A 248,797-nucleotide genomic window follows, 5' to 3' on the forward strand; every position below is an offset into this window, starting at 1 on the left:
GATAGTTGAGAACTTCAGCTTTGACAAGTTGAATGAAGGCTGAATTTTTCACTTTTAATCACCATTAACTAAAATTAATACTAATCACCTAATTAGCTCTAAGCACTGTGCACTAATTATTCTGTTATTTTTGGTTCTTCCAGTTTGGATGGATCTTGTTATGCGTACAAATGAAACTGGTTGAGCATTTAGTAATTCCAAATCCATCCAGGAGATGGCCTTTCAAGGAGCTACAGCTCTCTCTTAACACCTTAATTCCTATCTAAAAAACTATTAAAATTTCTCTAGTAACATTGATGGGAGTTGTACTAATTCTCTTTTAGGGGAATTAGGGAAGGCCTCTTTGATTTGGTGGCATTTGAGTAGGTGTTGACCAAAAGGAAAAAAAGGACTAGGCAAGGCAGGCTCTCACTGTGCATTAAAGAAGTAAAAGCTAAATATATACCTGGACCTATAAAGGCCCTAGGTGATACCTCCCACCCCTCCCCTTTGTTTCATCTCATGTCCAACTACTCTTTCACTCAGTACCCTGCTTCAGCCACTCTGGCCTGAGGGCCCTTGGACTGGCTTTTCCCTCTTCCTAGAAAGCTCTTTCCCCAGGTAGTCAGTTGGCTCACCCCCCATCTCTTTCAGATGTTTTCTTAACTGTCCCTTTCAGTGAAGCCTTTCCTGATCACCCTATTTAAAATTGCAACTCATCTCTTCCTTCCCCTCCTACCAGCCCTTTCCTGCTTTATTTTTTCTCTCCATATTTCCTCAGCTTAGCACTATCTGACTTTCATATGAATGTGTGTACGTATGTGTGTGTGTGTGTATATATATATATATGTATATGTGTGTGTGTATATATATATATATATATATATATATATATATATGTCTGTTTCCCACTACAAAAATTATGAAGACAGGAGCTATAACTCAGCTCTCAAAGCAGTGCCTGGCCCATAGGAGGCCTCTTTAAACAATCTGTTGAATGAATAGACTTCATCAACATTTATTGAGCACTGAACTCATTGCTGAAGGTCCTACAATATAGGAGATTTTTTTAAGACACAAAAAATCTGAAATATGTCATCATAAAAGTGCCCTGCAAAAGTTAAAAAGTAAATTGAAATGTTCATTTAAGGAGAAAGACCCCTAAAGAAAGACCCCTGATTTCCAACCTACTTAAAGAAGACACACAATTAACTATAATGCAAAGCAGAAGTAATAACTGCTTATTGAGTGATAGAATCAAAATGTCTTAAGTATGGTGAGAAAGAAGGGTTCATATCCGTCCTTGGAGAAAAATCTGATTTGAGTAATGAGGACCAGTTTACAAAGGAAACAATCGAGCTGCTTCTTGGAGACTAAGTACGCAGGGATTGGCCAGCAGAATTTTCAGGCAGAAGAGAAAACAAGGGCAAAGGCAGAGACAAGAAAGTCCAGGACACTCCCAGGAAAGTCCAGAGGAATTCTAGGGATACTTACTGATTTCATGTAGTTTTTCTCTCCCCTACCCCACTGTTAAGCATATAGTTTCATAGCTTGTACATTTTCCAGTCCTGGAAGTGAAGTCAGCTCTTCACTGGCACACAAGACGTTTCTTTCATAAAGGGCCTCACATGTAAAAGTTGTCATTACCTCCAGATAAGTTATACATGGAGTTCTAAATATGTTTGAAAGTGTTAATTTGTTAAGGTAAACTGTTCCAAGTGACCATAATTTCATAATAATGTTTGAGATTTCTTCACTTTTTAAAAAACAAGGAGCTTCAAAAAATTGAAGTGTTTTAGAGTTCACTTCACTTCTGAGAGAACCTGTCCCCAGACACCCTGTGCTACCACAGGCACTACCCTCAACTCCCTGAACACTCCCTTTGGACTTTCATACCTCAATGCTTTTGCCCTACTCATCCTTCAAGATTTGGCTCCAAGGTCATAAGCTCGAAGGTGCCCCGAGACACTACACAAAATATCACTTTGTTCATAACTGTTATATCACCCAAATTGTGGTGGTATAAATTAGCTCTCAGTACTTATTTGTTCACTAAATAAGAGTCCTTCTAAGGCTTCAGTGGACTTGAAGACTAGCGAGCATTACAGGGAAACAGAAAAGGGATTAAACTATTACAAAAAATGACAAAAACTACAAAATGTCAAGAAACCTTTTATATTAACAAGTATTTTTAATATTTACTAGAAAGTGAATGGCTCAGAGCCTGATCTTTCTTTCCCTGGCTATTCCCCTAAATCAGTGGTTCTCAAGTGTGGCCCCAGGTCAGCAGCACCAGCATCATCTGGAACTTATTAAAAATGCAGATTCTCCCACCCTGCCCAGACCTACTGAATCAGAAACTGAGGATGAACCCCAGCTATCTAGTTTTCCAAGCTCTCCAGGTGATCCTAATTCACAGTCAAGTTTGACAGCACTGATCTAGATCATTCTTCTTCACCCTAGTGTCTACAGAATTATTGCCAACTTCAATAAACCTCTTTTATTGTGGAATCTAGTTTCTATATACTCCCTCCCTTTTTAGGCAACAGGAGCAATTGAGGAAGAACTTAGAGATACAAATATTAGCGTTGAGTGGATTATATTTTCTAGGCATGAAATAAAAACTTGATTAGAGTAAGGTGAATGAATGGAGAGGAGACCCAGGCACCTCAAAACAATTCAGAAGTGACATCAATAAAGTTTAGGAAGAGTGGTATGGGTTGAGAGTGGGAATAAACATGACTCAGAGATTCTTACCTCGAGTGCCTTTTTTGGTAATGCCATTCGGAAAAATAGGAACTCAACCAGTGAAGAAAGTTTAAGCGGGGTCAGGAGAGAAAACTACCTTAGTTTTAACCTTCCTCCGGAGTGAAGATGCCAAAAATTTCAGAAAGATGTGGCCAATGGCTAGGCTAGGGAATAAACAGGGATTGGACCTGTAGATTCCAAAGGCATTCCTATAATGCGATAATTGTGATAAGCCTTGGGGATAGATAGTATTGGTGAAGGAGAAAACTTAGATACAGAGGCCAAGACAGTTCTGTGGTGGGTGCCCCGTGAGCAACGCAGAAGAGATGACAGTGAAGGAGGGTGAGAGATCATCAGAGACACAGCGGGACCAGGATAGTGATGTAACACCAAAGTGAGGCAAGGAGACAGTCCAGAAAGAGGAAATGGTCAGCATTGTAAAATTCTGCAGAGAAACTGAAAGTATAGAGAAATAAGAACAAAAAAATTGATATGATAGGGAATTCCCTGGCAGTCTAGGCACTTAGGATTCGGCCCTTTCACTGCTGGGGCCGGGGTTCGATCCCTGGTTGGGGAACTAAGATCCCACAAAAAAGAAAAAAAAAAAAAAAAGGAGACATCTGGGGAAGGAAAAGGGATTTGGGCACCTATTAAAAGACCCCCGAGGGCAGTGAACAATTTTTGGAAGTACGATGGATAAAGTATAACCAAAGGGTGGGCTTCCCTGGTGGCGCAGTGGTTGAGAGTCCGCCTGCCAATGTAGGGGACACGGGTTCGTGCCCCGGTCCGGGAAGATCCCACATGCCGCGGAGCGGCTAGGCCCGTGAGCCATGGCCGCTGAGCCTGCGCGTCCGGAGCCTGTGCTCCACAACGGGAGAGGCCACAACAGTGAGAGGCCCGCGTACAGAAAAGAAAAAAAAAAAATTATAACCAAGGGGTAAAAACTAGAGTGAAGACTTGACAAAGAAAGTTTAGAATAACTCAACACCTCTGAAGATGGATGACTGAAAACTCAAGTCATCATTCAGCCAAAATTCGCCAGCATGAATTTCTAATAGACCAGATCTCATAATTATGAAATCTCAGCAAGTAATTATGAGCCTTATGTAAGTGGCGTAAGAGATCCTGGACCCAAGTTGCTCAAAATGAAGCGGGGGTAAGTAAGCAAGCAGCGGTCGGTATGACACAGTAGTAAGAAAGCGGCTCTGAGTCGGTTTGTTTCAGTGTTAATCTCGATACCTCACTAACTACCCATGTTAGCTGGGACTAGTTTTCTTGAGTAGCTACCCCTTACCCGTAAAATAGTACCTATTTCATAGGGTTGTTGTGATCTTTAAATTAGGGCATCTGTATTGATTGACTCTTAACAATGAAACTAATACAGACTATTTGCATTTAAGCGTAAAGAAGGCGCTAAGGAGCAGACGCCAAAGCGAATTTCCTCGGGTGGCACCCCGCCCCTCCCAAGGTTTGACCCCGCCCACACCTCCCAGGCAGAGCTGGCGGCCTCACCGCGCATGCGCTCGGAGAGCCCTGAGCCGGAAGATGCTGCGGCGGCCGCCAGGAGACGGGGCCTAGCCGCGGCTGCTCTTCCCGGCTCCCAGATGCCCAGATCGGGACAGAGGGGCGGGCGCAATCTGCATGCGCATGCCCGCTCCGGCCTCGATGGACCAAGATGGCGCCGGTGGAGCACGTTGTAGCCGATGCAGGGGCTTTCCTGCGGGACGCGGCTCTACAGGTACAGGGAGCTCCGGCGGAGAGGAGCGGGGTCTGGGCTGGTGGCCCCTAAAGGAGCTTGGGAAATCGTGCAGCGCGCTGCGTGGTGCGGGCGGGTATGAGTTGGGCCGATCTCTCCTCAGGACATCGGGAAGAACATCTACACCATTCGGGATGTGGTCAGCGAGATTCGGGATAAGGCCACGCGCAGGCGGCTCGCAGTCCTGCCCTACGAGCTGCGTTTCAGGGAGCCCTTCCCGGAATACGTGCGGCTGGGTGAGTGTCTCTGCCCGGTGTTAATGGCGAAGCTGGTTCCCGGGTTGCTGACTGAACCTGCTCTGGTTCTAATGGGAGTCTGGATACTTTATCAGAGTTGATTTAGAAACTGCACGGTCGGGCAGAAATAGAGACACAGATGGAGAGAACAAACGTATGGACACCATGGGGGGAAAGTGGCAGGGGGTGGTGGTGATAGTGGTGGTGGGATGAATTGGGAGATTGGGATTGACATGTATACACTAATATGTATAAAATGGATAACTAATAAGAACCTGCTGTATAAAAAAATAAATAAAATTCAAAAAATAAGTAAATAAAAGAAACTCCACGGTCTAGGAGACCGTGGTGGGAGAGAGGAGTTCTGGGTCATGAGTCAGCCAGGCCTTGCCAGTTACTAGTTATGTGCCCCTGGGAATATCACTCAGACGCTCTAGGCCTCGGTTGCCTCCATCTGTAAAATGGGATTAACAGTACCTACCCGAGGGGTTGCTGGGAGCATTAAATGAGGAATAATGTCACTCAGCACAGTGTCCAGCGCTTTGTAAGTATTCAGTAAATTTGTTTGGATTAAAAATAGAAGATGGGAGGGAGCTGCAAGAGGGAGGAGATATGGGGATATATGTATATGTATAGCTGATTCACTTTGTTATACAGCAGAAACTAACCATTGTAAAGCAATTATACTCCAATAAAGATGTTAAAAAGATTTTTTAAAAAATGGAAGAACCCAGATCTCTTACTCTCGCCCATTTCTTTTCAGTAGATAAGAGTGATGACTGTTTTGGATATGGAGGCCAGCCTCAAGTCAGAAAAAGGGATGGCTTTTAGGCCTTACATTAGTCCTGAAAGAAAACTAAACAACTCTCACTTGGCTTAGGAGTCAGCGTTGTTCTCTTGTTAGGGATCAAGGCGATGATCCTGCCCAGGAAAGGACCTAGGTGGTTGGAAGTGTTTTAGGGTTTAAAGACCTGATAATGGAGATGTTGCTACCTACACTATTTGTGACTTCTTTAGCTTTCTCCAGCATCCTAGCTGTGTGATCTTTGACAGGTTACTTAATCTTTCTGAGGAAACACTAACAGTACGTACTTCATAAAATTGGGCTGAAACATTCCCACTCCTGGGCATATATCCAGACAAAACTATAGTAATTCAAAAAGATACATGCACTCCTATATTCATAGCAGCACTATTCACAATAGCCAAGACATGGAAACAACCTAAATGTCCATTGATGATGAACAGATAAAGAAGATATGGTACATGTATACAATGGAATACTACTCAGCCATAAAAAAGAACGAAATAATGCCATTTGCAGCAACATGGATGTAACTAGAGATTATCATACTAAGTGAAGTCAGAAAGAGAAAGACAAATAACCATATGATATGACTTATATGTGGAATCTAAAATATGATGCAAATGAACCTTTTTGAAATAGAAACAGAATCACAGACATAGAGAACAGACTTCTGGTTGCCAAGGGGAAGGGGGTTGGGGGAGTTTGGGGTGAGCAGATGTAAGCTTTTATATATAAAATGGATAAACAACAAGGTGCTACTGTATAGCACAGACAGCTATATTCAATATCCAATGATAACCATAATGGAAAAGAATATTTTAAAAAGGAATGTATGTATATGTATAACTGAATTACTTTGCTGTGCAGCAGTAATTAACAACATTGTAAATCAACTATACTTCAGTTTAAAAAAAAAAAAGATTTGGGGCTTCCGTTTTTCTTGGGATACTGATCCTAAGTTCTTTTCATACTTTCATTATGGTTATCCAAGGTCATATAGCTCTTTGCTTTTAACTGAAGTTGGGAATCTCTTGTTTACAGTGACTGAGTTTTCAAAGAAAACTGGAGACTATCCCAGCCTCTCTGCCACAGATATCCAAGTACTGGCACTTACCTACCAGCTGGAAGCAGAGTTTGTTGGGGTGTCTCACCTGAAACAAGAACCAGAAAAGGTAAATAAGAAAGATAGTTGGTTTTATCTGTTTTAACTTTTTTTTTTTTTTTTTTTGCGGTACGCGGGCCTCTCACTGTTGTGGCCTCTCCCGTTGCGGAGCACAGGCTCCGGACGCGCAGGCTCAGCGGCCATGGCTCATGGGCCCAGCCGCTCCGCGGCATGTGGGCTCTTCCTGGACTGGGGCACAAACCCGTGTCCCCTGCATCGGCAGACGGACTCTCAACCACTGCGCCACCAGGGAAGCCCTGTTTTAACTTTTTTATTATGAGAACTATCAGATGTACAGAAGTAGAGGGAATAGTATAATGGACCCAGTGTCCCCATCATCCTGCCTCCACAGTTGTCAACTCATGATCTGTTTTCATCTTTACCCGACCCCAGCCCTGAATATTTTGAACTCAGACAGCCTAACATTTCACTGATAGATATTTCTTGGTGTGTCTCTAAAGATAAGGTATGTCTCTAAAAAAAATAACCACAAAACCAATATTACACCTACACAAAATTAATAGTAATTCCCTGATATCATCAAATATCCAATCTGTGTTCACATTTCTCAATTATTTTATAAAATTTTTTTAATAGTTTACTTGTTTGGATCAGGATCCAGATAAGGTTCATACGTTGCAATTAGCAAACATGTCTCAGTCTTGACCTGTAGGTTCTTGGTAACGTTGGTTAAATTTAAAAATGCAGGGACTTCCCTGCTGGCACAGTAGTTAAGACTCCACACTCCCAGTGCAGGGGGCCCAGGTTCAGTCCCTGCTCAGGGAACTAGATCCCCATGCTGCAACTAAGAATTTGCATGCCACAACTAAGGAGCCCGCCTGTCGCAACTAAGACCTGGTGCAACCAAATAGATAAACTAAATTAAAATAATAAAATGCAGAAAGAGTAAAAATATTCTCATTTTTTTTGGCTGTGTTGGGTCTTTGTTGATGCGGGCAGGGTTTCTCTAGTTGTGGCGAGCGGGGGCTGCTCTTCATTGCGGTGTACGGGCTCTAGGTGCGCAGGCCTCAGTAGTTGTGGCTCACGGGCTCTAGAGCACAGGCTCAGTAGTTGTGGTGCACGGGCTTAGTTGCTCCATGGCATGTGGGATTTTTCTGGACCAGGGCTTGAACCTGTGTCTCCTGCATTGGCAGGCAGATTCTTAACCACTGCGCCATCAGGGAAGCCCCTCTCACTAGTTTTTTAAAAATAGAATTCTTTTCCAGAAGCAAGCAAGAAAGAACACTTTAAATGACTACCATTTTTTTCAACTCTTGCTACCTTCAAAATTCTGGGTTCCTGTTGTGCTTTTAGGGACTTGTCCATCTTGGCTAAGTTGAAGAGACTAATGGTTTTGTGCCTGGACCCCATTGCCTGTTTCTAGGCCAGAGGATTTTGAAAGATAGATTATTAACCTTATACTGTAATAAGTAATTTCAAGTAGTGTTTGCAAAGAATTACTTGATCTCCGCTGTCTAAGGTCATCAAAACTGTAGTGGGCTCATGATTCTATTCTAGTCAGAACTGCCTTCACTTGTTTTCAACCAAGTGTAGAGTCCTCCAATCCAAGAAGTCTAAAAGTGATGCCTAAAATATAGACATCTGTGTGTCACCAGAATGTTTTGGGGCGATGGGAGTGAAGGGAATAGTTTCATATAAACTCTGACTTTGTGGCTCAGCTGGGTTTCTGCTTTGGCTTCTGTCAATTTGAGATTCCTAAAAATTGCCCTTTCCTGCAGTCTTTTGGGCAGGAATTAGCTGTTTTGTATCAGAAGCTTTAAAACAGCCTGTCTTGACCCAGCAATTCCACTCTTAGGCATTTATCCTAAGGATATAACCAAAGATACTTCCAAGTTTTACACATAATGATGTTCATTAAACCTTTATGTCTAGGGACAAAAAAGAAATGTCCTAAAGTGGTTATTTGGTAGTAGTGGAATCCCTGAATAATTCTTTACGGGCTTCCCTGGTGGCTCAGTGGTTAAAAATCCGCCTGCCAATGCAGGGGACACGGGTTCAGCCGGTTCAGCCCTGGTCTGGGAAGATCCCACATGCCGCAGAGCTACTGAGCCCGTGCACCACAACTACTGAGCCTGCACTCTAGAGCCCGTGCACCACAACTACTGAGCCTGCACTCTAGAGCCCATGCTCCGCAACAAGAGAAACCACTGCAGTGAGAAGCCCACGCACCGCAATGAAGAGTAGCCCCTGCTCACCGCAAGTAGAGAAAAGGCCGCACGCAGCAACAAAGACCCAACGCAGCCAAAAATAAAAATAAATTTATTTTTTTTAAATTCTTTACATATATTTTTATGTTTCCCACTTTTTAAAAAACATTGAATATCTTTTATTTCAATAACCAGGGGGAAGTATTTTGTTTTCTGTTTTTTAAATTACTCTTCCATGTTGAATTTTCAACCTGCATTTCTTTGCTTAGAGCTGTCACTTTTTTCTTTTCTTTTTAAAGGTTAAAGTGAGTTCATCAATTCAGCACCCAGAAACTCCTCTACACATTTCTGGTTTCCATCTGCCCTCAAAGGTAATTTCTTAGACAGGCCAGGCTCTTCATGCTCTTTTCTGTTACATGTCAGATCTCCACAAATTGTCTGTTTAGAGGGAACCAAATTTACCTAGACAGATAGCATAGTTTGTCCATCCTTGTCTGATCTGGCTTGTATATCGTATATCATTTCATTTATAACCCTCTCAATTTTCAGGTTTTAAAATTATTTTTCTTTTAACTTCAGCCTAAACCCGCACGAGGAACAGTAGAACATGGACACCCAGTCGGTGAGCCTGAGGACCTAGAATTCAGTTCCTTTGTGTTCTGGAGAAATCCTTTGCCTAATATTGATCGTGAACTGCAGGAGCTGCTGGTAAGGCCCTGCTTTATGATCTCCTGATGACAAGAGACTAGCGTCTCCCAGCTGCTCCTTTGGGCGAGAAGTTTGAATTCTGTTAACGTTTCAGATTGACAAAGGTGAGGCTATTCCAAGTGAGGAAGAGAACGAAGAGAATGGATTTGAAGAAAGGAAGGACCAAGACAGTGATGATGACGGGGGTGGGTGGATAACCCCCAGCAACATCAAGCAGGTCCAGCAGGAGATGCAGCAGTGTGCCATCCCGAAGGATGTGCGGGTCGGCTGTGTGACTACAGACTTCGCCATGCAGGTGCGTGGAATGGGCATCGGCTGGCCCTGGGCTTGGTGTCGTACCCGTTACAGGCAGTGGTCCTTTGGAGGTTTGGGGGTGTGTACAGGACTGTTGTGTAATGCTTCTTTTCCTGGCTCTAGAAACTTTGCCTGTGCTCTTTGGTAATTTTTAGTTTTGCTTGGAGGTTAGGGAATCATAGTATACCTACAGAATGTATGTGGTGTATTAAATTTCTGATGTTCAGTATTCATGATCTGTTGCTGCTTTTCTTTCAGTGTGTGTAACGTCCTGTGCTCAGTTAAGTATTTGGAGACTGTAGAGGTTTTGAGTCCAGAAATGAGTATATTTGCTCTCACACAATAAATGTCTCTGTTAAGAGAGATTGCTAAAGGAGGCCTTGGCGAAATGATGTTCTCGGTCCATGGCACCTGAGAGAAGAAAAATCTGGGTCCTTGTCCTAGTTTACATGTCTTGAGAGGTATCCTAAGCTTGCTTTTCTTTAGCAGAAGCCCTTTATGAGCCAAACCAGGGTTTGGGAAGTTCTTTTAACTGTGATTATGCAGATATTAAACAATTCTTGGTTTTGCTATGAGTTCAGTTTCTCTTTAACTTGTTGGTTGCAGAATGTCCTGCTCCAGATGGGGCTGCATGTGCTGGCCGTGAACGGCATGCTGATCCGCGAGGCCCGGAGCTACATCTTGCGCTGCCACGGCTGTTTCAAGTATGTAGCCAATAACCTGGGCTCAGTGCCCCTCTGTTGAACACTCCTCTGTTCCTAAACCTTCTAGAGACTTCTTGAAGGAGAACCTTGCCTTGTGTACAGGCATTCCCTCCACCTTGTCTTTCCTACTCGGGCCAGGTTCTGCCCCCACCAGGGCACTGAAAGCCCTGGGACAGAGGTGGCCAGTGACCTCCCACCTGACAAAGCCAGGGCGGGTGTTTTTTGTCCCTACCTTTGTGTATAGGATTAAGGGTGTGGGTTCTGGAGCAAAGAGCCCTAGTCGTTTAGCAGTAAGTGCCAAAATGTTTATGGATGGGATAATGTCTGGGACTTGATTTGAAATAAAACAGAAGTGGGAGGAATGGGTGAGGGTAGAGATGAAGCTGGGTGATGGGTCCATGAGGGTTCATTGTGCTCTTTGGTTTACTTCATGTTTGAAATTTTCTGTTTAAAAAAAAAGTGGACTCTGGATCCAGACTATGTGGGTTCCAATCCAGATTCTGTCTCCTAGTAGCTGTGTGACTTTGCAGAAGTTGGTCAGCTTCTCTGTACCTCAGATTCTTCTTATGTAAAATTAGAAAGGTGGTTGTGAGGAACTAGGGAGATCGTCACATAAAAGAGTGCTTGTCTGGCGCATAGGAAGTGCTCCATTGAGGTGAACTGTTTAGTTCACTGACCATGCACTCCTCCCCATTTCTTTTCTGCCTCATGAATTGGTTTTTCTCGTGGTGAGGGCTGGTGTTGTGTGGAAAGGCCCCCAGATCCGAGATCTGGTTGGAATGGAAGAGACTATACTGCAGCCCTGCTGTTGAGTGAAGCGTGGCCCTGGGAACTTGGTGGCTTCCAGCCTTTCCACAGATTCAGTCTAGACATGGTAGCCATCATGTCAGGTATCTGGTGGAGCCCCTTACTGTGGAGGCCTGTGTGCACTGCTTTCCGAAGCAGTAAGGTGTCTCTCCCTGTGTCCCCAGTGCTGTTCCACTGACGGTGGAGTAGCCTGGATGAAGCCCTCCCCCACGTGGCTCGGGGCCCATCTCTGTTACCGTCCTCTGCAGGTCTGCTGGGGAGCCACTCCTCAAAACTGCCTCTGCATTCTTTGAATCTTTAGTGTGTAAACGTGCCAGGCTCATGTCGGTAAAGCTTTTTGCTTCATGAAATCTCATTTCCCCCATTGTCCTTTGTTACAAAAGCTCTAAGTTCCTCAAATTAACATTCGTTCTTAGAAACACTTGGAAATGTTCTCCATTCTTGTTAGATTAACCCCAGTGACTGAGTGGTTTCTTGCACAAAATAATTATTTCCTAGCCCCTGTTGCTTAGTTCACTCGCAGAGACTTCAGGAAAGGGCTTGGCTTCTCTGGCAGTTTCACGCAGCTCTTGTGTCCTTACCACTGGGAACTGAGGGAGAATTCCTCAAGGACAGACACCAGGGCTCCTGCTTGGTCCCTGACAACAGCAGCTTTGCCTGTTCAGGTCCATCGTTGGGCCTTGAGCGGGTGGGAGAGAGGCAAGGCCTGTGGGTCTGCCTCAGCACCCACACCCATTCAGTCATAGCAGCTTTGATAGTGTATCCTGTTGGTTAGTAAATTCTCAGCACCTCCAGAGCCACCTCCTGGCTTAATGCCTAGGCTGATACTTGGGCACAAGGTATTCAGAAATAGTTGAGTAATGTAATAATATGACCCTTGAGAAAGTATGGTGGTGATAAGAGCACTGACTCTGGAGCCAGATTCCCTGGGCTTATACCTGCCACTTACTAGCTCTGTGACCTTGAGCAAGCTACCTTACCTTGCCTTCGTTTCCCCATCCGTAAAATGGAGATATATCAACTTCATAGGGTTATTTTGACATTAAACTTGTGGAATAATGCCTAACAAAATTCAGTAAGAGTTCATTATTACTGTAACAACATTCTGCTCAGTTTTCTTACTTACTAACTTGCTCCTTATGTCATTTACCTTTGCCGTGGGAGCCGTGCAGCAGCAGTGTGCTTATATCAGCAGCGTGAGGGCAGGTGGCCTTGGTCTGGGATGTGTGCGGTGCAGTCCAGCCTGTCCCCATTTCTTGTGTCTCCTCCTCTGAGGCCTGAGACTCACCTTGCGCTCTGGGGATGGGGTTTGCTGCCTCTGGCTCCAGTGTGATGCATCTCCTTTGTTTCTGCAGGACAACATCTGACATGAGCAGAGTGTTCTGTGCACAGTGTGGAAACAAGACACTGAAGAAGGTGTCTGTGACTGTCAGCGATGATGGAACCCTGCGCATGCACTTTTCCCGCAACCCTAAGGTGCTGAATCCTCGGGGCCTCCGGGTGAGTGGCGCATCTCCCGCTCCCCTAACAGCAGGGCCCAGGTCGGGGAAGCGAGACCTTTTAGCACCAGGATCGAAATGATCAGAGAGGACAAACAGACCCTCCTGGTTTCTAAAGATAGTTATTGAAAGCCTGTGATCCAGGGACCAAGGCAGGTGGGGAGAGCTCACAACTCAACCTCCCTGTGAGGTTTTTGAGGAGTTTGCAGTCTAAGGAGAAATAACCAGTAATTCCACACGGTAAAAAGCAAGGGCCAAATATATGTGGGGTCAAAGAGGGATGGTTTGCAGGACGGTGGAGGATGGATTTGTGTGGGAATTTGAGGATGGGTAGAATGTCTAGAAGCTTCAAGAACCACAAGGGAAGGTTGTGTAAATACTCAGCACAAGAGAGTCCTGGGCTGGATACACAGTGGGGTGGATTTGTTTTGAGGAGTCAGGAGAGAAGGGTTGACAGGCAGGCAAGTATGAGTGTGGCTGACCTGGCTCTGAGTTCTCCAGGTATGGTGCATGCCACTAACGTTAGAAAGGTTGTTTTTTTTTTTAACTTTCTATTTTGAAATAATTTTTTTTAATGGTATCTCGTTTTTTTTAAAATAAAAAGTTGCCAAAAAAGTACAAATAATTCCCATTTAGCTTTCACTTAGATTTCCCAATTTAATCATTCACTATATTTGCTTTATCATTTATATTTTTTCTTTTCCCCTAAACCATCTGAGAGTAAATTGTGCATGATGCCCTTTGCACCTAGATACTTCAGTGTGTGTTTCCTGAAACAAGGACTTCGTCTTAGATACCCACAATACAATTACCAAAACCAAGAAGTTAACATTACTTCAATACTATCTAATCTATGGACCATATTCAGACTTTTTTTTTTTTTTGAGTTTATTAATTAATTTATTTATTTTGCTGTGTTGGGTCTTCGTTTCTGTGCGAGGGCTTTCTCTAGTTGTGGCAAGCGGGGGCCACTCTTCATTGCGCTGCGCGGGCCTCTCACTATCATGGCCTCTCTTGTTGAGGAGCACAGGCTCCAGACGCACAGGCTCAGTAGTTGTGGCTCATGGGCCTAGTTGCTCCACGGCATGTGGGATCTTCCCAGACCAGGGCTCGAACCTGTGTCCCCTGCATTAGCAGGCAGACTCTCAACCACTGCGCCACCAGGGAAGCTCCAGACTTTTTTTTTTTTCCGGCTGTGCCACGTGGCACGTGGGATCTTAGTTCCCCAACTAAGGATCGAACCCATGCCCCCTGCATTGGAAGTGCAGAGTCTTAACCACTGGACTGCCAGGGGAGTCCTTAGACCATACTCAAACTTTGCCACAGATTTCTTTTACAGCAAGAGAAGGGTGTTTGTTTGGGGTCCAGGATCCAGTCTAGGATCACATGTTGCATTTCACTGTTGCATTTCATTGTCCTGTCTCCTTAGTCTCTTAAACTGAAGTAGTTTCTCAGGTCTGCTGTCTTTCATGACCTTGACAGTTTTGAACAGTTTGAAGAGTACAAAGCAGTTACTTTGTAGACTCTCCCTTACCTTGGGTTTGTCTGGTGTTTACTCCTGGTTAGATTCAGGCTGTGTCCAATTTACTGCTGATAATAACTTTGATCACTTAGTTGGAGGTTTCTTGTGTAACCACAATATAATTAACAAAACCAAGATTACCAAATTTCCTGTAAGGTTATTATCCGTGATTAATAAGTAACTTAGAGAAAGATAGTCTGATACTGTGTGAATACTGTTTCTCATCAAACTTTTACTGGTTAAAGTCATCTGAATCAGTTTTTACAATGAAGGTTGCCAAATGGTGATTTTCTAATTACATCATTTCTTCTCCATATTTATTACTTGCCATTCTGCTGTAAAGAGGAACTTTCCCATATATCATTTATATGAGTGTGGTCGCATGTATTTTTATTGTAGTCTGTAGGCTGTGATCCATTGCTATCCTTATTTATTTTGATACTCAAACTGTTCATGGAGCCCCTTCAGGATGGCTTCTGTGTCCTTCTGATGTGCCCCAGTTATTCTTTGAACAATTTTACTTTCTGGCACAGCAAGCTGTTCCGACTCTTATACCTCCCTGCCTGTGCCCTGGAATCAGCCATTTCTCTAAGGAGCTCTTAAGTTTTTAGAAGCAAAGATCTGGGCACTGGACAGTGGGTATGCTTATTGTCCTAGGGTGGCATTAATTCTAGGTCCACAGTGGACAAAGATGGGAAATATTATATATAAATACACATATTAATACTTTTTCTCTTATCTGTATTAAAAATTGAATTTATAACTTCAGATTCAGTTCAACACCACAGAGTTCATTCTAGCCCTCCCTCTAATATCCATAACACCCTTCATAACACCATTTTCCATAATTATAATTTTGTTCAACTGGAGTGTGTGTGTGTGGTTATTTCAGAAGTGCTAACCTATACCATTATGAAAATGGTACCTGCCTACTAGGGTTCTGTGTTTTGGTGTAATTCTTTCCGTCTTTTGTTGAGGGAATGTAGTCACAATACCGTGTTGCTTTTCATCTGTGAGGTGAGAGTAGGCTCAAGTGGGAAGATGCATGTCATGTACTCAGTGCACAGTAGGCAGTGACGATAGACTCCGTTGGTGTCGTCTGCCCACGTGCAGAGTTGTCAGGTAAGCTTTACGTAACAGGATCTGATGTGTATAAATACGAATCCCCGTCCTCCTAATGGCCTTTCCTCGTCTTATTTGCAGTATTCACTCCCCACTCCCAAAGGGGGCAAGTACGCCATCAACCCCCACCTGACCGAGGACCAGCGCTTCCCTCAGCTGCGACTTTCCCGAAAGGCCAGGCAGAAAACTGACGTGTTTGCCCCTGACTACATAGCTGGGGTGTCTCCCTTTGCAGAGAATGACATCTCCAGCCGGTCAGCTACCTTGCAGGTCCGAGACAGCACCTTGGGAGCCGGCAGGAGACGGTTAAATCCCAATGCTTCCAGAAAGAAGTTTGTGAAGAAAAGGTGAAGCATGAGCTCCACAGGCAAGCTGGACTGATGCTGTGACTGCCCAGGAGACCCATGTCTCAGGTCCCCAGCTGTGCCAACTCCACAACCACTTGGACACAGAAGAGGCCTGGCTTCCATAGTGCTGCCCCAGGACTCACTGTGGTGCCTCGGGTTGGGTTTGTGGTGGAACCCGCCATCCCTCGGCCTGTGTGTATCCAGGAGGTTTATGTGAACATTGTGACCTGACCTACTTGGACATGGACAGCTGCAAGAGCAAAGGATTCCAGCACCAAGAAGTTTGCAACAACCAGCCACACCCCTTCCCTCTTTAGTATAAAAGAAGCCTGAATTCTGACTCAGGTAAGATGGTTCTTTGGGACAGGAGTCCACCATCTTCTTGGTCTGCTGGCTTTCCGAATAAAGTTGCTGTTCCTTGCCCCAACAACTTGTCTCTTGATTTATTGGCCTGTTATGCAGTGAGCAGTATGAGCTTGGACTCAGTAACTCCTTCTACCTATAAAAGTCCTTTATTTTGTACAGCTCCTTGGAGCTCCTTTCTTTGTGCTAGATGGGATGCTGCCTGATTCATGAATCATTAAATAAAGCCAATAAGAGCTTTAAAATTTACCCAGTTGAATTTTGTATTTTAAGTTTTGGTAGTAGTGGTGGGATCTGAAGACTCCTGATGACTTCATAGACAACAAGAAATACACGTGTTGATATCCACAAATGCTTTGAGTTCTTTTTTTTTTTTTTTGGCCAGGCTGTGCAGTATGTGGGATCTTAGTTCCCTGACCAGGGATTGAACTTGTGCCCCCTGCAGTGGAAGTGCAGAGTCTTAATCACTGGACCGCCAGGGAAGTCCCTGAGTTCTCTTTCTTTGTCACTGTTTCTGAGGGCCGTGGTAAGTTCCTCTTGATACGAACTCCACTCTCTACATTGAGCTCCTGGTCTAATTGGCTTTCCAGTCCAGGATTTATGGGTTGGTCTAGACTGACAGGAGTCTCTAACAGAGCACCAGTCCTTAGCCCTTGGTTAGTCTGTGGTCCCAGGACACAGCTTAATGGGTCAGTTTGAGCTGACACCTGGAACCCAAGTCCCCAGCTCTCAGTTAGTCTGAGGGCTCAGTTAGTCCCCACCCCTTTTTTATTTAAATTTATTTATTTTTAGCTGTGTTGGATCTTCGTTGCTGCATGCGGGCTTTCTCTAGTTGTGGCAAGCAGGGGCTACTCTTCATTGCAGTGCGCGGGCTTCTCATTGCAGCAGCTTCTCTTGTTGCAGAGCACAGGCTCCAGGTGCGCGGACTTCAGTAGTTGTGGCACGCAGGCTCAGTAGTTGTGGCTCATGGGCTTTAGAGCACAGGCTCAGTAGTTGTGGCGCATGGGCTTAGTTGCTCCGCGGCGTGTGGGATCTTCCTGGACCAGGGCTCGAACCCCGTGTCCCCTGCATTGACAGGTGGATTCTTAACCATTGCGCCACCAGGGAAGCCCATTAGTCCCCTTTTGTTGGGTTCTGCTGGTTCGGTCTGTAGTTCCACTTTGGGAACCATTTGTGATAAGCACCTAAGGCCTTCTCTTGGCCAGTCCACAGTGCCATCTCCTTGGTTACTGCAGTGTCCACAGTTCCGTTTCCTTGGTTACTGTTGGTTTCTGTTAATGTGCATATGGGGTAAAGGAATAATAGATCTATTGTTAATGGGCATCTTGAAGCCAAAACCACAAAATTGGTGGGCACAGGTTGAGCACTTAAAAGCTGATAGAATGCTCGCCATCTAACTAAGAATCCTGTGTTAAGATAAATTGGTCATGGAATGGGATAGGTCAACACTAGGTCACCTGCCACCTCAAGAAAATTTCCATACAATGAAGTATATTGTAAAACACCACAAAATCCCCAGACCCGTGGCACATCCCTCTTAGGTATTAATTTGGCTCCAAGAGACCCAAGGCTTAACTAAAGAAATGAGATCTTCACGTTTCAAAGAACTGAGCATGCACCACCTGGCACAACTGCTTGTTTTATGTTTAAGAACTGTGGTCCCAGAAGCTGTAGATATCTACTAAAATGGCAAAATCTTACTAAGGCAATTTAGAGTTGCAATGGCCATTATGGGCAATGTTCTAATTACACAAGTTTGTTCACTTTACGAAGTGCACTTGAAAGAATGGAACACTTATTTTAAGTGGTATGCAGAAGGCTTGGAAAGGCTTTAAGATTCCAAAATAACTTCACTGAAAGAGTCATTGCAAAAGGCTAATGAAAAATTAAAGGTGTAGTAGGTACTTAAAACAAAAGACTTTAAGACGGTGGTAGCTTCTACTACTCCTCTCTATCCTCCTTTCCCTGAGTACTCAGTCTATTAGTCCTCTATCTGAATTGCCTTTCCACTCTGAATAAGCTATAAAACTGTAACAAAAGTCGACCAAGTTAGTGACCTCACAGCTGCAACCAGTTCCAAGACCAGAAACCTGAAACACCTGGGACTCCCTCACTGCGCCCTCCTAGGGGTCCATCAACAAAACACTGGCCCAGAATTGGTGTCTCATTTGCAATCAACCAGGACACTGGAAAAAAGATTGTCCTCAAAGGTTTTTGTCAAATCGTTCTACACCAAATTGAATGGCCCCCGTATCCACCCTTGAAGGAGGCCCCCAAGAGGGTGCCTCCCATGTGGATGGGACTCCAAGGGATTCTCTGGTAAACTCTACCAGTTATTCCCTTAAATATCCAAGGGGAAACTAAAATTAAAATTGGCAAAAAACCTTGCCAAATTCTGGTAGATACCTGGGCTACATTCTCTAATTTAAGCCCCATCTGCCCTGGAGCCTGCAGATGGGATCCTGGGAAAACTGACAGAAGTTGGCAAAAGATGAGAATTCTTACAAGAGCCAACTCTCCTGGATCTCTGTAGTGCCCAGTCAAGAGAGGAAGGTAAAAGTCCACATTGTCCCTTCCTTTCCAAATTTAGACTCTCATGAATTTGGTTTTGAGGTACCCAATGGTTGATCTTTCTCTCTCAGGGACAGCTATTGCCTTCTCATTTGTCTTGTTTTGTCCTGTGAACTTGGCTTGGCTTTCTGTCTGGTTGTCAGTCCTTGCATAAGCAGGAAACTCAACCATCAGGTTGGGCACCCCAAAATATGACTGGGCAGAAATGTGGGTTTCACCCTGTTTTCAGCTAGACATGGCCAGACAGATGTGGGTTGCACTCCATTTGCAGTGAGGATCCTACCGACTATTGGCAACTCTCAAGAGAATTGTCTTTATTTGGGTTGTCTTTGGGAAGGTTCTGGATCTTGGGGAATGGAGGGAGGAGTACCCTTTGCACTCTCTTTGGAGACTCCTCTTGTATCCAAGTGGTTGTTTAATACTGACAGGAATATTTACTCTCTGTGCTGGCTGAAACCTGACAAAATATTTGAAAGGATTGTTTCTTTTTTTTTTTTTAAGCAGCGCTATGGTCAGAATTGGCCAAAACAGAAGCTGATATTCAGATCCTGATAGGAATTTTGTGAGTGTTTTTTTTTAAGGCCTTTTCCGCTAAGCTAAATGAAACTATGTACCCAGGGGGAAAGAAAAACATCCCAAAGACAAACAGCTCTAAATCTAGAACATAGGAATCTAGGAACCTTTTGATTTCCATCTTAGTTGAAGAGCTTCTCCTTGCTATGAAGAAGCAAATTAAAGATAATGTAGTTGGACGGGTGGATCCAAACAAGTTGCAACCCAATTTTTCCAGGAATTAAAAACAACTGTCCTTGTATTGAAGATTGGGTCTTTACAAGAACTGAAATGCAGCTCTAGAAGCAATTCAAAGCCCACCTTTCCTTTCTACCAATTCCCAAACCTCCCCTATCCATCTTAAAAGACTTGTAGATATTGTAAAGCATCTGGACTTAGGGAACAAAAGTCTTTCTTGGTGAAACTTACATTCTTTCTCTGTGCCTTTTGAGATGGAAATGTTCTACCTAGTTCCCTCTAGGAACCAAGGTAATTCTTATCAGAAGCGGGGGGGAAAAAGGTTATTTGAAAACTAGGCCCATGAAAAATCTTAAAAATCTTCACCACAAGTATTACTGAAAAGCTTTAGGTATCTAAGCAGGACACCTTAACTTATTCCATCTGCCAGAAATACAATTTGGATCCAACTGTTCTATTTTAAACTAGTAAATTTTGCATTATTGTACCTGTCCCATAGCTAAAATTATAAAATGAAACCTATAAGATCCTATTTGCATCTGTATGTTTATGTATGTCTATATGTTATAAATGTGTAATTTTTTTCTACCTCCAGATGGTATTTGTAAAGAGTTCTATTCAAGTTCATGTGGTCTAGGATAATCTTTGGTAAATAAAAGCTAGTTTGTTTGTGGTTTAATTAAAACAGGCATGCCTTTAGAGTTGTCAGCATTAAATATAATACTTTTATTCTACCTAGGTTTATTAAAAGTCAGATAAGTTCATGTTATCTCTGTTACAGAATTTGTCAGCAAGAAAAAGAATTTAACATGATGGTTAGCTGTTTAATGTCTCATGAAATTTTCTTGAGTAATCTAAACATAATTTTTAAGAAAAAGTAAATTAAATAGAGGTAAGATAAAATTTTAAAAATCCTCAAAAAACTAAAAATAGAGTTGCCATATGATCCAGCAATCCCACTCCTGGGCATATATCCAGACAAAACTATAATTTGAAAAGATACATGCACCCCTATGTTCATAGAAGCATTATTTACAATAGCCAAAACATGGAAGCAACCTAAATGTCCATCGATAGATGAATGGATAAACAATAAACAAGATGTGGTGTGTATGTGTATATATATATATATATATATACACACACATACACACACACATATATACATACACACACACACACACACACACACACACACACACACACAGTGGAATATTACTCCGCCATAAAAAAGAATGAAATAATGCCATTTGCAAGCAACATGGATGGACCTAGAGGTTATCATACTAAGTGAAGTAAGTCAGAAAGAGAAAGACAAATACCATATGATGTCACTTATATGTGGAATCTAAGATACAACACAAATGAAGATATCTACGAAACAGAAACAGACCCACAGATACAGAGACAGACTTGTGGTTGCCAAGGGGAAAGGGGCATGGGGGAGGGAAGGATTGGAAGTTTGAGATTAGTAGCTGCAAACTATTATATATAGGATGGATAAACGACAAGGTCCTACTGTATAGCACAAGGAACTATATTCAATATCCTGTGATAAACCATAACAGAAAAATATGAAAAAGAATACATATATGTAAAACTGAATCACTTTGTTATACAGCAGAAATTGACACATTATAAATCAATATACTTCAATACAATTTTTAAAAATTTATAACTGACCTTTTCAACAATAATTATGCTTCACAGTATGTCAACTTAAAAATAGTTTCCAGGGGGCTTCCCTGGTGGCGCAGTGGTTGAGAGTCTGCCTGCCGATGCAGGGGACACGGGTTCGTGCCCCGGTCTGGGAAGATCCCACATGCCGCAGAGCGGCTGGGCCCGTGAGCCATGGCCGCTGAGCCTGCGCGTCCCGAGCCTGTGTTCCGCAACGGGAGACGCCGCAGCAGTGAGAGGCTCGCGTACCGCAAAAAAAAAAAAAAAAAGTTTCCAGGAATTCCCTGGCAATCCAGTGGTTAGGACTCTGCGCTTTCACTGCCGAGGGCCCAGGTTGATTCCCTGGTTGGGGAACTAAGATCCCACAAGATGCGCGGCGCAGACAAAAAAAAAAAAAAAAAGTTTCCAAAATCTTTTTGGTACTTGAAACCTTAAAGTTATGCTGAGATAAGTTAAGTGATGGATATTCATTAAATATCTAGGTCATTTCCAAACAAGATAAAATACTGAAACATTAATTACTGGTGTATCCACTTTTGGTTTCCTTTTACAGAGAAACTAAAAATATTTGGGTCTATCAGTAAATATCTTGTGTGCCACATAGAAACATTTACTATGAGAAAGAATATACTTCTAGAAATTATAAAATGTATTCATAAATTTGCCAATCCATGGAATGCTAGTGTAACAGACAGTCCACAGTTGCCTACTTCTTAGTTTCAGGAGGAATAAAAGATTCTACGGGTTAAAAATTCTAATATATGTAATTAAAATGACTTACTACAGCCATTATGAAAAACACTATGGTGGTTCTTCAAAAAGTTAAAAATTGAACAACCATATGAAACAGCAATCCCACTTCTAGGTACACATACAAAGGAATTCAAGTTAGTATCTCAAGAGGATAGCTGCACAACGATGTTCATTGAAGAATTAATCACAATAACCAAGATATGGAAACAACCTAAGTGTCTGTCAACAGATGAAAGGATAAAGAAGATATAGTAAATATATACAATGGAGTATTATTCAGCCATGAGAAAGAAAGAAATACTGCCATTTGCAACAAGATGGATGGACCTTAAAGGTATTATGCTAAGTGAGATAAGCCAGACATAGAAGAACAAATACTGTATTATATCACTTACATGTGGAATATCGAAAAACTGAACTTGTAAAAACAAGGGCTAGGGGGTGAGGGAATTGGAGAGATGTTGTTGAAGAGTACAAACTTACAACCAGGAGATAAGTTCTGGAGATGTAATGCAGCATAATGATTATAGTCAACTCTACTGTATTATAAATTTCAGTTACTAAGAGACTAAATCTTCACTGTTCTCAATACAAAAAGGAAATGATAAATATGTGACATTATAAAGGTGTTAGCTAATGCTACTGAATAATATTGCAATACATAAATGTACCAAAGCAACACACTATATACCTTAAACTTACACAATGTCTATTACATCTCAATTTTTAAAAATTTTATTTCTATTTTTATTTTTTCATTTTTTGGCTGTGCCACATGGCATGCGGGATCTTAGTTCCCCAACCAGGGCTCGAACCTGCTCCCCCTGCAGTGGAAGTGCCAGAGTCTTAACCACTGGACCACCAGGGAAGTCCCTCAATTTTTAAAAACTACTTAGAAAAATTAACAGTTAAAGGCAACAACTGTATGAAAAGTAGATAAGGAAAGTAAAATGATTCATTGTTCCAGAATGAGAAAAAGGAAAAAAAAATAAACAGGACAAGATCTGAATGGACATAAAAAAGTTATGAGGTTTATAAAAAAGGAATCCTGGGAAAGGAACTTTATGTGTAGTCAAGCTGGCTAAGATTGGAATGAATTTAAGTTTTTTTTTTTAAATAAATTTTAATATCAACAGTACACTGGTGCAAAATTAGAATTTAATTTTCTCTCTGTTAAAAGAAAAAAGTTTTATTGGACTTTTGGTCTGCTTTTGAAAGACTATGGAAGTTTCCTTAAGTTTTAAGTAATCTGCCCAGATAGCAAAGATTTTGTGTCTTATCAAAATAATTTACTGTGCATGTTTTCTTAAGTAATCAAAAACCTGATAAAGACAACACTGTCTTCTCAAAAGAGCTAAGTTTTGTTTACACTTAGGTGAATTTCTGTATTTGCCTTTAACATCATCTATTGTCATTTTGGTTAAATAGATAATTCAGTATTATTTCATAATGATCTGTGATCCTATTTAATCAAATGTTCAAACCTTTTGACATTTTCCCCAAATCAGATTCTAAAGAGAACCACAGAAGACCCAGAATTGCCAAAGCAATCCTGAGGAAAAAGAACAAAGCTGGAGGCATAACCCTCCCAGACTTCAGACAATACTACAAAGCTACAGTAATCAAAAGAGCATGGTACTGGCACAAAAAACAGACATATGGATCAATGGAACAGAACAGAGAAACCCACACACCTAAGGTCAATTAATCTCTGACAAGGGAAGCAAGAATATTCAATAGAGAAAAGACAGTCTCTTCAGCAAGTGGTGTTGGGAAAGCTGAACAGCTGCATTTAAATCATTGAAGTTAAAACACTCCCTCACACCATACACAAAAATAAACCCAAAATGGCTTAAAGACAAATATAAGACATGACACCATAAAACTCCTAGAAGAGAACATAGGCAAAACATTCTCTGACATAAATCGTAGCACTGTTTTCTTAGGTCATCTCCCAAGGCAATAGAAATAAAAGCAAAAATAAACAAATGGGACCTAATCAAACTTATGAGCTTTTGCACAGCAAAGGAAATCATAAACAAAATGAAAAGGCAACCTATGGACTGGGAGAAAATATTTGCAAAAGACGTGACTGACAAGGGATTAATTTCCAAAATATACAAACAGCTCATACAACTCAATACAAAAAACCCCCAAACAACCCAATCAAAAAACGGACAGAAGACCTAAGTAGACATTTCTCCAAAGAAGACATACGATGACCAACAGGCACATGAAAAGATGCTCAACACAGCTATCAGAGAAATGCAAGTCAAAACTACAATGAGGTATTATTACCTCACACCAGTCAGAATGTCCATTATCAAAATATCTACAGGGGACCTCCTTGGTGGTCCAGTGTGTAAAACTCCACGTTTCCACTGCAGGGGGTGTGGGTTCGATCCCTGGTAGGGGAACTAAGATCCCACCTGCCATGCAGCGCTGCCAAAAAATATATATATATGTATATGTGTGTGTGTGTATATATATATATGCACGTGCACACACACACACACACACACAAATAATAAATGCTGGAGAGGGTATGGAGAAAAGGGAAACCTACATTGTTGATGGGGATGTAAATTGGTGTAGCCACTATGGAAAACAGTACTGAGGTTCCTTAAAAAACTAAAAATAGAGTTGCCATATGATCCAGCAATCCCACTCCTGGGCATATATCCAGAGAAAACTCTAATTTGAAAAGATACATGCACCCCAATGTTCATAGCAGCAATATTCACAACAGCCAAGACATGGAAGCAACATAAATGTCCACTGACAGATTAATGGATAAAGAAGATGTGGTGTATGTGTGTGTATATATATATATATATATATACACACACACACACATATATACATACACACAATGGAATATTACTCAGCCACAAAAAAGAATGAAATAATGCCATTTGCAGCAATATAGATGTAACTAGAGATTATCATACTAAGTGAAGTCAGAAAGAGAAAGACAAATACCATATGATACCACTTATACGTGGAATCTAAAATATGACACAAATGAACCTCTCTACGAAGCAGAAACAGAGTTACCACAGGAGAACAGACTTGTGGTTGCCAAGGGGGACAGGCGTGGGAGAGGGATGGATTAGGAGTTCGGGATTAGTAGATGCAAACTATTACATATAGAATGGATGGATGAGCTCCTACTGTATAGCACAGGGAACTATATTCAATGTGCTGGGATAAACCATAACGGAAAAGAATATAAAAAAGAAAGTATATATATGGGTAACTGAGCCACTTTGCTGTACAGCAGAAATTAGCACAACATTGTAAATCAACTATACTTCAGTAAAAAAAAAAAACAACACAGAACATTTCTTTCCATTCTACCTTCCCTCTCTGTCCTTTTCTCAAATCTTTTTTTTTTTTGGTTGCACTGTGCAGAATGTGGGATCTTAGTTCTCTGGCCAGGGATTGAACCCATGCCCCCCTCAGTGGAAGCACAGAGTCTTAACCACTGGACTGCCAGGGAAGTCCCTCCTTTTCCCAGTTCTTACACCATGAAGGTCTTTATGATTCTTTTGCCTTGCTCTGGCCTGGAAAGACAATGCCACTATTCACATATCTCAGGCCATTGCAAAGGGGGATAATCAAACCTCCAAATGACTGTTAGACTTGCCATGCTGCTGCGGATCCTGTAGTTCTACCCATCACAAACTTCCCCCAATTTCTTTTTTTTTTTTAATTAATGAATTTATTTATTTTTGGCTGCGTTGGGTCTTTATTGCTGTGTGTGGGCTTTCTCTAGATGAGGTAAGCGGGGGCTACTCTTCACTGAGGTGCATGGACTTCTCATTGCGGGGGCTTCTTTTTGTTGTTGTTGTTGTTGTTGCAGAGCATGGACCCTAGGCGCACGGGCTTCAGTAGTTGCAGCACGTGGGCTCGGTAGTTGTGGCTCACGGGCTCTAGAGCACAGGGTCAGTAGTTCTGGTGCACAGGCTTAGTTGCTCCACGGCACGTGGGATCTTCCCAGACCAGGGATCGAACCTGTGTCCCCGGAATTGGCAGGCGGATTCTTAACCACTGCGCCACCAGGGAAGTCCCCTCCCTGACTTCTAATGCCTCAGTTTCTCTGGAACAAACTTAGCTCCCTCTCTATTGTGTCAGACTCCCTAGCCCTGGGGTCCATTTCCCTGACTCTGGTTAACAACCCCAAACATGGGGAAACTTGCATCCAGGCTTCATACAAAGACACAAGATAAGGGTAACCAGAAGAAAACTGCCTGTGCAGTCTACAGACCTTAAATTTTCCTGGTTGTCACCTTTCCAGTCTCAAGTCACAGAGTCATACAGAGATTACTAGGAGGCATCATGATTCAAACTTTGCTTCCGTTGGCAGATCCCTACTGCCCAGGCTAAGAGTAAGTACAAATGAGGCTATGATCAAGGATCTCTCCTTAACTCTTGAAGATATCACAGAATCTGCTGCTAAAGCAATATCTGCCCAACAAAAATCGCTAGACTCTCTGGTCAAAGTTATTCTTGATAATAGGAGAGTCCCTGACTATCTTTTGCTGAGCAGGGAGGTAATTGCGCTGTAGCCCATACCACTTGCTACACTTGGACTGACACTTCTGGGAAAGTTGAGACTCAGTCACATAAGACCATTGGATAAGCCAGTTGACTTTAAAAAGTGACTCCTTCTGGACTTCCTTGGTGGTCCAGTGGTTAAGAATCCACCTTCCAATGCAGGGGATGTGGGTTCGAGCCCTGGTCAGGGAACTAAGATCCCACGTGCCGCAGGGCAGCTAAGCCTGCACGCCACAACTAGAAGAGCCTGCACGCCGCAATTAAGACCCAACGCAAAGGGTGAGCTGTGACAGGGCGAGAGAGAGTCATGGACATATACACACTAACAAACGTAAGGTAGATAGCTAGTGGGAAGCAGCCGCATGGCACAGGGATATCAGCTCGGTGCTTTGTGACCGCCTGGAGGGGTGGGATAGGGAGGGTGGGAGGGAGGGAGACGCAAGAGGGAAGAGATATGGGAACATATGTATATGTATAACTGATTCACTTTGTTATAAAGCAGAAACTAACACACCATTGTAAAGCAATTATACCCCAATAAAGATGTTAAAAAAAAAAAAAGACCCAACGCAGCCATAAATAAATAGGTAGATAAATTTTTTTTTAAAAGTAACTCCTTCAACAGGGTCTTTGACTTACATGATTCTGATTGGTTTGGGTCTTGGGGACCGTGGCTCTCAAATGCACTCCAGACACTCCTGCTTATAAAAATCATAGTTGTCTCCAGGTGTACTATATTTTCTCAGAAGTTTTTTTTTTAATTTATTTTTTATTTTTGGCTGCTTTTGGGTCTTCGTTGCTGCACGTGGGCTTTTCTCTGGTTGCTACTCTTCATTGTGGTGTGCAGGCGCCTCATTGCGGTGGTTTCTCTTGTTGGGAGCACGGGCTCTAGGCGCACGGGCTTCAGTAGTTGTGGTGCATGGGCTTCAGTAGTTGAGCCTCACGGGCTCTAGAGCGCAGGCTCAGTAGTTGTGGCACACGGGCTTAGTTGCTCCGCAGCATGTGGGATCTTCCCGGACCAGGGATAGAACCCGTGTCTCCTGCATTGGCAGGTGGATTCTTAACCACGGCGCCACCAAGGAAGCCCTCAAAAGTTTTAAATGCATATTTGCAACTGCTAACCACCAAGCTAATGATTTCCCTAAGACTAGAATCTCAGAAGAGGATCAAAGAGAAAGACCAACTTAAAGAAAGTGAACACGATACAGCATTGTCAACTGTGAATAAATACCACACACAGACTCAGCAAAAACTTCGAGGATTCCAGAGTTTAGTTTGGAGTAGCACTAGAGCCTGAACAATTTTTTTATTTTTTAAATCACATCTCTCAGGCTGAGAGTCTGATCAAAACGAGGCATTGTTTAAAACAAGACAACAGGGACTTCCCATTTCTGGGGGCCTAGAGTGGAAGCATCTGGGAGCGGCTGTTTCCCTCTAGGTTATTCCTTCTTCAGCTGTCTGGAGGGCACCAATACCTCTCCTGAAATACTAGGGTGAAAACTATTTCCTGATTTTCTAATTCTACAGAATGTTCTGTATTTATGTGTAACTTAGACAAAAAAAAGGGGGGGAGCTAGTGAGGGAAAATGGGAAGATGTAGATCTTGTATAACTAGTATTAGCCTACCCAGCTAACCAAATCTCGAGGTGAACTGAATCATCCAGAGAACTTGTTTGCAAGTAACAGATGCATCCAACCGGCAGCACATTCCTTGAGGAATTCAGTGAGCCCAGAGAGTAGAAGCAGAATGCATGAAACTATTTGAGGGTCTGCCCTTATTATATTTCCAGTAGGTTTGCCTTGATTGCTTATTCTTCCTGCCAAAACGATCATGCGGGTAAGGTGTCTATTACTGCTAAAGAGATCTAGACATGCTTTACATTGACATGATGAACCACAATCCCTTTCTTTCTGTGCCAGCTTTATCTTTTTTGTCATTAAGTTCTATGTTGGTCATCAATGAAACTGCAGGTTGACAGAGTACAGTTTGATCTGAGAGGTTAGTAAAAACTCTTGGTTTCAGATTGGCCTGAGTATGAAGCCAGAGAATTGTAGGAATGTCAGAGCAATAGATGGGGACAGAGGTCAGCCCCCGAGAGACAGGATGATCTGGCCACCAGAATGTACTCTCCACAAAGACAAAGATTTGTGTCTCTTTTGTACACTGATATATTCCAAATGCCTAGAGTAGTGCCCGGTGTGTAGTAGGTGCTCAATAAACCATGGTGGAGAGGCTGAGAGGATGGGTCAGTGAGAACATTAGCATTTCAAGGCAGGGAAAGAAGGTTGGCTAGTGTGGATGTGGGGTGGAAATAGAAAATGTAGAATGGTGAAGAAGGCACAAGGGCTTTTAGGACATAAAGAAGTGACACTGGATTGGGGGCATATTACTTAGGGCCTGAGATCTGAAAGGGAACCGGTGCAGGGAGAGAGAAGCACTAACAAGATGTGCTTAGCTGTGTTAGATGGTCACTTCTGTCGATGTGCAGGATAAGAAAAACCGAATGATAAACTAGAGGTACTGGTAATAATCCCGTTTGTCTTTCAAGACAGCTCAGATGGCAACTCCTTCTGAAGGCCTTTGCTGAGGGGTCAGCCCTGAAGTGAACAGTTTTCCTCTATTAGTTATTAGTGTATGTGTCTTACGCCTTTCTTAGGGTAAATTTCAAGAAAGTCAAGCCTGTCATGTAGCTAGTTAAATGGCAGGAAGGGAAACTGAACCCTCCAAGTCCAAAAAAACTCAGATATGGCCGTGAAAAATGACTTGGAAACAAGCAACTCGGGCTTATGCTTTGGTAGTAAATCTCTTTCTTTACCCTTATCTCTGGCAAATACACATGACCTTTCTGTTAATTGCAAATGAATGCTCTGTTAATTGCCTATTCATAGCCTTTGACCATTTTTCTACTGGGTTGTTTTTAAGAATCTATATATTCCAGATACTTAACTTTGTTGGTTATATTTCTTGCAAATATATTCTTCCTGTTTGTATCTCGTCTTACTTTTTTCTTATTTTTGAAGGTAACTGTCATGCCTATACTGTAGTTAGTAGATGGTAAGCTCTTTGAAAGCAAGGGATAGATGTCCTGATTTTCTCATTTTCTAGGAAGCGCCTTTATCTTTTACTGCTTACAAAATGCTTGTTAGGGCTTCCCTGGTGGCGCAGTGGTTAAGAATCCGCCTGCCAATGCAGGGGACACGGGTTCAAGCCCTGGTCCGGGAAGATCCCACATGCCGTGGAGCAACTGAGCCTGTGGAGCAACTAAGCCCGTGCACTGCAGCTACTGAGCCTGTGTGCCTAGAGCCCGTGCTCCGCAACAAGAGAAGCCACCGCAATGCACCATAACGAAGAGTAGCCCCCCACTCGCTGCAACTAGAGAAAGCTTGCACACAGCAACGAAGACTCAATGCAGCCAAAAATAAATAATTTTTAAAAACTGCTTGTTGGGCTTCCCTGGTGGCGCAGTGGTTGAGAGTCCGCCTGCCGATGCAGGGGACACGGGTTCGTGCCCCGGTCTGGGAAGATCCCACATGCTGCGGAGCGGCTGGGCCCGTGAGCCATGGCCGCTGAGCCTGCGCGTCCGGAGCCTGTGCTCCGCAACGGGAGAGGCCACAGCAGGGAGAGGCCCGCGTACCACAAAAAAACCCAAAAACAAACAAAGAAAAAAACTGCTTGTTAATGTTGATAAGTGAAAAAAATATATATATTGGGCTTCCCTGGTGGCGCAGTGGTTGGGAGTCCGCCTGCCGATGCAGGGGACGCAGGTTCGTGCCCTGGTCTGGGGAGATCCCGCGTGCCGCGGAGCGGCTGGGCCCGTGAGCCATGGCCGCTGGGCCTGTGCGTCCGGAGCCTGTGCTCCGCAGCGGGAGAGGCCACAGCAGTGAGAGGCCCGCGTACCGCAAAAAAAAAAAAAAAAAAAAAAAAAAAAAAAATATATATATATATATATATATATATATATACACACACACATATATATATTTTAAAAAATATGTAGGTAAGGAGTAAGCCAAGAGAATAAAAACTGACAAAGCAGTATTTAGTAAACACTGATGTGACTAATGCAAAGATAAATCACAAAGAAAATGCGTATCAGAGATTAATATACTCACATCGCTCTCAGTAGCGTTCAGTCCATGAGTTGATAAGAAAGGGGGGGTGGGAATTTGTTGAGGCAGGCTCAGGAATTCCTTTCCATTTTCCCAGGCAGCGTCAGAAGCAGATATATCACTTCTGTAGCATTTAAATCCTCATCAAATTTATATTCCACCAAATCTGAGTTTATGGAGACTGAAACGCCAGGACCAAGCTTGGAAATCCTCTATTTTGGCAAGCGCCAAAAGCTTGCCTGAAGCTTACACGTGGCTGAAGCTTACACGTGGCTGAATTTAAGCCAGTAGGAGCTGCCTACACCAGGTGTGGTTAATACTGAAAGCAGGGCAAGAACTGAAGCCTCACACATCCCTTTCTAGTTAATTTTCTTCAAACAATAGCGAAAAAAGTTGCAGGTGCATTCTCTCCCAGCTCCACCCAGTCGCTGCTGTTCAGAGTTCTTAAGGTATGAAATTGTGGCACCAATTTTCAGGAGAACGGTGGTGGTAAACTTCCTTTCTCTGGTACTCCTCCCCACGCCCTACACGTTGTTGCATAGATTTATCTATGTCTATATATTTTTAAATTATTCCAGCTTCACCACTTAGTATGTACATTTGGGTAACTGCTTAAGGTTTCTGTGCTTGTTTTCCCATCCATAATATGAGGATACTAATTCTGTTTACCTCATAGGGTTGCTGTGACAACTGAAAAAGAATACAAAGCACTTAGAACAGTGCCTAGCACATAGTTAGCACCCTTTACATGCTGCTATTGCAAAAGTAAAGCAGGTTCGTTCTAACAACTTTATTAACACAAAGGAGGTCCAAGAAAAAGTTCACCTTTCCCCTCTGCCTCTACCCTCTTGCCATCTCTTACCTAAGGAAACTAGTAATGGTTTCATGTGATCATTCCACATCTTTTTTTCCCCTCATACCAATATACTGCAAATCTACCTATATATATGGAGTTAATAAAAGTGGATTCACATTCACTCATTTTATCATTTAACGATATATCCTGGATATCTTTCAGGGTGACTATGTGTAGCTAACTCATTCTTGTTAAGAGCAAATATTCTGTAGTATGTGTGTATCGTAATATATTCAAATGTGCTCCAGAAATAGATAATCGGGGTTATGTCTAATTTTTGCCAATGACTAGAATGGTTCAGTACACATCCTTGCTCTTCCATCCTGATGCTTTCAGTCTGTAGGACAGATTCCCCAAAGTTGGACAACTAGATCAAAGATTTATGTGCCTTTAAAATGTTTAAAGATTCAGCCTGATTACCTTCCCCAAAGGCTGAGGCAACTCATATTCCCACCAGCAACGTGCCAGTTTTCCTGAAATCTTTTTTTTTTTTAATTTACCTCACCCTTCCCCGCCTCCTCCATCTTCTTCTTCTTCTTCTTCTTTTTTAATTAATTTATTTATTTTTGGTTGTGTTGGGTCTTCGTTTCTGTGCGAGGGCTTTCTCTAGTTGCAGCGAGCGGAGGCCACTCTTCATCGCGGTGCACGGGCCTCTCACTGTCGTGGCCTCTCTTGTTGCGGAGCACAGGCTCCAGATGCGCAGGCTCAGTAGTTGTGGCTCACGGGCCTAGTTGCTCTGCGGCATGTGGGATCTTCCCAGACCAGGGCTCGAACCCGTGTCCCCTGCAGTGGCAGACAGATCCTCAACCACTGTGCTACCAGGGAAGCCCTTCCTGAAATCTTAAATTGCCCTTGATGTTATTTGTCTTAAATTGTTTTGCCAAGTGATCGGTAAATAATGTCTCATTTTATTTTTATTTTATTTATTTTTTTGCTACACCACGTGGCGTGTGGGATCTTAGTTCCCTGAGCAGAGATCAAACCCGTGCCCACTGCAGTGGAAGTGTGGAGTCTTAACCACTGGACCAGCAGGGAAGTCCCATGATGCCTTATTTTAATTTGCTTTTCCTTGCAGGCCTGACAGGGCACGTTCTCATTTGTTTATTGTTGTTTGCAATTTCCTTCCCTGAATCATGTGTTCATATCCTTGACTTTTTCTTCTATTGCATTGTCTTTTCCTAATTATTTGTAGGCATTCTTTAGGATTTTAACTCTTTGTGATGAGTTCTGGATATCTTCTCCTGATTGTCTTTTGCTTCTGTTTATGGGACCTTTTGTTAAAAACAAATTTTTGATGTTTATGTGGCTTTATCTCTCAGGCTTTTCCTTCACGGTTTCTGAATCTCTAGTCTTTCTTAAAAAGTAGCCTCTGTCCAGAGGTTATACAAATTCTCCCTTTCATCCCATACTATTCTTTTTTTTTTTAAAGGTTTTTAAAATAACATTTATGGGGCTTCCCTGGTGGCGCAGTGGTTGAGAGTCCGCCTGCCGATGCAGGGGACACGGGTTTGTGCCCCGGTCCGGGAGGATCCCACATGCCGCGGAGCGGCTGGGCCTGTGAGCCATGGCCGCTGAGCCTGCGCATCCGGAGCCTGTGCTCTGCAACGGGAGAGGCCACAACAGTAAGAGGCCTGCGTACCACAAAAAAAAAAACCCAAAACAAAACAAACAAACAAAAAATAACATTTATGTCTTAAAAGTTAACATGTGCATAACAGGAAACCAAAAATCATTAGAAGCAAAAAACAAAGTTATCCATAATCACAAATAGTTTACTGTTTGATGTGTCCTTCTAGGTCTTGTTTATGTAGGTAGCTACACAACTAAGCATCCATTTTTATGTAAATAAGACCATACAGTTATGTATCATGCTTTTTCACATATCACGAATATCTACCATTTCAAAGTCCCAAAGCTATGAGTATTTTCACAACCAAGAATACACTATACCAACTCAGTCTGGAAGGGAAAAATGTAATCTTGCCTTTCTTGGCGACAAAAATTTCATAAAAGACAAAATGGCAACAGGCCTCTAGATAAAGATATTGGCAAGAGTTATGATTAAAATACTGCAATCCCTTAATGTTCAATTAAAAATGAGACATAAAGCAACAGAGTGCACAAAGCATCCTATACTATTCTTTTTTTTTTGGTGGGTTTTTTTTTTTGAATTTTATTTATTTTTTTATACAGCAGGTTCTTATTAGTCATCAATTTTATACACATCAGTGTATACATTTCAATCCCAATCGCCCAATTCATCACACCACCACCACCACCACCCGCCGCTTTCCCCCCTTGATGTCCATACGTTTGTTCTCTACCTCTGTGTTTCAATTTCTGCCCTGCAAATCGGTTCATCTGTACCATTTTTCTAGGTTCCACATATATGCGTTAATATACGATATTTTTCTTTCTGACTTACTTGACTCTGTATGACAGTCTCTAGATCCATCCACATCTCAACAAATGACCCAATTTTGTTCCTCTTTATGGCTGAGTAATATTCCATTGTATATATGTACCACATCTTCTTTATCCATTCATCTGTCGATGGGCATTTAGGTTGCTTCCATGACTTGGCTATTGTAAATAGTGCTGCAATGAACACTGGGGTACATGTGTCTTTTTGAATTATGGTTTTCTCTGGGTATATGCCCAGTAGTGGGATTGCTGGATCATATGATAATTCTATTTTTAGTTTTTTAAGGAACCTCCATACTGTTCTCCATAGTGGCTGTATCAATTTACATTCCCACCAACAGTGCAAGAGGGTTCCCTATCCCATACTATTCTAATAGTTTCATTTTTTAAAATGTAGATCTTTAATCTGCCAGCAAATTGTTGCTGTATGTGGTGTGTTAGTGGGATAGTTAAAACCCAAAACTTTAATACAATAGACACACTGAAAAGCGCACAAGTTCTAAGTGAATTTTCACAAACGGAAGACACACTTGTGTAATCTGCACCCAGATCGAGAAATAGAATACGGCCAGCACCCCAAAAGCCCATTTGTCCCCTTCTAGTCACTATCCCCTGATGGAGGGTAATTGCTATACTGACTTCTAACACCTTACATTAGTCTTCTAAGGGGATAATTTTGTTTTCATGCAGATGGCTGTTTAAGTATGCCAACACCATTTACTAAATTAGCCACTGTTTTCCCAGTGAGTTAAAATGCCTCCTTTGATTGTTGGTACTTGTAAGGAGAAAATATATTTTTTGATGCAGTGGATGGATTGCATAACCCAAGGTCTAACAAAGTCACGTCTTCCATTATGGATCCCAGCTAGGCTCACCTGTAGCCAGAGCTTTGCTGGTTGGTGACTGATTTTCTCCATGTTCCTTGTGTGTGTCTAAATAGTTAGAAAAGCACTGATCCTACTGGCCCACTCAGAGAGGACATCCTTCAACTATGCCATGAAGGAGGCCGCCGTAGAGGCTTTGAAGAGGAAAGGATGGGAGGTCACTGTGTCGGACCTGTATGCCATGAACTTCAATCCCGTCATCTCCAGAAACAACATCACAGGTGGGAGCAGCTCTCCCCTTCAATTAGGTCTTTGTGGAACTTCTCGCCTGTGGGTTCTCTGGCCCCACCTTGGCCCCTCTGGCGTCAGCCTCTCTTTTTCCTCTCTGCAGGTAAACTGGAGGACCCCGGGAACTCTCAGTATCCTGCTGAGTCTGTTCTAGCTTATAAAGAAGGCTGTCTGAGCCCAGATATTGTGGCCGAACAAAAGAAGCTGCAAGCCACAGACCTTGTGATTTTTTCAGGTGTGGCTAAGACATCAAAAGGGGTGTTGGGACACTTGCGTTCTTTTTGTCCTAGACCTGGCACCTAATTAGCTATGTAATCTTAGGAAAGTAACAGCCACTTGACCGCATTCTCTGTAGAGAAGGGTGATTACTTCAAAGGCGCAGTGTTACACAGATTTACAGATGTCGTGAATCTGGCTGTACTACTCTTTGAAAATATGACTGTGATGGCAGAGATGACATTTGAGCCTTGAGCTTTTTTTCCCTAGTATGTTTAATCTTTTTCTTCAGTTAGTTATTTCTTGTGGAATCACTCAAGTTTGCAATTCTCCCCCGCCCCCATCTCCATAGGCATCCTGAAATTAGTTTGTGGAGCTGCTATCTGGAGGATTTGGACTCCACAGAAAGTTCATTAATCCCCCTGAAGGGTCACTGAAAACGAGATACCTGAATTGGGCAGAGAATGATATTCATGTCCCCGTGGATACCCTGCTGAGAGTACATGGAGCCACTGCCACCAGTGGAGATGGAAAGCACTGCCTTCTTATTCTGTAAAAGAAAAGTCATTACCTTCCACATCTCCTTGGTGACAGGAAGTTAATGAAACAGCCCCAGGGGAAAGAACACAAAGGTCCCCCCTCCCATCTGTTGTTTATGTTACTTCATACATTGGCTCCTCTGAGCCTCACAGTATTGACTCTGCAGAAATACCAGCCTGGAAGATGGTACACAGAGGGGCAGGCCCAGGATTCCATACTCCTGGATGTGGCAAATCAGGTGAAGGTTGTCATGGTAACACAAAATCAGTGCTGACTGCTGGTGCCTAGGTGGAGTTATTTGTTGTTTTTTATCTATCTCCGCACACTGCTAGGCATGTATCTAGGCTTGTAATCCAGGAGCTCTAAAAATGTTTCTTGTATAGTTTTGGGTGTCTGCAAAATGAAGACAGACTGACTTTTTTATTACGGACAATTTCAAACATACATAAAGAAGAGAAAATAGTATAATGATGCATCCACCACCCAGCTTTAACTCTCAGTATCCCCTCACTCCTGTTTCTTCCTGGAGTATTTTAAAGAAAATCCTGAACATCATGTCAAAATATCTATGAAAATATCTATTAAAAATTTTGGGAGAGACATGCATCTCTCCCTAAGGGACCTGGAGCCTGATTTTGGTATCTAATTGTGCTCAAAACTCTGCCTCAGGACAGAATCTACCTAGAATCCAGGTGTTAGAAAAAGCAGAACCATCAACCTACCCAGAAAGGTCCCTTGTCATACACGGCAGCATACGAGTAAGCCAACTCCCCTATGAGCACTCACTCAAACCAGCCTTTCAGGATGGCAGGGACTCCAAACCACTGCAGGGGGAACTGTGGGGCAGAGGACAAAGAGGTCAGATGGGGAACACCCCCAAAATAGAAGACTTAGGGTGCTTAGCTGCTGCCCATGATGTCACTGAGGGGCGAACTTTCTTCAGGACCTGTCATCCCTTCTGGAGGAGTTAGCACATTCAAGAAAAGAAAATTTTAAAGAAAAGAAAATTATTGTCCTTGGTCAGTCAACTTGACACTCCTGTTTCTGCCTAAAAATACAAATATTGGGTGGGTGTGAAGAAACACATGCAATAAGATTTGCTTCTATGAAATCACATTTGGCAGCCAAGTCTGAACAGCAAGGATTGCAGGCAAAGTTGGCTTCAGTGTGTGTTGCCTAAATCAATATTTTCCCAAGAGCTTGCTTTTGTGGGTGTGGTTTCAAAAATATGAAACCTGTACCTTGTGCTCACGGATTTAAAATCCTATCATTTAGAATAAACAGAACCACTCACATATGCAAACAAATGATCTGTGTGACTTAAGTTCATCAGGGAATTGCCATGAGAAAGACCTATTGGGCCTCTTGTCCTGGTAAAAGCTAAGCAAGGACATACCAGTATTTCTTCTTCTCCTTGACTCACTTAAAGGCAGTAACAACAGGAACATGCCCAGAGGTTAAAAAACAAAACTAGGACAGAGAAAGAATTTTTAAGACTTGATAGGTCTCTCTTTGAAGGGTGGTTGACCTACAGGAAAGGGGATAAGGAAGTAGAGTTTTAGGACACGACTGAGAATGAGACCTGTATTCTCACCCTGAATCTGCCAGTAATTTGCCTCATCAGTAAAAAGAGGGGCTTGAGGTATCTCTAGTAGCTTCTCACATTCTCACATTTATGATGCTCCAATTGTGAGGGACCAGATCTGCAGCTTTTAGGATAAATGTGCAGGTTGTTTAGGCAAGTAGATTTGGTCCCTTGTGAATGTTCTACAGTCAGGGCTGAAAAAGAATTGGTTGGTTTGCCAGGTATTAAAAGTTTACTCTCTCAAGTTGTTCTTGGAGGGACTTCCCTGGTGGTGCAGTGGTTAAGACTCCGCGCTCCCAATGCAGGGGGCCTGGGTTCGATCTCTGGTCAGGGAACTAGATCCCACACGCATGCCGCAACTAAGGGTGTGCATGCCGCAACTAAGGAGCCCGCCTGCTGCAACTAAGACCCAGCGAAACCAAATAAATAAATAAATATTTTTAAAAAAGGGGCCACCTATAGGATTAGGGAATTAATATTATCATTGGAGAATAAATGGTAAAAATAATTTATCAAGACTTGTCTAGTAATGTGGGGAGGCAGAGAAATGCACATGTGCATGCCTTGGCAAGGGTCAGTTGCCAAGAAGCTGAAACTCACCCTTAGGTAATAGAACTTTGGGCACTTTTGGCAGAGAATGCCAGGCTGGCACAGTTTCAAGGTTTTCTTCATTCAAAGAAGAGCACAGCTGAATAGGCTAAAATAGGTAACAACTAGGTACAGAAAGCACAAGGTGAGAGGGTGGAGCTATGAACTAATTTTCCAGGGTGCCTCAGGCCTCCACATCAGAGTGTCCTGTTGGGAAACCCAGATTAACTTTTGTTGTTTGTATATGGTACAAGGTCTGTGGGGTTTGATCTGTAACTCACCTTTGTGCTTTGTGTATCCCCAGAGTGGCACTCTGCATTTCTGTGGCTTCCAAGTCTTGGAACCTCAACTGACATATAGCATTGGGCACACTCCCGAGGATGTCCGAATTCAGATCCTGGAAGGATGGAAGAAACGCCTGGAGAATATTTGGGATGAGATGCCACTGTATTTTGCTCCAAGTAGCCTCTTTGACCTAAACTTCTAGGCAGGATTCTTAATGAACAAGGAGGTACAGGATGAACAGAAAAATAAGGAATTTGGCCTTTCAGTGGGCCATCACTCGGGCAAGTCCATCCCAACGGACAACCAGATCAAAGCCAGAAAATAAGATTCACAAGACTTGATTTCCTTCTAAAATATAGCCAAATCTAGACTTCTTTCTTGGGGTTCCTTGACTTGCTTTAGTTTTTAAGATTTGTGTTTTTCTTTTGCCACAAGGAATGGATAGAACAGACTATATTCATACATTTTTGTATAGTTTTGTTAAACATAACCGATTCTGTTTTTTTTTAAATTATTAATTTATTTATTTATGGCTGCGTTGGGTCTTCATTGCTGCATGTGGGCTTTCTCTAGTTGCAGCGAGTGGGGGCTATTCTTCGTTGCGGTGCACGGGCTTCTCATGTAGTGGCTTCTCTTGTGCAGCACAGGCCCTAGGCACATGGGCTTCAGTAGTTGTGGCACGTGGGCTCAGTAGTTGTGGCACGTGGGCTCTAGAGCACAGGCTTAGTAGTGGCACACGGGCTTAGTTGCTCCGCAGCACGTGGGATCTTCCTGGACCAAGGCTTGAACCCGCGTCCCCTGCATTGGCAGGCGGATTCTTAGCCACTACGCCACCAGGGAAGTCCCAAATGTAACCAACTGCTATCATGGCAAAATCTGATTAGGCTCAAAAGGCCTCTCAGGCTTAGGACGTAAAGCCGGAGAGAAGGGTGTAGAAAGATCCCAGACAGTATTCTTTAAGGTCCTCTACACAATTTAATTCCTCTCTTTAGAGATACATTTTTAGGAATAAATCTGGCTAGAGAGCATCCAACTCCTCAATGATCTATTTTTCTTTTAATTACCTCTCTGTGGTTTATGGCAGAAGGGAATTGCTCAGAGAAAGAAATGACGAAATCTGTCTGACCTAAGGGACTTGTTTAGTAATTACTACTCTCTGCTTGTTTGTGAGATATACTGGCTTTAATTACTACACAATGAATATTATGCCTAATACGAGTGTCATTCTCCTTCAGCTTTTGTTGTTTCTATACAGTGCACACAGACACCTTGAAATGAAAAGCTAAAAAAAATCTCTTTAATTCAATCTTCTAATTTAATGTCTGCAAATAAACCAACACCTCTAAACACTACATCTGCTACAATGAATGAATTCACGAAAGGAAACAGTACTCCCAGTATCTAAAAACAGCTTGCCACAAACAGTACTTTATTTCAGATCCATGTAACTAACCTTCTGGAAGTTTTTCCTGTATCATTGATAAACTGATGACTTGCCTTTTAAAGATGTGTTTTGGTTTCATGAATTTAGGGACAAAATTGTGAGCCTAGAGTTTCATTAACTTTGGTGAACAATTTTGGCGTAACATTCTAACTTCCTATTTAAATGATTGAGGTGCACCTCTACTCACTGTTGGTATAACCTAAGTAGAAAATGATGAAAGAACGCCCTCTTGTGGTGCACAGAAAGAAAACATGAGAAAATGATGCAAAGCAAGGTTGCATGAAACTGGGAACAGCCTCTTACCTGCCAAGGAAATGATGGCGTCAGGCTGGAGAACCTCATGTGCTAGATGCCAGCAGGCACTGGGTATTCTTTCCACAATATCCACAATGGCAGATGGCTGGGTGCTTCAGTTTGAAAACATATGAAAATATTTACTGTTGCCTTCATCTTCACTGTAGTTTTATGTAAATTTCTAAAAGTTCCAAATGAAATAAATAAAATCCATTTCTACAAAACAGACCCACACTCACTGGTTTCAGAGAAGCTAGTGACAGAGGCATTCAGGCAAAAGTGGAATCTACTGGGCAAGAAGCAATCAGAGGATTCAGTGACAAATTGTGGCCAGAAGCCTATATGGTGACTTGGCTTGAGAGCTTGCCCAATAAGGCTGCTTCATTCTGAATGGCAAGGGAACCTACTAAGATTCTCTCAGGGAATTTAAAGGACATTTAAGGAGATCCAGGAAAGACAGTGGTATAGAAATCAAGAAAAACACAGAATGCAATAAACAAATGCCAAGGAGCAATATTTATTCTGATTTCCCTGATTTATTCTGATTTATCTAATCAATGGGCCAGGCATTCTTCTAGAGGCACTGGGAATACAGCAGACAAAAAACCTAGCCTCATGAAGTTTGCATTCTAGTAAAGAATGAGAGAAGAACAAATGTCAGTCAGGTGGTGATAAATGCTACGAAGGAAGAGCAGGGTAAGAGGGTTAGAGATGGGATACGAGTTTTATACAGGGTGATCAAGAAAGATCTCTCCTATAAGGTTATATTTGGGCAAAGCCCTGATAAAGTGAGAGAATGATACATGTAGGTCCCTGAAGGAAGAGCATGCCAGGAGTGATGTGAGTGCAAACCCATGAGGCAGCAGCATGATCAGTATGCTTTAGGGAGAGCAAGGAGGTTAGTGTGACTAAAGCACAGAAAGCAAGAGAGGGATAGGTCAGACACAAAGCTGGAATCAGACCACAAAGGGCATTACAAGCATTGTGAAATGTAGAGATAGGAAGTCACTAGAGGGTTTTGAGCAGAGGTGTAACATATGACTTACATTTAAATCTGGCTGGTATGTGAAGAATCAAGTATAAGGGGCAATGATAGAAGCAGGGAGAACTGCTGGGAAGCTGTTATGACAATCTAGGCAACAAATGCTTTGGATCAAAGTGACAGCAATAGATGTATTGAGAAGTGGTTGGATTCTGGAAGTATTTCAAAGGACAGAGTAACAGGATTTGATGATGGATTGGATCAAGGTCAAAAAACAAACCAACCAACCCTCAAAGGTATTTTGGCTTAAACAATTAGAAGAATGGAAATTCCATTTGCTTAGATGGGGAAGAATCTGGAAAGAGTATTGGCGGCAGAAGTTGGGAGTGGGAAGGGGAGAATCAAAATTTCACTTCAGACATGTTATTTCTGAGATGCCTGTTAAGACTGTCAAGTAGATAGTTCGATAATAGGAACCTGGAGTTAAAGAAGTTATGGCTGGAGATATACATTTGGAAATTTTCAACACATAGTCTATAAAGCAATCTGACTGGATGAGCACACCTAAAAATTGAGTTATGATAGAGAAGAGATCTGATGATTGACTTCTAGGGTTCTCCAATGTTAGGAGGTCAAGAAGACGAGAATGGAAAAGGCCAGTGTAGCAGGAGAGATGAGTGCGGTGTCCTGAAAGCCAAGTGAAAAAAGTGTTTCAAAGCGTGTCATATACTGTTGATAAACTGAGTGAAACAGCCCTCAGAATTGACTTTTGGGTGGCCATTGGTGATGCTGATGAGCTATTTCAGTAGAGCAGGGTGATAAAACCTGATTGGAATGGGTTCAAGAGGATGAATAAGAGAAAGTGGAAATAGTATGTATGGGGGATGTGGGGATGTGTGGTCAAAGAAAATTGTTTGATATTTTTAAGAGATGAGGGACATTACAGAAAATTTATATACCAGTGGATATGACTCAGAGAGAAAGGTTTTCATGCTGGAGAAAGAGGACAATTATATATGTATATGTATAATTGAATCACTTTGCTGTACACCTGAAACTAACATAACATGAAACTAACATACATAAAATCAACTATAATCCAATATAAAATAAAAATTAAATTAAAAATTAAAAAAAGAAAGAGGACAATTAAAGGAACAGGAGGATGTATTTGAAAAAGCAAAAGGATATGGATCCAGTGCACCAGAGGCAGAAGAGCAAAGTAGCAACAGGACTGGTACACTTATTAGGCACTTAGCTCCTGTGTGCCAGGAACTAAGTAGTTTTACACTGATTAATTTACTTAATTCTTTTTTTTTTTTTTTTGCGGTACGCGGGCCTCTCACTGTTGTGGCCTCTCCAGTTGCAGAGCACAGGCTCTGGATGCGCAGACTCAGCGGCCATGGCTCACGGGCCTAGCCGCTCCGTGGCATGTGGGATCTTCCTGGACCAGGGCACGAACCCGTGTCCCCTGCATCGGCAGGCGGACCCCCAACCACCGCGCCACCAGGGAAGCCCTAATTTACTTAATTCTTATAACAACCCTAAGAGGATCATTCATTTTTCTTTCCACTTTATAAATAAAGAAATTGAGGAATGGAGAGGTTAAACAGTAGGTATAGGAGCCAGAACTTCACCCAAGCAGGCAAACTCAAGAGCCTATGCTTTTGGACTTCCCCGGCGGCACAGTGGTTAAGAATCTGCCTGCCAATGCAGGGGACACGGGTTCGAGCCCTGGTCCAGGAAGATCCCACGTGCCTAGGAACAACTAAGGCCGTGTTCCACAACTACTGGGCCTGCGCTCTAGAGCCCGCAAGCCGCAACTATTGAGCCCATATGCCCTAGAGCCCGCGTGCCTAGAGCCCATGCTCCGCAACAAGAGAAGCCACCACAATGAGAAGCCTGAGCACCACAACGAAGAGTAGACCCCGCTCACCGCAACTAGAGAGAGCCCGCGCGCAGCAACGAAGACCTAACACAGCCAAAAGTAAATAAATAAGTAAATAAATTTATTTTTTAAAAAAAAGAGCCTATGCTTTAAATACTATGCAGGCAGGGACAATGACAACATGAAATAGAGCACAAGAGTAGTAATCAATTGTCTTCCTGAGAGAAAGACCATTAAGTGTTGCTGTCGAGAAACTATAGCTGCTTTTATACTTCTAGAGTCCCTCTGTGTCCTGAGCAGGGATAAATGGTGTTCGGTTCTTTTACAGGCCTAATTATATGGCCGCTGAGAATTGTCTGCTCCTCACAAGATAATAGAGCAGGACTCTTACCAGCTTGGAGTAAAGCAGGACAGCTATCTCCCTTGTTCTGCACACTGTAACTTAAATTATGTAACCCAGGATTGCATCAGCCTTTCCGGCAACCACTCATATGCAGTCCCATTTTCGGATCAGTCTTTTGCCCACATATGCTGTTTTTTGGACCCCAGTACTTTTGATATTTATACTTATTTAAATTCATTTGGTTATTACTCCCTTCCAGTGCTGCTGCAGTCAATAATGCCAAAAGACAACTTTTAAACATATTTAGAACAATAGCAGCATTGTTGTCACTTTAGACTCCTAAAGTGACAACTCATTTATATATAAACATTTGGATGTGTTAAAAAAATTCAGTCACTTTCACAGAATCAACAGACACTGTCTATATTTGATAAGAAGGTATAAGCATACTGTTTAAAGCAGTGCTTCTGAAGCTTCAGTTATTTATATATCACATACATGATATTCATGTATCACCTGTATTAGTATTTATTTAGTATTTGTCTTTGACTCACATTTCCCCATAGTCTAGTAAGTAGACACATTATATATTTTTCTAATGTACATCCAAACCTTATATATATATATATATATATATATGTTTAAAGATAATGTTTACCCATGTATCACCTGAAATCATTTTGGGTACCACTAGTGATATATGTACCACATTCTGATATATATATATATGGAAATAACTTACAGAAAAATAAAAAGAGATTGCCTCTGGATGTGGGACTGAGGCCTGGAGAGACGTGGTTTTCATCAAAAGTACCTCCATAATACAAGATTTGTCACCACATGTATATAGTGTTTTACTAAACATGAAACATTTAAACTAAGTAAAACAAACAAAAATTCTATTACACTAAGTCACTTGGTACACTTCCTGGTACAATGTAACTATTCAAAAATATTTCTATATTTCATACCTTTTCCTACTGATTTTTTAAGTTCAATCACATACTCATGTCGCTCAAAACTGACATTCACGGATATGACTTCATTCATAAAATCTGAGGAAAAAAGACAGTTAACTACTACAAAATGAAAACTTTCAATGTTTTATTTTTGACTGCAGCTGTTTACAGAAATATAGTTGCAAGTATACAAATGTTCCAATAGAAGCAAAATATCTTTTTAATATTTAACAAGTTATCACAGATAGCTAAAAACATAGATGCAAATGAAATTCCCTCAGAGAATAAACTGAAAATATCTGGTGTCAGTGCTCTGAAATCCCAACTATGAAAGCCATATACACAAAAATGTAACCCTTACTTACATCATTGCAGGACAATGGAAGAAGGCAGTTCAGTGGTTGATCAGTGTGCTCAAGCAAATAAAATTAAATAAAAAAATTAAATGGCAGAATGGTAGCTAAACCACTTGAGAACAGGTTAATAACATAACTGTAGTATATTCATTAAAAGACTAAGTAAAAGAAATGAATGAAACAGTAAAAACTGTCAAAAAAAGTAATAAATACTTGGAGCTTATCAATTCAATGTAAGGGAACAAGGTGAGCAGATACGTTCATTAGATCAAAGGAAATTAGCTCAATATCATTGGAATCAGTTTGTCGCTGTGAAAGTCATAAACACTTCCATGCAGGACAGTTCTTTATTGGACACAGTCTGATTCCAAAGCCACTCTCAAACATCTGAGATGTGTGTGTGTGTGTGTGTGTGTGTGTGTGTGTGTGCGCTGTCCTGAGGTTCGTTAGCTAAAATAATAATAATAATACAAACTATTTCAAATCAGGCAAGTTACTTCTGGAAAAAAAACAAAACAAAACAGGGTGATACGGTTAAACACAGAGCCTTTAAAGGAAATATTACAAGTTGGAGTTGAACAGAATTGTGGTATGGTATAATGCTTTGGATATACAAATACAGTATGCAATAAAGCGGGGAAGAGGGGAAGGGGAACAAGAAAGGAGGAATGTAGCTAGAGCATCTCCCAACAGCTTGCCTATGTATTTCCAGCACCAAAGTTTGCAGAGTAAGCCACTTGTATTTCCACTGCTAGTTTTAAGCAAAGATAGCAGTGGTGATTTTCATAAAGTGAGTGTACAATTATTTTCATTTTGAAATGTTTACTTTTCTTACATGAGTTTATTAATTGGTGATTTGTAAACACCAACAATTATGGAGGTACTGAATTATACAGGGAGATTAAAATGAATGAATAAATCTACTTATCTTATGGTTAGTTTACATTTAACAGGATGCATATAACTGGGAAGGGAGAAATGCTCAAATTAAATAATACAGTGTCTTGTTTAACATCTTGTCTGAAGCATAAGTTCCAAGGATAGTTATATTTCTAGTGCATCAATTCTCATACAAAGCAAGCTATTTTAGAAGAAGATTTATCTATTAAAAAAAGAAATTAAATAAGATGTTTTGTTGACCTGGCTAGCTATGTTGTTTAATAGCTCAGATACAAATGTAAATATAAGGAATGACAAATAATTTTGTTCTGAGAGTTGGTCTAGATGGGCCAAAATTGTGGTCTGCTGGTAAAGTAAGAGGCAATGAAAAGAAAGCTTTTATTATCACTGCCCACAATGTATCCATTTTATGGATAAACAGGAGACTCTAGCACCCGTCAATTGTATTAGCTACTTAACTGTCATAATAGTTAAAATAAACACAGAACATTGCACCTATATATTTAAATCAGTCATTTAATGTAAACTTTTTAGTAAGTGGTATGAAAATGCCAAACTAACTGAATTATCAATAACTAGACTAATTTTATATGTACATAAAATATACTGTATTTCTATAGGCAGTACTGAGAATAAATTATCATTGCCAATAAATGATTATAGATAACCAGGTTAAATTGAATTTACATTAAAAACAATGTATAACTGTGTCTGTGTGAGTGGGAAAAAAAAGCCCTTTCTAGATCTTACTGTATACAGTTTACACCAGTGGTTCTCAAACTTTAGCATGTATCAGAATCACCTGAAAGGCTTGTTAAAAAACAGATTGCTGAGTCCCACTCCAGAGTTTCTGATTCACTATGTCTGGGATAAGGCCCAAGATTTTGCATTTTTAACTAGTTCCCAGGTGATACGGATGTTGGCTGGTGGGCTGAGGACCACACTTTGAGAAACATTGGTTTATACATACTATATATATAGAAAACTATATACTATAATGCTATTAATATGAAACAAAAAATATAGGAAGAGGGCTGGTTTTAATTAACTCTCAAACATATCATTAGAAAGCCGAACATTTTAATGTTTCTAAAATGATTTTCTGAAGTGTAATAATTTCCCCTTATAGTCAGTTACATTTCAAAGTCTTAAGTCCTACTATACTTTTTAGAAAATATTTCCATACCAAGTTGGCTATCCAAAATAAAAAGGGACATAAATATTCTAAACAGTTAAGATATACTCATCAAGAAGGAATCATAACTATACAGCATTCTTGACTTCTTTGGAATGATTAAAGTGCATAATATCATTAGGGTATTGAGAATATTGCATAAAGGTTTGCAGTCTTTAGTGCCACTAACAGTCACAGAAATACTCACATGGGGAAAGCAGCTCTATCCCTAAGCTACTACTCTCCTGACCTGTTTGTTGCTGATGGCTCTTTCTTCAGGCACCACCACTATGGTAAGGAGCTGGAACATAGGCAAAATTAACAAAAAACAGAGGGATACTCAATCCAACTGTATTTGGCTGCAAGGAATTATTTTAGTTCTGGAGGGACTCAGATACAACTTCATTTCCTTTGACACTATTTTTCATAGGCAGATTTCTAAAGTTCTGATGGACGAGAAGTACACTATAATGAATTATTTGACTCCGTATGGTTAGAAAAATTGACATTACTAAGCTTTACCTAAACTATGTGTTAGTGGTTTATTTTCACCCATCTTATAATAAAGATCAGAGAAGGTGCTTCAAACACTTCCTTTCTGAAATTTAACTATCCATATTTGTGTACATAGTCTCACATATAGTAAAATTTTCAATAGCATTCAGATAAGACCTATTATTAGTTGGTCAAGATGAAGACAAATTTAGCTAATTTCTATAAATGCTAAATAGTATAATTTTGTGATCTTTTACTTAGCCTCCTTCAAAGAAACAATTCTAGCTATGTATCTTTTCTGTTCCTCTTATGCCAAAGGGTGTTAGAAAGTTATGAAGTTGTTTCTATGGTGATCAAGAAATGGAGAAAAAAATGACTAAATAGAAAAAATGAAAGTTGAGACTATTAAAGTCATTTGCTATGTGTTTTTGGCAACAGTGAAAAATGAAATTATAAGAAAGGGGCACTAACATGGTAAAAAGGCACTTTTCCATAAGCATTTAATCTAGATCTAAAATATTAATTAAAAAAATTTCCTGAAAGAGAAAATGGAGTAAAAATAGAATTTTATTAATAAATGAGCCTAGAATGACACGAAAACAAATGGGGATTAAAGAAGCAATTAGAGTACTGGGACAATTCACAAATGATATTCTAGGTATTATTCTGATATTTACTACAGTATGAACATTATCTTCATGATTTAGCTCTAGTGACACAAATAAGCAGAGAAGAAAACCATTTTTAATACATGTTATGAGATTCTAAAGCTGATGAACTATATACAGTCTCTCTCTCTCTCTCTCATTAAGGCTCTCCATATAACCAAAGGCATGCAGATATAATGTGGCTGTCTTGGTTAGGGATGAAGCCTGTGGTCATGAAGCAGAGTAAAGCTAATAGGTCTCATATAATTTTCAATTAATTAGAAAAAAAACAACTGGAAAACAGATACTAGAACAGAAATTCTCACCAGAAAGATGAAACATTCTCAAATTACTCCTAGTGAATGTTTATAAACCATGCTGAATTTGAGATTTTGGTTATTAAAGCATTTAATTTCTGGTCTATAATTGCTGATGCATCTAAACAGACTTCACTTTTCCAAAATAAGCATCTATAATGGCTTAAATGGTCAAAAGGAATTATTATCTTAGTTCTGGAGGGACTCAATATAACTTCTTTTCTCATTCCCTTTGACACAATTTTTCCTAGGCAGATTAACTGAGGTTCTGATGGGCAAGAAATGCACTATAATGAAATTCCCAACTACAGCGTATACAGTATTACAAAAAAAGAAAGGAAGGAAGGTCCCTCATTAATACTGCTTCTATAATAAACAAAGCCCTTTAAAAACCTGTTCTAGGGAGACTGGCGAAAACAGATTTGCATTGGTTAGATAACAACATGATACTCTATTTGTAATTAGAATAAGGTAACATGATAAAGCTCAGAAGCAAAATATGACTTCTAATTATTTTCTCCCATGTTGGTGTGGATATATAATGGAATGACAATAAGGAATAAAACACACACGCACACACACACACACACGTGCGCGTGCGCACACACTCACGCAGACACACAGGTAAGCTCCAAGCATTAATGTGAGTTGCTAAAAGCAAGAACGATTGAATGTAACAATAAAAAGGAATAAAATGTGGTTTATAGTTTATTTAGGTCCTTCTGCCATAAGTAAATTTAATAAGTTGTTGTTTCCAAGGCCTCTGTTGGCTCATGGAGTCTCTCCTATATGTAGATATAACTTGTAACAGTAATCTTGAAACTGCATTATTAGCACAAGTATCAACCACTGACTACTAAGCTAACTCTTCAATAAGAAGACGAGTACTTTTTGTAACCAAATAGTATGTTCTGAATGCTATACTTAACATTGACCTTTTAGGGGTAAGGAACATTTAACAATGTAAAAAAAAAAAATCATCATTATTGAATAAGAATATGGTATCTTAGCACAGCCCTTGTACAAATAACCACAAAACTTATGAAAATAAAAATTGGGTTTTCTGCCTCCATCCAATCAAACCACTACAGTTCAGGTGTATGTTCTGTTCTAAACTTAGATATTATAAAACAGAAAATTGGTCCCTGTGACTTGGCATTGGCAATCAGCATTTTACAATGATAAACTTCTTGCTAAATAACAGAAGTCAGCACCCAAGCCAGTCTTCTTGCCACCACTTTATCCATACAGCAGTGTTAACATTCTAACTGGAACTTGATGAACAAATAGACTTCCTGAGTCTCCTGTGTAATCTCTTGGGAAAAAATTCAGAAAACTCAGAAATAAACTTACAGCATTTTATTTCTACTTCTTATTTTTATACCACTGGATAAGCTTACTGACATGAGTCAACCCTCTGCAGTTAAGAGTTTTACATTTTAAAACTGGAGCACTGGATTGTGTGGTCCTTCTCATACCCTGAACTATACTGGGTAAATTTTCCTGATGGGGTGGGGAGAGAGAGATATATTGAGGAAAATGCTTTTGGTTTAGAGAATTTATAAAGTAGCTCTGGATATTACAAGATGGGGAAAATGTTATTAAAATTACAAACATGGGTTTTTTTTTTAGTGTCTTTATAAATAAAAGGCATAGAATACAGAAAGCCAATTAATAATAACAATAACAACAATAATAAAATATTAAATATATAGTGAGCAAAGACTGAATGGCTCATTCTTGTGAAACTCAACTTACACAACTGCCTGGATGGGTTTCCTTACTCTAACGTTTTGCTGAGTGAAAGATCCAGCGAACACACAGTGAGCTGCCTTTAGCCCACTAATCACATCAAGGAACCGCCTGATGGAATGGCCACAGATGAAAAGGTCATTTGTTTCAAAAGATACTTAAATACTCAATAAAGACATAACAAACCCCCCCTCACTTTTATCAGACGCCACGTTGTGGTAGAACATCAGACAAACTCACAAATTTACCACAAAAATGTGTGGCAAAAAAAGAATAGTTTATATATATGTATATATATAAATTTCTATATTTATGCCAATGTACTCACTCAGTACAAATAGCAAAATAGTATACCATTTCCTAAATACAAAATATAGCTTTCCAAAAAAATGAAACACACATTAGATATAAACCATCCAAAACTTGAACGATTGAAAACTGTATTCAAAATTAAATGACCCAGAGTAGGTCTCTTTCTGAAAAGTTCCCTTCATATCGGCAAGAAGCCTGTACTACTGAAAACATAATTCAATGACTCTCAATCAGAGAGAGAAAGAAAGGGTTGGGGGTGGAGGGAAGAATAAATGAGAACAAAGAGAAAAAACAAATTAAAGAAGAGCACAAAGAACCAAGGAAGACCATCACAAAAAGGGGGAAAAATCTGACTGTATAAACAAAACCAACACCACAATTCCACAAAGTTCAGCTAAATGTATCGGATAGAAAAAATAAAAAACAGAATTGTAGCCTTCAACAAACAATTAACAGGCTATTTTTTGTACACTTAAAAAATAAATGAAACTGACAAGAATGCCAAAACATCTTATCTACATATAGAAGCCACACACAATTTGGCCTTAAACTGTATTAACAGCTTTCTACATGCCAAAAGGAGAGTAAGACATAAGCATGTGTCCAGACAACAGGTTGTAGAGAGAAGCAGGCATCTCATGGGTGGTGCGAACACCCAAATCTGTATAACTAATGCTACAACTGCAAGTTCTGGAGTGTGTTATTTTGCTCTGTATAGATGTAACACAAATTAATTCTTCATATTAAGTCAATGATATGACCCTGTAAAGCCTAAGGCTTGTGGGAACCATCAGATAAGTGACCACTTCAAACTGTAAAGCACTGAGGTGACAAGTGAATTACACTCACTGCAGCTCAGGGAGAAGTGATGTTTCAAGAAATTTTAGTTTGTCTTTTTTTTTTTCAGATTAACATTTACACTGTTTCCTATTAGAGGGAAAAATTTGAAGACGTCAGAACAGCACCGTTCATGGAAAAAAAATGCATTGTTTCTTGTTTCTCAGGAGCCAGCTCCCCTCATTCCTGAAAGGATACCCCCCGGCCTGTGCTGCAGGAGTTGCTGGGTTACCCCAGATCAAAGTGGTCTTTTCATTTAAGTTACTACAGGATCACAAAGCTAGTAATATATTACTAATTGTCTAAAATAAAGTGAAGAAGAGGGGAAGAACAGTATCGCTGAACATAAAAATGGAATACCAGTTCAAGACTGGGATAAGAAGAAAACAGACTTGAATTGCTCTGTCAGTTTTAACTATTGTAGGAGGATATCAGAACATAATTTACCATATATTATCCCCTTCATTTTTAAATAGAGCAAGATGTTTATATTTTTCTATGCACAGTTATGGCTAAAACCCTTAACAGAAACACAGAGAATTAACAACTCTCTGAAAAATAAAATCAATAGCATTCCAGCTGTTCCCAGTTTGTGTGTTGTCTGTGATAAATAGAGTCCTCTTATCTGTGTAGAGCTCTTAATACAGCTTACCTGTCAGAATGTTACCCCTTCAGTTTCTCTATAAAAACTGAATGAAGACTGCTTCACTTTGGCCAATAGCTGTGCTTTTTATATTGAAAAATCACAGCCTAAGTTATGATTTGAACTTTCCTTTTTCAAAAGCCACTACTTGACTAAATGCAGGAAAGAAAATCTGAATGAAGAACAAAAGTAAACATGAAACATGAATTATTTTCTAATAGCAATAATAACTGAGTGATCCAGCTTATCAATTTAAACCGTACTTTTAAAGAAATAATGCCTAGGAAAATAGCAACAATTAATTCTGTCAGCTGGAAACTCAAATAGATTCTCAGTCATCACTGTTATTAGGAATATAAAATAAAAAGGTGTTAACAATGGTGGTTAATCACTGCAATAGGCAGCACAGGTGTGCTCTTTTGCAGTCAGAGTAAAATCCATCCATTTATTCAATCACAGTTTTTCATATTTTGTTTTCTTTTTAAAGTAACAGTTCAATAATCCTCATGGAATCACAAGATCTCAGGGTATCTTGAAATCAGGATTTTCTTCATGGAATTTCTAAAAAAAGAAGAAGTTTAATATAACTCAATAGGGAGGGAAAGCCTTTACAAAGTTCCCGTAGCCCTGAATGATCCCAAAGTATATTACAGTACTACAAATGATACTTTATCATATTTATACTGTCAGACTTTTCAGATTCAATATTTATTTCTTGAGGAATGGAGATATGAGTCATAATTATATCTGATATATAGTACATTCATCGGATGTTCTGTCATTCCAAGGAAAAGAAGCTTAGAGCCAGAAGGAATGCCCAGTATTAACAATATGACCTAAGCTATCATTCAGAGTAATTTATTTAGGGTAAAAAAGTACCATCTTGTGAGAAAGCCATATTTTAAAAGATCAGAGTCCTAACAGTGTTATTACTTAACTCAAATCTGCTAAGAATAATAAAATTTATTGATGCTTTTCAATAAGAAAAAAGCCAAAATGCAATACTCACATATCCAGTTAAAAGGAGCCAGTTAAGTTGTTCCCTTGGTTTTGCAATGAAACAAGCAAATCAATCTTTTCAATGTTCTGATTGGTGTTTATAGAGGATGCCAATGGAGAATTCTCTGGCATTTGCTGAGAAAGAAGTGTTGTCACAGGTGGTTGGCCCTCGTTTTGCGGTTGGCCTGGCTGACTTATGGCCATCAACTGATCTGGCAATGTAGCTGGTCCAGAAGTTAAAAGCTGACTACAGTCTGCAGAGATATTTAAAATAGAGAAGCTACCTGATTAGTTATTTTCTGTTAAGATTCATAAGAAGGTTATTTATTAGTGGCTGGGATAAATTCATTACTGTGTTTGCTCATTATAGGGTTAAACGTGAGGCACCTGACAGCCTCCAAAAAGGTTTTCATTGAACAGTAGTAGAATTCATCCTAGGTTTCCTCTAAGCAGTATAAAAATACAACAATGCTTAGTTATCACCATAAGTCCTATATAATTTCCTTGCTATATAAACATTTAAAGAAACATGGTTTTCTACCTCCTTGGAAACTACTTACTTTAATTGGCTGAAAAATTTTCTGTCATTCTTACTTCATTTTCCTTTCAAGTTTATATCTTAAAATGGCAAACACATACATTTATATATGTTACCACATTTAATCCTCCCAATATCCTTTTCAAGTATGTAATATTACCACCACTTTAGATATGGAAACTGAGGTTCATGCAGGTCAAATATCCTAAGGTCTCAGTCTGTAAGTGGTATAGCTGGGATTTGAACTCAATTGTGTCTAACTACAATCTGTGCTCTTAAAACCGCTATGTTGTGCTTTCTTCTAGTAATAATAATGTGACCATTTCGACCAATAACATTTAAGAAATGAGAAATTAGAAAGAGTTTCTTACTATTTTGAATGCCAAATAAGAACATTCCTGAAGTCTGCTGAGAAGAGCCAGGAGAATTTTGTAGTTGGTTCATTGTGCCTCCTGTAGTGTTGTGAAATAAAGTAGCCTGTGGTTGAGGTGAAGATGTGGCTCCCTGGATTCCAGGCATGTTGTTCTGAGGGGAATAAAGGGGAGACTGTTGCATGTCTTGTTGGTTTATACTGTTTTGCAATGCAGACATGGATGCTGGAGAAAGGAAGAGTGTTACTTGCTGCTCTTGAGAACTGGGTGACCCTTGGACCAACTGAATCTGAGGAGAGCTATGGAACAAGGAGGTCTGTGATGATTCGGACTGGGCAGGACCTGGGTTCTGAAGTGAGGAAACTGTGGGCTGGTTCTGAAATTGCATGGGCTGCTGTTCTTGATTCATTGGGGCCATATTATTTTGTTGATGAAAAATTGACTGGTTCTGCTGCTCTTGATTAGCCATTGGATTGTGACTTGGGTTGAATATCATGTTTGGTGGTGGCTGCTTTTGAGATGCCATTGGAGCCATGGTATTCTGATTGCTGAATAAGATGCTCTGCTGTTGCTGCTGCTGCTGCTGCTGCTGCTGCTGCTGCTGTTGCTGCTGCTGCTGCTCCTGGGATGCAGAGTTACTCTGGATGGCAACCATTGAGTGCTGTGACTGGAAGATTGTTCCTTGTTGGTTTTGAGGCATTGGATTAGAAGGAAGGGAGCCCAGGGAAACCTGAGGCTGAAACAGACCTTGCTGGGAGGGTTGTGCCTGTTCTTGGGAAAGCATAGGGGTCTGGATGTGTGATATTGGAGCCTGTTGTTGGAATGCAGCTTGCTGCTCAGTGTTTGATGTTGACTGAAGTGGAGAAATTGAATTCTGAGCTGCAAAAAATGAAATCTGTTCTTCTTGGGCTACTGTGTTAGTTTGAAGATTATTCATTGGACTCTGGGAAAGAAATATGTTGGCTGACTGCTGGTCTTGAGGAACAGAAGAGCCCTGTAGCACAGCCATGGTATTTTGAGAGTGAAACATTGGAGGCTGCATTGGTTCAGAGGAGGTTGTAGAAGTCTGACTGTGGACAATAGGACTTGGACTATGAAAAATAGAACCTTGAGTTTCCTGGGAAAGGTTCTGAGCATCAGTAATAGGATTCTGAGGATGAAAGAGTTGAGCCTGTGATTGAGAAGACTGCTGCAAAAAATTCCCTGATTGGAGTGACATCATCTCATTACCTTGCTGGAATAAACCATTACCTTGCTGCTGAGTACCATTATTTTGAACACTTATCATACTTTTCGTAGATGAAAAAAGGCTAACTTGAGGTTGACTCTCTCCACTATGTTGCATTTGGACCATGGTCTGAAAGACACTGTTCTGAATCTGTTTTGCTTGTGTTCCAGTTTCTTCTCCATCTGCTGAACTTGATGTCTGAAACATGGTAGTGCCAGGAGTTGCAACCTGCTGTGTGGTGGTTGTAGCAGTTTCATTTCCAGAAACTGCAGGAGGAGAAGAAAACAATTCACATTGCATTTGCATGTCCTCATTGGCTGATAACGCACTCATCATATGAGAAGTCTGCTGGTAAACTGGAGACTGCTGAAGGTTTCCATTTGCTGAAGCAGTTGAAGGAAATAGCTCTGACTGAATCTGGGCAGCTGCCTGGCAGATACTCTGTTGCATCTCTATCACCATTGCAGCTGATGATTCCATCACTTGCTGTTGCTGTTGTTGCTGTTGTTGATTAGATAATGTGTTTTCATTCTGTGGGTGAACACTTTCAGCTCTTCCAGCTATTAAATTATCTGGTCTGGTATGGACTGCTGGCTCTGTTGAGGAAAACATTCCAGGGCTTACGCTATTTTGAATTTGACTGACTTGTTGAAAAATGTCTGCACTAAGCTGTTCTTGAACATTCTCATTACCATCTGGAGCAGAAAATAAAACTGAAGATAACTGTTGTTGTGCCTCTAAAACTTGTTGGACCAAGTCAACATTTCCATTGCTGCCACTAGTAGTACTGCCTGTAAAACTTCCTGCCTGCAGCTGTTGAATTGTATTCTGTAGCTGCTGACTCACACTATTTGGTGATGGGAAAATATTTGATGAAATCTGCTGCTGTAAAGTCTGTGCTTGTTCTTGTAGTGGTGACTGCTGCTGTTGCTGTGATGCCTCAGTCAGGTGTGACAAATTAACCACTGTACCATCTGACTGTAATACCTCTCTAGACTGAGTTTCTCTTGTCTGAAACTGTGTAGCCTGCTGCAGTAGTGCATCACTGTTGGGCAGCTGACTAGAAGCAGAAACTGCTGGAAAGGTACCAGGCTGTGAAATGTCCTGTGTTTGGATAGTTGTCAGGGTCTCTGGGTTGTATGCCTTGGGCTGAATCTGCTGTTGCTTTTCGTTTTCAGAAGGTAAGTGGGAAGATGATGATGATGATGAAAAAGACCCATTTCCTGCTATGTTAGAGATATTTTCTAATGTTTGTTGAGTGGATCCAACTGTCTTTGTAGTCTAAAAAATAAAAATTGCCAAATAACATGTACATATAAATATTAAATGAACTCATATGATACTTCAAAAATTATTATTATTATAAAAACATATGCAGGGCCAATTTTACCCTCTATATTATTATTTGGAAAACAGGTGTAAGATTGTGATTCTCAGTGATAACATTATGTCTTACTGTCATCGGGATTTTTAAATAAGTATTATAAGCAAAGATAGTCAAATAAGTAGAAGAATAATCAGCTGCTGGAGAGTAAGAACACAATAATTCTATGGTTGATGAATTAATAGCCAATTTAAAAATATGTCCATTTGTGGATCACTGGTAACATTATTGAGAGGGGGGAACAAAGGTAAAATGGAAAAGGAGCTTTAGGAAAAGACTGGTGGAGAAAAGGAAATAAAATGTCTCTAGTTTTGAAAATGCTAAAACCAGTACTTTCATTAATACCACACATCACAAAGGTCTAGGTAATGTATTAATCCCTCCCTTGTCAAAAATGTATATTGGCGTATAGCTGATTCACTCTGTGATACAGCAGAAACTAACACACCATTGTAAAGCAATTATACTCCAATAAAGATGTTAAAAAAAATGTATATTGGAAGTTGCTTCGCAGGCTATTTTATTTGAATATAAAATCATTTACTCTGCAAAGCAAAATTCATTAAGTGAATCCGAAGAGAAACAGATATAAAAGAAATAGGAGAAGTAAAAAGCATAAATATGGGGAAAAGAAGTCAAACTACTCAAAATATAGCAATTTTTATATTTGAGGTTAACATGTGGGGCACTAGTCAATGCAGCTCACCTTAAAAATAGGGGAAGATCTTTTCTCTGCTGTTACTTCCATTGGAGTAACATCTTCACTCTTAATCACACTGCTTGATATGAGTGGAGTGATCAGAGCATTAGGAAGAATATTTACCTTATCTAAGTTACATCCAGCAGTTTTCATTGCTGCACACATATCAAAAAAAGAAAGAAAAGTTTAAAATCACTGAAATCATCAACTATTTCATTCTACTGTGTGTTGACATTAGTCATGATTTAAACGTCTATTTTTTGATGCTATGATGGCAGCATGAGATACAAAACTGGTGTATCAAAATGTGCCCTCTTTTTTTTTTTTCTTGGTCGTGCTGCGCGGCATGTGGGATCTTATTTCCCTGACCAGGGATTGAACCCAGGTCCCTTGGCAGTGAGAGTGCAGAGTCCTAACCACTGGACCACCAGGGAATTCTTTGCCTTCCCTCTTTTTAAGTATCAGTGCCCTGAGGACTCCTGGTAAGAGCCTGAGACTATGAGTTAAATATCAACAATTGAGCATTTCAGTTATCAAGTGATACTCCCCAGCACCCTTCCAAGGTGCCTGAATGAATACACTGCTTAACATGACCATAATATATTATAGGATACAGCTTGGAAATCTCTAGGAGGTTCAAGCTACTCAATTACAACTGTTATGTTCTCCTCTTAGTATCTGGCTGCCTGGCAGTATAAAGCCAAACTTTTTAAAGGCCATAGGACTGTCTGAACATTTCTTTCCTCAACAAAACTCAAGCTTCTCATTAAAAGATGCCACCAATTAACCAAACAGATTTCACTTTTCTAAATTAATGTCTTAGAAGACTTGAATTTGCCAAGTTGACACATGAACACATTTCTCTTTTAGATAGTACTTAAACTTCTGAAAAGAAAAAATTTTAAGTCCTATTTTAGGTTTACCAATTAAATTTCCAAAGCAAAACCAACAAGTATTTTTCTACTTCCATCTACTTCTATTTTCAGAAGTAGTTATAGATTAACAACCAAGGAAAGGCAATACATAGCAGATAGGTAAGTTCTACCACTTCATTATAACTATTTTTCCCTCTTGATTCTCTTTCTTCTTTTTCGTCTATTTAAGCCTGCCATTGGCACTTAGTGGAGCGTACTGATAATCACTAATGGCAGTCTTCTAAATTGAACACATAGCCAAATTCTGATCTAAAGGTTTACCACTACTTTGAGACCCTGTGTAAAGAAATATAGATTCCCCAGAAGGCTCAGCTGTTAAACTTTTTTTATGAATTATAATTAACATACAATATTATATTAGCCTTAGGTATACAACATAGTGATTTGATATCTTTATACATAGATTTCTTAATTTGATATTGACAAGAAATCCTGGCTACAAAGAGGGTTTTAAAATGGAATATGGTATATGAGCAGGATAGTTATCTTCGTAAATATTTTGATTTAAAAATATTTGAAACCTTCTAGTCTTTATTCAGCTTGTCTCACAGCCAGCTGGCTAGAAACAATTCCTATGGAAATTGATTATACTGGGGGAGGGCAAAGTGCCCATTTAACTTTCAATATTCTATGCTTTATTACTCTAAGAAATTAATTATTTACTCATGAGTTCTCTGGACCTGTTTTCACCTAGATACTATCAATACCAACATGATTCAACTCACAATCCAATTCTGTCTGAGACAAAGCTTCAGATCACGCACAGGGCAGGCATTTAGAAGTAATTCAGGCCCACCCCACAAGACAATCTGAAAGACCATTAGTGTTGTCTTACGTTGATCCTGTAATATCAACTGCTATTCTTGCTTTTGAATTCTATTAGAATATGAGTTCCATGAAGGCAGAGATTTTGTTGTTGTTGACTGATGCATAGTAGGTAATTAATAAATATTTGTTGAATGAAGAAATGAATGAATTAATTTTACTTTTCCTTTATCGTAGTCAATTTAGTTTGTTGTGGGCTATTTGGTTAATCTTATAGTGTTACATATTTTCATTAACAGTATTTCTGGCCTAAAAAATTTCAGTATCTAAAAACAAGTTTATATTACATTTCAATTAGACACTGCATATAAATATCCATTGACAAACAAATGCATCACCTACACAGTTACTGCTTAACAGATCTATATGCATATTTGCCCCAAATTTATTTAGGGAATAATTCTCTCTCTCTCTCTCTCTCTCTCTCTCTCTCTCGACCTCACTGCACGGCTTGTGGGATCTTAGTTCCCTGACCAGAGATCAAACCCTGGCCCACGGCAATGGAAGCCCAAGTCCTAACCACTGGACAGCCAGGGAATTCCCAGAGAATAATTCTTATTAGTGTGATTTTTCTTCTTCTGGAAAGTGAGAATAGGTGGAATAAGTTGAGCAAGAGTCTTTTACTTCTCCTAAGGAGACTATTCACAAATAGGTATGTCTACTAGCGTAGACAAACAAGGAAAGGACTTTTTGTCTAATGCTCACTCAAAGATACAAGTCTTTCTATGGCCATATGCATAAAGTCTTTGTACGGCCAATGATAATTTAGTTTTCTGAGCCCTATTCTGGTCTGCTTGTTGTGTTAGCTTTGCGTGAGCTCCAGCTGGAATCCTGCTGGTGCTGCCTGAAGGAGTGGAAGGTGCTTCCCTGGGCTGCCTGGTGTCATTAGGTGGGGGTGAGGGGTGCTGTACCTGGAGGAGGGAAAACCTTTCTCCTGGTATGTTCTCTGGTCTCCTGGTACTAATGGGGTTCCCATTATATCACTGTTGGTGCTGCTGGGGAAGGGAAGCAACTACATGTGCTGTCTTTTGCCACTGAGTACAAGGTCAAGAACTGTGGGGTCTGGGCTGCATAGCTCTCTGCCACTGGGCGGAGGTTTGGGAGACCCTGGTCTAGTTTACCTTCTGCCCCTGGATTGCCTTCTGCCATTGGATAGAGGGTTGAGAGACACTTGGTCTGGATCTTACTATGGCCCTGGTGGAGGGCCAGGTGTTGCCAGGTCTAGTTCTCTCTCCACTGTTGGGGGAAGGATAAAGACACACAGGGCCTACTGGTACCACCAGTGCAGGTGGAGGGAGCCTGTGTGCTGCTGCCTGCTGTGGGGTGGAGGATGGGTTGGCCCCCTGGGTTCTGCCCTTGCCACTCCTGCAGACATACTGACCTGCTGCTGCTGGCACATACGAGCCCTGTGTTTTGGGCCTCCTGGTTCCACTGTTGGCAGATCAGGTCCATTACTAGTTGGCGGATGTGGGGAATGGGGTGGGCTAACCCTTCCAAATTCTGCTGTTGCTATTGCAGGTTTGGGTAGGGGATGGGTTGGCCCCCAAACACTGCTAATGGGTCAGCTGCTGTCACTTGGTACGAGTCATCTCACTAAGTCTCTACTGGGCTTTCCCTTTCTTGATCTTTTGGCCAAAGAGAACAGGCTTTTCATGCTTATTTACAGATTTATTATTTTGTCTATGCCTGTTGCCAGTTCTGAGTCACAACTGCTGCCCGACTCAGATAAATTGGAGATAAAAAGAAAACCAGTTAACTCACTTGGTGTTGTTCTGTAAGTTCTAAGGTCTTTAGCCAGTCCTATTCCTTTTTTCTATATTTCAAAGTCATTTTATACTGCTGAATATTTCCAAGGTATTAAGTAGATTTAGAAAGGAGGAACAGGGAAAAGTGAGTCTATACTATCTCCCCCACCACCCCCTCAGGAAAAACAGCTTTATTTGGACTGAGAATTGGAGATGAGAGGAGGACCTGAGGGAGCATACTGAGCTAAGGAGTAGAGATTAGTTTCCAAAATGGCAGTCAGAGCTCATCAGCCAAAAATGGGCTCCACTTCCCAGCAGGCTTGCAGTAAGTGCAATCAATAAAAGGCCTGCTGGGAAATGTTTATTTGCCACTAAATCACCCAAGCATGCCACAATTACAAGAAAGGTACAGGTTGTTTTTTTGTTTTCCATAATTAAATTTCCACAGCATCTCCCCAATCAAAAGTATTACAAAAAGAAGTAAAAAATCACATTTTACAGATCTTAGACTTGTCTTCAGCATTTTGCTCAAATTTCACCATCTTCAAAAAGTAAAACTCTTGTAAAACTCATAAGCTAAAAGTTCTATCCGGGCTTCCCTGGTGGCGCAGTGGTTGAGAGTCCGCCTGCCGATGCAGTGGATACGGGTTTGTGCCCCGGTCCGGGAAGATCCCACATGCCGCGGAGCCGCTGGGCCCATGAGCCGTGGCCGCTGAGCCTGCGCATCCGGAGCCTGTTGCTCCGCAACAGGAGAGGCCATGGCAGTGAGAGGCCCACGTACCGCAAAAAAAAAAAAAAAAAAATTCTATCCAAGCAGTGAGAATACGGCCTTCGCTAGCCCATGGCAATTCTTTTCCCATTTTCCCTAGCCAGTTAGGGTTGAAAAGCAGAGTGAGGCTCAGATTGCAGGGGTGGGGAGGGGAGAGACTCAAGGGCTAATTTCCCCCAGTACAAGATGGCATCTGAAGCTTGACGGGAGAGCACAACTGGAGGGATTTGAGGGAAGGGTCCAGGCCCTGTATTCAGTCAGAGTCACTGCTGGAAGAGGAGGAAGAGGAGGAGGAGGAGGAGGAGGAGAAATGCTTGCCATGCTTGTGGTGTTTGTGCTTCTTTTTGTGAGCTTTTTTCATTTCCTTCTGCATCTTCTTGTGGATCACCATTCCTGGTCCTACCATGCCAGGAGCCAAAGGATTCACAGGATGCATGCTAAGGGCAGGTGGTGGGTATGCAGGGGGGTAAGGACCTGTGGGTTGGCATCCTGGTTACGTGGTTGTGGCACAGGATGACAGGTCCACTAAGGGGCAAAAGCTGGATTCCCCTGGGGTGATCCTGGGGGAGTGGGAAAGGGGCCTGGAGGAAAGGTAGGGTTGGCAGGTGGTGGATGGGCAGGATTGCAACCTCCAGGGTACCCGATGTTAGGGGGTATGGATTTGGCCCTGGCTGCCCAGCATTGGGATTCCACATGTTCAGGTGTTTCCTCCAATCCAGGAATGGAGAAAGAAGGAAACTGAGGAACCAGATGTCCCATCACCTTTACACCACCGCCTGGGCTAAGTCTACACTATCTTTTCTCAGAACCCACAACTGTATCTTAACGGACTTGCAAATAATACTAAATGGCTTTTAATATCTTTTCTTCCTACATTTTCACTATGTATTTAATGAGCCCTTACAAAGTTCCAGGCACTGTTCTAGGTTATGAGGATCCAGTGATGAATAAGATGGATAAAGCCCTACTACCTGGAGGTTACATTTTAGTGAAGGAGGAAAAACATACAAACAAGTAAAGTCTGTACTACCTAGAAGTTGGGGGAGAAGTTTTAAGCCAATTCAGAAAATCCACAAAGTATATTATTAATTTTTATTTTGGCCATGCCGCATGGCCTCCGAGATCTTAGTTCCCTGACCAGCGAATCAAACCGAGCCCCACGGCAGTGAAAGCGTGGAGTCCAAACCACTGGACCACCAGGGAATTCCCCAGAAAGTAAATTAGACAGACATATTTAACCATCCCCATATCAATTTGAATTTATGAAGAATACTGTTATTGATAGTTTATGCCAAATAATTTTTAAAGAGTGTTCTCCTTCCATCCATGCCAAATAATAACAATTTTGGAAACTTAGAAAAATCTTTGCTAAGTTTGTTGTCATCAAGCAGCACATAGGTCATATATAAATACATTTGGTTAAAATACAAATTAAGATTTATAAGGGATGGAAATAATAGAGTAAAAAGAATACAGAGTTTTGGGGGAAATCTAAGTTGCAACCTCTGTCAGTTATTAGCTGTGTGACCTTGAGCAAATCACTTAACTTCTCTAAATTTTGGTTTATTTACCTGTAAAATGAGATTGAACTACATTATCTCTATGATTCCTACAAGCTCCTAAAACTTTTCACATAATTGCAACCAGTTAGAGAAAAACATATGCTGGCAACTATTTTTTCACATTCATCCAATTAACCACTCTTTACAAAGCTAAAACTGAGAGACTGCACATCAATACTCTATCCCTGGGTCCTAAACCTGCATCACAGAGCTTCTGAATGATCTGTCTAGAATGTTCACTTACATCTTCCTGTACGTATATAGATATAGAAAACTTTCTGGAAGCTGTTAACAATAGTTTACACTGTACACTTTATCTTATGTAATTTGTATTACTTTTGTGTTAATATATACACAGTTGGGTAAAACTGAAAAATGAACCATGATGCTTTACCACTAGCCTTAATATCTCACTGAGCAGTTGTGCAGTTATCCCCCTTACTCTCCACCTCCCCCTGCAAACCCTCTCCGAGGAATGAGAAACTTGTTGCAGAGTGAAAGCTTTCAATGTCTGGCCATAATGTCCTATTTATGTATCAAGTTCTAAATCTTACTGTAATTGATGGCTATTTTAAAGAATGTTATATGAAGGGTTATGCCATAACACAAATTTAAAAGTCATTTATGTTGCTCAGTCTTCATCATTAAAGCATACCTAATTAAATCTCTCAGAGGGCACCTGGGCATTATACCAAAGCTCTGATTTCAAGGAATCACAAAAATAAGCTATTTGTCAAGGGAAATTCCTAGTTGAAAGCTATTGTTGGTTTAACTGATCAGGAATCTCCAATTAATGATACTGTATTTAAAAATGACAAATGAAAAATTTTAACTGATAAGATAGTTTAGTATTTAATTTTATATCTTCATAAAATTATTTTACATGATTTCAGTTGATAAAATTGTCAAAATAAGAAGGTCTGAATTGTGAAAAATAATAATATGTGTATGTGTGTTTCTTACCCATTTTTTAGGCTTGTAAGATTTTGATCAAATGACTAAATCATTTTATTACCAAAAATTAAACATAGCATTTAAAACCTTTTAACCTTCACTATGAGAAATTTCACACTGGATTACATTAGTGTCCCACCAGCCTGATACTCTATGAAAGAAGCATAAAGGAGTTTTTGCAGAAAAGCAGGAACACATCAAAGTTGGCAAAGGACAGACCATAAATGTCCCTGACTTTCTTTAATGATTAATTATGGTATTATTCATCTAATAAACATCGTTTGAATTATTATTGCTTAGATGTTACCTTATACACTAAAGCTCGACCTGTCTTTTTATTATTTTATTTATTTATTTTTGTGCGGTAAGCGGGCCTCTCACTGTTGCAGCCTCCCCCGTTGCGGAGCACAGGCTCCGGACGCAGGCTCAGCGGCCACGGCCCACGGGCCCAGCCGCTCCGTGGCATGCGGGATCCTCCCGGACCAGGGCACGAACCCGCGTCCCCTGCATCGGCAGGCGGACTCTCAACCACTGTGCCACCAGGGAAGCCCCCTCGACCTGTCTTTTTAAATTCCTCTATGGAACCTTGATTTCCTCACCTGTGAAATGATAATCATAAATTTCCTATCTCATAGACTTGGCAGATTAAATGAGATAATGGTGGTAAAGAGTGTGGAATGCTACCTAGCATTTAATATATGTTCGAGAAACATTAGCCATGGTTATCCCTAGCAGAGACTTGTAAATTTTCCTGTAGTTAAATCAGATCATTATGCACTTACTTGTGCATAATTCCTAATTAATCTATTTTGGAACTGTTGATAGAAATTATAATGGCAAGCTATACTAAACTGAATATATATATGAATGCTGAATTTTACTATGACAATAGGAAAAAAAATCCACTGTATTTGATAAAATGTATTAAGCATATTATGCCCCTTAAAAATATAAGTATACAAAATTTTAAAATTTAACTCATGAATTTCATGGCAGAAAAATATAAGTAAAAGCTAGAATTACAGGAATAAATCAATGGCCACTATGCAATTGACATCTTCATATGTAATGGCACAAAAGCATCATAATTGAGAAACACATTATAACATCCTGAAGATATCTTCATTTTCTATTTGGAAATAATGGTGTCAGAAGAAAGAATGGTACCTAAAGAACCTAAAGCAACTTTTTCAAATGCCAATAGTTTCTATTTTGGTCTCTTTAGTCTCAATGTCAACTACTCTTATTGGCAGCAAGAAGCTTTATAAAGCTGTTTTATATACATTATTGTATTCTATATATACTTTTAAGATTTTTAACATTAGGGAATACAAAACAAAAACTTCTCTATTCCAACACATGTTTAAAAAAAGTTGTTTATATGGTAAATGAAGGGAAATATCCAGTTGGGAAGCAAGTCTCTGCATTCAGTAAAGTCAAACAAGTATTTATTTTACAATATGGAAGATAACCTGCAAAGTGTTCCGAGTACACAAGAGAAAATAAAATAGTAAGGTTTGCTAGAGAAAATATATAGCATCACTAATTTACAATTTTTGAGCAGAATTAACTTGGTACCTTTCATGGCCTCTTCGAAAGAGCAAGGTCTTGCCGGACTAGATATTTCCTTCTTCACGTTTACATTCAAAGCAGCAGCTGCTGCTATTAAGACAAACAAAAAGGATTAATGTATTTATTTAAACTTATCCTAACAAAACGTGTACCTTAAAATTTTAACTGGAAACTTTAACTGGAATATCTTCTCACAAAGCACTATTAAATTATTTGTTTAGCAGAAATTCTAGGTTCAGATGAGTTTTTATAATCACCAGTCTACGCTCTAAAATGCACCTGTCTCCCAGTGGGCAGAAGCATATGCTTACTTATTAAAACAAAATAAAAACAACCGCAACTTCAAAAAATCTTTCTTGTAACAGTACACATATTTATATGAGATGAGTAGAAGACTGTTATGAGATTTTTAAACTTACCAAATATACTGTAACACTAGCATGAAAAAAAAATTCACCATTTACCTACATAAATGATTTATTTAAAATAATACTGATTCAGAGTCAATTGAGCTAAATTTTTTTAAAAAGTGTGATGAATATACAAAATCTATAACATTATGATTATTCTTTTTAGCAAGCCTTAGAAAACATAATCTTTGCTATTATTAAAGGAGAATTACTACACTACTATATCTATACATATCAAGTACATCTACTATGAAAACTTTAAATTTAATGAGCGTGAGAGTAGAGAACAGTTCTGAATGGTAAAGTTAAATAAATTCCAAATAAACAGGTTTTTACTTAAAATGACTGTATAATAATTTTATTTAAATAGATGTTAATTTCTATTTTTCATTGTATTTATTTATTTTATTTATTCCCTTATTTATTCAAAATGGGAATTGAGTCAACTTATTTTCAATTTATTTTTCACATGACAATACAAAATGATGGTTATAGAGAATATAAAGAGATAGTTAACTGTGAATAAAGAGACAAAATGTACACATCTCCTAAGAATGAAGTAAAAAAATTTATCTAAGCATGCTGCACTGCACACGAGGTCCAACAAATGATAATTTGAATGAACTATCAATTGAATGAAATTATCAATTGAATAGAATTGATGAGAAAAAAAATCCATAGACAATTTTAAAGCATAACATTAATTCTAATAATTACAGATTTAAAAATGGAAACTAATCTTTGAAAAATTTTTAAATTTCTACTTTTAAAACAAGTTTTAGTCATTTGTCTTTAGAGCAACAAAAAATTATGAATAAATACTTTATCCTCCATTTCTTATAGCAATTACTACTGCAGAGTCACTGCAAAAAATAACTAAGGAGATTTCTGTGTCTTAATAGATGGAAGTAAAACAAATTAATGGCTAAGCAATGCTTCAGTGACTAACTGGCAATGAAACAAAGGTTTTACGACTCTGCAAAGTTAAGTGCCTAAGAGCATGTACATGCAATGTATTTTTGGCAGTATAGACTCAGAAGGCTTTAGAGGGGCTTGTGTCTGGCAGAGCATGCAGAGCCAGCCAGTTTATGTACACTTGAGCCCCTGCCCCAATCCTACTTTTAGACCGTGTACCAAGTATACAAGATCCCCAAATTTTCTGCACAACTACTCTATAGACCATGTGTGAAATCTCAGGCCTATAGGGTGAACAGAGCTTATGAGCACTGGCCAGTGCATCAGGGCCCTCCAGGTAGAGGATGGAGCCAGGAGAGGGAAAAGAAGGGTGCCAGCCTGGGGATTCCTCTTTCTTCATGTTGTCATATCCCAGTTTGGACCTCCAAGCAGTTTGAAAATCCTCAATTCGAATCTGGCCTTCCAGGTTATTATGAAGGTATTTTGGTCAAATTAGGAGGATAGAATATACTTCATTTAATTATTTGTTATTTTTATCTATAACTTTTAAATATTTAGGCAAAATGGTGTAGCAGTTGCCATTTCTACTCTTGACTCACAAAAATTATGCTGGGCCTTGTTCTAGCTGTTACAATTACTATACACCACTGACTATTCAAATGTTTAACCACAGTCCCTGGAGGAATCACAAAAGCAATTAGTTTATCATAATGAGACAGTACAAATTTTCTATAACCAAGTTTTCCTGAAATCATATTCTCTATTCTCTCACATGAACACCTAAAAGATGCTCACATTTTATAAAATATAAAAAAGTGAAATTGTGGGAAGATTCTTTAATTAGCTATATCATAAAGGCAGAAACTGAAGCATTGGATCTCACTATAAAATTTGCATATTATATATTTATTCAATTAAGAGTTTCTGAGGGCGACTGCTATCTATGATATATATAAGGGGGAAATACTTAGAAGGATAAACGTATGTTAGTGATTGCCTAAATGTGGCCAAATATAGCCGATTAGTGTAGGCTTTAAAACAGAACACTTAAAAGTTGTTTTATTTGGCAATTTATTAAAGGGAAATTTTTAATAATCAGCATTGAACACTAAGAAATGAAGATTCATAGTGCTGATGCTAAGCACTTCAAAGTCCTGAAGTTCTTTATTATTGATCATAAAACCAAACAAAAACAACAAAACCTCAGTATTTTCAGGATGGCAAAAACTTTAAGGCTATTTCCACACACACACACACACACACACACACACACTTCCTTCTTCCCTTCCCACACAATTAATTACTGTATGCCATTTTTCTCCCCCTATGAGCAAACTCCTCCTCACACAAATACTAAATGTTAATATTTAGTAACTAGCAGTTACTAAAATGCTTTAACTACCATTAGTTTTAAATCAAATTTTCTTGGATTTTTGAGGCCTTCTTAGAAAGAAAACAATCAACTATTTCATCTTTAAGTATAAACCAATATCCTCCTCCCTAGTTTTGTTGAAGCCAGTATATTATTGCCAAACTTTGTCTTTTTCTGTCTGAAATTTCTACTTGTGATCTTTTATTCTGAGATAAATACTAAAAGGATTTCATTAGTGCTATACTATGGCACAGTTTTGTAGCAAACTGGTGGGAAATAACCAATATTGTGAAACTCAGACATGATTAAAAAGAACAAAAAGGGAACAGATCACATTAAGTGATAGAATGTAATTATCAAGACTAGTTATAACTCTGTCCTAGAGACTGTTTCCATCACTTTTGTTGCCAGGGCTTTCTTTCCTTGCTACCATTTTTCACTTTGTACCTCACTGAATCCTGAACTATTTGGGAATAACATATCGGTAAACGTAAAGATATGGAAGAACTTCTAGCTCTAAAGATTCCTGAGATAGGAATGGAGTAAACCATGGTAAGCATGGCAGAAACCAAACCTAGGTCAACAAAACATGTGAAGAGTTTCCATTTCCAAAATGTTCTCTCTGCTTCTCCAGGAAAAGCCTTCTCTTCTTCAGGCAACTAAACTAATGTAGGCAAAAAACTCTTAGGACACTTCTTACCCAGAGATCTAAATTTATAAGCAACTGCTCTGGTTTCTAAAGCACCTGTTTTACCTAAATGCTTAAAATTACATATAAAATATTTATTCACCAGAAGTCTTTGATATTTTTGATAACACAAATTTGAAAATGTTACAGGCATATGATTCTATTTGTGATATTATCACTTATCATTCCAAGCTATCTCTCACCTCTCCCAAAATGCATCCTATAAGCCAGCCAGACTAAAAACTATTAGCAGTTTCTCAAAGTCGTCACTTTCACCTTTCTGCACATAAGAGGTACTCAATGAATGGTAATTCTTAACAAGGAGTAACTTGTATGACAACTCTGGAGAGCCTGACTTCAGAGCATTTCTAGCTTTTCTTTTATTATTAGAGCATAAGGCAGAAACAGTTCCCTTAATATAAGAGTAAAAGCAGTGTTTGGTGGCCATCTTCTTAGGAAATAATGTCATCTTCAAAAAATACTGATATCAATTCATCTTAGCACACAACTTTCTCTTTTAAATTGGCTGGTCTTCTTCATATTCTTCCAAAGAACTAGAAGTTAATTATTCCTTTTGATTCAGAACTTTTTATTTTGACATACCTGGGTCTGGAGTGTAAGTGAATGGCTGAACATCATGAGATCTTCCAGCATTGGTCACTACGTATATTCCCACTGATACTGGCAAAGTTATATGTTGGTCATGATATGGGGGAACCTTCACAATAAGATGATTCTAATTGAAAGAAAATTATAAGAGTCAGAAAAGCAGTAATGTTTAAATTAAAATTTTCAAATAAAATATGATAATTAAGTACATTTCCTGTTAGTTGTAAAGTTTAAAAAGTCTGACTAGGGGAAAAAACGTAGTATTTAAAAGCATCAGGACATTAATCTTAAAACTGCTTTTAAGGTAAAATACCAATGTTTTACAATGGCTTACAAGGTCCCTGCCCTGTCAAATTTATCTCATTCCCCTTCTCCTCCAGCTTGTTACACTCCAGTTACATTGACCTTCTTACACTAACACAGTAAATTCATTCTTTTAACACACTAAATTCATTTTTACCTCAGAGCCTTTACAACTTTCTGTTCTCTCTCACTGGAAAACTCTTCCTTTACCTCTTCAAATGGCTAGTTCCTTATCCGTTTTCAGGTCTCATTCAAATGTCATCTCCTCAGAGAAGCCCTCTCTGACAATCCTATTTAAAGTAGCACCCCTCTCCAATCTGACCACATAATCTTGTTTATTTCTAAAATAGCACTTATCACCACCTGAAATTACTGTGATTATCTGCTTCTTTTTGTCCCTCTCCAACCAAAAGAATGTAACCTCCATGAGAACCTAGGATGTTCTGTTCTTCATTCTATCTCCATGGTTAAGCACCTCACACAAAATATACTCAAATATATTTGTTGAAAAAAAGAATGAATATATATTCAGGAAAAAAATATGTCCACCAAGCATAATGTCAGTTACCATATGTTTTGTAAACCTTAACAGTGAGATGTATCAATACTTCGCAATGCAGTTCACTACTTCCTAACCACTTTAATTCTCATTTAAAGTCAATAGGGTTCAGTTTACCCAAACCTCAGTAGATCAAAGTCATTTTTTTGTATGTGAAAATAGTGGTAGAAGCATCCTTTTAAGAGAAAGGAAGAGTTCCATAAATGCTTCAGCAGCACTTATTCTTCTTAGAAGACACAATGAACCACATTTGACTTGTTCTCTTCTTCCCTAGTATGTTATAGTATTGGGAAGGAATATCAAGGGGTAGTGATTATTCTTTTTATACTGAGTATGTGATATGCAGGAGGCCAACGGTGATAGCTGAGGATGAAGTGAATGTGATGACATTTTTTACTTAGTTAGATTATAGTAGTTGGTTGACTCAGTTGAATAGAACATGTGACAAATGAGGCCAAGATTTTGATTTTTGAGCACTTAATTTGTTTCTAAGCCATCATAAAACACTCTCTGAAATAGTCACATTATACATTGAAAAATAGCTTCTTGGGGCTTCCCTGGTGGCGCAGTGGTTGAGAATCTGCCTGCTAATGCAGGGGACACGGGTTTGAGCCCTGGTCTGGGAGGATCCCACATGCCGCGGAGCAACTAGGCCCGTGAGCCACAACTACTGAGCCTGTGTGTCTGGAGCCTGTGCTCCGCAACAAGAGACCACGATAGTGAGAGGCCCGTGCACCGCGATGAAGAGGGGCCCCCTCTCACCGCAACTAGAAAAAGCCCTTGCACAGAAACGAAGACCCAACACAGCCAAAAATAAATTAAAAAAATATATATATATATAGCTTATTTATGGCATTAATAGAATGCCTCCTGAGTCCAGTTAGCCATCTCAAAAAAAATCACACTTCTAATTCAGGTGCAAAAACATATATAAATGTGTGTACATCCACAGGTATTAGGGGGCAAAAATCTGAATGCACATATTCAATTGCCCATGAGGCCATCAAAAAATGTACCTGCAGTGATCCAACTTCTAAGAAACAGAATCTTAAAATCTTGCCCACCTTCCTTTGTTTAAACACTGCAACTACATCACAAAGCAGTCCTACCTACAGTTAAGGAGATGGTTGAATGGATGGATTTGTGAAGTATCTTCCCGGTCTTAAAATTACATATTTGGCAAACTCAATAACTGAAATTATTCTTCTGAATAAAAACTTGTTTTTTGGTAATTAGTAACAGAATTAGTATCTAAAAGTCAGATGCATATTTTATTTAAACAAACCTTTTACTCCACTTGCTTTGGAGAGCGTATTTAAGCAAATCTAATTTGAAACCTTTTATTTATTTATAAAATTTATTTTATTTTATTTTATTTATTCTATTTTTTGGCTGCATTGGGTTTTCGTTGCTGTGCATGGGCTTTTCTCTGGTTCCGCAGAGCGGGGGCCACTCTTTGTTGCAGTGTGCGGGCTTCTCACTGTGGTGGCTTCTCTTGTTGTGGAGCACGGGCTCTTAGGTGCGTGGGCTTCAGTAGTTGTGGCACACGGGCTCAGTAGTTGTGGCTCGCGGGCTCTAGAGCGCAGGCTCAGTAGTTGTGGTGCACGGGCTTAGTTGCTCTGTGGCATGTGGGGTCTTCCTGGACCAGGGCTCAAACCCGTGTCCCCTGCATTGGCAGGCAGATTCTTAACCACTGCACCACCAGGGAAGCCCCTGAAACCTTATAAAAGCCAAATGAACCTATTTTCATACTAATTCTTCTTACTTCCTCAATCTGAATCCAGAAATTCTACAAGTGGTTTGAATTAAAAACTAAGTAAATTGTAGGTAGTGATAGTAAGCTTTTTAAAAATACTACTCTCAAAAATTAAGAGCAATTAACTACCACTGAGCTAGGAGTACAATACAGACAAAACACACAAAGGACTGGGAGACCTGTGGAGCAGGCAGAATGTTCTCTGAGGTAAAAAGAGAAGAATATCTGAAATTTAATTTTTTTATCTTTTAAAAATATTTATTTTTGCTGCGCCGTGTCTTAGTTGCAGCATGTGGGATCTTTTAGTTGCAGCATTCGAACTCTTAGTTGCAGCATGCGTGTAGGATCTATAATACTTCCCTGACCAGGGACTGAACTGGGTCCCCTGCATTGGGAGTGCGGAGTCTTAGCCACTGGACCACCAGGAAGTCCCTGAATTTTAATTTCTTAGAAAAATCTGCTTGGATTCAAAGTAACGACTTTCTTTTTTCAGCGGATAATCTTTTTCAGAGCTTACAAGCTCTGAAGTGGGAATGGTCTGATCAACAAGTTATACAAGAAATCATAAAATGCCAGAGTTAGAAGGAACCTCAAATAATCTAGTAAAAGAGTTTATCTTATAGATTAGAAAAGTGGGGCAAAAGAGAGACTTGTCTTACACAGGTAACACAGATTGTTAGTGACAAAGAAGGTACTAGAATTTCAGTTAAGACTAGTCTAGCAGAGATTATCTGATGGTAAATGTGACAAAGGAATGGCTGCTGAGTCCTATTATCTCTTCTTGACAGCATGTAGGAAAACTTTCTGCATAGCATTTGTCTAGGTATACAGGAAGCTCCACCTTAAATGATACTATGTAGTGAAGAATTCATTTAACTCAAAGTGAGGTCTAGTCTTTTCCCTTGTCTACTGGGAGGTGATCTCTAGGCCCCTAGAATGTCCTGTCTGACAGAAGTATCTTCGTTTGTTTAGGAGCTTTGGCTACTGAAAAGTCTAACAATGTAATTTATGAAGAGAGCTTTGAAACATGTCATATCATTTCCAACCTCTGGGGGAACTGGAGACTAAAGGTTAGCTGCACGGGCAGTATGTGATCCAACCCAAATAAAAACTCTGAATACCAATAGCTTGGATGAGCTTCCTAACAGGCAGTACTCTGTATGTACTGCCTATGTTGTCACACATCAATGTGCTGAGAAGGTAAGGCATCCCTGAGGACAGGAAGCTTCACCTTCAGGACCCTCCCAGACCTTACTTTATGTGTCTCTCCCTTTGGCTGGCTCTGATTTGTGTTCTTTTGCTTCTCTGTTCTTTATGAACTGTATTTATACATTCCAGTCTTCTGCGTTTGCCTTATATCTGATTTACTCATAAGTTTGTCTTTCTCTTTTGTTAGTTTCAACTTCTATGAGGTTGGTCTTATCTGCTCTACATACTAATTCTTAAGTCAGTTCTTTATCCTTGTTTTCAAACTTTTTTCCTTGTTATTTGGAAAACAATATATAGCAAGGTCCTACAAATATAGACTCTTTAAGTGTAACAGGTAGTGCTTCTGAATGCAAAAAGGTAACTAACAAGTATAAAACACCTGGCACATAGCAGGTACTCAATAAATGTTTCCCTTTGATTTAACTAAATAGTACGTTAAGATAGTCCAGATCCTCAGAGCAAATAAGTATTAGGAAATCTTTCATTCATTAACAATGGTAATTTGCTAATGCTCTTAACTTTTTCAAATAGAGAACTGTCATTTCTAGCATCAGTGGAATAAATCTATTTCAGTTAAAGAAACCCAAGAAAGAAACTTTAAATGATTTATGTCAACCTCATATAAAGAAGAAATTTGTTAATGCAGGAAAATTTTGGAGCAAAACTCAATTTCTCAGAGAGTAAGCAATCAAACTATAAAAAGTTTAAATTATACCTGATGAAATAATTCCATGTCGATTTCAGCTTCTGACTTCCAAGAGTTTTCATCTGATTGAAATAAAAACAGTGACTTACTAAAATTGTGAAAAATTTTTTACTTTGTAGCTACAACTATATCTTTATAACAAAGTGAAACACGCAACAATTTCTAAGGCAGTATTGTGCCTACTTACCAGAAACATTTTCTTGGAAAATAACTTTAGTTCCTTTCAGAAAGTTCTTGCCGATTAAAAATACTTCTTCCTCTCCTTTCACTGAACAGCTATGTAAGCTCTTCTTTAAGATTTCTGGCACTCCTGCTGGCTGAGCTGTAGATATATATAAGCATTCCATAAAAAGAACCACCAACACTTACTTCTTATCTAAAATCAACTCTCAATTATCCAGTTCTATAAGTTGTCGTTGTTGACCCCTGAATTTGACTTCTTTTATTCTGCATATTAAATTTTACCATAACAGAAAGCAAAGAAAAAACAGAAAAGTCTGTATTAATGTTTAATAACTATTGTAAGATTTTATAGGGATGGATTAATGTCTGCGATGACATTTTAATTTATTAGATGTCATCTTTGTTTTCTCATTACATGAACAAAAAAAAGGTGTAAAATATGAATTTGGTCATGTTTTTGTCTTAATATTTTTTAAAAATTCAATTTAAAAACAACTTTATCTCACAATCTTAACCTTAAAAATGTCAGCTATGCTATGCCATTACAAGACTTCTGAGGCAATGTGAGCCTATGGGTGGTATTGAGGGCCTCTTTAAGGATCTAGACCCAGGACTCAGGCCCTAAACCAAAAGAACACCTGAAAACAGACTGAATGCAATTCAGAGTAATTCTTTCTACCAGGGGATCTCCTTGAACTAGGATACCCTGAGGTTAAAGATAAAAGGCACTTGTTTTTCAATTACAAAGACTAACTAACCACTAGTACAATTAACAAAGAGGTTGACTAGTACTGAGCAGGAGCCAGATCTAAGAAATTGTAACTGGCCTACCAACTTCCTCATGTCATGATTTCCTTAAGAAAATTTAATATGTACTGCATAGTAAAACAGGTTCCAAAGTAAGTGTATCTGGGAATTACTGAGTTAAGCAAAGCTAAATGAACAATAGGATTTCTCCAAGCATTTCACATTCTGATGTACACTGTAAATATCCAAGAAGTGAGTATAGTACACAGTCCCCCCAACATATCTGACTCCAGAAACATTCTTCCATATTGATGCCTAAGGACTAGTTTTCCACCAGAATACTCCCTGGGATACTGGTTAATGCAAATACATACTTTTTAGGTACTCAAAAACCTGCTTCCTTAAGATTAAGTACTTTGAAATAGAACACACTATTTGTTGTTTTAGTAAACCCTAACAACATATATACTGCAAAGGTAAACTTTAACATGGTTGTATAACTTATCAACTTCTAAATTAATGAGATAGTCTATTAAACTTTAGGAAAAGTTTAAGTTTTTTTCTCATTAAATACTTACATATTTAATAGTTAATTTTATCTTTACAAGAAAGTAATATGGGAAATTATCCTTGTCAAAATACTGCCCCTCTTTCCCTAGGCCTGCCGTTCCTTGTGGGAAGGCTCTTGCTCCACTCATGTAAGGACTGGCCATGTGACTTGTTCGTATAATGAAATGTGAACTGAAGTAATGTGCCACTTCCAGGCTTTAAGAGCCCCACGTGGTTCTACCATCTTCCTCCACTACAAAAATGGCAATATCCCAGAAAGGGGCAGCTTCTAAAGCCTGGTTCCCAGAGTGAAGAAAATGGAGTTGCTTCCAAACTACACCCAATATTATCATAAAATGAGGAAGAAGTAAAACTTTGTTGTGTAAGCCACTTAGATTTTTTTGGTTGTTTGTTACTGTAGCACCGTTTAGCCTCACTTATTTTAATACAAACAAGTATCTTATCCTAATTCAATATCTGAATGGCAAATAATATTTTCAGCAATGTCTGAGTTTAAAAGAAATTGTGATTGTATAAACATATACACTGTCTGGAACCCACAGGGTTAATGTATGAACAGAATGGAAACAGTTACTGGTCACACACTGGTAATTACCTACCCTTTTAAAGAATTAAGTGAATTTATAACTTTTTGGAGTAACACTGGAACTAGATACTTATTTTTATATAACATTCAAGAAAAATATGATAAACATTATTTTGATTAGAAAACAATAAGAGGTGCAAAATTATATGCACATATTGTATTAACAAAATGAATGGAAAGTATATAACCTTCCCCCCCCCACTTTCAAAATACTATATGGAAATTCCACTTCATTCATGATTATCAAAACTTTTTTCCTGGGCTTCCCCGGTGGCGCAGTGGTTGGGAGTCTGCCTGCCGATGCAGGGGACACGGGTTCGTGCCCCGGTCCGGGAGGATCCCACATGCCGCGGAAAGGCTGCGCCCGTGAGCCATGGCCGCTGGGCCTGCGCGTCCGGAGCCTGTGCTCCGCGACGGGAGAGACCACAATAGTGAGAGGCCCGCGTACCGCAAAAAAAAAAAAAAAAAAAAAAAAAAAAAAAACTTTTTTCCTACCTCATTTTTTCCTTTTATGTATTAAAGGCTTAAGATGGCCAAATGAGGCCCCTCTGAAGGTACAATGTGTATTTATCTTTTATATATTTGTATTTACATTACACAAAGAACTAGTCTGTTCAAGACAATTTAACTTCTAACTTTTGACCTTAAAAGGTCTTTCCTATTAAAAAGTTTAATGGTTACCTAACAGGACATACTCCATACTAAACAGAACTGAAGTCAGGATTATTTACGCATTAACTGTTTTATTTTTATCTTTAAGTAATTAGTAAGCTGACTCTTGAAAGTGATCACATTGCTTTAAAAAACTGTAACAAAAAAAGCAGGCACCTTTCTGGTATTATAAAAAACAATGTGCTTTTAGATGCTGTTCTAATAGCGGCCACAAAAATAAAGCTGAGGGACTTCCCTGGTGGCACAGTAGTCAAGAATCCACCTGCCAACACAGGGGACATGGGTTTGAGCCCTGGTCCGGGAAGATCCCACATGCCATGGAGCAACTAAGCCCATTCGTCACAACTACAGAGCCTGCGCTCTAGAGCCTGCAAGCCACAACTACTGAGCCCTCATGCTACACCTACTGAAGCCCGCATGCCTAGAGCAGCCCCTGCTCGCCACAACTAGAGAAAGCCCTCGCACAGCAACAAAGACCCAACACAGCCAAAAATAAAAAGCTGAAAAAAATTAATGAACATCTGAATATCTGAATACTGAAAAATAACAAAGCAAATATTTCAACCTGTCAAAAGAATTAGTAAGGCTTTTTAATGTCTGTGAAGAGAAGTTTACTCAATGATATTATCCCTTTTCTAAAGTTGTGGAAGAGCTAGAAATAAGGAAAGTAGGAACTCGTTAAATTCAGTAAGATTTAATACAATAAGCATTAGTAAGACAAAATCTAAAATACATTACACTGAAGAAAGCGATGATTAATTCTGCCATATTAAAAAAATTATTATAGAAGGGTGGATACTAAAAAGGTATGAAAATTGATATTCTTAATTTGATCTAGTATATATGTATTGTCTGGAGACATCTAAAGGTGTGAAGAATGTAAAAGGGGATGATTTTTCTATCCTCTTAACAACAAACAAACAAAAAGACAATGGATCCAATGACCACTGTTAAACCAACAAGTAGAAGCAGGACTGTTTTTCTAAGGTCACAGGGCACAACATGAATTCTGGCATTAGGCCTTCTTTCCACTGAGTGTTTCTAGATGGAAGATCAAGTATCTGTTTCCTCTCCTCCCTTCCAGCTCTAGAACCTTTTGGCCCCTCTTCCTTTTCTACCTCCCTCTCATCTTCCTGTTTCCTTCTACCTCCCATTCCAATTCTAACCCTTCTTACTAACCTATTTCCTTTTCACCTCTCATTCTACTCCAACTGCTCTAACCTGCCAAAAAGGTTATATTCACGGAAATAAACACAAACCATAAACCCATAATGGAACATAGAGTGGCTATGGTCATGCTCAAAGTATTAGATCACGTAAAAGAAGAACTGCACATGCCCCACTAAAATTGAAACTCCATTCTAATAATATTCAAGTTGAAACATATTGTGATTTACAGTAAATTAGCACCTAAATTAGAAAAGCTTTATAACTCAATAAACCATCTACAGATTATTTACTCTGTCCCTATCTGAACACAACAGAATGGACATGGAACCTAGAAACTTTAAAAGCAGTATATTTATAACTGAACGTTATCCAGAAATAGCCCAAGGAAATACTAATATCAAAACAAATTTTTCATAATAATGAAAAATAGAGAAATCCAAATGAGCTCTCTTTATTTTTATTTTACTTTATAAAAATTTTTTGGCTGCATTGGGTCTTTGTTGCCGCGCACAGGCTTTCTCTAGTTGCGGTGAGCAGGAGCTACTCTTTGTTGCGTTGCGGTGTGTGGGCTTCTCATTGCAGTGGCTTCTCTTGTTGCGCAGCACGGGCTCTAGGCGCATGGGCTCAGCAGTTGTGGCGCACAGGCTTAGTTGCTCCGTGGCATGTGCAATCTTCCCAGACCAGGGATTGGATTCTTAACCACTGTGCTACCAGGGAAGCCCCAAATGAGCTCTCTTGAGATCAGGAAGATATTTACTACTTTCTTTTTAAAATGAGGGTGGGGCTTCCCTGGTGGCGCAGTGGTTGAGAGTCCGCCTGCCGATGCAGGGGACGGGTTCGTGCCCCGGTCCGGGAAGATCCCACATGCTGCAGAGCGGCTGGGCCTGTGAGCCATGGCCGCTGAGCCTGCGTGTCCAGAGCCTGTGCTCCACAATGGGAGAGGCCACAGCAGTGAGAGGCCCATGTTCCGCAAAAAAATAAATAAATAAAAAATAAATAAATAAATTTTAAAAATGAGGCTTCCCTGGTGGCGCAGTGGTTGAGAGTCCACCTGCCGATGCAGGGTACACGGGTTCGTGCCCCGGTCCAGGAGGATCCCACATACTGTGGAGCGGCTGGGCCCGTGAGCCATGGCCGCTGAGCCTGAGCGTCTGGACCCTGTGCTCTGCAACGGGAGAGGCCACAACAGTGAGAGGCCCGCGTACAGAAAAAAAAAAAAAAAATGAGGGTGTTTGCCAAGCTAACATAGGGGTACAGTCACTTCTGAGATGAATTAGAAAGGAAGGGAAAAATAAGATTTACCAAGGGTGAATAATTTGACAAAACTAAGCTACAATTAAATAACAAAGGCTTTGTAAGTATCCTGGGGGTACCAAGGTCATAATACCCATAACGACCCAATAGGAAATTCAAGTGAATGGAACTCAGTCTCTTCTGCTCTTTTGAATTCAGAAGCAAGTCCAAAGAAAATAATAGTTAATGAAAATCTTCTTAAGGGATGTACAAAGGAAAAAGTTTTCCTATTTATTACTTGTAATAATACTCATTACAGGGAAACCAGACTATATCTTGAAGCACATACAACATGACTGAATTTAAATACACACACACGGACTTCCCCGGTGGTGCAATGGTTGAGAATCCCCCTGCCAATGCAGGGGACACGGATTCGATCCCTGGTCCGGAAAGATCCCACATGCCACAGAGCAACTAAGCCTGTGCGCCACAACTACTGAGCCTGTGCTCTAGAGCCCGTGAGCCACAACTACTGAGCCCATGTGCCACAACTACTGAGCCTGCACTCTAGAGCCCGCGAGCCACAACTACTGAGGCCACGTGCCACAACTACTGAAGCCCGTGCACCTAGAGCCTGTGCTCCATAACAAGAGAAGCCACCACAATGAGAAGCCCGCACACCGCAACGAAGAGTGGCCCTCACTCTGCGCAACCAGAGAAGAGCCCATGCAAAGCAATGAAGACCCAACACAGCCAAAAAAAAAAATTACGCACACACGTCATTTACTTTCTATGCCAAGGTTAGCAAAGTAAGAATTTCATTTCCCACTATACTATAATACTTTAATTTGTAATCAGAACTCCAACTGCTATATATTTACAAAGTTCTGCTTACCTTATTTTTTCTTAAATTCTAATACAAACACTTAGAATCACAGCGATTTATCACACTATGAAGATGCTGTGAAAATCCTGTGCCTTTGCAATTTACTTCAGGCAAACTGTTCAAACTACTTTTTAAATCAGTATAGGATGATAAAAGGAAACTACAAAATGCTACATTCCTTTTGAATTTTATTAGAAATTACCCACCTTTAATTTAGCCTAGAAAATTTAACTATAGCTTTGAAAATGTTTCAAATTTTTCATGATCACAAGCTGGAATATGAAAAACAACTGATATTTAGAGATATCAAAAGATTGACAGAAAATGAAAAAAAAACTCCATATATTTAATATCTCCATATTTTCTTACTTACTACATAAAATCGGAGAAGAGGGTGTTTGCAGTGTCAAAGTGGAGCCATCTTTCCTTGTGATATTAACTCGAAAAACCAATCTGGCACGAGTGCTTTTTTTCTTGGAACCAGCAATTCCTATTCTGGCTTCAACATCAGCATTCCTCAATTTCAATATCCCTACGCAGTCCACCCTAATACAGAAAAAATATATTAACTGATATTTTCTGTTGTATAAATAGTACAATATTCTTAATCAAACAAGTTTTCTTTTTAAAAATAATTTGCTTCCTTGTTAATTTTTGAGTATGTAATATAATTATACGGTTCCAAATTCAAAAAACAGAGAAGGGTAAGTTCTGAATATTCATAACTTCTCATCTTGTCAACTTTTCATTTTTAATAATAATGGAAAAAATAGTACAGAAGTAAAATCACTGTTTCAAAATCTGAACATAAGTAATGGTTTACAAGAGTTACTTTTGTTTTAAAAAATTAAATTTATCCTCTTTCTTTTTGCACCTAATTCAGATATTAAAATAGAGAAACGGATTTTATTTGAAAAAAATTAGTAACTGTCTCCCCCCCAAAATGTCACACTGCACAGCCATTAAAACATATGCTATAAATAATATTTAATGTTATGGGAAAATGCTCATGATAAGTGAAGAGCAGGTTACAAAGCAGTGAGTAGAGTATCATCGCAATTTTATCAGAAAAAAGGATGGAAAAATAAATGTCAAAACAGTAATTAGTTCTATTAAGTTGGAAGTTGGCGTTTGAGGGGTATGTTTTTAGCTTTATATTACTACTAAATTTTATTGAGATTTTTATTAATCTGTATTTTCAACTTATAAGGAATAAGTACTATTTTTATAATCAGTAACTCCCTATCTTCCACCATATACATTTATTTTTACAATTTCAAAAGTTAAAAAATAAACCTTCACTAAATATGTTTCAAAATTTCCCTTTTCAAACTATCCTCTCACTAACTTATTCAAAATGGTTTTCAAAAAAAAAAGAACAAAACGTGAAAACCAAGTAGAGAAAAGTCTTTAGCTATCCAATACGGATAATTACAGAACAGGTCTATCCCAGATCAATATTTGCTGCTGTTATGGTTACTGTTAGGATTAAAGGTCCTTAATAAAAGGATTAAGGAAAAAAATTAATTTCAATCATTTCTAATATATTTCAGGAAATGAAAATGCATAAGATGAAAAATAGGTAGTCCAAGGACATAATTTTTTAACATAGGAAAATAGAAACAGAAGGTAAATTTAGACCAGCAATATGCTTTTTCATACCAAGATGGGTCAAGGCACCATGAATGATCTCTGTCAGTTTCTACTGCAAACACTAACAAAAGAGAATTTAGGAAAGCAAATCAAATTGTTTGTAATTTTATTTTTTAATGTTAATATTATTAATGCCAACATATAAGTCTGTATTATTTTCCAAAAAGCCAGCATTCCACCTGGCTTTTATATCCTTGTCTTTCACTATGGGAATTCTCTAGCAAAGGGCAAAAGAGTTCGTTTTCACCCATTACCATTCTGCAATAAACTATTCTTTTTATTTGTTATGCTTAAAACATTTCAGTACAATACCCAATATCTTTTATACATTAGAAACTAAAAAATTTTCCTGCCTACTGCAAAAGTGTAACGAATTAACAAAAAATTTTTTTACTAAGTACTCACGCCAGTGTCATATTGTTGCTCGGATCAAGGCCGACTTCTATAACAGTAGTGCCTTCAATGTCCACTTCTTTGCAGGGAGTTGTATTTCGCCCAGTTACCCTGCAGGCCTGATAAAATCCATGTGGTTTCACTCGACCAGAGTCATTGCCCACAAACACCTGCAACACTACTGGCTCATTATGGCCTTCCAGCTGGAGTGAGATAACAGGGAGCATAAACACTAATCAGCATTTCAAATAATCTAACTGTAAAATCAAACATTTAAGACCAAGTTCTATATTATTATATTTATAACTGGATTACAATAAAGAAATAACAAGTCTTCCAGAAAAACAGAGGTAAAATATTTTCATATAGGAAAATTGGCTAAATTTTTGCAGAAAACTCTAAGTTTTAGTTCTGCAATAATCACATTTTAATTTTAGATGTTTAATGATAAATTATCATTTGTAATTAATTTGTACAACCAGATGAGAATGCATACACAATCCTTTAAGGTATTTATAAATTTACGGACTGCCAAAGCATGTGGGTTACTCAGGATTTACCACCACCACTAATGGAAAATTCACTAAACTGTGCTAGTGGCATCATTATCATCATCATCAAATGAGAGTACATCTACTAAATTTTTACTCTGTTAAAGCTGTTTGAGTAGGAAAGTGTTTGAAGTGCAGCTATATAAATACTAGGGGTATGGAGCTCATTTTCATAGACTAGATACATATATACAACATCACAAAATCCTAGGCCAAAACATTATGGTCTGAAAAACTGCTGGTTCAAACCAGGACCTATGGGTCATTACAGATCTCTAGCAAGCCTTCATAAATTAAATTATAATTTGTATGCTGAAGAATAAATAAATATTTAAAAGAACACTTGGGAACAAATGTTTCCAATGCTGGTTCTTGATAAGGTTTGTAAACATTGAAGCTGCTAATACAGAATGCAGAAAATCACAAAATAACTTGTACAATCCACATCAAAGTGCTTATAAAAAAACTCATATATCTTCTCTATCCAAGAATAACTGTATCTCTGTATCTATGGGTATCATCATAATGAGTCAAATAAGCAGCAAATAAGCAGTCTACCCAAATTGTTAGCAGTACCTTAGATCAGTGTCTGGCACACAGAAGGGTACGGTATTTGCTGAATGAGTGAATAAGTAAACTTTTAAGATCAGCCAATTCACTCCTTATCACAGGCAATTAATCTAACTACTTCTGCAGACAAGTATTTAGACAAAGCATAACTTAAAGTCAGAGCAATTAGGTTAAAAATATTTACCAAACTATCAAAATGTCTGGTTAGACAAATATTTATACAAAGCATAACTTAAATTTCTCACTTGCCTGTTACTTGTCCTAAGATGGGGGGACTGAAAAAGGATTGGCATGATGAGTAGTAGAGGGGTAGGAATGATACTGTACATGTGATTATTAACAAACCGTATAATGGTCATGAGTAAGCTTCTTGATCCCAAGTTTCTACCATTATTTCTTTCAAGTATAAAACAAAAGGCAGTTCAATTAAATATTGTTCAACTAACACATTTACACAAACTGTATTTACAAGAATCTACCATGTGACTAGCCAAAATTCCTCCCTGTTTAGTATTTTGCAAGGGGTAGGAACACTTGTTAAATAAACATCCCCTACTCCACTTCTTTTGGTTTGTCTTCAAAGAGAAATAGTCTTTTCAATAAGGTATCCCAGGTGCTAAAATTTAAGTGTCCCCTCTTTCTTCTGTTAGTCTAAGTTCTGAAAAGATAAAGACTCAACTGATATCCTGTTTTAAATTTTTTTAATTAATTAATTAATTTTTTTTTGGTGGTACGCAGGCCTCTCACTGTTGTGGCCTCTCCCGTTGCGGAGCACAGGCTCCGGATGCGCAGGCTCAGCGCCCATAGCTCAGGGGCCCAGCCGCTCCGCAGCATATGGGATCTTCCCGGACCACGGCACGAACCCGTGTCCCCTGCATCGGCAGGCGGACTCTCAACCACTGCGCCACCAGGGAAGCCCGATATCCTGTTTTTTAAACTGAAGACTTAAGTTACCTATCAATCAATTATTTTCTGAGTTGAGTAGTCCTGATTGCTTTAGCCATCTCAAAAACCTTATTTTCCAAGTCCAAGATAATTTCTACAATATTTCTTTGGACTCACTTTAAAATTTCTTCTTAAATATAAGGTGTGAGAAGAATCTAAAACAGTTGCTACCAATGTCAAATATAAAGGGAAGATAATTCATGATTGCCATATATTTTACTTGTTAGAACACACTTTCATCTCTCCTTTCATTTAAACTAAAATTCAAAGGACATCAGAGTAATAATATTTGGCCTATAATTCAGTCAGACTTTTAATTTCTAATATATACAACTATTAGTTTTATTTTAGGCAGCTTTTTGGTTAAAAACAAAATAATAAGTAAAAGTAGATAAAATTCTTCATATATTGCTAACTAAAATAAGTACCTTTACTGTAGGAAAGCCTTGCTGTGTTCTGTCCTTTACTGAGCCACGACTACCCTCAGTTAGGTACCGAGCTCTGTGCTGGGTCTCAGGTTGTACAACTATCTTCAGCTCCTTTCCCTCACTTTTAACAGGATACTGTCCGCACAACATAGGGCTCTTCTTTACTCCAGTTCCTTTTTGGTTTTCCAATGTTCTGAGAAGTCAAAGCACAAAGTGGAAAAAGTATCAAAAAGAGTTTTCTACAAAAGTCATCTAAGATAAAGGAAGAAAGAGAATAGGCAATAACATTAAAAACAACTGATTATCTTACTGACAAAATAAAAGACAGCCTAAGGGACACTACATTCCATAAGTAAAGTATCTTTAAAACTTTTGTAATTAAAGAGAATGTATATATGTATATAACTAAGTCACTCTGCTGTATAGCAGAGATTGGCACAACACTGTAAATCAACTATACTTCAATTAAAAAAAATTGAAAATAAAATTTAGTGGTAAAGTTGGACAGGGATGACAAAGAATGCGTATGTGTGGCAGGAGGAAGGAAGACTGAATGCAATAAACCAAGAATAACAGGAAAGACAATAGCTAATGTCACTATAACCTTTCACATTGCACTTCATTCAAAATAAAGTTTAAAAATTACATATATGTGTGAGTGTTACCTAAAGCTACAAGATTACTATTATTTTCTAATAGGACTTACAAAGCAAAAGAAAAGTGGGGGTAGCACAAAGACACAAACAAACAAAAAAACACAAAAGGCCTTAAAGAAACTGAAGGAACATGTACATATTCTTTTGGATATTTTCCTTAGTACATCAAACTGAGAAAATTATACTAAAAAAAAAAAAATCAGTGATTCAATTTTAATTTGGAAATTAGCTTTACTCTAAACAATCTTTCTCAGAAGTTAAATTTTTCAGAGTACTTTAATTTGTGATTAATTAAATAATTAAAGCCCTCAGCATATAAAAAATTTATAATCTGTGCTTTACAGATAGGCAATCTAACTTATTTTTTTAAATTGGGTTTCTAATGTTTATTTGTATATTATGCATTTGCTATGCAGAATGTATGTTCAAAGAAAAATATTTCAAATGGTGGTTAGGACTTCAGGTCAACACATTTAATCTGAAGTACTGTATATATGTGATAAAAATAAATAGAAAACAATACTATTAGTTTAAAAATTACCTATGTATATTTAAAAATAGAGTCAGGGCCTATAATGCTTTCTGTATCACTTTCCCAGTCCTAAGTTTACACTCAAATTGAAAATAAAGGAGCCAAGAGATGACTGTGGACAAAATCCTGTCCAAAAGCAAACAGGTCCTAGGAGAAATATTATGACTTCAAACATAGAGGAGCAATGGTGGCTAAGCAGCCTTAAATCTAGCTCTAATGTTTACCTCTTCATTTCTAACCAAGTTGTTAACTCAGTCATCAATAATAAAGAGGGAAAAGGCTATGTTCTCAATGGAATTTTGGATTGGGGTGAATCCATGGCTAGGATGCAGTAAGGTATGCAGTTAGACTGACTGGGTGAGAGGAAGGGTTCTGAAGGGAAGTACTTTGCTCAATCATCTTCATATTCCCTAAACCTTGCACAATTCCTGAAACAAAAGATGCTGAAAAAGTATTTGTTGATGAAGGCAAACTTGTTGATGAAGTTTGACATAATTAAGTCAAAGATTACCTGTGTAAGTAATTTAAAAGGCCCTGGAAGAATAAATTCTATGAACAAAAGTATCAAGTCAAAGTCAGAACAAAGGGCAATAAATCCTATTTTTTCATCATTCTGGGTAGAAATTCAAATATTTGCACTGAATACAATGTGCAGTACTTTGCATACTATAATGATACTGTTTTATACTCATTAAAAAAATCAAAGCAAAAATATTCATCTACTTAAGCTATGTAAAAACATTCTCTAAATATGCACTGAAAGGGACTAAAAGAAAAAACAGCAAAATCTAATAGTTGTATTGATTTATTAGATTATAGGTTATTTATTTTCTTCTATTTTTCTGCATTTTTCAAATGTTTGTAATTAATATCTATTAATTTTATAATAGGAAAGGGAACACTTTAGTCTGAAATATAAGGAAAATTTAGCATATCATTAATTTGGCAAGATGTGGCTTTTGTATTCATTTATGCTGGCCAAGCTAATATTTATGAGGGTAAATAGATGATATTGAGTTTTACTATTTCAATAAAACAAAATATTTCACTTGGGATGAAAATTTTAAGTTGATAAAGTATACACATTATGGCTTAAAGAAGAATAGCACATGTAATCAAACAATTTCTGAAATGATACTTTTAAAAGCCCTTAAAACTAACTTTATTCTCTAGGCTTAAATGTAAAAATTGAATACATACATATTTAGATCCCTAGCTGTGTAAAACAATAAAAACATCAACTAATTCTTAGAAAAGCAGTCATTCAAATTACTAATTTTTAATGCATTATGGCTTAAGGAAAAAACAAGAAAATAGCAGCTAATTGTATGGGATTTTACTTCTAAGTGATTATCTAAAAAGAAAATCCACTGTCTTGGAATATTCTATTCAGAACTTAAAATGACACTAATTCCTTTGTGCTGTACATCCTTCTGGTTGCCTGTCACAAAAATAATTTTCACTATAAAATGCCTAAAACAGGTTTCACATGCAGGTGACATCATATCTTAATTTCTAGGAATATCTAAAGAGACATTGGCTACTGATTCTCAGGACATTTAGGTGAAGAATTTAAGAAAAATATGGCTAGGAATGTTTAAATACTGAGTAGTTTTTTAAAAATGATTTTGTTTTCTTAATAAACTCTTTCATATAACATTTTATTCATACAAAAATGCTATTTCCATCTTGAAGATCCATAAAAACTGCTGTACTCAACATGTTTGAGGGTACATTTTCTATAATTTAGCATTATATAAATGGAAATTTTATGGCAAAATTTCTTTCATGTTTCTAACATCTTCCTTATTGAAGAACATAGAACTTTAGTTTGAGATCCCCTTAAAAACTGTTTTCAAAGGCCTATTTTTCTATATTTATATATGGTTTTATCCTTTCCTTAATATAGTTCTTATAAATTCAAAGTTTAAACTTCTTCTATCATTTTCATATGCTAGTGTCAAATATTTTTCCATTACCTAAGAAGCTGGACATTTCTTCTGCTGCTTGATGAGTTTCTGTTCCATGAATTATTTCATGAGAGATTTTGTCTTGACAACTGTTATTATACTTTCCCTGGGTAACCTCAAATCATTTCTAAGATATATCTATCATACAAAAGCAGAAGCAGAAAAGATGTAGGTCAAGATATCTCTTTAACAGCAACTGCAAATCATGTGTGTTGACTATCTGTAAGTCAAAATTTTATTTGTTCTTCATTCTGAACTTTAACATTTATTTCAGTATAAAAATGAAAATCTCTCTTACGGAACTTAAAAAAAAAAAAAAACACTTTCTCCACAGAAGCCCGAATAAACACATACCTGTATTTAATGATAGACACATATGAGCCTTTTAAATCTCTGCTACTGCGTTTCAGAGCATTTTCTATAGATAACAGTTCTACAGATATGTCCTAGAATTGTTGACTCTGCTAATGGCAACACTTTAGGAAAGGGTATATGTTGTTTTCTTTTAGATAATTTCCTAATCTGGACTTTCTAAAAATGAAAAATATGTAAATGTGCGTTTTTATTTACTATTATCACCCCAAAGGAGTTTTAAATGAGAGTAGAGAAGAAAGTAGTATAGAATAATCATTACTTAAATGGTAGGCATTACTTTAAAAATATACTGAGAAAATATTTAAGGACAAGTTTAATACACATTAAGAATATTCTCTATAACTCTCAACCAGATTTTTAACTTAAAATATACCAATGATGTAATCAAATAGTGAAAACAATCAAAAGCATCTCCATCACATTCTGTGACAGCCTGAAATTGTAGGAGATCCTGGGTCAACTAAAGGACCATACATACCCTGCCACCCAAAAAAGTAATCTCTCAAGATCCAGTGAGTTAAATTCTATCAAACTATGCTGAATATACTGTAGGAAAATCTAATCAAAAGTCTAGAAATTAAATGTTACAATAAAAGTATTAAAGGAATCAGAAAGTTAAAAATAAGTCATAGTATTCTCTACTTCAGAAGTGAATATTCTATAATATAGCTATTGAAACATATTTAGTGAGTGTTGTGAACTGGCAGAGATGAATGAAAACTCAAACAGGCACCATGATCCTGGTTCTATCACCCTTTAGATATATAACCCAGAATCACAGAAAAAAAAAAAAAAAAAGTGATACATTTATTTTTTTAAAAATCCTGAATTGGCATAATATATTAAAGAAAAAGCTTAAAATAAATACATGAATCTAAGTTGAGAATCAAACTATCAATTTAGTTTTTCTTGTTTTCATCAAATAAAAGAAAAAAGGGAAATAAAGACTAAAATCTTCACAAAAATGGAAAATGACTGAATCATTTGGGGAGACAACATGAAAGGGAATACAAACTAGCCCTCTGTAAATGTTTGTTTTAGCTGGAGTCATTGCATCACTAGTTATTTCTATGAATAAAAATATTTTAAAATTCTTTTAAAGTATAAGTCCATTTGAAATTAAAAAATTATTTCTAAACAGATTATTTTCATTTTCTACTAAATCTTACCCATACTAAGATAACTATTGGTAAAATCTACTGGTATTTTATTTTCTTCTCTAGTGAAACCTGATAATTTTAAGTTAAAATTTTCATGTTATTTCAATGATAAAACTAATATCTTTGCTTTAGATGCAAACTTGAGCTGAGCAATTAAGAAAAATGAGGAATGATTTATTTTTTTGTTTTGCATAATGGTGAGAGAACTTTAAAAAAATGTGAATACCAACCCATTTCCTGCTTTTGAGTTGCCTTTGTTGTCCGTGGTAAGCTGAGAAAGCACATAGTGAGGTGCTTTGGCACTGTCGGCATCAAATATATCCATATTAGACTCTTCACAATCTCGTCGTTTGACCCCCGGCCTCTGCTTTGGATTTCGTTTTCGTGATTTACGAGGTACCTCAGTGTTATCATTGTAGGAACTGGTGCTCATGTTACTGAAGTTGGAGGGGGAATCCTCCATCCACATACTGCAGCTCTGCTCAGATTCCAATCCACACCCCTCATCCTGGCAGGACATCCGACTGTTATCCAGCAAGTCCTCAGGTGGTGGTGAGATGTACAAGACTGTGTGCCTCTTCGGTGTTGATGGATGCTGCTGAACTGTGTTACTGGTTAACTGCTTTTCACTTACCCCTCGGTTACTTACCCCCAAGGCTGAGGAGCAGCTCTCCACTTGCATAGCCTTGCTGTCGGTGACTGAGGTAGAATAAATGGTAGGGCTGGAAGAGGTGGTAAAGGAGCTGCAAGCACCGCCCATGGAGGAAGAGGAGGGAGCTGAAGAAGCATCTGCAGTGTACAATTTAAGAGTAAATACACTATACATGTTTTCACCTATGCTGGCTAGCAGTCCCATTGAAAATGTGATTTGTGAACTGATTGTTTTTCCCCAAAATGAATAGTTGGAATTTGGTTAAGTTTTAGAATATAAATGCTTCAAGCAATACAAGGCCTAAAAAATGCAATTTTTAAAAATGCCCAAATAGCATTATTTTACTTGTGTTATAATTGATAATTTTTTAAAATCTAATTTAATGTTTTAAGCTGTAAAGCAAAAACAAAGCTTTTATTGCCTCAGCTGGATAGTTCCACTGAATTTTAATCATTTAAAATAATAAAAAAAAAACCCCAATATGAAATATATGCTTGTGGTCCACATTCAATGCCAATTAAATAATTCATTATAGAATTTGAAAAGTGGGACTGTGCTTAGCCACAAAATATTAAAATAAGTTTCTAACCTATGAAGCAGAGAACTACAGGTCATTTTTAATGCAGACACTCCCTGCTTCAGAGGCAAATCCTGGAATAAAAATATGAGAAAATAAATGAGAAAAGAGCTGCTGATTATTCCAGATATCAATTATAAAATGAGAAATAAATAGAAAAAATATATAATCAACTGAATTGGAGGCAAAATGGAACTGGTACCGTCACTATGATTGTTTTAAAATCTACAAGAATAAAAGTGAAAAAGGTTTGATTTGGAACATGCTGGGCTGTAGAAGATAAGCAAGTTAACCACTGAGGGTCTCCAGAAGTTGGAAGTGGCAGTTCAAAACCATGATCTCTAAAATAAATAAATCCACCCTTTATCGCAGAATGAAAAACAGAAGAAGGACGTATTATTGGATGGATTTTTCTTATTGGCAATTGGTTACCACTGTCCATTTCCTCTCTCTTTAAAAGGCCTCCTTGATTTTAACTATTAAGGGAATTTCTTCAGATGAGTTAACAGTAAATTTTATTGGCTGAAGTCTAACAAAAAAGAGTTAAACAGAAAAAAATCTCTGGAGACAACCAGAATTAGTTCTTATAAAAAGGTTTTTTATAAAACCATTTACCTATTATGCCTAACAAAAAAAGTCAAAAGTAGATCTTTTCAAAATGTGTGGCAACTGGCATAACAACTCATTGAAAAATGCTACTACTAAACCCTTAACAACATAATATCAAGAGGCACACTAATAATGTTAAAGTTGGAAGTTATCAGTCCTATACAATTTTATCTTGTATAAGATAAGGAAAGGTTTACAATCATAAACACATACAAAAATGAAAATAGGTAACGTGACAGACAACTAAAAATATGTTTAAATCTAAAATTAATTTTTATCTATAGCCATGTATGCTACTGTTTTAAAGTGGTGTAATATGATAAACTTAAAACTGTGATGTGCAGTTACTGGAATTGCAACATCCACATCAATTATATAAAGAGTGAAATGTCAGAATGCCAATGTTTCGATAATCAAAAGCCAAGTGCCAAAGATCTATTTTTAAATTGAAAACATGCACCAAAACACTTAAACCATTTGAAAGAACTAAATGCACCCACAATTTTTCATTGCTGTCAAGGCTGAAGAGCACAGTTATTAATATTAGCCATCAATAATGAAATCTACATAATGCCACATGGAAAGATTTTTCTCAACTACCATGAGTTAAAGCACTTAGAGCATTTAGATGATACCAGTTCCATTTTCCAGTTTGTATCCTTGTCAAATGCAGTAGCTGAAATTGGAAAATTCAGTCACTTTAAACTGCATTCCAATTTAAAGAAAAATTTTTATCAATTTCGTATCATGCATTAATGCAATGTTTTCTTAGTAAATAAATATTTTAAAAGATTTGTAAAAACTACAAAATCTAGATACTAATGTCAGTGACAGTTTAGGAGCTGATTTGTAGCCACTTTGGGTTTAAATAACAAGGTTTTTCCTTATTTTTTGAAAAATATTACAGAATTCATTTTAGAAAAAATAGAGAAGGTATTATGTCTAACATTCCTCCATCTGTTCCAACTATTGGCAAAAAAGAAACTAAACTTTTTGTGTGTATGAGTCTATGTTCATCATTTTCAGAGAAATACAAGTATGCAGCATGCAGTATTTGCAGTGGAACACACAAAGCATGCAGCATGAATTCTGTGAACTTGTATTTCTATAAAGCAGCTTTCCCCCACCCACTCTTTTTGAATCTAAGTACCATGCACATGAGAATGCAGAATATGAACATCTCAGGGATCCCTGTCCATGACAGACGGAAAGTTAGGTGAAATGTAATCATGAACTCAAAAGCAAGTTATATATTTATGAATTTAATATGCAAGCTATAACCTAGCATTGCTCTTTGAAGTATGTGTGATTTTATCTTGCAAATCTTATTTAAAAATCATGGTTATAAAACCCAATTGATTTAACTGTACGTAAATATCTGTTCTGGGACAGGTATGCCAAACTGTGATCTCATACCCTACATAAGTTAAAATATTCTATACATTTTCCTTTGACACCTAACACACATTATGAATATTTTACCTGCAGTTTCCTGGATATACTTACTAAATAAAAAAGTTCATTAGCACAAAACTATAAAGCTGAAAACATAAACTCTGTCAAAAGACAGTAGTATCATTTAATTTTAAAAAATTACTTTTTAAAGGTTACCTCAGTTTGATCCTAAATTACAAAGGTTCTACTCATTTTAAGAATACAATGAATATAAGACAAATTTTTTTAAACTATAAAACTCTTTACAATAGTATCATTATCCCTCTGATGATGATGAAAATGGTGTATAAAACCCTTCACATAAGCATGTTACATTCTGGTTAGCAAGACATCACCTAAGTGCATTAATAATGCCAGGTGAGGTGGTGAAGTAATAAGGGATAAGAACTATGGGCCTCTAGAGAGTATGGACAACATCTTTCTCATCTTAGACCCTCCTGACACCTAACATACTATGACTTGCATGTAGTAAAAATTCAATTTTTTAATTAAATTGATTTATGAGAGGCCAATATTTGATATGTATGATGAGTTACATTAAAGTTAAACTGGTAAATAAATGTACCAATGTGTTCATAATGGACACATTATCAGGTCAAAAAAAAAAAAGATTTATACCTTGCTATAATAGCATTAACTTATACAGGGAAGGTTCAGAAGTAACTTAAGAGTTTAATGGTAACTACTCACTATTTCTACAAAGAATGTGCTAATAACTTTCTTTCTTGAAACATACATAAGCCAAATTACCTACTTGTGTATTAATCCATAAATTCACTAAAAATAACAAATTCTTAATATTATCTATTAAAAAGTAAATGCATAACATAATAGCAAGAACATTTTAGATTTCTAAACAGTAATTTGTCATTTCTAAGCATTCCCAGAAAAGCACAATGAATTCCTGGGAATATTAGAAATGTTCTTAAAATATTTACAAAAACGTTTTAATCTATATATTATTAAATTTCAAGAAATAGCTTAACTGACATTCCATAGAATTAAAATGCTAATGTAATCCTGCCTCTTCTATATATTCCTTTATAAACAAAATATGGTAACTACCCCTCCCATCCCTTTTTGGGTTTGAATGCCCATCTTTATCTGTTAGGAATGTAGAGACTATGTTTAATTGCTGCTTATTAAAATAAAAAACTCCAGTATAAAAATGTTTTAATAATTGCTTTTATTTTCTCACCAAGCAGAACAGTCATAATGTATTCTTTTTATAACCTTATAATTTATTTGTTTTTTAAATCCCTTACCAATCCTTCATAAAGTTGAAAGTTTCTTCCTCTTAAAATTATTTACTCACCTAAGTAATGTGTGAATAAATTTTTATTATTTCTTTTATGAAAAACCTTATCTTTGAACTTAAAAGAATTTTTTTTTTTTTTACTTTTTAAAGAGTTTTCTTTCTTTCTTTTTTTTTTTTGATGTGGACCATATTTTAAGTCTTCATTGAATTTGTTACAATAGTGCTTCTGTTTTATGTTTGGGGGTTTTTTTGGTCACGAGGCATGTGGGATCTTAGCTCCCGGACCAGGGATCGAACCCGCACCTGCACTGGAAGGCAAAGTCTTAACCCCTGGACTGCCAGAAAAGTCCCCAAAAAGAATTTTATTCTTCCATAGCTTTTTCTGTGACCACAGAGAGCACAGCAACACCAAAGAGAAAACTGATAGACCATTTTTATAACTTACTGACAGAAATTTATAATCTCAAAAGAATAATTTTTAAATTTATAAGTAAAGAAAAGCATCACATCTATAGTATTCTATATCTAAACATAAAAATTTCAGATTTGTTAGATTTATTAATTGGCAGTAGCCAATTACTAGGCCAAATGCCAGTAATGATGGTGAACTTAAACTGTATATTTGGCTTCTTTCAAGAACTGATGTAATCATTAAGGTTCACTATGAATATTCAAAGCACTTGGGATAAAAAGAATAGCAGATAATATCTTCCTGGATATTACAGAATTTGCAAGTACAGTTTACCCTTGAACAACACAGGTTTGAACTGCGTGGGTCCACTTATTCACAATTTTTTTTTTAAATAAATACATACTACAGCACTAGGCAACTTGTGGTTGCTTGTATCTGTGGATGCAGAGCCAAGGATAAGGAGGGCTGAGTGCAAAGTAAGTAATACATGGATTTCTGACTGTGCTAAGGGACAGTACCCCTACCACCCTCGACCCCGTGTTGTTCAAGGGTCAACTATATTATTAATTTGATTGGAAAGATGAAAATGGAGTTTTAAGTGGTACCACATAGAGAAACCCATGTAGTTTATATACTGCTTTCTTAAACTGTATTTTAAAATTAAGAACCATTAGTTCTAGATTTGTAAACGAGAAATTATTTAAATTATCATTATCATTTTAGTGCTTTAAATACCATAAAAAAGAGATGATACTTTATGTGGAACTAACTCAACTTTTAATAGAAACCTTTGAAATTAGAAACATTCTTTAAAGTCCTCAAAAGAAACAAATACCTTTCACTGATTTAAAAAAATATGACAGAAATGACATTTAACTAAGCTTCCAAGATAAAAATGTGGTCCCTAGCATTTAAATATGCACTTATATTTTATAACTTCTCAACATCAGTGCAAAATCAGTTGAGTTACCTTAAAAAAGCCGTAAAAATTTGCAAGTGTGCTAAGTGAACCAATAGTGGAACGGAGAGGGAGTAAACTACTGACTGTTCAGAAAATAATAATAAAAATCAACACAGGTCATTTGGAAACAATTTCTGGTCTAAAACCCTTACTGTTCAGTCTCAGTAATTCTTTTTAAGTATTTCCATTTTTCTTACTGGTAACAATGACTTCAAATCTAAACATTTGTCTGATAAAAGTCACCAGATACAAGAATGTATTTTCAGATCAAAGAAGAAAGATATTGAGAGAAAAAAATTATAAGGCCAACATTCATGTTGCCAAGGGACTGAAAAATCTAGAACACACAAAGTGGCTGCAAACCTGCTTTGTCAACACCTTACATGCCAACCTTCGTTTTCTACTTTTCTTCTTCTTCTTCTTATAATATTAAGGTAAAGTTTAAAACTTTACAAAAAAGTTTTAGTTTCAATCAGTATCAATCCACTATTTAGAAACAAAAAAAGAAAGGAAGGAAGGAAGAAAGAAAGAAAGAAAAAAGACTTAAGAAGAAGTCTGAAAACGAGACCGACCTATACCCTGGGTGAGATTGGATGGGTTAAATGTCTCTGGCACTATTTGTCTTCACTATTGACAGACACTGTCACACAACCCACCACACGATGCCTGTCTCTGAATGGCGAAGCTAGAATGCAAGTTAAGTGTATTAATAGAAAAAACAACTAGCATCCCAGCATATAAAATAAGCAATCCAGATTACTTTACCAAAAAACAAAAATAAAAACAAAACAAAAAAAACAAAAAAAACAAAATTGTAGGGTCGATCATTTAATTTACATGTTTAAAACAGTTCTAATTTCCCATTTGTACTTTTCCCACCCAACATAGGTTTACATGCTACTATAAGCAATGTTTTAAAACAAACTTTAAAAAATTAAATTATTAACATCCAAATAAATGCATGTGGGTAAATTTCTTATTCAAAATTTTTGTTAACTCATATTCACCAATTTGTTCTCCTGTTTACTAATGCAATCTAATCCATAAGCCAGAATGTTCTCTCTAGGTGTTTTTAAACTATGCCCTTACCCAAATTCCCTTAAAGAGTATACGACGATATGTTCTGACCAATACACTCAAGCACTAAAAAATATATACATTTTACCAGCAAAAGAGTAGTTTCATTTCTCAGGCCAACTTCCAAACACTTCCTCATCACCCCCCCCTCCAAAAAAGTTACTAATTTACACTTTTTAAAAAGATTCTTGGCCATGCCGTGCAGCATGGGATCTTAGTTCCCTGACCAGGGATCAAACCCTTGCCCCTGCATTGGAAGTGAGGCATCTTAACAAATGGACCACCAGGGAAGTCCTAATTTACACTTTTAAATTAGATATGTTACTGTGCATAAAACGTTTGATCCTAGAGGCTCTATTTAAAAAAAATAATTAGCACTATTGCTGAAGCTGAAGGGGTTGTTACTGATTTACTAGAGACCATCCTTCTCTCCTTCAGTCCATCAAACTGCCAGTCATAGTTCTAATACTACACAATAATTACTCTCCCGCTTTTAATCTAAATTCTCCTAAAATAATTATTTTTATCTTGTCTGAGTGCCATTAATAAATATTCACAGAGTATTTATTAAAGAATGTTTCCTAAAAAATAAAATGCTTACAGAATTTGTAAGTGTCCTGACACTGAGAGCAATGTTTTAAATATATATTTTATCCTATTCAACCCTAAGTATTTAATCACAGTGTAAAATAGGTACTAGGTACATATTACACAATCTGTTTTTTAAATCCTTTCCTCTTGGAAGACAAAGATGCTTTCTATCATCCAGTGATTTAAGTACTACAGGGTAGCATCAGTCATTGATACTGGGTGGAGACCAAAAATCCCAGAAAGAATCCTCACTCTCAAATAATTTAAACACAAAAGGGAATAACTATACTAGCTGATGACTACATTTATTGTTGTCAAAGACCCCAGGAAGAACAGGGTTTTTTAAACAAAAAGACAGCAATTATACTACTTGAAAGGTAATGTTTACTTTAAGACAAAAAGAGAGATTACCACCACATTAACTTAAGAACTAGAGAGAAAAAAAGTTCTGAGGGATGCTATTTGAAGGTCACTTCAATGCTTTATCATATAATACCTTTTAAAATAGTTTAAATTAAATAATAAAGTCATTCCTATCAACTCTAGTCCAATGTCTTCATATTTCTTCTTTTTCAGAGGTGACCAAAAAAGGGAAAATAGTATTTGTATCATTAAAATCTTCTGATATAATAATTCAGAATGGTTTTACAACTGGATCTGGATTACAGTGTACATTAGATCCAATTGTAGATAAAATGTCTAGACAAAAAACAGAAGTCATAAATTGCTCTACTAGAAGTTTTGATAATTGATCACACAACTTTATCATTTCATTTTTTAAAAAGTGGGAAGAGAATTCTAGGAAGAATACTTAATCAGTCAACTTTGCAGAATCATCCCTTTGGGAAGTGTCTGTTCTCCCTATGATTCATCATCCTCTAGCAATGCTTCTTTTATTTACAAGGGCTCCTAGTGAGAGTGTCAACATTAAAGAGTAAGTCAGAAAGGAAATCCCATGGCCCATGTGTTGTCTGATATGCAAAACTTCAAAATGAGGTAAAAAACAGACTGAGAATTGAAAGAAAGAAGCAAAATAAAGCTAAAAAACTTGTTTTTATAAAAATAAGATCTATTTTTTAAAACCTTACTAACAAATGAAAGGAGAAATCCATGTGGGAGGGAGGTCAATGTTTACCGAACGATCACTGATTATCAGGCAGTATTAAGTATTTTACATATTTACCTTCATAATAATCTTAAGAAAAAGTTGTTGTTACTGTCTACTTACAGGGGTAATATGAGAAATTTACTGAACTTCCACAAGGTTCTGTCTATATGATAGAAATGATATGATAGCAATCAGATTCAAATTAGGTCTTTATGATTCCAAAGCTCATGCTAATTTTATTATATTTCACATATGGGAAAAGAGAAATAATGTCATAGAAACAGGTGAAGTCTTTTGTTGTATCCTACCCTAATCAATTCCCCTCACTCCAATCCCAGCTGGAGTGTTTTTATACAACTTTATTACTATTATTTATACAACTAATTATTATAAAACAATTAGTTATGGCAATACTTTTTGCTTATTATCAATCTTATTGGTAGCATAAAAAAAGTAAGCCTACTTCTGTGCATTAATTTCTTAATGTGAAATTCTACAAAACACATAAACAAAAAAAGAAATTGTGTCTATTTGATGTATGTAATTTGTCTATGAATGGCTGAGAATCTGTGTGCAGTTTTAAAATGCTATTCTATAGACTCAGGTAATATAAAAATCTGCTTATTCTACCAGAAAATGAAAAAACCACAATATTTATAAAAGTTGCTAAAAATTAGCAAGAGGACCAAAAAAGGTAAACATTTAGGGAATAAACCATTAATAGGCCATGTGTACTTTCTGTCAGTGAAAATGTATAATATGGATAGTCTCCTGAATTGGTAACTGTTTCTGAATTAACCATTATGGCCCAAGTTTGCTGATGCTCTCCATTCTAATAACGCAGATGTTAGTAGTACACATCTATACATACGTACATACACACATATTTCTATATGTATAAATGTATGTATTTAGATTTACTATGTAATTTTAAAAGTCAGAATGAGGAGAAAAGTTTTTAAACATGTTGTTACTTCAACGTGTTTGTAGCTAGGATCTGACTTCCTTCTGGAAGTGGTCCAGTTTTCTAGGAAAAGTAGGAATGACCATATGGAATAACCAAGATCAATTCACACTTCAGCTCACAACATCAATATGTAGGTTACATAGGTGAATTACTTTTCCTGTTAATGGGCTTTGGGTTTAATCTTCGGAATATATACTACATAAATGGCCCAAATTCTGAAATATGTTAACCTAGTTAGCCCAGGAGAGCAGTCAAAGGCAAATTTGCTCCTTAAATTTAGTCAACTCAAGAAAATAAGAATTACATAACTGCAAGTATCTTCTAACACTAGTAAACAAGTTACAATAAATTCAATGGGCTAAGTACTCTGTTACTGTAAATAACTTTTATAAACAATTTATATTCTTCTAGAAATAATATTCCTATTTTTTAGATCCTGAAACTTGCAGAGGAGAATGAGTATGGCTTTTTCAACTCAATGTCCTACACACTGCCTAGTCCAGGATCTTGTGTTTCCCTAATTGAAGTGACAGAACATTATGCTAAATTCCCTAAAGTACAATGGCAAGGAGAAAAGAACTTAGACCTTAGTGGGAAAGAAGAGAGGTGTCTTGTGCCTGGAAGGATTGAGTTATGATATGATATGATGGACGGATCATATATATATGATATCCATATCCATACCATATGATATGATATGGATCATATGGATCACTTCATGTAAATTGTAAAGTACAATTCCTATCACATAGTAGGAACTCAAAAATGATAGCTTATATTTTCTTCAACTCAATTTTTGTATAGTTTTGCTGTTATGGATGGTCTACAAATTTCTATGATTTTAATTTAGGTGATTAAGGTGTCTGAAGTATTGGGATAGCCAAAAAGTTCATTCGGGTTTTTCTGTAACATCTTATGGAAAAACCTGAATGAACTTTTTGGCCAAACCAATAAATTAAAGCATAGCTGTTCTTTGATTATAGGACATTATTTAGTTCTCTAGTGTCCCCTCTTATACTATAAATAGCACACAGTTAAGTTCTTTCAGTATAGAAAATACCTGTTAGGTACTTGCTGTAAGCATAAAATTCAAAGCACTATTTAATAAGTCTCTTCCAACAGAAAAGTTTATTATATGGATCACTTCATGTAAAATTATTAACTTTAATTACAGCCTTTAAAAACTTTTGTATGTGCTTTATTAGTGTATATACCTATACATGTTAAAAACTGCTACCAAGTATTCATGTACTGAGATATTATTTCTAAAGAGGACTAATATATAATTCCTGAAAGTCAAATAACAACTTTATGAAAACAACAAAAGAATTACTAACTAGTTATTCTTAAGATTCTCTGGCTGAATTATAAAACCTATGGTTTGATTAATTCATTGTTTATTTCAAGAATTAGAATTAAAACATTTTAAAGAAACCTGAAATAATTACCCTAGCAAAATATTTTGATATAAACTAATAAACATGATGCTACATCCCAAGATGAGGACAAATAGAATTTAGGATAGAACAAGAAAATAATTTGATTTCTTAAAATGAAGAGTAAAGTTTATTGTTCACTTCTGTGAAAGACTCCCTATTTTAAATAAATTAAGACAATCTAAGGATAAAACTGTAAACATGTAAGTAGATTTTTAAAAATACTTGATTGGTATGTGAATTATATCTCAATAAAGCTGTTATTTAAGAAAAATATCTGCCATATCTCTTTTCAAAAATCCAAAATTCTAGTGTAACTGTTTTAGTTCTCCTTAATAATACTTCTTATATTTTAGTTCCTTCCAACCTATACTGTAGGATTAAAGAAACAAACAAAAGGAATCCTTTCACAACTTTCATTTCTTCTTGATCAACTCCTTATTTTGCCAGAATTTATCAATTCATGTAGATAACTTTTTTTTAGTAAGTGATAATTTTTAAATTTATTTATTTATTTATTTATTTGGGTCTTTGTTGTGGTGCACTGGCTGCTCTAGTTGCAGTGAGTGGACTCTAGGGTGTGCGGGCTCAGTAGTTGTAGCACGTGGCCTTAGTTGTAGTATGTGCGATCTTAGTTCTCCCACCAGGAATCGAACCCTGGGCCCCCTGCATTGGGAACGAAGAGTCTTAACCACTGGACCACCAGGGAAGTCCCTGGATAACTTTTTTGTGTTAGGAAAACAGTCTCTGTCTTAATTACTAAGAACCTACAATATTCTTCAGAAAGTCTGTACTTCTAAAACTTTTATTCATTTATATATTGAACCTCAAACTCCTAAGAAACTTTCTAGTGCGACAAAAACAGATGCCTTTTAAAAATGGGGAAGAGTACAGATTTCAGACGGTTGATTTCCAACTACACCTCCCAGATTGTGACACTTGGCCCTATGGAGAGGGGAGGAGTTGTAAGGAAGTAAACCTCTCCCCCATTCCCAACTCTGGGTCTTACCAGATAAAAGATGTTATTAATGAGAGTATGTAAAAGTGTGAATAGTGTAGAAGCAGAAAAAAGGTTTAAGAGACATTCTTTTTACCCAGTATTCTGGATTGTGGATTAGCAGCATCATGTTTACTCATTCCTTCAGTAATACATAAAGGGAAAAAAATCTAGATTGGCGAATCTGAGAAACACATTTTTAATAATTAAATAATTTAAAATGTACATGAACACCTATATGCCCAGCCTCTAAATTTTAAAATTTAAATTGATTTAGAATTTGTGAAACACAAACCTTTATGGCAGAACTAGAAGTCTGTTCCCACCAGGCCCTCATACCTGATAGCAGCCAATCCGGCTCCTTCAAAACTCTGAAGAATTAACTACATCAAGAGTCATCATTTTTATGCATTTCATATTTAAACAGCAAATGCTATAGATTAAAAAAAAATCAAAGAAGTCTAAATTAATGTATCTTTCCCTAAACATCTAGTCTTTTGGCCAGGAAACACTGAATAACTGGTAAGTTACTCCAAATCTCTTTGACATCTATGTCACTAAGGACATTAATATGTCAAATAAAAAAAGCAACTCTAATTATACATACTAACTGATATCCCTACTATAACTATTCTGCAATTTAAACTCTCTTACCTATAATGTTACATGACAAAGACTCTATTCTACCAATAAGACATTAGAATTCTAGAATAAGACTATGTTGGTTAAAAGTAAACGTGTAAAAAAAATTACAAACGACTTGGTTTTAGATCGTAGAAACTTTGTGTGTGTGAATATATGAAAATTATCAAGGTCACCTCTTTACTCTCTTCACAATCTTTACAATGTCAATAACTTCTTAATCTAATAAGAATTCATTACTTCAGAATACTTCCTTCGGTTAATTCTTATTTTCATGATTTTTCAACTCAAAGCCTTCATTCAAATTTATCTGGAGAGGATTATGGAGGGAGGGAGGGAAGGAGGGACCTTCAACATTCCATTAGTGACTCAAATTCAAAAACTTTCAATATTTATATATAAAAACTTCTAAAACTGAGTTTGGTATTATTTCAAAGGAAGTGTCGTTCTTTTTCCAAACCTAGCTAACATTTTTTCAGCTTTTAAAAGGAACTGGATCTACTGTCAACAGATGTTAAAAAGCACAGAAGAAACAGACTTTTAGTTCTATACAGATTCAACATGTCTTTAAACAAATCTCAAAAGATACAAAAGAAATCAGTTAGTCAATTTCTACTTGTGGATTTAAAGTGAAATATTTCATTAAAATTAAAAACTATATATTTTATTATCTGATACTATTTTAAAACTAGATTAAATATTTAAATTCCAGAAAAAATATTCAGTGCATATAAAGTGAAACCAGGTCATCTTAACAATTCAATTACTAAAATGTTCACAATTAAATCCACAGAATCTGTTAGAAAATGTCTGGCAACACATGAACAGTGAGCAGGGCTGGTAAGTTTCTTGGCCATGTTTAAAGTTTTCCTGCCCTCAACCAGGAAGGCTGCATATTGCACTATACGGCTCAGGGGAAAGATTGGTACACAAGGTTAACTGGACTTAGGTTAATGCAAATAAGAAAAGTACCCAAAGTTCTATTATAGTACCAATATCCTCATTTAAATCACAACCTTCCGCTTCACTGTTCTTTTTGAAACAAAAAGAATTTACTGAAAACAATGTTTTGATGGATTTTAAGTACCATTTTAAAAGATGAGAGGTATCATATTAGGCAAGAAACCTCTAATTAGTAGGATAGATTAAACTTCAGAGTATATATATGTAATTTTCTAACTTTTTTAAAACACCAAACACAGTAGTCTATAAACCCAACTAAAAAAAGAATTACAGTTGGGCAATATAATATTACTGAAAGCATTCTTTATTAATTTATCACTAATCAAGACATTTTTCAATTAGCTTGTCTGTCAATCTTGTAATTCAATCAAAATTTGAACCAATTTTATATAATTATAAAGTGTATGATTTGAGAGCTGATTAAAAATAAACTTGATAAATTTCAAACATTACTTTCCATACTTTTTCACTGATATAAGAAAATGTCTTTATATAAACATTACATTCAAATCTTCCATTTACTTTCAACTGAATTTAAAATAAGTATAAAGTCACATATGTTTTTAAATGTAGGGAAAAGGTTATAGTAACATGCTACAAACAGAAAAGACACTTGAGTGCTTGAGTCCTTTTTTCAGATTATACAAAATAAAACATTTTCCCCTTTGAGCAAATTTTTTAAAATAATTGTTTTATAGAGACTCAAATATAATTTTCTACCCATAGCTTGGTATTTATAATAACCTTTTTATGTGCAGTAAACAAAAAAACTTTAAACTTGTTCCCATAGTTGAAGATAAGGTCCATTCTGGGAGATGGCACTAATAGATGTGCCAACGTGAAATTTTAAGAAATAACAGTTGTATCAAGAATATTGTATACTGAAAGTTTTTAATGTTAAAAGTATGTACTTTAAAACCTCCTAAAACAAACCCTCAAATCACACTCTTTGATATGAATTTTGCCAGCACTGTTCATGTTGACCAGATAATACTTTTTCTTTTAAAAGTAAAATGAAATGCATACCAGCAGCAACTACAGCTGGAGGAGGCGAGCCTGCCTCACCACCACTTGTCTGACTCATTGATGCTACAGATGGTTCTCTAGATGGAGGTAACTGTAACTCCTTTGGGAGAAGATCATAGACAGATTCTGTTGGGGGAAAGGGAAAAAACTTTTTTTAAAAGGAGTATAAGTCAATAACCTAATTATGAGCACAAAATTAATGTCTTTTCACTCATAAGAAGAACTATATTATTCATACACATACACTAAACTTCATGTAACTACTGTTGTAAAAATTATTAGCAAATATTTTTCTATTATATACTTTTATTGAACTGATAATGAATTTTCCATTCATTCTAACCCCTGTTTTCTTCTTGGTTTTATCCCTCATGCTTACGATGATCTACAGAAAAAGTTATTAAAATTTTAAAACTGTATAAAACTAGACAGAAGAGATGTCAAATAACCCAAGATGCTCCAATATCTTCCTTTAAAAAAAAAAAAAAAAAGAGCATAACTTATCATCCTTTACATATGAGATGGCATGTACTAGTGTATATCAGCTTTAAATTGGCTTCTCCAATTAGACCAATCGTCTACTGCTCTTTTACTCAGCACCTTTATCAAATATTTTAATTTGCTATCATAATGCATTTTTCCCTCCTAAAGAAGAGAAAAAGAGAAATGTTATGGCTCAAGGAACTACTTCTTACTCTGAGGTATCTCCAACTCTAGAAAGGCACAAGTATAGGATACTCTTAAATCACTAAGCACAAGTGCCTATATTAGATTATGATTACTTTTCTATCCCAGATTAAAGAGTACTGTATCTTTTTAATATATTTTATAATATTCTAATTGTCCATAAAATCAAATTTACATCTACTATTTAAAAATTGTTTTATAGTTATTATTACATGGTTTTTGGACAGAAATAATCATCAAGATATCCACTAAAGGTAGTAGAATCAATGTTGGAAGAAACTTCAAAAGACCAGTTATAATCATATGTCTATTTTCTAAAGAATCGAGGCACAGAGTTTAAGGGACTTGCCTAGTATTCTAAGAAAAGCAACATTCCAACTATTAAAGAAGATTATTAACTATTTGTACTAAGTGATTAAAAAAATAAAGGTAGCACTGTAAGACATTTTATCCTTGGTAGCAAACAATACTCTCAGTTAACTGATTACCGAATTCATAAATACTTTGATCCTCCCAGTTAAAATACGTATCCTGAGTTTCATGTGGATAGGAATAAGAAAGAATATCATGAAGGAAAGCTAAAATTAGAAGTTGTAGTATTAAATGATCTCTGTTCACAGTAAGGAATCCACTTAAAAATTTTTCTTTCGAAAAACTATTACCTAACACTTGAAATTTTCATCTTCAAATCATTTAGCAGATGTTACATCTGTCTGAATATAATATGCCCTGACTAAAATTTTTCAGCTTGTTAAAATGTTGCTAAAAAACTTAAGTAGATTACTTCCATCTTTCAAATAATATAGGGGGGATAGTACGAGAAACTAATTAAAACAAATGTCACATCATCAAACATAGATTTTAATACAATTATTTTTCTCAATCCACGTTGAAAACGAGACCCTTATACATAGAAGAAAAGCATATTCAAGACCTTTTTTGGGGGGGGTGTAGGAAAATAAACAAAAAGGAAATATGAAAATAAAAATTAGCTTAGATAAAAAGAGAAAGGACCTACCAAAATGCATTTATGTCAAGGGAAAAAAAACTTAACCTAGTAAAAGCCCCATCACTAACCACATTTCACTTTCCCAAAGAAGGACATAGAGTCTAAATTAGAGGTATAAAAGCAATGTCAATAAAAATACATTGGAAAGTAACTAAATATAGAACTTGTTATATTTCAATCTTCCCTATAGCCTACCCCCAAACCAAAGTAATAAGCAAGTCAAGTGGAAGGTGTAGGAAGCATGGATTCATTCCTTCACCAAAGGTATTTTCTGATTAACTGACTCAAGTGTTTGGAAATTAGAGAAGTCAGAAGTTTCTTCCTATCTATCCAAGGAAAACAGCAGGTAATACAGTCCTTACCATCACAGGCTCTGACTTCAGACAAAACTGTGTTGGCTCTGCTACTTTAAACAACTTCTCTAAGCCTTAAATCCTCACTGAAACTCTTCTTTTACCCCATTATCTCAAAGATTCCCTCCAAGATATAACTGTACACCATGACCACATACCTTGGTCTTACTCTCAAGCCTGCTTCCCATAAAACATAAAAAGATTAAAGGGATATAAATTATGCTGTTAGTACTATTGTCCTTTAGTCCTAAATTCAATCCAAATTAAACACTTAAACAGTCTCCACTAGCCAATGAGAGAACTCCTGAACAAGAGCACAGGTCCTTTAAATCCATGAAAACAACAAATAGTCCTCCCTCATGTTAAGCTGCCATATCTATTTTTCTTGCATTATCTTTTAAATCAGTTAAATAGATAAGGAGGAATGAAATTCTAGATTTATAAGCAAAGAATATGAAGAAAGAGAATGGGAAATCTATAACGGAAAGGCAGTTTCCTGAGACGACTTCCTTAGATAACTATAACCTCTACTACATTTTTTTTTTTAAAAACCTACTAGATTTTAAAAGAATCTACTAGATTTTTTTTTTTTTTTAAAGAGAAAGAATGGTTACAAGGTTTCTTTTCAGGGTGGTAAAAATTCCAAAATTAGATTATGGCAATGGCTACACAGCTCTATAAATATAAATAACTAAACACCACTGAATCTGCACACTTTATTATTTTTTTTTATTTCCTTACCTAGAGGAACTTACAGTTTAGCAAAAAGCAATACTCTGTTCAACCCTCAGTGCTCAACCTTGTTTGTATAATTCCGCTTATATGAAATGTCTAGAACAGACAATTTTATAGAGACAGAAAGTAGGATAGTGGTAGCCTAGGGCTGGGTGAATGAAAGAAAGATGGGTGACAGGTAAAAAAATATGGGCTTTCTTTTGGGAGTAGTGAAAATACTACAAAATTGATTCTGGTGATGGTTTCACAATACTGTGAAGAGAATAAAAACCTTTCAACTGTATACCTTAAATGGGCAAGTTGTATTATATGTGAATAAGATTCTTAACAAAAAACCTACATAACCGAACATTTGTTATCTCATATTTTCTGTGGACCAGGAGTCTGGGCATGGCTTAACTGGGTACTTTGCTTAGAATCTCACAAAACTGCAATGAAGGTGTTGGGCAGGGCTGTAACCATATTGCTCAGTGCTCAAATTTATCTATTTTTGAAAATTTATTGTATTTTTAATTTTTTTTTATACAGCTGGTCCTCATTAGTTATTCATTTTATTCATATTAGTCATACTGACATACATATATGTCAATCCAAATATCACAATTCATCACACCACCACCTCTCACCCCCGCCATTTTCCCGCCTTGGTGTCCATACGTTTGTTCTCTACATCTGCCTCTCAATTTCTTTTTTCTTTTTTTTTTTTTTTTGCGGTACGTGGGCCTCTCACTGCTGTGGCCTCTCCCGCTGCAGAGCACAGGCTCCGGACGCACAGGCTCAGCGGCCATGGCTCACGGGCCCAGCCGCTCCATGGCACGTGGGATCCTCCCGGACCAGGACACGAACCTGTGTCCCCTGCATTGGCAGGCAGACTCTCAACCACTGCACCACCAGGGAAGCCCCGCGTCTCAATTTCTGCCCAGCAAACTGGTTCATCTGTACCATTTTTCTAGGTTCCACATATACGTGTTAATATACAATATTTCTTTTTCTCTTTCTGACATACTTCACTCTGTATGACAGTCTCTAGATCCATCCACATCTCTACAACTGACCCAATTTCACTCCTTTTTAAGGCCGAGTAATATTCCATTGTATATATGTACCACATCATCTTTATCCATTCATCTGTCGATGGGCATTTAGGTTGCTTCCATGACCTGGCTATTGTAAATAGTGCTGCAATGAACATTGGGGTGCATGTGTCTTTTTGAATTATGGTTTTCTCTGAGTATATGCCCAGTAGTGGGATTGTTGGGTCATATGGTAGCTCTATTTTTAGTTTCTTAAGGAACCTCCATACTGTTCTCCATAGTGGCTGTATCAATTCACATTCCCACCAACAGGGCAAGAGGGTTACCTTTTCTCCACACCCTCTCCAGCACTTGTTCTCTGTAGATTTTCTGATGATGCCCATTTTACCCAGTGTGAGGTGATACTTCATTGTAGTTTTGATTTGCATTTCTCTAATAATTAGTGATGTTGAGCAGCATTTCGTGTGCTTCTTGGCCATGTGTATGTCTTCCCTGGAGAAATGTCTATTTAGGTCTTCTGCCCATTTTTGGATTGGGTTGTTTATTTTTTGTTTTTGTTTTTTTCTGGTACGCAGGCCTCTCACTGTTGTGGCCTCTCCCATTGCGGAACACAGGCTCCAGACACACAGGCTCAGCGGCCACCGCCCACGGGCCGGGCCGCTCCGCGGCATGTGGGATCCTCCTGGACCGGGACACGAACCCCTGTCCCCCACATCGGCAGGCGGACACTCAACCACTGCGCCACCAGGGAAGCCCTTGTTTTTTTTAATATTGAGCTGCATGAGCTGTTTATATACTTTGGAGATTAATCATTTGTACACTGATTCGTTTGCAAATATTTTCTCCCATTCTGAGGGTTGTCTTTTCATCTTGTTTATAGTTTCCTTTACTGCACAAAAGCTTTTAGGTTTCATTAGGTCCCATTTGTTTATTTTTATTTCCATTACTCTAGGAGGTAGATCAAGAAAGATTGTGCTGTGATTTATGTCAGTGTTCTTCCTATGTTTTCCTCTAAGAGTTTTATAGTGTCCAGTCTTACATTTAGGTCTCTAATCCATTTTGAGTTTATTTTTGTGTATGCTGTTAGGGAGTGTTCTAATTTCATTCTTTTACATGTAGCTGTCCAGTTTTCCCAGCACCACTTATTGAAGACACTGTCTTTTCTCCATTGTATATCCTTGCCTCCTTTGTCATAGATTAGTTCACCATAGGTGCGTGGGTTTATCTCTGGGTTTTCAATCCTGTTCCATTGATCTATATTTCTGTTTTTGTGCCAGTACCATATTGTCTTGATTACTGTAGCTTTGTAGTATAGTCTGAAGTCAGGGAGTCTGATTCTTCCAGCTCTGATTTTTTCCCTCAAGACTGCTTTGGCTATTCGGGGTCTTTTGTGTCTCCATACAAATTTTAAGATTTTTTGTTCTAGTTCTGTAAAAAATGCCATTGGTAATCTGATAGGGATTGCACTGAATCCGTAGATTGCTTTGGGTAGTATAGTCATTTTCACAATATTGATTTTTCCAATCCAAGAACATGGTATATCTCTCCATCTGTTGGTATCATCTTTAATTTCTTTCATCAGTGTCTTATAGTTTTCTGCATACACGTCGTTTGTCTCCCTAGGTAGGTTTATTCCTAGGTATTTTATTCTTTTTGTTGCAGTGGTAAATGGGAGTGTTTCCTTAATTTCTCTTTCAGATTTTTCATCATTAGTGTATAGGAATGCAAGAGATTACTGTGCATTAATTTTGTATCCTGCAACTTTACTAAATTTATTAATTAGCTCTAGTAGTTTTCTGGTGGCATCTTTAGAATTTTCTATGTATAGTATCATGTCATCTGCAAACAGTAATAGTTTTACTTCTTCTTTCCAATGTGTATTCCTTTTATTTCTTTTTCCTCTCTGATTGCTGTGGCTAGGACTTCCAAAACTATGTTGAATAACAGTGGCAAGAGTGGACATCCTTGTCTTGTTCCTGATCTTAGAGGAAATGCTTTCAGTTTTTCACCATTGAGGATAATGTTTACTGTGGGTTTGTCGTATATGGCCTTTATCATATTGAGGTAGGTTCCCTCTATGCCCACTTTCTGGAGAGTTTTTAACATAAATGGGTGTTGAATTTTGTCAAAAGCTTTTTCTGCATCTATTGAGATGATCATATGGTTTTTCTGCTTCAATTTGTTAATATGGCGTATCACATTGATTGATTTGCGTATATTGAAGAATCCTTGCATCCCTGGGATAAATCCCACTTGTTCATGGTGTATGATCCTTTTAATGTGTTGTTGGATTCTGTTTGCTAGTATTTTGTTGAGGATTTTTGCATCTATATTCATGAGTGATACTGGTCTATAATTTTCTTTTTTCTAGTATTTTTGTCTGGTTTTGGTATCAGGGTGATGGTGGCCTCATAGAATGAGTTTTGGAGTGTTCTTCCTCTGCAATTTTTTGGAAGAGTTTGAGAAGGATGGGTGTTAGCTCTTCTCTAAATGTTTGATAGAATTCACCTGTGAAGCCATCTGATCCTGGACTTTTGTTTGTTGGAAGATTTTTTTTTTTTTTTTTTTGCGGTACGCGGGCCTCTCACTGTTGTGGCCTCTCCCGTTGCGGAGCACAGGCTCCGGACGCACAGGCTCAGCGGCCATGGCTCACGGGCCCAGCCGCTCCGCGGCATGTGGGATCCTCCCAGACTGGGACACGAACCCGTGTCCCCTGCATCGGCAGGCGGACTCTCAACCACTGCGCCACCAGGGAAGCCCTGTTGGAAGATTTTTAATCACAGTTTCAATTTCATTACTTGTGATTGGTCCGTTCATATTTTCGATTTCTTCCTGATTCAGTCTTGGAAGGTTATACCTTTCAAAGAATTTGTCCATTTCTTCCAGGTTGTCCATTTTATTGGCATAGAGTTGCTTGTAGTAGTCTCTTAGGATGCTTTGTATTTCTGCAGTGACCATTGTAACTTCTCCTTTTTCATTTCTAATTTTATTGATTTGAGTCCTCTCCCTCTTTTTCTTGATGAGTCTGGCTAATGGTTTATCAATTTTGTTTATCTTCTCAAAGAACCAGCTTTTAGTTTTATGGATCTTTGCTATTGTTTTGTTTCTATTTCATTTATTTCTCCTCTGATCTTTATGATTTCTTTCCTTCTACTAACTTTGGGTTTTGTTTGTTTTTCTTTCTCTAGTTCCTTTAGGTGTAAGGTTAGATTGTTTATTTGAGAGTTTTCTTGTTTCTTGAGGTAGGCTTGTATAGCTATAAACTTCCCTCTTAGAACTGCTTTTGCTGCATCCCATAGGTTTTGGATCATCGTGTTTTCATTGTCATCTGTCTCTAGGTATTTTTTGATTTCCTCTTTGAATTCTTCAGTGATCTCTTGGTTATTTAGTAAAGTATTGTTTAGCCTCCATGTGTTTGTGTTTTTTACGTTGTTTTCCCTGTAATTTATTTCTAATCTCATAGTGTTGTGGTTAGAAAAGATGCTAGATATGATTTCAATTTTCTTAAATTTACTGAGGCTTGATTTGTGACCCAAGATGTGATCTATCCTGGAGAATGTTCTGTGCGCACTTGAGATAAAGTGTAATCTGCTGTTTTTGGATGGAATGTCCTATAAATATCAATTAAACATATCTGGTCTATTGTGTCATTTAAAGCTTCTGTTTCCTTATTAATTTTCTGTCTAGATGATCTGTCCATTGGTGTTACTGAGGTGTTAAAGTCCCCCACTATTATTGTGTTACTGTCGATTTCCTCTTTTATAGCTGTTAGCAGTTGCCTTATGTATTGAGGTGCTCCTATGTTGGGTGCATATACATTTATAATTGTATCTTCTTCTTGGATTGGTCCCTTGATCATTACGTAGTGTCCTTCCTTGTCTCTTGTAACATTCTTTATTTTAAAGTCTATTTTATCTGATATGAGTATTGGTACTCCAGCTTTCTTTTGATTTCCATTTGCATGGATATCCTTTTCCATCCTCTCACTTTCAGTCTGTATGTGTCCCTAGGTCTGAAGTGGGTCTCTTGTAGACAGCATATAGATGGGTCTTGTTTTTGTATCCATTCAGCAAGCCTGTGTCTTTTGGTTGGAACATTTAATCCATTCACGTTTAAGGTAATTATCGATATGTATCTTCCTATGACCATTTTCTTAACTGTTTGGGTTTGTGTTTGTAGGTCCTTTTCTTCTCTTGTGTTTCCCACTTAGAAAAGTTCTTTTAGCATTTGTTGTAGAGCTGGTTTGTGGTGCTGAATTCTCTTAGCCTTTGCTTGTCTGTAAAACTTTTGATTTCTCCATCGAATCTGAATGAGATCCTTGCTGGGTAGAGTAATCTTGGTTGTAGGTTCTTACCTTTCATCACTTTAAATATGTCATGCCACTCCCTTCTGGCTTGTAGTTTCTGCTGAGCAATCAGCTGTTAACCTTATGGGAGTTCCCTTGTATGTTACTTGTCATTTTTCCCTTGCTGCTTTCAATAATTTTTCTTTGTCTTTAATTTTGGCCAATTTGATTGCTATGTGTCTCGGCGTGTTTCTCCTTGGGTTTATCCTGTATGGGACTCTCTGTGCTTCCTGGACTTGGTTGGCTGTTTCCTTACCCATGTTAGGGAAATTTTGGACTATAATCTCTTCTAATATTTTCTCTGGTCCTTTCTCTCTCTCTTCTCCTTCTGGGACCCCTATGTGAATGTTGGTATGTTTAATGTTGCCCCAGAGGTCTCTTAGGCTGTCTTCATTTCTTTTCATTCTTTTTTCTTTATTCTGTTCTGCAGCAGTGAATTCCACCATTCTGTCTTCTAGGTCAGTACCCATTCTTCTGCCTCAGTTATTTTGCTACTGATTCCTTCTAGTGTATTTTTCATTTCAGTTATTTTATTGTTCATCTCTGTTTGTTCTTTAATTCTTCTAGGTCTTTGTTAAACATTTCTTCCATCCTCTTGATCTTTGCCTCCATTCTTCGTCCGAGGTATTGGATCATCTTCATTATCATTATTCTGAATTCTTTTTCTGGAAGGTTGCCTATCTCCACTTCATTTAGTTGTTTTTCTGGGGTTTTATCTTGTTCCTTCATCTGGTACATAGTCCTCTGCCTTTTCGTCTCATCTGTCTTCCTGTGAACATGGTTTCAGTTCACCAGGCTGCAGGACTGTACTTCTTCTTGCTTCTGCTGTCTGCCCACTGGTGGATTAGGCTATCTAAGAGGCTTGTGCAAGGTTCAAGTGGTAGGCAGAGCTGGCTGTTGCTCTGGTGAGCAGAGCTCAGTAAAACTTTAATCTGCTTGTCTGCTGATAGGTGGGGCTGGGTTCCCTCCCTGTTGGTTGTTTGGCCTGAGGCGACCCAACCCTGGAGCCTACCCGGGGTCTTTGGTGGGGCTAATGGCAGACTCTGGGAGGGCTCACACCAAGGAGTACTTCCCAGAACTTCTGCTGGCAGTGTCCTTGTGCTCATGGTGAGACACAGCCACCCCCCACCTCTGCAAGAGGTCCTCCAATATTAGCAGGTAGGTCTGGTTCAGACTCCTATGGGGTCACTGCTCTTTCCCCTGGGTCCTGATGCACACACTACTTTGTCTGTGCCCTCCAAGAGTGGAGTCTCTGTTTCCCCCAGTCCTGTCGAAGTCCTGCAATCAAATCCTGCTAGCCTTCAAAGTCTGATTCTCTAGGAATTCCTCCTCCCATTGTCAGACCCCCAGGTTGGAAAGCCTGACGTGAGGCTCAGAACCTTCACTCCAGTGGGTGGACTTCTGTGGTATAAGTGTTCTCCAGTTTGTGAGTCACCCACCCAGCAGTTATGGGATTTGATTTTATTGTGATTGTGCCCCTCCTACCGTCTCATTGTGGCTTCTCCTTTGTCTTTGGATGTGGGGTCTCTTTTTTGGTGAGTTCCAGTGTCTTCCTGTCGATGATTGTTCAGCAGTTAGTTGTGATTCTGGTGCTCTCACAAGGAGTGAGCGCACGTCCTTCTACTCCGCCATCTTGAGCCAATCTCCTGTACACTTTAAATGTGTGAATTTTATGATATGTAAATTATAGATGGGTAAAGCTGTTTTTAAAAAAAGAGAAAGAGGAATAGAATAAGAACAACTGAGAACTGCACAAGAGCGAGCTAGGTCTCTCAATGTTCCTAATAAACTTCATGGACAGAAATATCTTTTCACATAGTTTTTATTTGTGAAAAGTGAAATTATGAAGGCTAAACTGCAAACTAATCTAATTTCCCTTTTAAGGCTCATCTACTGTATCAAGAAATTACTACAGGCATAGGTATCCTATAGTCAGTAAAATGATGAAAATCTTACAAAGTTCTTACGAGCAATATAAGAAATGTAGACTTCATAAAACAGATGACTCTAAACAACACCACCCAAAAATGTATGGGTTCCCCCTTGAGGAATGTGGTTACTACATCAACAACTTGAACAGAGATACAGAATTTGCAAATGACACAGGCTTAAGAGGAATATATCATATGTCATAATTCATCACAGATAATGAAAGGCTGGAATACCTGTGCAAAGGAATAATCAAATTTAATACAGATCAATGTAACATCTGGTAAAAACTGCTCTTGTGCAATGTACTTAAATGCACTCACTCTCTTTCTCACTCTTTTTTTCAAAATCTAGGAATGATTTCACTTTTGTTTTCTAAAGAATTCTTTCCTTGGTCTGCCAGAATTGGGGTGACTGTTGTCTCATATTTTTTTCTATTAACGTTGCTAATAATTTGAGCAATAATAATGCTTAATCAACTCACTTAATGGTTCATTATGAATTTCAGTTGACCAAAATCCCAATATAAGTGTCCTGCTTAAGTATCCATGTAATAGACTTAGATCAAATATGATAAAGTAAATAATAAGTTAACATAATTATTTTTTTAAATAAATTTATTTTTATTTATTTATTTTTGGCTGTGTTGGGTCTTCACTGTTGTGCATGGGCTTTCTCTAGTTGCGGTGAGTGGGGGCTACTCTTTTTTTTTTTTTTGGTGGTACGCGGGCCTCTCAGCGCTGCGACCTCTCCCGCCGCGGAGCACAGGCTCCGGACGCGCAGGCACAGCAGCCATGGCTCACGGGCCCAGCCACTCTGCGGCATGCGGGATCCTCCCGGACCAAGGCACGAACCCGTGTCCCCTGCATCGGCAGGCAGCCTCCCAACCACTGCACCACCAGGGAAGCCCACAGGGCTACTCTTAGTTGCGGTGTGCGGGCTTCTCATTGCAGTGGCTTCTCTTGTTGCAGAGCAGGGGCTCCAGGTGCGCAGGCTTCAGTAGTTGCAGCACGTGGGCTCAGTAGTTGTCACTCGCAGGCTTCAGTAGTTGTGGCACGTGGGCTCAGTAGTTGTGGCGCATGGGCTTAGTTGCTCCATGGCATGTGGAATCTTCCTGGACCAGGGCTTGAACCCGTGTCCCCTGCATTGGCAGGCGGACTCTTAACCACTGCACCACCAGGGAAGTCCCAACATAAATCATGAACATAAGTGTATGAAAAAAGCAATTAGGCAGAAGAGAAAACAAGTTCAGATCAAGAATTTGCCTTATGTTGGTGCAATAGTGCAGAGCCTTGGGCGATTAGAGGAATGAAATCATTTTCAGATATTGAAAGCGAACTAATGCTTCCCAATGTTTGCTGGGAAGGTGAACAATGTAAAAATGGGCTGACTGGTTGCCATATGTGTTCAGTCATTCAGTAAACTCTAAATGATCCTTTTATGTCACTGATTATTTCTGGGAGAATTTGGTCTTTTACCCTTCAACACTGGCTATATGGGGAGGAGAGGGTGGGAGTCCCACCACACTGCATCAAATTCAAGGAGAGATAAATCCTATCCTGCCTTTCACAAGGCAGTGAAAGAGAAGGAAAAACTTGTAACTTAATACTGCAGCATTTTTTTTTCTTCTCACTTAGAAACTCTGGTTCCCTAACTGCTGATCAACCAAATCCCACTTTACTGTTTTGTTTTACATGTTGCTCAGTTCCAGAAAAAAATGAAAAGACCTCAAACCCCCAAACTCCTTCACTTTACCCCAGAAGAGTCCAGGGAGATAAACAAATGAAACAGCTGAGAAAAGGTATGCTTTTCTAGTTCTTCCCTTTGCAAAATAACAACATTGATAATACAGTTACAGCTACCATTTATTGAGCACTTGGGAGTGGGGACAGGCACTGTGCAAAAGCTCATTGTATACATATTCTCACTTAATTTCAAAACAATTATGTGAGGTCGATTTTACCAAGAATGTGAAACTTGTGTAATAGTAAAAAAAAAAAAAAGAAAGAAAGAAAGAAAGAAAAACACATGTGATAAAACAAAAGAAGGGAATGATAAATATAAAGTTTAGGACATTAGTTTCCTTTGATGGTGAGACAAAGATACAGGACAAAGGAGTAGCAGAAATAAATTGGTCTGGACACTGGGCTCATGAATGTTCTTTTTACTAAACTATATAATCTAATCAAATCAATAAATACAATAAAAATTAAGGCTATGCATGGATAGTGCATAGCTTCACAGAGTTGCTATGTAAGGCTTAAATAAGAAGAACTGTTAAAAAGAACTCTGTAGGGACCTCCCTGGTGGTCCAGTGGGTAAAACTCTGTGCTCCCAATGCAGGGGGCCCGGGTGCGATCCCTGGTTGGGGAACTAGATCCCACATGCATGCTGCAACTAAGAGTTCACATGCCGCAACTAAGAAGCCCACATGCTGCAAGTAAGACATCCACATGCCGCAACTTAAAAAAAAAAATCCCGCAAGCCACAACTAAAGATCCCGAATGCTCCAACTAACACCCAGCGCAGCCAAAATAATAAATAAATAAATTAAATAAGTATTAAAAAAACCTCTGTAAATTATTATTCCTTTTTTAGGAATTTTTATCGCCACTTTACCTTTGTTGACCTGATAGCTAACAGCATTCAATATTCAGCTGCTTTAGGGTCAGAAAGTAAAGACCAGAATTGTCAGAGCCCATCTACTCTTTAACTTTTCTGAAGACTCTTATTAACTTTCAGGTAACATAACAATTCAAAGTTGTACACAACTAATACCACAGACTTAACTTCATGCAGAGATGAACAATAAAAGGTGGGGGGAAGCTCTGTAAATAAATTGAACTCAATTGTCGAGCAAGCAGCTAAATGGAAGTATTTGTGGTAAAAAGGATGATACTTTGTGTTGGGAATGCTTAAAAAAACTAAAAAACGGTGAATTAATGCTCAGCACAGATATTAGTTATTCAAATAATAAATGCTCCCTGATATTAGATGCAAACACTCTAATACTGGAAAATGTATTTATAAATGTTTGTATTCTGTTTTTAAAATGGGATTTTACTTTTTTTTTTTTTTTTAAACTTTGTATTACAGGGACTTCCCTGGTGGCGCAGTGGTTAAGAATCTGCCTGTCAATGCAGGGGACATGGGTTCAAGCCCTGGTCTGGGAAGATCCCACATGCTGAGGAGCAACTAAGCCCATGCACCACAACTACTGAGCCTGTGTGACACAACTACTGAGACCGCATGCCTCAACTACTGAGCCCACGTGCCAAAACTACTGAAGCCCACGTGCACCTAGAGTCCATGCTCCGCAACAAGAGAAGCCACCTCAATGAGAAGCCTGCGCACCACAATGAAGAGCAGCCCCCACTCACCGCAACTAGAGAAAGCCCGCGCACAGCAACGAAGACCCAACGCAGCCAAAAGTAAATAAATAAATGAATAAATTTATATATATGTTAAGAAAAAGCAGCACATTAAAGAATATTATAAAATAAATAAATAAACTGTATATACAAAGCTACTTAAGCACCCAAAAGAGTTAAAAGACTTTCAAAAAGTTCTTGCAAATGATTTGGGAACTAATTGCCTTACTCTTCCATGTCTCTATTAACTATCTCAATAAGCTGGTGAATCCCAAAGCTATGGTTTCACATCAGACATTCTAAAACAAAATGCCTGGCACCTCCACTGTGCCAACATAGTTCTGCGTTGAAGAGAGACAGCATTCATTCTGTTAAAAACACTTTTAGGCTTGACAGTCATCATAGTTGGCATCTCCACTGGAAAATGTACTGGCTGCAGGTCTACCGGATATTTGTTTTCTAAAAGATTATTAAGTCCGAAAATAACTTGTAAGTGATCTCTGTTTTAATAAATTTTTCTCAGCTAAGTTTAAGTCAATTTATTAGTTTGCTGTTACTTATTTACTTAATCATATCACCTCTTCCTGATTATATTTTATTATAGTTTTCCTCAAGCTGGTATTCTACAGTAATTTTAAACAATATACAGCAGCATAGATTACAATTATTTCAGGAATAAGAAAAATAAATTGAGTTCCACAATCATTTTAACATAGTACATCATATATTTTTTTCTAATAGTTATTACTTTTCACTTTAAAATTTCACAATTATTTGCTACATAACAACATTTATAAGATACAGAATGGAGTATACTATTTAACTAACCATTTTTGTTATATACTTTAATTTATTTATATTATTCTCAGAAGATGTTATTACTTAAGTCTGTTCTAGACAGAAGACTTTCAAAGTCCTATCTATGACCTAACTATCGATTAAAACCTTTATGGCTTATTTATAATTTTCAAAGATCTTACAAGAATACTTTTCAATAGAGCTTTAAGAGCTGTAGAGTTCAGAGTCCAAGAGGAGTAAGGAGGACCGGGGTTGAGTGTCAGAAGCCCAGTGGAGTGAGAAGGGAATCCACAGTGGGGGTGGGGGTAGCAGAGGCCTGGCAAAGGGTTTCAGAGCCCAAGCAGGGTGAGCGGGAAAAGATAATCAGATGCAGAATCCAAGCAATGTAAATAAAATATCCACAGCCTGGTGTGTGGTGTCAGAGCCCAAGCAGAATGAAGACTATATCTGGGGGGAGTGGGGAGGGGTGGAGAAGAGTGGAAGGGTGGGATGGAGTCCAAGAAAGCAGGATGAGAAGAGGGAAGCCTGACACACAGAGGGAAAACCTACTGTGGTGGGTTAGAGCCCAAGCAAAGTAAAAGTCTCCTGGGATGGGTAGACCAAGCAGAATGAGGATGGTTATCTATGGGAGGGAACGCAGAGAAGCTAGCATAGGGTGTCAGAGCCAGAGCATGGTGACAAATGCACCCTCAAGGGGATGGCACAGGGCATCACAGCTAAAGCAACTGAGGTGATGGAGGGTAGCCAGCACAGAGAAGCAGAGCCTGAGCAGGGGGAAAAGGGTATTTGTGCAGGGGCACTTGGCACTGGGTGTAAGAACCCAAGCAGTAAGGAGAATGTCCATATAGTAGGGCTGCCTGGGCTGGGTGTCAAAGATTAAGCAGGAAGCAGAGTGTGCCCATGAGGAGTGTGGAAGTCCAGAATGGGGATTAGAAACCCAAGCAGGGTGCGGAGGGCATTCGTGTGAGGCCTTCGAGCCTGAGCAGGATGAAGAGGACATTCCTATGGATGGACAGCCCAGCATAATATGCTGGAGTTCCAGTGGGTAAGCAAGACATCCATGGGGGTTGAAGGAGCAGGAGCAAAGGGTACCTTTAGGTAAGAGTATCAAAATCCTAGTAGGGTGAGAGCTATAGGATGATATCTGCCTAGCAGGGCTGCCCAGTGTGGGGAGTCAGAACCCAAGCAGGGTGAGGAGGGTGTCAACAGATAAGCAGGAGGGCAGCTCTGGGTGTCATAGCACACATGGGATGAAGAGAGCATTCCTGTAGGAGGAAAGCAGCCACAGCCTGGATGCAAGTCATGGGTGTCCAAGTTGGATAATTAGGTATCAACATGTACAAAAGACAGAAGCAATGGCCACAGAAGCTTGATTACACAGAGGAAGATTGCTCAAATAAGTAAATATATTAAAATTAAAGGGAATCAAGTTTTGCAATGTTGAACAAAAGAGTTAGAAACATAGGAAGAAAAACAAGAAGGAACCCTATGGTACTGAGTTGCAACTGGAAGTATCAGTATGAACTCATGAGAGAAAGATAGAAAAATAAATAAAGACATTATGTATGTATATAAGCATACATATATTCCCTAGCTCTGTCTTTTGAAAGATTCTGTGAGCAGCAGTACTCCAAAAGCACACTCATGGAAAATAAGCACACCTAGTATCCAGATCTTGGTTTCTAAATACTCTTTTTTACCTAAAGTAGCTAGGGCTTCCTTGAGAAATAGTTGTTATCAGGACTGGGATACGGAAAGTACAAGATGAGCCTGAAATACATACTGTTTTGCTAAAAGTAAGGAAGTACTCAAAGAATTATGGGGGACATGTCAAAAGAATACAGAAACCATCTTCAAGAGGCTCTCACTAACCAATATGAGACAATATGAGCATGAAAATAAGTCATGGGAGTTCCCTGGCGGTCCAGTGGTTAGGACTCAGAGCTGTCACCGACGTGTCTCGGGTTCAATCCCTGGTTGGGGAACTAAGGTCCGGCAAGCTGTGCAGCACAGCCAAAAAAATAAAAATAAAAAATAATAGTAACAGATTATAATCTAATGAAAACATAGGAGTCCATACTGACATAAAATAGTAATGAATAAACTGAACGTGTGATGAGGAATGAGATATTTAAATAGTTTCAAAGTACAACTCTTACAAAATATTGATACTGATTACAAAGGAGAACTAGGGTAACTTTAAAGTAGAGAAGTCTGACAGAAACCATCTTAATTAAGTGATCAAAGTGAGTAACATCAGTAATGACACAAATCAAAATTACATGCTACCCTAGAGGATTTGGTAAGAATACATCATTATTTCTGTGGTACTTGTGCCAAAGATGCATAATTTGAATGTAATCATGAGGAACATTCCACAAAATAATTGACTTGTAACTTTCAAAAGTATCAGAACCATGAAAGTCCAGGAAAGACCAAGGAACTATCTCAGATTGAAGGAAACTAACAAGACATGACAACTAAATGGATATGTAATTGTAAACTGAATGCTGATGTTATACAGCAGGGGTCCTCAACACCCAGGCCGCAGACTGGTAGCAGTCCATGGCCTGTTTGGAACCCGGCCGCACAGCAGGAGGTGAGCAGCAGGCGAGGGAGCAAAGCTTCATCTGCCGTTTCTCATCACTCGCATTACTGCCTGAACTATCCACGCCCCCCCCAACTGCCATCCGTAGAAAAACTGTCTTCCATGAAATCAGTCCCTGGTGCCAAAAAGGTTGGGGGCTGCTGTTATATAGGACATTACTGGGGCAACTGGAGAAACCTAAATGGGGGTCTGAGGATTAGATGGAAAAAATGTATCAATGTGAATTTTTTACATTTTGGTGGTTATATTGTAATTATGTTGGAGAATATCCTTGTTTGCTGGCAATACATACTAAAGTATTCAAAGGTGATGGGGCAGGCATCATGCTGGCAACTTACTCTCAAATGTTCAGAAAAAAAGTTCTTTGCACTGTACTCACAACTGTTATAAATTGGCCTCTCTCTCACTTTTGCTACCATTTCTGCCTAAAAGCAATCAAACAAAACCAAATATTCTGGTAGAGGAAGGTAGTCTGGGTTACAAAATATATCACAAGTTATCTTCTCCTGGTCATACTCACTTGTTTGACACCTTATATGCCACTCACAGGCTCAGTATTTTTAGCTATGCCATCCCCTCTTCACTAACACCCTCAACCTCACAGAAAACAATTAATTTAAACATTCATTCAACATTTATTTTGCTCCTGTACTGGACTAAAGTACACACTATAAGAGAAAATCACTCATGAAGTTCACAGTTGAGAGAAAATAAAATTAGTGAAGTTTAAAATAATGCAATATGCTACAGGGAGAAAATAAAATTAGTGAAGTTTAAAATAATGCAATATGCTATAGATGGGAGAAAATATTTGCAAATGATGCGACAAACAAGGGCTTAATCTCCAAAATATACAAACAGCTCATACAACTCAACAACAAAAAAACAAACAACCCAGTCCAAAAATGGGCAGAAGACCTTAATAGACATTTCTCCAAAGAAGACATACAGATGGCCAAGAGGCACATGAAAAGATGCTCAACATCACTAATTATTACAGAAATGCAAATCAAAACTACAATGAGGTACCACCCTCACACCAGTCAGAATAGCCATCATTAAAAAGTCTAATAACAAATTGTGGAGAAGGTGTGGAGAAAAGGGAATCCTCCTACATTGTTGGTGGGAATGTAAGTTGGTACAGCCACTAAGGAAAACAGTATGGAGGTTTCTCAGAAAACTAAAAATAGAGTTACCATATGATCCAGCAATCCCACTCCTGAGAATATACCTGGACAAAACTATCATTCAAAAAGATACATGCACCCCTACGTTCAGAGCAGCACTATTCACAATAGCCAAAACATGGAAACAACCTAAATGTCCACCAACAGATGAATGGATAAAGATGTGGTACATATATATAATGGAATACTACTCAGCCATAAAAACGAAATAATGCCATTTGCGCAACATGGATGCAACTAGAGATTATCATACTAAGTGAAGTCAGAAAGAGAAAGACAAATACCATATGAGATCACTTATATGTGGAATCTAAAATATGGCACAAATGAACCTATCTCCAAAACAGAAACAGACTCATAGTAGACATAGAGAACAGACTTGTGGTTGCCAAGGGGGAGGGAGGAGGGAGAGGGATGGACTGGGAGCGATTGGTAGATGCAAACTATTACATTTAGAATGGATAAACAACAAGGTCCTACTGTATAGCACAGGGAACTATATTCAATATCCTGTGATAAACTACAATGGAAAAGAATGTCTTTACGTGTATAACTGAGTCACTTTGTTGTACAGCAGAGATTGGCACAACACTGTAAATCAACTACACTTCAATTTAAAAAAATGCAATATGTGCTTTAATAGAAATATGGGACGCTATGCAAGTCAAGAGGAATCCTTAACACTATCCGGAAAGGATCACAGAAGGCTGCACAGGGTATGTGACACCTGAGGTCAGTCTTGAACACTGAAATGGGTATTTGACAAACATATTTGTGAAGAAGGAGGAGAAACTTAAAAGCAAATCTGAACAAACAGAGTATTTGTATTTTGGTTACTTCAGTTTTTCAAGTAATTCAGTTAAATTAGAATACAGTAGTTACATGGAGGAGTAACATGAGATGAGGCTCCCAAAGACATGGAGGGGCTAGATCATGAAAGGCCTTGTATAATCATTCTAGGCAATAAAGATTTTATCCCTCAGCACATAGGGAGCTTTTGAGTGTTTCAAGCAAAGACATGATAAGCTCAGACTTATATTTGAGGATGATCATCCTCCCAGGTATATGCAAAATAGACTAGGTCCTAGAGGTGGCAAAGAGTAAGTTTTTTTACAATCCTCTAAGTCAGAAATAATGAGGTCCTGAACCAAGGCAGCTGCAGTGAGAATGGCAAATAGGATACGAATTTAAAGGTGCTCAGAAAACTGATGAACTGAATTGGATGACTAGCAGCAAAGGGAGGGAGGGAGGAACGATTGGAGGGAGAGGGAGAGAGGGGGATGGAGAGAGAGTGAGAGAGAGAGAGAGAGAGAGAGAGAGAGAGAGAGAGAGAGAGAGGGAAATAGTTCCAAACAGCGCACAGGAATTCTGGCACGAGAAAATTAATGGAAGGTGGTGCAGTTTCCCATGATAAAGAGTTTAGGAGTAAGAGTAAATCTGGAAAGACAATGAATTCCGTTTTAAATGATGAGGCTGAGGTACCTATGGGGCATCCTAGTGAATGTATAAACAGGAGAGGGATCTAGCAATTGATGATGCTGGGCACATAGACTGCTTTACTTTTCTTTTTTTTTTTTGCGGTACGCGGGCCTCTCACTGTTGTGGCCTCTCCAGTTGCAGAGCACAGGCTCCGGACGCGCACGCTCAGCGGCCACGGCTGACGGGCCCAGCCGCTCCGCGCCATGTGGGATCTTCCCGGACCGGGACATGAACCCGTGTCCCCTGCATCGGCAGGCGGACTCAACCACTGTGCCACCAGGGAAGCCCTACTTTTCTTTTTAATACAAATCCTATCCTAGATCTGGGATAGAAAATTATTAATTTATTTAAAGTTATTGTTTGCTTTTAAAAATGCAGGTATGTATGAAATAAAAATAAATTTGCCCATGATCTCACCATCCAAAACACTAGTATATTTATGTTTCCCTTCCCTATTTTTCTATGCATTTTTAAAAAGCTGAATAATAATGCACATAAACTTAATATCAAACTTTTCATTGAACATAACTTTAATTTCTCATTTATACTGTAATTTTGATACCCTCATATTGCTATGTATCATCTTTATGTCTATTTTCTATCTCTCCAATTAACTGAAAACTCTTCAAGGGCAGAAACTGTGGTATGTCTTATCTGAATGACTAAAGTTTAGCAGTACCATACTTACAATAGGCACTCAATGTTTGCTGATGAGGTTATTAAAATACTAAAAGGTTACTGGGTCATAATTTTAAGTTATGAAATAAGCTTCAGGAAAATTTCTAATTTTCATATTATTTCAGAAACACTGCTAATAAATAAAAGAGGTAATAAATAACATATCAGTGGTGACAACACTGTACCCCTAGAGAATGAAGCACAGTCAATAAATATTCTCATTCTTTTATTCATTCACTCAACAAATATCTACTGACTGCCTGATGTAAGCCAAGCATTCTCTTAGTTCCTGGGGATACATCAGTCATAAAACAGACAATCTGTGCCATGGACCTTCTACTCTAATGTACTTAAATTATGGTAACTGCTTGCTTGCTAAAAAGAGAAGGGGGCTCCAGTGTCCTGTAATTTTCGACCCTTACTAAGCTCACATTTAATTGTAGCATTAGTAAAATAAGTTCATTTCTGGAATATAAGCAGTACAAGCATCTCAAAACACATTTATTTTAAAACTTTATAGTATATACAATATAATATATACATACTTAAAATTTAGCTTAATGTTTCCAAAATCAATACTTAATAGAGATCTGTTCCATTGCTTAACAGTCAACCATCTTATATCATACATTTAATAAACTAATGATGTACTTATCAATGTATGTAATAATCAATGAAAAGAAATAAATAGGATTTTTTTTTTCTTTTGGCTGCACTGGGTTTTCTTTGTTGTTGCTGTGCATAGGCTTTCTCTTAGTTGCGGCGAGTGGGGGCTCCCCTTCGTTGCGGTGCGCAGGTTTTTCGTTGGGGTGGCTTCTCTTGTTGCAGAGCACGGGCTCTAGGCGCGCGGGCTTCATAGTTGTGGCTCGCGGGCTCTCGAGTGCAGGCTCAGTAGTTGTGGCGCACATGTGGGATCTTAGTTGCTCCGCGGCATGTGGGATCTTCCGGGACCAGGGCTCGAACCTGTGTCTCCTGAATTGGCAGGCAGATTCTTAACCTCTTAGCCACCAGGGAAGTCCCGATAAATAGGATTAATGTTATATTATTTTATGCATTTTGAACTTGGAAAGACAGTTTATAAATGATGATTTGCTCATCATTCATAAAGCACATTATTTCATTATGTGCCAGGCAAAATAATAAAGTAAATAAAATAGAGGTCTTAACTTTAATGCTATTTCTAATTGCACAGACCTTGGATTACAAGGTACCTCAGGAACTTAGTTTCTAAAGGAAGAAAAACATAATTTAATCACCACTAATTCATTTTTTTTTTTTACCACTGATTCATTTTGTGTACGTAAGTGCAGACACTAAAGTGACCTGTATCTATCTCTGTTTTCAAACATTCACAGTCCAGTGAGGTAGACTACAAGTAAATACATAAATAACCAATGGAATCAGTACCAAGCCACAGATGTTATGTGCAAAAAAGGAAAGTAAAAGAAAACATATAAAGATGGCAAGGGAAGAATGGTATGAATAGAATTAATGTAGTTTTAGGAGATTAAAGTTCACATAAAAAAGCACAGAATTTTAGAGGTAGAAATGGTAAAAGTACTCAGTGTAACCCTCGGTTTTTACAAAGAAGAAATTATGTTCCAATCAGGTTATGATTTGCTTAGCATAGCCAAGACTGGTTAAAGCTGGGTCCTGAGCAGGAGACTAGCTGGCTGAAAGACAAATTCTTTTCTTTACAGTACACAGACCTCTCACTGTTGTGGCCTCTCCCGTTGTGGAGCACAGCCTCCGGACGTGCAGGCTCAGCGGTCATGGCTCACAGGCCCAGCCACTCCGCGCCATGTGGGATCTTCCCGGACCAGGGCATGAGCCCGTGTCCCCTGCATTAGCAGGCGGACTCTCAACCACTGCGCCACCAGGGAAGCCCTGAAAGATAAATTCTTTATCCAGCATTCCTGTCTATGCAGTTAGAAAGAACACTGAAGTAGAAACTCCATCTCTTTTATTTATTATATTATTACTGTGTGTGGCACTTCAATAATGTGCTTAGTGAATGAACCGAATGAATGAGTGAACCATCTACCTTGATTGACTCTACTCAAACAATTCTAAAACATCATTCTTATTTTTATACTCATAATCTTAGTGAGGGAGAAGAAAATAATGAACAAAAATCTACCTTTTTTCATTGCTATCATTACCAAAATGTCCTACCACCTCAACTAAAAATGTCATTTTTCTACATTATTTCTGACCCCAAATACCCTATTCCCTCATGTCCCTTCTTCCAACTTCTACCCTATCATCATCTGAACAACCATTTTTCAAGTGAACAAATAAAAACTACTTTTCATGTTTTAGAGTATTCATTTTCAGTGATTAAACTTATTTCCTATCAAATTTCTTTTTTTCTATTCATATAACATGATTTTTTTTAAATACTCTTTTTTTTGGGGGGGCTGCACCGTGCAGCATTTGGGATATTAGTTCCCCTAACAGAGATCGAACCCACGCCCCCTACATCGGGAGCGCCAAGTCCCAACCACTGGACCACCAGGGAATTCCCCATGTAACTTGATTTTTTTCCTCCTTCAAGCCAATACTGAAGAAATCAACAAGACTCACTTTGTCTTTTCTATTCTACACAAGGATTATCAACAACAAACAGAAAAAATGTGTAAACCTCATACTTTTAGACATAAGCTGATTGTTTACAAAGATCAAAAATATCTGCCTAGGGCTTCCCTGGTGGTGCAGTGGTTGAGAGTCCGCTGGCCGATGCAGGGGACACGGGTTCGTGCCCTGGTCCAGGAAGATCCCACATGCCGCAGAGCAGCTGGGCCCGTGAGCCATGGCCGCTGAGCCTGCGCGTCCGGAGCCTGTGCTCCGCAACGGGAGAGGCCACGACAGTGAGAGGCCCGCGTACTGCAAAAACAAAAAAAACTCTGCCTACTGTGAGCGGCAATAAACAAATGACCAAGTTATTACTTCTGCCTTTTAAGAGAGTGGTAATCAACAAGGAATATCAGAATTGCATATATAAATATTTTTTTTTCCTGAATGAAGATGCCTGGGATTCCAGCATAGACCTACTGAATAAAGGTTTTAGTACGTAGGATCACGTAATGCATATTTTTATGAAGCTCCACAGATGATTCTGGCTAAGAGCCATTACTTTATTTTATTTATTTTTTAACATCTTTATGGGAGTATAATTGCTTTACAATGGTGTGTTAGTTTCTGCTTTATTACAAAGTGAATCAGCTATACATATACATATATCCCCGTATGTCCTCTCTCGTGCATCTCCCTCTCTTACCCTCCCTATCCCAACCCTCTAAGTGGTCACAAAGCACCGAGCAGATCTCCCTGTGCTATGCGGCTGCTTCCCACTAGCTGTCTATTTTACATTTGGTAGTATATATAAGTCCATGCTACTCTGTCACTTTCTCCCAGCTTACCCTTCCCCCTCCCCGTGTCCTCAAGTCCATTCTCTACATCTGCATCTTTATTCCTGTCCCCTAGGTTCTTCAGAACCATTTTTTTTTTTAGATTCCACATATATGTTAGCATATGGTATTTGTTTTTCTCTTTCTGACTTACTTCACTCTGTAGGACAGACTCTAGGTCCATCCACCTCACTACAAATAACTCAACTTTGTTTCTTTTTATGGCTGAGTAATATTCCATTGTATATATGTACCACATCATCTTTATCCATTCATCTGTCAATGGACACTTAGGTTGCTTCCATGTCCCGGCTATTGTAAATAGAGCTGCAATGAACACTGTGGTACATGACTCTTTTTGAATTATGGTTTTCTCAGGGTATATGCCCAATAGTGGGATTTCTGGGTCGTATGGTAGTTCTATTTTTAGTTTTTGAAGGAACCTCCATACTGTTCTCCACATGGTGAGAGGCATTACTTTAAAGCATGAAATTCAGCCTCATACTGGTCTGAGTTTACTGTCTCTTTAAATATTGCTAGTGGTTTTTTTCCTAAACAGTATTTATATTTACATATCAAAAAGAGGAAAGGAATGTTGTTTACCTTTCCTGACTAAAATGACAATTGCTATTTCACATGGTGGTAGATAATTTTAGTTATTTAGATTTGATACAACCATGTAGACTTTAATAGTACCTAAAATAATGAAACAACTTAGCTCATCTGTCATTTTGAGCCTGAGAGAAATTATTCAGAAATACTTCTTAAGGGCAAAAACCAAAGAAATTCAATGGGTAAAACTCGCCCACTGACAGCATATGGTAGTCTTCCAGAACTCTCTTGGCTATTCTCTAATACAAATAATACTTGTTATATAAAAGTTTAATACTTTGTTTCTAGCAAAAAAAAAAAAAATAGCTTGATTGTGAGAACTGACCAGATGTCACTTTACTGATCAATGAAGCCACTCTTTTCATTAATTTTGATAATGATTTTCAGTTGCCATTTTACAATAGCAAATGAAAGGGTAGCTTACATAAATCTTTGTGCCACAATGTGGTCCATAAACAGAAACAGAAACAGCTCTAGAAAATTGAAAACTGTTCTAAAAATAAATTATATCTGATAATATTACAGTTTAGAGCTTACAAAGTACTTTTATATTTATAATCATAGAATTGATATATGTGTAAAGTGCTTTGACTCTAAAGTGTATATAAATAAGATAGATATTACTAATTTTAAAATTACTAATAACTTCAGAATAGATTCTTTTTTAGTGTTTTAATTTTTTATTAAAGCATAATATATACATATAGTAAAGTATACATATCTTAAATCTTGAACTTGAAGAATTTAAGCTAAGATTAAGCATCCTTCATGCTTTCTCCCAGGAACTACCCAACAAGGTAACCAATCTTCTGACTTCTATCACTACAGATTATAGTTGTGCCTGTTTATAAACTTTATATAAAGAAATCATATAGGATATACCTTTCTTTTGTACCTAGATTCTTTCACTCAGAATTATGTTTGTTCAGTTTATCAGTGTTGTTATACTTACAGCAGTTCATTCGTTTGCACTGCTATATATTATTCTGTCAAGTGAATATTCAACAATTAAATCCATTCTGCTGTTAAACAACTGAGTTGTTTACAGTTTTTACCTTTTACAAAAATACTGCCGTAAACATTCTTATATGTGCATATACGTACTTCCCTTGGATACATACCTAGAGTGAAACTGCTGAGTCAGAAGGTATGTGTATACTCAACTTTAATTGATACTGCCAAAGAGTTTTCCCAAGTGGTTGTACCAATATACACTCTCAACATCAGTGTATGAAAGTTCTTGCTACTCCACAAGCTCAGTCATAAGAAAATGCTTTTATAATTTTTTTATAAGTGATCTGGTAGAGATGGAACGGTATGACACTGTGGTTTTAATTCACATTTCCCTGAAAATTAATGATTTTGAGCACCTTTTCATATGCCTATTGGCCATGTGGTTATCTTCTTTCCTGAGGTGGCTCTTCAAGCCTTTTACCCATTTTTAAATTTGGTTGTCCTTTTTCTAAAAAATCAATTTGTAGGAGTCCATTATCTATTCTAGATGCAAATGCTATGTCAAATATACATATTGTAAATGACTTCTCCCATATGTGGTTTGCTTTCCACCCCCTTAATGATATCTTTAATCAACAGGAGTTCTTAATTTTAATGAATTCAATCTATCAATCTTTTCATTATGGTCAGTGATTTTTGTGTCCTGTTTAAGAAATCTTTGCAATATCCCATGGACATGAAGATATTCTTCTGTTTTCTTCTGGAAGTCTTTTTGCTTTACCTTTCATATTCATATCTCTGATCCATCTGGAATTGGTTTTATTGTATTACCGAAGCCAAAGTTCATTGTTTTTCATATTGATGCCCAATTATTGATTCATCAAGGAACATTTGTTTACACTCCAAAAATATAGTCTCAGAGGGATTCACTTTTGGAAAGATGGAGTAGACACACTTTTCCCTATTCCTTCTACTAAGTTCAGTGAAAAACCTGGGACATTACATAGATTAAAAAAAAAAAAAAAACACCTAATAAGACTGAAAGGTGGTGAAAAGAGGTAGACCAGCTAGGGATGGTAGGACCCAGGAATGATGCAGCAGTAAGTTCTCTGGGTTTTCTTTTTGCCTCATATATACCAGACTGGGTATCAGGGAGGCCAATAATCTGGAAATGCCAATGGGAACAGGCTAAAAAAGCCACAAGTCATTTTTAAATCAGTTTCGATTTATTGATTTTTCTCATTACATTTTGTAATTTTCTGCCTCTTTCCATGACTGGTGATTTTTGACAAGATAAAACAAACTTTTAGAAACACGGTGATGATTTTTCATTGGATGCCAGACATTGAGAATTTTACCTTGTGTGCTGGATATTTTCATATTCCTATAAATTTTCTTGAGCTTTATTTTAGGATATGGTTAAGTTACTTGGGAATAATTTGATCCTTTCAGTTCTTGCTTTTTTAAGCTTTGTTAGCCATGACGAGAGCATGTTTAGTCCAGGGTTAATTTTTCTTTACTACCGAGGCAAGACCCTTCTTAACACTACCCAAGTGTTAGTTTTTCTACTCTTGCTGGTGCAAACAGGCATCATATCCAGCCCTCTGTGAGGTCTAAGCACTGCTTCCTGGAATCCTTTCAGGTAGTTCTTTCCTCAGTCTTGGGTCGTTTTCCCACATGCATGTAATGATCACCACTCAGCTGAATACTCAAAGGAGACCCTCTGCAGATCTCCAAAATTCTCTGTGTCCATTTCCCTCCTTTCTAATACTCTGCCCTGAGAACTCTAGCTATCTTGGCTTTCCCAGACTCTGAACTCTACCTCCTCCACTCAGAGAGATTACTGGGCTCTATTTGTACTTCCCCCCTTTCACACAAAATCCTGGAACTTTCTCCAGGGAGTAAGCCAGGGCCCTTGTAGGGCTCATCTCATTTGTTTTTTTCCTTAAGGATCATTTTCCTTCATTGCCTGATGTTAAAGAGAACCATTGTTTCATATATTTATCTGGCTTTTTAGTTGCTTCAGGCAAGAGGGTAAATCTGGCCCCTATTACTCTATCTTGGCTAAAAACAGAAGTCATTATAATTTTAACCCATACTAGTTGTTCTTTACTTTAAAGAACTTTTTTAGTTATTTAATTAAATATTTGATAAATATTATATGTGCCCTATGTAAGAAATACTGGGTTAAGCCCTCTGAGGTTAAAAAAAAGAGAGTCTTAATCTTGTAAAAGTACAAAAATACTCTGTACATGAAGACACATACAGCTGTACCCTTTGTATTCTTTGCACAAAGGAATATTTAAAAGAAATTAAAAACACGGTAGGCTATGCCCTCAAAAAACTGAAAATCTAGTTGGAATAAGGTAATAATATATATTAAACATTTAGAGAATAAGAATAGGTTATACATTATTGACAATGATTATAATTAAAGCTCAGACATCAGAGGCCAAGGTTTTGAATAATCAATAAGAGTCTTTGAAGCTTTTGCGTCAGATCTAGTTACATAAGCAGCACAAACCTATCGTAAGACCAGTCTACAGCAATAAGCAATTATCATAGACTCAGATATCTTCTAAAACCTAGTTTTGATTGTTCATAGCAGCAAGCGTGAAACTAGGCTACTATGGGCTTCCCTGGCGGCGCAGTGGTTGAGAGTCCGCCTGCCGACGCAGGGGACACAGGTTCGTGCCCCGGTCCGGGAAGATCCCACATGCCGCACAGCGGCTGGGTCCGTGAGGTGAGCCATGGCTGCTAAGCCTGCGCGTCCAGAGCCTGTGCTCCGCAACGGGAGACGCCACAACAGTAAGAGGCCCGCGTACCACAAAAAAAAAAAAGAAAAGAAACTAGGCTACTAAAGTCTATAATTATGTGGCAGTATAACTATAAAATAACACACTAATTAAATACTTGTTGAATGAATATTTATATGAGTGCTTACTTTATGGCCATGCAACCTTATCCCTCTCCATTCTGCTCTTTCCCTCCACACTCTCAAGATACAATGATTTTTCAATACTTCAGCAATGCACTCCCTTACCTTTATTTCTCTGCAGATGCTATCGTTTCTGCCTGAAACACTGACCTTCCCACAGCCCCTTTCAACTGTTACTTTTTCCAAAAAGCTTTTCCCAACCACTCCAGTCTTAGTTAGGTATCCCTCCTCTGTATTTCCTCTACCAGAACACTTATTATCCATCGTTCCACAATTACCAGTTTATCTACTTGTATTTCTTATTATGCTACACATGTCATGAGGACAGTGGCTATGTCCATCTCATTCACATTGTCTCCTCAGCAATAGCACAGTGCCTGGCACAAATAGGCACTCATTCGATGAATGCATGAATGAGCAAGAAAACAGAAACTGTGGAAATACATAAGAATGCTGACAGATCATATAATGAATGAAGAGGCAGAAGGGTTAGAGTGAGAAAAAAAGCCAGGAAAAAAGCTAGAGAAGAAGAGTCAGAGGATAGCCTGGAGAATAGAGTGTCAAAAAGAAGAATCTTGGAAGTGGATGCCCCCAAATGAAAATGGCTCATTTAGTTCAAGTAAGAAAAAACTTGAAAGAATGTGTTTACTTAATGTGGCAAAAGGTATTTCTTGATACCTTTGCCAAGGAAGTTATCAAGGGAGTGATGGGGATAGAAGACAGAAGGCAAAGAGTTGAAGACCAAATGGAACTGAGGAAGTAAATGCAGTGTAAGCAGAAATATAGACTACTATTTCACAAAACCCTTCCAAGGAGAAGGAAAAGAACACTTAAGGAGACAGGGCCAAATGAAGGGTTTGCTATTTTATTGTGTGGAAGAAGAAATTATGTATGCTTGACAGTACGAGGAAAACAGCCAGTAATGAGGAAAAGTTTGAAGATGCAAGAGAGAACATATAGAAGAGATTTAATTAATTAAGATAACACCATCAGATTTGACAACTGTGAAAACATAACTGAATTTCTGTGAGAATGCCTGCATGCTAATAAAGGGTTAAGGGACAGTTAGATGGTGAAGAAGTTCAGATTAGCATAGCAATAATATAATAAAACAGTTTTCTAGGGCAATGTTATAGAATTATACTACCATAAGGAATTTGTTTTCTAACTTTCTTTTTAAGTATAATTTCTTTTGGAATTGTATCATGTGCAGTGGCAACTCCATAGAAAGTGGAGTTAAACAAAGTTTGGCAACTACTGCTATAAGGAAACAAAAACATGACAGAAAATAATGAAAAAGAAGAGTTGAAAAATATTAAAGCAAGGTAAAGTATGTCATGGAATCAAGTCCAGGAGATTGAGGGTGCCTTAGAAAAAGACTGGGCATTTCTTCTGCTAACATGAAAGAAAAAGAAAATAGAAAATGAAAAGACCTAAACAAATTTTTGAGATGAAGAGGTAAAAAACTGAGGGACTTCGGTGGGAGAACTTCAAAGTCCTCTAGAAGATAATTCAATTATTTCTTTTTGCCAATGGCTGTGCTCTAGAAGCAGATGCTTAAGAGGCAATGTACAAAATCCTTCTATACCTATTAATGTTTAAAGGACCAATTACACTATATAGAGGAATTAGGGATTAAGACTCAGGGTAGCCGCAACTAAGACCTGACACAGGGACTTCGCTGGTGGCGCAGTGGTTAAGAATCCACCTGCCAATGCAGGGCACACGGGTTCCAGCCCTGGTCCGGGATGATCCCACATGCCGCAGAGCAACTAAGCCCGTATGCCACAACCACAGAGCCTGTGCTCTAGAGCCCAGGAGCCATAACTACTGACGCCCACGTGCCTAGAGCACGTGCTCCACAAGAGAAGCCACCGCAATGAGAAGCCCACGCACTGCAACAAACAGTAGCCCCTGCTCACCACAACAAGAGAAAGTCCACGTGCAGCAATGAAGACCCAATGCAACCATAAATAAATAAATAAGTAAATAAATATTAAAAAAAAAGACTTGACACAGCCAAAAATAAATAAAGACAAACAAACAAACAAAAAAGACTCAGGGTATAAAACTTCTAATACTAGGGGGTGTTAATATTATTATTAAACAAAAGTACATGAATTCTCATTTGGCTTAAATCAGAAAGTCAGTATCATGAGATACTATATATAGCAGATGGTTATTAGGTATTTCAAATATTATTGCAATCTTTTTTGCATGAGGGGGGTAGTGAGGAAGGAGAAAGCCACAAGGTTACATAGAAATGTATAAAAGCAGTATGATCCTTGTATCAGGATACCAATTTGTTCACAACAAATAAGAGGTAAGTAGCATGCCATAATGAAAGAGCAAAGGTAGTGAGAACTGGGCTTTCATTACAGCTCTATCACTTATTTTCTGACTTTGGGCAAGTTACTCATCACAGTAAGCCTTTGATTGTCTCATTTACAATGTAACAGTAATATCTATCTACCTTGTAGAGTTGTGAGCACTAGCAATAATGTGCATAGCATACCTAGAACAAATTGTCCAGCATAATGTACGCATACAATATGATTACTATGATGACAAGTAATTAACTCATTCAAAAGTAATTTACTGGGAGCCAAGGATACAAAATTGAATAACACAAAAAAGTTCCTGTACTTAAGGATTTTTTCTGTAATGAGAGAAACAGAAAAACAAGGAAATAATTTTTAACAATTCAAAGTGGGATGAATGCTATGACGAAAACAAATAAGAATCTGTGATAAAGAATAATACTTTAAGAGAAAAGAGTCAGGGAAGGCCTCTCTGAAAGGTTCCTGGAGATAAGAAGAATCAGCAACTCAAAGAGCAGAAAGAGAAGTAAAATAATCTGAGGTAACAACATGTACAAAAGTCCTTAGGCAGGAAAAGACATGGCATGTTTGAGTAACTGAAAGGTGCACAATGTGGTTAAAACATAGTAATCAAGAGTCTGCTTCCTAGCATGAGATAAGGTTAATGCGGATGGTAGAGGGCAGATCTTACGAGGCCTTGGCCTCTTTGATAAGGTCAATATAATGTTTACTAAATGGATGGATAGATGAATGGATGCATGAAACAGAATTCAAACTTCATACAAAGGACTCAGAAGAGAGAAATACCTAATGATGTGGCCAGCACCTTTAAAAAACAAAAATAAAAACAATGAAGTTCTACTTACGCAAATCAGCATTTTTTAGGGAAGCGAAACAAAGTAAAAAATACAGAAACAGGGCTTCCCTGGTGGAGCAGTGGTTGAGAGTCTGCCTGCCGATGCAGGGGACACGGGTTTGTGCCCTGGTCGGGGAGGATCCCACATGCTGCGGAGCGGCTGGGCCCGTGAGCCATGGCCGCTGGGCCTGCGCATCCAGAGCCTGTGCTCCACAACGGGAGAGGCCACAACAGTGAGAGGCCCGCGTACCGCAAAAAAACAAACAAACAAAAAAAACAAATAATTACTATCGTCCTAATAAGGCTAAAAATATGAACGTGACGGTAAACAAGAGCTAAACACACACTAACAACACAGTACTGCAGCTGTTTCCCCAACCTAAAATCTCCCAACCTATAATGTGCCAAAAGTTTACACGTGAACTGGTTAAAATCTGTGGTTGTTTCTGCCATAAATCTATAAACTTTGTTATGAGGGGGCCACAGCTGCTAAAATTACATGCATTCAGTGAGGGATTACCAGGAACCAATGAGTTATGGAGATATTAATTGGAGCTACTAACATAAATAAAAGTCATAATCCCTGTCCGCAATAAGGTGTGCAATGAGGAGGTGTTATTGAGATATTCTATGAGCATTATATCTTTTACTCCAAAGGCAATTGGGTGAATACTTCATGACCAGTTCAAGATGACTAATTTCACTTTGAAATGCACAGCTCTTCTTTCTGCAGGTCTTGCAGTTTCTACAGTACATAACTGGACTTGCAGAAGTGTTCTGTCTGGCCTGCACAGTGTTCTACATTCTGAATTAGTAGTCAACATTTAATAATGTGATTTTACATAATCCAGATTTCTGGCTTCTCTTGACAAATCACAAGATCTGGCAACATTAAGTATATATTCCAACAAGGAAAACTTTTTTTTTTTATTAGTCATCAATTTTACACACATCAGTGTATACATGTCAATCCCAATCGCCCAATTCATCACACCACAATCCCCACCCCACCCACGGCTTTCCTCCCTTGGTGTCCATACGTTTGTTCTCTATATCTGTGTCTCAATTTCTGCCTGCAAAACAGTTCATCTGTACCATTTTTCTAGAATCCACATATATGCGTTAATATACGGTATTTGTTTTTCTCTTTCTGACTTACTTCACTCTGTAGGACAGTCTCTAGATCCATCCACGTCACAACAAATGACCCAATTTCATTCTTTTTTATGGCTGAGTAATATTCCATTGTATATATGTACCACATCTTCTTTATCCATTTGCCTGTCAATGGGCATTTAGGTTGCTTCCATGACCTGGCTATTGTAAATAGTGCTGCAATGAACAATGGGGTGCATGTATCTTTTTGAATTATGGTTTTCTCTGGGTATATGCCCAGTAGTGGGATTGCTGGATCATAGGGTAATTCTATTTTTACTTTTTTAAGGAACCTCCATACTGTTCTCCATAGTGGCTGTATCAATATACATTCCCACCAACAGCGTGAGAGGGTTCCCTTTTCTCCACACCCTCTCCAGCATTTGTTGTTTGTAGATTTTCTGATGATGCCCATTCTACCCGGTGTGAGGTGATACCTCACTGTAGTTTTGATTTGCATTTCTCTAATAATTAGTGATGTTGAGCAGCTTTTTATGTGCTTCTTGGCCATCTGTATGTCTTCTTTGAAGAAATATCTATTTAGGTTTTCTGCCCATTTTTGGATTGGGTTGTTTGTTTCTTTAATATTGAGCTGCATGAGCTGTTTATATATTTTGGAGATCAATCCGTTGTCCACTGATTCGTTTGCAAATATGTTCTCCCATTCTGAGGGTTGTCTTTTTGTCTTGTTTATGGTTTCCTTTGCTGGGCAAAAGCTTTTAAGTTTCATTAGGTCCCATTTGTTTATTTTTGTTTTTATTTCCATTACTCTAGGAGGTGGATCAAAAAAGATCGTGCTGTGATTTATGTCAAAGAGTGTTCTTCCTATGTTTTCCTCTAAGAGTTTTATAGTGTCCAGTCTTACATTTAGGTCTCTAATCCATTTTGAGTTTATTTTTGTGTATGCTGTTAAGGAGTGTTCTAATTTCATTCTTTTACATGTAGCTGTCCAGTTTTCCCAGCACCGCTTATTGAAGACACTGTCTTTTCTCCATTGTATATCCTTGCCTCCTTTGTCATAGATCAGTTCACCATAGGTGCATGGGTTTATCTCTGGGCTTTCTATCTTGATCCATTGATCTATGTTTCTGTTTTTGTGCCAGTACCATATTGTCTTGATTACTGTAGCTTTGTAGTATAGTCTAAAGTCAGGGAGTCTGATTCCTCCAGATCCGTTTTTTTCCCTCAAGACTGCTTTGGCTATTTGGGGTCTTTTGATTTTTTGTTCTAGTTCCATAAAAAATGCCATTGGTAATTTGATAGGGATTGCATTGAATCCGTAGATTGCTTTGGGTAGTATAGTCATTTTCACAATATTGATTCTTCCAATCTAAGAACATGGTATATCTCTCCATCTGTTGGTATCATCTTTAATTTCTTTCATCAGTATCTTATAGTTTTCTGCATACAGGTCTTTTGTCTCCCTAGGTAGGTTTATTCCTAGGTATTTTATTCTTTTTGTTGCAATGGTAAATGTGAGTGTTTCCTTAATTTCTCTTTCAGATTTTTCATCATTAGTGTATAGGAATGCAAGAGATTTCTCTGCATTAATTTTGTATCCTGCAAATTTACCAAATTCATTGATTAGCTCTAGTAGTTTTCTGGTGGCATCTTTAGGATTCTCTACGTATAGTATCATGTCATCTGCAAACAGTGATAGTTTTACTTCTCCTTTTCCAATTTGTATTTTTTTAATTTCTTTTTCTTCTCTGATTGCTGTGGCTAGGACTTCCAAAACTATGCTGAATAATAGTGGTGAGAGTGGACATCCTTGTCTTATTCCTGATCTTAGAGGAAATGCTTTCAGTTTTTCACCATTGAGAATGATGTTTGCTGTGGGTTTGTCGTATATGGCCTTTATTATGTTGAGGTAGGTTCCCTCTATGCCCACTTTCTGGAGAGTTTTTAACATAATTGGGTGTTGAATTTTGTCAAAAGCTTTTTCTGCATCTATTGAGATGATCATATGGTTTTTCTGCTTCAATTTGTTAATATGGCGTATCACATTGATTTGCGTATATTGAAGAATCCTTGCATCCCTGAGATAAATCCCACTTGATCATGGTGTATGATCCTTTTAATGTGTTGTTGGATTCTGTTTGCTAGTATTTTGTTGAGGATTTTTGCATCTATGTTCATGAGTGATACTGGTCTATAATTTTCTTTTTTTGTAGTATCTTTGTCTGGTTTTGGTATCAGGGTGATGATGGCCTCACAGAATGAGTTTGGGAGTGTTCCTTCCTCTGCAACTTTTTGGAAGAGTTTGAGAAGGATGGGTGTTAGCTCTTCTCTAAATGTTTGATAGAATTCACCTGTGAAGCCATGTGGTCCTGGACTTTTGTTTGTTGGAAGATTTTTAATCACAGTTTCAATTTCATTACTTGTGATTGGTCTGTTCATATTTTCTATTTCTTCCTGGTTCAGTCTTGGAAGGTTATACCTTTCTAAGGATTTGTCCATTTCTTCCAGGTTGTCCATTTTATTGGCATAGAGTTGCTTGTAGTAGTCTCTTAGGATGCTTTGTATTTCTGCAGTATCTGTTGTAACTTCTCCTTTTTCATTTCTAAGTTTATTGATGAGTCCTCTCCCTCTTTTTCTTGATGAGTCTGGCTAATGGTTTATCAATTTTGTTTATCTTCTCAAAGAACCAGCTTTTAGTTTTATGGATCTTTGGCTACTGTTTTCTTTGTTTCTATTTCATTTATTTCTGCTCTGATCTTTATGATTTCTTTCCTTCTACTAACTTTGGGTTTTGTTTGTTTTTCTTTCTCTAGTTCCTTTAGGTGTAAGGTTAGACTGAGATTTTTCTTGTTTCTTGAGGTAGGCTTGTATAGCTATAAACCTCCCTCTTAGAACTGCTTTTGTTGCATTCCCATAGGTTTTGGATCGTTGTGTTTTCATTGTCATTTTTCTCTACGTATTTTTTGATTTCCTCTTTGATTTCTTCAGTGATCTCTTGGTTATTTAGTAAAGTATTGTTTAGCCTCAACGTGTTCGTGTTTTTTATGTTTTTTTCCCTGTAATTCATTTCTAAACTCATAGATTTGTGGTCAGAAAAGATGCTAGATATGATTTCAATTTTCTTAAATTTACTGAGGCTTGATTTGTGACCCAAGATGTGATCTATCCTGGAGAATGTTCCGTGTGCACTTAAGAAAAAATTGTAATCTGCTGTTTTTGGATGGAATGTCCTATAAATATCAATGAAATCTACCTGGTCTATTGTGTCATTTAAAGCCACTGTGTCCATATTTATTTTCATTTTGGATGATCTGTCCATTGGTGTTAGTGAGGTGTTAAAGTCCCCCCACTATTATTGTGTTACTGTCGATTTCCTCTTTTATAGCTGTTAGCAGTTGCCTTATGTATTGAGATGCTCCTATGTTGGGTGCATATATATTTATAATTGTTATATCTTCTTCTTGGATTGGTCCCTTGATCATTATGTCGTGTCCTTCCTTGTCTCTTGTAACATTCTTTATTTTAAAGTCTATTTTATCTGATATGAGTATTGGTATTCCAGCTTTCTTTTGATTTCCATTTGCATGGAATATCTTTTTCCATCCCCTCACTTTCAGTCTGTATGTGTCCCTAGGTCTGAAGTGGGTCTCTTGTAGACAGCATATAGATGGGTCTTGTTTTTGTATCCATTCAGCAAGCCTGTGTCTTTTGGTTGGAGCATTTAATCCATTCACTTTTAAGGTAATTATCTATATGTATCTTCCTATGACCATTTTCTTAATTGTTTTGGGTTTGTTTTTGTAGGTCCTTTTCTTCTTTGTGTTTCCCACTTAGAGAAGTTCCTTTAGTATTTGTTGTGGAGCTGGTTTGGTGGTGCTGAATTCTTTTAGCTTTTGCTTGTCTGTAAAGCTTTTGATTTCTCCATCGAATCTGAATGAGATCCTTGCTGGGTAGAGTAATCTTGGTTGTAGGTTCTTCCCTTTCATCACTTTAAGTATATCATGCCAGTCTCTTCTGGCTTGTAGAGTTTCTGCTGAGCAATCAGCTGTTAACCTCATGGGAGTTCCCTTGTATGTTACTTGTCGTTTTTCCCTTGCTGCTTTCAATAATTTTTCTTTGTCTTTAATTTTGGCCAATTTGATTGCTATGTGTCTCGGCGTGTTTCTCCTTGGGTTTATCCTGTATGGGACTCTCTGCGCTTCTTGGACTTGGGTGGATACCTCCTTTCCCATGTTAGGGAAGTTTTTGACTATAATCTCTTCAAATATTTTCTCGGGTCCTTTCTCTCTCTCTTCTCCTTCTGGAACCCCTATAATGTGAACGTTGTTGCATTTAATGTTGCCCCAGAGGTCTCTTAGGTTGTCTTCATTTCTTTTCATTCTTTTTTCTTTGTTCTGCAGCAGTGAATTCCACCATTCTGTCTTCCAGGTCACTTATCTGTTCTTCTGTCTCAGTTATTCTGCTATTGATTCCTTCTAGTGTATTTTTCATTTCAGTTACTGTATTGTTCATCTCTGTTTGTTTGTTCTTTAATTCTTGTAGGTCTTTGTTAAACATTTCTTCCATCTTCTCGATCTTTGCCTCTATTCTTTTTCTGAGGTCCTGGATCATCTTCACTATCATTATTCTGAAATCTTTTTCTGGAAGGTTGCCTATCTCCACTTCATTTAGTTGTTTTTCTGGGGTTTTATCTTGTTCCTTCATCTCGTACATAGCCCTCTGCCTTTTCATCTTGTCTACCTTTCTGTGAATGTGGTTTTTGTTCCACAGGCTGCAGGACTGTACTTCTTGCTTCTGCTGTCTGCCCTCTGGTGGATGAGGCTATCTGCCCCAGGGTGTAGCATGGAAGCAGCTGGAGGGAGAAATGCCCAGGCTTTGTGTCGAAAAGGCTCATTTGCTCATCTTCAGGAAAACTCTTTTAGTGTGCTTTCCAGTTACTGAAAGTACCATTCAGCCAATTTCATTGATTTACATTACACTGAGTTCTGTAGGCATCTGATTTTTCAATATCTACACTAGGAGTTTTATGACTGAGATCTTCTTACGAAATAAGAGGAGGGAAAGATAAAAGATGAGTCTTTCCTGAAGAAACTTTTCAAGAGCTTAAAAGACTAAAACGGTGGTCTCAACTTTCTTGATCATATAGATCATAACTTTCTTGATCCCTCTCCAGAGACAAATTTAATATGAGAAAGAAACTGTATATGTTAGTCAAGGGCTGGGAAGTACCTGATCTTCCAGAGGGTGAAATAAAGATGCAGTACCAAAACAGTTCGTAGTTTTAAAAAAAGTATAGACTGTCACAGAACTTAAAAATCTGATTTTTAAAGAGTTTATTTACTGTACTTCCTTATGTTATAGATATAGGAACTGTATCTATATAGTTCATAGATATATAAACCTTATCTATATAGGGCCAGAGATTAAGAATTTGCCCCAAATCAGATAATTGACAGCAAAATCAGAATTAGAAAGCAGTCTCAAAACCAATATTTCAATTTAACATTTACTAAACATCTAATATTTTAAAGTCTCCATGCAAGATGATAAAGATATAAATGTGTACGACAGTACTTTTTAATATATTGCTTTCCCACTTTTTTTGTTAATATTTTTATAGGATTTTAAAGAATCCAATAAAGGCCACTTTTTTTAAAACAAACAAAAAACCTACCCCAAAGAACTGAAAGCTGGTACTCAAACAAACACATGTATGTGCATATTCACAGCATGTGACTAGCAGCACTATTCACAACAGTCAAAAGGTGGCAACAACCTACATGCCCATCAGAAAATGAATGGATAAACAAATTGTGGTATCCATACAATGGAATCGTATTCAAAGAATGAAGTACTAATAGATGCTACAAGATGGATACATCTTGAAAACATGCTAAGTGAAAGAGGCCAGACACAAAAGGTCACATATTGTATGATTCCACTTATGTAAAGTAACCAGGTGGATAAATCCATAGGGACAGAACACAGATTGGCAGTTACCAGGGGCTAGGGGGAGGTGGAGGTGGGGAACAACTGTTTAATGCATACAGGGTTTCTTTTCGGGTGATAAAAATGTTTTTGAGATAGATATATAGAGATAGTGGTTGCATAACACTGTGAATTGATCACTTTAAAATGGTTAATTTATGTGAATTTCATATCAATAGACTTTTTAAAGAACAATTCCTTATTTGACCACCAGGTGGAATATGCCACCTAAGTCAAAGTAATTGCTCTTCCTATTAGGAAAAAATAAAGCCAAAAAACAACCAGGGACTTCCCTGGTGGTGCAGTGGTTAAGAATCCACCTGCCATTGCAGGGGGACACAGGTTCGAGCCCTGGTCTGGGAAGATCCCATATGCCGCAGAGCAACTAGGCCCATGTGCCACGACCACTGAGCCTGCGCTCTAGAACCCACAAGCCACAACTACTGAGCCCGCGTGCCACAACTACTGAAACCTGCATGCCTAGAGCTCATGCTCCACAACAAAGACAAGCTAGCAAAACGAGAAGCCCATGTACCACAATGAAGAGTAGACCCTGCTTGCCGCAACTAGAGAAAGCTCGCACACAGCAACAAAGACCCAACGCAGCCAATAAATAAATTTATTTATAAATATTAAAAAAAAAAAACAACCACCAAAAAATCCCACAACCACAGACCACCTACTAGGTACAAATGCAGTGCTAGATTTTTTTTTTAAGAGTTAGCTTTTATTTATTTAATTTATTTAATTTTGGCTGCGTTGGGTCTTTGTTGCTGTACACAGGCCTTCTCTAGTTGCGGTGAGCTGGGGCTACTCTTCATTGTGGTGCGCAGGCTTCTCATTGCAGTGGTTTCTCTTGTTGTGGAGCATGGGCTCTAGGCGCACGGGCTTCAGTTGTGGCGTGTGGGCTCAGTAGTTGTGGTGCAAGGGCTCTAGAGCACAGGCTCAGTGGTTGTGGCACACGGGCTTAGTTGCTCTGTGGCATGTGGGATTTCCTGGACCAGGGATTGAACCCCTGTCCCCTGCATTGGCAGGTGGATTCTTAACCACTGTGCCACCAGGGAAGCCCCAGTGCTAGATGTTTTAAATATAAATTATCTCAGCAAATCTCACCAACAACCAGGACAGATAAATTTATCATGGGGGGGGGAAGGGAGAGGCGGTTCTGGTACCAAATTGAGTACCATCTGAATGCCAGTTCTACTGCTTGCTACCATGTACCCCTGGACAAGTTACTTTCAGTCTGTTTTCTGATCTGTAAAACAGATTAGTTACGATGCTACCTACACTTCACAGGGTTGTTCTGAGGATTAAATGAGATAATTCAAGAATTTAATGACCCAGGCTCTTTGAAAGAATTAAACAAATTTTAGCCATTGTTATTTATATAATTAGTCATTAATATAATATAATTAATCATTAATAGAGCTAATTGCATTAATTAATATTAATGCCATTGAAAATCTGTAACTGGTTGTTCTCTCAATCACCAAAAGCTGCTTGTATATAATGGTACTGACAAGTAAATTGTTCAGATCTCAAGTTCTTTTGTTTAGAATATATATGAAGGAAATGACAATCCTGAAATTATACACAAAACAGAAGCAGATCTTAAAAGCAAAAATACATTCTAAGTCCTTTAATGCATTATATAAATGAAAAACATGAAGAGGACTTAGAGGGCTGTAATAAATGCAAACACTGAAAATTAAAATCTGTGAGGAAAAATTAAAAAGATGGTATCATAAAAGTTTCAGGTAGGGGGACTTCCCTTGTGGTCCAGTGGTTAAGAATTGGTCTTGCAATGCAGGGGATGCTGGTTCGATCCCTAGTCAGGGAACTAAGATCCCACATGCCATGGGGCAACTAAGCCCATGCACCGCAACTACTGAGCCCACGCCACAACTAGAGAGCCCATGTGCTGCAACTACAGAGCCCACGCACTCCAGAGCCTGCGTACCACAAATAGAGAGAAGCCTGTGCACTGCAACGAAAGATCCTGCATGCCAAAATTAAGACCCAATGCAGCCAATAAATATTAAAAAGAAAATGTTCAGTTAGTTACAATGTTCTCTTGGGTTGGCCAAAAAGTTCGTTCTGGTGTTTTCCGTAACATCTTATGGAAAAACTGGAATTAACTTTTTGGCCAACCCAATAATACACGAAGCTTCCTATTTTAACATTTTAATATTTCATTAAATTATAAAATTGACAGGCAAAAAAAGATATATAAAGGATATATCATTATGGAAAATGGGGATTTTTTTAAGTATAAAGGAGAAAATTAAGTCACTTCAAATCCCAATTCTCAGAGATAAACATTCTAACATTTTAATCTATTTCCTACTAGACTTTTTTTTTTAGTAAAATTGGGATCATAGTTTTATATTTTCCTTTTTAAAAATTTAACATTCATCATGGACATTTTCTTTGATCATTAACTATTCTTTGAATACATGATTTATAGTAATAGATCTTATGAACGTTGTTTTTTTTTGTTTTTTTTTGGGTTTTTTTTGGCGGTACGCGGGCCTCTCACTCTTGTGGGCTCTCCCGTTGCAGAGCACAGGCTCCGGACGCGCAGGCTCAGCGACCATGGCTCATGGGCCTAGCCGCTCCGCGGCATGTGGGATCTTCCCAGACCGGGGCACGAACCCGTGTCCCCTACATCGGCAGGCGGACTCTCAACCACTACTCCACCAGGGAAGCCGTTATGAACATTTTATAGACAAAAGATACCAAAGAATTCTTTACCTTCCCTTAACTTAGAAAAGGAAATTCTAACATTAAATTGCATCCTGAAGGATTTTAATTAAATTTTTTAAAAACTAATTATTATTTCTTCTTAGTTATAAAATTTTCCCAAGGAAAAAAAGGTATTATGCTTTAAATGTCTTTCATTTAACAAACTGAAAAGCTAAAGTTTAGAGTCCTACAACTACAGTAAGTAGCACAGCAAGAATTTGAATCCAGATCTGTTCTGACTCCAAAGCCTAAGCACTTAACCAAAACATTATAGGATGGTCTGGATGTGGTCTTACCTAATTACATGTGGGTAGTCTTACTTAGTTACTCCATTCTCAAGATGAAGCTAAAAGATGCACATCTGAAGGATTCCCTCGAAATTTAACAGAACAAATTTAAAAGTAAAAGTCAAATTTAAGTGCTTAGGGCTTCCCTGGTGGCGAAGTGGTTCAGAGTCCACCTGCCAATGCAGGGGACACGGGTTCGTGCCCCGGTCCAGGAGGATCCCACATGCCGCGGAGCGGCTAGGCCCATGAGCCATGGTCGCTGAGCCTGCGCGTCCGGAGCCTGTGCTCCGCAACGGGAGAGGCCACAACAGTGAGAGGCCCGCGTACTGCAAAAAAAAAAAAAAAAATTTAAGTGCTTAGAATAGTGCTCGCCATAGACAAAACACTACATAAGTATTAGCTATTATTACTCACAGGAAATAACCATACTAGTACAGAAAAAAAGTATCCATGGTGTTCTTTATAGTGATGTTTGTAACGGTTAAAAAGTAAAAAAAAAAAAAAGCCCATCATCAAAGATTGGCTGATTTAAGTATAATTTGTTATTAAACTATGGAATACAGTCAGCTCTTGGGATCCCCAGGTTACACATCGTTGGATTCAACCAACCACAGTTTAAAAAAAAAAAAAAAAAAAATTCAAGAAAGTTCCAAAAAGCAAAACTTCAATTTGCTACAGACTGGCAACTATTCACGTATCATTTACATTATATTAGATATTATTAGTAACCTAGAGATGATTTAAAGTATATGGGAGGATATGTGTAGGTTATATGCAAATACTAGCTATTTTACATAAGGGACTTGAGCATTTAATTTTGGTATCCTTGGGGGTCCTGGAACCAATCCCTGGTGGATATTGAGCGACTACTGTACTTTGCAGCTATTATAATAATTATAATAGATCTATAAATAATAATATCAGGAAGTAGATAAGAAAACAGGATGTACTGTATCCCATTTATGCAGAAATGTACAAATAAGTAGATGTGTATACATACATAGAGTACAGAGAGATATGGCTGAAAGAATAACATGTTAATGGTGGTCATATCTAGATACAATGGGCTTTCATGGGATTCTTGTTTTGTACCCTTCTATATTAAAAAAATTCAAGATACATAAATATATAAATACATATTAATTATATAGATTAAACGTAAGGCAGCATTAACAGTGAAAAGAAACACAAATGAAAAAGACCAATGGAGGATAACTTCAAGGAATAGATGAGATTGTATCTTGAAGAATTCCTTTACCCAGCCCTTATTGTTTTTCTAACATATTCACCCTATTAATCATGCCCAATCCTCAATAACCTCATCTTCAATATTCCTGAATCAGCGTCTATTCTTTTTTTTAATTTATTTTATTTATTTTTGGCTGCATTGGGTCTTTGTTGCTGCGCGCAGGCTTTCTCTGGTTGCAGCGAGCGGGGGCTACACTTCGTTGTGGTGCCCGGGCTTCTCTTGTTGAGGAGCATGTGCTCTAGGCACGCGGGCTTCAGTAGCTGTGGCATGCGGGCTCAGTAGTTGTGGCACACAGGCTCTAGAGTGCAGGGTCAGTAGTTGTGGTGCATGGGCTTAGCTGCTCCGCGGAATGTGGAATCTTCCCAGGCCAGGGCTTGAACCCGTGTCCCCTGCATTGGCAGGCGGATTCTTAACCACTGTGCCACCAGTGAAGTCCTGGTCTATTCTTTTTTTTTTTTAGAAGATGTTGGGGATAGGAGTTTATTAATTAATTAATTTATTTTTGCTGTATTGCGTCTTCGTTTCTGTGCAAGGGCTTTCTCTAGTTGTGGCAAGTGGGGGCCACTCTTCATCACAGTGCGCAGGCCTCTCACTATCGCGGCCTCTCTTGTTGCGGAGCACAGGCTCCAGACGCACAGGCTCAGTAGTTGTGGCTCACGGGCCTAGTTGTTCCGCGGCATGTGGGATCCTCCCAGACCAGGGCTCAAACCCGTGTCCCCTGCATTGGCAGGCAGATTCTCAACCACTGCGCCACCAGGGAAGCCCCTGGTCTATTCTTTAATGGAGAAAATAAAAACACACAGACTAGTACTACTATGAATTCATGATTTTCCTCAGAGTAGCTCAGGAAATCTCTCTTTTTTTTTTTTTTTTTTTGGCCATGCCACATAGCTTTCAGGATCTTAGTTCCACCACCAGGGATCGAACCGGCACCCTTGGCAGTGAAAGCAGGGAGTCCTAACCACTGGACTGCCAGAGAATTCCCTCAGCTCCCCCATCTTAAAGCCACCAACCTCTATCTATCATTCTTGGCAAATGAGTGTTTATTGCTCCAGAGAGAAAATAGGCAGGCTATAAGGCATGAATTCCCCATACTTCCTTTCCCAGACACAAATTATCCTTACCTGTGTCCCTTTAGGTCCAAGAGAAGAAGCAATCCTATGTACTAGATCCCTTTTTCTTCCTTGGTCCTTGAAAAGTTTCTTCTATTAATAAATTCCTATCCTTTATCTTCAACTCCCTCATTCCACAAGATTCCTATTCCTACTATATCTCTTTCTAGTTGCCACTTTCCTTCACAACCACACAGTACAACAGTTGTCTTCACTAGCTACCTCTATTTCGTCTACTTACAATTATTACTCAACCTACTACTACTACTTGGCTTCTGTTCCCACTAGTCCATTAAAATTTCTCTGTCACCAATAAACTCCTAACTGACTTATTTGCAACTTCTGACTCTACTACTGGAAACCCTTCTCTCCATTATCTTCTATTTCTTTTCCTCCCTCTTTGATTCCTCTTTAGTCTACTACTTTTTCCATTCCCCTTAAATATTTTGGGTGTTTTCCCCAGGGAAATGAATCCTCAACCACCTTCTTTCCTATTTTTCTCCCTTTATTGTTAATTTCAACTTGAACCATAACTGCATGATATTCATAAGTTGACGACTATCAATGTTTGCTTCCAGTTCCAGATTGTTAGATATAAATACTGACTCAATATCTTCATTTGGATACTTATATAGACATTTCATCCTTAATGTGTCTAAAACCAATCTCTTCATTTACTTCTCCCCCACCCCACCAGAGTCTTTACCATCTCGTTAAATGAGAACTCCATTCTTCCAGTTTGCTCAGTTCAAAAATGTTGGTTATCATCTTTCACTTTTCTTTTTCTCTCACACTACACACCTAATCCGTGAGCAATTCCTGTCTGCTTTTCCTACCAAATATATCCAGAACTCCACCACTTCTTGCTACCTCCACTACCACAATCCTGGTCTACTTGTCTCACCTAGACTAATGCGAGCGCCTCCTAACTGAATTACTATTTCACTCCTATAGTTTGTTAGCTACACTGTAGCCTGAATAATCCATTTAAAACCTAATTCGGGGGCTTCCCTGTTGGCGCAGTGGTTGAGCATCCGCCTGCCGATGCAGGGGACACGGGTTCGTGCCCCGGTCCAGGAAGATCTCACAAGCCGCGGAGCGGCTGGGCCCGTGAGCCATGGCCGCTGAGACTGTGCGTCCGGAGCCTGTGCTCTGCAATGGGAGAGGTCACAGCAGTGAGAGGCCCACGTACCGCAAAAATAAATAAATTTTTAAAAAATAAAATAAAACCTAATTCGGATCACTCCTCAGCTCCCATGTCAGAGTAAAACCTAAAGTCCTTACATGATCTCAGCACACCAACATCTCTCTCTACAACTCTCCTCCCTACCAACGCTGCTCCAGCCACACTGGCCTCCTTACTAGTAGTTTCTTGAACATGCCAAGCACCTTCTCAACCTCAAATCCTCTGAATTTACTATTCCTCCATCTGGAAAATTCTTTCCCTAGATATTACCATAGCTTACTCCCTCAATTCCTTCAGGTCTCTGTACAAATGAGGCACCACTTCTTTGAGGCACTCTGACCACCCTATATAAAATAGCACCCACTAGCACTTTATTATCCTTCCTAATCCTGCTTTGTTTTTTTCACTCCCTGCCATTTTTTAAAAATCGAGATATAATTTACATAACAAAAGGGTACCCTTTAAACTGTACAGTTCAGTGGTTTGAGTTTATTCACGAAGTTTTACAGTCATCACCACTACCTAAAGTTCCAGAACACTTTCATAACCCAAAAAGAAACTACATACCCATTAGCAAGTCATTCCCCACTCCCTCATGCCCCAAATCCCTGGCAACCACTAATTGACTTTCTCTCTCTATGGATTTGCCTGATCTTACCCTCTGACATTTGATTATTTGTCTATTGTCTCTTTCCAACTACCAGAATATAAACTGGTGAAGGCAGGAACTTTGTTTTCTTTAATTCTGTGTCCCCAGCATCTAGATTAGTGCTTGGTACATAGTAGGTGCTCAATATCCCACAACAGTCTTAATTTCAACATATCCAAAATGGAACTCATTATCTTCTGCTGCCTTATTTTTAGCATGAAACTATTTTGAAGTAGCACTACCAAACTATGCTGAAATTGTGTCTGCCTGCCCTATTAACAATGGTAAGCCTCTTTAAAGCACTGAGCACAAAATATATTGAATAAATGGCCACCTCCCCAAATATCTTAATATTCAGTATATTAACAACCTAAATTTATGTTTAAAAATTAACTGAATACTATTATGGCAACAAATCATAATTTCCACCCCTCCATTCCTACTTTCTCCCTAACATCTTCTCTAGACAACAGAGATAACTATTAAGGTCTATCAAGGGTAACCCTCACTTACTTATATATCCTCTATTAACTTTGGGTCCAAGACCTGCTTCAGAACACGTTGGAGGAAGATTAACCCACACGTACCAGAGTAGGGAAGCCAGAGTAGAAATGGTTGCAAAAGAATCTTATAGCCAGAGGTGATCTCCAAGATTCACCATGGTGAAGAGTGCAGAGTTACCTGTTTTCAACTATTAGGATCATGTGACCTTCACTGTACAAAGAAAACACAAGACATATGTAATAACTGTATAAAATATCACTAGTTGACTATGATATCTCTATCACATTTATTCAGCTTTCTATGATACCTGACGGTCTCTTCTCTGCATTGTGTTGCTATTCAGGTTCTTATCATATCCAGCCTTGGTTTACCACATCTTACACAGCTATACCTTTTCCCTCCCTTATTCTACTCTTCCCCAATCTCTAGCTCTATGATCCAGCTATATTGAATTTCTTTCAATCCTCCAACATACTAAGCTCTTGCTCATCTCCAAATTTTCCAACATGGTAGTCTCCCCTTTGCCTAAAACATTCTTCCTCCAACACAGCCCCTCCACCTTCACCTTATGAATTTTTATAATTTCAGGACTGAGTTTGGATGTCATCTTCTATCAAAAGCCCCTCTCTGATTCCCTGGCACATTGGTACCTTCTCACGTCCCACTTCATCAATCTGTATTTCCCTTTCAGAGCACTTAGCATACTACTTTTAACGGATTATTTATTAGTCTGTCTCCCCAACTAGAAGGTAAGCTCAGTTAGGGCAAGAATCATGTTTTTGTCTTTTACTATTATATGTGCAGTCAGTAAATAAATGATCTTGGCCAAGGTTAGAGAAAAAAAAAAGGAACAGATCAGAAGTCAGAATACCTTTTTTAAACCTAGCTGTTCTACTGATTAACAGTGCCAACTTGGGCAAGTCTCTTAATCATTTGGGGTTTTGGTTTTATCATCTATAAGATGTAGATGATAACTATACCTCTTAGGTGCAAAAAGATTAAATAAAGTAATGTATATCAAAGTGCTCTACAAAGTTGTGGGCGAAGTGTAATACAAAACTAATGTAAGCTATCTACTTGCCCACTCTCCTATAATAGAAATAATCCTACTTGTTGTTTATTATAACATGGTAAGTCAGTCTATTAAAGTTAAAAGGAACTTTTCTCAAAATGAAATCAGATTTGGAAGATATACTAGAAGCAGAATAGTTCCAATTCCAGCTCTTAGCAGTTTCAACTAACAAGCAGTAGATTTTTTTGAACCTATTAGTCAAGTGCTAATAGGTTAATGAACAACTAGGTAGACTGGAATAAATTCAGCCCTCTAACAGCTACAGCTGAAAATAGCACCTGGGAAAAAAGTTCTAACATGAAAACAGGTTAAAATGCAAGTTTTTATATTTAAAAAATGCTGATAATCTTATATTCTTATACTGTATCAAAAAGTGTCATAGTTTCTTATAATAATAAACTCATTTCAATTTACCGTTTTCCTCCTCTAATTTGCTTCCTTTTCCTCATCCTATTCTACACACCTGCCAGTTTTAGGATTACAACCTTTATATCTATATTCTCAAAATTACTTTTTTTTTTTGCGATATGCGGGCCTCTCACCGCTGCGGCCTCTCCCGTCGCGGAGCACAGGCTCCAGACGCGCAGGCTCAGCGGCCATGGCTCACGGGCCCAGCCGCCCAGCGGCATGCGGGATCCTCCCGGACCGGAGTGCGAACCCGCATCCCCTGCATCGACAGGCGGACTCTCAACCACTGCGCCACCAGGGAAGCCCTCAAAATTACTTTATTAAAAATGTAACTGTGCTATAATACTAGAGGTGAATTAAAGTTATTGCAAATGCCATTCCAGTCTCCTTCTTAGATGTTATGTTTCACTATAACATCTTCTATAAAGACAGAGAGATATAGGAACTCAGTAAGAGTCACATTTTTAAAAACTTGACCAGTTAAAATAAAATTCTGACTAAGATTTGTTGTTTAGGGACTTCCCTGGTGGTACGGTGGTTAAGACTCCGCACTTCCACTGCAGGGGGCATGGGTTGGATCCCTGGTAGGGGAACTAAGATCCTGCATGCCACGTGGTGCAGAAAGACTGAATTCATTTATTCATATTTAGTAAAGGTATACACATATCTATAATCTTCAAAACACATTGGTAACCTAAAACTAGCTTATTCATTTTTGGCACTAATATAACTAGAAAAAATGTAGTTAAATCTGGCATTTTCTCAACTCTTCACAAAAAAATAAAATTACCATTAATTTTGAATTTTAAAACTATGTCTGTCAAACACCCATTTCAGTGTTCAAGACTGACCTCAAGTGTCACATACCCTGTGCAGCCTTCTCTGATCCTTTATGGACAGTGTTAAGGATTCCCTCTTCTCCACTTGCATAATATCCCATATTTCTATTAAAGCACATACTGCATTACTTTAAACTTGACTAATTTTATTTTCTCTCAACTGTGAACTTCACTACAGTGATTTCCTCTTATATTGTGTTCTTAGTCCGGTAGAGAGCTAAATAAATGTTGAATGAATGTTTAAATTAATTGTTGGTCTATCAGGTTGACAGTGTTAGTGAAGAGTGGATGGCATAGTTAAAAATACTGAGCTTGTGAGTGTGACATATGTATGGTATCAAACAAGTAAGTATGACCAGAAGAAGATAACTTGTCATATATTTTGTAACCCAGACTACCTTTCTCTACCAGAGTATTTGGTTTTGTTTGATTGATTTCAGGCAGAAATGGTAGCAAAAGTGAGACGAGAGGGAGGCCAATGTAGATTACCTTTTTACTATCATGTATCCAAATATGAAGATGTGAAATAAGCTTGTTTTCTTTGATATATTCATTTCTTTGGAAATTGCAATTTTAAAGAGTAAAATTACAGTTATGGAATTGAATATTTGGATTACATAGTAATTAACTATTAAATTTTTAGTGAAAATGTGTGCACGTGTGCCTCTATGTACTTTTTGGAACAATCTTAAATTTATAAAACAGTTGTGAGTACAGTGCAAAGAACTTTCTTCTTTTTTCCTGAACCATTTGAGAGTAAGTTGCCAACATGATGCCACATCACCTTCGAATACTTTAGTATGTATTTCCAGCAAACAAGGATATTCTTCAAAATATTTTCTCCCATCCATAGGTTGTCTTTTTGTTTTTTCTATGGTTTCCTTTGCTGTGCAAAAGCTTTTAAGTTTAATTAGGTCCCGTTTGTTTATTTTTTGTTTTTAATTCCACTACTCTAGGAGATGGATCCAAAAAAATACTCCTGCGATTTATGGCAAATAGTGTTCTGCCTATGCTCTCCTCTAGGAGTTTTATAGTACCTGGTCTTATATTTGGGTCTTTAATCCATCTTGAGCTTATTTTTGTATATGGTGTTAGAGCATGAACTAATTTCATTCTTTTTTTTTTGGCTGCTTTGGGTCTTTGATGCTGCGTGCGGGCTTTTCTCTAGTTGCAGCAAGCAGGGGCTACTCTTCGTTGGGATGCGCGGTTTTCTCACTGCGGTGGCTTCTCTTGTTGAGGAGCATGGGCCCTAGAGCATGTGGGCTTCAGTAGTTGTGGCTTGCGGGCTGTAGAGCGCAGGCTCAATAGTTGTGGCACACAGGCTTAGTTGCTCCACGGCATGTGGGATCTTCCCGGACCAGGGATCGAACCCGTGTCCCTTGCATTGGCAGGAGGATTCTTAACCACCGCGCCACCAGGTAAGTCCCTAATTTCATTCTTTTACATGTAGCTGTCCATTTCTCCCACCACCACTTACTGAAGACACTGTCTTTTCTCCACTGTATATCCTTGCCTAATTTGTTGTAGATTAATTGACCATAAGTGCGTCGGTTTATTTCTGGGCTTTCGATCCTGTTCTATTGATCTATATGTCTGTTTCTGTGCCACCACTATACTGTTTTAAAAATGAAAACACAACGATCTACTTGTATCTTAATCCTATAAAGCACATGTAAAATACTCAAGATCTGTGGATCTTTGGAGTTTGAGATGATAACAAGTTTATAGCCACTTTACCAATTTTTGACAGAAAAACATCAATGACAAATAATTACCACATTTCATGCAAAAGAAAATAATTATAATTTACCTTTTTAGGAAATTTTAAATCAATTAGGAGGAAAATGAAGACTCCTATAGCAAATTTAGCAAAGGATAAGAACAGACAATTCAAAAAGGTACACAATGGCCAATATATACATGAAAAATATTCAATTTTAATGGCTAAAAGAATAAGACAGCATAGCATATGAAACTGTAATAGTCTTTAAAAAATAATACTTGGTGCTGGCAAAGGTTCCAGGAAATTGGTATTGCTAATGGATATAAAGTGGTAAAACCTCTTTGGAGGCAATAAGGCAACAGGGTCATTGTATTTCAAATGTGTACATGCTTTTTCCCAGTAATTATACTTTTATAAATTTAAATTAAGAAAAAAAATATAGTTAAGTTTGCAAAGATATGCATATACAAAACTGCTCTCTGCAGCATTGTTTATAAAAATGAAAACCAGAAACATCCTAAATGTCATCAATAGAGTAGTTAAATAAATGATGGCAATGATGGTACATCCATATTATGAAATATAATGTAGCTATTAAAAATAAAAACACAGATCTATTTGGACCACAGAAAACATCTATAACTTATTGTTGAGTAAAGGAAGCAGGCTATAAACAGTATAAAACCATATAAAAATCCCATTTATATATGTGCATAGAAATATAACAGTGGTTATCTATGAGAGGTGGGATCTTTTGTAACTTTTATTCTTTGTATTTGTTATATTGTTTGAAGTCTTTATAATTTAAAAAAAAGCTACATTATGTTCCATTTATTAACCTAGAGTGGTGTCCAAAACATTCTAAAAAAAAAAGCACAATATGATTCTATTTTAGAAAAAAATAAATAAATGTAAAATGCCCACATTGCGCAGAAAAGAATACAGAATGACATACTGTATGTCAAAATGTGAACAGTTGTTATCTCTGTATGGTAGGATTATATATTATTTTCCTTTTCTACTTTATATGCTTTATATGTAATACAATGACCTACCCTTTTTGTAATAAGCATAAAAGTATAATTGTATTATAATCTGAAAAAATTAAGTTTTCAATTTTTAAAAAATTTCTATTAAAAATATCTTAAACACCCCAAAAGAATAACTTGTCCTAAAAAATTAACATTCTTTCCTTCAATATATCTTCGACTTTTCCTCAAAATATCCAGAGAAAATTGGAGGTTCACATTCAAATAATGTTTAAAGGCACTAGGGCTTCCCTGGTGGCGCTGTGGTTGAGAGTCCACCTGCCGATGCAGGGGACACGGATTTGTGCCCCGGTCCGGGAAGATCCCACATGCCACGGAGCGGCTGGGCCCATGAGCCATGGCCGCTGAGCCTGTGCGTCCGGAGCCTGTGCTCCGCAACGGGAGAGGCCACAACGGTGAGAGGACTGCGTACAGGAGAAAAAAAAAAAAAGCACTAGCATAATGAAAACCATTATTTCATATAAACTTCATAATAACCCTGTTAGATAAAGAGGAAATGAGGATAAAAGGATAAAAAGAAATACGACTAGCAAAACGTGAAACAGGTATTTTAAAATACTATGTTTCTTTTTTTTTTAAGAGCTTTAACTTAAGCCATTTAAAAAATATTTATTTATTTATTTATTTTGGCTGCACCGGGTCTTAGTTGTGGCCTGTGGGATCTTTAGTTGCAGCATGTGTGCGGGATCTAGCTCCTCGACCAGGGATTGAACCCGGGCCCCCTGCATTGGGAGTGAGGAGTCTTAGCCACTGGACCACCAGGGAAGGCCCAATACTATGTTTCCTAACTATAAATTCTGTACTTTTTCCCCCACCACAAAGGTACCTCTAGATTAACTGAATTGCAAATAAAATACAAAAGTAAGTTAATTTTTCCACAGAAGCCAGTCTGGTATTAACTATCTAAACCTTTTTCCCTGTGTCTCATTCTCCCAAAATAAGAAAATGGAGCCTTAAAACACAGACACTCTGGACAATACAATCATTAGTAAAGAAGAGATGGCTGGCAGCACAGTTTCTCTTGCACTGGCACAAATTCTTGTTTTCAAACCCAAGAAACTTTGGTACTCTTATAATTCCTAAAGTCAGATATATCAAGAAACCACCCAAAGAAATATGGCCATAAACATAGAATGCCAAAAAGACCAATACCGATGTTTATTCTGCTTTATTTAAGATGTGATGTCTTCCACTTTTTCTTTGGCACTAATGATAGTAAAATAAAGGTATATTTTTTATTCTTTTCAAAAAAATATGTAGAAACTATATTCCAGTAATAATAACATCAACTTAAGTAGCCTATGCTAGGCACCCATTCTAAGTACTTTACTTCTATTAACTCATTTAATTCTCACAGCCCTATGCTGTAAGCTCTATTATCAACAGCACCTTACAGATGAGGAAACTGAGGCAAAGAGAGGTCAATGAACTTGTCCAAACTGCCACATAGCCAGTGTATAATATAACCTGAACCTGAACCCAGGCAGTCTTGCTCCAAGGCCCATATCTTTAGCCACTATACACACTGCCCTCTCCATATTATTAATATATTATTTTGGGAGAGAATATGGTAACAGAATGAGAAGAAAAGTTTTTTGAAATTGCCTTAATGTTTTTAAATTCTATATGGTTAGAGAATAAGAATATTGCTGTTGAACAAGAATACTGGCCCCATGGGACTTCCCTGGCAGTCCAGTGGTTAATTAAGACTCCATGCTTCCACTACAGGGGGCACGGGTTCTAACTCCGGTGGGGGAACTAAGATCCCGCATACTGCCCGGCGCAGACAAAAAAGAAAAAAGGAGGAAAAAAAAAAAGAATACTGGCCCCACAAAATGGGATATGAAATGTTCCTATGTAGTTTGGCATTAGACCTTGGAACTGGATCCGCTATAGAGAATAGAGTCTCATGACATAACTTCTGTGTGATCCTTATTTCAATGGAGAAACTGAGTGAGGCAATAGAGCACAACTACCTGACTGAAATGTTAGAAAACAACTCACCTTTGAGACAATGTCTCAAAGACTCAGTGTCTTTTTTTATCCTTGGCCCAAAGGCAGCCATTTAAAAATATGTTTAGCAAAACTGAAAAATAATTACAATGGGACAATCTCTAACCTGTCAGGCTAAGGGGGGAAAAGTCTAGAAAAAGATATAGAATACAACTTGAAATTTACAGAACATTAAACTTAAAATATGACTGTCTAAACCACTTTAGAAGTTATTTTCTCCTTATAATCTTCTAACCTGAGACAAAATAACTGTGAACAACTTTCCAATATTTACAAGCTGAAATTCAACTGTTTTTTTTTAATGATACAAAGACGAAATAATACTGTTCTGTAATGTGAAACACCTCTCCTGAAAAATCCTGAACTTTGACTAATATGGTTTTTTGGTTTTTAATAAATGCTCAAACCTAAAATTATCAGGAAACCATTCTGTTGTATATCATCACCTAATTGCCTAAAACAAGATTTGTCAATTTACTGGTTCATTCAGAATACTTGTATTAAGTCACCTGGTATTTAGCACTCATTAAAATCTGTACCAAGAAGACATACAAATGTCAAAGTAAGGAGCTCTTTAGATATCTGGGGTGTCAGAGTCACCTATGATGAAAGACAAAATACACAGAGAGAGAATAATGAAAAACAAAGTAACAAAGTATCAAAAACAAACCCTTCCTGCTGCAGATCCAAAAAAAAAAAAAGAAAGAAAAAAGACACTTCTCTTTTATTTCCTGGATTTGGAATTGAAGAGCCTTACTTACCCTGAATACTCAAAGGAGAGATTTGAACCATCCTGAAGTTTCTAGTCAATCTTAGTTGAATACCAAAATTAGGGATATTGCTTTTTACTGTCTATTTATAGCTATTTTAACTCATAAAACTTTTTTACTCTCTTATTTTTATCCTTTGAATTTCCAAGTTGAATTTCCTTTGAATTTCCAAGTTGAAGTTTTATCTACATTTAAGGATTTTTAGCAATCCAAATGTGGATTTGCTTATCCGTCCTATTATAGCACATCCACATTTGGTTGTTACAAAGGTACTGTTCTCACAGGACACACCATCCAGTCCCTTTATGAAGAGCTATGCTTACTACAATCCATGATCTCTGCAATACGCAATTTATGGACAAGTAGATGAACAATATCCTACTAAAAAGGAAGCAGGAAAAGAAGAGGTCCAACACACTGGGAAGGACCCTCCCTGTAATGCTCTGGTCTATCTTTATTCCAGAACTAGACAGTGGTGAATATTCAAATAGTTCTTAATGGAAGAAGGCCTAGAACCTTTTTTTCCCACCAATTTCCCTCTAAATTGGCATATCCAATGGATATGCTCTCTTCTGGGCAATATTATAGGGTCCAAACTACAATGATTTTTCCAAAAGACCTTACTTCTCATAGTTCACTTTTTCTGTTTTATTTTGCTCACATAATAAACGACTGCTAAATTTCACTTTTAAATCTATTTGATTTGGGAGATTCCAAAATATAATTTGTTTCTATGTTGGTTGACAGTTGATGTTTCTGAAAAGCCCTAACAAGTTCAAGAGATACTAGTATAGATGTATAGGAGAACAAAGCGCATCTAAATTTAAGGGAAAATGCACTTTGGGTTCACACAAATAAGCAAACAAGTATGGTGAGAACACAATGACTCGGTAGCTATCTTTCAGCTCTAGGTTACCTTTCTATTTTTAGAATTAGCAGCCATCTCCCCTCTGAAGTTTGCCATCTCAAGCAGCCCATTGTAATTCCAACACATGAGTAAAGGCAACGGTGATTACAGACCTAATCTTAAGTATTCTTAGGAGTAAGTTGGTTTCTATTATTAGGGGAAATATTAAGCTTATAGGGTACTCGAGGAATCTATGATGCAATTAGTACTCGGTAAGAGCGCTAGTCAGTCTACAAAAATTATTGTATAAATTACCAAAGTGCCTAATTTATACCTAAAACATTATTTATTCATAAAGCCTATTCATACACAGATTAATATGCCTTTACCAGTAAACATACGAGTACTGGTCAAGATAAATTTAACTTCACTAAACTGAAGTAATGTTCAACATTGAATCATGTTCAAGTTCTCTCACTTATTCTCAAACTTAAAACTTGAGCTGTGGCAATAATTTAAGAAAACATCCTTTTAAACAGAAAATATTTTAGTAGTTGAGGACCATAACAAATCAAAGAAAAATAAATTAAGCACTTTCATGTTCACACAAAACAAATACTAAACTAGCCAGCAATGCCTCTTACTCAGGAACTCTGATGAATATGGTTATACCTATATTTAATCTAGCAGTATGTGAAATAGATGCATGTATATGTATACATGAATCACCTTGCTGTATACCTGAAACTAACACAACATTGTTAATCAACTATACTCTAAGACAAAAAGTTAAAATAAATAAATAAATAAAAGATACCATTAAGAAAATGAAAAAAAAAAAATCTAGCAGTTATCCAGGGTCCTCATTATCCTCTACTAATGTCTAATTAATAATACAAATACAAAGAGAACGTTTCAAGACAGTAGGGTTTATAGTTTCCACTGCTACAGAAGTGTATCTCACTTCACTTATGCAGTTTTTCTTCCTCCTAGCTCACTGTCACAATTCTGTGACATTTATTAGAAAACTGCAATCCTCTTGCTACTATTAAACATTTGCTTTCTGGAAATCAACAAAATGAATCAACCATGCATATTAATAGTCAAAAAAATTTCCAAACTAAACAAGGTTAATCTACTTCATGAATTTTTCAGTCATCTGTTGTCTAATCTTGCTCATCAAAATTTTTTGATTATTCAAGATGTAGCACACTCAGTATTTGATCATCCTATCTACATTTAAAGCACATTTAGATGATTTAGACAACTAAAATATACTGTGTTAAATGGGAAACTGAAAAAAGTCTCCCTTCCATGTGCCACCACACAATTACCTCTGTCTCAATAACTTTATAAAAAAAGTTAGTATATCTCAGAGTCTTAAAATTATTTTTTGTTTTTTTAACATTTTGTGTGTGTGGTAAAATATACATAAAATTTACTACTGTAGCCATTTTTTTAAGTCTACAATTCAATGGCATTAAGTTCATTCACAATGTTGTACAACAATCACCACTAGTATTCACTTCCAGAACGTTTTCATTGCCTCAAACATAAACTCTGTACCTACTGAAGAATACCTCCTCATTGCCCTCTCCCCATAGTCCCTGGTGACCACTATTCCACTTTCTGTCTCTATTCTAGATACCTCATGGAAACTTATAATATTTGTCCTTCTGTATCTGGCTTATTTTAATTAGCATATGTTTTCAAGGTTAATCCATGTTGTAAGGTGATATCAGAATTTCATTCCTTTTTAAGGATGAATAATATTCCACTGTATGTACATACCACATTTTATTTATCCACTCATCTGTTGGTGGACACTTAGCTTTTAGTACACTCAGAGTTGTGCAACCATCATCACAATACATTTTAGAATATTTGTATCACTCTCAAAAGAAACCCCAAGCCCTTTAACTATAATCCCCCTCACTCCCCTCCACCCCAGGAACTACTAATCTACTTTCCGCCTCTCTAGATTTGTCTATTCTGTAGATTTCATATAAATGGAATCATACAGTATGTGGTCTTTCATGATTGGCTTCTTTCACTAAGCATACTGTCAAGATTCGTCCATGTTCCAGCATGTATCAGTAACTGATTCCTTTTTATGGCCAAATATTATTCCATTAAACGGATATACTACATTTTGTTTATCCATTCATTCATTAGTTGATGGACATTTGGGTTGTTTCCATACTTTGGCTATTATGAACAATGTTGCTCTGAACATACGTATACAAATACACATGTATATTTTATGTGTACAGATGTTTTCATTTCTCTTGGGTATGTATCTAGAAGTGAGATTGCTGGATATGCTAACTCTATGTTTAACTCTTTGAGGAACTATCAGATTATTTTCCAAAGTGGCTGCACTGTTTTACATTCCCACCAGCAGTGTGTGAGGTGATTTCTCCACATCCTTGCCAACACTTATTATTATTTGTCTTTTTGATTATAGCCATCCTAGTAGGTGTGAAGTGGTATCTCACTGTGGTTTTGCTTTGCATTTCCCCAATGACTAATGATGTTGAAAATCTTTTTATATCCTTATCAATATTTAACATATTTTTATTGCATCAGTGCTTTTATTTTAAAACATTTATGTTTAGCAATATATTAAAGTCAGTATGTTCTTAAATATAACAAATATGTTTAATAGCACAAGCAGTATTTTGCTGCTATTAAACTAAATATACAGAAATAGTTGTCCTAATCAATAAAATGAAGTATAGTCAGACTCTTCATATTGTATTTGTTTATAGCCAGTCACCTAAGTGTTTCTCTCATTTAACTGACATGTTTTTGTTTAAATATAATCAATTCCTGTGCTCAAGAATGCCAATCAGGTGCAGCCACTACAGAAAATAGTATGAAGATTCATCAGAAAACTAAAAATAGAACTACACGATCCAGCAATTCCACTGCTAGGTATTTACCTTAAGAAAACAAAATCATGTCTTGAAAAGATATCTGCACCCTCATTTTCACTGCAGCATTATTTACAACAGTCAAAACAAGGAAACAACCGAAGTGTCCGTTAACAAATGAATGGATAAAGAAGATGTCATACACACACACACACACACACACACACACACACACACGCATGTGCGCACACACAAGAATATTACTCAGCCATAAATAAGAAGGAAATCTTGCCATTTAACACATGAATGGACCTTGAGGGCATTATGCTTAGTGAAATAAGTCAGAGGAAGACAAATACTATATGATATCACTTACGTGAGTAATCAAAAAATTATTTTCTTCAAAATTGAACTAAAAGATACAGAGAACAGATTGGGGGTTGTGGGGGCGGGGAAGGTGAGGGCTGTGAATTAAATGGGTGAAGGTGGTCAAGCTTCAAGAGAACCTTCTTATTTGAGTATTCCAGATTTAGTGAACAAATCCACCTCCATTTGCATCTGAATTACCTAAACCTTTGTCTTTACTAATTAAATAGCTCCAATTTTTTAAAGGTCTAGGTTTCCACCTATAATCATTTTAATCCAATTATTATTCCAATTAAAGCTTTCTACATGGTTGTATATAACTAGAGCACAATCATTTCACACTTCCAATACTATTCCTTCCTTCTTTTCTGGATGTGGTATTCATTCATTCAAGCACCTTTTGGATATAAGCGCTTGTGCCAGATGCTAAGAGAATGTGAGGTATAGTCCCTGTCCTTGAGAAAAATACCATCCAGTATAACTTTTTAAACAAAACTGGACTTTACTAAATGTTCTTTATGGTTTACTGTGGCTTTAATTCCATGGCTGATTCTAATATTGTACAATTACCTTATTGTGGTTTCGGTTTCATTTCCTGAACACACGCATGATCTAGTACTTTATTACCAAAGCTCGGGCTTGCCTGGTGGCACAGTGGTTAAGAATCCACCTGCCAATGCAGGGGACACGGGTTCGAGCCCTGGTCAGGGAAGATCCCACATGCCGCGGAGCAACTAAGCCCGTGGGCCACAACTACTGAGCCTGTGCTCTAGAGCCCGCGAGCCACAACTACTGAGCCTGTGCTCTAGAGCCCACGAGCCACAACTACTGAGGCCTGCGTGCCTAGAGCCTGTGCTCCGCAACAAAAGAAGCCACTGCAGTGAGAACCCCACGCACCATAACGAAGAGTAGCCCCCTCTCAACACAACTAGAGAAAGCCCGCGCACAGCAACGAAGACCCAACACAGCCAAAAATAAATAAAATAAACTTATTAAAAATAAATACTAAAGCTCTAAGTTTTGAGAGACCTTTCTCCAAATTATTTCCATAATTTTATTAACACTTAAAAACAATGATTAAAAAGAATAAAATACTTAAATGTTTAAAAAGTGTAAAACTTATACTCTGAAAACTACAAAACACTGTTGAAAGAAATTAAAGACCTAAATTAAAGGAAACACATCCCATGTTCATAGACGATAAGACTGAATACTATTAAGATGGCAATGCTCCTCAAACTGACCTACAGATTCAATGCAATCCCTATTAAAATCACAGCTCTCCTTTTTGCAGATATTGAGAAGCTGATCCTAAAATTCAAATGGAAATTCAATGGATCCTGAATAACCAAAACAATCTTATAAAAGAAGAACAAAATTGGAAGACTCACTCTTCCCAATTTCAAAGCTACAGTAATCAAGACAGTGCGTTAGTAGCATAAGAATAGACATACAGATGAATAGAAAAGAACTGAGAATCCAGAAATAAACCCATATGCCTATAGTCAACTGATTTTCAACAAGGTTGCCAAGACCATTCAAAGGGAAACAATAGTCTTTTCAACAAATAGTACTGGGGGCAATTGGATATACACATGCAAAAGAATGACACACCACAGGCTGCACACCATAGACAAAAATTAACTCAAAATGGATCAAAGACCTAAATGTAAGAGCCAAGAATATTAAACTCCCAGAAGAAAACACAGGTGTAAATATTTGTGACCTTGGATTAGGCAGCAGTTTCTTAAATATGACACAAAGCATAACCAACAACAACAAAAAAGATAAAGTAGACTTCGAGAAAATTAAAAACATTTGTGCATCAAAAGACACTACCAAGAAAGTGAAAAGACAGCTCACAGAACAGGAGAAAATTTTGGCAAATCATATATCTAATAAGGGACTTGTATAAAGAATATATAAAGAACTCTTACAATTCAACAATGAAAAGACAAATAATTCAATTTTAAAATGAGCCAAGCCTTGAACAGACATTTCTCCAAAGAAGATATATTAATGGCCAATAAACATATGAAAAGATGCTCAACATCATTAGTCATTAGGTAAATATAAATCAAAACCACAGGAGACTGCTTCATACCCAACTAGAGATAGCTATTATCAAAAAGCTAAGAGTAAGTGTTGACAAGAATGTGGAGAAATCAGAACCCTCAAACATTGCTGCTGAAAATGTGAAATGGTGCAGCCACTGCAGAAAGCAGTTTGGCAGTTCCTCCAAAAGTTAAATATACAGTTACCATATGATCCAGCAATTCCACTCTTAGGTATATACCCAGAGAAATGAAACGCGTGTACACCCAAAAACTTGTACACAAATGTGCATAATAGCCAAAATAACCCAAATGTCTATCAACTAATAAATGAATGGATAAACATAGTAGTATGTAACCATCTAATGGAATATTATCCACCCATAAAAAGAAATGAAATACTGATACATGCTACAACATGAATGAACCTTGAAAACATTATGCTAAGTGAAACAAGAAGTCACAAAAGACCACATATTATATGATTTCTTTTATACGAAATGTCTAGAATAGGCAAATTCATAGAAACCAAAAGCAGATGAGTGGCTACCAGGAGCTGGGGATGTGGGAGGGAATGGGGAATGACTGCTAAATGAGTAAGGGGTTTCTTTTTGGGGTGATGAAAATGTTCTGGAATTATATACTGGTGCTGGTTACACAACACTGTAAATGGACTACAACTCACTGAATTATACACTTTAAAACTGTTAAAATGAGGACTTCCCTAGTGGCGCAGTGGTTAAGAATCCACGTGTCAATGCAGGGGACATGGGTTCAATCCCTGGTCCAGGTAGATCCCACATGTCGTGAAGTAACTAAGCCCATGTGCCACAACTGCTGAGCCTGTGCTCTAGAGCCCACATGCCGCAACTGCTGAGCCCATGAGCTGCAACTACTGAAGCCCGTGCACTCTAGGGCCTGCGTGCCACAACTACTGAGTCTGTGTGCTGCAACAAATGAAGCCCACACGCCTAGAGCCGGTGCTCCACAACAAGAGAAGCCACTGCAACGAGAAGCCCACGTACCTCACGAAGAGTAGCCCCCACTCACCGCAACTAGAGAAAGCCCGCACGCAGCAACGAAGACCCAATGCAACCAAAAATAAAAAATTAAAAAAAAATTTTAAACTGTTAAAATGATAAACTTTATGTTCTATGAATTTCACCTCAATTAAAATAAAAAGATAATCAGGAACCAAGTCTTTAAGAATGTGGATTTCACCCTAAAACCCATGGACACCATTACAGGATTTTTAAGTAAGCAATATGATTAGATCTGTATTTTAGGAAGATTAATCCTGCACAACATAGTGCTGTGAATGCCTAAACCTTAGTATATAAATTTAGCAACATCTGATTTGGGTGTTCAGAAGCTTATGCATAGTAATAAAATCCTGGTTTCTTGCTACATCTTGAGTAAGTATGTTTGCCAAATAACTTACCTGTAGATATAAATTCTATTTTACTTATTTAACAAATACTTATATAGTGCTTACTATGTGCCAAGCATTATTCCAAGTTCTTTAGAAATATTAACTCATCCAATCCTCATAACAAATATATGAATCTACTATCTCCACTTTATAGAAGAACAAACTGAGTGAAGAAAGGTTAAGTAACTTGCCTAAAATCACACAGCTATTAAGTAATGCGTGTTTTTGAAACTGGGTTTCTATTCACAAGTCAGATAAATAAGTGGGACTTTGATTTACTTCTTATTATCTCTACCACTTTTAATTTCTAAGAAAAACTTCATATTCTTCTATTTCAACTCTTCTGTTTATTCGCAATTCACTATGCACTAAATTATTTTTTCTGTGCAGAATTTACAGTGTTGATTCTATCCATTCTTGTGAAGTTTGATTGAAAAACATTCTCAAGAAAATTATTTTTTAGTTTTTATTTACTATATACTATAAACATGTTATTTATGTTTACTATAACAGAGTAGTAATTTGGTTAACTAATTACTTTCTGTTCTTCAACTACTTCATTACCCAGTTTTTTTTTTTAAGCAATGAGTTTTTTAAAGGAATTAAGTAGTAATTTTATCCAAAGCATGTTATTCAAGTATTATATATAAATTTCCATCCTGTACTCAATATTATAGGTCAAAATAAACTAAGAAAATGAAAAGTTCTTCAAAAATAATTTTAAAATTATAAAATTCAACTATATGTTTATATTTCCCATTCATTCACTCTACATTAGCCTAATAGTCTAGAGAGTATGACCTAACAATAAAAATGAAAAAGGAATATAGAAAAAAGTCTTGGAGGTCACAATACAATTTTATAAAAACTTACTCAAGTAAATTTTTGACTTACAGTGTTTCTAAAGTACTTATAACTGCCCATTATCTAGGCACTTATAAATGGAGCCTATAATGTTCACAAGTTATAAATTTATAACTTGTGAACATTAATTTATTATCATTAATTAGCATTTACAGTAGTATTTTTACAGTTAAGCACAAGAGAGTACTCACATGGGACAGAAAGCTCATATTGTTTTTACCTAATTTTTGCTTAACCTACAGAAATAATCAGAGTACAAATAAGTACATACCCCCTACCTACATACTCTTCAGCTCTATAACCCTCTGAAGACTAAAACTATTTTAAAAATAAAGTTTAAAGTTTTAAACTTCATTTTACAGTTATTAAGTATAGGGGCAAACTATATGCTCAGGCATACTTCGCACATAAGTATTTTCCTATTAACAAATAGGAACTTCATATTAACTTCATTCTTCATTCCAGACTGAATTACAAAACCCTTTAAAACTCTGTGTTATCACTGTTTATTTACATACAATCTCTTTTACTAAACTATAAGCAATATGTGGCCAGGATATATGGGTGAATTCACTTTGAGTGAATGAATAATAATAATATTATTATTATAATATTACTATGTAATACTATAATAATATTATGACTAAGTAACCTTGCACATAAGCATAAAAAAATCATCTCTAAAAAACTACACTTGGCTACATTATAGAATATAGGAATATATAAGAGAATAAAAAATGCCTTATTAACTTTATGTCCTTTAAAAAACTAGTTTTCCTTTCTAGAAGGTTATGGTGGTTGAATAACAAAAGTTAAAGAGAAAAGAGTACACACTGTATACTGTAAATATAGTGTGTACTGCATAAATCCACTTAAACAAAATTCTGAAGAAAGGCAAAACTAATCTTTGGTAAGGAAAAACATCAGTTTTCCTGAGGGGCTGGAGTGGGCAGAATTTACTACAAAAGATCAAGAGGCAGCTTAACGGGATGACTGAAATGTTCTGTATCTTGTCTGTAGTGATTACACAAATGTATACACCTGTTAAAAACTCAAGGAACACTTGAAATGGGTGTACCTGGGTACCTCTATAAGGATGGTTTGTTTTTCTAAAAGAGAGGAAAGAAAGGATACAAGAACAGCAGAACCAACAAGCAAAATGTAGAGAGTACCATGAGAAAATGGAGACATGGGTAGAATGGGAAGATTGGGGGAAAAAAAGAGACAGACAATGGAAAGAAGAACCAAAGTAAATTAATAGGGCCCTATGCAAAATATCACTATTCGTATAGCATTTCATAGTTTTCAAAATCCTCTAACATTATTTCAGTTATTCTTCCTCACAACTCTTAGGTAAGCAAGCCTGATGACAATGTCTCTGCTGAAGAAAAGGAATGCTTACACGATTTTCCACATGGTCTCAAGGCTTAACTAGAATTAAAACGCAAATTTTCTACTGCCTAACAGAATTTTCAGGAAGTTCAAAAACAAACACCAACCACGACAATAAATAGAACTAACTCCCAATGCTCTATGAGTACTGCTTTTTCTGTTACTCATCTCTTCTCAGGTTTAGTTACGCTCTGAAACATACCAGCAGAAATAGGGTGCAATGACTTCTATGCTTCCATAAAACTACTGCCAAAGAAATCAAGAGCCCCATGGCATCTTCCGTTTTTAAAGCAGTTCTCCTTAGGTGGTGGCTTGCCCTTCCTTTTCACTTTTGAGCACCATCAACAGTCAAAACAGAGGTGGTTCAACCAGCAGTGTGCTTCAGCAAAATCTTGATTTACATGCACCAAAGCCAGGAAATGATTTGCTAATTTTGAGTGCTAAAATATTCCTAAAAAGGGTTATCATCATAATCTTTACTGATTTTTTGTGTGGCTTATAGAATTTCCCTCCTTACTTTATGGGAACTGTTAAGCTAAAGAAATCTACACAAAGTACTCTTTATATACCATCTGAACAGTGGTGTAATCTTTTTAGGGCCTGAAGTGTAAATGCCAATTATCAAATGTTTGTATTGTAAGAAAGTTAAGTATAAACTCAAAACTCTGGGGTAAAATAGTCAAGTTTCAAATACCAGCCTCCTTCACTAGCTATGTAACCTTAAGAAAATCAGTGAATCCCTCTGTACCTCAGTTTCCTCGTTTATGAAACAGGGATACTGATACTATCTCACAGGACTTTTCTGAGGATTAAACGTGGAAAATATCTGTAAAATGCTGGTACACACAAATTGCTCAAAAAATGACTTCAATTATTACTAACACTGAATTTATTATTCTTTATTCTCTTTACCAACACTTTCTTTTGACATGTCCTACAAAGACTGCTTTACATAGATTTTTTAAAACTAAAACTAAATTTATAAAGATAAGAGTAATCAACTTGGCTCACTATTTATTAGTAACTTTTCTGTTCTTGTCTCACCTTCAAAACCAACTACCAAATTTACTAAAGGACTAATAATAACATTTCTGAATGGGAAAGAAATGATAAGGATTCATGGCTGGCCAGCAGTAATAATCAGTACCTACTTATCAAATAAATATTAAAAATAAAAGCAAGAGAAAAAATCTATTTTTAAGTTATTAAGAATAAATAAAAGTAACTGAAAAATCTCATGTATCACATCTTTAGTTGAAACCATCAAATATATAGATCCTTCATCACAACATCAGGTTTTATTTACATTTGGAAGCTGAAATCATTACCTGTAGTTAATCCATAGACTATTTCTACCTTTTCATTCAAATACATGTTTATAATTAGTGTATATACCTCATTAGTTTTTTAACCTTGATTTTTATTAAGGCAACAGGAAATAAAAGACGTGACTCTCTTTCATGTAACTTGGAATAAAATCTTAGCAACAAGAAAAGAGCGTAAGATAATAAGCAACATATCTATTGAAGAAAGTCTTTTACTTCTCATAAAGTTAGCAGAATTATCCTGTCACTACATAATCAGGCCCAACTGGTATCTCAGATTAATTTGATCTTTATTTTTTTCTAATTACCTGTTATTCTTAATAGAAAATAATCCGATGGGTCAACTTTTTCTAATAAAAAGTGGTTATTTTTATATATAACATTGACCACAATAAGAAATGTTTATCTGTACTACCATTTTCAAGTTTTAGGGGACTCCTGGAATAAATACAGTAGAGTCAAGAATGAATCAAGAGCAGACCAAGGACCATCTGATTAAATATGAATTTCTATCATCTTATTGTAACAAGCAATAGAATTCCAGTATTGAATAAAAATAAAAATTAAAAAAGCAGAGTTTAGGAAGAGACACAAAAACAAATGATAGGAAATCAGAGAGAGATGGATCCTAGAAACAAAAAGTTGGCAGGAACTAGGTATGATTCTGTCATATGTTTGAAATTCATTTCCATAATTATTTCCTCAATAATATTTTTAGTTTATTAAGTATGGAGCAATAGAGAATACTAGATACTAAACAAGAAAAGAATCCAATAGATTACTTTTAATGTTAAATACTTTCAAAAAGTCCTTTCCAGTAAGATATCTTCATACATTTCATCATGTTAAGAGTTAATGGCCTGGGGCTTCCCTGGTGGCGCAGTGGTTGAGAATCTGCCTGCCAATGCGGGGGACACGGGATCGAGCCCTGGTCTGGGAAGATCCCACATGCCGCGGAGCAACTGGGCCTGTGAGCCACAACTACTGTGCCTGAGTGTCTGGAGCCTGTGCTCCACAACAAGAGAGGCCGCGACAGTGAGAGGCCCGCGCACCGCGATGAAGAGGGGCCCCCACTCGCCGCAACTAGAGAAAGCCCGAGTACAGCAACGAAGACCCAACGCAGCCAAAAATAAATAAATAAATAAAATAAATTTATGGAAAAAAAAAAAAGAGTTAATGGCCTACCTTACGAACACAGGCCCTAGGAAAGAAATAAATCAGGCTTAATGGTAATTCAGAAATATTCCATAAAATCAGTAAAAACACTGTTACTATTTTTAGGATTTTCATTTTTGAACTATAAAGTAAAATTATGCATGGTACAATATCAAACAGATTGAGAGTAGTTAAAAAAAAAAGGTTATTTTCCCCTTACTCAATGTAATATTTCATATTTTCTTTTAATTTGATCCATATGTAATTTAACTCACTTTTAAAAGCATTTAAAAATTTTAATCCATTGTTTTTATTACTTTACTTCTTCCAATTTGCTTATATTATTTTTCCTGTTTTATCTGATTTTTCTACCATCTTATCTTACATCTCTATAGGTACTTCTAGAATGACCTCTTATTATTTGCTTATTTAGTTTAATTTTTAATCTCAGTTTTTATATAGCAAACTATATATGCCAAAATCAACATTTTTTAATACAGAAAGTATAAGAAATGGCACCTTTTTTTTCCTGTAGTTGAACATTTTTTCCAGGTCCTCCAAAGAAGAACCCTAGCCTTAAAGTCTGAACACTGTAAGTGTAAACCATTTTATTTTTTTAAAAATATATACAAACTACCTTCTTTAAAGAGGTACGGAAAATGCAAAAATAGAATCAAAAAGTAAAAATCTGTAGTGTATACTTTTGTCCATGATTTTTTTCTATGCAAGCTATTTTTAATATAATTGCAACAATATCTTTTATTTACTTATTAGGAGTTTCACATGTAATTATGGGGTCACCAGAAACATTATTTTAATGGCTACATATCATTACATTAAATAGCTAGACTCTTTTCCCATTGTCAGGCAATCACCAAATTACATAAAACGGTATTAGCAGAACTATGCAGGGTGACGGATGTTAACTAGACTTATTATGGTGATCACTTCCCAATATATATAAGTATCAAATCACTGTTGTGAATTTGAAACTAACATAATGTAATATGTCAACTATATCTCAAGTAAAAAATAAGAAACTAATTTCCTATTCTTTTTTTGTGTGTGTGTGCGGTACGCGGGCCTCTCACTGCTGCGGCCTCTCCCGTCGTGGAGCACAGGCTCCGGACGCGCAGGCCCAGCAGCCACGACTCATGGTCCCAGCCGCTCCGCGGCATGCGGGATCCCCCGGACTGGGGCACGAACCTGCGCCCCCTGCACCAGCAGACGGACTCCCAACCACTGCGCCACCAGGGAAGCCCTAATTTCCTATTCTTCAAAAGGGGGAGAGGGAGTAGAAGGACCAGCATTGATATGAAAGATAAATGCAAACTGAATAGTAAAGAGATTTTAAATCTATTTTTGAAGCTAAATACCCAACTGTAGGTTTTCCAACCTTGTCTTCCTTAAAAAAAAAAAAAAAAACAACTTTTAATTTGTAAAACCTATGCTCTCTAAAAAATTTAACAAATTGTATGATAATAATTAAATTCCCTTCACACTGGGCTGAGTTTTTTAGTTATTAGATAGAAATCTAGACTACTGGACTTCCCTGGTGGCACAGTAGTTAAGAATCTGCCTGCCAATGCAGGGGACACGGGTTCGATCCCTGGTCGGGGAAGATCCCACATGCCACGGAACAACTAAGCCTGTGTGCCACAACTGCTGAGCCTGTGTGCCTAGAGTTCGTGCTCCACAACAAGAGAAGCCACCACAATGAGAAGCCCGCACACCACAATGAAGTGTAGCCCCCACTTGCCACAACTAGAGAAAGCCTGCACGCAGCAACGAAGACCCAACGCGGTGGCGGGGGGGGGGGGGGGGGGGATTAAACCATTAAAAAATCCTTTGTTAAAAAAAAAGGAAAAAAGAAACCTAGACTATTGATGTAAAGCATACATACATAAATATTACTAGACAATACTTCATATTATATATCGTAGGGAGTCAGTACAGTATGGTACTTAAGATAACAGATTCTGAAGTGAGACTACCTGAGCTGGAATCTTGGCTCTACAACTTACCAGCTGTGTGACTCTAGGTAAGTTACTGAAACTCCCTATGCCTCCTTAGCTTCCTCATCTGTGAAATGGGGTAATAGTAACAATCTCAAACAGCTGTTATGAGAATTCAGTGAGTTCATATTTGTAAAGTTCCTGGCACATAGTAGGAACTATATAGATGGCTGTTTAAATTTTTAAAATTTTAAATTTAATTTTTCAAATTTAGCTAACATTTATAGAGCTTACTATACACCAGGTTAAATGCTTTACACGAATTTGCCTCAAATAATCTTAACAACACCTCTGATGAAGATATTACTGCCCCCATTTAAAACAGAGAAAATTGAAGCACAGAAAGATTAAATGACTAAGCTGAGGTCACACACAAACATCAAACAAGGATTTGAACCCAAGTCTGACCACATAACCTACAAACTTAGCACAGATTGCTCTTATACACTAGGAGCAGTAGCCTCCTGCTGTACAATATCTTGCTGAAATAAGAATTTTTTGTATTTCCTGGAATACAGTATTTTAAAAAGTAATATAAAAAATATCAATATGATACAAAAGTATTTATACATGAAATGATTATGATGTCTGGTATTTGCTTTAAAATAATACAGCTTGGGGGGAGGAGAGAGGATTAAAAAAACAAGAGTAGACATACTTTGATAGCTATTAAAGTTTGGTGATGGGTACCACCAAACCCATAAATAAATAAATAAACCCATAAATAAACAAAATGATGTGTTCATCATTTTATTCTCTCCACTTCTGTGTATTCTTTAAAATGTCCATAATAAAAGGTTGAAAATAGAAATAGGGTACATAGATTAAATCCTTTCATCACACAAGCAAACAACTTTCTTATGATACCTTGTATCAAAGATATGAGAACATGACATACTTGATACTTATACATTTTACAACTTATATATAATCAATAAAGGGTGGTATTACTTTAAATAATTGAGTATCCTCTCAACCAAAATGAAAAATTAGTGAAAGTATTTTGGCATAAACATGTAAATATACATACTAGATTGTTGCCTGCATTTCCATCAACTTGTTAAAAATATTTGCTTAAATAATTAACACTAGTTTTTTTTTCTTATCCTTCTCCTGCCTGATAATCTCTATGATTATAACACTCTGGTTTGCTGCCCAGAAAATGGATGAGTTTTTGTACAGACAAATATAACTCCACAACATGGTCACAAATTGAACAATACAAATAGAAACAACAAATCTACTTCACTAAGAAACACTTCTAAAAATTCCTTGCCTCAAAGTGTAGTTGATTTTCATACTAATATATACCATAGGTATATATATACCTATGGACTTTTTATAAGTATAAATATAATCAATAATTAATCTGAGAACTTTTATATGCTTTAAATTATAGTTAAAACAATTTAGCTGATACTAAAGGAAAAAAAATTTATTAAGCCAGACACTATACTAGGCATTTTCATACACATTAGCTCACTAAATTTAAGAGATTATATACATCTTTATAAAAGAACATTAAAGTTTAGAGAGGTAAAATCAGTTGCCCAAGGTCACAGAGCTAAAGGTCACAAGTAGCTAAATTGGTATTCAAATTTAAGCTTAATTACAAAACCCACTTTTTCCCTTGACACCTACACTCAAGTCGAACTTAAATATTTAGGGCCTTTTTTAAGTGGACCATAAAATGCTTATGTTACTGGTTACATATATATTTTACAGTGGCAGCCTGGCTTTGGGTAAAGAGCACCAACTACAACACAAAAGCACTGTTTGTTTCTACTACCGTATGATTTTTTTCCCCCCAAGTCTCTTAATTTCAGCCTCAGGTTACTCATCTTTATAATAGGAAAATTAATATCCTTGCTGTCCAGTTCCCAGGATTACATGATTCAAAAATGACATACGTGAAATCACTTCAAAAACTGCAAAAACAAGTAGTCCTTTTTTTTGTCTTAAAATGCTAAAAACAACACAGAATAATGTTTTCTAAAGTAATCGTCAGCTGTTTAAATTATGCTACACATTCTAACATTTCCAGAACTTTCTAAAACCCTTTTTTCTAAGCATAGCTCAATCATCATCTCTATTACTTGGCTTTCCTTATCCTTAAAAATGATGCAAGAGTAATGACATCAATGCTTCTGTAATAAATAATTAATATGCCATTCTGAAATGCTCAGCATATGAAAGTTCTAAATGCTGACTTTCCAAACTAAATATGTGTTTGGTGTCACTCTTTTAGTTACGTTCATGATCTTAATGTTTGAGCCTTTTCATATTCAGTTTGTTTTGTAAAAAACTAGAATCAAGATATGGAATTCTACAGTAGAATACCCAACACATAATTTTTAATAGTTTTGTGGGGTTTTTTCCCAAGGCTTCTCGAAACAGATAAAATAGCTAACAAGGACATCAAACACAGTAACAAAATCCACTAAAACATTCAGCTGCTCTAAAAGAAGGATCAGGCTCTTTAGGAGAAAACTAGATTGTATGAGTTTGCAAAGTTTAACACTTTCTCATTTAAACTCCATTTCAGAGAAAGCCTTTGCATACTCACACAATATGCTTTAAAATGGCACTTTGCTGACCTTCCAATAGTCCAGCTCTATGAAAATTCTGTGATGGGTGTAACTTCAGAGAATCTGAAAAACACAAAAAGCATTAAGTACTTTTTATGCTGAATGACTTAAAAAAAAAAAAGCCAAGGATAGCATACATCTCTTATATAATTGTCACGTAATTTTAAGAGCTGAAGTCCCTATTTGTGAATATATTCTCGCAAAAGAAGGCTGAATTGCCTCTACACTGGTCTCTATACTAAACTTAGGTTTTCATAAAGCATTTGTTTCATGGAAAATTATCTGATGATTACTGCACAAACGGTGTTAATGTCTTGACTATTCTTAGCACCCAACTGTACCACATTAGCCCTTCTCTAAGAATCACCTCTAGATATCGTCTCTTCCTTTCTGACACTCAAAACTACAATATTTCCAAACTATTTCAGGATGGTGACTGCCAACTAAAGTCATCAGAGCAACAGACAATGGCTACAGTTACTAAGTAGGACTCTGTGTACAAACTCAATCGTCAGTCTATAAAGTCCAGCACCTTCCAGAGAAAACCACCTCACTCTGATTCACTTCAACGATTTTAAATACATGAATGTGAAGCTGAAGACCCCCTTTTGGCAGGGGGTGGAATCAGCGGATGGATACATCAAATCAAAAACCGAAGAAACCCTGAATTTCTCAGGAAGGAGGTTCACAATGGCACACAATGTTTTTTTTAACATGGTAAAATAGCCCAGTTATGTCTTTTGCCCCCTCCCAGTGATTTAAAAAGTGACTAAGTGCAGTGGGAGCATTTTGGTTTGATGGCCCTTGCACAAGGAACCTGTTCTAACACATTCTTGTGGTGTCCAGTATAGGAATTTAACCCCAGTAGCGATCAGCTCAAGTGTTAATATTTTATATCCCGGGAATCCCCTTCAGGCCTTAGCCAAAAGAGTTTTAAAACGGGAAACTGTGTCCGATGCCCCCTCCCTGCAAGGAGCCCTGGAACGGCAACGAAAGAGAAAATTCTCAAAGGGGAGCAACTGTGCCTGAGCCGGTACCCCTGGGACAGGAGAGGAATAAAACTAATTCAGGGAGAGCACCCCTCTCTTTGTAAAACAGAGGCAGAAGTAAGTAATTAGAATGCCACAGAAGTGCAAAGAGAGGAAAAAACAAAGAAAGAAAAGGAAAGAAAATTCGGGCTCTTTCCAGACATAAGATGACGAGGAAAGAAGGACGCCTGGTCGAGGGGGGCCGTCCCAACAAGGGGAGGGAGTGGACTAGGCCGGAGAGAGAGGGGGGCAGAACGACGGCGCACAAACAACCTGGAGAGGGAGAAAAATGGTGACCCTGAACCCAGAACCCGCTCCAGGCTATGCCACCCGTTTGGGGGCAACTTTGCCGGGGACGATGGTCCTGGTAAGAGGAGCCGCAGCAGCCGGATCGCGGCGGCCCCAGCGCAGGGCCCAGTCCGGGGTGATCCCCGAGCCGGGGAGGCCAGGGCCGGCCGCTCGAGGAGGGTGGCGGGGCCCGACCGCCGAGGAGCGCTCAGAGCCACCGGGTCCGCAGAGACCCGGGGGCCGACGGCATTTGGGCCCCGTGCGGCCGGCGGCTCCGCGGGGGAGGGGCCGCCACTCCTCCCTGGCCCCTTCCACCAACCCCCGACCTCCTCGGCCTCTCCCCACCCCCCAAGACAAGCCATCCCGGCAGGGGCTCGGCAGCCGCCCCCGACCGGGACCCCTCCGGCTCCGCGGCGCTGGGCCTCCCCGCCCCCACGCCCCAGCCCCCAGCCTGACTCACCTCGCGAGTACAGGGACTTGGGCGACTCCAGGTCTAGGTCCGCGCTGAGCAATGAGATGAAGTCCGAGGGCATCGCAGCTCGACCCAGCCCGGCCCGAGGGCAGCGGGAGGGGGGGAGCGGCGGTGGCGGCGGCACCTCCTCTCCGGGACCGCGGGCACCGAACCGGGGGCGGCAGGCGAGGGCGGCTGCCGCTGCCTCCTCCTCGAGGGCAGTGACTTCCACTGAGCCGAGGACCGAGGAAACGGCGTCGGGGTGGAGGGGAAACTCCACGGAGACTAATTTTCGGCGAGCCAGGAGGGGGGTTCAGGGCGGGGAAAGGGAGGGGGAGAGCCAACGGGTCCGTTTCGTGCTTCTCCTCAGCGAAAACTGACGGTCGCTGCCGCCACCGCCGCCGCCGCCGCCGCCGCTGACAGGAATCTGAGCCCCGCCTCCCGCGGAGCACTGCGCAGGCGCGGAAGGGGGGCGCCCCAGAGCGGGGAACAGCCCGGGCGACGCCGGAGGGCGGAGCGGCGCACCACGGAACAGCATCAACAAGGGCTTAGCTTCCTGCGAACAGCGGCCTGGGGCTGCTGTTCCCGAGCTGGGAAAGGTCCCCGCCGGCAGGGAGGGAGGGAGGCTGGGAGGTGTCCGCGCCTGGGGCCCCGGGGAGGGAAAAGGTATTTGCACCGACCTGGTGGCGGCGAGCCGAAGGCGGCCAGCCCAGCGCCGAGCTGAGCGTAGGAGGAGATAGAGCTGGGGAGGGGGGGAGCCGAGGCGTCTGCGAGAAGAGGGGAAAGACCCCAGAGTCGGAACGTCCTGGGTGGGCAGGCTTGGGGTCTCGCAGGGGAATAGATTGTCGACGCTTGCACAGTCACCACCCCTTTGGGGTTTGCAGAGCGATGTCTGAATTGAGTTGGTCAAAAGGCTGTCAAACTCATTTCTTAATTAGGAAATGACGGACCATATCCTGAAGACCTCGCGTTATTGGTTGTTTTTTCATTAAAGTACCCTTTCCCCTTCCCCTTTTTTCTGTCCCCCCTCCCCCAACCTTTAGGGGCTGAAAGAAAAAATGTTTTTTTAAGTCTTTCTGATTGTGCTGGGATGGCCGGGTTTATTCGGTGTGGGAGATAAAAGTCGATTTAAAAATTGAATCATATTAATCCACGTGACTGTTGTAGAGGAAAAAAGCAAACTTAAAAACCGTTCTTCCAAACGGTTTTCATTTTTTTACCTTTGGACTAGGCAAGGATGGGGGAAGAACACATTTGAGTTTTTGCTATTCTGTTCATGGCGGCCAAAAGTTTCCGTTGCGAAAACTGAAAATCTTCACCTACACCGCAGACCGTTTCCTGACTCTAATAGACTTATGAGAAATTTTTAATCAAGTTATTAAAATATCAATTGGAGTGCAGGGTATGCTACTTGGGAATTTTAATCTTGTGTAGAATATTGATGCCAGCGGTCACTGGGGCAACATTTTTAAGCTATTTGAGTTGGTTTAGTTTCTCTTATTTTATCTACAAAGATAGTTACAAAGTTTAAAAATTAGTGTTACGCATACATATGTATACACACACACAGTTTATAGAGACTTTCCCCTAGGAATTTGAGCAGTTCATCTGGACTTGGAGTGGCGGGGATGGGGGAGAAGCTCTCAGCAAAGGAGGCCCTTGTGCAGATGTCTCTGGGGTGGGTCCCTCTGCAAAGCTTTACCCGCAGACCTAGAATTTAAACTTGTGTCATCAGAGTTTACCTATCTTTCCATCTGAACATCTGAGTCAGGTTGCCCAATTGTCTTTACTGCATTCTGTGTAGTAATCAACCCTGTGAACATTTTCTTCCTGTCAGAGGTAAGAAAGCTTTTCAGACCCACCCCAAGATGGCAAAGCAGAACAAGAAACTGTCCTCAAGTCTACATCACCACTGTACCCTGTTGTAACAAGTCCCAACGGAAGTCCCTTCAAAACTGGTCCGAGTCCCACTCATTTAAGAGAGGAAGATTCAAACCCCACATTGCCCAACGGGCTAAGGCCTAGGCCAAAGCTTTTGAATCTGAGTAGGTGTAAACACCTGTTGGAGACCTCCCCCCTCCATTAGTCAATATATAATGTGAGAAAAAAAAAAATATATATATATAATGTGAGGAGAGGAAAGTGCAATGCACCAGGCAAAACCCCAATACAAAAAAAAAAAAAAAAATGGGGTGAGTCACTCTGAGTGTATCCCTCTTCCCCAGACCTATGTAATCATTCAACAAACTTAGGGTATAGGAAATCCCCATTGCTGTTCTGACTCTAATTAACAAGTCAAGAATTGGCAAGGCCTCTTCCTTCCCCTTTCCCTCAACACTTCTCTGCCCTTTTGTGATTTTCTTTTTCCCCAGGACTGATGCTTTGTTGTTTATGTTAATCAGATTTCCCCTGATTAAGTAAGAGCAAAGTGAATAGGGGTCTCCCAAAGAGTGACTTGACCTAGAATGTGAATTCCAGGGATTCTTTAAGCTCAGGGCCCACTCCATCAAGCCCTGCATCAAGCAGTGATTATATCTAAATGAATATTTGAAAATTCAATGGTTAACTCCACCTCCCATCCTTTTACAGATATACATTTTTTGGAAAAAGTGCTTAAATGGATAGTTTTCATGGTCTTGCTTCGCAATAGCATAGAGACCCAGATTTTCAGTTTGTACTTAAATTTTCAGTGACTGAAAACACACATAAATTCATTAGTAAACAGTGTTTGCTCTGCTCTGATCACAAAATACAATATGATCTTCCTGATATTCAGGGTTACCAAAAATAACTATCTGATCATTGTGTCTTTAGTAAATTACATGCTACCTCAAGTTCCAATGATACTTCCTTCTCTGGTCATAAATATCTCATCTGCTTTCCCTTCTATATGATATTAGAAATAATTTTATTTTATATTTTAAAAACCACCCTATCACCAAATCGTATACCTTCATAAAACTTTATGCACAACGAAAAGTAAAACTTTAAGCATATAAACTTTGGAAATTTCCTCTCACTGAAAATTACAATAGAGTCATGGAACAAAGCATAAAGCAGATTTAGTAGTTTGTAGAATTTCTTTACGTTACTTCCCAATTGTTGTATCACATTCTGTAGTTATTTTATTAAAAAGTCACAAGAAGCCCAGATTCAACTACAAGGTTGTGTAAATTATGCAATAGAGTGGCAGTTCTTATATTGATGGTATGTTCTTTAACCCCTCCTGGACCTGTTTAGGCCCTTAGTGAATTGTGTAGCTGGATCTGCTCTCAATGAAAGAGGTTCAAATATCAACCACTGAAAAGGAATTAAACAAACTCATACAGAACAGAGGAATGTGTTGTCACAAGATCTACAGAATCTTCATCATTGTAATACAATTAAGGCTGTTGAAATAATTTTAGTCACATGTACATTGTAGAGAACCTGCTAAACAAACACAAAACCTGAAAGGAAAATTTCTAGAGAGATTCGAGTCACAGACCAAAAAAACGTTTAGACCACAAATTATCTTTGCCCCACCTTGGGAACACTCCTTAATAATGGAGAATTGGAACTTCCCTGGTGGTGCAGTGGTTAAGAATCCACCTGCCAATGCAGGGGACACGGGTTCGATCCCTGGTCTGGGAAGATCCCACATGCCGTGGAGCAACTAAGCCCATGTGCCACAACTACTGAGCCTGCGCTCTAGAGCCCGCAGGCCACAACTCCTGAGTCCACAAGCCACAACTACTGAAGCCTACGTGCCTAGAGCCTCTGCTCCGCAACAAGAGAAGCCCCCGCAATGAGAAGCCTGCACACCTCAACAAAGAGCAGCCCCTGCTCACTGCAACTAGAGAAAGGCTGTGCGCAGCAATGAAAACCCAACACAGCCAAAAATAAATAAATAAATTTTTAAAATGGAGAATTGATAGTGGTGGGAAATAGCAGTGACTAAATTTGTGCTGAAATTGTAAACAAATTCTTATTTGATTGTGTCTATGTGTCAATTTTCACCCTTAGAACGTGTTCTAGCAAATATTTCTGAAGACAAAATTTGTTTCCATAGTTTTGCCATTGAGTTAAGAATATTCTCACCTCTTACATCTTTCAAAGTGCCCAAATCTGATAATCAAGCATCTAATTCACTTTGATGAAGTACTTTGGCACTTTATGAGTTGGTTGGTCTGAGACGTAGTTTTCATTTGAAGTCTCATGGAAACAAAAGTCTCTCAAGATCTAAAATGATTGCAAGTCCTGAGATACAGTGCAATCAGTTTGAATCCAGCAGACTTAGCAGTGGGAAAGGAGGTAAATGCCAGAGGGATTCAAAGGGTGGATTAGGGAGGAGAAATTTTAATGGGAAAATAGAAACCCCTGAGTGAATTAAACCAAGAAAGGAAGACATCTCTAGGTCATCCCATCCCAACAGCAGGCGGGTTAGACTTATGCAAACTGCACAAGTTCTTATTCACACTGGTCTTGATACCACCACCTATGTTTGCTATGGTGCTCTTTCCACATCTAATTATAATATATATTGAGTCTAGTAGCCCTACCTCAGCTGTAATATTAGTTTGACCAAGAGTACAAATTAGAAGTGGTTTTACAATTTGCCATTACCCTCTCTCAATTCATGGAGTTTTAACCTGAGGTCCATGTCCTTCAAGACATCTGTGATCTCCCTAAACTTGTATACAAATTTTTGCAACTGTGTACCTACATACATCTCTTTCTTTGGGATGAAAGTCTTTAACATTCATAAGGTTTCTTAAAAAGAAATCCATAACCTGGAAAAGATGAAAAACCATTCCTCCATATTAATTAAATCCATTCTTCCCTCTTTCCACAAATGGGCTCCTGGAACTATGCTAGATACAGGAAACATGAAGATTTTTACAGAGACGAATATGAGAAGTTTACTCTCAGCCTGATGAGGGAGATGACCTGTAAGTAAACAAACTTGCGTTGTGACAGGTGCTAAGCTAGAGTTCTGTACAGGTATCTAGAAATAAATTGTCCTTTTGCTTTCTTAGCTGATAGAGGGGAAAAGGAAGGAATGTCACCTAACACATCACTCTTTCTCCTCTGCCTGCTATACCCCACAGCTGATATCTCTTTACTCCAACCCCAATTTCCTAAAGTGGTTAAAAGAGGCTAGATAATTGCAGGGCAAAGTTCTAACATACAAATGTTTACATTGTGATGCATCACAGCTATTATGTGTTGATACAAATATTCCAAGAAATACCTGGGCTTCATTGGACTTTGTCAGTAGATGGTCAAAGAAGCAGAGTGTCTTTTTTTTCAGCTTTGCTGAGGATTATGGCTAAATACTTAGGTTAAGTATGCAATGATAAAATAGTTGAATTGGTAATCCACAACTAAGCTCCAGAATTGAAGGGCTAAGTTGAAGTTATTGGATAAACTAGACTGACTTTAGAAATAATATATTCCACCTAAGAAACATTTGTTTCAGCCGAATAGAGAAATGTGGACTGCTCCAGACATGGGAAGCGACACACAAGGGATCTACCCACAGGTGTTAGAATCTAATTATAAAATATGAGGCTTAGAGAGAATATTCATTTATTTATTCATGCAGTTTCTCTACCTGTAAAAATCCTACTTATCCTTCAAAGTCCAGCTCAGATATTAGTTCACCTGTGAATTCATCCTGAACCCTTCCAAGCAATATTAATTTTTCTCCCCTCTGGGTTCCCATAGCATTTTGTTCAAACTGTTAGTATAGCAATTATCACAGTGAATTACATTTCATGGATCCCTCTCTAATATATTGTGAACACTGGTTGTACAGTCTCTAAGAAGATCAAAATAAATAAAACACATCCTTGCCCTAAATAACTTATAACTGATTGTGAGCACATAATTTAGCACCAAGACAGAATGAAACAAACTCTCTAATAAGCCATTTGTAGATATTTTAATAGGAATTTGACACTGGGTACAGAGATGGATAGAATGAAAGGAGAAACTAAGAAAGTAAGAAAAGGGGGCTTCCCTGGTGGCACAGTGGTTGACAGTTCGCCTGCCGATGCAGGGGACACGGGTTCGTGCCCTGGTCTGGGAAGATCCCACATGCCGCGGAGCGGCTGGGCCCATGAGCCATGGCCGCTGAGCCTGCACGTCCGGAGCCTGTGCTCCACAACGGGAGAGGCCACAACAATGAGAGGCCCGCGTACCGTAAAAAAAAAAAAAAAAAAAAGTAAAAAAAGGGCAGAGGTGAAAGGCCTTTGAACATTATGCCAAGGATTTTGTTCTTTATCCTATAGGCACTGGGGGGCCACTGAAGGTTTCTGAGGAGGGAAATGACCTGCCCGGAGCTCTATTTTAAGTAAATAACAGAGGCAGCAGTGTGGAGAGCAAATTGGCATCTGAGAGCCTGGAAAGAGAACCCAGGCAAGAGTGAATGAGGCCCCAAAGAGAAGAGTCTGAAAAAAATGGAAAGAAGGCGTTGTGTAGTATATATCGTGAAAGTAGAATTAGAGGAACTCAAAACTGCTTAAACGTTGAGTGAGGGAGAGAGAAATTCTGAGAATATTCAAGAAAAGGAGATAATGGGACAAAGGTTTGAAATATCCACCAATAGTTTCTTCATCGTCGGAGTCCAATAAATTAACCTATCAAAAAAATATTTAACAGAGAGGCAAACACCACTAAACATGAATTACCCCAAGAGACTTTATACTTAGTTATCTAGAGCAGCAAAAACTCTAACCAGAAAAGAAATTATCCTAGATTTACTTCTTACCAGTAGGAAATCCAAGTAAACACAACTTGCTGAAACTCAGTAAAAGAGTAAACTGATAAGAAACAAATCTACATGAGCTTGCATTCCCAATTTTCACTCTAAACATACTTCAGCATTAACATTTAAGCCTTTAAATGCTTGCTTTCAGAGTAACTGCATGTGGAAGAATTTCAAGAATCCTAAAGGCCAACAATTCTTCCGAAAAAAAGAAAAAAAAAGGCTTGTGGAAATAAAAAGCAGCCATGATGTCTTTAAAGAGGATCAGTTTGCAAACCTTCCATTCACGGAAGACTTGGGTAATAATGGACCTAAGGTTTACTCTGTAAGGTCTAGACCAAAAGCATTTAAAAGCCAGGTAAAAAACAGGCTAAGGGAACTCTGAACTTAGCCCTGATTGTCTGAACTGGAGCCATAAGGAACAAATAGATCATCTGCCCTTTATAGTTATTAAATAAGTATCCTTTTTGGGTGCAAGAGATATGAAAACGGGGGAAATTCAGGAAGAGAAAAACAGAGAGAAAAACCCATGGAGGACTGATCTAGTAGATTTCCCTCCAGAGCGAAAGAGGAAGATGTAACCTGTATCACTGCTCTTGAGCAGGTTCACCCTAAGCCCCAAATCTGACTTTGTCTGCAGAGTTGGGGACCACCTTTAGAGTTCTCATTGCTTCTAGATAGACTTGGTATTTTCCCTGCAGTGTTCACATACCTCAGTGGTCAAAACCTACCCAAGGAGCATGTAATCGCATGATCCAAGGAAATATCTGAGAGATCTGTATTGCTCATGGATGCACACACCTGTTTATGATAAGTCTATCAGAGGCTATTTGATGAAGTGGCCAGTGAACTGACTCGGAACCAGGAGTCCTCTAAGTTCTAGTTCTAAGCACACACTATGCAGAGGATGTGCACTTCTGGAATGCCCAGCAGGCAGTCACACTTCTCCTGAGTAGTGTGACTTTCCTCCAGGGAGGAGTTTTGGCTTTCCCTCTGGACTTAATCCTAGGTGGGGTAAGGCTGGAGCGGCTGGCAACACCTCACCACAAAGAGGAAAGAGCCTGTCTGAAGTGGAGGGAGCAGAAGCAGCATTGCCAAGAGGTGGAGAGAGAGGAAAAACAGAACCTGAAAAAGTCATTTGAGTCTCTGGAGGAAGCCACGCCTGACTTCAATGATCTGAATTGATAAATTCCTTTTTTTTTTTTTTTTTTTTCTTAAGAGGTTTGGGATTGGGTTTTCTGTCACTTCAAAGTGAGAAAGTCTTAACTTGATACAATCTGCCCAAGTTTATGGAACTTTTCTTGGGCCTTTGTCTCCTCGCTGTGAAATAAGTGGGTTAGATTATTTATCAGGCAGGCATTGTGTTTGGATGCTAGTAACACACACCAGTGGCTCACAGGTTTTATTTTTCTCGTGCAAGGAGTCTGGATTAGGCAATCCAGGGCTAGTCTTGAAGTCCCACGATGCCATCAGGCACACAGGCTTTCTCCTCTGCTAGGGTTTGAGATTCGGGCCCTTGTTCTCATGTTTGCAAGATGGCTGTCACCTCCAGGCATCCTGTCTGCATTCTAGGCGAGAGGAAAATGGAAGGGTAAAGGGCAAAAGGAACAACTCTGGTCCCTGGAACACCCACACGGTGGGTTCTACTTACATGTCACTGGGCAGGATTGTGTCACGTGGTCATCCCAGCTAAAAGAAGGCTGGGAAATGTGTAGGTACATTAGATGGCTACGCTGATGCTCTCTGAACACAATTGGGGGTCAGGTGGCAAGGAAGAGGGGGAAAACAGACGTTGGGTAGACATTTACAGACAATTACAGCGCCTGAGGCAGACTGCATAATAGCAAAGGTAACCTCCCTCTCTGAAATTCTGTAATTCTAATCTTCTTTCTACTTCGTATTACCTAATCCTTTCTTTTTTCTTTTATCTTTTTTCACCGTGCCATGCGGCTTGTGGGATCTTAGTTCCCTGATAAGAGATTGAACCCGCACCTTGGGCAGTGAAAGCGCAGAGTCCTAACCACTGGACCGCCAGGGAATTCCCTCTAATCCTTTCTTAATGCAAAAGAGCTAAATATTTTGCATAAAGGGAGCACATTTTAAAAATCTCAAATTTTGGAGAAGTAGCAGTACATCTCATAAATGAAAAGACCGTAGGTTCACGTGAGATATCAGATTTTTAGTCAAAAACCCTTCACATTTATTTTCTCTTCTGTGAAACTTCCTTCAACTTTTAAATTTCAATCTTCAGGAAGCCTATTCCCACCCATCTCAACTATTCTGATGTCTTCTTTAATTGAACTAAGTTCTCTGATTTTTCCTTCATAGTTTCCAGTACTTCTCAAATGATTTAGAGCCTCATCTTTTATCTCTCCAACTAAATTGTTAACTCGTAAAGAACAGAGCCCAACACTTAGCACAATGCAGTGTTTGTAGAGAGCAATCAATAATGGCTGAATGGGGCTTCCCTGGTGGCACAGTGGTTGAGAGTCCACCTGCCAATGCAGGGGACACGGGTTCATGCCCCGGTCCAGGAAGATCCCACATGCCCTTGAGCGGCTGGGCCCGTGAGCCATGGCCGCTGAGCCTGCGTGTCCGGAACCTGTGCTCCGCAACAGGAGAGGCCACAACAGTGAGAGGCCCGCGTACTGCAAAAAAATAATAATAATAATAATGGCTGAATGAATGAATAATTGAAATCTGAATTTCTATGTCTTTTCTCTCCTCAGAACTCCTGTCCTCGATGCATGCTTGTTAACTGACTGCATCTCAGGGTCATTACCAAGGAAATTTGTATCCTAGGAAGCCAGCTTTAGAAAGCTTTTGATTTTCTACCTTTAAATCCTCTCCAGCATTGTACATTCAGGTCAGCCTCAGGAATCAGCACCCTAATCACCTCCCTTCACCTAAGTGTTTCACCTAGACCCTTACTTTTTTTTTTTTTTTTTTTTGCCGCATGGCTTGCAGGATCTTAGTTCCCTGACCAGGGATCAAATTGAACCTGGGCCCACGCAGTGAAAGCACCCAGTCCTAACCACTGGACCACCAGGGAATTCTCTAGACGCTTACCATTTTAACAGATTAAAGGTCTTACCTTCATGAAATTCTTCTTATATCTAAATTAAATTCTGTGCACAGCCATGTCCTCCCCCTTCACTCTCTAAGTTGACAGAACGTAGTAGGTAACATGTTCGCCAATGCTTTATACAGGGCTGAGTGGATTGTTTCTTTATTTTAATTAAAAAAAAAGTTATGTGGGGGTTTTATACTGCTAAAGCAATACGTGTTCATTGGAAAAACCAAAAATAATAGCAGAAAATATAAATAAAAAAGTAATAAATAACAATTAGTCAAAAACTCCTAAACCACCACATAGAGATGATCACTTACCATATATCTTCCTGGAAATTTTCTATGTATATTTGCATTCTATATACAAAAATTGACTACACTATGTATACTATTATTCTGCCTTCTTGATGTAACTGTGGACATCAGTACACATCAATAAATATTTTTAATAATGTGTGATGGCAAAGGAGTACTTGACTGTAGAATCAATCTTAATTTATTAGCCAATCACTCACTTTTTTTATGATTCTTTTTTTAAAATTAATTTATTTATTTATTTTTGGCTGCATTGGGTCTTCATTGCTGCACGCGGGCTTTCTCTAGTTGTGGCGAGCGGGGGCTACTCTTCATTGTGGTGCACGGGCTTCTCATTGCGGTGGCTTCTCCTGTTGTGGAGCACGGGCTCTAGGCGTGCGGGCTTCAGTAGTTGTGGCACATGGGCTCAGTAGTTGTGGCTTGCAGGCTCTAGAGCGCAGGCTCAGTAGTTGTGGCTCACGGGCTTAGTTGCTCTGCGGCACGTGGGATCTGCCCCGACCCGGGCTGGAACCCATGTCCCCTGCATTGGCAGGCAGGCCAATCACTTACTTTTGTCATTTAGTTTATTTCCTTTCTTGAAAACATTTGTAAATACCACTGAGATGAACATCCTTGTAGCTAATCTGTATTTATAGCCTTTTCTTAATTATTTCCCTTGGATATGCCCCTCGATAAGTTTTACTTTGATGAGCAGTAAGGAAAAACAATGTATGAAATAGGAGAGAATGAAGCAAGTCCATAGTAGCTTTTCACCATTATTTTGGGACCTAAAATGTGTTTGGCTTGCAGGTTCGAGGGCTTACTCAGCATAACATAATGCAACGAATTTAAAATATATTCCTGTGGCTCAACACCTGGAAATCCGAGCTCTCTGCAAAACACTGCAGAAATGCTGATAGGGAAACTTAAAATCACAAAACAAATAACTTCATGCTACATCAGAAACCATCCTATTCCAGCATCTAGTACAGACAAGCATGAGGTATCCAGTTAAGAAAAACACATCAGGGAGTTCCCTGGTGGCGCAGTGGTTCAGAGTCCGCCTGCCAATGCAGAGGACACGGGTTCGAGCCCTGGTCCGGGAAGATCCCACATGCTGCAGAGCAACTAAGCCTGTGCGCCACAACTACTGAGCCTGCGCTCTAGAGCCCGCAAGCCACAACTACTGAGCCCATGTGCCACAACTACTGAAGCCCGCCTGCCACAACTACTGAAGCTAGTGCACCTAGAGCCCATGCTCTGCAATAAGAGAAGCCACCGCGATGAGAAGCCCGCGAACTTCAACAAAGAGTAGTCCCCGCTCTCCACAACTAGAGAAGGCCCGCAGGCAGCAACGAAGACCCAATGCAGCCGAAAATAAATAAATAAATAAATGTATTTTAAAAAAAAAAAGAAAGACACATCAGAGAATTTTTTTGTGTGTGTGGTACGCGGGCCTCTCACTGTTGTGGCCTCTCCCGTTGCGGAACACAGGCTCCGGACGCGCAGGCCCAGCGGCCATGGCTCACGGGCCCAGCCGCTCCGCGGCATGTGGAATCTTCTCAGACCGGGGCACGAACCCATGTCCCCTACATCGGCAGGCGGACTCTCAACCACTGCGCCACCAGGGAAGCCCAGAGAAAAATTTTTAACTGAGAAAGTTTGGCCCATTAATTAATTATTGTTCTACTCTAAACTGAAAAAAGGCTGGCATTATCTGATTTGGTGGAGCTCAAAAACTATTAGTGCAGATGGAAAAGCAGAATATTTTGTTTTGAGTCTCTACTCTGCCACTTATTAAATGCATAAATCTCTTAAACACTCTGAAGCCTCAATATCCTCTTCTGCAAAATGGGTTTATAATAGTACCTTTGTCATTCACAGTGTTATTACAGGGAAAAAATGAACTAAATTGTGAAAAAGCACTTTGTGAAGTGTAATATTGTAACACAAATGTCACCAGTAATGGTTATTGTAATTGATGAAGTGTTGAAAAATTCAGGCTTTCCTAAACTGAGTTTGTCACAAAGATTGGACCGCATAAATATAATCCTAAATATAAGAATTTAAAGATTTGAGAGCACTCTATCAAACCTGCCATAAAATAAATATCTTATAGAAAAAAATACTTAAATCAACCTTCAAAAGATGAGGTTAAAAAATTCCTTTCAGTTCTATAAGTTCTTTTATTCTGTGACTCAGGTGAGAAGGGACACTTATTCTATGAACTTTTATTGTTGTTCAGTTCATGAACATGTTGTTCATGTTCATTCTTACATGGAAACTTAAAGGACCTAAACTTTATAAAAATAAGTAGCTTTTCAAAAAGCGAAAAATGTCTCTATACTAAAATCATAAGCACAAAAAACAACAGTATACGAACAAGGACTGAAAGACAGTAGACAACAATAAGAATACTTACACCGAGATCACAGCTTTACAGATTTTTCTTTTTAAAATTCCTGTTATTCATAATACATCATTTGAAATAAATTTTTAAATGTATAAAGAATTGTCTTTCCTCTTTGTCTTATCTTTTTCCTTTCTACTTCTTTAAAGTTTTGAATTACATGGGCAAATCAATTTAAAGAAATTCATCCCATGTTAACAGTACTTAGAGTTCTATGCCCCTTAATCAGTTTATTCTCACCCAACTTTCAAAATATTTATAATTAGGCAGGAAACATATCTTTCTAATCTATGTTCTAGAATAATAAAATCAATCTTCCTATCCTGGTTAGAAACAAGTTACAAGGTAAACAAATGTTATAGGTGAGGTGGAAAGAATATTGTAAAGGAGACAAAATTATGGTCATCTCAATCAATGCAGAAAAAACATTGTGTAGTATTCATTACTCAATCGTGATGTAAAACAAAAACTCTAAGCAAACTAGGAATAAAAGGGAATTTCTCTTATCGACTAAAGGTTTAATTAGGATAAGCTTACCTGCAAATGACAAAACAGAAAGAGTGGCTCAAACAAGATAAGAGTTTATTTCTTACTCATGTGAATCTGGGCGATCCTGGCTAGCATGACAGCTCCAAGATCATCAAAAGATCAGCTATCGAGAAGATATACCTATCGGGACTTCCCTGGTGGTGCAGTGGTTAAGAGACTGCGCTCCCAATGCAGGGGGCCCAGGTTCGATCCCTGGTCAGGGAACTAGATCCCACATGCATGCCACAACTAAGAATTTGCATGCCACAAATAAGGAGCCTGAGAGCCACAGAGCTAAGGAGCACGCCTGCTGCAACCAAATAAGACCCGGCGCAACCAAATAAATAAATAGAAGAAGAAGGTATACCTGTCAACAGAAAGGAGGAGGAAAAGGAAGGGGGAAAGCATTTCCCCTTTCCTTCAAGGATATGTACCACCTCTGTGTGATACATAATTATATCTTCTTAGAGATAACCACATCTACTAACTGCAAGGGAAGCTGAGAAATATAGTATGCATTTCAGGTAGCTATATGATCAGCTAAAAATCTGGGGTTCTATCACTGTAAGAATAAAACAGATAATGGGAGACAACTATCTACCAAAAACCAACAGCAAACTTACAGCAAACATCATGGTTAGTGCTGAAAAATTAGAAACATTTTATAAAAATATGAAACAAGACAAAGATGCTTTCCTTTCTGTGCTATTAAACATCGTCCTAGAAGTCCAACCCAATGCAATAAGAAAAAATAAAAAAGAGGAATAAGGATTCAAAAATAATACAGAAAAATCTTTGTTATTTGCAGTTGAAATGGTTGTCTATGTAGAAAGTCCAAGAAAAACATCAGAATAGTTCAGCAACTTGCTGGTAAAAACAACATCCAAAAATCAAGAGTGTTGTTAATGATAAAAAATATAATAAGAGCAACAAAAACTATGAGATACCCATGAATAAAGAGACAAAAGATGGACAAGACTTTTAAGAAGAAATTTACAAAACACTGAAGGATATAAAAGACGACTTAGGTAAACACAGACTACACTTTGTTAGTGAATAGAAGGACTCAATATTAGTCTATAATTTAGCCTATAAATTCATTAGTCTATAATATTAGTTAGTCTAGAAATTCATTGTAAAAATCAAAATTCCAAAAGGCCGTTTTATGGCTCTTGATAAACTGATCTTAAATTTCACATGAAAGAACAAGTATGCCTAAAATAGCCAAGATTATTTTGAGGGAAAAAAACAAGGAGGAGGGAACTTGACTTACCAGACCAGATAAGAAAAATTTATCATAAAGCCATATTTAAAAAACAATTCGACTTTTCTTTAGGGATAGACAAACAGATTAAAGGGACAAATGGCCCAGAAACAACTGAAATACACATGGAAACTTGGCATAAAATAGAAATCGCATTATAAATCAGTGGGAAAAGATTAAAAACTCAATAAATGATGCTGGAACAATTAGCTACTAATACAAAAAATAAAATCAATTTGTTTCCTACCTTACACTAGATAAAAAGAAATTCCAGTGTGATGAATTGGGTGATTGGGATTGACATGTATACAGTGATGTATATAAAATTGATGACTAAAAAAAAAAAAAGAAATCCCAAGTGGATTAAAAATCTTTAAGGTAAAAACGTAACCTGTAAAAATTGTTAGAAGAGAACAAGGACTATCTTTGTGACATCAGAATAGGGAAAGATTTTCTACACAAGACTCAAAAGTACAAAGATAAAGAAAAGCACTTTGGGCTTCCCTGGTGGCGCAGTGGTTAAGAATCCGCCTGCCAAGGCAGGGGACACAGGTTCGAGCCCTGATCTGGGAAGATCCCACATGCCGCGGAGCAGGTAAGTGCGTGCGCCACAACGACTGAGCCTGAGCTCTAGAACCCGTGAGCCGCAACTACTGAGGCCGCATACCAGGACTACTGAACTCCGCGCGCCTAGAGCCTGTGCTCCGCAACTAGAGAAGCCACCGCAGTGAAGAGCCCGCTCACCGCAACTAGAGAAAGCCTGCACACAGCAACAAAGACCCAACGCAGGCAAAAATAAATAAATAAATAAAAACAATAAATTAAAACATTAAAATTGATAACATTAAAATTTTAAATATCTGCCAGACCATATTAATATAACATGATAATATACCATAGAAAATATCAAAGGATACTTACAAACTGAAGATATTTGCAACTCAACACAACAAAATTAATAGATGACCCAACAAAAGATTAATACACTGAATATATATAAATTCCAACAAACATTTTTAAAAAAATAACACATTTTTTAAAAAAGGCAAAGGTTGTGAACAAGAAATTCATCAAAGAGAATCCTGGATAGTCAATAAATATATGAGAAGATGCTCAACCTCACCAGTAACTAGAGGAATGAAAATTACAATAACAATCAAATAACTTCAGGAGTAGAAAAAAATTAATAGAACTTATATTTTGAAATAGTTCTAGATTTACAGAAAATCTGAGAAAATAGTAGAGTTTCCATTTACCTCAAGCCCAGGTTCCCTGTATGTTAACATCTTATAAGTGTGGTACATTGTTACAATTAATGCACCAATATTGACACATCATTATTCACTGAAGTCCACAGTTCATCCAGATTTCCTTAGTTTACCTAATGTCCTTTATGTGTTCCAGGATCTCCCAACCAGGATACTACTTTACATGTGGTCCTTATGTCTCCTTAGTTTCTCTTGGCTTGACATTTTCTGACTTTCCTTGTTTTTGATGACCTTGACAGGTTTGAGGAATGCTGGACAGGTATATTGTATGTTACCCCTCTATTGGAATTGGCCTGATGTTATTCCTGTAATTAGAGTGGGGCAATGTACTTTTTAGAGGAAGACCACAGAGCTAAAGTGCCATTTTCACCACATCATATCAAGGGTACATATCAACATGATTTATGATATTGATGTTGACCTTGTTCACCTGGCTGAAGAGTTGAAACATTTAGGGACCTTAAAATTCTAAATTTAATTAGGACGAAAGGAAAGGAAATGAGAACTTTCATACACTGCTGATGCTGGTGGAAGTATAAATTGACAAAACAAAAAATAAGCAAATGAACAAACAAACCCCTCACTTTGGGTAGAAATTTGGCAATAGTGGTTGGAAAGTTGGTAATGTCTATACTCTTTTTTTATTTTATTTTATTTTATTTTTATTTTTTGCGGTACGCGGGCCTCTCACTGTTGTGGCCTCTCCCGTTGCGGAGCCCAGGCTCCGGACGCGCAGGCTCACCGGCCATGGCTCACGGGCCCAGCCGCTCCGCGGCATGTGGGATCTTCCCGGATCGGGGCACGAACCCGTGTCCCCTGTATCAGCAGGTGGACTCTCAACCACTGCACCGCCAGGGAAGCCCGGAAATGTCTATACTCTTGACTTAGCAATTCCCCTTCTAGATTTGAGAAACTCTTACTCATGTATATAAGCATGCAATAACATGCTTATTGCAACATTATTTGTAATATTGAAAAACAAGAAAGTGGGAATAGATGTCATCATTTAAAACGCTGGATCCATTGGTGCTTGAAGCCTGACCAGCTCCCCTGCAACCCAGAGCTTTTCAATTACGTGGCCAAATAAAATTCTACCTTAAGCCTGTTTGAAATGATTTTTCTGTTACTTGCAAGCTTATTGAGTCCTAAGTGGTACGTCTAGGTATTATTGTCAAGTTGACTTAAATCCATGCCCAGTTTTTTAAAAAAGGAAAAAGGCAACAACAATTAAGCAAAGCCTAAACGCCTAGACTCTAGACCCTAGAGGATAATTAAACCACAACAGCCAACATCCCTGGGGTTACAGTCTACAAACTATTCCAGACAAGTCTTGATCAAAGAGCAAAATCAATAAATGAAAGAAACGAAATAAAAATAATACTTGAAACTGAAGAAAATATTTTTATAAAGTGATGTCTTACAAAGTGGCATTCATATAATCAAGGTGAAGTTTTTCTTTTGCTTATTTTAAAATAGGAAATATTTCAAATATGCAGGAAATAGATGCCATGTATCCATCACTCAGATTTAACAAATTCAACTTTTCCCTATATTTCTCCATATTTTTTAGGAAGACAGAAGACATTATACATAACACTGAAGTCTCCTTTCCCATCCTTTTTTCCTTTTTCTCTCCCTATAGTAACCACTATTCTGAAGTTGGAGTGTGTCATCCCTTGCTTGGTTTTATACTTTTACTACATGTATGTATCTCATTGTTTGAATTTGCATTTTCTTACTACTAATGAGTTTGAACATTTTTTCAGATATTTATTGACCATTAAAGGTCTTCTCCTGTTTGTTTCCTTGGTCTTTTCTTTTTTTCTTCATTTGGGTTGTTTGTCTTTTGTTAGTCTTCCACATAGTCTGGATACAAATTCATTGTTGGTTATATGTATTGCAAATATCTCCTCCCTATCCATAGCTTGTCTTTGCCATGGTTTATGGTGTCTCAAGGACATCTGAAAAACCTCAGACTTGAAAGCCAAGCCTTGGGTAAGGAGGGTCTCATCCATTATACAGAGATTTGCTCCTAGGTCACAAAACTCTGTCTAACATATGAATGATGAACGGACAACTGCCTCTAAAATAACTAAAGAAAGCTCTTTGTTACAGGACCAGTAATCTGTAGGGTACTCAAAACTGTCCAAGAATCTGAGAATTAGTAAATGGTTATCAACACATATTCTAATTTATGCCAGTATTCTAACATCAGAGATTTTGGAGTAGCCAGCTAAGCTTTCTTGAGTGAATTAGGCTTTCTTGAGTAGACACAAAAAGAAGCCCCCCGGTTCAGATGCCTTTATGTAATCTGAGGGAGTCATACCTTAAACCAATACTCAAAATGTGCTCCACATAGGACATTACTTCTTTGGGATGTTTATAGATGTTAGTGGAACAAAAGAGTTTTGCGACCAAGTATGTTTGGGAAACGTTGGGTTAAAACTCTTTTTCCCTTGGACTGGTTTACTTTTGATATCTTACTATGCACTGTGAATCAAGGGCTGGCTAGAATAGACAGGGTTTCCCAAACTCATTTGACCATGGAACATTTTTTCCATGGATTTATTTTCAGCCATTAAGATTGGTTAAGCAGGATCAAGTTTTAGTTTTAAAGAATAAGGAGATAGTGATAATAATAATAATAAAAGAACGAAATAATGCCATTTGCAGCAACATGGATGGACCTAGAGATTGTCATACTGAGTGAGATAAGTCAGACACAGAAAGACAAATATCATATGATATTGCTTATATGTGGAATCTAAAAAAAAGGGTACAAATGAACTTATCTACAAAACAGAAATAGAGTTACAGATGTAGAAAACAAACTTATGGTTACCAGGGGACAAGGTGGGAGGAGGGATAAATTGGAAGATTGGGATTGACATATACACACTACTATATATAAAATAGATAACTAGTAAGGACCTACTGTATAGCACAGGGAACTCTACTCAATACTCTGTAATGGCCTATATGGGAAAAGAATCTAAAAAAGAGTGGATATATGTATATGTATAACTGATTCACATTGCTGTACACCTGAAAGTAACACAACATTGTAAATCAACTATGCTTCAATTAAAAAAAAGTTTTCATTTTAAAGGATAAGGAGATAGTAATAATAATAATAATAGCTGTCAGTTCCTTAGTGTTTGCAATATTCCAGGTCCCATGCAAGGCACGTTATTATCTCGTGTCATTGTCACAACAACCTAGAGATATATATTATTATGATCTGCAATATAAATATGAGAAAAGCGAGGCTCAGGTATGTGGCTGAAGGTCACATAATTAGTAGCTGGACTGGAACCTCATCAAACAGCTGGAGAGCTCTCAATGCTGGAGGGAAATGGCAGGGAGCACATGTGCCAGGCACAGAGTGAGTTCTCGATATTCATATTATCATTAAATCTCATCAATCATCACATCCACTCTGAGGCAGATACTATTACTGCTCCCATTTTACAGATGAGAGAACGGAGGTTTTATTCTCCTATCCTGCTCAGGATTCCTATACCTCAAGATGGATATTAAGATAAAGAACAATGTTGTAGTATCAGTATCGATACCTTGAAGCAACACTATATGTCGCCAGAAATTTTTAAAAAACCTATAACTAGGAATAAATTTTTTAAAAATCCACTCAAAAGAATACCATATATTGTTCATATAAAATACACGTATGTATCTCTCTCTATATATGTATCTCTGTATATATATACTTACAAATACACACACACACACACACACACACACACACACATATTCAAGAATGAACTGAGGGGGCTTCCCTGGGGGTGCAGTGGTTAAGAATCCACCTGCCGGGCTTCCCTGATGGCGCAGTGGTTGGGAGTCCGCCTGCCGATGCAGGGGACAGGGGTTCGTGCCCCGGTCTGGGAGGATCCCGCATGCCAAGGAGCGGCTGGGCCCGTGGGCCATGGCCGCTGGGCCTGCGCGTCTGGAGCCTGTGCTCCGCAACGGGAGAGGCCACGGCAGTGAGAGGCCCGCATACCGCAAAAAAAAAAAAAAAAAAAAGAATCCACCTGCCAATGCAGGGGACACGGGTTCAAGCTGTGGTCTGGGAAGATCCCACATGCCGTGGAGCAACTAAGCCTGTGCACCACAACTACCGAGCCTGCGCTCTAGAGCCCACGAGCCACAACTACTGAGCCCACACACCACATCTACTGAAGCCCGTGCACTCTAGAGCCCGTGCTCTGCAACAAGAGAAGCCACCGCAATGAGAAGCCTGCACACTGCAACGAAGAGTAGCCCCCACTGGTCGCAACTAGAGAAAGTCCGCGTGCAGCAATGAAGACCCAACACAGCCAAAAAAAAATAGTAAGTAAATAAAAATAAAATTAAAAAATAAAAAATAATGAACTGGGGACTTCCCTGGTGGTCTAGTGGTTAAGACTCCGAGCTCCTAATGCAAGGGGCCAGGGTTCGATCCCTGGTCAGGGAACTAGGTCCCGCATGCTGCAACTGAGAGCCTGCATGCCGGAACTAAAGAGTCTGCATGCTGCAACTAAAAGACCCCACATGCTGCAACGAAGATCCCGCGTGCCGCAACTAAGACCCGGCACAGCCAAATAAATAAATAAATATTAAAAAAAAAAAAAAAAGAATGAACTGGAAGGGAAAATTCCAACCTCATGATAGGGGATGGTGGTTAAATCAGCCTTTAGCTTTATTTTCAATCTTTCTTTCAATAAAGAAACAAAACAAAGATTGGTAGCAAATATTACAAAATGTTAATGGTTATTTCTGAGTTAGCAGTCAGAATATAGGTCTGGTTTTTATTTTGTTACTCTTTGTACTTTTGTGTATTTTTGAAATTTCTCAAAATACAAAAGAATGTCTTAAAAAAATGGGAAGGAACTACACCAAAATAGTAATAGTGATCATCCTTTTATTCTTCCTTCTGCTTTTCTATCATAATTTCCTAAGATTTTGTAATAAGCAAAACTATAATGGGAGGGAAACCACCAAATCATTTTTGTCTTGTTCTAAAGTTTTGCTTTTAGCAGACATAATCCTAATATCTGGAGGTAATGTCAGTCCAGAATCAACACTGAGCTATCATCTTATGCATTTTTATAAACATTCTTCTTAATATAATCCCCAGTACTGAGTAGCTGCAATTAAATAGGTGATGGAAAAGCCCATACTGTCCTAATAATATCCCCCACCCTGATCAGTGGGTTAAAGCCCTCTCATGAGCTTGGAGTCATGAGGACATGAGTCATGGACAAGGTATCAATGTCTATTGTGTCTTTAATTTCTAAGGAATATAATGTATATTTGCCTGCACAAGTGGTATTCTGATATCCTGAACTGAGGTTACTGCCCAGAGACAATGGACACATTCAAAATAAATAGAAGTAAGGTATTTATTGGAATTAGATAGGGTTCCTCTTACAAACTATTTTGTCATTCATTGCATTGATATTAACAGTTGGGTAACAGCAGGTGTGAGTGGGTAAAATGACTCTAAATCACAGTCACGTGGGGCAAGTTAGAAAAATTGTGCATAGCATGGAAACCTTTTTACTTTTGTAACTCTTTGAGCAAGGAAAGCTTGAGTTTCCAAGTCTAGTGACAGATTTATTTTAATGTAATTGAATAATTGGAGTTTTCCACTGTCAGAAACTTTTATCCACTTCATTACTTAGAGGATTAAAAGAAAATCTGATCTGGTGTTTTATGGAGGTTTCTCTTCCCAGGGACCTAGAGAGGGAACAACAGGGAACACATGACCCTGGATATTATCTGTTTCCGCTGCATCTGACTGAGCACAGTATATATGAGATAATTGCCAAGAGTTTAAAGTCTGCCTCCCCCCTCTATTGTCTCAGAATGATTGCATTTTAGAGCTGGGGGGAAAGAAACCTTAGAAATCACTGAATCTCTCTCATTTTACAGGTGAAAGAATTACAGCATGATTTTGGAAGGAAACAATGAAATTAAACTTAGGCATTCTCTATGACCCAGCAATTCCACTATTGAGAGCAACCAAGGAGAAGCCTAAGGAGACACTCAAAGATGTTCATTGCAGTATTGTTTGTAACAGAAATAATAATAATAATTAGAAACAACTAAAATATTCATCAGTAGGAGAGTGGCTAATAAAACATAAAATGGTCATATCATGAAGCACTATGCAGTAGATAAAAGGAATGAGCTGGATTTAAGTAGACAGATGTCAAAACCAGAATGAATCCAAGAGCTAAGGTGCAGAAAACTGGAAAATTCATTTACATAAAAACTCATTAAAACAAAACAAAACAAAATTCATGGGACTTCCCTGGTGGTGCAGTGGTTAAGAATTTGCCTGCCAGTGCAGAGGACGTGGGTTTGAGCCCTGGTCTGGGAAGATCCCACATGCTGTGGAGCAGCTAAGCCCGTGAGCCACAACTACTGAGCCCGTGAGCCACAACTACTGAAGCCCTGCTCCACAACAACAGAAGCCACCGCGATGAGAAGCCCGCGCACAGCAATGAAGACCCAGTGCAGCCAAAAATAAATAAATAAATTTAGTTTAAAAAAAAAACCTCATACAAGAAATGCATTTACCAGGGGCCTGACCTAATCTTTAAGGGGTAGATGAGGAAAGCTTCACTGAGCATGTGACAATATTGCCTGCTCTTTCAGCCAAACATGGACGGAATATGCCTGCCATGGACACAATTCTGAATAAATAAGTTTATGCCAATGGTCTGCAGCAAAGGACATCAGATGTGACTTTTACTATCTAAAGCTTGCTCAACTGTCATAGCTTGGGCAGGCTACCATGAACTTAAGACTAAACCAGCTGGTAAAAAGATGGAGCCCAGTACAGGTCCTGTCCTCCTCACCAGAGATCTGGAGGTCATAAATAATAAAGCAAATTGAGAATACAGGATTTACCATGTTTCTTATTTCTCTAAGAATTTGGACAAAATCTCCCTCTCCAACAAAAATACATCTTAGTAGACAGAAATGGAAAAGACCTGTTAGATCACCAAATACCTCCATCCCCAGTGACCATGGGAGTCAGATGAGTCCCCAGTTGGCAGATGTGATCAGATCTTTGTTCCTTTCCTTAATGAGGCCAAAAGGGACTCCTTGGAGCTAAGGCATCTATTTTAACATTTTGAGAAGTGTGTTTTATTTATTTATTTTTTGGCTGCATAAGGTCTTTGTTGCTGCACATGGGCTTTCTCTAGTTGCAGTGAGCGGGTCGTTGCGGTGCGCGGCCTTCTCATTGTGGTGGCTTCTCTTGCTGTGGAGCACAGGCTCTAGGAGCACAGTCTTTAGTAGTTGCGGCACACAGGCTCAGTAGTTGTGGCACACAGACTTAGCTGCTCCGCAGCATGTGGGATCTTCCCAGACCAGGGATCGAACCCGTGTCCTCTGCATTGGCAGGCGGATTCTCAACTGCGCCACCAGGGAAGCCCGAGATGTGTGTTTTAAAAGAGCCTCTGCAAGCAATTATACTCCAATAGTTAAAAGATGTTAAAAAAGTAAATAAATAAAAGCGCCTCTGCATCCCACTTTAACGTCCTGATTTTTTTGTCCGCTGAAAAACGGTGTTAGCTGGACTTAAGAGAGGGAGCTTAGCAATCTCTTGCCCTACCCATTTACTTTATACGTGAGAAAACTAAGGCCCAGAGAGGGGATGCATCTGACTCAAAGTTGCACAGCTATTTATGACAGAGCCATTCTCAATCCTCTTGATCTCCTCTTTCACCCACATTTGGTTGAAACATATATATTTTAACATATACTCTTTTGTTGTTCCCAAATTAAGAAGTGATACAATGTGGGTGTGAGAGATCCTGGAACAGCAAAAAGACATTAGAGAAAAACCAGTAAAGTCTGAACAAACTCTGAAGTTTAATAGTAGAAATTTACCAATATTGGTTTCTTAGTTTTGACAAATGTTCCATGATTATGTAAGATGTTACAGTAGGGGAAAGGGGGTAAGGAGTATAAAGAATCTCAGCACTATTTTTGAATGTCTTCTGTAAATCTTAAATAATTCCCCAATAATATTATTTTTTAAAAGTAATAAAGATGTATTAAAATAAGTTCAAACAAAACAGAAGTATTTAAACAAAAACCAAAAAGAGGCCTTGTAGAACCCCCCCTACATTGTTGGTGGGAATGTAAATTGGTGCAGCCACTGTGGAAAACACTATGGAGGTTCCTCAGAAAACTAAAAATAGAATTACCATATTATCCAGCAATCCCACTCCTGGGCATATATCCAGACAAAACTATAATTCAAAAAGATACATGCATCACTATGTTCATAGCAGCACTATTCACAATAGCCAAGACACTGAAGCAACCTAAATGTCTGTAAACAGAGGAATGGATAAAGAAGATGTGGTACATATATACAATGGAATATTACTCAGCCATAAAAAAGAACAAAATAATACCATTTGCAGCAACATGGATACAACTAGAGATTATCATACTAAGTGAAGTAAGTCAGAAGGATAAATACCATATGATATTACTTATACGTGGAATCTAAAATATAACACGAATGAACCTACCTGTGAAACAGAAACAGAATCACGGACATAGAGAACAGACTGGTGGTTGCCAAGAGGGGAGGGGTTGGGGAAGGGATGGAGGGAGGTTGGGGTGGGCAGATGTAAGCTTTTATATATAGAATGGACAAACAACAAGGTCCTGCTGTATGGCACAGAGAACTATATTCAATATCCTATGATAAACCATAATGGAAAAGAATATTTAAAAAAAGAATGAACATATATGTATAACTGAATAACTTTGCTGTACAGCAGTAATTAACACACACTGTAAATCAACTATATTTCAATTAAAAATAAGTAAATAAAAATACGGACTTCCCTGGTGGGTCAGTGGTTAAGAATCCCCCTGCCAATTCAGGGAACACAGGTTCCATCCTTGGTCTGGGAAGATCCCACATGCCGTGGAGCAACTAAGCCCGTGCGACACAACTACTGAGCCTGTGCTCTACACCCTGCGAGCCACAACTACTGAGTCAGCAAGCCACAATTACTGAAGCCTGAGCGTCTAGAGCCCATGCTCCTTAACAAGAGGAGCCACCACGGTGAGAAGCCCACGCAACGCAACGAAGAGCAGCCCCCACTCACCGCAACTAGAGAAAGCCCACGCGCAACAACGAAGACCCAAGGCAGCCAAAAATAAATAAATAAATAATTTTAAATAAATAACTAGAAATATAATAGGTGCACAAAAAGAAGCCTTGTAATTCTGTCCCTAAATTCTAACCACTTTTAATAGCTCAGTGTGTCTCTTTCCAGGCATTTTCTTTTATGTTTATTCAAACACACACATACAGTTTTAAAATATTCTATCTCATTTAACCCTTCAAACAATTGCATGAAATTACAATCAAATGAGGAAACTGAGGCTCAGAGAGGGTAAGTAACTGTGCTCAGGGTCACAGCCAGTAAATATCTGGGACTAGATTCAAAGCAGACTCTACCTAACACCAAAACCATGTTGTTCCCAGGGTCCACGAGGCTGTGCCCTGCACAAGGGCACTCAACTCAGGGGTTAAGGGGGGCCCCCACTCTATGCTCTGTAAGTCATGCACACTGGCAAGGGCTGCATCTGCCCAGAAGGCAGGGGCCTCTTTTACTTGGCATTAAGGCTCCATATGGAGTAGCACCAGCCCTCCTCGCTCCCTCTCTCCCATACAAAGAGGACAGCGACGCTGGCCATGGCCATGATTGTTGTAGAAAATAGTGAGTGTAATTTTCGATGTGTTTTGTGTTGCCAGCGGTGAAGGGTGGGAAGAGGGGTGGATTCTGTAAATATCAGGAAGCACAGGGGCGTGGCATTCCATAATATGTACTGGCAAGCCCATATTCTGCCGATGATGGGCACACGTTTTGGGTCCTCTGATGTTAACTAATAGCAAAGGATTCAAAACACAAAATATGTTCAGCTGTCTTTCCCAAAGCAATGTGCTCCACTTGCCAGGAATGGAATTTTCACACATTTAAGGTCAAAGTGAAATTTCTGGGAGGGATCTCAATGAATCATAAAGTCAGTCACCACGTGCAGGGGCTCTGAATAGGAGGAAATCGGAACAACAACAAGCTGAGTTTTTCAACGCTGGCCTGTGGGCAGTTCCTGAGCCCTGTGTGACCTTCCCAACAGAAAAATCACCTTTGGTTACATTAGCACAGCGGCATTCTGAAAAATTTGCTGGCAAAACAACGTGTATAAGTGTTGCCCCTTAGAAAGGAAGAAACTACACCTCTGTGCCAAGTCCAGCATCAAGTGCTTTTATGTGCTCTCACTTAATCCTCACATCTCTCTGTGACGAATGTACTACTTTTTTTTTTTTAAGTAAATGGTGCCTCATCACCAGTGGTTAATTTTTTTTTAAATTTTATTTATTTTTGGCCGCGTTGGGTCTTCGTTGCTGCGCGCGCACGGGCTTTCTCTAGTTGCAGTGAGCAGGGGCTACTCTTTGTTGTGGTGCATGGGTTTCTCATTGCAGTGGCTTCTCTTGTTGCAGAGCACAGGCTCTAGGCACGTGGGCTTTGGTAGTTCTGGCACGCGGGCTCAGTAGTTGTGGCTTGCAGGCTCTAGAGCACAGACTCAGAAGTTGTGGCGCACAGGCTTAGTTGCCCCATGGCATGTGGGATCTTCCCAGACCAGGGATTGAAGCCGTGTCCCCTGCATTGGCAGGCAGATTCTTAACCACTACGCCACCAGGAAGACCCTGAATGTACTATTATTGTCCCCATTTTACAGGCGAGGAAACTGAAACCCAAAGAGGTGACTCACTTAAATACCACACAACTACTAAGCAGCTGAAAAAGGATTGCAATTCAGATGCGTCTGACTTGGAAGCAGGTGCTTTTTTCTAAATGTTTCAAAGTAACTTTGCAAACAAACTATATATACATTTTTAAATCTCTGAAGCCTAAAAAAATAAACCACTTCTACAGCATATGCTATCCCCACACTGTGGTTTATATTCTGAGACCAGATGGTAAAATAACCAACAGTCCTTTCCAGCACTCACACAAGTTCTGGTCACACTTTTCTATACTCAAGGAAGATCTAAATACATTGGATGTGGTACCCAAGGAACAGATTCCACATTTCAAACTTGGTATTACGTGTTTACCTTGCACCTGACTTTTTCTAAGATTTGCTCCATTCTCTCCTTAGTAAACAATCATGAGATCAACTAACATTACATTTATCTATGAAGCTTTCCTTTCCCAACATTTTATTATGAAAACCTTCAAACACATAGAAAAGTTGAAATAATTATATAGGGAGCACATATACCCACCACCTAGATTCTACCATTGACATTTTACTATACTTAACACTTTTTACTGGTTTTAATAGGTGCCGAGAACTTTGCATGTCTCATCTCACTTATGCCATGAAGTTGGTACTATTATTACTCCCATTTAATGGATGAGGAAATTGAAGCTCAAAGAGTTAGTGACAGACAATGAGTTTGTCTACAAAACCACTACTCTGGTTATAGTCACAAAGAGGGAAGCCAACTTGAGCTGAATTTAATGGTATCTTATTAGTTCAGTTCATGTTGGAGGTTTTTTTTTCTGAATCAGAGATGGAATTTCCGGGTGTAAAATTCAGCAAAGGAGGCTATGTGTTGAGCAGGAAGAGTTTGTTCTTTTGAATTCTTTATTTTAACAAGTGTACAGCAGAGATACATACACAAAGATGTTCACTGCAGTGTTATTTAAAATGAGAAAAAATTGAAAACGATCTAAATGCCCCAAATTAAAAAAACAGTTGATGAGGGTATGCTCAAAAGATGGCATATGATGCAAATGTTAAAAATTATCTTTCATTTGCCTCATAGAAATATTTGTCAGTCTAGCATAGGACATATGTGCACGATCCAAATGTAATGTGATAGTCAGGAATGTAAATGCTAAGATTTCATATTATTCTCTTTGGCATAGGAAAATAACAGATTGAATATCAGAATCTGAAAGGCACAGAACTCCAGGAAAAAAGTATCTGTGAAAGGCACTACCATCTAGGACACGTATTGGGTGCATTTAGTTCAGTCTTGAAAAGCCTAATATAAGGTACAACAGCAACAACAACAAAAATCACCAGCATCTTTCATTGTGCACACATTTATCGAGTAATTATTAGATGCAGATCCTGGAGACTCCCTGGTGGAGAGAAAAGGTTCCTATCTTAGTGAGGACGACAGTCTATATAGGAAGTAATTGTCCTACCTCATCTCTGGGTCACATCAAATGACTGGTTTAGGAAAGACTCCTCCATCTGATAATACTTAGAGCAGTGGTTCTCAAACAGGGGCAATGTTCCCCACCACCACCACCCAGGGCATCTGGAAATGTCTGCAGACACTTTTAATTTTTTTTTTCGGCTGCATTGGGTCTTTGTTGATGCGCGCGGGCTTTCTCTAGTTGCAGCGAGCAGGGGCTACTCTTTGTTGTGGTGCACAGGCTTCTCACTGCAGTGGCTTCTCTTGTTGCAGAGTCCGGGCTCTAGGCACGCCAGTTTCAGTAGTTGTGGCTCGCGGGCTCCTGAGTTCAGGCTCAATAGTTGTGGCACATGGGCTTAGTTGCCCCGCAGCATGTGTGGATCTTCCCGGACCAGGGCTCGAACCCGTGTCCCCTGCATTGGCAGGCGGATTCTTAACCACTGTGCCACCAGGGAAGCCCAATGTCTGCAGACACTTTTGTCACAACTTGGCAGGAAGTGCTACTGGCATCTAGTGGGCAGAGGTCAGGGATGCCGATAAACAACCTATAATGCACAGAACAGCTGCACACTCCCCTCCCCGAGCAAGGAATTATCTGGATTTAGAGAGACTCTCAGGATTCTTTCTTGGAAGTTACAGAGAAGGAGAAACATGGAAGCGGAAGAATGTCCCACAAGAAGATGGCAGCCTTGGGGGCATGTGTGTGCAGTGGGGGGAACAGGATTTAACTGGGTAATTTCAGAGGTTGTTAGGCAAACCCATGGGTAGAGACAGCTCCAATTTTTTGAGAACTCTACTCCAAAAGTTAATTTGTAAATGCTTCTTTGGCATATCTTGGATCCCCTGCCTGCCTCCCTCCAGAAGGAGACCATATGGTGAAAATGAAAGGCTCTAGAGATAAAATCTGAGGATCTGGGTGGAATCCCAATTTTGCAACAATGAAAATCACTTTTGAGGAATGGGGATGGAAATGCTCCCACCTCCCAGTACTGAGATGAGAACAGGTGTTTGAACATGCCTGGCTCTCTGCAGAGGCTCAAAGGTGACATTGTCATCATTATTGTATGTCCACATGTATCATTAAGTGAAAAGAGTGGTTATAAAACAGAACATATTGTATGTGTCCAATTTTTGCTCAATATGAATACTTACGGAGAATACAGTCTAGAAATAATTGTATCAAATGGCTAACACACACCGTCCCTGAGTTAGGAGAAACAAAACAAAAAACAAAACAGAAACCAATCTATTACCTTTGGAATTAGATAGTGAATACATGTTGCTTAAACTCTTAAAATACTTTTTTCAAAAGATATTTTATGGGCTTCCCTGGTGGTGCAGTGGTTGAGAGTCCGCCTGCCAATGCAGGGGACGCAGGTTTGTGCCCCGGTCCGGGAAGATCCCACATGCCGCAAAGCGGCTGGGCCTGTGAGCCATGGCCGCTGAGCCTGCGCGTCCGGAGCCTGTGCTCCGCAACAGGAGAGGCCACAACAGTGAGAGGCCCGCGTACTGCAAAAAAAAAGATATTTTATGATATGAAAAAATACTTAAGATGCAATTTAAGCAAAAAACTAAGGCAAGATAGAAATTTCATAGAGCTGTGCTGCCCAATAGGATTGCCACTAACCCCATGTGTCTGTTGAGGACTCGAAAGGGGCTAGTCCGGATTGAGAGGTGCTATAGTGTAGCACATTTCTTTTTGGCTGTGCAGCGGGGCATGCGGGAACTTCCCCAACCAGGGATCAAACCCATGCCCCCTGCAGTGGAAGTGTGGAGTCCTAATCCCTGAACCACCAAGGAATTCCCCAAAAAATATTTCAAAGACTTAAAAAGAATGTAAAATCTTTCATTAATAATTTTTATATTGATTGTATGGTGAAATGGCAGTATTTTTGATTTACTGGGTTAAATACATTTTTAATTTTACCTGTTTACTTGCATTTTTCTTTGATGAGGCTACCAAAACATTTAAAACTACGTACGTGGCTCGCATTTGTGATTCACATATCTTTTGAATAGTGCTGTTTCAAATATAAACAAATAAACTTGACCGAGGAATGAGAAAAATACAGAGAAAAAAATTGAATGGAAAAATACCAAACTCATCACCATGATTGAGTCTAAATGATAGGATTATGGGTGAATTTTTTTTTTCAGCTTCTTTACACTTTTCTGTGGTTTCCAAGTGTTTTATGGTATGCAGATATCTCTGTGATATCTAGAAATGGGCACAAAGAGTCTAGAATCTCTCCTGTATTCCAGGACAAAAACTGTCCTTTCTTAGAATGATTGCATCATATGGGGACTGTTATTTTGTGGATCGGAAAATGACTTTGTAGCTAGCTGACCTCTCCTTTGGTCCTGGTTATGAAAGGGAAGGTCTGGCACACTGCTCCCCACTCTCCGGGGGGGCAGGGCGATCCTCCTGAGGTCTTCCCCACAAAAAGGGAACAGAGTGTGAAGACGTGAGGATGGATGCTCGGTGGACGCTCAGATCATCCCTGAGTAAGGAAATGAGTCAGCCAGTGAGTCAGCCCCGCTGCCTGGCTTTCGTTCTTCGTATTGTTCCACTTCACTGTTCCTCTCTGTCTATCACCCTTTCCCCCTAAACCACACGTGAGCCTCGAGGTGGCCCAGGCAGAGCGGGCTGAGAAGGGTGCCTGGGTGCTGAGCACCTAAGGTGCATCCTTCACTGATGCTGCCTGTGGTCCCCACTTCATCTCCTCACCCATTCACAACACAGGTGTCATCAGCAGTCTCACCTCAGAAATGAGGAAACTGAAGTACAGAGATCCTAGGTCAAGGGCTCAAGAATAGGAAGAGGCCAAGGTGAGATTCAAAGTCAGGCCTGACTCCAAAGCCGGTACACAAACATGGCAGACCCCACCGCTTGGCCTTTCCTAGAGCTCTCACCTAGGTCTACACCTGAGAAGACCAAGAAGTAATTAACTAGCGTCTTTCAATTGCCCTACATTTCAGGTGCCCTGAAGTGGCCCAGACATCTGGAATATGGGTAGTCTGCTTGCTCTCTTCCAAAATATGTCTCTGGGAAAGAGTCTAAGAATCTGATATCATTTATACCAAAGTATGAATTCAGACCTATAATTACTCCTTCAGGGAGCATCTGTAGGTGAAGTCCTACTCCAGTTGTGGGGTGAAAGACAAAAAAATGGATTTCTGCCATTGGGAGACACATGGGGAGAGCGATCTGAGGGAGAACGAGAGTATTCTCAGTTCTGCTCCCTCCTGAGAACAGGAGTCCACCGACCCAAAGAGCTAAGTCTTCCCTTCAGTCTATTAGCAGGGTGGGTGTGGTCAAGGCCAAGTAAGCAGATGCTCACGTGATGTGGCTGCCACAGAATGCCACCCCCTCACAGATTCCACTGGAGGAGAGTCATGCCTAGGGATTAAAGATTTCCCCTTCTAAAAAAAAAAAAAAAAAAAGATTTCCCCTTCTTTTAAGCCTTTTTATTATTTGTTTTTTAATTTAATGTTTTTATGGGTAATACGTTCACATAATTCAAAAACGTATACACCATTTATATAAATGTATATAAAATGATATACATTTTAAACCATGTGACTGTATTACACACAAGTACACACACACACACAGAAGTTATACTGAAAAGTCTTTCTCTGATTGGGTCCCCCACCTGCCCAGTTCCTACAGCACTCCCACGGTCACCTCACCACTGTTATTAGTTTCTTGTATTATCTTTTCATACACACAAATAAATATAAATATACATTGGCACGGACTGCCACCCTTCTTTCTCTACAAAAGTTGCAGGCTCTTTTTACAAAAGTAAAACTGCTGGAGAGAAGAACACACTGTTACTAACGTTTTAGTGAAAAGGAGTCTATAGCACTTTTCTTCCTGGGGGCACTGAGCCAGGCCCTTTTCCTTTGTTTTGACACAGAGCCTGTGCTCCACAACAAGAGAAGCCACCGCAATGAGAAGCCTGCGCACCGCAACGAAGAGTAGCCCCCGCTCGCAGCAACTAGAGAAAGTCCTCGTGCAGTAACGAAGACCCAACGCAGCCAAAAACAAATAAATAAATAAATAAGATTTTTTTTTAAAAAAGGTCTATTGAGGCATAACTTACATACAGGAAAATTCACCCTTTTCAGTGGACAGTCCTGTGAGTTTTGACAAATGCATACAGTTATGTAGCCACCACTGCCATCAAGATACTGAAAGGTTCTATCACCACCCCCTCAAAAAATTCTTTCATGACCCTTTGTAGTCATCCACTACCCCCAACCCAGCCACTCAATTTACACTCCCCTCTCCAGCCCCTAGCAACCACTCATACATTTTTGTCCCTATGGTTGTTCCTTTCCAGAATGTCACGCAAATGGAATCATCCAATATGTAATCATTTATGTCTGCCTTCTTTCACTTAGCAGAATGCATTTGAGACTCATCCCTGATATTGCTGTGTATGTTGTGTGTATCAATACAGTTGACTCTTTTTTTAAAAAAATTATTATTTATTTATTTTTGGCTGCGTTGGATCTTCATTGCTGCATGCAGGCTTTCTCTAGTTGCGGTGCGCGGGCTTCGCACTGCAGTGGCTTCTCTTGTTGCAGAGCATGGGCTCTAGGCGAGTGGGCTCAGTAGTTGTGGCTCGCGGGCTCTAGAGCACAGGCTCAGTAGTTGTGGTGCATGGGCTTAGTCGCTCTGCAGCATGTGGGATCTGGGATCTTCCCGGACCAGGGCTCGAACCCATGTCCCCTGCATTGGCAGGAGGATTCTTAACCACTGCACCACCAGGGAAGCCCCCAATACAGTTGACTCTCTAACAACACAGGGGTTAGAGGCACCAACCCTCCGCCCAGCTGAAAATCCGGGTATAACTTACAGTTGGCCCTCCGTATTTGAGGTTCCTCCGTATCCATGGCTCTGCATCCTCAGATTCTACCAATGGTGGTTAGTGTAATACTGTATTTACTATTGAAAAAATCTGCATGTAAGTGAACCAGCATAGTTCAAACCCATGTAGTTTGAACTATGGTCTACAGGTCAACTGTAGTTTATTCCTTATTTTTGGTGAGTTGTATTCCATTGTATGGATGTACCACAGTTTGTTTATGCATTCATCAGCTGAAGAACATTTGGGTTGTTTGCAGTTTGGGACAATTATGCATGAACTGCTGCAAACATTCAAATACAGTTTTTTTGTGTGTGTGAACATGCATTATCATTTCTCTTGGGTAAATATATAGGAGTGGGATTTCTGGGTTGTATGGAAAGTATGTATCATCTCGTTTTTAATCCTTACAATAGCCCCGTGTCCTGGTCTTGTTATTCTCAGAGGGGAAGTCTGAGGGCCAGAAAGGTTTAGCAGCCTGTATCCCACATCACCCATCAGGTAAGTGGCAGAGCTGGGATCTGAACTCAGATCCGATCAAAAAAAGCCTCCTCTGGTAACTGTGATATAATCCAGTTCTTTCTGCTCCTCTGTTAAAAGAGGTCAGAGACACATAAGGTGTAAGGGCTCAAGGTATTAATGAAACACAAACCTTACTTTCTAATTTTGGCTCCTTTACAAGAATTCAGACTTCTAGTTGAGAGGAAGTCCTAGCAGGGCCCCCTCTAGGGTGGTAGTACGCTCTATTGCCTCAAGAATACCGGCTTTCCCAAAGGGAATGATTCCTAATGTTTATGAGTGGGTCTGGAATGCTCTTAAAAGTTTATAGTTCACTTAACGTGCATCATCTCATCAGAGAACGATTTCATGAGGGGGTGGATCTGTCTCTCCCTGTAACCCACCCACAGAGCTTGGCAAGCATTGTGCAGAGGGATCCTATTTGTGACCCTTATTTCAGTCCATCCTGAGTCGCACACCCCTCCCTTTGTGCAATGACAACCTGGCAATTCCAAACACCCTCCTGGCATGCCTGGATTGGCAGGGTGGTGGCCTGGAAAGGGCATGGGTTTGGGACTCCAGTTCCTCCCACGGGAGTTTCTTGGGAGTTAGGAGGGCTATATGAGTGCCCAGCATGGGACCTGGCAACTAGGAGGCTGTCAGCAAATGTTGGTCCCCTTCCCTTTCCCTAATAGAGGAGACAGGTACCAAGTCAGTGAAGAAGACACTGGAGGTTAGCTTCTGCCACCAACATGCCGTGTGTTTTAAGTAAGTCACCTCCCAACTCTGCACCCTTGGTCTCCACATACATACAAGTGGGCCAGGTCCAAGTTCACGACTTGTAATGTAATTATACATGGAGCCTTTCTTTCAGCCTAAAGAAGAGGGATTAAGGGGGAAACTCCTTAATCTCCTGGCTGCCCAGAGGGCCCTGTCTTCTCCAAGCAGAGATGAGATTTTACAGCCATGGAGAGGAAGCAGTAGGGAGAGGCCTCAATCTTACTGATCACATACTACCTTACTGGATCGTTCTGGGGTGAAATGAGGCGGTGTGTGTGAGCCAGAGGTCTCACATGAGTTCTGTTTGGGCTACACATAAGTAACCAACCTGTCCTGGTTTACAATGAACGTTCCACACTCCCAGGAAACCCCTCAGTCCTAGGCAAACTGGGACAGTTGGTCACCCTACCTACACACCCACTTTTTAAAGTCAAACTCATAGCCAAAGTTCAAAATTTAGAAGTTCACATTAAGCATCCCAAATGTCCAGAATCTCTTAAAAACTAGAGGATCTGGCAACTCCGTCCCCATATTTGTACATGGAAACAATGGGCTGGGGCTGAGTGGTAGCGGGCTTTTTAAGACGGATCAAGCACTCACCACTCTGCCACAGTCCCCATCACTCCCTTTTGTCTTACACCATCCATCTACTTCACTCATTGATACTACCCTGCCTGGCTCCTGTAGCACTGAGGTATGCAACCCTTGGTGTAAATTCACTCTAACCTCTGAAGAAAAAATTTAAGAGATGAAATTTGTAAACGTTGTCCCTAGATTGCTCCTTTTCAAATGGTCCAAGATAGGAACATTTTAGTGGCTACAAAGCACCATCAATCTTTTCACTAGTATTCTTTATTTTAAAACAAAGTAATGTAAACTGTAATAATCTATACTGTTTTGCCATAAAACAACGTATTGTCATTCTCTAATGTAAAAGAAAATGCAAACTCAGATGTTCTCCTCCTGAACTGACCCTCAAGCACAAATTCTAGTTGCAAGAAACAGAAATGTAATCTAAAGCAGTTTAAAGAGGGAGAATGGGAGAGGGGAAGAGCAAGAAAGCAAAAGCGAGAATGAGAAAGAGAAAGAGAGAGAGAGAGAGAAATTAATTTAATGGCTTCTGTAATCAACCTACAGACAAGTGGGAGTGGGAGTTTGGATCCAGGGTCAACAGGATTCAGATACTCAGACTCTGCCCAGCTAGGACTCTGGTCCAGGTTCTCTCTGCAAATCAGCTTTAATCTCTCAGGCCAGCTTCTGTACACAGAGGTGGAAAGGAGGAAATGTAGCTCTGGGCTCCCATCTTTATTTTTTGAACCCCAAAAGGGGGTAAAGGGGGGGAGTGGTGAGTAATGATGATATTTGCTTTTCTACCAGTTAAAAGATCCAATTGGAAAAATCCTAGGGAAGAATTCTGATTGGTCTTGCTTGGTTTCTGTGGCGGTTCCTGGACCAATCATGGATCTAATCCAGAAGAAAAGAGGGATGAGTCTTAGGTCCAAATCACAGCCACCAACAGGTTGCTCTCTGTGGGTTTAAATGATCTCCAGGACCCTCCAGTCTGGGAAGCTCTTCTCTGCAGTCTAGTGTTTTGCTACCAATTAAGGTAATAATGATTGTTTACTATGTGCCAGGTACTGTTTTAATTGTTTTTGCATATATTCTCTCATTTAATCTCCTCATTGACCCTCTAAGGGGGGTTATTATTCCTGTTTTACAAATGAGGAAACTGAGACACAAAGTAGTTAAGTAGTTAAGCAAGTTGCCCAAGTGGCAGACCTGTGCTGTGAACCCAGGGGGTCAGGCCAGGAATCACATGGCCCAGTTGTATCATAGCTGCCTATCTGGAGACAGCTACCTACTAGACTATAAAATTTTTGTCACAAACGCCCGTGTGCTGGCGGTGTTCAAAGGTGTGACCACTAACGGTGAGGCTTTCCATCTGTGAGTGTGGATGGGGGACTGGGTGAGAGGTCCCCCAGATTCCTGCCATGCTTGCTGCCTGTGCTGGGGAAGCCAGCTTTGATCTGCCGCTGAGCCACTGGGCACAGGCTATCTGTTCATCTAGCCTTCTGCCAGGCACCTTGGCCCAGACTCTCCTTCTGCTGCATTTTTGCTTCTCATCAAGTCTTTATCCAGTGACCCAAGCCCTGAATCAGGAATCAGAAAAAATCATATTTTGATTTTTGTTTTGTTTTGTGTTCCTCGTCCTGGCTCCGACTTGAACAGAATACAAATAGCAATGTGTTCCTTGTTTGGGTTTTAGTGGAATTCTATTCAGTCCAACAAATGTGTAGTGAATTTCTACTCTGAGCTTAACCATGAGGCCAGGGTTAGAGCAATTAAATGAGAAGCAGACTCTGCCCTTAAAAAATTTAAGGCTACATTTTTTTTTAATCACTGTTTCTAAATTGCTCCATTCTGGATTAGGCAAAAGCTTTCTTGATGGTCTGGGTCCCTTCATTCTCTCAACTTTTGGAAAAGTCCTGTGGACCACAGCCAGCCTAAACGCTCTAAAATGCTGCTTTCATCCACAGCTGGGGTGTCTTTTTTCCCCTAAGACTAAATCAGACCTTTATTTATTTATTTATTTATTTTGCGGTACGCGGGCCTCTCACTGTTGTGGTCTCGGGCCTCTCACTGTTGTGGTCTCTCCCGTTGTGGAGCACAGGCTCAGCGGCCATGGCTCACGGGCCCAGCCGCTCTGCGGCATGTGGGATCTTCCCGGACCGGGGCACAAACCCGTGTCCCCTGCATCGGCAGGCAGACTCTCAACCACTGCGCCACCAGGGAAGCTCTAAATCAGGGCTTTAAATCAGGCCTTGCTTAAGAGTCTGATAGCCTTCTCCGTTTACCACCCCTATGAAGTGAGTTGATTTTCTCCCTGTATCTTTAACCTATTATTGCCTCCTGGTTCACACGCCTTCTTTGGAATCCTCCTTTATCTGCAGGTCTTGGTAGGCTTAGTCAAGTTTTAATCACATACTTTGCCTCCTGACCACAGTTGATTGGTTCTGAGGGATCACCTGACCCAGGGTACCCATCTATAGGCTGAGCTGAGCCAATCAGCTTCTCTTTCCTTGATGTTCTGATCTAAAAGGCTCAGAGAGCTGATAAGGATGACTGGCCCTGGAGTGAAAGGGTACTGTGGTGTGAAGCTTGAGCCCGAGTAAAATCCTAGCAATCCTAGCAAGAGAGAGAAGCAAGGGAAGGGAGCTGCGCATGGAGAAAGTGGTAGCGACAATCCAGGAGGCATTGCAGGCGGAAAGGAAGGGAGAAGAACCAGCTCAATTTACCAGATCAAGCCTCCTGGTTTCCCTTTTCAACTCTACCTCCTAGCCTTGGATGTCTGGTACACCTTTCAATAGATATTCAATTAATTTGAGCGAGTTTGACACGGTCTCAGTTTCTTGCATCCCAACCAACTGTGATTAGAGCATCAAAAGATTTCTTCCATACCATCATTTGCACAGTTATTACAATAACGTGCAGCCATTCTGCCCATCCCCAACGGATGGTGATGCCTTTTAATTCCTCTTTATATTTTCACCACCTTCCCTTGCCTCGGAACCTAGCAAATGGTCCACATTCAATAAAAGCTTGACGTGACCTCCTCTACATTTTTCTGCCTGGCTTTCCAGCCTTCCCCTGTCTGGCCCCATATCTAACCTCATTTCCCACTACTCCTCACTACACACCCTTCACTGTGGTTAAACCGGTCTCACCAAGACATCTGACTCATTTTCTGGGCCTTTCCTCATGCTGGAATGCCCTCCTCCCTCTTCCTCACCTATTTAATCCTCCTAATATCAGCCCCCTCCTTCTTCATTCCTTTCCTTTACTATTTCCTGAATGCCCACTCTGTATCAGGCATTATGCTAAGTGCCAGACTATAGCAGAGAACAGAACACATAGGCTTGCTGTCACCGTGGTGCTTCTGGTCTTGTGAACACTCTCTCTGAAGCCTTCTCCCACTCATCTCCCTCTTCTCTTACCTCTTGTAAGATTAATTCTTAGTACCTCACACTACTGTCAGTTCAGTTGCTTGGAGTTTGCTTTGCCCACCATGCCTCCTCCAGCTAACTGGATTTTATGTGCCCTGAGGGCTGGAGCCTCAATTTTGTACTTTTTCTATTTATATTTATGTGGCTCAGCATTGGGGACACCGTGGGCACCTCAAAAATAATTCTTCACTGCCTGGCTGCTTGACTGAAAGTGTCTCCTGCCCTCTTGGCCTGGAAGATGGAAGGACAGAGAGGTATTTGTCTGTCTTTGCAATCCCAGGAATAAACATCAGCCTGGGTTTCAGTTGATCCCAAGAACCCTGGCCATAAAGCACCATCTAAATCCAAGGTAGAGACCAACAAATAGAGGTTTCATTTGTTCTGTTTAGTCCCGGATACTCTGGGGGGAGGGCTTCACCGACCTCCTCACCACAAACCCACGCTAACAAACAAGAAGCCACTTCTCTCTGGCAGCCTCCTGTACAGCGTCCTTTTACCTACAAGTCAACTCTCTCGTCTCCAGGTTTTCTGAAAGACACCTTTCAGCTCTGTGTCTTTACTGGGTGGGAGGGAAAAAAAATAGGGGCACTAGATTTTATTCTCTCCCCAGACATAAGCAAAGGTGGTTCATCCCAAACCGAGCCCAGCGAGCCCTCACCACAGAATTTCTCTGTATAATGAAAGTACCTTTTTGAAACACAAAGTTACTCTTTCTACTCAGGAAGGGAAAAAATAATCCACCAACCAACCCCCAAACCTGCACTTGGCCAAAATCCTGAGGTCGATGGCAGGACCAAAATGAATCATTTCTCTTTGCTCTGATTGCATCAGCGACAGGCGTCTGGGAGCTGCTTGGTCCCCAGTAGAGGCCTCACACCACATTTGTGCCTAATTCTGATTCCCTTTTTGTTTGTAAGCAGGGCCAACTTAATCAACGCAGGACAGGAGTTAGGTTCAGCTCAGCTGGTTGAGTCCAGGGACAGAGAGTTCTGAGGAAGAAGCTGTTGTACACATTTGGGGTTGTTCCTCTTGAGTTTAAAAGTCAAGCCCAGCTATAGCTCCATCTCTCTGTCCCATTTGAGATGCTCCATAATGCCTTCAACATGCCGCCTTAGTTTATAGGTATCTCTTCACAATAATAACAGCCAGCAATTTTTGAGCCAAGTCTTCCTAAGCATCCTACCCTCACTAAATATCATTTGTATGTTATTTCATTAGTTCTTAAAAACAAACAAGCAAAACAAACAAACCCCACACACACAAAAAAGCCCTATGAGGGGGGCTTCCCTGGTAGCACAGTGGTTAAGAATCTGCCTGCCAATGCGGGGTACAGGTTCGAGCCCTGGTCCGGGAAGATCCCACATGCCAAGAAGCAACTAAGCCCGTGTGCCACAACTACTGAGCCTGCGCTCTAGAGCCCGCGAGCCACAACTACTGAGCCTGCGTGCCACAACTACTGAGCCTGCGTGCCACAACTACTGAAGCCCACGCACCTAGAGCCTGTGGCTTCTCTTGTTGCAGAGCAATGAGAAGCCTGCGCACCGCAATTAAGAGTAGCCCCCACGCACCACAACTAGAGAAAGCCCGTGCACAGCAACGGAGACCCAACACAGCCAAAAACAAATATATAAAATAAATAAATTAACAAAAACAAAACAAACAAAAAACCCTATGATGTTGGTGCTATGCTTATCTCTACTTTATAGATGTAGAAACTGACACCCAGAGAAATTAGGAGGCTTGTCTACAGCTAGTAACTGACCAACGCAGGACTTGAACCCATAGCAGCTGACTCCAAAACCAAGTTCTTACTCACTATGATAAGGTTTCTCTCTTTCTTCTTACTTTTCCAAGGACTCCCCATTCTTCAAAGACTGAAGAAAATTCCACCCCCTCCCAGGTATCTTCAAGCCTCTCTGGTCTTCCCTCATCTGACTGACCTCCACTTACCTGTTAGAACCTCTCAGGCCATTCTGAAGGAACCATTCACTCATGCAACAAATACTGAACACCTACACAGACCAGGCACTGTTCCAGGAGACTCAGCAGCGAACAAAACAGATAAAAATCCCTGACCTCGTGGACTTTACATTCCAGTGGGGAGAGACACATTCTACAAATATAAATACATGAAAATATATGTATATTAGATGGCAAGAAGTGGTAGCGAGGCAAATAAGGCAGAGAAAGGAGAGAGAGAGAAGACGTGAGAAAATGTACAATTTTAAGCAGGGTGGCCAGGGCAGGCCTTACTGAGAAAGGGATACCAGACTTAAGCTCTAATAGACAAGAGAATGAGTCATGGAGGGGGAAGGGCATTTGAAACAGAGGGAAGGGCAAGTGCAAAGGCACAGAGGCAGGAGTGTGGCTGGGGTGTTTGGAGAATGGCAAGGAGGCCAGTGTGGCTGGACTAGAACCAGTGAAGGCAAAGAGCAGTGGGAAATGAGGAGAGAGAGGTAAAAAGAGGAGGCCAGGCTGTGTAGAGCCTGCGGGTCATTATAGGGATGCTGGCGTGCACTCCGAGTGAATCAGGAAGCCATTGGAGGGTTTCGAGCAGACGTGCATTTTAATAGTATCACCCTGGCTGCTGTGTTGAGATCAGGCTGAAGCGGGGATGAGGTTGGGAGGCTGTTGATAATCCAAGTGAGAAATGATGGTGGCTCGGATGGAGGGAACGAAGGCAGTGAGAGCAGTCAGAGTCTGGATGTATTCTGCAGTGAAGTCAGCAGGATTTCCTGACAGATGGGAGGTGGGAGGTGAGAGAAAGAGAGGAGTCAGGAATGACACCCAAGTTTTTGGCCCGAGCATCTGGAAGAATGCAGTTGCCATTTACTGAGCTCACTGTGGGAGGAACAGGTTTGGAGGAGGGAAATCAGGAGCTCAGTATTGGATATGATAAATGTGAGATGCCTATTAGAGATCTAGGTGAGCAGGTAGTTAAACAGTTCTGGAGTTCAGGGGAAGAGATCTGGCTAGAAACACAAATGTGGAAGTCATTAGGGTGTGGGTGGTATTTTTTAAGCCACAAAATTGAGTGAAATCAGGCTTCCCTGGTGGCGCAGTGGTTAAGAATCTGCCTGCCAATGCAGGGGACAGGGGTTCGAGCCCTGGTCCGGGAAGATCCCACGTGCCGCGGAGCAACTAAGCCCATGCGCCACAACTACTGAGCCTGTGCTCTAGAGCCCATGAGCCACAACTACTGAGCCCACGTGCCACAACTGCTAAAGCCTGAGCGCCTAGAGCCGGTGCTCCGCAACAAGAGAAGCCACCGCAATGAGAAGCCCGCGCACCGCAACGAAGAGGAGCCCCCACTCGCCGCAACTAGAGAAAGCCCGTGTGCAGCAACGAAGACCCAAAGCAGCCAAAAAAAAAAAAAGATTATAAAATTGAGAGAAATCACGGAGAGTGAAAGTAACTAAAGAGGTGGGGTGTAAGGACCATGCCCCAGGGCGCTTAAACATTTAGAGGTCAAAGAGATGAAGAGGAACCAGCAGGAGACCAAGAAGGAACAGACAGGGAGATAAGAAGCCACCTGGAAGGGTCTTTCAAGGTAGAGGGAAAAATCAACTGTCAGACACTTCTGATGGGTCAAGTAGCAAGAGGACTGAAAATTCACCCATTGATCAAAAGAAGAAATGTTTAATTAAACAGTCTTCTTGTTTTGTTTAGATGTGTATTCATTTAGACATCTCAACCAATCACAAGGGTGGAAGAGGCAGAGATTGATTTGCCCCCCAATGCGCTTCTGTACCCTACTCCCCTCCCCTCATGCCTCTCCTCCCCTTCCCCCTGTTGTGCATCCCCACTCCTAACCCCACCTCTGACTTTGCTGGGGTCTAGGGGTTGACTCACCAGTCAAGGGAATCTTGGGCCTGAGCTGAAACACCAGAACAATCTCTGAGGCAAGTCACTGCTTCACAGATTTGGTGAAGGGAGTAAGCTGCTGTCTCGCTTTAAAAAGAAGGGGTATGAGGGATAAAGTGAAGGTGGCAGAAAAGGAAGATGCAGACACCTGTGTAAAGGGAAGACAATTTTGCTTGTAAAGGACGCCTGCAGCAATTCTGTTGTTGCTATCAGGAAGCAAAGGAATTTATCTTGGGGCTGCATGGCTCCTTGGTTTAGGTAAGTCATTAATGAGCCTTTTCTAGTTCGCTCCATTCTGGAGCCTAGAATAAGGTAGATGTAGAGAACTAAATTCCTCTGCACTGAGTTTTTCCCTGGCAGGTAAGGGAGACAGGCGTGTCAGAGCCTGGGAACTGAGAGAAGAGAGATGGGAGAAAGATGGCTGGCAATGAATTCCCAGGGGTGGGGTGGGGCTGAGCAGCCTGTTTTAAGAGGAGTGAGGTCTAACATTCATTTTTTTCTGGAACTTTTTTACCGAAGTAGTAATAGATATAGAGAGAAATGTGTACCACTTGATAACTTTTCACGCACCCATATAACCAGCACTCAAGTCAAGCACTCCAGCCCTCATGTTCTTTTCCAATCATGACTCCACCCCAGGGCAATCACTTATCCTGACTTTGAACAGCATGGACTAATTTTACCTGTTTTTGTATATTATTAAAGTGGGTCGTGCCTTTTAGTATCTGCCTTCTTTCCTTTTTTTAATATTTATTTATTTACTTTTATTTATCATCTTATTTATTTTGGCTGCGCCGGGTCTTAGTTGTGGCACGCGGGATCTTCGTTGCAGCATGTGGGATCTTTAGTTGTGGCACGCAAACTCTCTTAGTTGCGGCATGCAGGCGGGATCTAGTTTCCTGATCAGGGATGGAACCCGGGCCTCCTGCACTGGGAACGTGGAGTTGTACCCACTGGACCACCAGTGAAGTCCCGGTATCTGCCTTCTTTCACTCAACATTACATTTGTGAGGCTCAACCATACTGTTGCATACAGTTATATATCTTCATTGCTGTAGACTCTTCCATTTTAATGATTATAATGCAATTGATTTATCCCCTCGACTACTGATGGACATAGAAGTTATTTCTATTTGGGGGCCATTGCAAACAGTGTCGTTACAAACATATTTGGACAAATCTAGTATTCACTTTCTTTTTTTAATTTTTTTTAATTTTTATTTTATTTTATTTTTATTTTTTTAAGTATTCACTTTCTTTTCCAACTTTTTATTTTGAAAATTTTCAAACATAGGAAATCGAAATAATTATATAGTGAACATCTATATATGAATTACTTTGGATGCATTTCAAAGTAAGTTGAACTTTCCCTAGCATTTCAGTAAACGTATCATTGACAAAAGTTTACTGCTTATTTATGGGTTTTCCTTTGAGGGAAGACTTGCACAAAGTGAAATGTATTCATGTTAACAGTATCATTCAGTGAGTTTGTGAAATGCATACACCTGTGTAACCCAAACCTCTAACAAAATCTAAAACATTATTGTCATCTAGAAAGTTCCCTCATGACTCTTCCCAATTTTCCTGCACCATCACTGTGTTCTCATTTTTTTTCACCATAGATTAGTTTTGCCTCCTTTAGAACTTCATATAAATGCAATCACACAGTATGTACTCTTTTGCCTAAGGCTTCTTTCACTCAGCATAATATTTCTGAAATTCATTCATGGTGTTGCATGAATAAGTAGTTTGTTCCTTTTCATCTCATGAATACACCACAATTTGTTTATCCATCCTCCTGTTGACTGACATCTGGGATGTTTCCAGTTTTGAGCTTTATAAAGAAAAATGCTGGGCTTCCCTGGTGGTGCAGTGGTTGAGAATCTGCCTGCCAATGCAGGGGACACGAGTTCGAGCCCTGGTCTGGGAAGATCCCACATGCTGCGGAGCGACTAGGCCCGTGAGCCACAACTACTGAGCCTGCGCGTCTGGAGCCTGTGCTCCGCAACAAGAGAGGCCACGACAGTGAGAGGCCCACGCACCGCGATGAAGAGTGGCCCCCACTCGCCGCAACTAGAGAAAGCCCTCGCACAGAAATGAAGACCCAACACACCCAAAAATAAATAAAGAAAGAAAGAAATTTAAAAATAAAGAAATAAAACATTATAAAAAAATAAAGAAAGAAAAATGTTATTACCGTTCTCATACTAGTCTTTTTGTGGACGTAGGCTTTCATTTCTCTTGGGTAAATAACGTAAAACCAAAATTGCTGGGTCGTAGGGGTATGTTTAGTTTCATATGAAACTGCCAGACCTTCATTTCAAAGTGGTTGTATGATTTTACACTCCTACCAACAAGATAGGAAAGTTTATACTGTTCAACACCTTTGCTAACATTTGGTGGTGTTCGTCTTTTTCATTTAAGCTGTTCTGGTGGGTGTGTAGTGGTACCTTACTGTGGTTTTAATTTGCATTTCTCTGATAACTAATGACATTGAGCACATTTTCAAGTGCTCACTGGCCATTCACCTAGTTTCCTTTGTGAAATGTCTATTCAAATTTTTGCCCTTTTTTATTGGGTTGTTTGTCTTTTTTGCTCTTGACTTATAGGAGTTCTTTCTAAGTCCCAAATACCAATCCTTTGTCAGACAAATGCTTTCTTTATAAATAATGTCTCCCAGTCTATGGCCTGCTTATTTGTTTTCCTGTCTAAAAAAAAAAATGTTTGCTTACCACCAAGTCACAAAGATATTCTCCTAGGTTTGCTTACAGAAGCTTTATAGTTTTAGTTTCTATATTTAGGTCCATGCTCCATCTCAAACTAATTTTTGTACAGAAGATAATGTTTGAGGTTCTTTTTTTAAAATATGGATATCCAGTTGTTCCAGCATTGTTAACTGAAAAGACTCTCCTTTCTCTATTAGATTGCTTTACCTCTGTCAAACATTAAACCATCCTATAAATGTATTTCTGAACTCTATTCTGTTCCATTAATCTACTTGTTGATCCATTTTTTTTAAAGATGTATTTATTATTTTATTTTATTTATTTTTGGCTGTGTTGGGTCTTAGTTGTAGCATGTGAGATCTTCGTTGAGGCATGTGGGATCTTTGTGCCGCGCGGCCTTCTCTCTAGTTGTAGCATGCGGGTTTTCTCTTCTCTAGTTGTGGTGCACAGGCTCCAGGGCACGTGGGCTCTGTATCTGTGGCGTGTGGGTTCCAGAGCGCATGGACTCTGTAGTTTGCAGCACACAGGCTCTCTAGTTGAGGCACAAGAGCTCAGTAGTTGTAGCGCGTGGGCTTAGTTGACCTGCTTGCATGTGGGATCTTAGTTCCCCGACCAGGGATCGAACTCCTGTCCCCTGCATTGTAAGGAGGATTCTTTACCACTGGACCACAAGGGAAGTACCCTATTTGTTGATCCTTATGATAGAATCACACTGTCTTGATTACTATAGCTTTACAGTAAGTCTTGAGATCAAGTAGCATGAGTCCTTCTAACTTTTTGCTTCATCTTCTTTTTCTTTCAGTATTGCTTTGGATATTCTAGGTCCTCCATATAAATTTTAGAATCAGCTTGTCATTTTAAAAAGAAGTCTTCTAGGATTATGAAAGCGACTTTGTTGAATCTCCATATCAACATGGGTAGAATTGACAGATTAGCAATATCAGGTCTTCCAAGCCATGACGTGGTATATCTCTTCATTTATTAGGTCTTCTTGAATTTTTTTCAGCAATAATTTATAGTTTTCAGTGTGCAGGATTTGTCTTTTATTAAGCTTACTCTTAAGCATTTTATGATTTTGATACTATTGTAAATGGAATTGTTGTTTTAAATTTCATTTTTCCAATTGTTTACTGATAGTATATTAAAATACAACTGATTTTTAAAATAATAACACTGTATCCTGTGATGTCGCTAATTCCATTTATTAGTTCTGTTGTAGATTCCTTAGTATTTCTATATAGGCAATCATACTATCTGCAAATAGAAGTTTCACTTCTTCCTTTCCACTTTTTATGTCTCTGGTCTTACAGCAGTAACTAGGATCTCCAATACAATGCTGAATACAAAAAGTGAGAGTAGACATACTTGTCTTATTCATCTTAGGGGAAAAGCATTCAATATTTCACCATTAAATATGATGTTAGCTCTAGATTTTTCATAGATACCCTTTTTCAGATTTATGAAATTATTTTCTATTCCTAACTTGCTGAGAGTTTTTGTCATAAATAAATGTTGAAAATTTTTTTTTACTACTTGAGATGCTCATATTTTTTTCTCTTTTTTCTGTTAATATGGTGAATTACATTGATTTTCCAATATTAGACCAGTCTTGCATTTCTGAGATAAACCCCACAGGTTATGATCCCTTCCTCCCCCTCTCCCTTTCCCCCTTTCTTAAATTTCTTTTCCAATGTCTGCAAGTTTTGGTGTCAGAGTTATACTGGCCTCACAAAACAAATTGTAAAGTATTTCTTTCTTCTCTATTTTCTGAAAGAGTTTTTGTTACATTGGTAATATTTTTTCTTTAAGATCTGATAGAATTCACCAGTTAACAATCTGGGCATGGAGCTTCCTTTGCAGGAAGGTTTTTGATAATGAATTCAATTTATTTACTAGCTAAAGGGACATTCAGATTTTCAATTTTACCTTATGTCAGTTTTTGGTAAGATGTTATTTTCAAGGAATTTGTCCATTTCATCTACATGGTTTAATTTATTAACGTAAAATTGTTTATGACATCCTGTTACTAGCCTTTTAATGTCTTTAGTATGTGTAGTGATATCCTTTCTTTTATTTTTGATGTTGGTTATTTGTCTTCTCTTTTTGTGTGAGGTGGGAGGAAAGTTGTTGGTCCATCTAGGGGTTTATTTTGTTGACCTTTTCAAATAACCAACTTTTGGGTTTGTTAAATTTATTTACTGCTTATCTGTTCTCTCTTTTATAAATTCTGTCCTCTTTATTATTTCCTTCTCATCATTTACTTTAGATTTACTTTGCTCTTCTTTTTCTAGGTTCTGAAAGTGAAACCTAAGCCTTTTTCTACTGTCCGGTTTTAAAGCTGTAAATATATCTCTAAGAATTGCTTTGTTTTGTCTCACAGTTTGGTATGTCTTAGTTTTATAATCATTCAGTTAAAATATTTTGTAATATCTTCTGAGGTTGTTTGGATTATTTAGATCTGTGCTGTTTAAGTTCCAAGTATTTGGAGTTGTCTACACCTATTATTACTGATTTGTAACTTCATTGTGGTCAGATAACACTCTCTGTACAGTTTTAGCCATTTTAAATTTGCTGGCACTTGTTTTATGGCTCAGCATACAATCTACCTTGGTGAATGTATCAGGGACACTTGAAGATAATGTGCATTCTGTTGTATCCATTGTTCTGCAAATATCAATTAGATCAAGATAGCTGATAGTATTGTTCAAATCTATATCTTTACTAATTTTTTGTCAAGTTGTTTTATAATTGCTGAGAAGCTGCTAAAATATCCAATTATGATAGTAGATTTGTGTATTTCTTCAAATTCTGTCATTCTGTTTTTCCTTCATGCATTTTGAAACTCTGTTATGTATGATTGCTACACCTTCCTGGTGCTATTTGTTATTATGAGATTCCCCTTTTTATCTCTGATAATAGTCTCCGTCATGAAGTTTACTTTATTTGATCTTAATTTAGCCACTTCAACTTTCTTATGCTTACTGTTTACAGGATACATCTTTTTCCATTCATTTCCTATCAATTTTTCTTGTGTGTCTTGTAGACAGAGTATAGTTGAAGCATGCATTTTTATCCGTTCTGACAATTTCTGCTTTTAATTGGAATGTTACAGACTATTTTTTAAAATAAATTTATTTATTTATTTTTGGTGGCGTTGGGTCCTCATTGCTGCGTGCGGGCTTTCTCTAGTTGCGGTGAGCGGGGGCTACTCTTCCTTGCAGTATGCAGGCTTCTCATTGCGGTGGCTTCTCTTGTTGAGGAGCACGGGCTCTAGGTGTGCAGACTTCAGTAGTTGTGGCACACGGGCTCAGTAGCTGTGGCTCGCGGGCTCTAGAGCACATGCTCAGTAGGTGTGGTACACAGGCTTAGTTGCTCCGCGGTATGTGGGATCTTCCTGGACCAGGTATCGAACCAGTGTCCCCTATATTGTCAGGCGGATTCTTACCCACTGCGCCACCAGGGAAGTCCCTGAAGTGTTACAGACTATTAACTTTTAATGTAATCATTGATTTGGTTGGATATAGGTCTACCATTTTACTATTTGTTTTCTCTTTGTCCCCTGGTGTTTTTTTGTTTCTCTTGTCTTCCTATCTTGCCTTCTTTTGGGTTAATTAAATATTTCTTTAGAAATCTACTTTATCTTTTAGCTTTTTTTGTTATGCTTCTTTGCATTTTTAAAGTGGTCACTGTACCCTCCTACACTGTTGGTGGGAATGTAAGTTGGTGCAGCCACTATGGAGAACAGTATGGAGGTTCCTTAAAAATACTAAAAACAGAACTACCATATGATCCAGCAATCCCACTCCTGGGCATATATCCAGAGAAAACCATAATTTGAAAAGATACATGCACCCCAGTGTTCATTGCAGCACTATTCACTATAGCCAAGACATGGAAGCAACCTAAATGTCTGTCAACATAGGTATGGATAAAGAAGATGTGGTACATATATAACAATGGAATATTACTCAGCCATAAAAAAGAATGCAATAATGCCATTTGTAGCAACGTGGATGGACCTAGAGGTTATCATACTAAGCGAAGTTAAGTCAGGCAGAGAAAGACAAATATCACATGATATCAGTTATATGTGGAATCTAAAAAAAAATGATAAAAATGAACTTATTTACAAAATAGAAACAGACTCACAGACTTCAAAAACAAACTTATGGTTACCAAAGGGGAAAGGTGGGCGGGAGGGATAAATTAGGAGTTTGAGATTTACATATACACACTACTATATATAAAATAGATAATCAACAAGGACCTACTGTATAACACAGGGAACTGTACTCAATACTCTGTAATGGCCTATATGGGAAAAGAATCGGAAAAAGAATGGATATATGTACGTGTATAACTGAATCACTTTGTTGTACACCTGAAACTAACACAATACTGTAAATCAACTGTACTCCAATATAAGATAAAAGTTAAATTAAATTAAAAAATTAAGTGGTCACTGTAGAAATTAAAATACATATCCTTAACATTTAACAGTCTATTTAGAATTAATATTGTGCCACTTTATATTAAAATATGTATTATGTTACATTTTCATAAGTTGTAAACTTCACAATACAATGTTAAAAGTTTTGCTTTAAATATTCATAAGTATTTTAAAGAAATGAAGTATTTTCAAATGGTTTCTAATATTTATTCTTATATTTATTTGCCCTTCATTCTTCCTGGAGATCCAAGTTTCTATCAGATATCATTTCCTTTCATCCTGAGAAATGTCCCTTTAGCATTTCTTATATAGCAGATTTGCTGGCAATGAATTATCTTAGGTCTTGTTTATCCAAACATATCTTTTTAAAATTTTAAATAGTTTCCTGTCCTGGACTGTGCTGTCATGCCCTTCTCTACTCCCCACAAACCTTCAGGAAAAATCTGTTCCACAGATAGGCTTCTTACTGGTACCTCGGAGAGGTGGGGAGAGAAGCTGTCTGCATGGGGCAAAGAGCATTGCCCAGAGAGGACTACAGCTGCATGGGCAAGAAGTCCTGCAGGGTTAGAGAGTCAGTGTAGCAGAAACTGGGAGTAGGAAAGGACAGAGACAGTGCAAACCATCCTCCTTTCCCCTCGGGAGCATCCCAAGTTTTATACGACAATGCCCAAGTCTCTCATTTGGATGTTAGAAGAAAGGTAACCTCAGAAACGTGGAGCATTTGAGAACATTCAGAAGTTTAATTCAACTTGACAAGTATTATTAAGCTTATAGTGTGTACCTTTGGGTCTCCATTAGGACTTTCAGAAACCTTACTTTGCATTCGGGGAATGTCAAGACTCAGCAGGAAGATTCCCTCCCGCACTGGTCTATGGGGTCAGCTGACTCCATGACAACACCTGGGAAAGCTGCCCACCAGCCAGAGACTGCCCCATGAACAGGTAAATGTGTCCAAACGGAAAGAGTGAAAACAAGTTTCCTCTCACCATCAGTGATACCAGGGAAAGAAATTTTCCTGAGACACGTGTGGCTCAGCTCACCAAAGCCAGGCACACGTGGGGTGGGTGGTGTGCGAGCTTCTTTCCAGCTTTCCCTGGGAAAGGTCTTCAGGGCTAGGGCAAGGCAAGAGAGGCATTCACCTCAAGTGCAGAATTTAAGGGGATGCCAAAAAATTCAGCAATCAAGATAAATAATATTTCACTGCAATGTTTTCTTTTTAAAAAAAGAAATCTCTGTGATGAACAAAATATCAAAATTTTAAATAAAACAGAATCTGACTCTGCACTTGCAGAACTCACATCATTTGTCATCTCCTGATCCCAATCCTGCTGGGTCTTGCCTTTACTTATAATTTTAGCATTTTGTTCATCATGGATTCTTTGCATTAATTTTGATTTTTTAAAACTATCCCATTAAAATGGCATTTATTTTGATTGCTTTGGGTTTTGTCACGCCCTTAAATTCTGCACCTGCCTCACCCTTGTACCAGCCCTGAACATCAGTAAGTACCTCTTTAAAATCCCTCCTTCTAGCACCCCCATCCCACCAAAAGAAATCCACCAGCATACCATGATGATAAGAAGGCATTTTTTTCATATATAAAAATAAAAGGTTTCCTGGTGACACCAATAACAGCCAAATGATGAATCTGGGTAAGTTCTTGGCACAGTCGTTTAGCTGTTTTGTAAGTGGGAGCTCTGAAAGACATCTGGATCCCAGAGTAAAAATTCATATTAAAATGATCCTAAATTTTCTCATTTCAACATAAAAGACTAAGGGTTGAGGTTGAGAAATTAAAGAAATTTGAGTACAATTCATTACATTTCTTACAATGCACATTAATGTATTTGTTATGTATTCAAGGCTTCAGATGGATAGAATAATTCAATCTCAGGTCAATACTTAGCGGTTGAGTATGGTCAGCATGGGTGCCATTCATAACATATTGAGGGACTTCCCTGGTGGAGAAGTGGTTAAGAATCCGCCTGTCAATGCAGGGGACACTGGTTTGAGCCCTGGTCTGGGAAGATCCCACATGCCGAGGAGCAACTAAGCCCGTGAGCCACAACTACTGAGCCTGCACTCTAGAGCCTGCAAGCCACAACTACTGAGCCCACGTGCTGCAACTACTGAAGCCCACACACCCTAGAGCCTGCATGTCGCAACTACTGAAGCCTGAGTGCCTAGAGCCCGTGCTCCGCAACAAGAGAAGCCACCTCAACGAGAAGCCTGCGCACCACAACGAAGGGTAGCCCCCACTCGCCGCAACTAAGACCCAACACAGGCATAAATAAATAAATAAATAAATAGGAAAAAAAAGGGATATTGAATCCCTTTTATTCAATGCCATTACATGTGGGTATAGGCAACATGGAGTAACTGTAGAACTTGAGATTGAGAATCCCCACTATATTACCTGTATCAACTTGAGTAAGTCACTAAATGTCCTTAGGTCTCACTTTCCTTATCTGTAGAAGGCTGCTACAATGTACCTTAAATACCATGTCACTTAAAAAAAAACCAACAATAATACTTATCTATATGAGATGATGAATGTTAACTAAACTTATTATAGTAATAATTTCACAATATGTGTAAGTCAAATCATTATACCATGCACTTTAAACTTATACAGTGTTGTATGTCAATTATATCTCAATAAAACAGGAAAAACTTTTAATCTGAATGTTAATGATATCTAAATAAAAAAACCTCTACAAGAGTGTAAAAAAACCCTATAATTTCTCTGTCCTTTATTTATGCTAAATAGTTACAGGTCATCTTGATTATGCTTGATCTCTAAAATTATAAATGCTAATTTTGAAAAATAAAGAATTGTTTCTAAAAGAACATTTTGAAAAAGGAAACAGGAATAAGCAGAGCCAGATATTGTTTTACAACTAATGGGAGTTCCCTGGTGATCCAGCGGTTAGGACTCTGTGCTTCTTTCACTGCCGTGGTCTCAGTTCAATCCCTGGTCAGGGAGCTAAGATCCTGCAAGCCACGCAGCATGGACAAAATAATAATAATAATAATAATAATAATTTTAAAAATAAATAAAAGTAATGATTACAAAACTTTTTGGAGCCCAACGTACAGGTCTGCATATGCCAAATGGGAATAAACTTAATTAATTTATTTTTTTATACAGCAGATTCTTATTATTTATCTATTTTATACATATTAGTGTATATATGTCAATCCCAATCTCCCAATTCAACCCACCACCACCACCACCCATCCCCCCCCACTGCTTTCTCCCCTTGGTGTCCATATGTTTGTTCTCCACATCTGTGTCTCTATTTCTGCCTTGCAAACCAGTTCATCTGTACCATTTTTCTAGATTCCACATATATGCATTAATATACGATATTTGTTTTCCTCTTTCTGACTTACTTCACTCTGTGTGACAGTCTCTAGGTCCATCCACGTCTCTACAAATGACCCAATTTCGTTCCTTTTTATGGCTGAGTAATATTCCATTGTATGCATGTGCCATATCTTCTCTATCCATTTGTCTGTTGATGGGCATTTAGGTTGCTTCCATGACCTGGCTATTGTAAATAGGGCTTCAATGAATACTAGGGTGCTTGTGTCTTTTTGAATTATGGTTTTCTCAGGGTATATGCCCAGTAGTGGGATTGCTGGGTCACATGGTAATTCTATTTTTAGTTTTTTAAGGAACCTCCATACTGTTCTCCATAGTGGCTGTATCAATTTACATTCCCACCAACAGGGCAAGAGGGTTCCCTTTTCTCCACACCCTCTCCAGCATTTGTTGTTTGTAGACTTTCTGATGATGCCCATTCTACCTGGTGTGAGGTGATACCTCATTGTAGTTTTGATTTGCATTTCTCTAATAATTAGTGATGTTGAGCAGCTTTTCATGTGCCTCTTGGCCATCTGTATGTCTTCTTTGGAGAAATGTCTATTTAGGTCTTCTGCCCATTTTTGGATTGGGTTGTTTGTTTTTTTAATATTGAGCTGCATGAGCTGTTTAGATATTTTGGAGATTAATCTTTTGTCCGTTGATTTGTTTGCAAATATTTTTTCCCATTCTGAGGGTTGTCTTTTCATCTTGTTTATAGTCTCCTTTACTGCACAAAGTTTTTATGTTTCATTAGGTCCCATTTGTTTATTTTTGTTTTTATTTCCATTACTCTAGGAGATGGGTCTAGGAGGTTGGCCGCACCATGAAGCTTGCAGGATCTTAGTTCCCCTACCAGGGATCAAACCCACACCCCCTGCAGTGGAAGCACAGAGTCCTAACCACTGGACCACCAGGGAAGTCCCACGACTACTTCTAATCTGTAACTTCAGAGAGTTAAGAGTAGATGCTCTAGGCTGAAACAGCAGTGATCTGGATCGATTAAAAAAAAGGGGAGAGGCTTAAAGCTTCGGCAGGGCTAAAGCTTCAGCAGGCAAAGGAAGAAGACTGCTCTTGACAGTGGTTGCCATTCTTAGAGGGTGGGAATATCACATTCTTAACAGGACTTAATTAGGAATCCAGGTTCTATTATTAATTTTCTCCCCAAACTCTAATCTTTGTCAGGGTTACGAGTCATGACTCTGATTGTACAGCATTTGGTAGGTTAGAATGATTCTTTAATTATTTTAGCAGAACATTCCTTTTGCTCCTCCCTTTTAATTCCAGCAGTTCTTTTCCACCATGTAGCCAGGTAAATCTCTTAGGACCTTCTCTAAGCACCTGGCAAAAGAGACACTAATATCTTAGTTGAAAAGAACAGGAACTAAACCCCTATGAGGTCCCTAGGATAGCTTGTCTCTTTATAATTTTTTTGTAACAGCCTTATTGAGATATAGTTCACATATACAATTTACCTATTTAAAGTGAACAATTCAATGGCTCTTAGTATACTCACAGAGTTGTGCAACTATCACCACAACCAATTTTAGAACATTCTCATCACCACTCCAAAAAGAAACCCTGTACCTCCACAGCCCTAGGCAACCACTAATCCACTTTCTATTCTCTATAGATTTGCCTATTCTGGATGTGTCATACAAATGAATCTTACAGTATGTGGTCTTTGTGGCTGGCTTCTTTCACTTAGCCTAATGTTTTCAAGGTTCATCCACGTTGCAGCATGTATCAGTATTTCATTCCTTTTTATGGCCAACTAATATTCCACTGTATGAATGTACCACGTTTCATTTATCTCTTCATCAGCTGGTGACCATTTGGGTTGTTTCCACTTTTTTTGGCTATTGTGAGTAATGCTGCAATGAATATGTTGTACAACTTTTTGTTTGAACATGTTGCAAATTCTCTTGGGTATATATCTAGGAGTGGAATTGCTGGAACATGTGCCTCTTTATAATTTCCAATGGAATAATGTATCAATTATGTATTCCTGCACAGGAAATAACTCCCAAAGCTTCATGAGTTAAAATAATAGTAACTTATCTCTCTCAGTTTCTGTGAGTCAGAAATTTGGGAGCACCTTGAATAGGAGGGTCTGCCTCCAGGTCTCTCATGAGGCTGCAATTAGATGATGGTCTACGTGGCAGTCATCTGAAGGCTTGGCTGGAGCTACAAGATCCATTTCTAAGATGACACTCATATAGCTGCCAAGTTAGTTGGTTGGGAGCCTCAGTTCCCTTCTACATGGGCTTCCCCACTGGAATGCCTGAGTGTCCTCAAAGCAGCTGGCTTCCTCTAAAACAAACTAGCCAGGAGACCAAGATGGAGGCTGCATTATCTTTTACGACTTAGCCTCATATGTGTCACTTTCACCACATTCTACATAGGCCAGCCCTGATTCATGTGGGAGGGGACTAATTACATAAAAGGGGGGGATACCAGGGGAGGCAAGGTTGGAGCCATCTTGGAGGCTGGCTATTATGAAGAGGTTGACTTCAAAGCTCTATTCTCTGTTGTTCCTAAGGAGATGATCCAAATTTATAGACTCCAGGCAGGAGGTCAAAAAAATACACGTCAGGGCTTCCCTGGTGGCGCAGTGGTTGACAGTCCGCCTGCCGATGCAGGGGACACGGGTTCGTGCCCCGGTCCAGGAGGATCTCACATGCCGCAGAGCGGCTGGGCCCGTGAGCCATGGCCGCTGAGCCTGCGCCCCGCAACGGGAGAGGCCACAACAGTGAGAGGCCCGCGTATCGCAAAAAAATACATGTCAGGGCTTCCCTGGTGGCGCAGTGGTTGAGAGTCTGCCTGCCAATGTAGGGGACAGGGGTTCGGGCCCTGGTCTGGGAGGATCCCACATGCTGCGGAGCAACGAGGCCCGTGAGCCACAACTACTGAGCCTGCGCGTCTGGAGCTTGTGCTCCGCAACGAGAGAGGCCGCGACAGTGAGAGGCCTGCGCACCGCGATGAAGAGTGGCCCCCGCTCACCGCAACTAGAGAAAGCCCACGCACAGAAACGAACACCCAACACAGCCATAAATAAATAAATAAATAAATAAAATTAAAAAAAAAAAAATACATGTCAAAGTTTGTAGGATCCTAACATCACTGTGATTCACTCCCTCCATGTGATGAATTGAACCTGCAATGGAGCTTCCTGACTCTCCTGCAGGGGAATTTGAGGAGAGCCTTAGTGTACTTAGTGCCTAGCAGAAATAAGATAAAGAACTCCAAGCCTGTCGCTGTCCTTGGGTTGATGCCCCAGGTATTCACCTCTGGAAGTGCCAACACTTTGTCTCTCTAGCAAAACCCTTCCTGGAATGTCATTTAGGTTATTTAATCCAGCAGTCAAATCCACTTTCTCTCCTGGCAAATCAGCAAATACTTATTAGCATCTACTCTGTACCCAAGAGCAAACCCCAGGATCATTTGAGACCAGTGTAGATGGATAAGCCAAAAATGCCCAGGCGTGACCAAAATAGATTGTTGTCAAACCCACCTGTCTTGAGGCTTCAAAGGTAAGGAACTGAAAAGGTCTTTTCTTTTTGAGTTAGCATTTAGAGAAGTGACAGCCACGAGAATGCTTTTAGATTTAAATTCATTTAGAAAACTCCTGAGGACATGAAAGACAAAGAAAGATTGAGGAACAATTCTAGAGTAAAGACGTTAAAGGCGCCTATCTATAAAATGTAATGCTTATCCTGGATGACTTCCTTGATAAAGGGAAAACAGCTATAAAATACATTACTGGAAACTGGTGAAACTGGAATACAAACTGTAGAGTAGATAATAGCATTGGATCAATGTTACCTTTTCTGAATTTGATACTTATATTGTGGTTACGTAATAAAATAATTTGTTCTTAGGAAACACAAACTGAAGTATTAAGGGGTAAGTGTGTCTACAACTTATTTTCAAGTTGTTCAGAAAAATATTCTGTATATATACACACACATATATGTACACACATATACATGGAAAGAGATAGAATAAATGCAGCGAAATGTGAACAGGCTGAAGGATATATGGGAATTCTTTATATTATTGCAGCTTTTCTATAAGTTTGAAATTATTTCAAAATAAAAAGTTTTTAAAAAGAAGGAAACTCCTGAGGGTCTTCTGTGAAGAACAGGATATACTGTGGTGTCATTGCTCCTTTGCAGAATATAGAACGGTAAATCGTCGAGGTCAGGTGGGTGCCAATTCCCCACATGAACGAGCCAACACTGTGTCTAGGGTGCTGGAGGTGACAACTGTCTGAATTGACATCTCCTGGCAGTTATTAGGAACCCCAGCATTACCAAAACTTTGCATGGTCCTTGTGACCCCACAGTCAGCCCCTGGAAGTGGAGGTCTCAGCTCACTCCACCCTTGACCTCTGGTCTGACAGCATCTGTACAGCTCCTCCATAACATCCCAGGCTTGGAGAGCGGCACCACTTGGCCTCTTGCTCCCCAAGATTGAGTGCATCCTTCTGCTGAGTTGAGCCCTGGGTTGGAAGGCAGAAACGTCTCCTGTTCCCTCCAGATCAGAGGCAGCCTCGCCAGAAAGCCATAGTACAAAATCCCCCAAGTTTCCAAGAACATCTCAGAGCCAGAGAGTTAGCCAAGTGTCTTTGAGCTGGCCCAGAGTAAGAAATGCTCAGTCTCAGATGTCAGGGTGCACACCCTGATTCCTTTCCTACTAGGTGGGTAGGAGGCAGCTGGGAGCTCCACTGACTTAGAAGAAACAGATGCAATCAAGGTCCAGAGGATGCCCAAGTTAAATGCATTGGCCCTTCGGCCTTGCAAACTCACTAAATCCGAATTCTACAAAATAGTTTCAATGCCAGCCAAGCCCAAGTATCACCATCTGCCTCCCAAAGCCAACCCACCGACTGCCAATTAGCAGTGAGAGGAAGTGGAAAGGCCATCAGCCCCAAGGGCTTCAAAGTGGAGGAGGTCAGGGAGCTTCCTGACAAGACTCAATCACAGAACCCATGATGGGGACAGGAGAAGAAGGTCTTTCTAGTTCTTATGAAAGTGGTTACAAGACTGTGATGGCCCCAGGCAAGCCCACAGCCCAGCGGCCACCTGCTGGGGACAAAGACCGTTTACCTCCAGCTTGAATTCTATGATGTGTGTGGGGAAAGATCAACCTTCCTCTGTTCACCATTCTAGAGGATGTTCTCAGCCTTCCTGACTACCTGAGACCAGGCAAGTGAATCACAGGTCCAGCACACAAGCTGTCAAGAACAGCATACCTTTTCATAGTACTTACCAAGGGCCAGGCACTGTTCTAGTCGCTTTACAGATAACAACTTGTATAACCTCCCAGTGGCCCTATGAGCATGGTACTCTTATTATCCCCATTTGGCAGTTGTGGACACTGAGGCACAGAGAGGTAAAGTAACATGTCCCAAGGCACTGACCTAGTAAATAACGAAGCCAAGATTTGAACCTTGACGTCTGGCTAGCGTCTGTGCTTTTAACCACTTCCTTATGTGAGGCCTCCTGGCTTGTTCTACATGCTACTTCTAAAGAACCCATAAATGAGGAAATAATCATATTTCAAAAATCATATATAGATAGGAAGAGATGGATAAGGGGTCTGTCTGCAAAGCAGGTTGATAGATGATAGGAAGAAGGAGGGGTCTCACCATTCCCTAGTACACTTATCAACTGTACCAGATCATCCATCTGCCAATTCATTATTCACTCACTCTCTCATACTGAAGATTCAGGGCCTACTAGGTGTTACAGTGGGAGGGAACAAGAGGAGCCCAATTTAGTTGATGAAATGAAACCTGGGCACACAAAGAGTGAAATGATCAGAGGAGGATGATTTTAGGCAGACTGAGTGGTGCTGACGGCAGGCGCAGCGTGGGATCGGGAAAGGAAATTTGGGCAACTTGTACGGGCACAAGTCCAGGAAGTATACCCCAATCACCCCACCCCCCAGGTTGGGGGACCTTCTTTAGTCCGCCCATATCCGCCCACGCTCAGCAACCTTTTTTTTTTTTTTTTTTTGGCCGTGCCACACAGCATGCAGGATCTTTAGTTCCCAGACCAGGGATTGAACCCGTGCCCCCTGCAGTAGAAGAGTGGAGTCTTAACCACTGGACCTCCAGGGAAGCCCCTAAACTCAGCATCCTTATTTTAGCATTCCCCACACCGAGGTGAAGTTTCCTATGTGTTTCTCTGCCTACTCTTAATTTCTGTATCCCCAGTGCTAGGCTTGGACTAGTCACTCAGTGTTTGTTGAATGACCTTCTGAATGAAAAAGGCACAAGGTCCCTGGACCTCACTTTGACTAGCAAGGTCCTCGATGATCCCTGGCCCTCTCCAGCTCCAAAAGCGCCTCATTCCTCCCGAGGACTCCCTTCCTCTGTCCCTGAGCTTCTCCTAATGCCCTTCACACAGCCTTAGACACTGATCCCATTTTTCCTCCTCCTTCCCAAACCCAGACTTTAAGATAATCTACCAAATCCCTGCAGTTCCCACAAAGTGTGCTCCACTGGTCCCATGGGAGGTGTGGTGGGGTGCCCCCGTGGTCAAGGACATCTCCCAGATTACAAGTCACATCTCCCAGAACTCAGGATCACAGCGCACTTTAGCATCTCCAAGAGGTTTCAAGAAGTCCTGGGAGGACAAAGGTTTGTACAGGAGCTGAAGGGATGGCTGAGATGGGGAAGAGACTTAATGCCCCCCATAATCCTCACAAGCACCACCCCCAGCTACTCAAATCTAAGTAAAGCCCCAGAGCTTGCTATGAGATAGCTATGGCTGTTTCCCATCCATTCAAATGACCATCCTTAGAGCCTTCTCATATGGACATTCCAGAGCCACCACTGGAAACAGGCAACGTTTGTCTTTTTTTGGGTGGGGGGGATCATTTCCCCAGTCAGTGACGCTCTTTCCTTTCTAACACTTCAGCATCCTGGTCCCTAGTCTCCTTTCCCTCAGCTTCCTGAAGGATCTGATGCCCTTATTTATATTGAATTGTACATGACTGATAAAACTAGAATATGTCACCATTGAAGGTTTATTCTCGGTTTGCTCCCTCATTCCCACCCCAGATCCATTTTCTATCTTTCTTAGTTCTGGGGAGGGTGACCGCTGGGGACCGCATTACCCAGGCCCTCTCACCCTGTGGCTTCTGGTTGGGTTGGCCAATGGGGCCCCTGCCAGGAGACCTGAGGGCAAGTAGAGAAGAACACGGAGATATTTCATCCTTGGTGCAGCCTCACACCACTGGGCAGTGGCTGCGTCTCTACAGCCTTGTCCCCCTCAAGGCGGCTCTTCCACAGCTCAGCTCTCACTGGGCTCCCTTTGGTTCTGCCACCCTAGATGCTAACAGCTGCCTGCTGTCGCAAGTCCCAGGGCGCCTCGCCATCCCTGCTGGTTCTTTCCATCCTGTCCACTTCACTGTAAGTTGTCCTGCCATTAATTGCCTTATTTTATTTTTCAGTTAAACCCTTTCGAGTGTACTGTCTGATCCCTGCTAGGACTCTAATACAGAGTGTTGCATTTTTATCAGGTACAAGGTCCTAATTTGCCTTAAGCCAAAGCAATGAAGTTCTAATCGTAGAATCTGGGGCCAGAGGCAGTCCAGAGAGAGCAGGTATTTTTTGATAGGGGAAGTGTGCCAGTGTATCTCAGTGCCTTGAAATCCAACTATATCAAGGCCTGGTAGCTGGCTTCAGAATAATTTTATTCTGTTCCACTGCCATGAACTGAGAAGCTGCTGCATTCCAGACATGGTGCTCAGGCTTATGGGAACCAAGGACGATGGAGACCAGGCCCTGTGTCCGAGAGCCTCACACTCAGAGACACTCGAGCCAGGGCAGAATGAAAGCCCTGGAACGGAATTGAATGTGACAGGCAGCCAAGCAGGGCAAAGCCGGCTGAGATAAGGACCTAATCAGAGTTCAGACAGAGAACAGTAGTGGAACAGCAGACGGAGGCTTTGTTCCAACGCTGGGGACCTGGGAGGACCTCACAGGGTGGAGGAGGAGGTCACACAGGACCTTGGAGAACCGTGAAGCCAGCCAATCAGCTGCCTCAGTGCACAAGCCAGAGTGGGGCCCCTTTCTACAGCCTCCTGGGGGAAGCCTTCTTGGACGCCCAGGCAGTTTTATTTGCTCTAGATTCTAACCGCACATCTGCTTTCCTCCTAAGGCTCCCACTGATCGAGGGCTTACCCTGTGCATGCACTGTGCTGGGGGGCTTTGAATGCATGAGCCCATTCAATCCTCCAATCCCCCTTGCAGGGGGTGCTATTCGTCCCATTTTATAGCTAAGGAAACTGAGGCTCAGTCCGAGGGACCAGCCCACGATTTTATGAACAAGCCCTGGAGGAAACAGGATTTGAATCCAGACTGCCTGGCCCAGAAATGCACACTCTCAATCACTTTATTTTATCTGCATTGATTTCTAACTTGAGGCAGCGGTGGTACTGAGCACTTTGTATCGTTATCTCATTTGCTCCTCACAGCGCCCCCATGAGGTAGGTACGAGTATCACCCCCCACTTTACAGAAGAAGAAACTGGCCAAGAGGGTCCTTTCAAGGTCATGGTGGAGTAAAGGTTTGAACCCAGGAGACCAACTAGGAATTCATGCCTCCAGCCACTACCTTCTTTGAGAGCAGGGCCTAGATTATTAACATTTTAATACACCTTATTTTGTAGAATGGTTTTAGATATACAGAAAAATTATGAAGATAATACAGAGAGTTTCCTAATTGTTCTTACTAGGACTTCCAATACTATGTTGAATAACAGTTGCAAGAGTGGGCATCCTTGTCTTGCTCCTGATCTTAGAGGAAAAACTTTCAGCTTTTCACCACTGAGTATGATGTTAGTGGTGGGCTTGTCATACATGGCTTTATCATGTTGAGGTATTTTCCCTCTATAACCACTTTGTTGAGAGTTTTCTTCATAAACGGATGTTGAATTTTGTCAAATGTTTCTTCTGCATCTGTTGAGATGATCATATGGCTTTTATCCTTCATTTTGCATCCCTGGAATAAATGCCACGTGATCGTGGTGTACAATCCTTTTAATGTATTGTTGAACTCGGCTTGCTAATATTTTGTTGAGGATTTTTGCATTTATGTTCATCAGGGATATTGGCTTATGCTACAATTACCAACATTCTGCCACTCTTGCTTCATCTATTCCTCTACCCACTTCCCACTCCTACTCTCTTCACTGCTTTTCTCTTACAGCCTCCACCCCCCGCCTTTTTTTCTGGGGAGAAGTCACACATATTACAATATGCAAATCTTAGGCTACACAGTTTTAACAAGTGGGCACAGCTGCATAACACACACCCCTTTCATGATAGGAAGCATGTCCATTCCCACTATTTTTTTTTAAAGTTTATTTATTTTTGGCTGCGTTGGGTCTTCGTTGCTGCACGCAGGCTTTCTCTAGTTGCAGTGAGCAGGGGCTACTCTTCCTTGCAGGGTGCAGGCTTCTCATTGTGGTGGCTTCCCTTGTCGTGGAGCACGGGCTCTAGGCACGCGGGCTTCAGCAGTTGTGCCGCACGGGTTTAGTTCCTCTGAGGCATGTGGGATCTTCCCAGACCAGGGCTCGAACCCGTGCCCCCTGCATTGGCAGGCGGATTCTTAACCACTGCGCCACCAGGGGTGTCCCACCCCAACTATCTTCTGTCCTATTTTCTAGGACCACCCCCCCCCATCCAGAGATAACCACTGTCCTGATTTTTTCACCTTCGGTTAATTTTGCTTGCTCTGAAACGTCATGCAGATGGAGTCATATAGTTTGCACTCGTTATTTCTTCTTTTCTGGCTTCTTTCACTGTGTATAGTGTCTCTGAGGTTCACCCACGTTGTTGTGTGTGTCGGTATTGTATCCCTTTCTATTGCCGGGTGGCACTGCATTGAATGCATTTGCTGCATCTTGTTCATCTGTTTTCCTGTTGATGGGCATTTGGACTGTTACCAGTTTGAGCTGCTGTGAATAAAGCTGCTGTGAACATTTTTGTCCAAGTCATGTTGGGGTGTATGTTCTCATTTCTCTTGGATAAACACCTCTTGGTATGTTTCTGTATCCATCAATGCTGACGATCTAGTCAGTACTCAGAAAAAGTGTGGTAAAATGAACTGAGTCGTGGAACTAAGAGCTGCGAGGTGGCAATAATCAACCGTTTCATATAGTAAAGTGCATTTCATATAGTAAAGTTCCAAAGTTGAGGGTGAATGCCAATAGCAAAGGCTGGATAAAAAGAAAGGACATCTGAGGTAGGGACTGAGTGATTCAGTCAAGAATTTTGAAAAAGAACAGCCTTTGAAGAAGAGCCAAAACACAGAGACAACCAGGAGACTTCCTCCTGCAAGGGACGGAGACTTCTCTCCAACATGCTGGCTGGACTGGAGTCCTGCAGGGTGTCTCTGCTGGGGTCAAAATGGTGCACTTGGAGCAAAATCACGACGCCCAGAGTTTGTTAGTGAGATTCTTCACGATGTTTTATATCTTGCTGAAGAGCGTTGATACCCTTTGTTTTGTCCTCCCTAAATCCACTGCTGAACTGCCACACTGAGAGACTCTGTCCTGCCAGGGCTAGTCCAGAACAGGAGACCATCCAGCAATCTTTTCTCCTTGGCGCTGGGAGATGTTTGTGTGTAGCTGGGAAATCTGGGCTCCTGCCATTAATTAGCCATGTGCGCCTTTGTCTCCAAAGTTCCTTCCAGCTCTGAAATATTACAACCTGGCAACTATACTTCTTTTTTCAATACATATTTTTTCTTATTACAAAGGTATATGAGTTTACCATAGATAGTTAGAAAATATAAATAACAGAACCGAAGAAAATATAAAATCACTCACCATTTCACCACTCAGTGCTGACTCTTATTAACCTTCGCTCATTCATTAACACATATTCATTGAGTGCCTACCATGTGCTGAGCAGTTTGAAGTGTGTCTTTCTAGACAATTTATATTTTAATGAAATCCTCCTGCTTTGTAACCTGCCTTTCACTTAATAGACAGTGGTGAACATAGTCTCATGTCAGTAAATATTTTTCTACAGCGTTCCAGTTTTTCATGTTAATAAACACTCTCAGAGCTAGATTTGAGAACCGTTACTTTCAGATAATTCCCACAAGCAGAACTCCCAGGTTAATTAGTAATCACACTTATGAGGCTTCTGGCAGGTGATGCCAAAATAGCCTGCCTCCCCAGCCTCTCTTTACATCTATCCACTCAGGCGTATGCACTAAAAAGGGTCCAGAACCGTGCTGCCCATTACAGCGGGCACTAGACATACAAGGCTACGTATATTTAAGTTAAAATTAATTAAAATGAACAATTCAGGTCCTCAGTTGCACTAGCCACATTTCAAGCACTCCATAGCACATGTAGCTAGTGGTTACTGTAATAACACAGAAAACATTTCCATTATTGCAGAAAGTTCTACTGGACATCACTGGTCCAGATGTGATGTTTTATTGATGTTAATTATTGTTATTTTGGGGTAGAGCAATTTGGGGTGATTTTCCTTTTTATTGCATTTCTTGACCCCTTTATTTATTTTTTTGGCCGTGCTGCATCGCTTGTAGGATCTTAGTTCCCTGACCAGGGATTGAACCCAGGCCCCAGCAGTGAAAGCACCAAGCCCTAACCACTGGACCACCAGGGGATTCCCTCGTGGTCCCTTTATAATGAGCATTTCTCAATTATTGTTTTACATATATCATGTTTAAAAGCTTTCTCCTCTTTGGAAAGGGGTACCTCGTGCCCACTGGCCCCCCGTAGATATGTCTGATTATGGCAAAACTTCAGAGCCCTTATGTCTGGTCATTGGGTTTGAATTCTAATTTCCAAATTAGAGCTCCAAAAAAGTTGAACTAAGAATCTCTATTCAAATTTACTTACATATGCATAAAGAAATTCTGGAAGGATACAAAAAAAAAAATTAGGAACATTACTTACCTAAGACATGCGGAGTGGGTGTCTTTGCAGATGAGGACAAGAATGGGAAGGAGATTTTCCATGTGAATGTATCACCTATTTAAAAATAGATTAAAAATAAATTTAAAATATATCTCATTAAATTACACAAATAGCATATGATTGTAAAAAAAAATTAATAGTAGACAGTAAAATTCCTTTCCCCGAAGATTATTAATGGCAGGTTTGTGAGAATCCTTTCAGACTTGGGTCCGTTATGAACAATCACACATAATATCTTTTTTATATGAACAGGATCACGGGCACTTACGCTCTGCAGCGTGCTTCACACGTCTCTAAAATGTTATTCTGTCAGTGTGCTTTCATTCCTTAGGCATCACCAGAGTCCTACCTCCCTTCCTGTTGATGACAGCTGGAAAAAGTGGGCTTTTAAAGCTCCAGGACTTTTTTCTCTTATGTCTCCAGGTGGCCCTTGATAACACCTCCACGTCTCCTTTGAAAGCCCGTGTGTCCGACCCGTTTCCAGATGACGGCAGAGCTGGCATCAGTCGGTCCAGGTCAGTCCCATCCTCACGGACTTTGCAGCTTCAGTTCTCTTACTTCTCACCCTCTCCCTTCCTCAGGTGTCTCCTTGTCTGCACCGTTCCCAGGCAGCAGGGGGTGAAGGGAGTAAGAGCATTTCCAGGTGGAGCCTCGGGGAAGGGAAGAGGCAGGGACATGGGGCACGAGTCACCTCCAGGTCCCCTTCTTCTTCTCCAGGCAGCCAGTAACAGTCCCCTTGCTTCCTCCTCTTTTTTTTCCTTTGTTTGGCTGCGTTGGGTCTTAGTTGCAGCACGCGGGGTCTTTTGTTGCAGCACGGGCTCTTTGTTGTGGTGCACGGGCTTCTCTCTAGTTGTGGCCTGCAGGTTTTCTCTCTCTCGTTGTAGTACGCAGGCTCCAGAGCACGTGGGCTCTGTAGTTTGCGGCACGCAGCTTCTCTAGTTGAGGTGCGCATACTCAGTAGTTGTGGCGTGCGGGCTTGGTTGCCCTGCAGCGTGTGGGATCTTAGTTCCCTGACCAGGGATAGAACCCATGTCCCCTGCATTGGAAGGCAGATTCTTTACCACTGGGTCACCAAGGAAGTCCCCTTGCTTCCTCCTCTTGTCCACCCCCAGTTCCAAATCCACTTGCAGCCCCTACTGTGCTGGACACATTCCTGAACCTTACTTGCATCTTTTTTTGCAATTCTGTGATGGGTTTCCCACATTGACCTTGGAGAGTCCGTTCCACACACCTCCTTGGGTGCATCCTTGTCCATATCTCCCACAGGAGGGGAATAAGTGAGTAAGGGGCATTTCCAGAGGACTGGGTGGGCCTGGAGTAAGTGTGGAAAAAAGTGGAGATGAAAGGTATGAGTCACCTACAGGAGTCACTGATGCTCTTGGAAGTCGCCCAATACCTGGACCTAATCTCAGTTCTGGGACGTGTGTGTGTGTGTGTGTGTGTGTGTGTGTGTGTGTGTGTGTGTGTGTGTGTGTGTGTGTGTGTGTGTGTGTGTGTGTGTGTGTGTGTGTGTGTGTGTGTGTGTGTGTGTGTGTGTGTGTGTGTGTGTGTGTGTCCCTTCCCCCAGAGGCCCAGTAACTCGCCCAGCTTCAAAGACTCTGATCCTGGCTTCACAGGACTGCAACCAGCAAATCCACAGAGACATAAAGTAGACTAATTGTTGCCAGGGGCTAGGGTTGGGGGGATGGGAAGTGCCTGTCAATGGGTACAGGGTTACTTTTTGGAGTGATGAAATGTTCTGGCTAGTGATGATGGTTGCTCTGTGAATATATTAATAATCACTGAATTGTACACTTTAAAAGATTGAATTTTATGGAATGTGTCTCAATAAAAAAGTAATTTAGAGGGTTGCAAATCTATTGAGATATAATTTACATGCACTAAAATGTAAACTCCCATCTTAATGTAGAGTTCAATGATTTTTGACAAGAACCCCCATGCCGCCACCACCACTCTAATCAAAATATAGAACATGTCCATCACCCCAAAAGTTCCCCTGTACCCCTTCAGCATTTTTTTTCAACAACACTGAATAGAGTAGAAACTATCAGAATTCATCACACATAGTAAGGGGTACTAGTTCATAAAATTTACATTGTAGTTATATTTAAAGATATACACACGGGCTTCCCTGGTGGCGCAGTGGTTGAGAGTCCGCCTGCCGATGCAGGGGACACGGGTTCGTGCCCTGGCCCGGGAAGATCCCACATGCCGCGGAGCGGCTGGGCCCGTGAGCCATGGCCGCTGAGCCTGCGCGTCCAGAGCCTGTGCTCCGCAACGGGAGAGGCCACAACAGTGAGAGGCCCGCGTACCGCAAAAAAAAAAAAAAAAAAAGATATATACACACACACATTATAGGGTTGTGATATGAATCACAGTCAAAAGGACTGAAAGTTCCTACTGAAACATGCACCATGGAAGGTGTAAGGGGGTCGTGGCAGAAATGTTATGCACTTGCTCTGAGGGTTGCTATGCGGCTGGGCTCTCTGCTCAGCACTTACATGCATCATCTCATTCAAGCCTTACAGCCACTTTCTATTATGTGCCTCATCACTCATTCTGCAGATGAGGAAACCAAGGCTTCACGATCTCTGCTGGAAGCCAGATCTAATTTCAAAACTTACTGCCCATAATGCCTCAGTTTTCTCTTTATGGGTTTATAATTCCAGCTGAAATGTCAAATCCTGGAGGATGAAGACAGTATCTGTCAACCTCAGATACTGTCATTCAAGAACAGCAAAACAATAAGAAGACGAAGAAGAGAAAAAAAAGACACAGTCCTCCCTGCATGGAGCTTGCAGTCGAGTCACAGGTGTGCACACCCACCAGAGAGCTTGAAGAACCAAAGACAGGAACATAGTGTCATGTTTCTCTTTGTAACCCTGCGTATAACCCTGGGTGTGATGGGCTGGTTTTTCCTGTGTCCAGTTGCTGGGAATGTTGCCCCAGCCTTTCTCTGAGACACTCCTGGGCAGTCAGACCAGGTGGACCCTGCAAGGGCCATTCCCTTCTGGGTTGTTCTGGAAAGCTCAAGACCTGAAGGAGTCCTCGTGACACAAAGAGTCCTGAGGGTGCAAGGACCCCAGACCAGGGGTCTTGCTGGAAACACTGGAGCCCTCCAGAGCCCTCCTACCAAACACTGGCCGCAGAGCAGCAGGGGGAGGATTACAGCATAGAATTCAACATTAGGGTTTTTGTCCCTGAATTGCGCCTCCATGATACACTGGTAGCCACCATCAGTCTCTCATTTCAAGAGAGTCAAGCCAGATGGCATAAATCCTACCTTCCAGTTAGCCCTAATTGATTTCACCCTTATTGATTTGTTGCTAGTTAATGAGCCTGTTTATCTCAAGACCCAAATCCTTCTTTCCCCCTTAGATACTCTGGCATCATTAAATCTTTTAAACATTAGGAAATGTCTTTATTTTATTATTTTTAGGGAACGTCTTTAAATGCTAGTCTTGGACATCACTGTATTCAGCACACTGCATATTCTAGAAAAGTCAGGGGACCCCCAACAGAGACCAGTTTTACATCCAAGGAGTAGCTAAAACCCTGGAGTCTCGAGGTTACTAGGGCCTTCTCAGTGTGTTCACCTGGGATGGTGTGGAAAGACTTGGAATCACACAGACCTGGATTTGGATCCCAGCTCTGTCACTTGTTAGCTGTGACCTTGGTCAATATACCTAACCTCTCTGAACATCAGTTTCCTCATCTCAAAAACAAAACAAAACAAAAAACCCTAGGAGCCTTGTAGGGTTACTGTGGGATTAGATGAGATCAAGGTATGCAGTAGGCACCTAATACATACCAGCTCTCCTCCCCACCTCCTGCCTGCCAAGGAGATTAACATTCTACAAAGACAAAAACAGCCAAGCAACTTTCTGTAAAGGAGGATTTATATCTTCGTTCTTGTTTTTCCTGAAAGAGCACGAACAGGAAACCTTGCACTGGTAAGAACACCCCAACTCTGGTCCTTCCACGCAGTAAAGTAAGGTTCCCACGGGGTCTTAACCGCCGTGCATTGTCATATATTATGTGTGAACCACATAATATATCATATTATGATATGAACCATATCATATTATGATATGAACCAAGTGTGTTCACTGGAAAACGGTTGTCTTGCCATCTGTATGGCCACCAAGAGGTCCGAGCCACCATCTCCCACTCACCTGGATCATTCGTCAGCCTCGTACTTCCGCTCTTGCTCTCCCAGAAGACACTTCTTTCCACGGAGGCGGGTTCTCAAAATGCAAATCCAATCACATCAGACGCCTGCTCCACACTCTCCGTTGTCTTTTCCGCAAAGCCCGAAGCTGTCCATCCGCTGCCTACCTCTTCCGTCCCAGCCCCGACCTCCCCTCTCCCGGAAGCTGCACCAGCCACACATGTTTTCCTTGTCCTCAAGCAGCCCAACTGGTTCCAGCTTCTGGGCCTTTGCAGCTGCTCCCTCCACCTGGAGCTCTCCTCCTCCTCCCAATGGATGCTTCGTTTTCAATACGCAGGTTTCAGCTCCAAGGCACCTTCTCAGAGATATCTTCTCTGATCATGTCCCCACCGCCATCACATCCATCACTTCACCCTATTTTATTTTCATCCTTGCACTTGCCGCTAACTAAAATTCTCTGGTACCTTGTCTGTCTGACTCACCGTGCACCCCGGTGCCTAGAACAGTGCCGGGCACAGGACAGGGATGTAATTCGTGCCTGTTAAATAAGTTAACCCAGGGAATTCCGTGGCGGTCCAGTGGTTACGACTCCAAACTCTCACTGCTGAGGGCCGGGGTTCAATCCCTGGTCAGGGAACTAAAATCTCACAAGCCACGCAGTGAGGCCAAAAAAAAAAAAAAATTGTCTTGCCATTTACAGTATAAATCAATGATCTTTGGGATGGTCTCTCCACATATTAGAGCTTCTAGTGTGTAAGTGTCTAGACAGTCTTTTATTTTTGGCATTTTTGGCAAAGTGACTTGCTTCTGGAATTTAACAAAACCAGACAACGCCTGTCTCCCTAGTCTCATCCAAAGCTGTGCCACCTCTTCTATAATCTGCCGAGACTCTGGCTGCCTGGCTCCTCCATAACCAGGCACGGATGAGACAGAGATTTTACAAATCCCACTGGAATACTCTGCTGCCTGAAAAATTGAAGCACCAGTGGACTGGAGACTTGAAACTGGAGACAGCCCAAATCCAGCCAGAGTCCCTGCTCCTCGGTGGGCTGTATACATGAGATTAATTCAGGCAGGAGCCAGGCAAGAAATGCTGGCCCCTGAGGACGGCTAAGAGAGGGAATTTTAAGATCCAGATGGAAAAGAAAGCTGGGGCAGGGGGTGAGGGGTGGAGGGGTAGGGAGGACCCACCCCTATGCAACCCAGGGGTTCTGAACCTGCTAGGACTGATATTAAATATTAAATTCGGGGTATTTATGTGCATGTGTATGTATGTACATTTTGGGAAGAGGGTCCATAGTTCTTACCAGAGTTGCAATAGGGTCTATGCCCTGAAAGGTTAAGAACCATGGATCTGGAAGGCATGCAATTAGGTTAGCGAATCATCCTCCTAAACATGACCTGAGCTGAGACAATCACGAGAAAGGAAAAGTGCTTTGTGCTCCAAAGAAAACAAAAGCTATTTCCAACAGGAATTGGCTGTCACATTCTCTGCACTTGGAAAAAAAATCAACAGAACATCCGCCCAGCCTGCCCAAGGCCCATCCCTAAGCCCAGGTCTCCGGGGAAGGCTTCGAGCCTTTGTTTTCCAGTCTGTGGGCAACTGACTGGGCAGAGAGCCAGAGGGGAGAGACCTTTATGGAAGAAAATACAGAAGCGTGCCATGTTGTGTGGGCTAGAAGCACCCGAAGGTGCTGAAAGTGATGACTGCTACCGCAGGACCCACTAGGTGAGAAAGAATGTGCTAGTTGAGATTAAGTTCTCTCCTGACCCTTTGACTTGGCTCCAGCCACGATGTTGGGCCTGCTTTTTCCTCTGGGTGCCCTGGGCACCACAGTATTCATCACGGGCCTCAGTGCCTTTCTAAGTAGATTTTGGACCCTTTAGGGGTGGCAAGCCCACTTTTCTCCCTATGGCCACCCCAGCTATCAGACTGGAGCTCCTGCCTATTTAAGGCTATGTGTCACATCTGGTGTTCAGAAGGGACACTCCCTTCCCCTGCCCTTCTTGCCTTTGTAAGGGGAGGACCTGGGACGTGGCAGAAGGCCCAAAAAACGCTGGAAGGAGCCCCACAAGCAGGCGGGCGGGCCGGGAGCCAGAGCGCTGTGCCAGCACTTGGTGTAACCTCCAGGGAGGGTGCAGTCCACACACGTCCTGGCTTCTGAGAGGCAGGCACTGGGTGTCAGCCCACAGCCATCACCTCTCCTGCTCAGCCTCTCCATGAGCCACGCGGAGTCTTGCTCAGCCTTGTTATTCTTCTGCGTTTGTATAGGTTCTATCTTTAATATATCCCAGCGAGGTCTCTTGATTTCCTCCCCCAAATCTGATTCTCCTCCAAGCTTCCCCATCTCAGCCTATGGCACCTTCATCACCTTGGGGCTCATCCTTCAGGTCCCAGCTAAACAGCACCTCCTCCTTGGAACAACCTTCCCAGGAACCAAATCTAAAGGTCCGTCCCCCTGCCCAGCGCCACCAGCCACCCCCCGCAAGATGCCCTCCTTCATGTCATTCTGTTTGTTGATCACGTTTATATTTACATTTCTATTAAGATATAATTCACATACCGTAAAACTCGCCCTGCTAAGGCACACAATTCAGTGATCTTTTTTTTTTTTGCGGTACGCGGGCCTCTCACTGTTGTGGCCTCTCCCGTTGCGGAGCCCAGGCTCCGGACGCGCAGGCTCAGTGGCCATGGCTCACGGGCCCAGCCGCTCCACGGCATGTGGGATTTTCCCGGACCGGGGCACGAACCCGTGTCCCCGGCATCGGCAGGCGGACTCTCAACCGCTGCGCCACCAGGGAAGCCCCCAGTGATTTTTGGTATATTCACAAATTTGTGAGACCATCTTCATCATCTCAAAAAAGAACCCTGTACCCATTAGGCTCACTCTCCGTTTTCCCTCCTCCCAGCTCCTGTTGAGCACTAATCTACTTTCTGTTTCTATGAATTTGCCTATTCTGCACATTTCATATAAGCAGAGTGACTTTCTGTGTCTGGCTTCTTTCACTTAGCATAACGTTGTAGCATATATCAGTGTTTCATTCCTTTTTATGCTGAATAATATTCCATTGTAGGTACAGACCACATTTTGTTTATCCATTCATCAGTCGATGGACATTTGGGTTGTTTCCACATTTTGGCTATTATGAATAACGCTGCTATAAACATTCATGCACAAGTTCTGTGTGAACATATGTTTTCAATTCTCTTGGGTACATACCTAGGTGTGGAATTGCTAGGTCACATGGTAATTCTATGTGTAACTTTTTGAGGAAGGATTCTGTGTTTTAAATGTGTGTCCCACAGCACTATACAGTACTTTCTTTACCTAGTAGCCCGAGGTATGGGCATCTGCATGGAGAAAAACCCACACTGACAAGGATGTGGAGCAAAGGAAGTCTCAGACATGGAAGGTCTTCTACTTACACATCCAAGAGACACCCCTGCACATATGCACTAGCATATACAAACAAGGATGCTCCCAGTCATACTGTTGGCCAAAAATAGGAAATAACCCAATGTCCATTCACAGTAGCTTGCATAAATACATTGTGGACTATTCATCAAAGAAAATAAATGAACTACAGCTACACATCACAGTACGGATGAGCCTCACAGTGTTGAAAGAAACAAGTCACAAAGAGAATATGTATAGTACAATTTCATTTATATAAAGTTCCAAAACAAGTAAAATGAAATCATGTGCTTTAGGGATGCAAATGTGAGCAGAAAAACTATTAAAAGTTATTTCAACCAAAAAACAGGATATTGGTTACCTCTGGCAGGGAGAGCAGGAGGGACACAGGAAGGTCTTCTGAAGGGCAGCC

The 248,797-nt window shown here is 39.2% G+C and overlaps 3 protein-coding genes and 1 pseudogene across 10 annotated transcripts; 2 read left to right on the top strand and 2 right to left on the bottom strand.

Moving 5' to 3' along the window:
- The first annotated feature begins 4,272 nt into the window (after positions 1 to 4,272).
- NOB1 (NIN1 (RPN12) binding protein 1 homolog) lies at positions 4,273 to 16,286 on the top strand. Its single transcript, XM_004273216.4, has 9 exons — positions 4,273 to 4,465; positions 4,587 to 4,719; positions 6,569 to 6,699; positions 9,157 to 9,228; positions 9,437 to 9,565; positions 9,660 to 9,860; positions 10,466 to 10,563; positions 12,726 to 12,870; positions 15,595 to 16,286. The coding sequence occupies exons 1-9, from the start codon at positions 4,403 to 4,405 to the stop codon at positions 15,862 to 15,864; spliced, it is 1,242 nt and encodes a 413-aa protein (XP_004273264.1). The 5' UTR covers positions 4,273 to 4,402; the 3' UTR covers positions 15,865 to 16,286.
- Positions 16,287 to 34,863: 18,577 nt separating this feature from the next.
- On the top strand, positions 34,864 to 40,174 carry NQO1 (NAD(P)H quinone dehydrogenase 1; the record flags this gene model as incomplete). Its single annotated transcript, XM_033434685.2, is given in 4 exon segments — positions 34,864 to 35,029; positions 35,140 to 35,271; positions 37,599 to 37,645; positions 38,189 to 40,174. Coding segments are annotated over 4 exon segments (732 nt in total), but the record flags the coding sequence as incomplete, so codon positions are not given.
- Positions 40,175 to 44,288: 4,114 nt separating this feature from the next.
- Positions 44,289 to 176,834, bottom strand: NFAT5 (nuclear factor of activated T cells 5). Of its 8 annotated transcripts, none has more exons than XM_012534319.3 (15): positions 176,421 to 176,834; positions 174,654 to 174,707; positions 103,717 to 103,842; positions 89,216 to 89,774; positions 84,293 to 84,485; positions 81,811 to 82,001; positions 80,126 to 80,298; positions 73,890 to 74,024; positions 73,712 to 73,764; positions 69,164 to 69,296; positions 65,182 to 65,262; positions 56,820 to 56,968; positions 53,502 to 56,010; positions 52,603 to 52,846; positions 44,289 to 52,154 (listed from the first exon to the last, which is right to left on the bottom strand). In XM_012534319.3, exons 1-14 carry the CDS (start codon positions 176,491 to 176,493, stop codon positions 52,611 to 52,613), a joined length of 4,665 nt encoding a protein of 1,554 aa, XP_012389773.2. In that variant the 5' UTR covers positions 176,494 to 176,834; the 3' UTR covers positions 44,289 to 52,154; positions 52,603 to 52,610. The 8 variants fall into 8 exon arrangements, with proteins under 8 accessions (XP_012389773.2, XP_033290161.2, XP_049559911.1 ...); XM_033434270.2 differs by having other exon boundaries at positions 65,182 to 65,265; XM_049703954.1 differs by lacking the exon at positions 174,654 to 174,707 and adding an exon at positions 113,365 to 113,579 and having other exon boundaries at positions 65,182 to 65,265; positions 176,421 to 176,832.
- On the bottom strand, positions 57,985 to 65,169 carry LOC117202591 (proline-rich protein 13-like; annotated as a pseudogene).
- Positions 176,835 to 248,797: the final 71,963 nt, after the last annotated feature.

The sequence above is a fragment of the Orcinus orca genome, chromosome 20 (assembly GCF_937001465.1).
Source record: "Orcinus orca chromosome 20, mOrcOrc1.1, whole genome shotgun sequence".
NCBI lineage: Eukaryota > Metazoa > Chordata > Mammalia > Artiodactyla > Delphinidae > Orcinus > Orcinus orca.

What these genes read in the sequence shown, in the direction of transcription:
- NFAT5 (XM_033434270.2), bottom strand. Translation starts at nt 176,493, where the DNA reads ATGCCCTCGGACTTCATCTCATTGCTCAGCGCGGACCTAGACCTGGAG. An exon ending in TTTCGAAGAGGCCATGAAAG is followed by an intron (nt 56,969 to 65,181) that starts GTACCAAGTTAA and finishes ATATGTGTGCAG; the next exon opens with CAATGAAAACTGCTGGATGT. An exon ending in GATCTTCCCCTATTTTTAAG is followed by an intron (nt 56,011 to 56,819) that starts GTGAGCTGCATT and finishes TTTATTTTTTAG; the next exon opens with ACTACAAAGACAGTTGGATC.
- NOB1 (XM_004273216.4), top strand. Translation starts at nt 4,403, where the DNA reads ATGGCGCCGGTGGAGCACGTTGTAGCCGATGCAGGGGCTTTCCTGCGG. An exon ending in GTTTCCATCTGCCCTCAAAG is followed by an intron (nt 9,229 to 9,436) that starts GTAATTTCTTAG and finishes TTTTAACTTCAG; the next exon opens with CCTAAACCCGCACGAGGAAC. An exon ending in CGCTGCCACGGCTGTTTCAA is followed by an intron (nt 10,564 to 12,725) that starts GTATGTAGCCAA and finishes TTGTTTCTGCAG; the next exon opens with GACAACATCTGACATGAGCA.